Below are 233,694 nucleotides of genomic sequence, written 5' to 3'. Positions count from 1 at the left end.
TTTATTTTGGCCGCCGCATCCATCGGCGACCAATCGAAGTGTATCTATTCCCTCTAAGTTACTACTGTTTAAAGTGTAAAAGACGCAGCTTGCGATTTCGTTGGCGCCCTTAGCATGTTCATCTTCAGTCCACGTGAAAATTTTAACATTATCTTTTGTTAACGGAGCATGTGAGTGCCCCACTACAGTAGTGAAGTTGTAAATGTACAGTTGTCTACTATAATAGGTACTTTGATCTGGTATTTTGGGCAATACCAAGTTTTTCTGACAATCAAAAGAAATTGTCAGAAGGCCGTCCCGTTTCTCTTTTAGCTGTTCAAAAAATGCTTTGGCCCTGAGCTTATGTATTCGGTATTTTGTAGTTAGCACTGTTTTAATAGATGCAACCTTTTCATTTTTAATTTTTTCCCGGAGTTCAAGACACTTAGAGCAAACATCGGTGCTAGGAGATCCAAAGCCGATGTTGAAGGAAGTATTAAAAATAAATCGAAAGTAGCTCTCTTTAATATCTAAAGGCTGTCTATTTGATTTGAATTTTTAAGAGATTCGCGCGTTTTTTAATACAAATCATTGAGTATTTTATAGAAAACAACTTTTTCTAACAGATGGCGTATATATCTCATTTTTGCCCAAAAATGGATTTAGGGGATATTGAAACCAGACAACTCATTTGTTCTAGTAACAATGGCAGGTACCGCCATATCATTATGTTGCATATCTTTATTGCACTAAAACTAGAATTAACACTACACCTAGAAACAAAATAGTCTGAAGACGCACGTCTAAACTGCCAATATTCCATTGAATTTTATTTTTATTTAGGTGAATACTCAAACTGTATCTGGTTTAATAAACTAAATTAGTCTATTTTATTCCGCGTTGACCAAGGGTCTAAAACTTAGGGAAAATTATAATTTGAAACGCACGTCACGTGGTAAAACCCGACGGTTCCTGTTCACCTCGTTTCCTGTTATAATGAGGGCCAATCAAAGGCGGACGAGGCACGTGATGGGAATACAAAGTACCTCCACCCTTTTTTCTCCGGCCATTAACGGTTTTAGGTGCGAATGGTACGGGGTACCGGCGTTATTAAAAGTTTTTCGTTCCAGAAAAAGTCGGCATCTTCATCCGGGCGATGGGAAAAAGGAAAAGGAACGGAGGTGAAGTTCTCGGCACCATCAATTTGTATAAATCGCCAGAATCGGGCGGAATTAACATTTCATTTGAATTGGAAAACTACGCGAGGATCGAAGAATTTCGTCAAAACTACTCGGCGAAATTTCGCAAGCCGGAAATGGGAAGCTCATATTAAAAAATTTAATTTTCTCCCGACGATTTTTCCGAGATACGAAAAATTTAGGTGCATTCAAAGTACGGTGAGGCGTTTAATTAGCCCCCGCTGACAAAAGCTCTTTCGATAGTTGTAACAATACAAGACCGCAACTTCGCTCTTTTGTTCACCTTTAATAAGAGGGTTTTTTATGAAACTAGACGTAAAACGATTCTTGTACATTATCATTTCTTAGAGAATGTTGTCTTTTTTTACACCTATTTATCTTCATTTTAAGTTTTAGATATAAAGTAAGAACCCCCAAAGAACAATTCGTTTTCCCATTAAAACTACATACGAATGTTGGTGTTATAGTTCATAATTCTTGAAAAGTTTCTCCTTAAATACACTTTGGGTTATTTCTGCGCTTTTCACATCCTCGGTTAAAGTTTCCAAGTTTTCAGACGACGTTATAATTCAACGTTAATGCTCAATGAACGAGATTATAAATTTTGCAAGATGGATAATTAATGTTTCCATTTTAATTATAATGACCGATAACAACCCACGTAAATATACATTATGTAACTCGCTTATCTTATCGGGAAAATATTTCTGAATTACAACAGCTGTTTGATAATTTTTCGATAAGGAATCTAAATAAATTAAGCAAGTGAAGCAGAATGAAAATAAATCTCCATCAGGAAGTAGAAATAATACTATATTTTTTTATATAAAAATATAATCAATGTACATAATTTATATTTCATTTTAATTTTTAGTATAAGAATATTTACATTTCTGTTTTTGAAAAATATATATTTTTTAAATATTGCGATAAAAAACTGCGCTTAACAACTATGACTAGCTGATTGTACAGCAATGATTGTTTGCAATGAGGTAGATAGACAATAAACAACGGAATATGTACCATATAATTAAAAAAATAATAATAATAAACAAACAATAATTGTGGAAAGGCGTTGGTCGCGTTCACTTCGTCACATAAATAATAATATCACACCTGCGAGTAGCTAAAAGAACGAAATGTACGCATACCGACCTGTTTCATTTTCTATTTTCACTTTTAAAGCTTTGTACTTCGGTGACGACAGGATTCTTGCATACGACTATAAAAAATAATAACAAAACTAAACCCATATTTTAAACACTGAGTTGTTCAAAACGATTTAAAACGTGTAGTTCTATTAATTTGTGCGTTTTTAATTTTATACAGCAAAAAGTTATTTACACGAATTAGTAATAAACGGACTCAAAATGAAAATTATAGTTTGGTTTGTTAAGTACTAACAAATTATTTTTTAAAAATCAACTTAAAACTTTTTTATCAATTTATCTGATTAAAATGTTTCTGAATTTATTAAATAAAAATAAATATTAATTCTAAAGTACATCCTTAACGATTATGCGTAAACATAGAAATAATTTCGTATAGCACCATTAAAACTAAAAAAGAAAACACTCATCGTGTGTGGTCGAATCTTATAGAAGAAAACCCTGTACATACATATAAACTTCTTAAAATCATCAAGGTAACAGATCATTATAGAAACTTCCAATAAACTTTTTAATGCCTGTAGGGAGAGATTCATTTAAAACCTAATAAAAATAACAACGCAAAATAATCCTTAAAACGTACATAATAATAAAAAATTAAATTCTAAACGAAAAATATTTGACAAGATTAGGTAAAATATCAAAAAAAAAAACGAATTAAATTTGAATGCAAAGTAAGTCCCTAACTATTAAAAGCGTAAAACAATTTTCTCTCCCTAAGGAATAAAAGTAACACTAAAGTTTTATAAATACTTAAATAACACTCTTTCAAAATTGTTAACGTTTTAAAATTTGAAAGTTCAATAAAACAATTTTTTTATTACTTATGTAATTTCTTAGATATGTAGGATATCCCAGAATTATAGCAACAAGTTTATTACTTTTAGATTAATATAGGCATTAATTACATATTAATCATACAAAATCATTTAGGTTGTGTATCACACACTCATTATTAATTATCAACAAATATACAAAAGTGATCCTGAAATGAGCCAAAAAGTATGATAAAGCTTTGTTGGTAGGATTATTCAGGTTTTAACATAGATATCAGATTATTAAAGTTCATTTTTAGAAAGTTTTTGTGATTAACAAAATTAGCGCTATTCGATGGCAAATGTTTTTGGGTTCATAAGACTTCTCAATTGAACATGCAAAGCAGTATCATAGAAATCAACTTATATATTTTCCATATCAACAAATTTAAAGAACTTGTTTAGTGGTGTAATTCTGGGACACCTATATTTATTTATATTTTTAACTACAGTGTGTCCCCGGATAGGTGAACGACTCTTATAAAAGGTAAAATTTTTTAGATATTAATTGTCATTTTTTGTGGTTTAGCCCTGCTTGATTAAAGACTAATTTTGAACATATTTTCAATTTTTAAAAAAGAAGTGAACCTTGACAGTGAAAGAAAAACGCTTTTTGTGGCAGGTAAAGTACCTTTTCTGTTTACAGTACGTGAAAGTGTTACTAAGAAGTTTTGTTCAGAATGAAAAACTATGGCCATATGCATATTTTCGCAATGATCGGCCTACTTTGAAAAAATCCATATCAAACAATTTTATTTTTAACAAAGACTCCTATGGAAAAACAAAATTGCTTTCCTGTTAATCTGTCAAACTGTAATTTGGTAAACTTAAACAGTTTTTTAAGTACAATATTAACATTAGAGGAAAAAGTATACGTGATTCAGTGTTATGGAACCGGGGAAAACCCGATAAATATGATTATTGCTTTATTTAGTGAACAATTTCCAAATACTGGAATTAAAAGAAGTATTTGTTGGCGTTTAATCAAAAGATTTCTTACAGCAGGAAGTATTCACTCTAAGAAAAAAAATTATGATGAAACTGATTAACTGTTTTCTTTTGTGGGCGAACACACACTTAATTTTTTGTGAGCATTTTAAGAACGGTTTGTTTCTTTCTCCCGAATAATCTGAATCCCAAAACAAAAAATCCTAATAAAGTACTATTGACGAAAATAATAAACAATGGGTTTTATCAAAATAGGGTGATGATTCCGAAAGTTTGCATGTGATCATAACTTTTCATTCTGAATAGAATTTCTTAGTAACATTTTACCATACTGTAAATAGAGAAGGTACTTTACCTGACACACAAGAAGTTTTCGCTTCAGTGTCAACACACCCTTGTTTTTTAAAATTTGAAAATATGTTCAAAATTAGTCTTTAACCAAGAAGGGCTGAACCCCAAAAGATGACAATTAGTATAGAAAAAATTTTACATTTTATAAGAGTCGTTTCACCTATCTGGGGACACACTGTATACAGTGAATTTTACTTAAAATGCAATATAAAAAAACATATTTCCATAGAAACCCATTTACTTTGTCCTACATAAAATGTAACATGTCTGAATGTTTCTGTTGTGTTAGTTCCAGTTTTAATCGTTATGCAGCGCTAGATCAAGAATCATTCGGGTTTAGCCGTCTTAAGAGATGTAAGGCTCAACCTAATTGATTCTAGTTCTAGGTATTGTGTTAATTGTACATAGTAATAGTGCTAGTGTAAAACTAGAACTAACACTAGACCTACAACTAGAAATATTTTTTTGTTTAGCCGTGCGTCTTCAGACATTCTGAAGACGCACTGCTAAACCCGAAACTTTCTAGTTCTAGGTCTAGTATTAGTTCTAGTTTTAGTTGCTATGCAGTGCTAGACCAAGAACTAGAATCATTCGGGTTTAGCCGTCTTTAGAGACGTGCGGCTAAATCCGAATGTTTCTAGTTCACGGTCTAGTGTTAATTCTAGTATTGCACTAGCATTAACACTAGAACTAACACAAGAACTAGAATCATTCGGGTTTAGCCGTCTTTAGAGACGTACAGCTAAATCCGAATATTTCTAGTTCTCGGTCTAGTTAGTTCTAGTTTTACACTAGCACTATCACTAGAACTAACACAAGACCTAGAACAAGAATCATTCGGGTTTAGCCGTCTTGAGAGACTTGCGGCTAAATCCGAATGTTTCTAGTTCGCGGTTGAGTGTTAGTTCTAGTATTGCACTAGCAATATCACTAGAACTTACACAAGAACTAGAAACATTCGGATTTTGCCGTCTTGAGAGACTTGCGGCTAAATCCGAATGTTTCTAGTTCTCGGTTTAGTGTTAGTTCTAGTATTGCACTAGCATTATCACTAGAACTACCACACGAACTAGAATCATTCGGCTTTAGCCGTCTTTAGAGACGTACAGCTAAATCCGAATGTTTCTAGTTCTCGGTCTAGTTAGTTCTAGTATTGCACAAGCACTATCACTAGAACTAACACAAAACCTAGAATAAGAATCGTTCGGGTTTAGCCGTCTTGAGACTAAATCCAAATGTTTCTAGTTCTCGGTGTAGTGTTAGTTCTAGTATTGGACTAGCATTATTACTAGAACTAACACAAGAACTAGAATCATTCGGGTTTAGCCGTCTTGAGAGACTTGCGGCTAAATCCGAATGTTTCTAGTTCTCGGTCCAGTTAGTTCTAGTTTTACACTAGCATTATCACTAGAACTAACACAAGACTTAGAACAAGAATCATTCGGGTTTAGCCGTCTTGAGAGACTTGCGGCTAAATCCGAATGTTTCTAGTTCTCGGTTTAGTGTTAGTTCTAGTATTGCACTAGCATTATCACTAGAACTAACACAAGAACTAGAATCATTCGGGTTTAGCCGTCTTTAGAGACGTGCGGCTAAATCCGAATGTTTCTAGTTCACGGTCTAGTGTTAGTTCTAGTATTGCACAAGCACTATCACTAGAACTAACACAAGATCTAGAACAAGAATCATTCGGGTTTAGCCGTCTTGAGAGACTTGCGGCTAAATCCGAATGTTTCTAGTTCTCGGTTTAGTGTTAGTTCTAGTATTGCACTAGCATTATCACTAGAACTAACACAAGAACTAGAATCATTCGGGTTTAGCCGTCTTGAAAGACGTGCGGCTAAATCCGAATGTTTCTAGTTCACGCTCTAGTGTTAGTTCTGGTTTTGCATAAGCACTATCACTAGAACTAACACTAGACCTAGTAACATTCCATTTAGCCATGCGTCTCTTAAGACGGTTAAACCTGAATGTTTTTACTTCTAGATCTAATATTAGTTCTAGTGACTGTGGTAGGTAGATATTACTATGTTGCATATTTTTATTACACTAAAACTAGAACCAACACAAGACCTAGAAATGGAATCATTCGGGTTTAGCCGTCTTGACAGAAATATGACTAACACTAGAGCTAGATCTAACACTAGAACTAGAACGAAAAACATTCTGGTTTAGCCGTGCGTCTCTTAAGACGTCCGAAAACTCGGTGTTATCATAAGGACGTCACTTTTTTGGCAAGCAAAACTTTTCCTTTGCAAAACTACCTAATGCCTGAGTACTATTAAGCTATGTTGCATTTTATGTGGGACATTGCAAGTGCATCATAGTTTCATAACTATGGTTATTGCATTCATATATTGCAAGTTATATGAAATTCACTGTATATTAATAATCAACAAACGAGATTATTTTTAAACAAATTCTACTTTGGAATATGAACCGGTTCTTTTAGATAAAAAAGTAACGAAAAAACAATTTTTTTAAATGCAATTTTTAGATAATGTAACGATATAAAAATGCCGAAAATAAGAAAAAATGTAAAACAAAATTTTTCGTATTATTTACCTCCCCATGATTTAATAATAAATAATAAGATAAAAAAATTGTCATTGTTGTGGAGGTGACTGAAATGTCTTACTAAACGCTGGTAAAGGCATATTTTCCCTGGATTCTTCGTTAGGTAAAGATAATATATCCGGTATCCCAATAACACTATCTTCTACCATAAAAGAAGGTTCAGCGGTTCCGGCGATGTTCAAATCCCCTAAAACTTCTTCAACGGATTGTTGTGGTAAAAATGAAACCGGATCAGAATCGGCTCCAAGAAATGTATGAAGTACCTCGTCTTCGGGGGATTTGGGCTCATCAATTTCGAATTTTATAACAATGTCTCGATTCGCAGAGTCTTCTGTATTTTCAACCGGACAATTTCTCGAGTGAGATTTTTTAATGTGACGAACGAGATGGTCTTTTCTACCGAAACGTTGCGGACAAAATTGGCACAAAAAATCCCTCATTCCAGTATGAACTACAAGATGTCTACGGACATCTTTTCGCGTAAAAAATCGTCGGTCGCAATACTCGCAAGTAAATTTTTTTTCGTTCGGACTTTTCACGGTTCGTGATCCTGCGTGTATTTTTAAATGATACAAAATTTCATCTTTCGTTTCGAACTTTTGCGAACAAATTAAACAATTCAAATTTCCTTCTTCAGCTCCGTGCAACGCTAAATGTTTTTTATAATTCAACAAAGATGTGTATTCTTTTTTACAACCGGTTTTATCGCAAACGTAAATTTTTTTACTAGGACTGTGCACTTTGATATGGTTTTTTAAATGATCTTTTCGATGAAACGTTCGTTCACAAACCGTACAACTAAACTGCTTTCGATCGGAATGAATAAGAACGTGCCGTACTAATTTGAATCGCGACGAAAAACTTTTCTTGCAATGTTCGCATTTAAACGGCGACGAACCACCGTGAATCTGTTGATGTTTCGCAAGACTCGCCGGATTTTGAAACGTCTTCTGGCAGTGTTGGCAGGAGAAAGACTTTTTTGGATTCGACGTCACCTTTTTTCGTTTCAAATTTACCTTCGAACTGGAACGCGTCTTCGGTGTTTGTAAACCAGACGGGCCAGGTTCGTCCAAATTTGGGAATGTTTTTGAAGGCTCTGCAACTTTCGATTCGGCACTACTTGTTTCGTAGTACTTTATTTGAGGATAAAAATCCTCCACGTGAGCCTGCTCCAAACCTACAGCAAACGACGTTAAGGAATATTCTGGTAGATTTGTTAAAACTGTCATGGTGACTTTTTCAATCTCCTTTTTTTCTTCGGAACTTTCTTTTTCATCGTTTGATTCTACCTTACACACATTATCCTTATCGCCTGGTGTTCCCATGGCGATAACAATCGGGCCAACATCATCTATAAATATAAAAAGATAAAATTTTAAATTAAAAATAAAATTGTGAGATTATTATTATTTAATAGTAGTAATAGAAATTAATGTGAAAGTTTTGAAAAGAAGTAAATGAAAGAACTAATGATGTACTGGAAAAATTTTATTTTCTTAATTTTAGCATATAATTTTACAATTTCAGTTATTGGAGTATTCATTTGAATTGTTGCACCATTTGTCCAACAATATCAGATTTTCTTTTAAAATTGGTGCTCTTTCCTAGATTAAAACTGGGAATTCAACTCAAAAAGACTTTTTAAAGCGAATTACCTATTCGCAAATAAAATATTTTGCAAACAGAACGATTTCAAGATCATAATTCGTCGAACCAGCTTATTCATAAATAACTATTTTAGCGATTTGTAACTGCTGTAATGTCTATAAAGAAATCAGTTGATACCCTTCTTCTTATACTAATAGAATTAATGACGATCTGAAGTCATTGGATAAATTCTCAAGGAAACACTCTTTAATTGTAAATCCCACCAAGTCCGTCGCTATTATTTTTGCAAGATCACAAGTCCGAACGCAACTTAAAAATGAACTTATTTGGTTATGGGAAATAGGAAAATTGAGTTCTGCGATAATGCTCGCGACTTGGGACTTATATTAGATTCTGATTTGAGATTTGAGCAGCATGTAGGAAAATGCATTAGAGCAGCTTTTGGTAATCTAAAGAGACTGTACGGTAGCAGATCAGTTCTCGATCAAGCTAACCATGGTTTTGTCGTATTTTAACTATGGTAGCGTGGTGTATGGCCCTTGTTTATCTGCGACTGTCGCTGCAAGGATACAAAGAGTCCAAAATGCGTGTGTGAGGTTTGTGTGTGGTTTGCGAAGGCGCGATCATGTATCGTCCAAGCTGGGTGAAATTGAATGGTTGAATATGGTTAATCGTCGAAAATTGGGATACGCTATGTTCTGTCGAAGAATTATCGAATCTAAGAAACCATTTTATTTATATAGTAGGATCGAATTCCGTAGAGATGCTCATACTGTCAATTTGCGAAATAAAAATTTGATTGCACCTCCGATACATAGAACTACTCTGTATGAAAGATCTTTCTCATATCAGATATCAAAAATATGGAACGGTCTCCCGGTTGGTCCCTATTGCAGCTTAGCTACTTTTAGAAGTCGTTATCGTCTAACCATCTATTGCAGAGTCAGGGTGTAGAGCACGTGTAGCGAGCCGAAGTCGCCCTGTGACGCGGCATTATTTTGTTTTGTTACCCATAAAATTTTATTTTGATAAGTGAAGCTCAGGTCAAGTGGAAGAACAGATCATCCATCTCAGGATGGATGACCTGAACTTCGCCTTTTGCCCATTTTTTTTTCTATTATAGGTATTTTCTATTTGTTTTTTTTGTAACTATCTTTATGTTTTAATTGTAATTATATTATCTTTTTTGTATTTGTATTTGTATGGGCAATAAAGTCATTATTATTATTATTATTATCTATTGATTTAGTGTTAATTTACATATAATCATTTGTAATGTATCCTAAAAAGTGTGTCAAAAATTAGTTGCACAATACTTGATGGTAGGAACATTTCCAACAGCACAAGAGAACTTCAATACATCTCAACATCCCGCTTTGTGTATTCTTGCAAACCGAGCGTTTCGTGCAGAAACTGTCATAATACGCAAGATAAGCACGGAAGATGCTTCTTCAAGGCATAAATTTCGGGTAATTCATGTACTCCAAGCCGTCCAAAAAAAAAGAATGATCCATTACTTGGTTGCCCCGATAAAAAACATTCACATAAGAACCGACACAGCAGAGCAGGGACATGTATAGGACAGTAAATTAAGATGATTTATACATGTCCCTGCTCTGTGTCGGTTTTTATGTGAATCACCCTGTATATAAAGCCTACGATGGATTAGGTCACAAACAAAAACAGCAAACAGCAGTGTAGCCGCAATCTAGCAGTGTAGTGCGTCAAATACTACATCATTAAGATGCGTTCTTAGATAGATGAAAACTTATAACAGAAACTCAACAGAATGTTAAGTGTAAAGAAATTCAGATCAACGCTATCTGGGAAAGTGAATAATGTTGGGTTCGGTTAGAACATCAGTGTTGCCAACTCTACTAACTTTACGGTAGATCTACCAACTTTTAGTGTCTTTCTCAAATTTACTACCTTGTAAGAAATATCTACCAACTTTTTAAGATTTAAAAGAAAAAGAATAGACAAATTTTAATACCTTGTTTTTTTCACCAGTTGCTGTGTTTTTCCCTTTTATGATAAGCGAATCTAGTAGATAATAAAGAAAGTTACAGATTTCTGCCGTCTCTACCGACTTAACCTAACAAAAGCTGTCATTTTGTCATTTACTATTAAGAAACAAAACTCTTCCTTTTACAAATGAGAAAAATATTAGAGTTGAAGACTTCTGGCATGATATTTCCCTAATGAAAAAAGGCGATACACAACTGTATCCTTTATTAAGCCAATTTGTGAGGAAATGACTTGCACTTCCACACAGCAGTGCGAATGTGGAAAGACTGTTTACTGCAGTTTACTGTCGTTAATTTATTAAAAACTTGCAATAGAAACAAATTGTCCACTGATACATTGCAAGGACTGCTACATACAAAACGATCTATCAACTTACAAGAACAACCTACTGAAGACCACTATAAATTATTCAATCAAAGCATGTATTCTTTTAAAGAATTTATTATGCAACTTATATTGCTCTGCTCTAGTAACATCTAAAAGTAGTGAAACCACTACTTTCCATAATGTGATTAATTGGAAACTACCAACTTTTAGAATCGTATCTACCTTCTAGACATATTTTGAGTTGGCAACGCTGTAGAACATAGACTTACTACACTAGACCGCGCCTCCCTAGTAGCTGCTATAAGAGCGTGTGTTGCCAAGACAGGTAGGCAACCCGTAGTCCAAGGAGGGGCAGAAAAGCGAATGTAGCATTCAAGGCAATTCAAAATAGAATTGCAAACGCACGCAATTTGCAGAAGTGGATGCTTCAATTTCCGTTTTTAATAAAAGCTTCTTGTAGGCACCTTCAAATTCTTTCGCTGTGGGATTGTTATTGAATCCACCTCTTGATCTGATAGCCGAAAAAACATCTCGATGTGATCTTGGCTTACTTTATACGTTAGGAAGTAGTCCATGAGGTTTTGTTTGACCAAATCTTCGAATAAGTTTTGTAGGCTTAGGATAGATATGATCAAGCTTAGGAATCCAGTTTTTCTACAAGTGGTTAGGATTCTTCGTTATCAGTCTTAAGTGTAGCTAAGTAGAGTATAGAATTAAAAAAAAAAATCTGTGAAGGAAGCTTCATTATTGAAAGACAATGGCTTTCCCCAAGTAGCATTCGAAAAGATATTTCTGGAATTGAGCGCATCAAACGCATAATTAATGTTTCTGCAAAAACACTTGTGCTCAAAACTTGTACAGCCAGTCTGACTTTCATAATTTCCCGTCGGAAATGTATGTGCCTTTTTGTCAATTTGTTAGCAGCACGTAGGCCTTCAGTCTGTTGCAAAGTAACAAGCTTATTAAAGAAATCCCATTTCATTTTCTGCCCTTCTTCGTCTAAAAGTATACACCAATCGGAAAGAGTATTTCTGACAAGTTTCACCATGTGACAAGGGTCTAGTATTATGTGGACACGTTCATTGTTCACAGGATGTCGAAACCAGGGTTGTGCATCAGGATATCTTAAATTTGCTCCCAATTTTGATGCAACAGCAAAATTTGTTGCAGTTCCGTCAAATGTCATAGAGTTTTCTGCCCCTCCATGCTGTTTGGGTTGCATATCATCTTGACCCCACCTTGCACTCGCCACGCGTAGTCTAGAGGAGTAAGTCTATATGGGTTAGAAATCTGAAGTGTTGATAAATACAAGAACACGAAATCCTAGTATAGTTTCTTATCTGGAAAAAGTTCTGGGTTAACATCTTGACCATCGTATTGGCTTACTTAAGAAGATTGCGATTTTAGCCGTTTGTTGCCTGACGGTACTCAAAAGTACCATATTATTTAAACAAATTCAGATTAATTTAGAAGAGGGTGAATTTCTACTTGTTCAAACTTCGACCTTTTATTCCAAAACTAAATGAAATCTTTGAGACGTTAGATTTCGATACGATGGAATTATCCGTAGATGAGTTAATGATAGCATTCAAAGGTTGATCAATAAAACCCCATCAAACCCATCGAAAGAGGTTCTAAGATATGGGCACTTGCTGACCAGAAAAGTTATATTTTGCGATTCGAAGTGTATTAAGGGAAAAATGAAGCTACGAACGAAGAATGGAAGGACTATGGGTTATAATTTTATTTCTTCTGTACCTTTTGTAGAGCAAACAAGAAATTTATTCCAAAAAATTTTGTATCTGATAAGCAAATAACCCGAGGTGAGTATGATTACAAATTCAGTTCACAGAATATACAGTTTTCAAGTGGAAAGACAACAGAGTGGTTCACTTTATCTCAAATCTTCACGGTAATACCAAATATCACGTTTCAAAAAAACAAAAAGATGGTTCTTCAGTGGAAGTCCCTAGCGTTGTAAAGGATTACAACAAATTTATAAGCGGAGTTGAGCATGCCGATAGACTTTTACCATCCTCCTGATAAACTATCTAGACTATCTAGAGGATAGTTGCCATGGTTACGGCGATTTTAAGCGCTCTCATTGGCTAAGAACTGGATTTATCTATCGGATAAATTTATCAGGAGGTGGTAAAAGTGGGCCTTAGACAGTGTTACGCAGTGGCATGACGATCTAAGAAATGGTGGCATCAAATTTTTCATTGTCAACCTTTTGCTGGAATTTTGGCGAAATGTTGCACTTGGGCTAATGACGTATAAAACGAAAAGTGATAAGAATTCGAAGAAAAGGACATGTAATGAGTCCACGGTAACGAACAAACAAGGAAAACCAAATATTCTATACCACGTGATATTCGTCTTTCAAATATAGGATCACACTGGGTGAAATACGTCAAGGAAAGAGGAAGATGCGAGCTATGTAGTTTTGAACATATTCAGTGTAGACCTCATTCAAAATGTGGCATGTGTAATGTTTTCTTATGTTGTAACGCACAAAAAACTGTATGGCAAAATATTATTCTGTTATTTGTTTCTATTTGCCTGAGATCAATTTTTTTTTAAACACTGATAGGAAAAATTTAAAAAAAATTACCAAGTTTAACAGTAATATTATGAAGTCAAAATGCCATGCAAAATATATTTTGTTGTTTCTACGTCTAGTTTTAGTTAGCCAGCTAACCAACAAAAGATGGCGCTAATGCGAAATCAGAAATTTTAATTTCTCAACAACTGCAGCAAAGCAAAACTTTCTTACATCTTCCAATAGAATTTATTTCTTCAATACCTTTTATTTCCTCATTATCCACATTTCGTAGATATTTATTTATAATATCTATGAATAAAAATACATTGTAAAAAAATATAAAGATATAACAGCAAATAAGACATTTACAATCATATAACTTACCTTCATTTCGCTTTTAATTACTTGTACACGTCTGTGTCTTCTTTATACAGGGTCATCCACGACGACCGTCCATTAGAACTTTACAGGGTTCTGGCCAAAACAAAAATTTGAAAATTCAAATTTAAGTATTATTAATTACGTTCTCTTCGACTAAAATATTTTCAGATTTCTAGCACTTCCGGTTATACCGGAAGTCGCCACCTACTTTATTTTTTTAAATAGAACATCCTATATATTTCTACATATTTGGGTTTGTCTGTTTTCAAGGTTTATGAATAACTTTACTTTTTGCAATTTGATTCCGCCGTTCTCGAGTTATTCGAATTTTTCTAGAAAAATCTGCTCCAGCAGACATTTGTTAAAAAAATCAGAGAATACTTGATTTTTGGGATATCAATTTGGGATTCAGAACATGCGTAAGCAACATGATGGAGTATGTTTTGGTGCCGAGTACGGCTGTCTAGAACGTTTGGTCACTTTACTACGGCACGTTAACTTTTAGAAATTTGGAAGTACTATAACTTCATTTTTTTAAATGGCACCTCCCATATTTTATTATCTTTTATATCCCATATGTCCTATACCTAACATTTATAGTTTGGGAGATAATTAGGGTTTTTTGAAAAATATCATACATATCATATCGACATTTAACCTAGTGTGCCATGAATACTTAGTGTGACCTAGTGAGCCATATGAAGTGGCCTTTTAAAAATTTGCAGACTTGTGATGTTTGATTCCAGCTTTTTGCTAAAATACTTTCAGGTTCCGGGTACTTGTAGTTACACCGGAAGAGTTGACAATTTTCATATTTCAAATGGAACAGCCTGTATTTCATTACATTTTTGAAATTTTTGTTCAATTTTAGGCCACTTGTATGTTGCAGCCGACACGTACGCGCAATTATTTGGTTGCACTCTCCATAAATTATTATCAGATTCAAATAATCCTCATTACTAAATTCCAAACGTTGCATTTCTTGAGAACAGATCACTACAAAAAGTAGCCTAGTCATCACAGCAACAGAAATAAACCATAGCTTTAGCAAATGTCAAACTGTTTACTCTTTCCTTACTGATCCTCTGATAATACATAACCACAACAACATTCCTAACATAAAATTTTTTTTCCGGCGGTGTCACTAGATGAGTTATAGATAATAAAAAGTAACGTTGTAGGCGACATTTTTGATTGAAAAATTTAATAAAACTCAGGGTGTTCCATTTGAAATATGAAAATAGTCACCTCTTCAGGTGTAACCACAAGTACCCGGAACCTGAAAATACTTTAGTTAAAAAGCTGGCATCAAACATCACACAAATTTTCAAACCTCCACTTCATTCGGTTATTCCAAGATCGCACTAGGTATTCATGGCACACTAGGTTAAATAGCGATATGAAGTGTGCTTTTTTCAAAAAACTCTAATTATCTCCCAAACTGTAAATGTTAGGTATAGGACATATGGGATATAAAAGATGTAAAATGAGACACCGAACACGACTAAGTAATAAAATATGGGGGGTGCCATTTAAAAAAATGAAGTTATGGTACTTCCATGTTTCGAAAAGGTAACATGCCATAGTAAAGTGACCAGATGTTCTAGACAGCCGTACGCGGCACCAAAACTTACTAAATCATGTTGCTTAAGCATATTCTGAATCCTAAATTGATATCCCAAAAATCGAGTGTTCTCTGATTTTTTTAACAAATGTCTGCTGGAACAGATTTTTCTAGAAAAATTCGAATAACTCGAGAACGGCCGAATCAAATTGCAAAAAGTAAAGTTATTCATAATCCTTGACAACAGATAAATCCAAATATGTAAAAATATATAGGGTGTTCCATTTAAAAAAATAATGTTGGTGGCGACTTCCGGTATAACCGGAAGTGTTAGATATCTGAAAATATTTTAGTCGAAGAGAACGCAATTGATAATACTTAAACCTGAATTTTCAAATTTTTATTTTGGCCAGAACCCTGTAAAGTTCTAATGGACGGTCGTCGTGGTTGACCCTGTATTAGCATACAAACTTATAAAAACATAAAAATCAAGGGAAAATAACCAAATTGCCTTGTATATGCAACAAAAACATAGGGAATTACATTAACTGTAAGATGTGCAACTCTTAAAGCAGCACAAAACTCAAATAATAATCAGCATAAAAAGGATTATGAACTATTTAATGCAAAATTTGTGTTCCAAATGTATTTGAATACCTGGTAAGGAACTTACATGAAGAAAATCATTTTATCTTGTTAGATAATATTTATCTGATGAATAACAATCTGTATCTTTATTGGAATGTGAAGAAATCCGTTGTTGATTGACGATAAAATTAATTTAATTATCTTAGAAAAAAGTTAATTACATTAATACAATCATTATAAACATTAATGGAAGGTTTAGCAAGATATAATCAGTAATAAATAACCTTTGGATTTTGATATTATCCTTTTCCCCTTGGTTACCACACAAACACAACATAAAATTCACATGTTATCAACTTAGTTTTAACAGGTTATAAACTTAAATTTTCCATATATACAAGGAAATAAGTAAAAACGTAATTTGAATAGATATATTATAATATGATTGAGTGTGATTCAAGTAGTTAGTTAGAAAAAAAAAAGAAAGTTAGCTAAAGTATTTAATTGATGCCCTAATGAACTCCCAGTATATTGATAAATATATCACATTGACCTTGAATGAATTGTCATGTAAAGCGAAAAAATACCTTATCTGTTAAGTAATTTTGAGTGTACTTAATAAGATTTTTTAAACGAAATTTATTGTTATAAAAACGAATTGACAGCATTGTTTTAATTAAATTTAATGTAATGTTAGTCACCTGTATGAAGGTGTTCAAAACAAAAGCTTTGAAACAAAACACAACACAACACACTAGAAGAAAAAAACGAAACTGCAATGAAACATACCTTCAAGAGACTTGACACAGCAGTTTTATAAAGAAACAGTGTTGAGATGATATTGAGAGGAATGTTATCTATTTGTGCTTGGTATTTAGGTCGCAAAAACGGATCTACTTTCTATATTAAAATGTCACACCATTTTTTTTTAATTTCTTTCTTTTCAATACACAATTCTTAAAGATACTTACAATAAAATGTGTATGATGAACGTCGGGGCCACTAAACACTCTGTACGCAGATGTGGTGGTTGTTATTACTGGGTGTTGGTGGTGGTAGAGATTGGTGGTTTAATTAGCGTCCTAGTTCTTTACATTTGTATCCACTATCTTGGCGAATCCATTCCGTCGAATATTAATCGCGCGTTTCAGGAATCGGTTCGCGGATATATTCGGACGTTGATATCACCGACAACCGATTTGTGTATATTTATTTTTAGCAAAACGATCTAAGTGTCAGTGGGACTGCGCTGGCCGCGTTCCCACCTGAAAACTGACGAATTCTCGTTACATCGTAACTGTACGAATACAATAAAATTATGTAAACAGAAACGTCACCGTAGCGGCCATGTTGAATATTTATCAAGGTGAATGTAATCAGATAAAGTGATATAATGGGGAAAGTGCTTTGGTAATGTGTATTATGTTCTTCACTTAGGCAACCCAACATACATTAATCCCCACTTCATGTATCAAAAGATTTCAATTTACTTCTCAATTTAATAAAGCATCAATTTTTTAATAACAACCCACAAAAACAATTCTTAAATCTAATTCATTACTAATATATAAAAGTAAAAACCAATAATCAAACTTAGAAATCGCATTAAGCGCCATCTTTGTTTCAACTCACACACCATTTTTTTCTTTTGATATATGACAGTTAAGTTAACCTCACATTTCTTACCGGTAAATATAATGATAACAATTTAAACTATTAGTTATTCGTATTCCGTGTTAATATGGGGTTATTAACGGATCCCAGTGCGGGGCAAAGTGCCATAGTGAAATTATTAACCAAAATTTATCCGGCATTATGTGTAATGCTTTACATTGGAGGTGTAATTTATTTCGGGTGTCTCGCCCACAGGAAATTTAACGGGGGCACTTATTTTTCCGAAAACGCCCTACTTCCCGGATTGGTTAAGTCGGAATTCCACGATGATTCGTTTGCTGTTCAATATCACCGTGAATTATTGGATGAGATGGAAACACATCAAAATTCAATTCCGTACTCGTGGTTATTGGCTAAATTTCGACAACTTGGTTTGGATGCTTATACGCAAAATTTTACTTTGAATTATCCATTGGGAAATCAACAGGTAATATCATTTTCATGCAAATGTTTGTTACTTATTAATTTAAATTATTTCAGTCTTTTAGTGGTAAAAATGTTTATGGTATTCTAAGAGCACCAAGAGCAGGGAGCACGGAAGCATTGGTCTTGAGTGTTCCATATAGACCACCAACAAGTGTTCATGAAACCACTGCCGCCTCAATTAGTATTATGATGGCTTTTGCAAGATTTGCAAACAGTAATTCTTTTTTATTTTTATTGCTTGTTATATCTTTTATGAATGCAACTTAAAATCACTTAATATTTTGCTGAGAATTAGAATATGACAGCTTATGTACTAACTTATCTTTATTATTTAAGGAGAAAAATATTGGGCTAAAGACATCATATTTCTAGTAACTGAACATGAACAGTTAGGGATGCAAGCTTGGTTAGAGGCTTATCATGGTGTTAGTTGTGGTAAAGAAGGAGTTCTTATTGCTGGCGATATGAAAGGAAGAGCTGGTGCTATTCAAGCAGCAATAAATTTGGAATTTCATGCACCACAAATATGTAAGTAGAAATATTTTCTTATATACCAAGAATTTCATATAACTTGCAATATACAGTGTGTCCATAAAGTAGCGGATATAGGCGATAAAATCATTATAAACGTCATCGATATTTTTTCAAATGGCAATACCCCATTTTCATTATGGAATATGAAAGGGGATGTTTTTTTTAAACCAGTACAGTCAATATTAATATTGGTTACATAAGAAAATTTTCGAGAAAAATTACTTTAAAGTTTACCTACACTTCAAATTTGTTGACAGTGTTGAATCATTTCATATAAATCCGGGCATTCGACTTTGTATACAGGGTGTATCTGAATGACTGCAACAAACTTCAAGGGGTGATTCTTTAGTGAATTTTAAGGGTACTTTGATATATGAACCATGGGTGATTTCGGCTCTCCAAAGAAGCTACACCCCCAAAAATGGCGAAAAATTTTGGTTTAATTTTTTTTTTCCAAAAACCATAAACGCTAGTTAAATGAAATTTGGGGAATATGTTTAACTCATAATAGGGTATGTTTTGACTCTATTTGTACATTCAACCTACCCTTCTAAACTACTAAACGTTTAATTTTCAGCCAGACTTTCAGTCGGTAGATACGTGGAGTCATTTAAATGACCGTACATAGGTAATTAGTAAATTTTGAGATCGCGCATTTCCGCCTTCGCATTCATTGTTGATCATACTTTCGATCGAGACGTTGATGACTAAAATTGATCAATTAATTAAGGAGATAATTGATGTGTTTGATTAATTAGTTTTTTATGTTTTAATCAAAATCTTTACATATTTCGAATCGGGCATTTTCAACCAGACGCAAGCTTTCGTTTGAGATATTAATCTTCATTAAATTTGCTTTAAAATGTTTTAAAATGAAAATAAATTTCATGAGGATATCTCAATTCGTTCTTGAGATACGATTTTTTTAAAATTTATATTTCATGACACAAAAAATAAGGGATGATGCATAACCCAACGTCTTGGCTACTTCGTTTTAATAATTTGTTGGGCACCTGATTATTTTGCAGGAATTCCCATCTAGACAAAATTGTATTGGGCTACCAAAAATCTATATAGGGCAAGAAGGTTATTATGAGCAGTTATTCTAACAAGATGGCACGCCACCACACTTCAACAAGCTTTAGTCAGTTTTTGATACTTAGGAAATTGTTTAAAATAATTGGTTACCATAGTTACTCATGGCTACTGTTATTTTTATCATGTCAAGCAAATTTGAAGAAGTTAATCTTTAAAGTATATTTATATTGAGTGCATTAGATTCAGAAAAAGATCCTCTTCATATACCGTAATAAAAATGGAAGATTGCCATTTGAAAAAAATATCGATGACATCATAACTCGTTTAAAAATGGCGGAAAAAAATTGAAATCTACACTAAAAAATAGCAAAAAGTTTAAACCTTTAGACCCGTTTCAGAAATTTTTCCATAAACTGTTTATAATGATTTTATATGAATGCAGTAACCGTAGTTACGAAACTACTATACACTTGCACTGTCCCACATAAAATGCAACATAGCTTAATAGTACGGGCATTAGGTAGTTTTACAAAGGAAAAGTTGTGCTTGGAAAAGGTGACGTCCTTATGATAATCCTGAGTTTTCAGCCGTCATAAGAGACGCGCGGCTAAACTCAAATGTTTCTGGTTCTAGGTTTAGTGTTAGTTATAGTTTTACACTAGCACTATTACTATGTAGAATTAACACTATATCTAGAACTAGAATCATTCGGATTTAGCCGCTCGTCTCTAAAGACGGCTAAACCCGAATGATTCTAGTTCTAGGTTTTGTGTTAGTTTTAGTGATAGTGCTAGTGCAATACTAGAACTAACACTAGATCGTGAACTAGAAACATTTGGATTTAGCTGCACGTCTCGTGTTAGTTCTAGTTACAGTGGTAGGTAGCGTTAGTTAGCATAAGATATCACTATGTTGCGTATTTTTATTACACTACTACTTTGTTTTACACTAGCACTGCTACTATGTAGAATTAACACTATACCTAGAACTAGAATCATTCGGATTTAGCCGCACGTCTCTAAAAACGGCTAAACCCGAATGATTCTAGTTCTAGGTATAGTGTTAGTTCTAGTTTTACACTTGCACTGTCATTAGAACTAACACTAGGCTTGGAACTAGAAACATTGGGGTTTAGACACATGTTTCTCAAAACGGCTAAACACGAATGATTCTAGTTCTAGATCTTGTGTTAGTTCTAGTGATAGTGCTAGTGTAAAACTAGAACTAACACTAGATCGAGAACTAGAAATATTCGGATATAGCCGCACGTCTCTCAAGACGGCTAAACTCAAATGTTTCTGGTTCTAGGTCTAGTGTTAGTTATAGTTTTATACTAGCACTCTTACTATGTAGAATTAACACTATATCTAGAACTAGAATCATTCGGATTTAGCCGCACGTCTCTAAAGACGGCTAAACCCGAATGATTCTAGTTCTAGGTTTTGTGTTAGTTTTAGTGATAGTGCTAGTGCAATACTAGAACTAACACTAGATCGTGAACTAGAAACATTTGGATTTAGCTGCATGTCTCGTGTTAGTTCTAGTAACAGTGGTAGGTAGTGCTAGTTAGCATAAGATATCACTATGTTGCATATTTTTATTGCACTAAAACTAGAACTAACACTAGACCTAGAACTAGAAATATTCGGGTGCGTCTTCAGACGCACGGCTAAATCCGAATATTTCTAGTTCTAGGTCTAGTGTTAGTTCTAATTTTATTTGTTATTCAGTGCTAGATTGTTGTACATTTTTTTTGAACTTAAAGTAGAAGTAACATCAGACCGAGAACTAGAAACATTCTGATTTAGCCGCACGTCTCTCAAGACGGCTAAACCCGAATGATTCTAGTTCTAGGTCTTGTGTTAATTCTAGTGATAGTGCAAAACTCGAACTAACACAAGACCAAGCACAAAAAACATTCGGATTTAGCCATGCGTTTTTAGACGAATGTTTCTAGTTCTAGGTCTAGTGTGAGTTCTAGTTTTAGTCCAATAAAAATATGCAACATAGTGATATCTTACGTTAACTGCCTCTACTTACCACTGTCACTAGAACTAACATTAGACCTAGACCAAGAAACATTCAGACATGTTGCATTTTATGTGGGACAGACCAAGTAAATACGCCCTGGTTTCTATGGAAATATATTTTTATACAGCCTGATTCAGAGTAAGCGCCTTATTTTTTTTAGCCACATTATCGGTACTACTTTCAAAATATTTGGCAGTAATATGTTTTGGGTCATTCTCTACACGATGGTGATGCCACATTTTCAATTGAAAGAATTATTTCAAAATGGCGACTGTCAACTTTTTTTTTTAAATGGAATGCCAAAATTTTTTTTTTATTATTGAGGTCTTAAAAACACTCTTTATACGATAGTATTTTGTTTTTCTTAAAAATTCATTTCTTTCCCCATCAAAAAGCACACATTTTAATCTAGTAGCGCATGAATGTTTTACACTCGATGTTATTTTTGTCCAAATATCAAGTAGCGCTAGACACAAAAGAAACAATTAAACTTTATTTTGTAATAAACATCTACTTATTTATTTATTTTGACAGATATATTTTATTTTGAGTATAATTGCCAAAGGTATAATTAATGTTTGTAAACAAAACTAACCTTACCAAACATTCCTTCACGCTCTAATTGACATTACAAAAGAAAACTTCACGCTATAATTGCCATTACAAATTGCCAAAGAAAACTTCATGGTATAATTAATGTTTGTAAACAAAACTAACCTTACCGAACATTCCTTCACGCTCTAATTGACATTACAAAAGAAAACTTCACGCTATAATTGCCATTACTAATTGCCAAAGAAAACTTCATGGTATAATTAATGTTTGTAAACAAAACTAACCTTACCTCACATTCCTTCACGCTATAATTGACATTACAAAAGAAAACTTCACGCTATAATTGCCATTACTAATTGCCAAAGAAAACTTCATGGTATAATTAATGTTTGTAAACAAAACTAACCTTACCTCACATTCCTTCACGCTATAATTGACATTACAAAAGAAAACTTCACGCTATAATTGCCATTACAAATTGCCAAAGAATACTTCATGGTATAATTAATGTTTGTAAACAAAACTAACCTTACCGAACATTCCTTCACGCTATAATTGACATTACAAAAGAAAACTTCACGCTATAATTGCCATTACAAATTGCCAAAGAAAACTTCATGGTATAATTAATGTTTGTAAACAAAACTAACCTTACCGAACATTCCTTCACGCTCTAATTGACATTACAAAAGAAAACTTCACGCTATAATTGCCATTACTAATTGCCAAAGAAAACTTCATGGTATAATTAATGTTTGTAAACAAAACTAACCTTACCTCACATTCCTTCACGCTATAATTGACATTACAAAAGAAAACTTCACGCTATAATTGCCATTACAAATTGCCAAAGAATACTTCATGGTATAATTAATGTTTGTAAACAAAACTAACCTTACCTAACATTCAGCGTCTGAAGACACAGGGCTAAACCCGAAACTTAAAAATGTACAACTTAGCGCTGAATAACAATTAAAACTAGAACTAACACTTGCACTAGAACTATACTCTGTTTTTAAACCAGGAGGAGTAAACGCGAAAGTCAGATTTACACTGGAAAAAATCACCAGAAAATATCACTAGATATTTTGGCGGTAAATTTAAATTAATAATTATTATTTATTTATTTACTTATTATTGTATTTATTTTCGTTTGTTATCGTCAACACTATACATACAAATTAACATTGAAGTTATGAGTATATTTATTTCAAAATATAATAAAAAAGGGTTTAAGAACACAACATATACAATAATGACACGAATCTGTCGAATTATCAATTACCTAACCTTCAAATTCAAAATCAAAATTCAAAATTGCCTGTGTGTGAACCATTGTGGTCTTATATATAATCTAGAGAGCGTATGTGATGGTGGTGGGGGTAATCAGAAAGTCAGACATGTTGGATGTACCGACCTGAACTTAGCTATAGTTTCAAGTCTCTATTGTACCTACAATTATAACCTCACAATTCTCATAAACATATTGTTATTTTTATTAAAATTTGATTTTTGCTGAAAGTTTTCGAATTCTTTTCGTTTCACATATGTTTTTTATAATTTGATAGGTTGGACGATTATTTACAACCGCCCATAAAATGTTTCTGGTTACTTGACTTGGAATTAACAATTGAAGACCTCGGTATAAGAAGGGGACAACTCCTTCTCTTGATAAATGGAGCTACTCCCTTCTTGCACCGAGGTCTTCAATTGAAGTTCAAGTAAAGTTTATTATTAAGGACTGTTCAGTTTTTTTAAAATAAACTAACAATTATTTATAGGCAAAGGTTAACGTGATCAATCGGAATTGCTTTAAATATTTTCTTCTTAGTTTATGTTAAGTATAAGGGTTATGGCTAAAAATTATTAAGTTCTTTTAAAATATCATATAATTAATAATTATTTATCAATAAAAAATTAATGTTTTGTTTTGGTTATTATTTTCTGTCTTTCCAGTTTATAATAATGTAAAGTCTTCTTGCGTAAGTATATATAAGAATTTCGAATTTCCCGCTGAGTTGGTACATCTAACATGGCGACCTGTCTGGCTTCATTTTAGTCGTGGTGGGGGTAACAGCATACGCACTCTAGATGATATATAAGACCTCAATGGTGTGACCTTCCTCGCATTCAACCAATCACGTGCAAGGTCAATCTGGTGACAAATTTAAAATACTCCTCCTGGTTTAAAAACAGACTATAGATTAAAATCTTAGGTTCCTTTTGGATGGGGAAAGAAATGAATTTTTAAGAAAAACAAAATACTGTCGTAAAAAGAATGCTTTTAAGATCTCACCATCGTGTAGAGAGTGTCCTAAAACATATTACTGCCAAATATTTTGAAAGTAGTGTGGCTAAAAAAAAATAAGGCGCTTACTCTGAATCAGGCTGTATATTGCATCTTAAGTGAAATTCACTATTTTTTTAAAACTATTATTTTTTTAAGCTCGTATTGATATTAAAATTGAGGGATTAAATGGTCAACTTCCCAATTTGGATTTATTTAATTTAGCCTCAAAAATGTGTTGGCGGGAAGGAGTGCCATATACGTTTAAAGGGCGTAGTTCTCAACATCTTTCAAATGAATTTAACGATTGGAGTTATGCTTTTCATACAATGATGTTAATGGCTTCTACGCAAGCAACAGGAGTATGATGGTTTTATTTTTCTGTTGCCATTATAATAATAATTCATTTTTTAGATTCCAAACGGTAATCACGGTCTTTATTATCGCTTTGGAATACAAGCTCTAACATTGGAAGGTTTTGTAAATAAAAGAGCTGATGTTAAATTCGTTCGAATGGGACGAATTATTGAGCATATCTTTAGAAGTTTAAATAATTTATTGGAACGTTTTCATCAAAGTTTCTTTTTTTATTTGTTGTCAAGTAGTGATAGATATATTTCAATTGGTAAGATTTTAAAGTTATAGTTTTGATTATTTTTGATTTTTTTGTGATTTAAGGATTGTATATGCCGGCTATTGGTGCTCTAGTGGCTGTTCTTTTTGTAAAGGCCCATGCGAAATGGTCTCAACTTAATAAAGATGATGATAAAAACACCGATTCAGAAGACACAAAATTAACAGAGGAACAATTAGCTTTTAAGAGGGAATCAAAAGTAAAATTATCACAGTTGTCAATACAAGAATGGGAGGATAAACTTTTAAAAGATATTCCAAATATCCCAGAAGACTCCAAGATGCATTTTGGTCACATAGCTTTAATAGTAGTAACAATACATGGTTTAGGGTTTTTCTTAAAAGATTTATTTCCTTATTATGTTACAAAATTAGGGATTGATGGAGGTTATTCGACTGAGTTATCGATTTACGTCGGTTTTGCGTTTATTTCATTTTTAACAATTTTTATTTCTCCATTTTTAAATCGACCAAATTACCGTTGTATGATAATGTTAGAAATCATCGCCTTAATTGAATTAGGAACGATATTTTTATGTATCGCGATGTATAACATATCTTTAGCCATGTTTTGTGCAGTTTTATACGTTCCTTTTACCGTTATTATGTTTCCAGGGCGTTGCAAATATTTTAGATGGACCCAAAAATGTTTATGGTTCATGTTGCACCCATTCGTTCTTGTTAATATCATTGTAACTGCGTACACTTTCTTAATGTTTCCCGGTGACGATTTTAAAGAGAATTTAACGCGTGCTTTTGCGGCTATTCAACACGCAATGGTTTACAGTATTGTTGATTGTATTATTTATGGAAATTGGTTATTTAGTGTTATTTGTGTTACCATTGTTCCAACGTGGTTTATGTTTTGGCATTTATCTTTCTTTCGTCCAACTAAAGAGGATGTATTGTCTCTCGTACAAAGTGAAAAGAATAAATTAAAGAAAGAATAGTGTGTAATTATTATTAGGTAAAATATTTTTTTTAATGCAGTTTTGTTATAGACTTTTTTAAATAAATATTAAGAAGTAAAATTTATTTAATTTTGGTGTCACATTTATTTTTCTTTTATCAGTACAATATTTTATACAAATATAACATTATTAACAATAAGTATGATATAATGTGTCATATTTATGTCTCTTTGAGTGTCGTTTCCAAATTTCTTTTATTTTTTTTAGCGTTTAGATGTTCCTTTTTATTTTTGCAAAAATTTAACATTTTAACTTTTTGTTTCATTTTTAATTTTCGTCTTCAACGCTTAATTTTTAATTCATAATATCGGTCTCATTTAATAAAGCTATTAGGTCAGGCACATATAATATATACACACGTGTATAAAATCGGAATGTAAGCTTTTACATATATTTATTTACAAACAATTAATTTGGGGGATTTCGGGGGTATCTCAATTTATTTTTATTAACACATTGGTAGTTAAAAAATAAATTAATTATCACATTGCAAAAGTCGAACCTATTAACTATTTTATTAATAATTATTTCACGTTAACATAGTCAACAAATCGTTGCGCGATCGATAATTTCTTTGAGACAACAAAAAAGCTTACATTCTAGCATCCTGTCTTGGGGACCTTTTTGGACGAATTTTTTTCTCTTCATATTTTTGAGTCGACCCTATCTCGACGACTCGTCGCTTTTTATATACAATGATGTGTTTGTGAAATTGGTCTAGCTTTTGATTCTATTTAAATTTTCCTCATAAGAGAATCCGAATCATTAACTGGAAAGGAGAGGTAAAAGTCGGAAATCTTAGGTACAACTTTAACAATAATCCTTGGCAAATCATTGCATAAAAAAACCCGTGTTCTCCTCCCAATCGTCCAAACTTGGACCAAAGGATTCGTTGAAAAACTGGTCGATTTCTTTGTACATATGCATCAGACCTTTCTTACTAAACGTATGGCTTTCATCTGGATACACCTGTAAAAAGAAACGTAATTATTAACGTTGTTGAAACTATGAGTCATTCAAATATAAAGCGAGGAAATCAAATTGTTTTTTAAGATTATTACTGAAACTCCCAACCCCTTTTTTTGTTATTAACACTATTCCACGCTATTCCTAAATTCTCGTTTATATTTGAATGACCAATTGGCTTGAATTTACCAACTGTCGAAACAAGATATCGTAATCTATTAAAGATCTCGCAAGCCTCATGGAATGTTGTGGTTTTACCGTCGTATCCGCTGTTCCGTGAATTAAAAGAAAATGTTTTCCTCGCATATTACTTGCTCTTTTTGTTAAATCTGCTTTTTCGTATTCCAAGAACTGTTGAGACGGTATTCCTAGGTATCTTTCTGTGAAGTACGAATCTAAAACAAGTTTTATGTGTAAGTAGGAAAGCTTTAATGACCGGTATTAATTAAACTACAACTATCGCTACCACCTATACCCTTTCTAGAACAAACATTAGACCTAGAACTAGAAACATTCAGATTTATCCGCAAGTCTCTTAAGACGGCTAAATCCGAATCATTCTAGTTCTAGGTCTTCTGTTAGTTCTAGTGATAGTGCTAGTGGAAAACTCGAACTAACACTAGACCAAGAACTAGAAACATTCGGATTTAGCCGCACGTCTTTCAAGACGGCTAAACCCGAATGATTCTAGTTCTAGGTCTTGTGTTAGTTCTATCCATAGTACTAGTGTAAAACTAGAACTAACACTAGACCTAGAAACGTTTGGATTTAGCCGCACGTCTTTCAAGACGGCTAAACCCGAATGATTCTAGTTCTAGGTCTTGTGTTAGTTCTATCCATAGTACTAGTGTAAAACTAGAACTAACACTAGACCTAGAAACGTTTGGATTTAGCCGCACGTCTTTCAAGACGGCTAAACCCGAATGATTCTAGTTCTAGGTCTTCTGTTAGTTTTAGTGATAGTGCTAGTGCAAAACTCGAACTAACACTAGATCAAGAACTAGAAACACTCAGATTTTTTTTTTATTTGTTGTTCATTCCCAAAAAGACATAAGAGTCCATAACAGGTATATAAACACTAAAATATAACAGCAACACAAGAAGAAGATCAGTTCAAAATCAGTTTAACCTAAGATTAAGGTAATAAGTCCTTGCTTATCCCGCAAAGGAATTCAGACCATTCAGATTCTTCACCCGTTGTGGTAAATCATTAAACTACTCCGCCGCTGCTGCTGTAACACTTCTTCTCCCAATGTTTCTTGCAAGGGGCAAGATGTGAATATTTTGGTTAGTTCTTGTATTATACGCATGCATATCGCATTTGAGGCTAAAGTGAATGCCAGTTTCCATTAGATTATTTTTGATTTTATATATTAGCTTCACACTATCAAGCTTAATCATTTCATGTACATTAAGCACTTTTAACTCATTATACAATGATGTAGCATTTGTGCTATGTGGTTTACAAAAGAGAATCTTTAAAACCTTATTTTGTGTTACTTGTAGCTTGTCAAGGTCTTTTTTACGAGCGAGACCCCCATAATAAATAGAAAATCTCGTTTCATTGTTGAAATATTGACCATTACGTTTTAGATGATAGCTTATATCATTTAACTTCTTTTGTATTAATTTTATATGGTATTCAAACGTTAATCTGTTATCTAAGACAATGCCCAAATAGGTACTATTTGTAACTTCGCTCAACCTAATACCAGAGATTATAAGTTCATGAGTTTTCATAGTGGCCTTTTTGTTAAAGATCATATATGTACATTTATCGCTGTTTAATTGAATATTATTTATATACACCAAAGAGCAAACACTGTCCAGATCATATTGAGCATCAGAAAAGACAGAGTCTATAGACCCGCTGTAGAATAAAACAGCATCATCCGCATACAAAGCAAGATCACCATGCATACAACAATTGGTTATATCATTCATATATATTAAAAAAAGGAGAAGGACCGAGGACAGATCCCTGGGGTACTCCATACTTGATATGAGTCGAGCTGCTAGTAGCATTATTGTAAACAGTCTACTGTTTTCTATTTCTTAAATAATTTTAAAAAACTCTCAGTGATGGTCCCTGAACTCCCAAATCTTCAAGCTTACTAATCAGTATAGCATGGTCAACCACATCACAACGCCTTACACAAGTCCAGGAAAACAGAAAAAACGGTTTTGCTCTCATTGACATTTCTATAAACAAATTCCAACAATGATATAATAGCAGTCAGTGTGCTCTTACCGCCTATGAAACCATGCTGCTCACAAGTTTGGAAACCAATAGTATTTAAATGGTACAGTAGTCTACTTTTTAAAATTGATTCAAATATTTTGGCAAAGACCGACAGTATAGATATTGGTCTATAGTTCTTCGGAAGAGTTTTTGAGCCTTTTTTATGCACTGGAGTTATTCTGCCTATCTTTAGGATATCGAGAAATTGACCAAGTTTTATTTCTCTTAATACTTGATTGAACAGGTGACAGAACTCCTTTCAGTACTTTCACCGCTTTTGGTTTTATACCGTCATCGCCTGGTGCTGCATTGTTTTTTATATTATCAATTATACGCTCCATTTCATCTGCAGTTGTAGGCTTAATGTACATTGAGGAATCTATCCCATATTCCAAGCTGACATTGGCGGCTGGCTTTCCCGCAAGCAACCTGTCTACACTGAAGGTGAAGTGATCATTCAGAACATTAAAAATTTCCCTAGGATCCACTGCGTCTCTCTTACTTCTTACAATTTTAGGAATCCGTTTATTTTCTATATCAATCGACAGGGCATTCTTAATAATACACCACTACTTGTTGAGTTTTCTCTAGTTTTTGGGCAAATCATCAGCACAGTTTATGAAAATGGGTTTGAATTCATCAGTTTTTTTAAGTATTATCTTTCCATTTTTAACCCAAATATACTTATATCATTTCCACGACCAAACTCTTTCGTGATCTTAAACAATTCCTGATTGTATTTCGTTAACTCATCGTTGAAATAAACCTTGTTATTGGTTACCTCATAAACCAGTCCTTCCGTTGTAATTTTATCCTTTCTCTTTTTAACAAAGTTCAATTTATCCTGTTTGCGCCCAAATATAACTTTAATAGGTACAACATCACCAGGTTCCCTTTTCCCCAATCTAAATGCCTCAATCTCCTCTAGTAGTTCAATATTAAGAGAGTTAGCTATTCCCTTCACGATGCCCACTGTTCTTTCCGGATTCTGGATCGCTATACCATGAATAGAGCTCGGATTCTTCGGTACCTAAGTCCAGTCGACCAGTTCATTAATGTTGCGTTATTAACGAGCGACGCATAGCCAAGGTCCCGAGTCCACTGGTCTGCAGCGTTGTCATGGTAATCCATAGGCGCGCATTAGCAAAGATCTGTATTAACGCTAAATAAGCAAGTAATTATGTACTTTATCATAATTTTTCTCGACTCTCAGTTCCTATTTGGTGCAATGATTGAATAATAATGACCTTTTCTAAATTAACTTCAGAAAATGACGACCGTTTGGGTGTTAAAATGTCTTTGAGTTTAGAAAATGTTCTTTCGACGTCACAACTGGTAACTAACGCAAATGCTACATTGTCGTCAATTACTGTGAACGTATCGTCAAAAGTCACTATTAAGTGTTGAATAAATTATAAAAACTCAAACAATAGGGTAATTCAGTTAATAAAAATCAAAAAATTAACTCTTAATAGAAGTAGTTTTAAATTATAAAACCTAAACAACAAGCACTTCTAATTATGAAAAAGCAAGAAAATATTCGATGATAATTAAATAAAATATTCAATATACTCGGTTTGAAATTATAAAAACTGAAACAATAGTACAATTCTAATTCACAAAATGAAATAGATTTAACGATGAATAAAGGATATTAAATGAATTGGCACTGAATACTCGGAACGCAACACGGATAAATACAGGCCTAGCATGCTTGTAGATGTGTGAGCAATCGGAACGGTAGATCGCGTGGTGGGAGTGCTTTATGATCGCGCTCCATAGGTTTTGCGCTGGCGACGCTACTGAGACGGTACCGAAATATCCGAGCTTTGACCATGAATTATGATGTTCCTCTCCACTCCATTCGTGTTTAACCGAAGTATGGCTAAACCCGATACTTTCTAGTTCTAGGTCTAGTGTTAGTTCTAGTTTTATTTGTTATTCAGTGCTAGATTGTTGTATATTTTTATTGAGCTAAAAGTAGAACTAACACTAGACCTAGAACTAAAAACATCGGGTTTAGCCGTCTTAAGAGACGCCCGGCTAAACCCTAATGATTCTAGTTCTAGGTCTTCTGTTAGTTCTAGTGATAGTGCAAAACTCGAACTCACACAAGACCAAGAACTAGAAACATTCGGATTTAGCCGCACGTCTTTTAAGACGGCTAAACCCGAATGATTCTTGTTCTAGGTCTTGTGTTAGTTCTAGTGATAGTGCTAGTGTAAAACTAGAACTAGAAAGTATCTGGTTCTAATCTAGTGTTTTACTGTATTATAGTTGTAGGTCTAGTTTATTTCTAGTTTTAGTTCAAAAGTTTTATGTGCATTAAATTAAAAGAAAAATAATTTAAAAAATTACTTACTGTACAAATACCAATCTGTAATTGGTGATATACTAACGGAGCAATTAATAACTTGATGTATATCAATCATTAACATCATCGCTGAAATATAACCGCCATATCCTCGACCGACGACGCAGATTTTTGTTTTATCTACATATTTTAATTCGTTTCTGAAATAGCTTAAAACAGCTAGTTGATCTTGAACATCTGTTGATCCAATCCTACAAATTAAATCCCTAGTTTTAATTGATTGGATAGTTTTTATTTGATCTGACTAGTTCTACAACGATAATTTTTGATGACCTCTCTAAAGAATAGAAATGGTTTAATAAAGAATGGCTCCAATAAATTATTACATTATCATTTCTACTTTATAGAGACATAAAAAGTATATGGTTTCTTTGTAATAAAGTCATTTAGCACCCGAAACCATTTGAGGACGTGACTTTTAATGCGACTCATAAAAGAAACTATAATAACAAAAATCATACTTACTTGTTTAATATCTCTCTTTTCATTTTTTCGCCTTGATACCCCGATCCTCTTACATCAACGTAAGCAACAATGTAATTTCTTGTACTTGCTAAAAACCACGCCCATGATGCATCCCATTTTTCTGTAACAGATTGAGCTCCAGGTTTTGAATCACTACAAAGCTATAAAAGTTAAAAACGAATTTAATGTTGAAAACTTTTCTTACATATACAGAATTGTCGGGAAAACTACTTCTTCGTATTCTCGAAGAACTGGAGGTAAAAACAACTTCACCTGGGCTTGATACTCATCTTCTAATATCACCGAAATCCTTTTTATTTGAGGTGCCGCGTATTGTATTACTTCGTTTTGTAAATTTGTACCGAAATTCAATACGGCTATTCTGAAATTTGTGGAAGTTTCTACTAGGAAGACAACAGGAACGTTCGGCCCGAGACATTCTTGTATGTAATATTTATACGCATGACTAAATATCACGTTGTTGTAGTCACATTTATAGTGAGCCATTAATGAATTATTATACATTGTCGTGTTAAAGTAATCAGCATCGAAAGTTTTATTAAAATCGATTTGAGGTCGACACGTAAGACATGTCCATGGTTGCGTTGAATTATAATCTCCTACTTTAAATAAATGTCTAACTGCAGGTTCTTTTTCATTTGTAGCAATAGCATAACTAAAAATTAAAATGTTAATAAGCATCATAAGAAATTAAATCGGATTTACATAATATGGGATTCTTCGTCCCACGCTAAAATTTTCGTAATTTCAAAAGCTCCGTGAGTTAAAGGAAGAACATTGTAGTCGTATATTTGACAAACGTGCATGTAATGACCATTGTTGCCATCGCGAACCGGAAGTCTGGCTAATGCTTGGGTGCCGTTGTTTGAAAAGACCGGATGGAATATTGGTTCCGTCCATCCGCATGTTTCTTTTTCCACGTGAAACTGAAACATACAACGTTCTTTTTTTTTCTCTGTGACCTCGAACGAAGTTCTGGTTCGTATACGTTATGGCGTGGCAATCTTATTGGAGAGGAGAAAAAGGATGCGATCCTTGGGGGAAAAATGTTCGCTTTTATCCAGAGAATGAAGGAGTAGGAACGACTGTGCCGTGAATTCCAAGGAGAGTCTTTTATTTTGTGCTAAATTTGCTTGTGTCACGAAGTGGTAAATGGTGACGTTTAAGAAATTTACGAGAAACAGGGATTTGGCTTTAAAAAATAACGACGGTTATTTTTTATTAAAAAAAATTGAGATTAAGAAAAATATTTCAAAATTCATTTAGGTATACAGTGCTTCCCAAAAGTAACGGATAAACTCGTTAAAACAATTAAAAACGGTTTATAGAAAAATCGCTGAGATGTTTCATGATTTTCCATTCATTTGAGGTAAAAAAATAGCAGTAGCCATGCGTAACCATGGCAACCAGTTTTTTTAGGTATTTTATTAAGACAATGATTAATTTTTGATATCTGAAAGAGTTGGTTGCCATGGTTACGTATGGCTACTGCTATTTTTCTATCTCAAATGAATGGAAAATTATGAAACTTTAAGATAATTTTTCTCGAAAATTTTCTTATGTAACCAATATTAATATCGACTGTACTAGATTCAGAAAAGAGTCCTCTTTCATATTCCGTAGTAGAAATGAAGCATGGCTATTTGAAAAAAATGTCGCTGACGTCATTACTCGTATAAAAATGGAGGAAAAAATTTAAATCTTTACACCCGTCTCAGCGATTTTTCCATAAACTGTTCTTAACTGTTTTAGCGAATTTATCCGTTACTTTTGGGAAACCTGTATACTTACTGCATGTATTGGTATATACATATACAGGGTGGTTCAGTTTTTACTCGGGAAACTTTACTAGGACGTAATACTTGCCAAAATAACACAAGTTTTTAGCAACTCTTTTGTTTTCGAGCTATGAGCGATCAAAGTTGAGCCAAAAATTTACATTTTGTTATGTACTTCGGTTGTAAGTAAACCGTAGAATTTGAAACTTTGTATGTATTTACTACTGATTAATACTTTATTTAATCGTCATACCTTAAACTTCCCTAGTCGCGTCTGTGAAGTTAGCACCTCATTTTTTTAAAACTTCAAATTTCTCTTGAGTTCCCATTGCACCCCATTGAGTTCTATAGTTCTCTACCATTTTTATTAAAAGTTCCGCAAAAATAGGCAAAAACATCGATATCGACTTTTTGGGGTGCTAAGTTCACAAAACGAGATCACAAAATTTGCAATAACTATTAAACGAATGCACGTATCTAAAAACTTTATTAAAATATCTTTTAGAACTCGTGAGGTGCTATTCAGAACTCCTGCCAGAACTCCCGGACCTTTTCAAAATTTTCACCCCTCCGGGACATTTACGAAATCTCAATGTGAACACTTCAAATCGCGCACTTTTCTTAAATATTAGTTTTACGGCTTCGAGCCTCAATCATTTTCGTTAGAACTCGTGAGGTGCTACCTAGAACTCCTATCAGAACTCCCGGAACTTTTCAAAATTTTCACCCCTCCGGGACATTTACAAAATCTCAATGTGAACACTTGAAATCGCGCACAGTTTCTTAAATATTAGTTTTACGGCTTCGAGCCTTAATCATTTTCGTTAGAACTCGTGAGGTGAGTTCTACGAGTTCTAAAAGATATTTTAATAAAGTTTTTAGATACGTGCATTCGCTTAATAGTTATTGCAAATTTTGTGATCTCGTTTTGTGAACTTAGCACCCCAAAAAGTCGATATCGATGTTTTTGCCTATTTTTGCGGAACTTTTAATAAAAATGGTAGAGAACTATAGAACTCAATGGGGTGCAATGGGAACTCAAGAGAAATTTGAAGTTTTAAAAAAATGAGGTGCTAACTTCACAGACGTTCCCTAGTCCCCTTTAAGGGGATGAAATTCACAACCCCTTTGATTTTTTTATAACTTTTTAACGCTATGCCGTAACATTAACATAAAAAAATATGGGTTGTAAAGCTTGTTCATTATTGGTACTTTTTTGTCTCTTTAGTTTTTTCCTAAAAGATAATAGTTTTAGCGTAAAAAAATAAAATATGCTACATTGTACAGGGTGTCCAAATTTCGATGGGTTTGCAGGGTATCTCAGTTATTATGAAAGATAGAAAGTTGCGGTTTTCGCGAACCTGAGCTACTTTTTTGTGAAACTTACAATGGCGCAAACCAAATTTTCATAGCCCTCTTCGCTTTTAATATACAGGGAGTGTTTGAAATTTCACCTCCTGTATCTCGGCTATCCGGAAACTTAGTAAAAAAGTAAAAACGGATTCTAATAGATTTTTCCACGTGGAATCAAATGGTGTACGTAGAATTTTTCTAGTTATCACGGTTTTTGAGTTATAAACACAACTCAAATACTGAATACTCAACTTCTAAAATACTTAACTCTTTATAACTCAAAAACCGTGATGACTAGAAAAATTCTACGTGCACCATTGGATTCTACGTGAAAAAATCTATTAGAACCTGTTTTTACGTTTCCAGATAGCCGAGATGCAGGAGGTGTCTGAAAATCGTAAATTTTGGAACACTCCCTGTATATCAAAAACGAAGAGGGCTATGAAAAGTTGGTTTGCGCCATTGTAAGTTTCACAAAAAAGTAGCTGAGGTTCGCGAAAGCCGCAACTTTCTATCTTTCATAATAACTGAGATACCCTGCAAACCCATCGAAATTTGGACATCCTGTACTGTAAAGTACTGCTATTATAAAAAAAAATTTTCTTTATAGCTGGCTATGGAAGTTGTGTACTTACTAGGATCTAGTATTAATTAAATAACACCAGTTAATTGTGATTTTCATAAGAAAAACCATAAATAAGATGAATGACTTTCTGAACAAATTATGTTGTTTTAAACAATATTAAAAAATTGATACTCTTGCTTAATAATAACAGTCAAAAATTATTAATAATCATCAACAATAAAGAGGATTCACCGTAAATGAAACTTACAAGTTCTTATAGCCAACTTTTAGAATAATTTTAACAAAACATGGCGGCACATAGCGGTACATGGCACGATATTTTATTTTTTTACACGGAAACTATTAACTGTAAGGAAAATACTAAAGAAAGAGACAAAAAGTATCACTAAAGAATGAGCTTTACAACCCATATTTTTTTTATATTAATATTCCATAGCGTTAAAAAGTTACTACATCCTAGTAAAGTTTCCCGATTAAAAACTGAACCACCCTGTATACCGGGAATTTTATAAACTCGCAATATATGAATGCAATAACCATAGTTACGAAACTACTATGCACTTGCACTGTCTCATCTAACGCTGAATAACAATTAAAACTAGAACTAACACTAGACTTAGAAATAGAAACATTCTGATTTAGCCACACGTCTCTAAAGATGGATAAACCCGAATAATTCTAGTTCTAGGTTTTGTGTTACTTCTAGTGATAGTGCTAGCGCAATACTAGAATTAGCACTAGACCGAGAATTTGAAACATTCGGATTTAGCCGCGCGTCTCTCAAGACGGCTAAACCCGAATGATTCTAGTTCTAGGTCTTGTGTTAGGTCTAAGGATAGTACTAGTGCAATACTAGCGCTAACACTAGACCAAGAACTAGAAACATTCGGATTTAGCCGGACGTCTCTCAAGACGGCTAAACCCAAATGATTCTAGTTCTAGGTCTTGTGTTAATTCTAGTGATAGTGCTAGTGCAATACAACATTCGGATTTAGCCACACCTCTCTCAAGACGGCTAAACCCGAATGATTCTAGTTCTAGGTCTTGTGTTAGTTCTAGTGTTAGTGCTAGTGCAAAACTAGAACTAACACTAGACCTTGAAGTAGAAAGTATCGGGTTTAGCCGTCTTAAGAGACGTGCGGCTAAATCCGAATGTTTCTAGTCCTCGGTCTAGTGTTAGTTCTAATGACAGTACAAGTATACAACTAGAACTAACACTATACCTAGAACTAGAATCATTCGGGTTTAGTCGTCTTTAGAGACGTGTGGCTAAACCCAAATGATTCTTGTTCTAGGTGTATTGTCAATTCTACATAGTAATACTGCTAGTGTTAAACTAGAACTAACACTAGACCTAGAACTAGAAACATTCGGATTTAGCCGCACGTCTCTCAAGACGGCTAAACCCGAATGATTCTTGTTCTAGGTCTAGTGTTAGTTCTAGTTTTAATTGTTGTGCAACGCTAGACCAAGAACTAGAATCATTCGGATTTAACCGTCTTAAGAGACGTGCGGCTAAATCCGAATGTTTCTAGTTCTCGGTCTAGTATTAGTTCTAATGACAGTACAAGTATAAAACTAGAACTAACACTATACCTAGAACTAAAATCACTCGGGTTTAGCCGTCTTTAGAGACGTGTGGCTAACCCCAATTGATTCTTGTTCTAAGTGTATTGTCAATTCTACATAGTAATACTGCTAGTGTTAAACTAGAACTAACACTATACCTAGAACTAAAATCACTCGGGTTTAGCCGTCTTTAGAGACGTGTGGTTAACCCCAATTGATTCTTGTTCTAGGTGTATTGTCAATTCTACATAGTAATACTGCTAGTGTTAAACTAGAACTAACACTAGACCTAGAACTAGAAACATTCGGATTTAGCCGCACGTCTCTCAAGACGGCTAAACCCGAATGATTCTAGTTCTAGGTCTAGTGTTAGTTCTAGTGATAGTGCTAGTGTAAAACTAGAACAAACACTAGTCTGAAGACGCACGGCTAAACCAGATACTTTCTAGTTCTAGGTCTAGTATTAGTTCTAGTTTTAATTCAATACAGATATGCAACACAGTGATCTTATGTTAACTAGCGCTACCTACCACTGTCACTAAAACTAACATTAGACTTAGAACTAGAAACATTCAGACATGTTGGATTGACTGATGTCTATGGAAATATATTTTTGTATATTGCATTTTAAGAAAAATTCACTGTATATCGGTAAATATTTTCTCCTTGAAAAACCTATTTTGTTTACGAAAGCAACGGTAGTGAATCGACGTTAAATTTACGACTCCCGCCGTCGTAAAAATTGGCCTACGTCGTATGCATGTCTGGGGAGGAGTGTGCTCCCATGATAACACTGAGGCGAGCTTTCGTATTTATAGAAATATTTTATGAGGGAAAGTTATTTCTGGGTGCGTTTTACAAGAAAATCTCGCGCGAAAAGAATCGATCGAAAAAGGAAATTCCCATTTCTCTTTGGAAATGTGACAAAGGAAACTGCGAATTGGAAACTTCGTACATATACTCACATCGGTACAATTGAAATTGTTCTGTGCTCGACAGCTGAGGATCACCGAAACGTTCTGTCTCCGATTGAGCCACACCAAAGCAACATCGTGATCTCCATAGAAACTCGCGCTTGTTAGATAGCTTCCATTTTCGACGCTCGACGTCGGTTTCAGCTGTACGGGGAACAAATATTTCGGGGCGCTCAAGTTAACGATCCAGACGGTCACCTCAGGGTTATTACTTTCCACCTTTAAAAAAAAAAATAACAAAGATATAAACACCTTTACACGTAAATGAAAAATATAAAAAAATTGTCACCACAACCTTTCAATTGTTAAATTTAAAAATCGATTTGAGTACAAGATACAAACCGAAACAGTCACGTTAACACTAAATTTATTACTTTCACAAAAGCTCCTTTTACTAACGGATTGAGTAAGCTCGTCACGTGCTTTTGAGGTAGATAGATCGGGTTTAAAAGGTGTGATTGCACGAGTTTACGTGGTCTATAAAATAAGACACCAAAAACACCAAAGAACGTGATATTAATAAATATATGAAATATATATCTGGACCGATATATTGGGTCATTCATAGCCCTTAACTACACGAAAATCGTCGTAAAAGGATTTTCTCACCAGATTCGCGACATCCCTTCGTTGCCTTTATTGATTTTCTTTTGGCAAAAGCCACCTTTTTCAGAAGCCGATAGATATACACAGCGATTTATTGAGTTCAAGAGGAAGTGATCGAGACGCTTTCTCAACTCAAGCTTATAACGGAGATACTGTAAGAAAGATTGTTGTTTATACCTTACTGTTTTAATAAGTAAATTCGTACTTATTCATTTTTTTGGTAAATTCTTAATAAATATTTACGTAACAAGATCATCGGTAAGATTCTAAAAAAAAATCGAGGTTTGTTTCGTTTATGTAAATCATTAATATCTTATGTAAATTTATCGATTAATAAATACTGAAAAGTAAGCTAAAAATACTATCGTGGTTCAGTTTGAGAAATATTTGTACGTTGAAAGTTTTAATGAATTACTTTCCGTCGTTTAGATCATAATTTTAAAACACATTTTTTACCTTTTTCCATTTCAAACAACTTTCTATAAAAAAAATTAAATGGAGTAACAATAACACTCTGATACGTAGTGAATTCTAAAAGTTTCCATTTATCGGCAACAACGTTAAGTCCTCCACCACCTTCACGTTGCCGCCAACACCACCTGACGTAATTTCAAAGTTTCTTCCATCGCCACAAAACGCGGTTAATGCGGTATAAAGCAGTGTAGGCACGTTTTCGTACTCGAACGGCCCAAAAGGCAATTATTACTTGGCCCATTTCTTTATCCCAAGCCTTTCAAACTCTCGCATCGATTAATCCTTAAATATGTAATATAATCCTTCTTTTCGGGGATACTTTATCAATACACGCTCTTGACATCTCTAACAAAAGTTTTTTTGTAATAAAGGGTGTGTTTTTGCCCACGCAAGAACATGTTGTGAAACTTAACGACTTGCTGCGAAATTAAGACTTTACCGAAACGGTTTCGTTTCATTTGTTGGCACTTTACCAAGACTTCAATTTATATGACAACGTCTGGGTTATTTCGTTTTGTACTTCCACTTCCCTTAGCTTATAATAACGAATTTCCCGGGGTTATTGTTGTATTTATTACGACCGGAAGGATTTTAGATGACTACGATAAGATTATGTAAGGAAAATGTATTTTCAGGTCAAAATGGAAATGAAACGATTCAAAGCTGTAATATCTCCAGCAACTCATTATATCAATACAAGACAATGAAGACGGGAGAATACTCATTTATGAAAGATGTTGTACAGGGTGAGTCAGAATACCGGAGATACTAGACACCAAAATATGATGATTTAACGTAATATCTCTTATGTTAATGGTTTTCGAGGCATAGTGTGTTGAAAGTTAAATTCTTATTTCGAAATTTCTTGATAATTTTGAAGGTTTTTGTACTATTAACATAAAATTTGGTAGTTTTATGTTTTCCAGCATGAGAAATACGAATTTGAAACTTGTTTTGTTATTGCTCGTAGAGGGCGCTAGATACACGCTGCTCGTTTGATAAATCAAATCATAAGTTTTTTGGCTAGACAGCTACGACCAATAAGAGCTGCAAATCACAGAGAGCATTCAATTTTACATAAAAAAAGTACTCTTATTGAAATTGTCTAAGGGCCGGTTGTACAATATAGCGATAAACTTCCCGACAGCGTTATCTGGCAGATAAGTTAGTTTGTACTGTATTACAATGTACGGATATTTTTGTCGGTGAGATTATCGGCAGGATAACTTATCGGGTACTCAGCGGTGCCGATAAGACACTTATCCGGCAGATATTTATGGTTACCAAGGTTTTTATATAAAAACTTTGTATGATTACTGCATAGGTTAACCTCTAACATTAAACGTTAACCTTATATGTACGATGTGTCAGTGAACATTTTTTTAAACAATTTATATTGTCAAAGTCATAATTCAAACTTCAAAGAAAGACGTTGGCGTTACCATTCTACGGCATATCAATCACTAGATATGGGGAAAACTACTACCAACCGACTCTTGTTTCGCTGATAGCAATCCTACCGACAAAAACAGTTTGTACAACAGCGAATATCTTTATCCTCCTGATAAGTTTATCGGGCGGATAGATATCAGGTAGATTTATCGGTATATTGTACAACCGGCCCTAAGTCTATCGGTTTTCGAATTGTTTACTTCTAAATGTTTAAGGCCCACTTTTACCATCCTCCTGATTAACTATCTAAAGGATAGTTGCCATGGTTACGGCGGTTTTAAGCACTCTCATTGGCTAAGAGCCAGATTTATCTATCGGATAAATTTTACAAGAGGTAGTAAAAGTGGGCCTAAATGTATTTTTTCTTCTAAAATATTTATTTTTTAACATAAGCAAAGTTGGGTTATTTTTCCGCCTATGTTTCGACAATTGCCTGTTAATTGTCAACATTGATCCAATTTCCGTGTGCAATAATCATTTTTACCAACAATAAAGTTATTACCAATTTGAAAATGCCACGACATAATGATTTTTTTAATAGTGAGAAATCCAGATTTAAGTCCATTGGATTTTTGAAAATGGTCACAATATTCTATTGTTATTGTTATCGATTATTATCGTTACTAATTGCTATTGTTACTGTGTGTTATTGATTTTAAATGTTAACCTTAAAATTACTTTGAAACAATTAAAAGCAGATAACTTGGAAACCAGTAGACTTAGACAATGTAAGCAAGAGTACCTTTTTTGTGCAGAATTGAAAACTCCTTCAGATTTCTGGTTCTAATTCACCATACCTCAACTGACAAAATAGTCATGATTTGATATTTCAAACGTACAGTGTGTATCTAACGCCCTCTACGACTAATCACTAAACAAATATCAAATTCGTATTTCTCATGCTCGAAAACATCTAACTACCAAATTTTATGTTAATAGTACAAAAACCTTCAAAATTATCAAGAAATTTCGAAATAAAAATTTAACTTTCAACACCCTGTGTATTAAAAACCACCGACATTTGTATAAGACATGTTAGGTTAAATCGTCATATTTTGGTGTCTAGTGTCTCTGGTATTCGGATTTCCCATTCTTTCTGACTCACCCTGTATATTGTTGATTTCCTTAAGAACGCCGTTTTCTATAACAAAATCTATAAGAATAAGGAATTCAATTATCTGAATTTAAGCTGTACTGTTACTAAGGTTTGGAATAATGTACTTGAGAGAATAACACAATTATCATGGTGGAAGTTGTGACCATCATTAAATCACAATGAAGTAGAAGCTGAATAAGACTTAGAAGCCGAGTTTTTAATTGCATATATTTCATGGTTTAAATTAACAAGCGAGAAAAAAATTATCACTCGATTACACGTTTAATCCAACATTATCTGAGCTATAAGTCAGTGGTGTACAGGGTGTCCAAATTTCGATGGGTTTGCAGGGTATCTCAGTTATTATGAAAGATAGAAAGTTGCGGCTTTCGCGAACCTGAGCTAGTTTTTTGTGAAACTTACAATGGCGCAAACCAAATTTTCATAGCCCTCTTCGTTTTGATATACAGGGAGTGTTTCAAAATTGAAAAGGGCTATGAAAATTTGGTTTGCGCCATTGTAAGTTTCACAAAAAAGTAGTTCTATCTTTCATAATAACTGAGATACCCTGCAAACCCATTGAAATTTGGACACCTGTACACTAATTTTTGACCAATATCGACTTTTTATATAAAGTTTTGCCAAGATCGACCGAAGGGTTTAAAATCTTTTTTTGCAATTTAAAACTCACCTTCCTTTTTTATCTACTGGCTTCTCCTATCATATCGCACCTTTAACACGAAAGTGATGCACCATAAAAAATCATTTCATTTAACTCATTTATTAATATTTTAAGTTTTAGTACAGATACTGCCGTGACTTTACAATCTTTTTAAAGTTGCGTAGGGCATTTCTCAAACAAGATTCTAAATGAGTATCTGTCAATGCCGTTCGGTATTTAGATTTTATTATTTTCATTTGTGGAAATGCAGTTCAGGTGAAATATGTTGAACCACAACATGAGTACAATATTGGGTACAATTCTCAACACATTTTCGAAAATTTGTATACTTGTTTTCCGATAAATATTTTCAAAAATTTTCTTCAGATGACCTTGCTTTAACATAGATATCGTTTTGCAGTGTTATGATTTCTGATTCTAACTTATGTACGTCTATTTCAAACAAGTTAGACAGTTTTTCTGCAAGTTTTTCTATATTTATATTTTTATTAACCCATTTAGTCCCACGATGCTAAATATATTAAAAAAAAACGATTTTTTATAATTTACCTTAACATAAGATGAAATGAAAAGTATAAAAATGTACACAGATGTTTAAAAAAAAAAATTGTTTTTGAGATATGAGATGGTGCAAAAATGCACCACTAGTAAGATAAATGAACAACAATACACAAAAATTTTGATTATCATTTATTAACTAAGTAATAAATTAGCCATAAATAAATAATAATACTAATACAACATAAAACTAACAAATACCAACTTTAGTATGAAGTTTAAGATAAAAAATATTTATACTTAAATTGTTCAAAAACGCACCAATGGGATGAACGGTATAATCATTTATTGTGATAGTTCGCAAAGCACTCTTCATGTAAATGAACGCTAAACTTACTACACATATATTCACACACTATGTCCATAAACGACTATTTCTAGGGAATTCACCGAATAAATGCGTCTAAACTGGTTTCTGATAATACGAAAGATAATCTCATCAATCATCCCAATGGTATGTTTTTGCACCATTAATGTTTCAAGACATATTTTCAGAATACATATTTTTATTTCGCGTTTCAAGATATATATGAGGAAAATATGCACTAAAAACGTGCAAATGTCAAAATTTTAAAGAATTTTATGCACTAAAGATAGTTTTATTTCTATTGTATATTTTGAACAGAAATCTTCAATAGAAAAGAATTGATGCAAATATGGTTTAAATAGCAAGAATTAAGAAATAATTTGGTATGTATAGCCTAACAACCTTATAGTGTTATCTATCTATCTATGTATCTGTAAAATAATTTTAAAAACGCTGGTGCGTTTTCACACCAGTGGGACTAAATGGGTTAAACGAAAAAGTGATAAAAGGTGCCACATCATCAATTTTTTTTAAATCTTGAAAACAATTGTTAAACTCTGCAATTAGGTTTTTAATTTCATTTTTAAACCTATTTAAATCGATATCGGTAGCAGCAATATTTTTTAATTGAGACGTCATAATGGGAAATGAAGTGAAATTATTATCATTCGTTCTAGATAGCATTTTGTTTAGTTCTTGTTTAAAGGCATTTACAGAATTCATCATGTCAAAAATCGTTTTATTCTGTCCTTGAAGTTCTAAATTCATATCAATCAGCTTACTTGTAATATCTGTCAGAAAAGACAAATCTAAAATCCAAATATCATCTTCCAACAACCTGTATTAATACTGTAATCGTCGCCTCTTGTAATAAGAAATTGTTTAATTTCGTCAATTAAATCGCGAAAACGCTGTAAGAACTTGCCTCTATTTAACCACCTGACCTCAGTATGCATCACAAGTTCAGTACATCCTTCGTGGTCGCTTTCTTCTACGTATAATTTAAAAAACTTGCTTTGTAAACTTTTTGACCGGATAGAATTGCTGATTTTAAAAGCTATGGTCATGATTTCTTGTATATTGAGAATTTTAGAGCATAGAATAATAGTATATTAAAAAACAAGTTTCGTAAGATACGCTTGAAATGCACGAATTCATGTTGAAAAACGAGTGGCGAAGCCACGAGTTTTTTAATGAATGAGTGCTTTAAGTCTTATGAAACATGTTTTTTATGCTATTTTTTGTAATTCGCGTTTTTATCCTTTTTTTTTTAACAAAACTAAAATTAATTTTGACAATGTAGGGAAATAGGTATGTAGCAGTTGGTAACACCGCAACACTTGAAAATAGAAATTTGCATTGGCAATTAGAAATTGTCAAAACACAAAATGTATTCACTTGAAAAAATGTTTCATGTACACCTTCCAAAATAAGAGAAATTGCTCAAAGTTCAATGTCCTCATCATTGTGAACCTTGTATTCGATGTGAAGAACGAGTTTAAATAACTATAGACAAAAATTGTCACATTGACAACTAGAAAAATTAATGACCCAATGTCACCAACTTGAACTGCTTCCATAAAATGTTACTAAAATCTCATTACAGCATCGGATGCTGTAAAGAGTCTCATTACAGCACCCGTTTGAGTACTGTAATAGCTTTCATTACCATCGCGAATTACAAAAATATCTTTATTAGCATAAATCTGAAATATCTATTTCAAACTTATGATTTTGTTGGCGATCGACGTTATGGACACCACTGCTATAAGTCATAATCAACCTCAATATTTATATCAAACCATTTCCCGTATTAAAGTATCGAACTGAATAAAACATGACACGGCACTCTGTATAGACACTATACTGCATCGAGTTGCAATCAGCTTATGATTGCGTTTCGGATGTTGTAATCCGATTATAAAACGCTGTTGTAATATTATTGCAGCATTAATGAGTAAATCCATTTAATCGTCATTAACGGACGCCATTATCGGAAGATTAGAGTTTCGAGTACCCCATTACAGGTAGAAATGCACAACGGTATTAATGTCAACCTTGATTACAATTTTATGAGCGACATATTATTGAAATGGTCAAATATTGATTGCAATTACTTTATATAAGCATGTTTAATATCGATAAATAAAAGAATTAAATAGTATAAAACATTTACCTTTGGATATTTGATGCTTTTAACTTCGGGATACTTCGCCTTTGGGTTCCCACTATCATACCAAGTGTATGTGTACTCTCCAACTTTACTATCGTTAAAAGTAGCATACATTAAATATAATCCATCAGGTGAAAACCATAACGTATGATCAGTTTTTAAAATCTCCGTTTCGTAAATCCAATCAGGTACGCCATTAAAAATATCCTCCCCCCCGGTCGATGTAATCCTACAAACCAAGTCCTTTTGAACTTTAGGTTTGTAGTAAATGTCGTTGTTATGAACGAAGGCTATGGAAGTTCCATTAGTGGACCATGTTGCGTATTTTAAAAACGGCGCGCTATCGTCCAATTCCTTGGGCGAAAGCGGTTTTGTATAACTATCAAGAAAGAAAAGGAAGTCATTAATTAAATCTATTGAGCTTTAGACAGCTTTTGATTGTCGGCAAGTCGTTAACACGAATGCCCGTTAACATGAATTCGTTGTGTGATTTACATACTTGGATTATATTAATCGTTTTCGAATTTCAGACTGCATTATTTTGTGAAACCAACTTGGCGCCATACTTTATGTACCAGACGTAAACTTAAAATCAATTTAACGACGCGACATCGTAAATCGTCCGATCGTAAAAAATTGCACTTTTCATCTTATGTGCACGCTTTTCTGTGATCACCATTTCATTAAGTTTTAATATCGCGGACGTATTTTTGGCCAAAAGAACCTAATATAACCCGAGATTTGACTTCAAAAGCATATCATATCAAATATAACGTACAAACACGAATGTATCGTATGTGCAACGATATAAAGGATAAAATTGTGGGATATGCGACGTACATTTTAAGATTTATCTTCATCCAACGTAAACTACGAAATTCATTTGGGCTGGTTTATGTGTAATCATCATCGTAAATTTCAAGAGAAATATTTATATTTGAGTATAGTTACATCTGGACATTCTAAATATCTTAATAGTGCAATAAAAACAGAATAAATTTGAGTTTAAATCCACAAATTAAATCTACTTTTAAAAGAATTGTAACAATAATTTCTAAGCGAGAGAAGTGTTTGAATTTACTAAGCATTCTGCAGGTAAAGCTGTATAAAGTACTGCAATTAGTTGCATATGGAAACCCTAAATGTGAAACTACACCAAACCACAGTCAAAGTGTTACCGCGACTGGATTAGTGGCTAAATGGGGGAAGCCCAAAAGTGTTAAATGTTGGGCAATAACCGGAACGAAACTTTTGATACAATTCTCTCTTAAGTGAATTATGAGTTCGTGAACTTTTATTTTTACGCATATCAACAGATTATTTATTATCTACAATGTATCTGGCTACAATAGTATAATATTTTAGATACTTGAAATTTTGGCTTCCTCCCAAATATAATTTTTTTATTGTTTAAACCAGTTAAGTACAATCGTTTGGCAATGAATTACTTTAGTTCAAATTTATTATCTTAGATCAAAGAAAATTTATTTCGACTCCTAAAGATTAATCTTACTTGTGATGTTTAAATAAAGTGATCCGTTACTTACCCAGAAGATACTTCTAAAATGTAATATTGGGCGAACGTTGAATAATCGAAATTGTGCCTCAGATCGGTTATTAATAGAACGAATTTTAAGTCCCTGGACGTCCTGAAATCGACCACGTTGTATTGTCTCTGAAATAGAAAACCGAAATTTGTTCTAATTCTAACGATTACGGTGGCCGTATTTTCGTGGCACCAAGACAAATCAAAACAAGTTGTTAGCGCCTACATTATTGAAACTCACGAAGGTTGTATTTGTCAGAAACGTCGATGTCGTGAGATTCTCCGCATTGTAAATGCTGATACCGCCAAATATATCTCTGTAGACAAATTCTGTATCTGAAACAAATTATTTAATATAAATAAATATATTAATTCATTATTTTGTGATAAGGTGTGAAAAGAGGACTTAACCCTTATAATATCAGATTTTTTTTCCTATGGTATCAATATCCTTTTGTAGGACATGATAATAAAGACGCATTGCTAAACCCGAAACTTTCTCGTTCTTGGTTTAGTTCTACTTTTACTTCAATGAAAAATATACAACAATCTAACGCTCAATAACAACTAAAAGTACAACTAATACTAGCACTGGAACTAACACTAGTTCTAGACCTAGAAACATTCGGTTTTAGCCGTCTTAAGAGACATACAGCTACACCTGAATGTTTCTAGTTCTAAGTCTAGTGTTAGTTCTATAGGGTGTCTCAATAAGAATGCCCGATTTAATTTAGCAATAAAACGCATAGTTTTTGAGCGAGTGGTGATATTTTTACTGCATTATAAAGCACACATGTTCCGATTATGCATGAAATAAAATATCCGGTAAATGACTCCCGCGGCTTTGCACACAGATCCTTGCTTTTTTTCATGAAATTTTCGATGATGTTTCTGCAGAGTTGCGATTCTAACTCACCGATGACGCGTTTTATCTCGTCCTTGAGCTCGGGAATAGTCCGTGGCGCATTAGCATAGACGTGAGATTTCACAAAACCCCAGAGGAAGAAGTCGCACGGTGTCAAATCGCACGATCTCGGTGGCCAGTTGAAGATGATTCACTTCATTTTGCTCCATCAATCATTGAACAAATTGGCGGCGCTGGGAGTGGTCTGTTGGTTTGAGCTCCTGGGTCAGCTGAACCTTGTAGGGATGAAGATGGAGGTTCTTCGTGAGAATTCGCTGCGTGGTGCTTCTCGAAATTTGAAGTTGCGGTGAACGATGCCGAATTGATGTTTCCGAATTTTTGACGATACTCTCGTTTACAGCAGCGATGTTTTTGCGAGATCGGCGGTCCATGCTATCCATAATCGACCCGGTCTCTTAAAATTTATTGATTACTCTTCGAATTGTTGACACATTTGGTACACTTCCACGACGTAAAATACCGCGAAGTTTGCGAGCGGTTTCGGCGTAACTTTCACCATATTTGTAATGGGTTTTCACAATGATAACGCGTTGTTCCTTTCTATAGCGCCCCATTATTAATAATCGGAGCAATCGTAAATGACAGCTGTCAAATTGCAGGGCTCCCACTTGCACATAAAAAAAATGGCACCAAATTTAAATCGGGCACTTTTATTGAGACACCTTTAGTTTTAATTGTGATTCAGTGTTAGGTTGTTGTATATTTTTATTGAACTAACACTAGATCTAGAACTAGAAAGATTGGTTTACCAGTACGTGTCTTAAGACGGCTGAACCCTAATGTTTTTAGCATTGTACTTAGTTTCAACCATTGTGTACTCATAAAACGTGGCGATTTTTAGTGCTTTGTACGGTGGGTCCCTATAAAACGGTGAGCGGTCGACCGCTCATTGAAGAAACTCGAAAGAGAAGCAAACAGAATATTTGGAGATGATTGGAGTGATGACGAAGAAGATCCATTTCATTGCGAAGATTCGTCAGATGAAAATTATAGTCCCACAGACAGCGACATAGAGTCTAACATATCTACTAACCACTGCTCTAGTGATGATGAAATGGCGGCACATCAAATAAACCATGACGATGAGATTGTCCAGGAAAGTAATGAGATACTTGAAAGTGAAAACGTGGCTACTGCTTCAGATTTTTAATTTACTCCAAGATTTCCCATTCCCCATAATGTACTAATGTAATGGAAATCGACGTATTCTTGTAGATTTCCCCAAGAAGTCTATTTATTCGAATTGCTGAATACACTAACGCCAGATTGAAAATATTTCAGGAAGATATCAAGAAAAAGAGAGTAGAAACAGATTATCATGAAATAATGATTGTAGTAGGTGTATCCTTCATAATGTGCTACAATCGTGTGTCAGGATTCAACAACTACTGGTCTAATAATGAATCATTGGGCAACAGCGCAATAAAAAAAGCAATATCCAGAGGTCGTTGTAAATTATTATCCAAAATGTACTTCAACGATCCAGAAAAGCTTAACAGTTCGGGAGAGATATATTATATCAAAGAAGTAGCCAACTGCCTAAAATCCACCTTTACTAAATATCGTTCTGCCTCTACTTTTCAAAGTATTGACGAATTAATGACGAAATTCAAAGGACGATCTTCGCTCAAGCAATACTTACCAATGAAACCAAACAAACGAGGCATAAAGGTTTGGGTACGCTCCGATTCACTCACAGGATATGTTTATGATCTAAATATTTATGCTGGTAAAGAAATGGATGTCTATGAAGAGACATAAAAGAGTTGTTTTCAAATTGTCAGGCACAATCAAATGCACAAATGTAGTATTGACATTTGATAGGTTTTTTTTTTCGTTCACTTACTTGAACTTTGATGCGAAATCGTAAAAATTGTCCTAAGTTTTCTGGAAAACTAGAACGAGGAGAAAATCAATTTCAGTTTGCAAATGGCACAATTGTCTGCAGATGGAAAGACACAAAGATGTACTAGCAATTAGTAATTGCTTCACTGATGGAACGAAGAAAGAATTCCAGTATCCAACAATGCTGAAGTTTTACAATGAACACATGGGAGGAGTGGATCTAACAGATCAAATTGTTGGGTTATACGATTTTGATCGGAGATCCAATAAGTGGTGGAAAAAAGTTTTTTTCAAACTACTCATGATGGCTGCAAGGAATGCTCATAAACAAAACGTCATTCCTACCATACCTAAATACAATAGGAGATTTGATTGCGTTAGGCAGAAATGGTGCCAATGTAAAAAGAAGATCCGCAAAATCATTGAGCCTATCTTGTAAAAAGAAACCTACACTCTGAACGTGGAAGATCATTTACCCATTGAGAGCTCTACCAGACGTCGTTGTTCGGGATGCATACAACAGCAAATTGAAACTAGAAGCAAAACTCTGTGTCAAATGTGTAATATATCATTATGCAAAACATGGTTCGCTCCATACCATCTGTAATAATGCGAATTACGTGTTTTTCTGTATGAATAAAATTATTTTCAAGTCTATTGGGTTTATGTGTCCCACCCGATGTGTCTAGTGGGACGAATGTGTCCCGGTCCTTATCGCATGAAGGGCATAATCTAAAAAATTAAATGCAAAATAAATCCGACTCCAAAGGGTTAAGACGGATGAACCCTAATGTTTCTAATTCTAAGTCTAGTGTTCTAGTGCTAGAACTAAAACTAACACTAGACCTAGAACTAGAAAGTTTCTGGTTTCTGGCTAAACCGGAATGTTTCTAGTTCTAGGTCTAGTGTTACATTACATTACATTACATAGAATACATATCGGGTAGGCGGACCAACCAACCTTGCACCGCGACCCTAAGGATCTATTGTACCCCGATAGATATCGTTATCAAATTTCACCGTGCAGTCCAATGCTCTTAACGAACATTAATACCTTGCTCGGCGAAATGCCATTCAGATCTTTTAAGGAGATAAATTGCGATCCAAAAATCGAGAATCTGATACGGTTAACGGCAGGGCAGTGGCATAAAACATGCTCAACCGTCTCTGCTTCCTCCGCACATAGTCGGCATTCAACATCGTCGGCTAAACCCAAGAAGTTGAGGCGTGCTTTTAATCGGCAGGGCCCAGTAAAAACATCCATTAGAACTTTATTGCTACTACGGGCAAGTCCTAAAATATTCTCGGGTTTGACAGTGGCGATGTTAATAAACACCTTAGCATGTCTCATTCCAGGAGAACTGGTCCACAGTAGGCGAAGTCTCTCTTCAGCCCACAGTCCAATCCTATATTTGGCCATCGCAAATGATACACCAACTGCTGGTTCCGGCCCCACAAACGCTTCAGCGCTGCCATCTCGTGCTAGCTTATCTGCCGCTTCATTGCCAGCAACTCCAGAGTGACCCGGGACCCAGATCAGAGAGACTCTGTTATCACAACTCAGTGTGTTTAATGTTCTCTTACAATCATTAACCAGAGCCGACACCGATTTCACGGCTTGCAGCGCCTGGAGAGCGGCTTGACTGTCTGAGAAAATTCGTACTGTCATGTTCTTCACCCCTCTTTCAAGAAGGATTTTAGCACCCATGTCAGTAGCAAATACTTCCGCCTGGAATACAGTACAGTACGTACTCAGGCTGTAGGCTTGCTTAATTCGAGGTGTGTGGCAGTATACTCCTGCTCCTACCCCTTCAGGCGTTTTTGATCCATCTGTGCATAAGCAAATGTCTGCCCGAACCAGAGAATTTTCATTTTCGATCCAGGACTGCCGCTCAGGCAGTACAATCTGGTATCGAGCATTAATCACTGATAGTGATACCGCCAAATCTGACGGCATTGATAGCACAGTATCAGTGCTTATAATGTCTTCCGCAGCCCATTGGTAGAACATGTCGGAACAGTTTTGAGCATATTGCTTAAATCTGTAAATGGTTGTTCTAGCCACTTTCTCTATATGCAAATGCAGAGGAGATAGGCCAAGCAGAACCTCCATTGCTAGAGTTGGCGTTGTGCCTATCGCACCAGAGTTTCTTGGATAGTTGTGCGGATTAGTCCATCCAACTTTCGCTTCCTGGTGAAGGGCACAACAATTGTCTTTTGCGGGTTTATTGAGAGGTTCTCTCCCTTACACCAAGCGCAAATGGTATCTAGGATCACCTAGAGGACTTTAGATATCCTCGGCAAACAGGTTTCTTTGACCATAACGACAATGTCATCAGCATAAGCTTGTATTTCCACACCAACGGCTTCGACTATCGCAATCAGATCGTCAACTAGGAGGGACCAAAGCAGGGGAGATAACACCCCTCCCTGCGGGCAGCCACCTCCCGGCCTGAAGCGTATCGTATCACCGTGGAGTGAAGTAGAAACTATTCTACTATCTAGCATATTGCGGATCCAACCCGCTATAGTTGCTTCCACTCCCCTGTCAAGAGCAGCTCTTTCAAGAGATTGTGGTATTGCGTTGTTGAACGCTCCCTCTATATCCAGAAACGCACAAACCAAGATTTCTTTAAGGTCTAGTGTTAGTTCTAGTTCTAATTGCGATTCAGTGCTAGGTTGTTGTATATTTTTATTGAACTAACACTAGACCTAAAACTACAAAGATTCGGATTTAGTTGTACGTCTCTTAAGACGACTGAACCCTAATGTTGCTAATTCTAAGTTTAATGTTAGTTCGATAAAAATATACAACAACCTAACACTAAATCACAATTAAAACTAGAACTAACACTAGACCTAGAACTAGAAAATTTCGGGTTCAGAACAGATGACGGTTAAACTTGAATGTTTCTAGTTCTAGTGTTAGTTTTAGTTTTACACTAGTACTGTTACTATGTAAAACTAACACTATGCCTAGAACTAGAATCATTTGGGTTTAGCCACGCGTCTCTAAAGACGGCTAAATCAGAATGATTCTAGTTCTAGGTCTTGTGTTAGTTCTAGTTTTACACTTGTATTGTTACTAGAACTAACATTAGAACTAGAAACGTTCGGCTTTAGCCGTCTTAAGAGACGTACGGCTAAATCTGAATATTTCTAGTTCTAAATCTAGTGTTAGTTCTACTTTTAATTCAATAAAAGTATACAACAATCTAGTGCTGAATAACAATTAAAACTAGAACTACCGTCCTTGATTTATACACCAAATAGACAACTCGGGGAATACCCTGAATTTATCTAGGAACATGGAATAGAGCAACTAGAGAATAATCCGAGTTGGATTCTATCTCTGTTACTTTAGTAAAACTGTTGAAAAGGCAGCCTCAATAAGTAAGAAAAATTAAAAGTGCAAAATGGAAATCGATATTGAGTTTATTTATTACGGTTAATGTCAATAGTATACTAAGAGTTTCATATAGTGTAGTCGTAACTAAAGACACTATTGACTAAAGCTATGTACAACTCAACCTCTCTAAAGCCTTGACGATTGTGAACTCCAGCTGTAAGTTAAATATAAGTTGGTTGTCAAACATTCATTCATTCATTGCTATTGAGTGTTATATTACTCAAAAATAGTTTACAGAGAGCATAAATTTAAATGTGAAGAGACATTTATTGTAATTGTAAAGACGTTCTCTTTTATTCGTGCAAAATTGAGATATTTGTAACTTTGAGTAGCGTAGTTATGAAATGAAAGACTTTGATGTAATCGACTCTATGATTATAAAAAATTTTTTTTAATTAAAAGATTTCAAGATCAGGTTATAAACCTACTCTGAAACATTAAAAGAAAATTTATAAACACTCCCGTTTTATTTTTAGAACACTGTTAAAAGTCTTTAAAAATCGTGTATATCAAAAATGTTTATAAAGAAAGTGTTTTCTATAAAATAACTTATTGTTAAGAAATTGGTTTTCAATTTAAATCTTTTGAATATGTCGCCTTTATTATGGACGTAGTATACTACATCGATTGGGGAAACGACGTCGACGCCGCTTTTGTCCTGAACATAATTTGAAACCCGTCTAATGGACTCACGGCTCAGCCGCACCCTCGTGTTTTAATGGGACGACCAAAGCGGTTGAATCTGTTCTCAGAATTGAATCATTAATAACTCCTATTAAAAGAACGGTAATTTTCGGTGTTATTCCGTACCTGACGAAAACACGAAAAGTGGTACTATTTCGGTCGGGGAAGTTTATTATCATTATTTGAGCGACGTTGTTTTTGTGGTTGAAATTTTCTCTTAGATATCGGTAGTCAGCGAAGTAAATAGTAATCGGAATCCGTCGCGACGCAAAAGGAGGTTAGTGTCTCCCTGGAGACTCCTCCGTTGGTCCGTATAAACGACGTAGCCGGCAATTAGTAATAGAAGACTGATTTGATGGATTTACCGGGAGCGATTCTGCACGGTTTTAAAAGCGGATTTGACCGGAATTAAATTCCCTAAGTCCCTTGAAATAGATGGAAGAGGGCACTTCCTTTTTTTGGGGGAAAAGTCGTTGTGTACATATAAAGTGGGCTCTATAGACAGAGCTTTTATCGCCACTTCAAAGTGTTTCGACAAGCTTTGAAGCGAAAGAGGAATTCTGAAATTGTACAAATTTGAGTTAAAACTGAAATTAATAAAATAGTACTAAACTTTTGGACACTTTTGAAAATTTTAAAGGAGAAATTCTAGATGACAATTAATATTAATCCTTTAATTAAAATCCCACATCAAAATCCAATTAAGATTGTCAGGTGATGTAGAAATGGGGACGAGATCTGGGGGAACATTTTGAATAATTGCCAAAACGAAGTTAATGTAGCTTTTGGAATTTCTAATTTAAATAATTCTTCTTATTTAAATCACTTATTAATGACTGCCTAGTTTAATATAATTTAATCTTTAATTAAGTTTTCTGATTTATTGTGGGTCATAATTTATTAATGTATTTAATAAACACTATAAATATACATGGTTTATATAATTTTATGGAATAATAATATAATTAACGTTGAGCTTATTCACAAAACATTGTATATTTATCATTTAAAATGTATTTTGTCACAGAGGACCGAATTTCAATTAGCTATAAATTATTTAAATATTAATTATTTGTTGAATAAAGTAACTTAATTAGCTCAATTTATGCAAATTTTCTAATAACATATAGAAATAAATCACCCATAATAATCTAGTTACATAATCTTAGCGATTAATTCAATAATTAACAGTTTAACCCTGTCAGAACGCCACCAAGAACATGTGTCGCGAATCCCTTCACAAATCACCAACTCACCATGATCGATAACCATTCGCAGAAACAGTTTCCATGGTAACACGTCACCACAAGTGGTCGGGAATTTGATTATGTTTATCCGAGGGACTTGGAAAGGACCTCACGTAATGGATTAGCGTCATTCTGATCATCATTATCATCAAGCATCGAAGCCTGTTCGCTTAGAGATTTTAATTAAGTTGAGACCAGCCAATTGAATTTGCGGTTTATTGACTTTGTTTTCGAATCCGACATATATATTTGTGCTGGTAAACGTTGGAGAATTTCCATACTCATTTGATAAATACTGGAATCGATCGTAATATAAATTTGCTTTTGAATTTCGATAGTTTGTTATTAATTGGATAGATAAATTTTGGATTATAAAATATTAAACAGGTTTCCGGAATAATATACAACAGAAAGATTTCTCAAAGAGAGCCGGATTTGTGGTAAACCGGCAAAGGGTTTTATGATGAACTGGCGCATAACTTAAATATAATGAGCAAAGCTCGAGTGCGATACTTTTAGTTAAAACGACATGCGATAATAATGTATGAATAAATTTTTAATTTTCTTCCTCAACTAATTAATTAATTGTATTCATGAATCAATAATAAAGTACAACTTTTTTTGAGCTTCCAAAATGACGCAAGCTTTAAATTACAATAAGGGACATTAGACTTTGGGATTAATTGGCACGATATCGAGTTGAATTACTTTGTACTTGAGTTACTTTGGGGTTTGTTTAACTTTTTTTGGAGCTGGATTACATTGTGATTAGGTTAGCTTATTTTGGAATTGGGTTCGTTATTTTGGGGTTGTATTGGTTTATGTTTACCAATCTAATTTTTTGCAATTATGTTTGCAATTTTAAATTAAAATAGGCTTTGAGGTTGAGTTGCTTTGTCCTTGATCAGTTAAATTCTTTAAGGTTGGATTTAATTTATTTTACAGTTTGGATACTAATTTACCTTGCTAATATATATTTTTTTTATTTGCAGTGAAGTTAATTTGCTTAAAGTTAGATTCTATTTTGGGTTTGATGCAGTTTAGCAATATTTTGAATAATAACGGTAGAATTTAATGTTATACAGGGTGTTCCGGTGACTCGGGACATAAAATTAATCTCATATACTAGAGCAAAAATGATGACATTTCGTGAAAAAAAATTATTATAAAAGTCTTCAAATGGTCAAGATATGGGCCATCAAAGTTCAGAAGTTTTAACACATTTTTCTAAATATTTTCAATACCATTTATGGTAGATCGTTGAAATTTGGTACAGGGTAAAGAAAATATCAAGCCAAATCATTGAACCAATTTTGACTTTGATCGGGCGGCGGCTACCATGCTATACACTATGTCCCTAAAAATTTGTTTGCTCAGAACTTTTTTGTTCGCTCGTAACCCTACATTTATTTTTGTACTTTTTAATAGAAAATTTATTTTAGAGACTTTTATCACTCTTTGAAAATTTTGATAACATTGACCGTTTTCGAGTTATACGCGAAAATATTAAGCTTCGATTTCAATGGTAACACTAAAAAATAAAAATCTTCGAAAAAGTCAAGGTTGGCCATGGCAATTAAAAAAACAAATTGAGCTGTCAACTTGCTTATGTCATTTAAACACAAATGATAGTTTTTGTTAGTTAAGTTTTTATTAATTTTAAGTGTTCAAAATGGAGAGTTACACATTTAGTGAACAAACTGACATGATTTTGACATTAGGGGAATATCATGGAAACGCCGCAGCAGCCGCTAAGCATTATCGGGAGAAATTTCCGAATCGCAGAGCCCAATCGAAAAACATTTTTAAGGATTGAAACCCGTTTAAGGGAAAATGGGACGTTTAAGCCGAAATTTACTAACAACAGTAACGTAAGATCAGTCCGAACACCCGAACTAGAAGAAGATATTCTAGACTACGTAGAAGAAAATACTACAGCTAGTACTTTGGATATGGCGAGGCACTTTTTAACTTCAAAAACAACTGTCTGGAGTGTTCTTCACGAGCAACAGCTTTATCCATTTCATTGTTACAAAGTTCGGGAAGTTCGACTGGCTGATTACCCACTGCGACTGCAATATTGCCAAATAATGCAGCACAAAATCCAAATTGATGATCAGTTTTAAGAAAAAGTGCTTTTTACAGATGAATCCACTTTTTCTAAAGATAGAATCTTCAATTTGAGAAATTTACATAGTTGGGCGGACGAAAATCCAAGATTTAAGAAAACTTGGAAATCACAATGGAGATTTGTTAAACGTTAAATTGTTAATTTACTGCGTTTAAATCAGTTGATCAAAAACGAGTTGATCAACTGAGGTTGCGAATTAAATGGTGAAAATTAAATTTATTGTTTTGGAAATTACATTCTTTTATTCAACTAAAATAAATTAACACTGGATTTAACTAAGTCTGCACTTAGAAATGTATGCAAATAATGATTATTAGCTCAGTTCGTTTTTGAATTGTCATCGCCTACTCAGATCTTGCGGAATATGTTTCCTTTTTTTGTTTGTTACGATTAAAATCAAAGCTTAACATTTTCGCGTATAACTCGAAAACGGTAAATGTTATAAAAATTTTCAAAGAGTGATAATAGTTTCTAAAATAAATTTTCTATTAAAAAGTAGAAAAATAAATGTAGGATTACGAGCGAACAAAAAAGTTCTGAGCAAACAAATTTTTAGGGACATCCTGTATAGCATGGTAGCCGCCGCCCGATCAAAGTCAAAATTGGTTCTATGATTTTGCTTGATATTTGTTTATCCTGTACCAAATTTCAACGCTCTACCATAAATGGTATTGAAAATATTTAGAAAAATGTGTTAAAATTTTTGAACTTTGATGGAATTTTTTTTCACGAATCGTCATCATTTTTGCTCTAGTATATGAGGTTAATTTTATGCCCCGAGTCACCGGAACACCCTGTATACAGGGTGTCTCAGCGAGACCGGTCATTAGACGTTTCTGCGGTTCTGGCGAAAATAAAAATTTGAGAATTCAGACTTAAGTATTATCAATTACGATCTATTCGTCTAAAATATTTTCAGATTTCTTGCACTTCCGGTAATACCGGAAGTCGCCACCAACTTTATTTTTTTAAATGGAACAGCCTGTATATTTTTACATATTTGGATTTGTCTGTTTTCAAGGTTTATAAATAACTTTACTTTTTGCAATTTGATTCGTCCGTTCTCGAGTTATTGGAATTTTTCTAGAAAAATCTGCTCCAGCAGACATTTGTTCAAAAAATCAGAGAACACTCGATTTTTGGGATATAAATTTAGGATTGAGAACATGCTTAAGCAACATGATGGAGTATGTTTTGGTGCCGAGAACTGCTGTCTAGAACGTTTGGTCACTTTACTATGGCACGTTAATTTTTCAAAATTTGGAAGTACCATAACTTCATTTTCTTAAATGGCACCCCCCATATTTTATTTCTTAGTCGTCTTCGGTGTCTCATTCTACATCTTTTATATCCTATATGTCCCATACCTAATATTAATAGTTTGGGAGATAATTAGGGTTTTTTGAAAAATGTACACATATTATATGACGAGAGTGGACTCTCGCGGTGGGGGTGTGGCTTTATATATTCGTGATCACTTAAATACTAATATTATTGCACGATCCGATGGCTCACTGCAAGGTGCTGAATACTTGCTAATTGAAATTAAGATCAGTGGTAGTCGCATTCTTTTGGGCACGTTTTACTGTCTACCAAATATAAATTACTTCGATCAGTTCGAGGATGTACTCGAGAGACAGACCTATAACTACGATAGTATCGTCTTTATGGGTGATTTCAACACATGCCTTTTGAGGGACGATTTGCGTTGTGAAAGACTTCACTTTATAACCTCCTCCCTAAATCTCTAGATTCTGCCTACTCAACCTACTCATCACCTTCCAGCGTCGGATTCCCTTTTGGACCTTATTGTGACATCTTGCCCAGATAGGATACTTTCTTATGGTCAATTTCCAGCTCCGCAATTTTCTAATCACGACCTGATTTACTGCGCGCTTCAGGTCGGACGTCAACTGTACCCAAGTCGTACCATATCTACTCGTGACTAAGCCCAAATCAACTACGAAACCTTGGTGTCTGATGCATCTGCGATCGATTGGTTGCCTTTATACTACATGTCAGATATTGACGCAAAAGTCGATTTTTTTAATACAGAAATGAAAAACTTATACGATCGTCATGCACCTTTAAAATTGCAAAAAACGAGGCGTTCGCCTGCTCCGTGGGCCTGCGTTGTTCCCATTCCTAAGATTAAGTGCCCTACTCGATTGAGTGATTTTCGGCCAATATCGATACTTTCCGTATTATCTAAGGCACTTGAACGCTTGGTGTACAATCAAGTGCAGGATTACCTTGATGAGCATAAACTACTTACAGACTATCAATCTGGTTTCCGACCGGGCCACAGTACCACATCGGCACTCATCAAGGTTACTGATGATATTAAGCGTAGCTGTGACGATCGACGAATAACCTTGTTAGTTTTGCTGGACTTCAGCAAAGCATTTGATGCTGTGGATCATAGCTTACTGGTGTCGTCTCTGTCTGCTATGGGCTTTGCCCCTGAGTGCGAAGAGAACGTAATTGATAATACTTAAGTCTGCATTCTCAAATCTTTTGTTTGGCCAGAACCCCAGAAACGTCTAATGACCGGTCTCGCTGAGACACCCTGTATAAGAAACCTTTTACTCCCTATATACTCTAATGATCCAATTAAATTTTCGCTGTTTGCAAACAAGATTCTTTCTCTAATTATAAACAATGCAATTATATTTTCGTAATGAAGCCTTGATTTGTACGAACTGGACACGGCTCCTATGTAATTCGTTTATTGAACAACTTCGCATTGGTTTTGTTGCAAACTGCGTAACTTAATTACGAGGTGTCAGCCCAAATTGGAATATGACCGGTTTACTATAGGTATTCAAAAAAAAGGATGATTTATTGAATCTACACCCAGATCAATGTCAATGATTCGAATCCTATTCCATAAACAGTAGAGGAAATTTACATTAAATTCACACACTTTATTTTAACTAATAAAACTACCTCAAAAACTTGAAAGCAATTTTATTTTATATTTTGCGTATATCATCAGCATATTTAATTTCTGCTCTGTGGTATGCTTGCAACGTTAACCACGTTAAGAGAATTGAGAAGCATTCGTGAAATATTAAATAATAAATTCCGTCTCTTGCCGGGCGAAATCATAAATGAAGAGAAATGTTCCGTATTAAACCCGACGACGGTTTATGACCATACATGTATGTTCAATACGATTACTTTATTCCAAAATTTAAAATAATCTGCTTGTATTCAGTTGAAACGATTTAAATAGCACCTTCATAGTATTATTTATGTTTGGGTCTATTTTGATATTTCTATACAATAGGGACACAATTCCTTTCCTTAATTAAAACGTTTGCTTAAGTACCGAATTCCAAATAAGCACTTACAAGGGTCGAGGGTCGAAAACAGCATAATAATGAATAGTGCTAGAGAACAATTTGGATAATTAATCCTACTAGCTACTCAACGAAAATCAAAGCAAATGTTGTTACTTGTCAGAAATACAAATGAAGGAAATCCTACAGAAATGTTCTCTAATACTTAAATTAATCGTTTAATACATTTAAAATGTTTATATTAATTATTGGAATATAATGGAAGGAATAAAACAGATATTTACCAACTTTAAGTGGTTCCAATGAATTATTAGTTCCAACGGGATCAATATTTTACAGAGTATTACAAAAGTTTTTCCTTCAAAACTTGGTTAAAACTTGATAATTTCGTAGACGATTAGATAACTTGGTTGGCTCGACCACCCTCTTAATTTTTTTAATTATTGAAACGCGATAAAGATTCTATGACAAAAATAAACCAAGAAAATAAACTTTTTGAGAACATCTCATAATTTTTAGATCAATTTTTAGTTCAATAAAATGGAAATCGAACGATGCTTATTTAACATATTTGTTTAGTAGGTTTAATTTAATGAAGTTAACAAGGTGGGTTTCCCCGCGTTATCACCACTCTACATCCCAGCGTACCAACTTTCAGAGATTTAATGCCCTCCAGAATCGGAAGTTCATCTACCGCATCAAAATCTATACCATTTCTCGTGTTCTACAGCCTGGAAATTCAGGTTGGGAAGCGAATGTTAATATTTCCTAATTATATAATTGAGGAAAGTCACTTTTAAATAATTTATAAGTCATCGTTTCCAACTCAAATGGTACCAAGAGCAAATCATAACTTACTTTTATGATCTAGGCTGTTTTTCGCCTATCTACAATATGTCCCTAATTAATTAATTAAATCATTATCCAATGTCTAAGTATTCACAATTTTTAATATACTGAAACTCGTATTGTTTCATGAAGCACGTCGGATTGTTGGTGTTATTTTCAGCAAAGTGTTACGTTATTATAAAAGCTTCTGTGGAGGGCATGTTGAAAAGATTACGTTAGCTAACCTTGTACAATACGGTTTACGTACTACGCATAGTGATGGGCATCTCTAACGTAAGTGATTTCTCATAGGGATGCTTCATACATTACCAAATGTGGGGCATTTTCCCCATGTAGATTTGAATTTTATTGGGTAAGACAGCTTTAAAGAGGTATTTTTAGAAATATTACAAAAATTTCAAAATTAAATAGTTCTACAGGTGTCCCGCAACGATTGTACAAAACTGCATCAGCGTATTCTATGATCAAAAATAAACAAAAAAAGCCTAATAAACATAGGTCCGAAAATGGACCATTTTCGAGATATTCAAAGATTTAGTTTCATAAGTTGATATTATTAACATCATGAATTTAAATTTGTTTTTATAATAATTAAGTCGTTACTATAATTACGATAAGTTGTCTAATCAAAAAAAAATAATAATACTTCATGAAATTATTATTTTGCTATTTAATTTAATAAAACTATTAAGTATGGCTCCTATTAATTACTCCAAGGAAGAGATGGCGCATATGGTGTATTGTTACGGACTAGCTGATGGAAATGCGTCGTTAGCAACTCGTCATTACGCGCAAAGGTTTCCGAACAGACGATTGCCTAATAGTCACACCTTTAGCAGACTATTTCTCAGATTAAAAGAAACGGGAAGCGTAACCCACAGCCATTCCACGGAGAGACATTACACAAGGCCGGTGGAATTAGAAGAAGCAGTTTTGAGAAGAGTCGATGAAAATGCCTCAACCAGCATTAGAAGAATTTCTGCACAAGAAAACATTAACAAAACAACCGTTCACCGCATTTTAAGGGAGCAGTTGCTTTATCCTTATCATTACAACACCGTTCAAGCTCTAACAGAAAATGATGGCGAAAAAAGAGAGATTTTTTGTAGGTGGGCCATACAGGAAGAGGTAGTAAACGTCGGCTTTCCCATAAACATTGTATTTACGGATGAAGCAACATTTACTCAAAGCGGAATTTTTAATATTCATAATGCGCACGTTTGGAGCGATGAAAATCCCCATGCAATACTAGAAACTCATCATCAGTGGCGATTCAGTGTTAATGTATGGGCTGGAGTTATAGGTGATCAGTTATTAGGTCCATTTTTTCTTCCAAAGAGATTGACAGCCAATGCCTACATACATTTTTTACAAAATGACCTTACAGAGGCATTTGATGAATTACCTCAACAAATTCTAGAAGATTGCTACTTTATGCACGATTATGCACGCGCTACTCGAGCATACTTAAATAACAGATTTGGCAATAAGTGGATTGGCCGAGGAGGGCCACCTCGTTCACCAGATTTAAATCCGTTAGATTTTTGGTTTTGGGGACATTTAAAACAAATTGTTTATTCTGAAGACGTTCAAAATGTGCAGGATTTGAAGAATAAAATTAGTAACGCATTTGACACAGTAAAACAAATTCCTGGTATCTTTGAACGCATTAGAAGTTCATTTAGAAAACGTATCCGTTTGTGTTTAGAAGTAAATGGTGCGCATATTGAACATTTATTATGACATGAATCTTTTCCAATTTGTTAAATATTCGTTGTTTTTATGCTGGTTGAACGATTTTCTTCGACAATCTTTGTTACGTGTTTTGTTAAATTATTAATGGACTGTATTAATTAACTTAATATTATCTTATTATTTATTAAACTTTATCTTAACCATCGTAACCATGGTAATCATATAATTATTGCATCTAAATCGTTAGAATTAATGATGTATACAATAGGTCAGCTTATGAAACTAAAACTTTGAATATCTCGAAATTGGTCCATTTTCGGACCTATGTTTATTAGACTTTTCTTGTCGACGATTGTACAATCGTTGCGGGACACCTGTATATCATTTTGTTCATTACTAGGTTAAATAGCATTTTTCAAATTTTAATATTGTATCAATATGTAGCAAATGTATGTTGATGATGTAATCAAAGTAATTTCTTTATTGTTTAATTTCATTTCTTAATTAAAACGTTTTGCTAATCACTGAATTCCAAATAAGCACTTACAAGGGGTTAAGGGCTGAAAGCAGCATATTAATGAATAGACGCGAGAACAATTTAGATAATTATTTCCAACAACACAACAGAAATCGGAGCTAATATAGTTAGTTATTAGAACGTTTTGTAACATTTACATTTATACTACGCTTTATCTGGAACATAATAAATTTGGAACTTTTGTACCAATTATCGGAAAGTAATAAGAAAGTTACACTAACCTGATATCCATGTCCCATTAAATTTAGCTGGTTCGGGTAGTTTTAAATAGATATCTTCCAGAGTAGGTTTTTCCCCTTTCACTCTAGAACCTTCTTCAGGCGGCGAAACCAGCACTATACTGAATACTATCAGTCCCAAAACTGCTACAATCACTAGTAATGCGATGAAAATTCCTCGCCAATTTCGCTCGTTTGGTGAACTAACGACTAATTCCTGAAACAAATATTCTTGGTTACTCTCACTTCGATTTCCACACGATTTACATTAGGAGGGTCGTAATTTACCGATTACCGAGCAGTTTTACATCAGTTTCCGGCATAAATTGACGCGAAAATGAAATATCGAACCGGCGGTATTCACGGGAAGCGTTGTGTAATAAAGCGGAAACTGTTCCTATATATACGAACAACATAACATGCTTATTTGATGTAATAAACTTTGTTAAACATTTCGTGTTTATTTTGGAAATACAAGTTATATTTTGTAATGAAATAGTTACATTTTAAAATAAAATAGTTACATTTTGAAACAAAATAGTTATATTTTACTAGTAAAAATTTCGTTTTATATGAATTTTATTATATGTAGTATTGTAATTCTTTAAAAAAATCTATGTATAGCCATAAATATATCCACGTAAAGTTAATTTTCAAAGAAAGATTTTAAGTAAGCAAACTTGATTAACAACCTTTTCATAATTACGAGTTCATCTTTCAACGTGGTGTTCATGTTCTTTAAGAGGAGAATAAATTAATAAACAAATCTGGATTGTTTATACAATTCATCTTTTTGCCTGTTAGCGAGTAAACTACTAAACATTGATTCATGATTTAAAATATGTTTGTTTTAGCCTCTCATTTTTTAAAATTTATGGTAATAATATATTTTATTAAATAAACATAATCTTACCTCAACGTATGCATATGGAGCAACGATTTTCACTCGATTAATCGAGTTTTTTCCTGATGTCTTATTACCATTCTTTGGTTGCACCTTATTAATGTTATTTTGTTCCACATCCATAATAAAATTATTGGATTTTTATTGTCGGAAAGATTCCAATCGAAATTACCTTTCTTATTTTAATTAAAAAATATGTTTGAGCATATATTCACTAAATCAGTGTAATCATTTTTGTATATTGGTGTATACAAAATAAGTTTAAACAAATTCTCTATCACTAATAAAATATTTCTTTATAGCCTTTTGATTAATAAATAGGTTCAAGGATGATTCTTGAATCATTTACATCTTTTACATGTTGAATTCAAATTCTTATCCGGATGGAGATGATCACAGAGGGTTTTAATAAAAATTACATTTTAAATAGAAAATGTTTACTGAAAGTTTTTCGCGTTTATTAATCACGTTGTTTGTTGGTTGACTTGCAATAAATTTCGAGATCGACACCAGCCCTTCTACAGAGACAGCCCGAGACACACTGAACGTTGAAAGCTGAAGCTTTGAAGCGCGGGTCTTGTAGCTTCCCTCCGCGAATCGTTTTCAGGGCCGTAATTGGATTATTTGTTAGGGCAACGCCTTCCGGTGCATGGCTGTTATGAATATCGAAGGGCGATTTTAAGAATATTACCCGGTTATGAATTACCTAAGACACGTGAATAAATTAGTGACCTTCTGGAAATTTGTGCTTTATTCACAAGTACGTCTTATTTTACGACGAATATTACGTTATTCAACGGTTAGGAATTTGCCCTCGACTTGTTTTTATTTTCCTCTTTATTGTTACTCAAAAAGGGTGTTCGCTTTTATTTTAGTTATTAACATCAAAAAGCTTTCAAAAGTACTTACAAAAAAAAACATGGTATTTAACTTTGTTGCAGGATAATTTCCTTTTTAACTCATCTTTTTGAAATAAGTAAAACAAAAAAATTGTAAAAGCATTAGAAAACAACAAAGTGTGGTCTTGATATATAAATAGCAAACTCGACGAAGGGAATAAAATCGAAGGGATTATCGGAAGATGTTCAAACAGCTCATTTCGAAGGTATGAAAAAAAATATTTAAAAATATATATCAAATTATTATAAATTAAACTGGATCGTATGAAATTAATTTCGCGCAATCTCTAAATAAATTAATTATTGAACATTATCAAGTAAATAACTAATAAGCTAATAATTAGATCAGTTAATTAACTAATTCTCACGAAACTTTAACAATTTAAATTTTTCGAATTAATTAATAATTAATTTTTGATTAGAACCGAATAAAGAAGGAAGTTAACTTGACTCGGTAAGATATACACAGAGTCCTGTATAACAGTTTCCCGGAAGCAATTTTAAAAGTTTCCTACTTATACCTTGACGCCGGGAAAATCGATTTTCCGAGTTTGCCCGCCATCTACGGAAAAACATTGAAACACCGCTGCAAAGTTTTGTAACTCCGCGCCAGAGGGCGACTCTGCAGTCTAAAGTTTTATTTACCCTACACTAATTAGTACTCTCTGTAAAAAAAATCGTTTTATACCCGGATAAAGTTTATGGTAGCAAAATGTAATTTCGATGTCGCGGTTAAAATAATTACTTCCGGATTAATTTCGACGATTTACAGCGTTTTCATGCAAAGTTATTGCTGCCGTCTGTTTTGTTATCGTTTTCCGCATTATATACTGAGGTAATATTTATTTTTGGACGATGTATTACCTAGCTTTGGGTTTACGATGAAATATTTCACACAATTTGGATTAAAAAGTATGGTTCGATCACCCAATTAAGATCTGTCTTAATAAATATAAAAGATAAAAATATAATGTCTAAGAACTACACTTAGATGTGGTGTTTTGAATGTTTTGATTTTTGAAATTTATGTACCATTCTCATTTTAACCTCAGTAATGTTCTTATAGCGTAAGTTTTCCTGTATTCCATCTCTTGCAATAACGTCGTATTCTATCTCTGTAATAAAGTAGAAATTGTTAATGAAGAAGACGGCTTAACATTAATAGAGTTCATTTCTAAATGTTCAAATGATATTGCCAAAGAAAATTCTGATGAAAATTAGACGTTTTAAATTAATAACAAAATTACTGCCAAAAATGGAGAAAATTTAACCGGAGCTAATTCTGTTCAATCTGCTTTTGATACAAATGAGAATGATTTTAGAGTCTCTATCTTCTATATTACTTTCTCATTATACTTAACAGACGAAATTGAAGTCCTACAAATAATAAATAATTTAAATAACACAACGGCTACGGGTGAAGATGAAATACCTACGAGCGTGCTAAAGTATTCTGCAAGGTACTTGGTTCAACCATTTTAATAAACACATCCTTCATTGACGGCCGTTTTCTGGATGAGTTGAAAAAGACAGTAATAATCCCAATCTATAAAATAGGAGACAAGTTCTGCTATGATACATATCGTCGAATAACACTCATATCCAATCTTGCAAAAATTTATGAGAAGTACACAACAGAATTATAAATTATTTAAACAAATATAATACACTGTTGGAAATAATTCACGAGCACACCCTGTATAATCTGAACGCGTATGTCTAGCGCAATAAAATTTGGTATGGAAGTAGTACTAAAGTAGTGTAACTTACTCTCACATGGAGAGGGGCATAACTCTGCTGGGAGGAGAAACATCAATAGCGAGAGTATCCCCCGTGAGCTTCGCGTACCATCGCAACACGACGCGGCATGGAGTCTATAAGTCGCTGTATTGTAGCGAGAGGGATGGCCAACCATGCCACCTCAACTCACCTCCATAGCTCCTCAACGTTAGCCAAGGAAGCCGGATAACGTAGAAGTCTCCGACCAGTCATGTCCCAAACATGTTCGATCGGATTCAGATGCGGAAACCGAGCTAGCCATGGAAGCATTCGTATATGGTGCTCTTCCACAAAGGTCTGTACAACACGCCCGATGTGCTGTCGTACGTTGTCGTGCATGTATAGCAGACCTGGGAGCCGCCGAACGTAGGGAAGCACAACGGACCGTAGCACCTCATCTACGTATCGTTGACCCGTCATGGTCTGCTATACACGCAGCAGACGTGTACGTCCACCATATGTAATCGCACCCCATACCATAATGCTCGGTTGTCGGTGGATAGGGCGTTCTTGCACATACTGCTCGAGTAGACGATCACCACGGCTCCGACGAACTAAAATTCGCGCATCACCGTTGCTCAATTCGAATCTTGATTCGTCGGAAAACAAAATGTCCCTCTACTCGGCAACCTACTAATGCCTATCGTCGACCCACTCGTGACGTATGCTGCGGTGCTCGGGTGTTACTGGAATCCGCTGTATCGCACGACGCGCTCGCAGTCCATTACCTACCAAACTACGCGAACTGTACGGCGGACAGTTCGCGTAGTGAGTGCGCCTTCTCATGCCGGTGGCAAAACAGCTCCAAGTTGTGTTGAGGAGGACACACACGACGCTAAAGCGCTGAGCACAAGAGCGCGATCCTCGTGTGCTGGGGGCGCGCAGGGCCGTCCCGGCCGCGGCTGAAGGTACCTATGTCCTACCTCAGACCATTCTCGCCATGCCCGTTGCAATGCCGATAACGATCGCTCGAGACGACGCGCAATTTCACAGAACGATACACCCTCAATGTGCATACCCACAAACATTCCTCGCTCAAACTAGCTTAAGTAACGCGATCGCCCATCCATTGCGCACAGAGTACGATAACAATGTGGTTCCTCACACCACACTAAAAACGACCGGTATTTTCCATCCACTTCGGTCTCCATAGCGACGGAATGTTCCACTTGGAAGGGTGGCTCAGACAACAATGCCGCGACGGAACAACTCGAAACTCCCTGAATAAACTCGTCTACAGTAAACCTTTGTGCTCCGCAAATATTATGGACTTATCTTCACGCGTTCAGATTATACAGGGTGTGCTCGTGAATTATTTCCAACAGTGTATATTGCATGAGAATCAAAACGGTTTTCGGAAAGGAAGATCCACCGAACTTGCGATGTTTCAACTGTTTGAAAATATTATCTTGGGATTAAATGGAAAACAGGCCACAACAGCATTGTTCATGGATCTTACAAAAGCCTTTGATAGTGTACATCATTCAATCCTTTTGACCAAGTTGGAGAGACTTGCTTTTAGAGGTGTTAACTTGTCATAGATGAAATCCTATCTATCAGGGAGGTTACAATGTGTAGTTGCCCACAATGAACATGGAACAAAAATAAGATCAGCTTGGAAGGAACTCAAGCTGGGAGTACCTCAGGGTTCCATATTGAGTCCCCTATTGTTCCTCCTGTGTGTGAATGACTTACCACGTGTAACGAACAAGATTACGATAACGTTTGCGGATGACACTGATTATGAAACTCAGAAATCACTTACTATTGATCTGAATAAACTTGCGGATTGGTTTGAATTGCAAGAGCAAAATTGTTAATTATCACTTATGCTCTGACCAAATCAAGGCGAGATATCGGGATACTGAGATAGCCAGTGTTGAAGAAATTTCGTTTCTGGGTTGGAAAATGGATCCTGGATTGTCTTGGACCAATCATATTGATTTATTTGCTGGCAAGATCAGTCATTTCAGTCATTCGGATTATTTCCAGATCAGCTGGCATTGAGGCAGCATTAAATGCCTATTATGCATATGTTCATTCCTTGCTAAAATATGGAGTTGTCTTTTGGGGCCGTGGTGTTGATATAGATAGAATCGTCATACTACAGAAAAGGTGTGTAAGAGCAATCTTTGGTCTAAAAAATACTGATAGCTGTAGAAGTTACTTTAAAGACTACCTTGTATGTGTAATTTGTAATTTATTTGAAGAATTACTTTGAATTTTTCAAAAAAACATGAAATATCACATCCTCGAGATACACGCGGGAAGGTGAACTGCTATCTGGTGCCACAAAAAAACGCACCTTATTAAGATTCAGAAGACGGGTCTGTACCGGAGTATCAAGATCTACAATCACATTTCGGAGGGTACAAGGATCCTGCCAGTTCAAAGATTCCGGAGAAAACTGAGAGGTATTGTCACGAAAAATCCGATGTATACCATTTTTCCAATTTAATGTTTGAATTTAATTTGTATTATATCACAATGTAATTGATTGTTAAATTGACGCACTCTACACTTTTTTGGTAAAATGGAGGAATAAAATAAGTAGATCCATTCTTTCTTTAACCAGTGCGGTAATTAAATAAAATCGAAAATTTTTGTTACAACTGGTTTATTTTTAAGTTTAAGTTCAACCTGACATGTTTCGGTTAAATGACCATCATCGGAGGTCTACAAGTAATAACATATATTAAAAAAGTAAAAGGATATACGAGAAACAACATACAATAAAATAGAGCACGATTTTCTACGATGTGAGTATATATTTTTTTAATGTTTTTGATAATTTATTGGAATTGTTTCAATGTTTTTGGCAACATAACCTCAATTAATATATTTAGTTCTCTATGTACTTTTCTAATATATGTTATTACTTGTAGACCTCCGATGATGGTCATTTGACCGAAACATGTCAGGTTGAACTTAAACTTAAAAATAAACCAGTTGTAACAAAAATTTTCGATTTTATTTTATTATGATTATTATGATTATATCTTACTTACAGTACAATCACCAAGCCGGTATCTTCCTCGAACTAGATACCTCGAACTCGATACCTTGTCGTAATATAAATTCCAAAAGATAGGGTCTATACGAATTTTGTTTCGCTTTTGAGCAAACATTCATCCTTTTGAAGCATTCTTTAATTGTTACTGGAACAGGCTACCCAACGTATTGTACATGCAAATTATCCTACAGAAAAAGTTTTTTTTTCAGATTTGCAATCAGTACCAACTTCACAATTTTCTAAAATCATCTAATCTTCATGAAGGGAAACATGATGGGGTGAAATGTTTAATCTAAAATGGGAAGTAATAAGAAGTAAATTCCTCGCAGAATATGCAGGTGTAAAGATAAAATGCAAATTAGACATTGCGATAGTACAAATGTGTGATTTTTGTCGCATTGTCAATGTAAACTAATTCAAAAAAGTAATTTTGTTTATAACACATTTGCTACATTTTAACCAAGCACTAAAATATCTTGTAAAAATTTATTGAAAAATATTGATTTCATCGTTACAACTTTTTATGAGGTGTAAAATTATCGAAGAATTCACGAATATAAACTCCTAGAAATTCAGCTGGGTATTTTCACCGAATTTAATTTGTATCGATTTTCTTTCACGATTTTTTTTTCGTTCTTTACATTTATCCTTTATCATACTAAATCCAAAATCGGGATAAATATAGGTTGAAATTATACTGATTATGTTATACAAATATCGATTTTATGAAAGATTAGTTTTAAATCTTTTTAATTTATTAAAACATTTTTGTTTCATTTAATATCAAATACAGCAACAGGTTTTTAAAATAAAAATCACGACATCGAGATAGCAATGTTTGTGAATTCATTTCAAAATACGCTTCCCGCAGAATTTGCAATGGGATCTGTTGCAATCTTCACATCCCAAAGCAATTTCCGGAAATTGGACTTTGCGATGGGATTTGAATCGGAAGGATTTCAAATTTAAGCCATCGTAATTCACCATATTCACACCACCAAATCAAAGCAATCACACAGAGAGATCATCGTCAAAGATAAAATATTTACCTCTTGTCTTTGATCCTTCTTCCCAACTCCTCCATGTCCAGTTCCTGTACTTTGAACGGTGTTCATTCTTCCTTTGATTTAGTCGTTTCAAATTTATTGATTCATTTCGAAACATGAATAATTTTACGCTTCATTTCTTCTTGCTGAAAAACACCTTTATAAAATTTTACCCGAACGTTACTACGGAACGGAAACTATGTGACACTGCTTTTCAGGAGAACACAGAACGAAAGATAAACAAGGGACGCCAAATCGGTGTTTGCAGTAGTAATCGTTGTATATTCAGGGCTCCCTGATTGCATATGGAACGATCGCGGACTGCTTTCCAAACATCAACTACATTGCGATAGCTCTTACTTCGTTGTCTATCTCACTATTTATGGACCACTTACAATGGTCCATAAATTCCATCTAACTAAAATTATTGCATTGGCATTATTTTAATACTTTCCTTTAATTAATAATAATTATGAGAACAACAACTTGATAAATAACACATCACTAAAGATTGATGGCTTTTCTAGATTTCGAAGCCTTTGTAAATGATTTATAAATATCAGAAGCACTATCTCGGACATAAAAGTCACTCGCTTCTCTAGAATACACTCGTTCGTAATCCGATAAATAAATATATATAGTCGATATCCGGAGGAGAATATTGATGGGGTGACAAAAATAGTTTTTCCTAAGCCTATAAACCATCGCTCATGGATCGGCGTTTATTACTTTTTTATGACGTTGGTTTTATGATGATATGAGTTTAGGATCATTGTTTAGAAAAATAATAAAAAAAAGTTTGCGGAAATGTCTAGAAAACAGGAAAATCTTTAGATCCTTGCAGAAATCGCCGAAAGCGGATTAAACCGTGATATATATCAAGGAAGGGTCGCAAGGCGAGAAATTTATCGTGACGGAAAATTAGCGGAAAATTGCAAAAGCCGACATGGTACACTCGGAGTTACATCCATTTGTGAAGGGGGGGGTTTGAAATTGTGACAAAGTTTCAAGAGGAGGGTTTCGTTTGTTAAAGATGTGATGACAAGCTATTTATTTTCCTGTTGAAAAATTTCGCAATAATCAATAACTTTAATAACTCACCGGCGAAGTAGAATCTCATCAAAAACTCCCATTAAATTCATTTGTCTTCCAATAAAGGTGAACGCTGAGAAATTTTATTAAATCCACCTTCAACGTTTTTGATTAATTTCTTAGCTTACTCTATAACCCCGTCAATAACTCAACTTTTTTCTTTAAATTATTAAGCTTAATCGAATTTTTCTTTAAAATTTTAATTTAAATACCACGATCTAAATAACATTGGTATCACAATAAGAGAAAATCTCATCTTCACCAGCAATTTTCCACTCAACTAAGGATAATTAAAGACCAATGGTTGGGATCACTTTAATTGCCGACACTTTTTTTTGGGACTGACACGGCTTAATGGTTCGGAAGAAAATTGCCCTCATTTATCCAGCAAGGCGCTTCCGGTATCCATTCACAGCTCGGCGTTATATCGGGTTTTCCGAACCTGTTGTAGATGCTCCGATACCCACAAGCTTACCCGAACTTCGATGCAGATGTTGCAGAATTTTAGAGCTTACCTCACTTCGGTCGCTTCCATAATTCAATATCTCAACTATCCATGAGGTCAATTTAGACATCTACAATCTTGTACGTTCAAGTATTCACTTTACCAAAAAACGAAGAAAAAATTTATTTCGACGAAGATGAATTCATTAAAATTTATAAAATTTTAAAAAGAGAATTTTAAAGATAGAATAACCGATTGTTATGTCGTAAAATTTTATAAAAGGAAGAATGTTTAACATGAACTGAAATAAAACGTACGGGCAGTAAAGCGAAAGTAATAGTCGCAAATTTAAAATACATAGTGCCATGAACGTTCAGTTGTAAATCAAAGTGGCGTAAACACGGGAGTCCATTCAAACTCCGGTCTGGCACGACATCAAAAACCAAATGGTAGCGCGAAATTACAGAACGTATGGAGTCATCTACATCCAAACAATCGGAAAATACTGGCGTGAATGTTTACATTACATTCGAAACAATCGCGTATTGCGATGGGGAGATTAAAAATACGAAGTATCGACAGGGCCAAATCCACTTTTAAATACTTTGAGGTTGATTACTTTTTTTGCGGGAATCAAGGATGTTAAGAGATTTTATTTTAAATCTTGAAAGGTAAAATTCTTAATAAACTTTTATGATAAAAACATGTCAACGACTTCGATGAAGCAAATAACATTCCCTCCGTGTTATACAACCACTTAATAAAACACATTCACGTGTTGATAAGTAATATATGAAGGGAAGAGCAAATACCAAACAATTAAGTCACCAGATCTGGTTACTTTTCCAATACCAACCTATTTTTTTTTCTCCTCCGCCTTAGGTTGGTACCCTTCCCTATCCTTTTACATTGGGTTGATGACGTCACGGAGGAGCGACTTCCTATCTAGAATCGGCGTTTCTATATTACTAGCAGTATGCTTTGAAACAGAGGAACGAGCTGGCTCCAACTCTATTCGTCCTAAAACAAAGCTCGTCGTTGGACAGGATGGCATTGGAAAGGCTCTTATCATTAGACCAACCATCATATAGAGTAGCGAAATATTGATCATGTCGAAGAGATTAAGTGATAAATTTGACATCTTTGAAAAAATCCCGGGAGTAGTTCAAGACCAATGCGTGTGGAGGATAAGTTACAACAGCAAGATCTTCAAAATATCAGCATTTCAAAGATATCACCCTCTCGGAATTCATCAGAATACTAACGTTGACGTTGGTTGGATATGTGGTGAAAATAGAATTCTTGTTGATTGAAGTTAAGTGTCGTTGTGATAGGTTGGTACTGGGTGTGTTCTACTGTCTCCCAGGAGTGAATTATTTCGACCATTTTGAAGACCTCCTGGAGAGGCATGGAGTTAATTATGATAGTATTCTGTTAATTGGGGATTTTAACAAATATATTACCCTCCTAAACTACGCATCGTCTGCCATTGTCACAATCTCTTCTTGATCTCATTATTACGATAAAATTGTAACACATGGTCAATTACTTGCTGAACACTTTCTTGTCATGATCTGATTTATTGTGCTGTTCAAGTTCAGCAGCCTGTCTCTTCTCATCGCATGTTCACTTACCGTGATTTTAGGCACATCGATTATGAACACCTCAAATCGAATGCGTTGCTGATTGATTGGCAGCGATTGTATTGTAGGCGTGACATTGACTCAAAAGTTAGTTACTTTAATGACAAAATTAATTACATGGTTGTATAATAAGCATGCCGCGCTTAAGCAGAGAAAAGTCAAGCATTTCCGTGCCCTCTGGCTAAATGATGAGATTAGAGACCTTATGCGTGAACGAAACAGAGCTAAAATACTTCCTTAATGCAATTCATCGAATATTAACTATGAAAGGTATCGTGTACTGCGTAATCGCTGTAATCATAAGTGTAAAAATGCGAAGAAAGCATATTTTTACCAGAAATTGACTGGGACTACTCCTAAGACGTTCTGGAAAACTTTAAGGTCTCTTGGTATCATTGATTCTGCTCCTACACCAGGTGTTGTGGATTCTAACGCTAAACCACCAGTAACTCTTAATACTGTTTCCAAAATCACCTTAATTCAAGCTATTGAGGCATCTCATCTTATTTCTTTTAGCTTTTCGCTCACTGTGATTGATGGGGACGAGGTGTACAAGGCAGTTACTTATTCTGGTTCTAACAGAGCCGGTGCAGACGGTTTTAGCTTGAAACAGATTTTACCGATTCTTCATATTATTATGTCTCCGTTAACTCATATCTATAACTTTTCCATTGAAACATCATCCTTTCCGTCCATGTGGAAGCTTGCGCATGTTGTGCCTATTCCTAAGTTAAAAACTCCAGTTTCCCCTTGTGACTTTCATCCTATATCAATTCTCTCTATCCTGTGAAAGGCTTTTGAGCGTATTGTGTATAACCAAGTATTTAATTATCTGTTTGGTTTCCGGCCAGATCACAATACTACAACTGCACTGATCAAGATTACTGATGACATAAGATACGCTTGTGATAACCAGAGCCACGACGTTTCGGGCTGTTGATGTCACCATCTGTATAGAGCAGCGAACGGGTTGTAGCGTAGTAGTAACATGCTTCTATCGAGCACATCGACGTGCCGCAACGTAACGATACTGGTTGAATGCTGGCCCATGTAAAATTTGGGAGGGTTCTCTGCGGTGTAGCATTCAATACGTGTTTGGCCGATTGTCCGACTAAAACTCAACCAGTGGCGTGGTATACTATATGTGGCGTGATGTGGTCCATGTGGCCCGAGTCTCTACCGTAAGGCGACGAGCCGCCAATGAGTTGCCCGACAACGTCGCGGCTCTGGTGATAACCGACGTTTAACCTTGCTAGTACTGCTTGATTTCAGTAAAGCCTTTGATTCAGTCGATCATGATATTCTCCTTGCAACGCTCTCATCTATCGGTTTTTCTCCTACTTCTTTGTTATGGTTCCGATCCTACCTTTCTCATCGCCTCTTAAGTGTTCGCACTGACACAGGCCTTTCGTCCACTCACGAACCTCTTTGTGGGGTGCCTCAAGGAAGTGTTTTGGGTCCGCTGCTTTTCTCTATTTATATCGATAGTGTCACAAAAATAATTTCTTCTAGTTATCATTTATATGCAGATGACCTCGATTTACACCAGTACAACCGTTAGTGAATTCCCTTTGGCTGTGGAGGGTCTAAATCGTGACCTTGCTAAAGTGCATGACTGGTCTAAGCTTTTTAATAATAATGTAATAATATTGATTGTCTTTCCATTTTTTTTGTAAATCTATTTTGTAATTATTTATGGCAACAAATATATATGTTATGGTGAGAATGGAGGAAATGCAGGGTAGAAGACTTGTGAGTAAGTCACAAAAACGATTGGAAGACGCAATGAACACGGAATCTTCGGGGTCTTCATGTTTTGAAGAGAACCAACGTTGAGCTATAGAAAAAGAAGAACGAATGATAATGTGCCAAGATAAAAAGTTTATTAAATCAACAAATAACAAACCTTTAATACAGAGTATGATAATTGTCAAATTCTCTTATTACGAAGTTAATTTTCTCGAAACCGGAAGTAAACTCAAGCGTAGTTCAGATGCAGATACTGCAGGTACTCGTCGCGGTTTGTCGCCAGCGACGCCTGGGATTTAAATCAGCTCATGAATATTTACGTCAAAAATGAATAATATGCAAAGTTGGTTCTTCTGATCGAATCGAATACGATGTAGCTACGAAGTGTGGAACGGCGTCGGTGCTCATTTTGTTCTCACTTTTCGCTTAATCGTCCGATAAATTTTCTGGGCGAGGGTAATTTATTGCCAGCACGTAATATTTTGGTAGCGCTTTTTTTTTCTTCGGTACCTGCCCGAATTAATGCGACAACGACGGGTTGGTGTTATTTTTAGAAAAAAAAGCTCTGAAGAACTTTTAGATTTTTTTTAGCTTGTTGATGGTAAAGTTTTTAAACCAGATATTTCATCTAAACTTTCCCTCTCTGGGCATCGGTATTGAAGGGAAAATCAATGGGTTTATTTTCAAGTTTATTATAGGAATTCTCATTAAAGGGGTGTAACAATCCAATAAGTTCTTTTTATTTCCTCCCTTCAGTTACTTCAGTTTAGGTTCTTTTTTACTCCCACTTGAATATTCACCAGGGGGATTTTTCTTCTAACGTAATGAATTATTTAATATGCAAACCATCCTATTTTTAACCAATTTATATATACCCAAATTAATTTAATCCCTCTCTGTGATAAATGAGGACATTATCACACACAACACATTTGTCAAAACTCCAACTGTAGTTTGCTACTACATATGGGATTTATGATGAATAATCTTTCTCACAACCACAGTGTACATTTACGATAACGCAAATGCGCACAAATGTCGTTGTTTTATTTACATTTTATGCATTTAACAACCCCTACGTAAGTTGTTAAAAATGAACGACGCAATACGGGTGTTCTTATAATGCCTGAGGATGTTATAAAATGGAAAACTGTGTCGTTTAGAACGTTTATTGAAGAGAGAAAATTACCCGGAACGTCATTTTACTTCAAAACATATTACTTCCCCCATTGCGTGATTTTACTATCGCAAAATAACCTTATTTGCATACATAAGGCTTGGTAATAATTTCGCAATAATCTAAAAAAAAATATTTTAGGTGTTATTAACAAACCCTTTGTGTTGAGATTGATAATTATACAGCTCAGTTTCAATTGATATATATGAGATTACCGCTAACGGTTCTATTAACAATAATTTGCATTCCGCATGTATGTGCTGATACATTTCCCTCTATTCTCATAATTATTACACTCCAAAATAGTGCTTTGTTAATTAACCATTCCGTTTAGTTTATGTGTATATTCTCGCCTCTCAAATTTATTATCGAAAATGTTTACAAACTAAAGAAAGAGTTAGAAAGACTTATAAAGTGTTTGTTTTAATGTCCATATAAACTTTAGCTAAGTTAATAAAGTTAATTAATTGTTTTAGTATTATTACTTTATCGATTTTCTTTTGAGTACAATAGATTAAATGTGAACAAAAGCAAAGATAGGGGTTTTCTAGAGGATTAAAGATAATAACCTTTAAATTGGTTTATTGAAGTTTATGTTCTGTAGGTAAGCACTTAATGAACAATTTTAATGTTCTGCCGTTAAGCTGTTTAATTAAATTTGTTACGATGTCGTTAAACATTTATTAATATATGATTAAAATTAAATCAATATGTGTTTCAACTTACACTTAATCTAACCTAAAACGATTACATGCTTTGTAAAAAAGTAATAACATAAAAACGTCACAATCTTTTCAAATGGAAGTAAAACCGCAGAAAAGATTGATTTTTCCCAGACTTCTCACTTGAAATCGTCTTCTTTCGCAAACTTCATATCTCATCTGCCGTCTCGACGCCACGAAGTGCGCTTATTCTTTTGCAAGTACGAGCCGGTGGCGATTCGGCCCTCCTTTTTACTAGACGTTTTGCCTTCTTGGGATCTTGCCAAAATGATACCCGTCTCGTATACACGTTCCCATCTCTTTCCTTTAAAATTCTTTTCGACAACGACAACGACGGCGAAAGGAATTTCAATTGATGCATCGCCACATAACTACAGGAACAACTAGTTTTCTTTCCCCCAAATGGAAATAACGTTAAGTGTTGTCGAGTTTGGGAAATAGTTTTCGTTCAGCCATTAAATTCGGATGGACGCGCAAACAACGCATTCACATTCCCATTCTCTAGTACACACGGGGAACAAAGAAGAATCTTCGTCTCTTGATGACATTTACGGTTTCATCTGTGAGGATAAAGCAGCGTTTCGTCTTTTCGGGATTTCTAGCGTCGTGGATGCACGAGGTTAGAGGACGCGACGCTTTGCATACATAAGTAAATTTATTCAGTAACGTGTTTGCTTTGTACATTAAGGACGCCGAGAACCGAGCAGAAAAGATAATGACATCTTGCTCGGCTAGATAAAAGGAAAGCAAGACGTTAGATACATTTTTTAAGATAATATAACGGAAGAATAATAAAAATCAAAGTTACAATTTTTTTAACCAATATGTCCAATCAATTCGTGAATTGCTAACAAACAAATTGTTATTTGAAATTCGTCGAGCACAGGTGCGATTGATTGACTGATAGTTAGCGTGTTGAAATTGTTCGGAAAACTTTATTTCTACTTTGTTTGAGTTTTTGCAGGAGGTTAGTAAAAACTAAATTTATACAATCTTCAATTTATCAATTACAATTTACCAACATAAGTGATTTTCTGACAAATTTCTGATTGTCTTTTGTGGTTTTTGATTCTTCTGTAACTCTCACAATGTTCATCCTATTTTGTTATTTCTTTCTGTGCATGAGCTCTTAGGCATTAAATTTATAGTGCTTATACAGGGTGTCTCACGTAACTGGTTCGTTAGAACTTTTTAAGGTTCCACTATTCGTAGTGGTTTGAAATTTTGGTAGCATGGGTTGTTCATTCTAAACTTTCGATCTAAAATATTTTCAAGATGGCCACCCCTTCCGGTCTACCGGAAGTAGACCACAACTTCGTTATTTTAAATGGAATGCTATAGTTTTTATTACACCTTTCAATTATACGTAAAAAAATATGTTGACTTTGATAAAAGTTGTTGGTACCTAGCGTTTTTTGTTTTCGAGTTATTTTGATTTTAAGTGTTTTTTGACAAATTTCACCATGGTTTTTAAAAGCCCATATCTCAGCTAACGATCATTCAAAAAAGCTCTGCATTGGTACGACTACTCTACAGATGCTGCCAAATAGATTGTCATTTGTTGTATCAGAGAATCTTATACAGGGTGGTCAAAAATTGAATTATCGTTTCTCAATATTCAATTGCGAGAAAGTCGAAAATTTTAAACGGAACACCCCATATTTCTTTACCCTATCAGAAAGGGAATTTAATTGTCTACAAATTATCTATAAACATTCCTATACCTATTTATTGTAGTTTCCCTGATATTGGAAAGTTTCCCCGTTTGTGTTTTTATTAGCAGGCCAAGACATTTTGACAGTTCATCGTTTAATTTATTTAAATTATTATTGGTATTATTTCTACAATTAACTATGGTTGAATAACCTTTAGCTTGCTCGCTTTTATTTACCAAAAATAACCAACAGCAAAAAGAATAAATGAAACAATGAAAAACAACAATTTAATAACAGAAATTAGAATGAATAACATATAAAAAAACAGAAACTTAAAATTATAAAAAAATTAAAACTGTTCGATATGCTGACCATTCACCATTAAACACTTTTCAACTCTTCTTTCGACTTCTACGGTTGTGGCCCGTAGAAATTGGTCGCCATCAATAGTACGTAGTGCACGCATCACTCTATTACGCAACTCTTGTCGTCATTTTTGACCACCCTCTATAAGATACTCTGATACAAGAAATGACTATCTATTTGGCAACATCTGAAGAGAAATCGTGAAAATTTAGAGGTTTTTTTAATGAACGTTAACTGAGATATAGGCTTTTAAAGAGCATAGTGAAATTTGCCAAAAAAAGCTTAAAATCAAAATAACTCGAAAACAAAAAATGGTAGGTACCAACAACTTTTATCAAAGTCAACATATTTTTTTATGTATAATTGAAAGGTGTAATAAAAACTATAGCATTCCATTTAAAATAACGAAGATGTGGTCTACTTCCGGTAGACCGGAAGTGGTGGCCATCTTGAAAATATTTTAGATTGAAAGTTTAGAATGAACAACCCATGCTACCAAAATTTCAAACCTCTATGAATAGTGGAACCTAAAAAAGTTCTAACGAACCAGTTACGTGAGACACCCTGTATATAACATTTACTGGGGTGGTACTGACTGGAATCATACGCAGTTATAAAGACCTTAATAAGTAATGATAATTTGTTGGAACGTTAACAGTTAAGATGGGCAGGGCATGTCCAGAGGATGCCGGCTGAAGGAATACCAAAGAAGACACTGCAAGGAGAGCCAGGAGGTTGAGAGGAGATCAGTTGAGAAACCCAGAACATGATGTGGTACGAAAGGATGCCAGGAACATGTTATTAGCTGCAAATTAGAAAAGATCATCAAAAGTCAGAAATGGTTAAAAGAGGAAAATTGAAATGATTGAAAATCATCAATTTAATTAGTTGCGAAAAAAAAATAAGTAGAGAATTTTTCAAAAATTTGAAAATTAGAAAAGTGTTAAAAAAAATCGGTATCCGAAGCATGATACAGAAAAACTTTTACAACAAAAGTTGTAGCAAGTAGGGCCGTTAAGCATTTTTTTTATTGGCTTATTCGAAAGTTTTTTAAAATTGATTAACCCCATATTTTTTAATTTTTGATTCTGAGGCTTAGTTTTTTCAAAAAAAAAAAAAAAAAAGTTTGAAAATACAGGGCGCGAACTCCAAAGTACGTCATTCAGATTTGAGCGTACGATTGGAGCTCCAAAATACGTCACTCAGATTTGAGCGTACGATTGGAGCGTATAAAAATCAATAAAATTCCTGGAGAGAGACAATGCTACGAATCTTATGCGCTTGAAGAAAACAGAAGAAAAAACGTCATCTGGAGTCGGAGGTGGGGAATTTTAAACTTTTACATTAATTATTGCAAAAATTAAACAATTTTCGAACGTGAAAACGTTACTAATCCGTCTAATTTAATTTAGATTATCGATTTTTTGAAAGACGGTCTTTCTAATCGATTGACCTTAACGGCCCTATTGTACTCTTAATGCTTTATAACAATTTTGCTCCCAGATGTATTAATGTAGAGAATTTTCCAATAATATGAGAATTAGAAGAGTGTTAAAAAAAATCGGTATCCGAAGCATGATACAGAAAAACTTTTACAACAAAAGTTGTAGCAAATGGTACCCTTAACACAATGCCCTGTAACATTTTTGCTCCCAGATGCATCAATGTAGAGAGTTTTTCAAAAATATGAAAATTAGAAGAGTGTTAAAAAATCGGTATTCGGAGCATGATACAAAAAAACTTTTACAACAAAAATTGTGGCAAATTGTACTCTTAACACAATGCTTTGGAACATTTTTGCTCCCAGATGCATCAATGTAGTGAAACATAATATTTTTGTATATCTCCGTTTGTGTTATCGTTTATTTGAATTTAAGATAGTTTTGTATACCACGTGCAAGGTGGGGATGTGAATTTGTGAGGTTCCTTCGAGTCTGGTTTTGATTTCGTTTTCCACATTGGTTTGTGACACCAGACTCGAGTGACCTCTTGGGAATAGACTGCCTACTTTTTGTAAGCTGTTGGTCCTTGTACTTAGGTTTGTTATAATTATTTGTATTTTTATAATAATGTTAATTTTTGCATTTTATTTAGAATTTGGTTAATAAACCAGTTTTCTTTTGGAATTTTAACATTTAATTCTTCCACCTTATGCCGAAACCACATTCCACGGAATTTTCCGCAACAGTAGAGATAGATTTTCCAATAATATGAAAATTAGGAGAGTGTTAAAAAAAATTGGTATATGCAGCATAATACAGGAAAACTTTTACAAGAAAAATTGTAGCAAATTGTACCCTTAACACAATGCTTTGTAATATTTTTGCTCCCAGAAGCATCAATGTAAAGAATTTTTCAAAAATATGAAAATTAGAAGAGTGTTAAAAAAAATCGGTATCCGGACCATGATACAGAAAACTTTTACAACAAAAATTGTAGCAAATTGTACCCTTAACACAATGCTTTGGAACATTTTTGCTCCCAGATGCATCTATGTAAAGAATTTTTCAAAAATATGAAAATTAGAAGAGTGTTAAAAAATCGGTATTCGGAGCATGATACAGAAAAACTTTTACAACAAAAGTAGTAGCAAATTGTATCCTTAACACAACGCCCTGTAACATTTTTGCTCCCAGATGCATCAATGTAGATAATTTTTCAAAAACATGAAAATTAGAACAGTGTTAAACAAAATCGGTATCCAGAGCATGCTACAGAAAAACTTTTACCACAAAAGTTGTAGCAAATTGTACCCTTATCACAATGCCCTGTAACATTTTTGCTCCCAGATGCATCAATGTAGAGAATTTTTCAAAAATTAGAAGAGTGTTAAACAAAATCGGTATCCGAAGCATGATACAGAAAAACTTTTACAACAAAAGTTATAGCAAATTGTACCCTTAACACAATGCCCTGTAACATTTTTGCTCCCAGATGCATCAATGTAGAGAGTTTTTCAAAAATATGAAAATTAGAAGAGTGTTAAAAAAATCGGTGTTCGGAGCATGATACAGAAAAACTTTTACAACAAAAGTTGTAGCAAATTGTACCCTTAACACAATGCTTTGGAACATTTTTGCTCCCAGATGCATCAATGTAGTGAAACATAATATTTTTGTATATCCCCGTTTGTGTTATCGTTTATTTGAATTTAAGGTAGTTTTTGTTTACCACGTGCGAGGTGGGGATGTGAATTTGTGAGGGTCCTTCGAGTCTGGTTTTGATTTCGTTTTCCACATTGGTTTGTGACACCAGACTCGAGTGACCTCTTGGGAATAGACTGTCTATTTTTTGTAAGCTGTTGGTCCTTGTACTTAGGTTTGTTATAATTATTTGTATTTTCATAATCATGTTAATTTTTGCATTTTATTTAGAGTTTGGTTAATAAACCAGTTTTCTTTTGGAATTTTAACATTTAATTCTTCCACCTTATCCCGAAACCACATTCCACGGAATTTTCCGCAATAGTAGAGAATTTTTCAAAAATATGAAAATTAGAAGAGTGTTAAAAAAAATCTGTATCCGGAACATGATACAGAAAAACTTTTACAATAAAAGTTGTAGCAAATTGTACCCTTAACACAACGCCTTGTAACATTTTTGCTCCCAGATGCATCAATATAGAAAATTTTTCAAAAATATGAAAATTAGGAGAGTGTTAAAAAAAATCAGTATCCGGAGTATTATACAGAAAAACTTTTACAACAAAAATTGGAGCAAATTGTACCATTAACACAATGCCCTGTAACATTTTTGCTCCCAGATGCATCAATGTAGAGAATTTTTCAATAATATGAGAATTAGAAGAGTGTTAAAAAAAATCGGTATCCGGAGCATGATACAGAAAACTTTTACAACAAAACTTGTAGCAAATTGTACTCTTAACACAATGCCGTGTAACATTTCTGCTCTCAGATGCATCAATGTAGAGAATTTTTCAAAAATTAGAAAATTAGAAGAGTGTTAAACAAAATCGGTATCCGAAGCATGATACAGAAAAACTTTTACAACAAAAGTTGTAGCAAATGGTACCCTTAACACAATGCCCTGTAACATTTTTGCTCCCAGATGCATCAATGTAGAGAGTTTTTCAAAAATATGAAAATTAGAAGAGTTAAAAAATCGGTATTCGGAGCATGATACAAAAAAACAAAAATTGTGGCAAATTGTACTCTTAACACAATGCTTTGGAACATTTTTGCTCCCAGATGCATCAATGTAGTGAAACATAATATTTTTGTATATCCCCGTTTGTGTTATCGTTTATTTGAATTTAAGTTAGTTTTTGTTTACCACGTGGGAGGTGGGGATGTGAATTTGTGAGAGTCCTTCAAGTCTGGTTTTGATTTCGTTTTCCACATTGGTTTGTGACACCAGACTCGAGTGACCTTTTGGGAATAGACTGCCTATTTTTTGTAAGCTGTTGGTCCTTGTACTTAGGTTTGTTATAATTATTTGTATTTTTATAATCATGTTAATTTTTGCATTTTACTTAGAGTTTGGTTAATAAACCAGTTTTCTATTGGAATTTTAACATTTAATTCTTCCACCTTATCCCGAAACCACATTTCACAGAATTTTCCGCAATAGTAGAGAATTTTTCAAAAATATGAAAATTAGAAGTGTTAAAAAAAATCGGTATCCGGAACATGATACAGAAAAACTTTTACAATAAAATATAATTTAAGTTAATATTCATTTCACCCTTTCTTGGATAAAGTAGGTAATGAATCTTTATTTACTAAGGTGATAGGTTTTATTTTGTTAATTGTCTTTATTAATTTCAGCCACCTCCTGCTCGTCTTCAGAAGACCTGTCAGATTTTATAAACGCACGTGAACATGTTAAATTTCAAAAACTAAATCATTTAGTCTAGTAGTATTCATTTAGTTTTTGAAATTTAACATGTTCACGTGCGTTTATAAAATCTGACAGGTCTTCTGAAGACGGCCAGGTGGCTGAAATTAATAAAGACAATTAACAAAATAAAACCTATCACCTTAGTAAATAAAGATTCATTACCTACTTTACAATAAAAGTTGTAGCAAATTGTATCCTTAACACAATGCCTTGTAACATTTTTGCTCCCAGATGCATCAATATAGAAAATTTTTCAAAAATATGAAAATTAGGAGAGTGTTAAAAAAAATCGGTATCCGCCGTATGATACAGAAAAACTTTTACAACAAAAATTGTAGCAAATTGCACTCTTAACACAATGCCCTGTAACATTTTTGCTCCCACATGCATCAACGTAGAGAATTTTCCAATAATATGAAAATTAGAAGAGTGTTAAAAAAAATCGGTATCCGGAACATGATACAGAAAAACTTTTACAATAAAAGTTGTAGCAAATTGTATCCTTAACACAATGCCTTGGAACATTTTTGCTCCCAGATGCATCAATGCAGAGAATTTTTAAAAAATATGAAAATTAGAAGAGTGTTAAAGAAATGGATATCCGGAGCATGAAACAGAAAAACTTTTACAATAAAATTTGTAGCAAATTGTACCCTTAACACAATGCCCTGTAACATTTTTGCTCCCAGATGCATCAATGTAGAGAATTTTTCAAAAATTAGCAAATCAGAAGAGTGTTAAACAAAATCGGTATCCGAAGCATGATACAGAAAAACATTTACAACAAAAGTTGTAGAAAATTGCACCCTTAATACAATGCCCTGTAACATTTTTGCTCCCACATGCATCAATATAGAGAATTTTCCAATAATATGAAAATTAGAAGAGTGTTAAAAAAAATCGGTATCCGGAACATGATACAGAAAAAGTTTTACAACAAAAGTTGTAGCAAATTGTACCCTTAACACAATGCTTTGGAACATTTTTGCTCCCAGATGCATCAATGTAGTGAAACATAATATTTTTGTATATCCCCGTTTGTGTTATCGTTTATTTGCATTTAAGGTAGTTTTTGTTTACCACGTGCGAGGTGGGGATGTGAATTTGTGAGGGTCCTTCGAGTCTGGTTTTGATTTCCTTTTCCACATTGGTTTGTGATACCAGACTCGAATGACCTCTTGGGAATAGACTGCCTATTTTTTGTAAGCTGTTGGTCCTTTTTTTGTTTTTGTAGGTTTGTTATAATTATTTGTATTTTTATAATAATGTTAATTTTTGCATTTTATTTAGAGTTTGGTTAATAAACCAGTTTTCTTTTGGAATTTTAACATTTAATTCTTCCACCTCATCCCGAAACCACATTTCACGGAATTTTCCACAACAGTAGAGAATTTTTCAAAAATATGAAAATTAGAAGAGTGTTAAAAAGAATCGGTATCCGGAACATGATACAGAAAAACTTTTACAATAAAAGTTGTAGCAAATTATATTCTTAACACAATGCCTTGGAACATTTTTGCTCCCAGATGCATCAATGCAGAGAATTTTTCAAAAATATGAAAATTAGAAGAGTGTTAAAGAAATGGATATCCGGAGCATGAAACAGAAAAACTTTTACAATAAAATTTGTAGCAAATTGTACCCTTAACACAATGCCCGGTAACATTTTTGCTCCCAGATGCATCAATGTAGAGAATTTTTCAAAAATTAGCAAATTAGAAGAGTGTTAAACAAAATCGGTATCCGAAGCATGATACAGAAAAACATTTATAACAAAAGTTGTAGAAAATTGCACCCTTAACACAATGCCCTGTAACATTTTTGCTCCCACATGCATCAATGTAGAGAATTTTCCAATAATATGAAAGTTAGAAGAGTGTTAAAAAAAATCGGTATCCGGAACATCATACAGAAAAACTTTTAGAATAAAAGTTGTAACAAATTGTATCCTTAACACAATGCCTTGTAACATTTTTGCTCCCAGATGCATCAATATAGAAAATTTTTCAAAAATATGAAAATTAGGACAGTGTTAAAAAAAATCGGTATCCGGAGTATGATACAGAAAAACTTTTACAACAAAACTTGTAGCAAATTGTACCCTTAACACAATGCCCTGTAACATTTTTGTTCCCAGATGCATGAATGTAGAGAATTTTTCAAAAATTAGAAAATTAGAAGAGTGTTAAACAAAAGCGGTATCCGAAGCACGATACAGAAAAACTTTTACAACAAAAGTTGTAGAAAATTGCACCCTTAACACAATGCCCTGTAACATTTTTGCTCCCAGATGCATCAATGTAGAGAATTTTCCAATAATATGAGAATTAGAAGAGTGTTAAAAAAAATCGGTATCCGGAGCATGATACAGAAAACTTTTACAACAAAAGTTGTAGCAAATTGTACTCTTAACACAATGCCCTGTAACATTTCTGCTCCCAGATGCATCAATATAGAGAATTTTTTAAAAATTTGAAAATTAGAAGAGTGTTAAAAAAATTGGTATCCGGAGCATGATACAGAACAACTTTTACAACAAAACTTGTAGCAAATTGTACCCTTAACACAATGCCCTGTAACATTTTGCTCCAAGATGCATCAATGTAGAGAATTTTTCAAATATTAGAAGAGTGTTAAACAAAATCGGTATCCGAAGCATGATACAGAAAAACTTTTATAACAAAAGTTGTAGAAAATTGCACCCTTAACATAATGCCCTGTAACATTTTTGCTCCCACATGCATCAATGTAGAGAATTTTCCAATAATATGAAAATTAGAAGAGTGTTAAAAAAAATCGGTATCCGGAACATGATACAAAAAAACTTTTACAATAAAAGTTGTAGCAAATTGTATCCTTAACACAATGCCTTGTAACATTTTTGCTCCCAGATGCATCAATATAGAAAATTTTTCAAAAATATGAAAATTAGGAGAGTGTTAAAAAAAGTCAGTATCCGCAGCATGATACAGAAAAACTTTTACAACAAAAGTTGTAGCAAATTGTACCCTTAATAAAAGTATACCAATTTTAGTTTGTTGGTGATAAATTTAGTCTCCCGCGACTCCACCAATTACTCATTAGTTACGTTGAAGATTTACGACGTAAAGTTAGAATTGGTGTTTTGTCGACACGAAATTCGCGTCATCACTAAGAATTTAAGCTTAGAGTCGGTTCATCCGGGTGTGTGCGCTTTAGATTAGGGGACTTTGGCTTCCCCTCTAAACGTTCAATGGGGTAAAGCACAGGTGGCTTAACGGTACTATTATATCCGAGGATAAATTAACCGTATGCGATTAATTTGCGGATGGGAAGACGTGTTTAATGCCTATACCTTCGAGTGTTCGTGGTTTAATATTGTTCAAAAGTCGTTACGGAATGATTGATTTAATTTTGATTCAATTTTAATCGAAACGAAATGTATAACCGCTAAAATTAGAATTTGAAACGGTGTTTTTATCTGAATAAATTTAGATACGTTATTATCACGTTTCGTGACTATAAAGTTTTTAATAGTTCTCGAAACAACTTTGCAAATAAATTCGAAATGTAGTGTTTAAGAATCAAAATAAAGTGGAAATAAACGGTTTTCTTTGTAATATTTATTTTTTAGCGTATTATTAGTTGAAGTTCGTTTCATAGATGTTTTATAAATACAATATGAATATATATTGCGTTGTATAAATTCATCGTCCGTAATTTCATAGTCCAATTAATTGGGGTATTATGATATAGGTTGTTTTGATTCGCGGAAATAATTTATGTATTACACGCAAACTAAAATTATGATCAATAAATTATTTATATATCTAAGTATTTAATTGGATTTAATGCATATTCACTCAATGTTTAAACAAGATAATAGATATAATGTACATTTTATAAAATTTTATTTTGCTTAAATAAAAAATTGTTTCCCTGCATTTCCTTTTATCTCCCTTCATGTAACTTTACGTGCTTCACGTCCATATATCAACATTTCCCGTTCATTTAATATGAAGGAATGTAGTAGTATATGCTACCGGCATCGAGCTTTCAAGAAATAAGTCTTGTTTAGGAGGGTCATATTGTGGATAGAAATTGATGGAATTGAAATAGGAGGAAATGCAAATCAATCAATCCATATTTTAAGTGAAGCGGGCATTTTTAATTGTTAAATTAATTAGGAAAAAAAACCTGTACTTTTTTTATTTATTTATTTAAATTAAAATAAATAAGATTAAATTAGATATTTTCAAACAAGGGCGATAATTGGGTTCTCTTCGTTTAAATAAGGGATTACCAACCGTGGTAAACGTGGAGGCGCCAACTTTATCGGGATATTTGGCACTATTCCAACGAGAAATTCGTGGCAAGTCACGATGATATATATTTGACCAGGTTCTGCCGTTCCTTTTCTATAAAATAATGGCCTGTTCTGTTCCAATCTATCACTAAAACTATTTAAAGGTTGAATAATTGGATCTAAAACTAATCACATTTTCTCTTCACCAATCCATCAAAACTCCATTTTTAAAATTAAAAATTTTTACGTTGTAATAAAAAAAATCTTCGTTAAGGCTATCGATTTAGAAATAAGTACAGAATATAGGTCTCCACAAGACTAAAGAGAAACCGTAAAAATGGGTTGTGGATAACTGAAGGAGAATTTACAGCTATCTGACCTTTCAATACGGGTTTTCCTATAACCATTCAAGCGGCGTCTGCACCCTGCAGCTTCAAGCACGAATTTGCGGCTATTGGTAAAGCTTTATCGGTTGTTCGAAATATTGATGACGAAAAGACGCTACAACCGCATCGTCTCATACTGCAATGTGATCTTTAAGTGGTGCCTAGGTCATAAAGTCACGTAGACGGGGACTTTTAACAATTTCATACGTACATTAGCACCTTATAACTATAAAAGCTAAAGTGTTGGCTAAAGTAGTACGACTCACTTACCGATCTTAATATAGATCCCACACGTTAATATAATAAGCTACGCAAATAACAATTCAAGTGAAATGACCTTTAACTTGACGGTAACAAGGGTACCCTATTGAATATAGAACACAAATTGAATACATCTTGCCTTATCAAGCGGACATTTCGAAACACGTTTTGGAACGTGTCAACACATTGTTATTGAAATAATTTCATGAATATTCAATACCAAAATTTAGACAAGGAAATGTAGGGGACAATCTTTCAACTTTATAAATAATTTGTTTATGATATGTAACGTAAAATTCACCACCCTTAACTAAAACATCTGTAACGTTTGTTTTTTTTTGTAGATTTGATCCTTTGCTGAATGGGGAATAAATGAATCAAGATTTATATGGAGTGAATAGGAGAAGAAGTTATTCTATCATTGCCCATTATACTCAGATGGTGATAGCAAACAAAAATTCATTGTACAGCTATCTTTCGATAAATAGCCAAAGTTGAACAGGGCAGGGTGTTATATCATGTTAATTTCTTCTTAACTTCGAATACAGACTAAAATATTTCTTAATTGGATCCATGTTGCAAATTCGGAAGTATATAAGAAAGAAAATAAAAACTTCTTACTTGCTATAATTTTAATTTAAAAGGAACTAGTTTCGAGCTACAAGCTCATCCTCAGCCGAATCTAATTAATAAAGGAAAAATCATATAAAAATCTTATTACATAACATTTATAGGTTATTCCAAACGAAATAATTATTTATATTACAAGTGGGCTAGAAACATAATTACAGTACGAGTGTGGAGAATTGCACGACGAGGTCGTAGACCGAGTCGTGTAATCACACGAGTACTGTAATTATGCTCTAGCCCACGTGTGATATACAGCATTTTATCTACGACTGCTAAAAAATACTAAAAAACCAATTTCTTTAAAAAAGTCTATTTAACATTTATAAAAATATTCTGAAATGATTCTTGACAATTTTAAATTGTCAGTTTCAACAACATGTTTACTCATCTGGAATAAGTGTTTTAAAATGTAAAAACATAACAATTAATGTTTATAATAAATAGTATTGTTTCTCTGTAAGTAGATAGCACTTTTTCTTTTGTATTGTTGGTCGTTTCAATAAATTAAGTCTGTTCTGATTAGGCTAAAATTGCGTTACGTAATGAAACCAGTGCGGTAATGAACTTCATTACATAACTCAAATCACCTCAAATGAGTGCGGTAATGATGACTTATCCAAGCAGTCGTAGATAATAGTTATTTATATTACAAGTGGGCTAGAAACATAATTACTATACGAGTGTGGAGAATTGCACGGCGAAGTCGTAGAACGAGTCGTGTAATCACACGAGTACTGTAATTATGCTCTAGCCCACGTGTGATATACAGCATTTTATCTACGACTGCTAAAAATTACTAAAAAACCAATTTCTTTAAAAAAGTCTATTTGACATTTATAAAAATATTCTGAAATGATTCTTGACAATTTTAAATTGTCAGTTTCAACAACATGTTTACTCATCTGGAATAAGTGTTTTAAAATGTAAAAACATAACAATTAATGTTTATAATAAATAGTATTGTTTCTCTGTAAGTAGATAGCACTTTTTCTTTTGTATTGTTGCTCGTTTCAATAAATTAAGTCTGTTCTGATTAGGCTAAAAATGCGTTACGTAATGAAACCAGTGCGGTAATGAACTTCATTACGTAACTCAAATCACCTCAAATGAGTGCGGTAATGATGACTTATCCAAGCAGTCGTAGATAATAGTTATTTATATTACACGTGGGCTAGAAACATAATTACTGTACGAGTATGGAGAATTGCACGACGAGGTCGTAGACCGAGTCGTGTAATCACACGAGTACTGTAATTATGCTCTAGCCCACGTGTGATATACAGCATTTTATCTACGACTGCTAAAAATTACTAAAAAACCAATTTCTTTAAAAAAGTCTATTTGACATAATAAATATTCTGAAAATGATTCTTGACAATTTTAAATTGTCAGTTTCAACAACATGTTTACTCATCTGGAATAAGTGTTTTAAAATGTAAAAATATAACAATTAATGTTTATAATAAATAGTATTGTTTCTGTGTAAGTAGATAGCACTTTTTCTTTTGTATTTTTGCTCGTTTCAATAAATTAAGTCTGTTCTGATTAGACTAAAAATGCGTTACGTAATGAAACCAGTGCGGTAATGAACTTCATTACGTAACTCAAATCACCTCAAATGAGTGCGGTAATGATGACTTATCCAAGCAGGCGTAGATAATAGTTATTTATATTACAAGTGGGCTAGAAACATAATTACTGTACGAGTGTGGAGAATTGCACGACGAGGTCGTAGAACGAGTCGTGTAATCACACGACGAGGTCGTAGAACGAGTCGTGTAATCACACGAGTACTGTAATTATGCTCTAGCCCACGTGTGATATACAGCATTTTATCTACGACTGCTAAAAATTACTAAAAAACCAATTTCTTTAAAAAAGTCTATTTAACATTTATAAAAATATTCTGAAATGATTCTTGACAATTTTAAATTGTCAGTTTCAACAACATGTTTACTCATCTGGAATAAGTGTTTTAAAATGTAAAAACATAACAATTAATGTTTATAATAAATAGTATTGTTTCTCTGTGAGTAGATAGCACTTTTTCTTTTGTATTGTTGCTCGTTTCAATAAATTAAGTCTGTTCTGATTAGGCTAAAAATGCGTTACGTAATGAAACCAGTGCGGTAATGAACTTCATTACGTAACTCAAATCACCTCAAATGAGTGCGGTAATGATGACTTATCCAAGCAGTCGTAGATAAAATAATTTACTGTCAAAATCACTATGAAATCAGGAAAATCATTACTTGAACATTTGAAAAACCCTTACATCTGTTTAAATAAAAAGTTTATAACTGTTAAACCAGTAACAAACATACAAAAAATGAGACATTGAAATATGTTTCCTATATGTATGGTTTAAATTTAAATTTACACAAATATGCGAATAGAGATTTATAGTAAATACTTTGTAGTTGGTCATTTAGTACATCATAATTACTATCGAAGTTATATTTATTAATTTCCATCAATTCTAATAAATCCATTCTACATCTCTTATCACAATTATGTATTATTTTTGCATTTTCATAATCAAATTTATGTCCTGTATCTAATGTATGTTTAAAAACATTGGATGTTGCTTCAGTTTTATGTTCATTTAACCGATTAGAAAGTTTTCTACCCGTTTGTCCGACATAAATAGATTTACATTCTGTACATTTTATCGAGTAAACGCCGCATTTATCTTGCTTGTTATAATAAGTACCGATATGATGATTAAACAGAATATTAAGAATAGTGTTTCGGTTTGAAAATGCTAGAGAGATATTATATTTATTAAAGATTCTTCTGCTTAAAAAGATAACTTGGTTGTATGGGATGGGTTTGTATATTTTATTTATGTTTTTAGTTTTGGCATATAAAAACTCATATTGGATCTTAATCTGTTTAGTAAGCTTATTGATAAGTTTGGAAGGAAATCCATTATTATGTGTTAGTTTATTAATGTAGTTAAATTCAGAAATGAAATCCTTTTGGGAAAGAGGATATTGGAAGGCTCTGTTAAATAAATATCGAAAATTTGCAAGTTTATGGGATAAAGGATGGGTTTCCTATATATATTATGGGCAATATTATCCGAGGAAGTATTAAGAAGGAAGTTACGGTTATTATTTTCTTCTATTTCGATGTTGAATTTTATTTTAACATGTTCATGAAGAGCATGAAGAGAATCAGTATCAACCTCCAAAATTATGAAACCATCGTCAACATATTGTAACCATTTTATTATAGATTTATTGAAAGGTTTAGTGTTGACAATATATTTGTCGTTAAGAAGGTTTGAAATTAAATGTGAACTTCTGTACTTTTAACTGGTCATTTATTAAATTTTATTTATCTGACTAGTTTCGGTTAAAAAAAAACATCTTCAGAGATAAACTACAAGAAATAAAATATATAATAATAAAATTCCGAACAATTAAAAAAATCTTATAAGTTAATATTAAAATTGAAAACACAAAAAATGTATGAAAAGTACTTACAGTCAAAATTTAAGAAACCAACTTTGTAATCAACCCCAACTTCATAATTATTACTTATTAAAATTAATGTTAAAGTCACTATATATACGCTAAACACATTTAACAAGGTAAACAAACGTTCTGTAGGATTAAAAGTCGTGTAATGACCGTAATGACGACATATAAAACAAGTTTCGAGGCAAGATTTTAACGACGACGTGGAGGAGAATAAAACAAAAAAAACCGGTTAAACTCTTGTTAAATTTAGATTCAAATGTTAGAAATCCTTCTTCCCCTTTTTTAAATAATTTCAAATCCCATTTTAATTCCCAATTTCCATAAATCCCTTATATTGCTATTTTATTATTTTTATCTTAGCATAATAATTTTTGAACATTTCAATCTAGGTTTTTTATTCTCCTCCACGTCGTCGTTGAAATCTTGCCTCGAAACTTGTTTTACATGTCGCCATTACACGACTTTTAATCCTACAGAACGTTTGTCTAACTTGTTTAATGTGATTAGCGTATATATAGTGACTTTAATATTAATTTTAATAAGTAATAATTATGAAGTTGGGGTTGATTACAATGTTGGTTTCTTAAATTTTGACTGTAAGTACTTTTCATACATTTTTTGTGTTTTCAATTTTAATATTAACTTATAATTATAAGATTTTTTAAATTGTTCAGAATTTTATTATTATATATTTCATTTCTTGTAGTTTATCTCTGAAGATGATTTTTTTAAACCGAAACTAGTCAGATAAATAAAATTTTATAAATGATATAAATAACGATAATACTGGTAAAATGGATTACGTACTTAATTTTAATCATAATATATTTATCCTCTAAGTGGTTCAAGAATATACCTGAAAGAATACCTGAAAGTGGCATTCCCATTGGTCAGTTAAACTGTATATTTCATTATTAAAGGATCAATAATTCTGAGTAACGATGTACTCAAGTATGGTATTGAGATGTTCAACCATTGAGGCATCCACTTTAAAGAGTTTCATTACCTGGGTTTTATGGGAACATTGGAGTATATATTAACTACATCGAATGAAGCTAGAGTTCTGTTTTTTAGGTTGATGTCCCGTGTCATATCAATAAATTGTTTACTATTATTTATGGAAAACTTGGGTTTATAGTTGATTTTTTGAAAAATTCTCAACATAAAATTTGCAACTTTTGAGGTCGGGGAATGATTGAAGGCTGCAATTGGACGAATTGGAAAGTCAAGTTTATGAAGTTGTGGGATGGATAATTTAGGAATACTAAGGTTCATATGTATGAAAAGGCCACTATTTAAGTACAAAGGAGTGTGTTCTATCACTATATTTTTACATTTATTAATAATATCTCTGGTTTTCTTGACTATGGTATCTATAGGATTTCTAGCAAGTTTGGTATAATTGTTATCTCTTAAAAAATCTAATGTTTTTTCTATACAAGTATTCATATCCATAATCACCATTATCCACTTTAATTAATATGGCTTCAATATTGTATCTGGGAATTATTTTTGTGTATGTGAATATTCTTTTCGGTTTTCTTCAAAAAACAGATCAGTTCGTTTTTTATATTATTCTGTTCGGGGTGTTTATTAATACATACATCTATATCTATGGAAGTAAGTGGAACATTAATCTTAGGTGATAAGGCCAATTTATGACCTTTGTTCAAAAAACTGAAACTGAAATGAATAATATTGGGATTATATTTGTTTCTATTTTGTTTTTCTTGAGATTAAGAATCTTTTGTTTCTTCTTTTTAAGATCATCCTTCTTAATAATTAGTGCTTTCGTCTCTGAATTAGTTGTTCCATTCCAATAAAATGAAGTTTATCTCTTAGATTACTTTGGATTTTAGCCAATTTGTCATAATTGAAATTTAAAGCTTTGAAATGTTTTCTCTTTTCTTGTAATATTTTTCTGATTATCGTGTTTTTAGTATTGGTCGTAAGGTTTTTGCATTTAATTTTAGCAACAGATGGAATGAGCTTTTCTCTATTACAGAGCTTTTCTTTCAACTTGTCTATTGTGTTGTTTAATTATAATTATAAACACTATTTAATTTATTCATTTAGTGTAAGGGTTTTGCAAATGTTCGAGTAATGATTTTCCTGATTTAATAGCGATTTTGACAGTAAGTTAGTTTTCGTTTATAATAACTTATAAATGTTATGTAATAAGATTTTTCCTTTATTAATTAGATTCGGCTGAGGATGAGCTTGTAATTCGAAACTAGTTCCGTTTAAATTAAGAAGCAGAAAATTCATGTAGAAATAAACCAAATCGTCAGTGTATCTAAACATTCAACAATTCAAAATAATCCTCAAGCTATATATCCTGTAATATTAAATTTGAGTATTTTTGGCCAAGAGAAAGTTTTGGTACTTTCCCGAAATATAAAATGATGATATTCTTTTTGACGCCTAAAAATCGTGATATTTACATTTTAAAGGGATTTGTATATATATTGAAGGTTTTGCTTATTTATTTTTTCCGAATAGAAATTTAATACTTAATGGAAAAGTTAATAAAGTATTCATTTACAAGATTTATTTTATTTTACATCACGTATAAATACATCAATAATTAGTGCGAAAAAAAATGAATTTTGAATTGAATATGATACATGGTCCAAATAAGCTTTGTTCATTCGTAATATAATAGGAAACAAGAGAGAGAGGCGTAGAGAGAAGAGATTGTGGTATAGTTTGTACGTGACATGGAAGGTTATTCGAATTGCTCACGTGCATATATGAGAAATCGGGCAGGTTGTGGATTTAGAGCTTCCATACGGAATAACCGGTCGCCGAACGTGTTCGAACTGGATTGAACATGCGGTTTACCATGGATAGAAAATCCGTATCGATAGTAGGTTGCCTGTTTTCGGTAAATAGACGCCCTCTCCAAGTGCAATCGTGCCTCTTTTCTATCCATAGCAAACACATTTCCGATTTCAACATATTAAATCGAGCGCTCAAAACTCTCGATTATTGAAGACGTGTTTTATTTATTCAAACAAATTCAAAAGTGTGAAAAGCAAAAAAAGTTTTTAAAGTTTAAGCATTGTCCGTATGATTCATACAAAATCTGACAACCTAACAAAGCATTATTTATTACAAAACATTTTCAAAAGGGACACAAATTTATTTCAGTGAAACTATTAATTTTCAAAGCTCGTGTGAAAGGCAGAAGTTGCAATTTGCATTAATATTGCGGTATACACCGTACCGTTTCAAGTAAAACAGATAAAACCGCAGAAACCGCAACGTAAGTGCCCAATTAACCAATCTCTTTGTTTGGAGAGAAAATTTTCTGTATGCATAGTAACAACAACCGTATGAAACTCGCTAGCTATTATTCTGTAATCCAAGAGAACATTCGATTCTCTAATATTTACTTTAGACGTTTTAAATACACTCGTTTGTATTTAAACGAGCGCGTTTTCCGATTTCGCGAATTATCGTAAATTCGTACTCGGCATAAATCTTAAACAGTTTATATAAATTAAGGTCACATCTAAATTTGAACGGAAATTGAACATTGAGGTTGTCCAAAATATAGGATGATGTCATAAAATGAAATTAATTTAATACTTTAATTATTACTGAACGTAAATCGGATATGGAATTTCATTAATACGATAAAATTGTAACATAAATCCCAATGATATTTGTCAGGAAATCTCAACAACAAAAATATAATTGAAAAATATATATTTCTGTATTTTCAAATATATATTTGATTAAACATTTTATATGTATCGCCTTTCAAAAACACTGATTTTTGGAAATGTTATAACTAGCTGGAATGGGACATAACTTTTTTGGAAAGTCTCACTTCTTTTTATTAAACGTTGAGAAAACTTTGCGATCGATTTACAATAAACATTTGTTTACCAAGCAAACAGATCTAATTCTAAAGTAAAGCTTTAGATTGTAATCAATACGCTAACACTTAAAGCGAAACTGTAAACTGTAAAGAATTAGTTTTAGGCATTAAGCGTTGGAATGATGGAAAAAACATGGATTATCATTTAGCACATAAGAAGACTGTTTTTTACAAGTATACGACCAGTTTAGCTAAGAAAACTCTTGGTTTTTAAATCTGTTCATCAAAACTAAAAATTGCCTTTTTTCATATTCGTAGGATGAAACACTTTACAACTTTATTTTTATATCATACCAAATATTTGCAGCACGAAACAACTTTATCGCCTTAAGGTGCATTTAAACCAAACGAACAAAGAGCTAGAGCTAAAACAAGAGCATTCTTTCTTGATCTTTTAGTGTAAACTAAAGCGCGTGTTTAGCGTTTACACCAAAATATCAACGAGCAAAAATGAGAACCAAGAATTAGAATTCTTACGCATAGATGTTTAGATCAGCCGAACGAATGCTCATTGCTCATTCATGTCAATTCTGTGGTTGGTCGTGCTTCGTTATGTCCGACTCTGACAGCAATATTATAATTGCAAGTGCTGCATTTATTATTTTGTCTCAAACACTTAAAAAGAAAAGAAGGAAGAGACGTTGGTGGGTGACAAATTTAATGCACCGAAGGATACTGGATAATGTAGGTGAAACGATGATGGATATGCAAGAACAAGAAGAAAGTGGTCAATTCCAAAATTTTTGTAGAATGGCGTCAGAGAATTTTGACCATTTATTATCTCCGATCAGCGACAAAATTCGGAAATCAAATACGAATTTTAGAGATTCGATTCCTGCATATGACAGACTAGCGCTGACTTTAAGATTTTTGGCGACTAGAGATTCCTATGAAAGCCTGATGTATTTTTCTAAAATATCTAAATCCATAATCCTAAATCTGCGATAAATGAAGCATTGCATGACTACTCTAAGATAAGTAAACAAAATTATACTCACTATTTTCAAGACATTTATTAGAAAAATAAACAATCTTAGAACATAGGTACCTAGTTAATAGTATTTTTTGAAACACAAAAAAAATTTTAAATGAAAAAGTTTCTTCAGTTTCGTTATTATCCGGAATGTGTAATTGTTGGCCTGTCTTTATAGTATTTTGTGAACTATTTTCCAATACTGTTGTTATCTGGATGGTGGTTGATCTGTGATTACAGAATGCTGTAGTGTATTTTGTGAACTGTCCGAATATGAAGATATCGGAGTTGATGCTAAACTTGACTACTTATATAATGTTCAACATATCCTTTCGTCCGTTTCGAATACTCACGATGTTTTGAAGCTATATAATTTCCAAAAGCTTGACTTTTAGCCTTTGTTTTTGACTCATATGTATCTTTTAAAATACGATAGACCTCGTCTACTCGAGGATCTTCACGTTTGGTTTTTTTGGTGGTATTGTCGTGTGGCTAGATCCCAGGGTTGAAGGTTGCGATTGTGTTGTCGTGTTGCTTGATTCTACTGAAGCTACAGGTTGCGGATGTGTTGTTGAGTCTGACTGTGTTCCTCCATTAGGGCCCACTGCCGCAGTTCCTAATTGTTCATTTCGCTCATTCTCCTGCTCATCAGCCTAAAAGAACAGTTTAATTGATATACGCCCTACATTCAGTTTTTATTCATTTCAGACACCGTCAACAGAAGACGCATGGCTATCAATTGCTCAGGAATTTAATGAGAAGTGGAATTTCCCAAACTGTGTGAGTGCTATATAGATGGGAAGCACTGACTGCACTGAAACACTGACTGCATCATACAAGCACCTATTAAGAGCGGAAGTGATTTCTTTAATTATAAATCCATATTTAGTGTGGTATTAATGGCCATTGTAGACGCTAACTACAATTTTATATTCGCCGATGTTGGTTGTCAGGGCGGAATATCAGATGGCGGAGTTTTCAGAAACACTACTTTCTATCAGAAACTACAAAGTAATGAATTAAATTTGCCTAATGACCAAAGCCTTCCAGGAAGACAACAGAATGTGCCATTTGTATTTGTAGCAGATGACGCATTGCCATTACAAAGACACATCATGAAGCCGTATCCTGGTATTCATGCCAAGGGGTCCTGAAAACGAATGTATAACTATCGTTTGTCAAGAGCAAGACGAATAGTAGAAAATGCGTTTGGAATACTTTCAGCAGTTTTTCGTGTATTACGAAAACCTATGTTACTACATCCAGATAAAGCATCTCTCATCATTATGGCCTGCGTAAACCTACATAATTGTTTGATGAAAAGGAAAGCATCTAGGAAGCTATATAATTCACCGGGCATGATGGACAAAATTGAAGATGGCGTTGTTACTCCAGGTCAGTGGAGAAATATGGATCGTTTATCATCATTTTTCCCATTACCCAACACAGGACGAAGGCATACTTTACAATGTGAAAATATACGGCAAGAATTTTCAGACTATTTTAATTTTTCTGATATTTTACCATGGCAAAACAATATTGCATAATTGCATAACTAATTTCTATGGACACCTTTTCTGAATATGTTATAAATGTACCCACCATTTAATATAATAAATAAACATAAGTACCTACTCACCATGTTTTTATTTTGGTTAGTGTCGAAATCAAATGTTTATCCATCAAAAAGTGCATACTTTTAAAAGCAAACCATTTTGAATTATAAGTGCAGTCGGCGCCGCTGCCTGATTTCGTAGTCATTGTTTTTTGCCTTTCACGGCGCGGCGGTAAGATGCGAGAAGTGAGTCCATCTTTCTTTTTGCTTCTTCACCATTACATTCTAGTATGTTTGCAATTTCTTGCCAAGCATCTTGTTTGCGAGTTGTATTTTTATAATGTTCAAAGGTCGGATCCCACAGACACCTGCTATTTCGGTAGACTTCTACCATTAATAGGCATTTTTCTTGAGACCATTCCATGATTACATTCGATAAATATGCATTCAAACCGTTAGAACACAAGAACGCTTTGAAGAGACCGCTCCGATGAGCGAGCACGTCCGAACACGCAAGAACGCTCTAAGCAATTGTTCGCACGCTCTGATGCCGTTTACATCAAGAGATCGAACATTCCTGGAATATTCCATAGAATCTGATAAAGTAAAAGAATATGATAGAGTGGGGATAGAATGAGCATTCGCTCGTCTGATGTAAATCGGCCTTTAGATAGCGATTCAGGAAAGGAACAAAATAATAACATTGAGTTATATCACCTTAACTCCGATACTATGAGCAAAAGAGAGCGATGCTGAAGATACTTCTATAAGAAACTTTGCCTCATGTTCAATTAAGAACGCTGTTGTATTGATTTCTGCAATGTGAAATTAAGCTATTGATCCAGAAACTGGAAAAAAAGAAAGAATTCAGCGTGAATCAAAAACCAAGAATATACCATAAGAACTAATGATAGGATTAATGATCAAGTAATTTTAGACTGCTTAAGATGTGGATGGAAATAACTTAACATTTAGGTTGAGGTCTTCAACGATGACTTTCCGATGCCTTAGAAAGGTTGGAAAGATATGGAAACAGTATGGGTTCCTCTTATTTAGCTTGATCGTTTTTAAGCAGTAATCGTGATGAGAAATCAAAAACAATAATTTTCTATTTGGCAATCCAATGGTTTATTGCCTAAAATGAAAGTTCATACTGAACACTTTCCGAAAGTTTTGTGTTATTGTAAACTTTAGTTTAATCATCAGCCATCAGATATCTTCTTGGATAACTTTTGTTGCAATACAAGCTTTAATCATAATTTTTCTAATCTCTCTAAAATGATCAACAATTTTAAAAACTGCATAACCAAATTACTTTAATTTAGTAAATATTTTAGTTATTATAAAGCATAAGTCGGAAATAGAATTTCAGCATTGTAAATTTATAACCCAAACCAGACTGTTATTTGCAAATTTATCCAATAAAAATATCGTAACACGAGATTTATACACATTATACCAACCCCATTTACCCATTTCAACGGTAGTTATTGTAGAACATAATTATATATCAGAGAGGTGACCAAAATGAATAAATTATTCGCTGCAATTTATAACTTGATTTTGACACCAGCTCAATACACGAATTTAGTTCTTTATGAATCAACTCAAATAACTTTATTTTCTAAAACTTCCTTAACTAGAACCTAATTGATTTTTTACAAAGTGAAATTTGCGATGAAGTAAATGAAGTGTATCGCGAAGTCTCGAAGTCAAAGAAGGTCGCACACGTAAATTTGTCGTAAGTCCGGAAGTGGCAGTCCTGAGAAACGGGGATAAAGACGAAGTTTATAGAAAGCTATAAAAGTTTATTGCACCGTGTTGGGCTTGCAATACATCTTGCCTATGTGAACAGTACAGGTAAAAAGGTATAATTTTCCCATTTCATTTAATACAATCGTCCTTGTGAATCGACTCAAACGATCTTAATTCGGACCTTGAGATTAACCTATTTGTGTCATTATGAATAATCGATGTCGCCGAATCTCTATCGACAAGATGTGAAATTTATTCCGGATTCGAAGTTATGAAGAGTAATATCATACGTTAAGTGTCACAACGAATTCCAAGATTAATTTGACAAGAGCGACGTTGTTGATGCTATAACGTTTTCAGGGGGTGGAAGAAGAGGTGGATTTGGTGGACTTTAATTAATGAAGGTCTCTTTGGCGTATAAAACCATTAATAGTCTAGCTTTCGAGGACAATAAGCACCCGTGGGATCGAGTTATTTAATGTTTTGTGTTTCAAAGTACTTTGCGACAGCTTGAGTTTCAACTTAAGATAACATTATAAAGTTATAAATAGATATTAATTCAGTTGTAATTTTTGGAAAATTTTTGAAATTGGTATTAAATTTAATAAAAAGAAGATTTGATACCCGCCAAAGGTTTCATAACATGCCAAAAACAGAAGGGTTCCAGAAGAAGCCTCATTTAGGAAGGTTATTAGATCTCGGGCGATTAACGGCCTACGCGCGATAATGGCGATAAGGAAAATTAATTACGACCAACTCCTAAGGATCTCTTTCCCCTTGGGGTGTAAGGAAACAAAAGCTCGACCTCATCCGGTTCTTGTAAACAGGGCGTACGTGCTCGAGAACATCTCAAAGAGAAATAAAATAGAAGATAAAAAAAACGAACAATGTTCCATGCTTACGTATAAGAAAACGAAAGAAAAAGATTTTCCTTTAAATACTTAGAAGTTGGGTTATTGACTATTCTCTTTTCTAGGTTATCCACTTAAAATAAAAATGACCTTTAGATTTAAATTCTTCCCTGCCGTTTCATTTCCTTAAGAAGGTCGACTGTGGAAAAGGAAAGAACAATCTGTGCACGTTTTGTGGTAGTTCAATCCGTACTATCGTTGATTAAATTTCCCTGTAAACTGCCCTTTATTGAATTTTATTATTCCACGGGAACCTCTCAAAACTAGAAGCGGGGGAAAAGAAAATTAGCCTCAAAAAAGAAATCTATATTAAAATTGTCCTTCATATTTTTCTAAAAATATCATCCGATTTATTAAGGTTAAGAGAACAAAGATTGTTTGATGAAAAATCCAATTAAAACAGATACTTTACTCTCATGTAGATTCTGCGTTTTGGAAACAAGCGCTTTAATTAACAGGGTAGAGTACGCGTATATACGCCGAGGAAAATGCTTATAAAAACGGTACCCTTTGTTAATTTTCCTTGAAAATACATTAGCTGCATGAAAAGCTACATGACGTAAACACATTTTTCTTCTAAATACGAGAAAATTGAATCACCACTTTCAGTTCAATAAGAATATACAACTTAGCGCTGAATAACAACTAAAACTAGAACTAACCTAGACCTAGAACTAGAAACATTCGGATTTAGCCAAGCGTTTCTTAAGATGGCCTGAATGTTTCTAGTTCTAAGTGTTAGTTCTAGTTTTACAATAGCACTGTTACTATGTAGAATTAACACTATACCTAGAACTAGAATCATTTGGGTTTAGCCGCATGTCTCTAAAGACGACTAAACCCGAATGATTCTAGTTCTAGGTATAGTATTAGTTCTAGTTTTACACTATCACTAGAACTAACTTTAGACCTAGAACTAGAAACATTCGTGTTTAGCCGTACATCTCTTAAGACTGCTGAACCCGAATGTTTTTAATTCTAGGTATAGTGTTAGTTCTAGTTTTACACTGGTACTGTCACTAGAACTAACATTAGACTTAGAACTAGAAACATTCGGATTTTTGACTCTTAAGACGGCTAAACCTGAATGTTTCTAGTTCTAAGTCTAGTGTTAGTTCTACTTTAAATTTAATAAAAATAAACAACAATCTAGCATTGAATAACAAATAAAACTAGAACTAACACTAAACCTAGAACTAGAAAGTTTCGAATGTTTCTAGTTCTAGGTCTAGTGTTAGTTCTAGTTTTTCACTAGCACTGTTACTATGTAAAATTAACACTATACCTAGAACTAGAATCATTTGAGTTTAGCCGCACGTCTCTAAAGACGGCTAAACCCGAATGATTCTAGTTCTAGGTATAGTGTTAGTTCTAGTTTTACACTGGTACTGTCACTAGAACTAACATTAGATCTAGAACTAGAAACATTCGGGTTTTTGTCTCTTAAGACGGCTAAACCCGAATGTTTCTAGTTCTAAGTCTAGTGTTAGTTCTACTTTAAGTTTAATAAAAATAAACAACAATCTAGCATTGAATAACAAATAAAACTAGAACTAACACTAAACCTAGAACTAGAAAGTTTCGAATGTTTCTGGTTCTAGGTCTAGTGTTAGTTCTAGTTTTTCACTAGCACTGTTACTATGTAAAATTAACACTATACCTAGAACTAGAATCATTTGAGTTTAGCCGCACGTCTCTAAAGACGGCTAAACCCGAATGATTCTAGTTCTAGGTATAGTGTTAGTTCTAGTTTTACACTTGCACTATCATTAAAACTAACATTAGACCTAGACCTAGAAACATTCAGGTTTAGCCGTGCGTCTCTTAAGACGGCTAAACCCGAATGTTTCTAGTTCTAAGTCTAGTGTTAGTTCTACTTTAGGTAAACAACAATCTAGCACTGAATAACAATTAAAACTAGAACTAACACTAGACCTAGAACTAGAAAGTTTCGGGTTTAGCCGTGCGTCTTCAGACTAGTCTAGTTTTACAATAGCACGGTTACTATGTAGAATTAACACTATACCTGGAACTAGAATCATTTGTTTAGTTCTATGTTTCTAGTTCTAGGTCTAGTGTTAGTTCTAGTTTTATTTGTTATTCAGTGCTAGATTGTTGTTTACTTAAAGTAGAACTAACACTATACCTAGAACTAGAATCATTTGAGTTTAGCCGCACGTCTCTAAAGCCGGCTAAACCCGAATGATTCTAGTTCTAGGTATAGTGTTAGTTCTAGTTCTAAGTCTAGTGTTAGTTCTACTTTAAGTTCAATAAAAATATACAACAATCTAGCACTGAATAACAAATAAAACTAACAATAAAACTAAAAAGTTTCGGGTTTAGCCGTGCGTCTGAAGTTCAAATTGAAACAACGTTGAATTCATTGTTGTATAATAAATAATAATGTGATTCATTTGAAGATAATCGAATTTATAGCATCCTTCCAAATTTATAAACCGATTGTTGCGAAAATTCCTTTAAATGTTTTTGTTATAAATCTTCTTTCTCTGCACGTAAATCCATTAAATAAATTACTCAACAAAAAAAATCACATAAAACTCGACCGATTTTTTGGTATCTCCACATAATATATCATTAACGTAAAAAATATCCAATTTTTTGCCAATATATATTAAATATTAAATATATTAAAGGGCTAAAATTTGTGTGATAATTACATTATACTCATGAACTCTTCAGCCAGTTATTCATTAGTGTATTATGAAATCGATGCATTGAAAAGGACATGTCTTCATAAATCAATTGTGGTTGCGTTCAGAACGTTTGAACGTCAATCAATTCTCATATCAAACGATAAACGATAGAAAACAATTGTTCTTTTCATAGTCATAGAAGTGTAGGTTATCTTCAATAATTATTATCTGAAAAATAAATAGAGCTTTTCAAGTATGGTTTTCTGCTCGAATATGTCATAAAAATATCTTCAGAGTTTTATTTTTCATGAAATCTTCGTTTGTCTCAGATTCATCAAGGTTTACAAATCAATCTTAAAAAAAAATCATATCTCAAGAACTAAATAAGATATCGCAACGAATTAAAAAGCATTTTAACAGAAATTTAAGGAAGAACTTGTGCAAAAAGATTTCTTATTGCCCATAAATCTTGCTGTTATAATTTTTTAAATATAACTCTGTACGCTTCATTGTAAGGGATGATTTGCTTGGAAGACGATCCAAGTATTTCAGAGAATTTAATGTCCCACTTATTACCTTAATAGAAGACGAAGGTTGGAGAATTAATGAAACTTGATAAAAGTTTCATGGGGTTTATGTGGAGATTCATACGGGATAGAAAGTACTACCCTGTATCTACCCCTGTTAGTTTAATAAAAGTACTAAATCAAAAACTTTCTTAAAAATGTGTATATTTAGATCAAATACACATTTAGTCATTGATAATGTTGAAAATGGAATTATCTAAAATCAGTAACTGTCTAGTTTACCTTATTTTCGTGTTTAAAACTTTCTTGGAAAGTTTGTAGGTGATTAAATATTATATGAAATCGATTAGAATAAAACAAAATCATTTAATATTCAGTTAAACTATTAAAAATGTATCAGAATGTCAAATATTGCATTCAAAATCGTTATAAAATATTAAATCATTTAGGCCCACTTTTACCATCTTCCTAATAAACTATCTAGAGGATAGTTGCCATGGTTACGGCGGTTTTAAGCGCTCTCATTGGCTAAGGCCCATTACTACCATCTTTTTGTTTAATTTATCTTATAGATAAACCCATCTACTAGCCAATCAGAGCGCATAAAATAGTTGTAACCGTGGTAATAATCCCTTAGATAGCTTAACCAGAAAGTGGTAGTAACGAGCCTAAGAACTGGATTTATCTATCGGATAAATTTATCAGGAGGTGGTAAAAGTTGGCCTTAAAGATTCTTTGAGAATTAATAAAAGTTATTTCAAAGTGTGTAAAATGATTTATAATTTATGGTCTCGCTACATTTTCAATCAGCTAAAAGTTAGCTAAAAAAAAAAGGTTATTTATTTAGTTTTCGTGTTTAACTAGTTTCGACCAGAGGCGATCTTCAGAGACAACTATACAATCTAGCTCTTTCGGTTTAACAATTTTATCATCAAAGGCTCGTACGACATCCTTGGCAATATTGTTTTCAAGAACTCGTGTAAAAGTTGCATCTTTTACCAATTCTAACTCCTTCACGATGGCTTTCATCCCAGCAGCATTTTTAAACGCATCTCTCATTTTTCTATCGAGTCAACAACTTCAGAACCTCATCATCAACATTAGGCATTATTTAACGATCGATTAATTTTTAAATTTTGTTAGAAAGCAAGCGAATAAGAAAAATAATTTTTAGTAGAAAGTAAAATCATGAAAATAAATGAGGTTTGCCATAAATTAACGACGATATCAACTTGATAAATTTGAAGTTTATGAATGGATACTATGTTGAAGGAGCTAATAAAATCAAACAAGGGAAGAGGTAAGTGTTAACCATGAGGGAGTAATTAGGAATTTCGGTGCATACAATAGGCGAAGGAAACAGTTTGAAGACAAGAGGTGGAAGCTTTCCCCAAACAAAAATATCAGAACTGTTTCAATTAATTTTGTGTTAAATTCTGTGTTATAATTAGCATGTAATTGTTTTTTTAAATGTTTTTTATGCTATGACTGAAATAAATGAAGAAAATCAGTTGAATATTCTATATGTATATGAGCACAAATATGACAGAATGTGAAAAACAGACATGAAAGAGACAAATTAATACATGTTGATTGTAATCCAAGTAATTCCAGTGATTTCAACTTGAATTAACACTTTAATTAAATCATTCTTTAAAATAAGCTTATATAAAGTGTAATTTAATTGATATAAACCAAGGTATATTAAATAGATTTACCAAAACCGTATCCTTGTTTACGGCGGTTTTCCAAGACAAATTTAAAGGGCAAAGCTCCCATTTCAACCCTGACCGCTAGCAACAAACCTTGTTTATCTTTGCCACAAATTTTTACACCCTCATAAAGAGATATCGTGGAGATATTTCATTACCGGAAATAACCAAAAAAATTTCATTAATAAGAATAAAAAAGTAAGTGTTTTTTTTATATTAAATTAAAGATATGAAAAACAGTGTCCAAGCTTCGTTTCTCGAAAAAAAGGGGATCTTAAAAATGTTGTTAAATACATACCAAAAATTTACCATATTTTAAATATAAATTTAAGGAAGAACTGGTGCACTTTTATGTATCACTAAAAAGCTTAATTGAAGCGAAAATTGTTGAATCGCGGCACCCCGAAGATCCAAGTTAGCGAAAGCTTTCGCCCGTGCGTCGCGAAAAGCTACTGAGCTGACGGCAACCGACGCGCTGGCTAAACCAGTGGAGGCGGCGGCGGCGTCGCGACGCATGGACTCGACGCTGCTCTGCGGTCACTTGGAGCGCGATGCGGGAAAATGAAGGTGTGGTAGGTTTGGTGTGTAGGTGAAGCTGAAGCCGATTACGCAACGCGTTTTCCACGTCAGGTTGCAGATGAAATGTTACGTGAAGAGGAATAAAAGCACAACCTGGGAAGTTCTTGTTAACAGATATTATTTTTTGCACGCTTTAAAAAAAAAGTATTTAATAATAAGAAAAACGTAATATGCATACCTATAAATAAAGACTAAGACATCGTTTTAATAAGACAAGTCATAACATCCAATAAGTTTCATTAGTTGAATAGGTATAATTAAATTTTGTTGTGTTGTTTCAAGTTTGTATGAGTTTCCGGGGAATTCTGCGACGCTTTTAATATGAAATGTTCTTCAAGGTGCAATTTAACAACCATCGCAAAGCTATAAGAAGAACAAGTAATTTTTAAATTAAATTTTGTTTTCGTCCTTACACTAAATTTGTTTTCAATTAACTTTTTGTCACAATTACAAAACAGCGCCACTCGGAGTTCATACTACGATTTTTTTTATCAAGCATGCTCTTCAGGAAGCAATTTTAAAAAGCCAAATCTAGTATGTTATGTATGTATTATACTTGTATGCCTCTTAACTCATTTCATTATCGAGATCAAATGAGATTTATTACATAGAGATTTTTCTCGTTTAATTTCGTCACATGTAAAATAGAAATCAATTCAAATACGTTTTAAAAGTGATAATCAAAATTATTTTGGTGTATTAATTGAAATTGTTTAGAATAAATTGGTAAGATTGAAATCGAATTCTAAAATTCCGATAAGAACTTTCATTATGCTATAAATTTGTTAAATAAATTAAAAACTGCACTTAAACGATGATATTTATTGTAAATAGCTTAGTTTTCTACCGGTTTCAACTGTACAACAGTCATCCTCAGGAAAATGACGTCAACGAACATAAACTAAAACAGGAAATGACACATATTTGTAATTTCTAAAACAAGTTATTGTAATAGTTTCTTTTGAGTTTGTGATTTATATCTTAATCCGATGAGCTCCTGTTTTAGTTTATGTTCGTTGACGTCATTTTCCTGAGGATGACTGTTGTACAGTCGAAACCGGTAGAAAACTAAGCTATTTACAATAAATATCATCGTTTAAGTGCAGTTTTTAATTTATTTAATTCACAAGATGATAAGAAAAATACACAACTCCAACTATAAATTTGTGTTTAAATCACTTAAAACATGTTATGATCCCAATTAACTCATAACTGTAAACATAAGTATACCACATTCAAGTATACGAAATGAGTCTCCCTCTGTTCGGGCTGCTTGTGATGTGGATTCATTGGCGAGGTTTTTTGCTGACCCTCCTCTGCTCATTAGTGGTGGGACCAGGATGACAACTATTTCTGAAACTCTTGCCTCATCTAAATCCTCCTCTTTCTCCTTTGTCCTGGTCACTGCGTCAGAAGTCCGCGATGCCTTGAATCGATGCATTGAAAAGAACATGTCTTCATAAATCAATTGTGGTTGCGTTCAGAACGTTGGAACGTCAATCAATTCTCATATCAAACGATAAACGATGGAAAACAATTGTTCTTTTCATAGCCTATGACTATGAGTGTAGGTTATCTTCAATAATTATTATCTGAAAGATAAATAGAGTTTTTCAAGTATGGTTTTCTGCTCGAATATGTCATAAAAATATCTTCAGAGTTTTATTTTTCATGAAATCTTCGTTTGTCTCAGATTCATCAAGGTTTACAAATCAATCTTAAAAAAAAATCATATCTCAAGAACTAAATAAGATATCGCAACGAATTAAAAAGTATTTTAACAGAAATTTAAGGAAGAAGTTTAAATCACTTAAAACATGTTATGATCCCAATTAACTCATAACTGTAAACATAAGTATACCACATTCAAGTATACGAAATGAGTCTCCCTCTGTTCGGGCTGCTTGTGATGTGGATTCATTGGCGAGGTTTTTTGCTGACCCTCCTCTGCTCATTAATGGTGGGACCAGGATGACAACTATTTCTGAAATTCTTGCCTCATCTAAATCCTCCTCTTTCTCCTTTGTCCTGGTCACTGCGTCAGAAGTCCGCGATGCCTTGAATCACTCGAGGTCTACGAGTGTGGGAGCTGATGGAGTTGGTCTCAAACTTCTTCTTCCTATATTGGATATTGTTCTTACTCCTATTACCCACATTTTTAACTTCTCCATTGAATGATCCTCATTCCCTTCAATCTGGAAGGTTGCTCATGTTGTCCCTATACCTAAATCCAAGAGTCCCTCAAGTTTAAATGATTTTCGCCCTATCTCCATTTTATCTGTTCTATCTAAAGCGCTCTCGTCTTGTTTATCTACAAGTTCAAGAGTATTTACAAGAATTTAACTTGCACAACGACTTTCAATCGGGTTTTCGTAAGGGTCATAGCACGACAACAGCGCTTATTAAGATTACAGATGATATTAGGTATGCTTGCGACAAACGCTGTGTTACCATCCTTGTATTACTTGATTTTAGCAAGGCGTTCGATTCGGTTGATCACGATCTTTTGTTGGCGTCACTAGCTGCCCTTGGATTTACCTCTTCATGTTTATCTTGGTTTCAATCTTACTTTTCCTGTCGTTCCTTGTGTGTGCGTGCTGATTCTGCGCTCTCGTCTGCTTGTGATATTAAATGTGGTGTACCCCAGGGTAGTGTGTTGGGTCCGTTGCTCTTTTCGATTTTCATTAATGCCGTCACCCATTGTATTTCTTGTAATTATCATGTGTATGCTGATGACCTCCAAATTTACACTACGACAACTATTGATGATTTTCCCGAAGCAATTGCACGTCTTAATCATGACCTTTCCAATATTTTGGATTGGTCCAAACGTTATGGCCTTAAATTAAATACTGCTAAAACTCAAGCAATTGCGTTTGGCAGTCGACCTTTACTGGCAAAGCTGAATGATTTTTCATCCATTCACTTAATGCTTGGCGAAGACATTATTCAGCTGTCAGACACGGTTAGAAACCTTGGGGTGGTTATGGATTCTACAATGTCCTGGAAACCTCAAATTCAATCCGTCTGCAGAAAGATCTATCATTGTTTCCACTCACTAAAAAGTCTCCGTTGCTTCTTTCCTCCCATGATGCGTCGTAATGTTTGCTTTCCCTGATTTTCCCCCATATTGATTATGCTGACACGGCATATCCTGATCTTTCGGTAACACTACGAAATAAACTGCAAAGACTTCAAAACAACTGCATACGGTATATCTTTGATCTCGAGAGATCTCAACACATAACCCCATACCGTAATTATTTGCAGATATTAAGCTGTCAGAACCGTAGATCGTTTCGTATATGAACTATGATCTTCACAATCAAACCCCGAGGTATCTGTATTGTATATTTCAACGCTTGTCGTCGCATGGTTTACCCACTAGATTTCAGTTAGATTCTGTGCTTATGTTCCCGACCCATAGTACCGAGATTTACCATAAATCGTTTGCTGTGCAGGCAATAACCCTTTGGAATAGTCTGCCTACTGAGATCCGTAATATTCCTCACCTTGTAACATTTAAAAACCACCTAAAACGTCATTTATTGGCTCTCCAAGTATCTTCCTGACAACTTTTTTTTCTCCCTTTTCTTCTCTTCTCTTCTTCTTTTATTCCAGCAACTATCATTATGCACCGTTTTTAGTGACTATAAGTTTAGCATAGCAGCTTGCCGTTTATTCATAGTTTTTCTTATATAACTTAGTATACTACTGATTGATTGGGTTGTTTGGAAGATATCGCTTACGCGATAAATCGACCCTTTTGCCCGTATTTATGCATTAAGTTAAATGTATACATTTTCTTTAATTTGTATTTTTTGTTTCTTATTATGGCAATAAATTTATTTATTATTATTATTATTATACGAAATGAACGCGTTGGAGGAAAGAGCAATTAATATTTACACATAATATATTCATTTATGTAATAATGTTCAAGTTTATGACGAAGTCGGTCTGTTTGATAAAAATTCTAGTCAATTTATGTTCAGATCAATACGAAGTCACTTGTGGTGCTATCTAGCCTGATTAAGCCGAGATAGCTTGCAACCGAGGCGCTACATTGATATTATATTGATACAAAACTCGAATTTTTTCAAAGATTTTTTTATTAAAGTTTAATCTGATTAAGTCAAGGTCATTAAGCCGAGGCGCTACATCGATGTTATACACTCAGTGACATAAAAAACGCATCACCTAAAATGATAACCAGTTTTAAACGTAGCCCTGATCTAAACCGCATAGAACACATGTGGGATATGCTAGGGAGACGAGTTAGAGTCCTTGGTTTCATTTTGGGACAGATTTCCCAAAATGAAATTCAAAACCTGATTCGAAGTATGCCTCGAAGGATGAGGGATACCATTCAAGTGAGGGAAGGAAATTAACATTTTGTTTGATTTACTTGTCACAGTGTAATTAAATTTCATCGACATCCATGAGTTGCTTTAATTTCTGATGGCGCTGACGAAGAAGCTTCAAAGTGCAGGAAGAATTAGCGTTATTCACCTTTGCTGAAATTGAAGAGCGCCAAAATGGAGAAGGCCCCTACAGAAATATTGGCAAAGGGAAGACCTTTCAAATAAAAAAAATCTTATTTAAATCGAGTAATATGTTCAAAAGTTATTGCAGTTTGAAACTGGTAATCATTTTAGGTGATACGTTTTTTATGCCGCTGAGTGTAGCTACATTTGAAAATTTGTTGGCAGTGAAAAGATATTGTTAACCTAATCTTGTTATGCAGAGGTTTTATGCAGAGGCAAGAAGTTCTAATATTAAATATGTTTATAGTCAACTTTGAATATAATGAAACTTTTTAACAAATTTTCGACTATAACAAACGAATTTAATTACCCTCAAAAACTCGCTTTTTGCGCAAATGGCTCGATAAAATGTTTCCACTAAAATTGTTTTTCCATTAAAATTGTTTTTTCATTAAAATTTTCAGTCCAATCAAATTAAAGTACTATCATATACTTATTAAGTTATTTTAAACGGACAGGTTTTATTGCATATTTTAATTCTCTCTGCAAAAATAAGGTAACACTTTTAAATTATTAGTGTCTAGTGAGAAATACATTCAGAATGATTGTACGCGCAATTCGGAACAAATTAGAAAAAAAAACTTTTAGAATAAAAGTTGTAGCAAATTTTATTCAAAACAATATTGCTCTTTTTTGATAACCTGGGCTAAAAAAATCAATCGATGGCTTGTGAGGCTTTGTGTTTGACTCTAACTAACTAAAACTATATCTAGTAAAAAGGTACTTAAAAAAAGCTTCATAAATAAACGCTGAGTTTGTAAATGAAAACAATCAACTAATTCCACCGGACGAAGTATAAACTTTTAATTTAGGCATGTCGTAGCTTGCCTTGCAAAGCTAAATTATTACCGCCTAGTTTCGCAAGATAAATCACGCTCCAACAGTCTCTGCAAGCTAAGGACGGTGAAGGCACAGCTTTATCGTTTGAAAAAATAATGGCCGGTGAACTTTAAATGTTGCACGAGGTTGGTAAAGAACTAACTTGATTACCTTGGAATTGGAATTCTTTTTGATTTAAAATTTACGGGAATATCAACAAACATATGATGTTTCCTCTACGATATGCTTTAGAGGAATCGATGCTGTATTTACCATCCATTCCATCGACGTTGATATTCCAACAACGTTGACATATCGTTAACAAAATACTATATGATAGTTCATGTTTACAGCTATGGAATGATTAATGATTTCGAAGTAATAAAGCGACCTTTTAAAATCAGTTTATTTATATTTCGTTTTTATCGATGTTTTCAATTTGGTACAGTTCCAAACAAATTTTAAAGTTTATTTTAAACATATTTACAAAAATAACAGCAAACGATACGGTATTAATTAACAAAATAAATGTTTGACTTTATTTAAAAAAATACCTGGTGAAATGTAATGTTTAAAGTTTCAAACTCTCAGTATTTGATCTTTCAGCTGCCAATACTCCAACTCAACGAGAGCGGCCACTTTGCGTTTGCTTCGAAATTTCAGGAATTTCCTGAAATATCCGTTCGGGGGAATAGAATGTTCTACACTGAGAGACAAACTTATATCTTCAGAGAATTGACGAACGCTTATTAAAGTTTAATGAAAACTATTAAATATTAAAGCGAAATGAAAACTATTAAAGCGAGGATTAAACTATTTAACATTTGGGGGTGAAACGGATTTTTAACTGATTTAAAATATAAAAGGAACGAAGAAAAAAACGAAGACTTTAACGAGCTCGGCACAAACGAAGTTATTGAACAATCCTCGAAGAAAGTAACCGAAGCTGTAAGTTTTATATTACAGACTTGAAATACAAAATCTTTTTAAGACGAAATGTAATACCCTTAACGGCTTGAATTAAATGAATTTATACACACGATACCATTAAAAATTCTTTACTAAAAAATATAAAAACGTTAAATAATTCGAATTAATATTGGCGATTTAAAAATCAAACTGAAAATTTAATATTTTAAGTACGAAGGCTTTCACATTAAATTAATGAAAACTAAGTATTTCTAGTTCTATTTCTAGTTAATTGTTATGCAGCGCTAGACCATGAACTAAAATCACTCGGGTTTAGCCGTCTTAAGAGACGTAAGATTAAACCCAAATGCTTCTACAGTGTGTTAATTAATTATCGTACCCGACGTCATCATTGCAAGTATGCAACCAATATCACAGTATTGGTATTGCACACTGTATGTAGTATTAACACACTGTAGTTCTAATGTAGGTCTAATGTTAGTTCTAGTGACAGTGCAAGTGTAAAACTATACCAAACACTATACCTAGAACTAGAATCTTTTCGCTTTAGCCGTCTTGAATAACAAATAAAACCAGAACTAACATTAGACCTAGAACTAGAAACATTCGGGTTTAGCCACACGTCTCTAAAGATGGCTAAACCCGAATGTTTCTAGTTCTAGGTCTAATGTTAGTGCTAGTGACAGTGCAAGTGTAAAACTGGAACTAACACTAAACCCGAATGATTTTAGTTCTAGGTATAGTGTTAGTTCCAGTTTTACACTTGCACTGGAACTAGAACTAACATTAGACCTAGAACTAGAATCATTTGGCTTTAGCCGTCTTCAGAAACGTGCGGCTAAATGAAAATTATCTAGTTCTAGATATTGTGAGTAACTTTATTTTAAATGATTCAAATAAATACGAAACAATTAACAAAAAAGTTTAATAAAAAAAATTTAAATTCTATTTAACTTTCAACACTGTTCTACAACGTTGTCAATTTGTGAAATGACTCAGGTAAGCGTGAGACTTCAGGGTTATTTGTGGGTTCGACGCTTGTGTAAACGAGTACAAAATAAATAAGTAAATTTTAACAAGACTCTCAGTGAAATAATTAATATTTTTTAACTTGTAGTTAATACGAAATAAATTAATTAACCCGTTTTAATAACTGAATATATACGTAATGAAATTGTAATAAAATAACATAACCAAACAAAATAATAACTCAAATTAATCGTATTTAAGGTAAGTAAAATTTGAAATGAAAATTAAAATAACAACGAATAATAATGAAATTGAAAATTATAACTTAACTTAATCTTGTAGATTACTGAAGTTCTCGGATAAGGAAACTTGGACTCTTCAAAATGAATCGGTAACAAAGATTCTTGATTGGATTGGAATAATTCTTCGGACTGGATTAATTGGATCAGGAACCGGTTAATTTTCTTGTTTATTATTAAAGGTGAATAATTTTAATTCAAATAATCTTGTTATTTAACTTATTAATAATAAGTTTTGAGGTTATGTCACAATGGTGATTGACAGATAACCTTACTTTTATTTTGATTTTTTAAATGATCGCGGACAAAAGTAGCGTGCGCTCTTCGTCACGTTCGAAATCACACTAAAATCAACCAGTTTCGTTTGTTTAATGCTACAACGTTTAAGTAACGTCTTCTGATTGGTTAATTCTTCAACTTGAAATTCCTCTTTTAAATTTCTCCGGTATGGCCAACTTTGAAATGTCAAATGTCACCAATTAAATTTTATCAAAAATTATTGAAATTTCTATATTAATAATATTTATGTATGAAATGTTGTAGTTTTGTTGCATTAACTTTGTTTGTACTGATTTCGGAACATTTTCTTTTAGATTTCAACGTCCAGCTTCAAAAATACATTCAAATATTTAATCTACGGATTTTCGTCCAATTCTTCATCAAAACTCCCATATGATGGATGGTTTTCGTTCTTGACATGCTAATATTATCGTTTTCAATAGTTTCAACCGGACAAACATGAATTACAATAAGAAATTAATGAAAAATGAAATTTGAGGTTATGTTACTGTCAAAATTCTACAAAATTACTTCGTATGGATTAAATACAATAAAAAACTAATGAATTTTAACATATTTACAACATTTTATGAATACAAAAAGAAATTTCTATGATTATTATTGGTAACCTCACCCATGATTAATACAATCATGCAAAACTTCTAAAAATAATGAACGATTTGACACTACAACACTAGAACTAGAAAGTATCGGGTTAAATCGTGCGTTTGAAGAAAAGTTCTAGGTCTAGTGTTAGTTCTAGTTTTAATTTAAGTTCTAGTTTTAGTTAAAATTTAATATTTGTATCATCAATGAAAGCAATATCGCCTATAACCAAAACAAGATCAAAGTGAGATTTATCTTTTTGGTATGGTTTTCCAATCAACGAGCTCGTTGCGAAAAACATGGAGTTATTATTCGTTTCAAGTTTACCATCGAACAACAACATCGAGATGCGATATGAACACGAACGAAGGATGATAAAAAATTCATGAAACCCTCAACATTTTCATCAAGTCCGGTTTGTAGCGTACTAAGTATATTCACAACTAGTAATTTACTTTTTACTAACTTTTAATTTAGTCCAAATACGAATTATCGAAGTCGTTTAAGAGTTTGACCCAGTTTTTGGGAATAGCTAGAAACGGAATTATAAGGGACGATTAGTTTTCATTTTCGTTTGGTTAAGATAACTTTACCATTTAAGGGGATTTCAAGGGATGTAAATCTTGTTTTTAGTGTTAACAAGAAAATTTTGAGGGTTTTATAGTACAAAGTCGATTGAATCAGGTAATTATTCGAATTGAGGGACCGTTTCCAGCCAGGTGACAGTGAAAAGGGCGTTAATTGGCTCATTAAGGGCAATTTCAACCGGCACTAATTAGGCAGGGTTAATTGGAAATCGAGCGATGATCGTAACGGTTCACAGAGTTGTAGTGATTTTTATATAAAAAATAATTTGTTAACACATCAACCTATTAAGGTTGATTAAATAAAAATACTAGCTCTAAAATAATCAACCGTAATTTAAAAAAAAATGGTGGAGGCGCCTACAAAATAAAATTCTAAACGTTAACCGAAATGTTCATTCACGATTTCTTTCAAAATCCATCCTCAAGTTTTAATAACAACTTAATATTAATGCGGTAATCCCACGCGTGGTGGCGTATAACGACGAGGCAAAATGTGTCATTAGCCGGCATGAAAATGAAGAGTGGTTCACGCTACTTGATGTTAATTAAAGAGGGACCTCGACACGACACGCCTCCGGCCGCCTGCAGGAGCCTGTTGATACCAAAAAGTCCTGCGCAATACTGCTGCAAGGTCCAGATCTCCATGACAACGAGGAAAACCTCTACGATTTTCGCGTACTCTATCGGCGAAACGCCCAAACGTTTCGTTGTAACGTTTCAGGGCCTTCTAAAAATCCTGTAAAGTCAAACATGAGTTCACGTTTCGTGCGTTAGAGTACCTCTTAAACGATTTTCTGATTAAAATTTAGGGATTATCAAATTAAAACGATAAGCGAATTTAAAATACCTGTTGAAGAGGGTGGTTTTAATTATTTCTGATCACGATTCTTTCAAAGGGTAGAATTTAAATTGCAAGATTTAAATTATTCATTAAAAGTTATCGACATTTTTTTTGTGTTCTTATAAATTTGTTTAAAGTAATTAATGCGGTTTTAAGCACATCTGTGGTTATTATTTTAACACCATCGAGGTTAACTTATCTAGCTGTAAAAGAGGCGAAGAGAGTCTAAATAAGCCCCTTAAGGACGGTAATGAATTCGCCGCTTCGGTCGTAATTTACTTAAGCTTCGCTGCGGTCGAACGATTCAATTATTATATAATTACCGTGTATTTACATTGGATTATAAGTAAATGATAGTTTTAATCAAATACTTTTTACTAAGCTACTATTAACTTACTTTAATTATCAAATTTATGTTTAAAATTATGCAACGTCGCCTTTAATAAATTATAACTCTGAAATTTGAAGGTTCCAAGAAATGATCTTCAAAGTACTAAATACCATATAAATTTGCTTCAAATTGCTGTTTATTTAATCACGATATCTCAGTTAGTTTTTGAGATATGTAAAGATTAATTATTGCAATGTTTAAGATTATGCAAGGTTGCGTTCAAAATGTCATAACTCCGAAATTTGAGGATTTCAAGAAATTGGTCTTGAAAGTATTAAATACTAAATAAATTTGCGTCAAATTGTCGTTTATTTTATCACGATATCTCAGTTAGTTTTTGAGATATGTAAAGATTAATTATTGCATTATTTAAGATTATGCAAGGTTGCGTTCAAAATGTCATAACTCCGAAATTTGAAGATATCAAGAAATTGGTCTTGAAAGTATTAAATACTAAATAAATTTGCTTCAAATTGTCGTTTATTTTATCACGATATCTCAGTTAGTTTTTGAGATATGTAAAGATTTATTATTGCAATGTTTAAGATTATGCAAGGTTGCGTTCAAAATGTCATAACTCCGAAATTTGAAGATATCAAGAAATTGGTCTTGAAAGTATTAAATACTAAATAAATTTGCTTCAAATTGCCGTTTATTTTATCACGATATCTCAGTTAGTTTTTGAGATATGTAAAGATTAATTATTGCAATGTTTAAGATTATGCAAGGTTGCGTTCAAAATGTCATAACTTCGAAATTTGAAGATATCAAGAAATTGGTCTTGAAAGTATTATATAGTAAATAAATTTGCTTTAAATGGCCGTTTATTTTATAACGATATCTCAATTAGTTTTTGAGATACGTAAAGATTAATTATCGTAACATTTATATTTAAGATTATGTAAGGTTGCGTTCAAAATGTCATAACTCCGAAATTTGAAGATATCAAGAAATTGGTCTTGAAAGTATTAAATACTAAATAAATTTGCTTTAAATGGCCGTTTATTTCATAACGATATCTCAATTAGTTTTTGAGATATGTAAAGATTAATTATTGCAATGTTTAAGATTATGCAAGGTTGCGTTCAAAATATCATAACTCCGAAATTTGAAGATATCAAGAAATTGGTCTTGAAAGTATTAAATACTAAATAAATTTGCGTCAAATTGCCGTTTATTTTATAGCGATATCTCAATTAGTTTTTGAGATATGTAAAGATTAATTATCGTAACATTTATATTTAAGATTATGTAAGTTGCGTTATGTAAGTTGCGTTTAAAATGTCGTAACTCCGAAGTTTGAAGATAACAAGAAATTGGTCTTGAAAATATTAAATACTAAATAAATTTGCTTTAAATGGTCGTTTATGTCATAACGATATCTCAATTAGTTTTTGAGATACGTAAAGATTAATTATCGTAATATTTGTGTTTAAGATTATGCAAGGTTGCGTTCAAAATATCATAACTCCGAAATTTGAAGATATCAGAAAATGATCTTCAAAGTATTAAATACTAAATAAATTTGCTTCAAATTGCCGTTTATTTTATAACGATATCTCAATTAGTTTTTGAGATATGTAAAGATTAATTATCGCAATGTTTAAGATTATGCAAGGTTGCGTTCAAAATGTCATAACTCCGAAATTTGAAGATATCAAGAAATTGGTCTTGAAAGTATTAAATACTAAATAACTTTGCTTCAAATTGCCGTTTATTTTATCACGATATCTCAGTTAGTTTTTGAGATATGTAAAGATTAATTATTGCAATGTTTAATATTATGCAAGGTTGCGTTCAAAATGTCATAACTCCGAAATTTGAAGATATCAAGAAATTGGTCTTGAAAGTATTAAATATTAAATAAATTTGTTTCAAATTGCTGTTTATTTTATCACGATATCTCAGTTAGTTTTTGAGATATGTAAAGATTAATTATTGCAATGTTTAAGATTATGCAAGGTTGCGTTCAAAATGTCATAACTCCGAAATTTTAAAATATCAAGAAATTGGTCTTGAAAGTATTAAATACTAAATAAATTTGCTTCAAATTGCCGTTTATTTTATCACGATATCTCGGTTAGTTTTTGAGATACGTAAAGATTAATTATCGTAACATTTATATTTAAGATTATGTAAGGTTGCGTTTAAAATGTCATAACTCCGAAATTTGAAGATATCAAGAAATTGGTGTTGAAAGTATTAAATACTAAATAAATTTGCTTTAAATGGCCGTTTATTTCATAACGATATCTCAATTAGTTTTTGAGATACGTAAATATTAATTATCGTAACATATGTGTTTAAGATTATGTAAGGTTGCGTTTAAAATGACGTAACTCCGAAGTTTGAAGATATCAGGAAATGGTCTTGAAAGTATTAAATACTAAATAAATTTGCTTTAAATTACCGTTTATTTTATAACGATATCTCAATTAGTTTTTGAGATATGTAAAGATTAATTATCGTAACATTTATATTTAAGATTATGCAAGGTTGCGTTCAAAATGACATAACTCCGAAATTTGAGGATATCAAGAAATTGGCCTTGAAAGTATTAAATACTAAATAAATTTGGTTTAAATGGCCGTTTATTTCATAACGATATCACAATTATTTTTTGAAATACGTAAAGATTATTATCGTAACATTTGTGTTTAAGATTATACAAGGTTGCGTTCAAAATATCATAACTCTGAAGATATCAGCAAATGATCTTGAAAGTATTAAATACTAAATAAATTTGCTTTAAGTTGACGTTTACTTCATAACGATATCTCAATTAGTTTTTGAGATACGTAAAGATTATTATCGTAACATTTGTGTTTAAGATTATACAAGGTTGCGTTCAAAATATCATAACTTTGAAGATATCAGGAAATGATCTTGAAAGTATTAAATACTAAATAAATTTGCTTTAAATGGCCGTTTATTTCATAACGATATCTCAATTAGTTTTTGAGATACGTAAAGATTAATTATCGTAACATTTATATTTAAGATTATGTAAGGTTGCGTTTAAAATGTCGTAACTCCGAAGTTTGAAGATATCAAGAAATTGGTCTTGAAAATATTAAATACTAAATAAATTTGCTTTAAATGGCCGTTTATTTCATACCGATATCACAATTATTTTTTGAAATACGTAAAGATTATTATCGTAACATTTTTGTTTAAGGTTATTCAAGGTTGCGTTCAAAATATCATAACTTTGAAGATATCAGGAAATGATCTTGAAAGTATTAAATACTAAATAAATTTGCTTTAAATGGCCGTTTATTTCATAACGATATCTCAATTAGTTTTTGAGATACGTAAAGATTAATTATCGTAACATTTATATTTAAGATTATGTAAGGTTGCGTTTAAAATGTCGTAACTCCGAAGTTTGAAGATATCAAGAAATTGGTCTTGAAAATATTAAATACTAAATAAATTTGCTTTAAATGGCCGTTTATTTCATACCGATATCACAATTATTTTTTGAAATACGTAAAGATTATTATCGTAACATTTTTGTTTAAGGTTATTCAAGGTTGCGTTCAAAATATCATAACTTTGAAGATATCAGGAAATGATCTTGAAAGTATTAAATACTAAATAAATTTGCTTTAAATGGCCGTTTATTTCATAACGATATCTCAATTAGTTTTTGAGATACGTAAAGATTAATTATCGTAACATTTATATTTAAGATTATGTAAGGTTGCGTTTAAAATGTCGTAACTCCGAAGTTTGAAGATATCAAGAAATTGGTCTTGAAAATATTAAATACTAAATAAATTTGCTTTAAATGGCCGTTTATTTCATAACGATATCTCAATTAGTTTTTGAGATACCTAAAAATTAATTATCGTAACATTTTTGTTTAAGATTATTCAAGGTTGCGTTCAAAATATCATAACTCCGAAATTTGAAGATATCAAGAAATTGGTCTTGAAAGTATTAAATACTAAATAAATTTGCTTAAAGCTGTTATTTATTTTATGGTGGTAACTTAATTAGTTTTTGAGATACGAGTTTTTTAATATCTGTTCTTAAAATTTAGAATAATCAAACATACCAAGTTGGGTTTAAAAAAACATAACAATTGAAATTAAAAAATTATTTATGCCACATTAAATCTTAATTAAATTTACTTTAAAACGTCTTGTATTTCACCTTTAAATCTCCATTCGTTCTTGAGATATGATTGTTTGAATTCCTAAAATCTGAAACAATCATACATTCTAAGTTGAGTCTAAAGAATAGTAACAATAAAGTTCATGGAAAATTAGAAATTATTTGCAGTACATTTAATCTTCATTAAATTTGCTTTAAAATGTTGTTAATTTCGTTATTATATCTCAAGAGGTTTTAAAATACGACGTTTTAGTGAATAGAAATAAATAAATCCACCTCATTTGTAATAACAACCTTAGGCTAAACTCTGATAATGTAGACCTTAACGGAAGGTCAGATAAAGGAGCATTTCAAACAAACAGAACGTAAAAGTGAATAATTATTATCATATTTAATTTCTTTTATGATATATATTATTTTTGATTTAAACATTTTATAAATCCCCTTATTAATATTCCTCCAACACAATTTGATTACATCCCAGAAATAATTAACTTAACTCATTAACGTGCGACTTATCAGATTAAATTACTCCACTAAAATCTACTTACATATAGCGTAATTTGATTATTAATTTAACAACAATAATCAATTTCAACACAAATTATAACAGAAACCAAATGGAAAATCGCATCAGCGATATATTGATTAAACTAAAATGACAGAAGATTTAGGAACGATTGGGGTTGAACGTGTCACTATTTAAACGTAAATCCAATAAAACCCCCAGATTATCTGGGTCACAATACTAATGGGTTAGTGAACTTTATCAAAACCAACACGATCATTGATTTAAGTTTTAATCAATGGAGGGTGAAATAATCCGTTGATGAGATTTCATTGTGATGTTAGCGTTTACGGAAATGTTATGAATATTCAATGGTTATGTTTAATTTCGAGATTATGCATGCATGTAAATTGGGGGGAAATTTATGAGGAGATTGAGCGTAAAAATGGTAATTAAATGAAAAATGATATCGCCGAAAAAAATACATCAAATTCAAATAAATGTAAAATATACCAATGTTAACGACTTATTTGCATAGAAAAAGTCTCGAATTGCTATTTATTTTAAAATTTAAATATTTCTGTATATTTTGAGAGTATTGTTTAGACGAAATTTTCAATTCAAATTATGCCTGGGAAATAAATACGTTTTACAACTCATGTTTAATGCAAATAGTTAGAACAAAATTTTTTATATTAATTTTAACCAGATCAATTCTTTTTATTTAAAAAATTCGAATAATTCTTTAACAATTTTATTAAGTTGTTTGAATCTCGAGATTAGAAAACCAAATTAATCCGTTTAAGTCGAATGGAAAGCGGAAGATTCGAATTTTTTAATATGCACGGCAGCTGCACCGGTTTCACCGTAGTTTGCCTTTTTGCCAAGCTGCGAACCTATTAAATTCCTCTCGTTCCTTTCTGTTCTGATTTTTAAGCACTCCTCTCGGTTATTTTTTCAAAAGAAGGTTGTTTAGTCCGTAGCGGATGATACTTTATTTTTTATATAATTTTTAATAAAATATTTTTAGATCCCCGGTATCCAATGGCATAAAACCATTAAACGAGGGTCAAGTTCTAATACTCGACTGCTTTTCTCCACGGTCTGTGAGCTGGTATAACATTTAATGTACCTTGAAACTGTGCTCTAAATTATTACTTGAAACTCCGACGTCTACCTTACCTTGGATGTAATGAAATTCTTATTAGAGCGGAAGATGTTACAATTTAAGATTCATTTCCAGCACATTTACAATTAGTAACAAAACACGAAATAACAAAGGATTTATTATTATACCGAGAATTTTATATAACTCGCAATATCTCGAAAACGGTTCATTTTACATAAAAATGAACGAAATGAAAGTTGTTCTGTGCGAAAGGGCCATACATAACATTTTTTGACCTTCGCCTTATTTTCAAGGTCATATGAAGGTCACGACCAATTTTTTAAATGGCACTTTATTTTTTTGTTTGCAAAGTCTGAATCTATGGATAAAACTAAATTAATTAAAAAAAAATTACCTGTGGTTTCGCCAGTACAAAATCTAAATAATTTTCTTATTCAAATGGTTTTAAATATTGCTTGTTTATAAAAAATGATTAAACTATACTATTAATCAACAACAAGTATAAAATTTATAATAAATGATCGAATATTTTTCCACCCACTTCAATACATTTATTAACCCTTCTACTAAAACTTTCTTTACATCTTAAAAGGTTTTCTTGGCTACTATTTCTGCATGCATTTCTTATCATGTTTTCTGGCGTAGTCGGTACTTCGCGATAAACATTATCCTTAAAGACGCCCCACAAAAAAAAATCAAGAGGTGTTAAATCAGGTGATCTGGCATTCCAGGAAATTGGACCTCCCCTTCCAATTCATCGCCCAGCATAATCCCGATCTAAAGCTTCACGTGTAATATGTGAAAAATGTGCTGGACACCCATCATTTTGCAATCACATATTTTGTCTTTCTTCTCTGCTCAAATCTACAAGTAACGTTGGTAAGACGTCATCTAAAAAATTTCGGTACTTCTTCCCATTCAGCATGCCATCAATAAAGTATGGACCGATCAATTTATCACCAATTATGCCACACCAAACATTAACCGACCAAGATCGTTGATGTTCTATTGTCTATTGACTTGTCCATTGTTTGTAAAAGGAGACTCATTCGAGAATAGCACGTTACCAAAGAAATGAACGTCCAACCGCATTCGTTCTTGTGCCCATTGACAAAATATTAATCGATTTTCAAAATCGCTTCCATAAAGCTGTTGATGCAATGAAACGTCTAGTAACTTTTCCAATGCCAACCTAAATCTAGTTACTTTTTCACTCCCCAGATTTAGGTTGGTCACTCTCCCTATCTTATAACATTGGAGCGTGACGTCACAAGGAGCATGCTCCTGATTATGAACTCTCGTTTCTATACTACTGGTATGGGTGATAATTGTTGTGCTTTAATATTCTTAAAATGCTGGTCTTCGATATTCCGGCGTTAATTGCAAGTCAAGGATTTACCTCAACGCTAGCTAATACCGCAATTTCCTTTTATTCCGTAGTTGCAGTTGCTCGCTGAGTTCTTTCCACATTTCCAGTGTTAGTGAAATCATTCGCAACTCTGTAAAAGGTACTTCTCGAAGGCGTATTTCGATCAGGAAAACGTTCTCGATACAAAGCTATACTATCAGCAACTTTTCTGCCACTTTCTATATAAATAAAAATCATTTCGACTTTTTCTGCCACACTTAGAGTATCCATGATTTAATGACTTAGTTTAAACACTTTGCCTTATTGTAAAACGATGAAATGAATTCAGAATTTGTTACCAAGCAGTTAATTAAGTCTCTGAAACCGATATTCTGAAAATGCCGACATAAGCAGATCCACGAACTCTTGTTTTTTATGCGTTATTCTATTATCAAATTGACAAAGGCGGAGAAATATCGGAACCTCTTTCCAAAGGTATTTCCGACGAGCCAGGTCACCCGATGTACCTCTTCTGGATTTTTGTGTTGAGCATTCTTAAATAGTATTCTAAGAATTAAGAACTAAAGACAACGTATCGAAGCGGATAGGAAAATGTTTAAAAATTCATAATTCTTATTTGTTCTTGCTATAAACTCTATGATTCTTGCTATGATTATAAACGTTAGTTAATTCTTTCTGAAGAAGATTCAATTTTTGTCAAAAGATGTTTTGCCGTTGTACTGGCAAAACCACACAGTAAAATTTATTTATTTTCTTTTTTTAATTACTTTACTTTTATCCACAGATTCAGATTTTACAATAAAATATATATATATAAGGCCGTGACCTTCATATGACCTTGAAAATAAGGTCAAGGTCAAAAATGTTATCGTCATATGGTTTCCCCCTGCGCACAGCACAATTTTCATTTAGTTCATTTTTATGTAAAATGACTGATTCTAGTTCTAGGTATAGTGTTAGTTCTATTTTTAGTTCAATAAAAATATACAACAATCTAGCGCTGCATTACAATTAAAACTAGAACTAACACTAGACCTAACACTAAAAAGTTTCGTGTTTAGCCGTGCGTCTTCAGTATTTTTATTGAGCTATAACGGAAACTGCGTTCTCCGTATTGATCCGTTACATCGAGGTTTTACTGTAACGTTAAATTATATTGACATGTTGCATTTTATGTGGGACAAAGTAAGTAGGTACGCCTTGGTTTCTATGGAAATATATTTTTGCATATTGCATCTTAAGTGAAAATCACTGTAAAATCCCATCTCGCTATTAAAAATAAAAAAAAATTATACACTCATATTTCTGGTTGAGTTCAAAAACTATTAACTCTAAGTTCTCGGAAATGACATTTCGGAGAGGTTTCGTCTAGAAACTTTGATACCTTTGGGAGAGGCGTATAAAATTCCAATCTAATATAAGGGGCAGGTGAAGAAGGCCTCCAGCGCGGGTTCGCGGATTTCCCGAAGAGATTTCTTTTGTCGACAGCAATAAAGACGGAAAACGCGATTTGGCGTCCCACGAAGTTTTATTGCCCGCCTTCGTCGTTTTCTTACAAGAAAAATCACCTAAAGGTCGTCCGTAGGCTAAAACTAGAGACAACTTCAACCTTACTTTAGAAATTTTTCAAATATAATCCATATTATTGTACATGATTTGTATATACTTTATAATGTACGATAATATGAAGTCGATATCAATACAAATACAAAATCATGTAAACAACAAAACTTCTTTTTATTTAACCTATCACATTAAAATCCATTTATCAAACACTTCGATACCCACAAATTTCCATGACTCAAGTTGTCAGTTACGAAGACACACTTCGCATACCTTGTTATCGGCGTATTGAGTTTCCCTCAAGTATTCAGGAGAAGGACTTAAGGAGTTGCCGATAAGAATGACGATATCAGCATCAGAACTTTGATTCGTTTTGTTTGGAAGTTCCCACGAAAATTTCGTGAAATGTTTTGCGATTTGGGACAAGAAGGGAAATAATAAATTGTTCGTGAAGGAAAAAGTTGATGTTTGAGGGATAATTAAAAGATACACGCAACGACGTCGAAATAAAGTTTTGTCCAAACAATAACGTTCCGGTTACCAATCTCTAGAATAAAGCGGTTCGCTTTACGACGGAATTTCCAATAAACCGAGTTAACGACGTCTGGTACAGTTTGCGCTTTGCCGGCTTCATTGAGGGTAAATAAACAGATCCAGGTCAGGTCATCAGGATAATAGTTCACTGAAGTCCTTTGATTTTGAAATATGATTACAAAATCAAAATTAATTTCTGCTCACTAATTATCTTATGGAGCTTTTTCTCGATTAATAGACTCACATTATTCTCTGTTAGAAAATGTAATATTTTCTTGTTCCCCAGACATTTTTTTTGATAAAATCTCTCATTTCTTTTCTTCTCTCACTTCCAATTTTTCTTAAATTTTTTAAAGAATCAAATCATATAATGACCTAATTTTTCGAATCGTTTTGACAAAAAAAAAATTATAAACGTCGTCGTAAAAAGAAACTGTACAACACAATGGTATATCTTCAAGAGTGAATAACAGCGCAATCGTTTGTGGCATTTATACGCTTTGCATTGTGACGACGAGAATGAGTTAAGGAATCCTTTATTACGCTTCCATTGTTAAGTCTTTTTTTTGGAGTATTAAAATTCCTTTAATGATATGAACTGTAGAATTTATTTATTTGACTTCTTACTTTTTGTAAACTTAATTTATAAAATCATTTTTAATTTAGATGTGATTAAGTAAAGCAGGTTTTAAACAATTAACTATTTAGCGTTACACTTCATAGTGCATTTAGCAGGATCTTGTTAATCAGATTAAACTTGAAGCTTTGAGATGCACAAAACCGGTAATCTGCTTAGATAGTTTCCGTTCGTGGTCTAAATTTACTATTCTCGGTTCTCCAAATTGATGAATCAGATCTCACCATTTCGAGCTCCCCAATACATTTAATTTTACTTTAAATACAATAAAAAAAATTTTATTTGCCCATCTAACTTTATTAATTTATTATATGCCAAGATGAAGTTAACTTGTCACTTTAGATATCATCAACATCATAAACTGGTTTGGGTTTAATTAAATTTTGGGGGAACTGTGTTGCCCATATTAGAAAAATGGCAGAGAAGTTAATTTAACGTCACGAACCGGAATCTTAATTATATAAGCTCTTGAAAGCACGCACAAAGACCTTTTGTAAATTATATGTGCCCCCCCAGTGTTGTTGGTTAAATATGTACGGGGAGTGTATAACCAATTGACAGGGCTACCACTGGAAAATTATCGCTGAATTATGCAGAATAAATTTCGCTTCGGGGAAAACTGGGAGTGGCGAAATTCGCTGATAATTCCTTTAGGACTCTGGTCCTCGTGTCAATTCGCAGAACCCTTGAGTATAGTACGTCACGGAAACTGCAGATACAGCGAATAACAATCTCCCGAATATATTAACTAAAACTTTGAACGTATCTGTTAGTCAAATCAACTCAGGAACGTAAATTATACAATAGTCAGTTTATCGAGTTCTACGTCACCCTAATTTAGATAATACCCTTGATACTGTTGGATATGTTTGCTAACACATGCTCCTACTATTGGGTTTACGATAGCGATTAACTATTTCTATGGAACATAAACCGTAATGGTTTCATTGCCCGTGATGAGATTTGTTATGTTTAACAAGAACCTCCATTTCATTTCAATATTGAAAACAAATAATTACAAACAAAATGATTTTCGGTTATAAGCTAACGAGATATTCTATTTAAAATTAAGCCGAATATTTTATACCGGATTTATTAAAAGATACCAGCCCACTACATCTAAATAAAATTAATGCTCCATTTGTATAAAGACTCCACGAAAAACATCAGCAGTCATAAATTAGTTTACGACTGGCTTTAATTACGCATAAAAAAGCTAGCGTATACCATGGTATTTTAAAAATAATTCACAATTATATTACAATTAAACAAATATTTTTAAATTTTAGAATCGACAATTAGTACTTATTTTGATATGTGGCTTTAAAAAGCTTGCATATATTTGAAAAAAATAATAAAATACTTTATCGATTTTCATAATAATTAGGTCGCATATTAAGTTATCTATAGCAAACAAGGAACATTATTGAGAGCACGAAGATAGAAACTTGCAAGACTATATCTAGGTCGTTTCCGAGCGAGACGCTAAATTTAATGTATCAACACGAACTCGTTAGCTTTGGAGGATTCTAGCGCCTCGCCCGCAAGCGACCTCGGCGATTTGAGAAGAAATCGTTTCTTAAATATCTTGGTCAAACACACAGTATTCAGCAATGTTATAAGAAAATATTTATCCCGACTTCGCCGAGATCACTTGCGGGCGAAGCGCTAGATTTTACATATCAACACGAAATCATCATCTTTATAAGATTGTAGCTCCTCGCCCGCCAGCGACCTCGACGGCGTGAGGATAAATGTTTTCTTATAATATTGCTAAATACTGTGTATTTGACCAAGATATTTAAGGAACGATTTCTTCTCAAATCGCCGAGGTCGCTTGCGGGCGAGGCGCTACAATCCTCCAAAACTGACGAGTTCGTGTTCATATATCAAATGTAGCGCCTCGCCCGCAAGCGACCTCGACGGCGTGAGGATAAATGTTTTCTTATAATATTGCTGAATACTATGTATTTGTCCAAGATATTTAAGGAACGATTTCTTCTCAAATCGCCGAGGTCGCTTGCGGGCGAGGCGCTACAATCCTCCAAAACTGACGAGTTCGTGTTCATATATCAAATGTAGCGCCTCGCCCGCAAGCGACCTCGACGGCGTGAGGATAAATGTTTTCTTATAATATTGCTGAATACTATGTATTTGTCCAAGATATTTAAGGAACGATTTCTTCTCAAATCGCCGAGGTCGCTTGCGGGCGAGGCGCTACAATCCTCCAAAACTGACGAGTTCGTGTTCATATATCAAATGTAGCGCCTCGCCCGCAAGCGACCTCGACGGCGTGAGGATAAATGTTTTCTTATAAGATTGCTGAATACTGTGTATTTGACCAAGATATTTAAGGAACGATTTCTTATCAAATCGCCGAGGTCGCTTGCGGGCGAGGCGCTACAATCCTCCAAAACTGACGAGTTCGTGTTCATATATCAAATGTAGCGCCTCGCCCGCAAGCGACCTCGACGGCGTGAGGATAAATGTTTTCTTATAAGATTGCTGAATACTGTGTATTTGTCCAAGATATTTAAGGAACGATTTCTTCTCAAATCGCCGAGGTCGCTTGCGGGCGAGGCGCTACAATCCTCCAAAACTGACGAGTTCGTGTTCATATATTAAATGTAGCGCCTCGCCCGCAAGCGACCTCGACGGCGTGAGGATAAATGTTTTCTTATAAGATTGCTGAATACTGTGTATTTGACCAAGATATTTAAGGAACGATTTCTTATCAAATCGCCGAGGACGCTTGCGGGCGAGGCGCTACAATCCTCCAAAACTGACGAGTTGTGTTTATATATCAAATTTAGCGCCTCGCCCGCAAGCGACCGCGGCGATTTGAGATGAAATCGTTCCTTAAATATCTTGGTCAAATACACAGTATTCAGCAATCTTATAAGAAAACATTTATCCTCACTTCGCCGAGGTCGCTTGCGGGCGAGGCGATAGATTTGATATATCAACACGAAATCATCAGCTTTATAAGATTGTAGCGCCTCGCCCGCAAGCGACCTCGGCGATTTAAGAAAAAATCGTTCCTTAAATATCTTAGTCAAATACTCAGTATTCAGCTATCTTATAAGAAAACATTTGTTCTCACTTCGCCGAGGTTGCTTGCGGGCGAGGCGATAGATTTGATATATCAACACGAAATCATCAGCTTTATAAGATTGTAGCGCCTCGCCCGCAAGCGACCTCGGCGATTTAAGAAAAAATCGTTCCTTAAATATCTTAGTTAAATACTCAGTATTTAGCTATCTTATAAGAAAACATTTATCCTCACTCCACCGAGGTCACCTGTGGGCGAGACGTTAGATGTGATATTTCAACACGAACTCGTCAATTTTGGAGAATTGTAGCGCCTCGCCCGCAAGCGATCTCGGCGACTTGCAAAAAAATCGTTCTTTAAATATCTTAGTCAAATACTCAGTATTCAGCTATCTTATAAGAAAACATTTGTCCTCACTTCGCCGAGGTTGCTTGCGGGCGAGGCGATAGATTTGATATATCAACACGAAATCATCAGCTTTATAAGATTGTAGCGCCTCGCCCGCAAGCGACCTCGGCGATTTAAGAAAAAATCGTTCCTTAAATATCTTAGTCAAATACTCAGTATTCAGCTATCTTGTAAGAAAACATTTATCCTCACTCCACCGAGGTCACCTGTAGGTGAGACGCTAGATTTGATATTTCAACACGAACTCGTCAATTTTGGAGAATTGTAGCGCCTCGCCCGCAAGCGACCTCGGCGATTTGAGAAAAAATTGTTCTTTAAATATCTTAGTCAAATAGTCAGTATTCAGCTATTTTATAAGAAAACATTTATCCTCACTTCGCCGAGGTCGCTTGCGGGCGAGGCGATAGATTTGATATATCAACACAAAATCATTAGCTTTATAAGATTGAAGCGTCTCGCCCGCAAGCGACCTCGGCGATTTAAGAAAAAATCGTTCCTTAAATATCTTAAGGCCGGTTTATCAATATCTAGTTAAGACGAATTATCTGTCAATTAAAATTGTAGCTGATAGATAACGTCGACGAATCGTTTATCCATCCCTAGTTTAGGGTAATCTTATAGATAAATATGACATTTGGATACCCACCAGATTGAAGTACTGGTTAAGGGTTTACCTATTAGATATTGTCAAAAAAATGTGAGCACAAGTTTGGTTGCTTGGTGAAAGTAAATGACAATAAAATTAAAATATAACGTCATCAAGCAAGAGAAAGAAAAGATCATCAAATTTTAGTACAGCAGAAAAGAACTTGCTGATGGGTTTGGCAAACGAATATAAAAATGTTATAGAAAATAAATAATAATCTAGTAATTAAAAAAAAATAATAATATAATCTAATACAGTATAAACTCGTCTCAATTTTAACCAAGATCGATAAAACTGTGTCCTTTTTTAACCGAAATCTAACAAAAGAACGTGGTCGTCCAACTCCTCAAAGTGGTTTTGACTTTTGTCTTTTTTTTATAAAATATGGTCGTCGTTTATAATTTAAGAGTTGGACAATATCCTCATCTTTATCGCTGTCTAATAAATATTCATGTAGGAATTCCATTATAAAAGAGGTTTTCGAAAACAAAGCACAATACCGAAAGCAGGAATGGTAACCTCCAAAACAAGATCAGCTGTTTATATCAACTTCATAAACTAAAGTCAATTATTCAAATTTCACCAATTACGTTTCATTTCCGTTTCTAATGTTAACACTCAGGGGTACCATCTATGTTCTATCTCGTAGGTTGCTGCCTGTCGGGTAGAAAGTTGCTGGATAAACGGTTCACTGAGGTTATCTGTTAGGCAAGTTTATCCATGAGTTGCGTATCTAACAGATTTAACTCGACATTGATAAACCGGCCCTTAGTCAAATACTCAGTACTCAGCTATCTTATAAGAAAACATTTATCCTCACTCCACCGAGGTCACCTGTGGGCGAGACGCTAGATTTGATATTTCAACACGAACTCGTCAATTTTAGAGAAATGTAGCGACCTCGGCGATTTGAGAAAAAATCGTTCCTTAAATATCTTAGTCAGATGCTCAGTATTCAGCAATTTTATAAGAAAACATTTACTCTCACTCCGCCGAGGTCGTTTGAGGGCGAGACGCTAGATTTGATATATGAACACGAAATCATCAGCTTTATGGGATTTATTTTAGACAAAAGAAAAGGAAGGGAAGGATGAGTCGAGCAGCGATCCCCTCTATCCGAGAATGAATAAAAATATCAATAATTAATTACCAAAATCTGAACTGATCTGCGGATCGCTACAGTAGCGCCTCGGCCGCAAACGACCTTGGTGATCCTATAAGAAAACTTTTATCCTCATTTCGTCAAGTACTAATTCACCCTCTAATGAGATATTTGTCTAAAAATGTCCAAAAATGTCATAATGGCCTAACATTACAACATAACCAGAGATGTGAGATAAATTTGAAATTCTTTTTTGTAATCTCTAAAAAAAAACGAACAAAATGATTTTATTACTACCTCTAAAAGTCACTTTGAGCTTAAACCGACTTTTAGAAGTTGTATGTACAGAGTAAACGTATCATAAACCGGGCAACAACGTAATTACTGTGTAAAGTTGGACGATGTATCCTCTAAACTACGTTTGCGGTCGGGAATATTCACATTCCCCTTCCTGTTAGCGAGGGCGACTATGAATTACGTAATATTACAGAAGTAAATTTCAATTTAACTCAATCAATAACCGAACGTAAAATTCTTTGTTTAACTTGATGGCAGGTGCTTAATTGGAACAGTTTCGCAGATCATTACACTCAAATGTTAATTAACTAATTGCATTTCAGGTTAGATGGAGACTACTAGTGTTAATTAAATGTTTCTAATTGTTACCAATTAATTTAACAAAATACTTACGGAACATAAAGATGTTTGTTTTTTAATTCTAGGTTACTCACCTGAAACAAAAAGAAAAATGTTTAATTAATTTTATCTTTGAAGTAATATTAATAAATGAAACGTTGAAATTAAGTCGCGTATTGGAAATTTTTCGATGTGTAAAAAGGAAGGTAAATCCATCACGAACCACAACCCCAAAACTGCTAACATAATTTTGCCTTCGACGGTTACTCGCATTAGAGAACGTCCGTCCATCAGTGTGAAGGTTCGATATTTGAGCGTTTAGAGATGCTTTTTTCGCCTTTTTTTCGCTTTTACCCTGCATTTTTTTTAGTACAACTTTCGTTTTAATCTAATAGCTTAATCAAAGTAAGATACTCAAAGCCTAAAAATTGATTTTATCAATTTTTGGGAGCTATTTTTTATTTGAAACATTCAACTGGGACAAAACAAAACAGTTACATATATGAATATTCATGTAAAAGTGTTTTTATTTCGTGACCCATTTTTACCTGAATTATGAGGGTTGGTGAAGAGTTGTTGTATATTTACACAACACTACACTAAATTTTTGACATACAATTAATTTTATGTTTAATTACGAATGAAATGCTAAAGGTAATCAAAATTGATACTGATCAAATAAGTAAACGTCGCAGTGAATTTCACAGCCCTCCGCAGAATTTGATTATCCCAGATCAATTCTGCGTCCTGTAATCTAATCGAAATCCCAAGAAACCTAATCATTATTCTAGGAACGTCTTAGGTCCATTCTGTGTATTGACAGTAGTTACAAGTTCAATTTAGATGTCGCGAATTAGGCAACCTTTCTTAAAGCGGCGATTTTCCGTTAACGTAAAGATGTGGAACTCTTAACTTACAATTTTGTTGTGTTTTGTGAATCAACAAATGGTCGCTTTGATTTTCGATTCTCAGGAAATATTTTATGGGGGTCATTATTCACTTGAAATGTTCGGATTTATTTTTGGAGTTTTGTTTTAAACGATTTTGGCATTTATGTATTTATCCGGTGTTCGGATACGAAATAAGGTTTCTATTTCGCACGCCGAATCTGTTCGGGGTCAGCTTTTGGACAAGAATTTATGGCGCGGCGCCGAGCTTACCGCAAAATCTAGGTAAGTAAATTATGGTCACCGCGGTTCACTTACGGTGGGGTATTTCACCCTTTATGTTTTTTTTTATTTATTAACAATTTTCTTGTTGATGGGATTAAATAAAAACAATTTTTTATATTTTTTGTTTGTTTGGATCGATTAGTATTACGTTAGTAGTTCCCTAAGGAAATAGAAGTCCTTTTACCTAAGAAAATACAACTGCTCTCCGCCAAAGACATGCCACAGCAAATATTTGTCTTCCCCCACTATCGATTTTAATGGTTTCCTCCGAACACAAAGTTAACCCTTATATTATTAATCGACTTTTTAAGAGAGCCAAATCAAAATTACTGATTTCAAAAGGGAAATTTGTTTCTGATGGTAATAACACTCGCTTTACAGTGGATCGATAACGCCATAAGCATAGATTTACGAGTTAGCCTACGGGCTGTAATTTCTGCTATTGTATTCGACACATCAAAGAAGTACATTGATTCATAGTAGATCACTAGAGAATTCTGTCATCACCAAACGAATATAAATTAACTGAAAGATCAAAGGGAAGGTAAATTTACGACATTTCATTTTAGAAAATAAAAATATTTTACTTCTATTTAGATTATGAAAATGTTTATTTACTTATGTTTTCGGTGCTTGTAGTGCTATACGAATTTATCGTATTTCGAATAAAAATTATTCGTCCTCAGACACGACTACAAAACATGAAACATATAAACTAGGTGAGTGTCTTAATTAAATATTATAATACATTGAACAAAACTTATTTCACAGGACATATTAAAAATTAAAGGTTAAAATTAACTAGATACTATTAAAACATTACTAAAAATATATTTACCGTCAATTTGTTTAGGCATTAAAAAAGATTCAATTAAACAAATTTTGCACTTAAAGGTGAAATGTGTTTATTATCACTCTACCGGTTTCGCTCCTTTCGGAGCATCTTCAGGAGTTCCTAAAGTTATTAATTTTACAACACTTTCTAGTATTATATAATTTTACATTTTAACTTACGTCAATTTTTTGAAGAACTAAACATGTATGTGATACTTTATTGAATTAATTCACTATTAAAATGTTAATCTCTAAACATGTGCTATCATACATCACTTTTTATTATATTTTAGGTTATGTTGAAACTGTCAATGGTATATTTTCTATTTTAATGTTGGTAATCTGTCAAATGTGATTGTCGTGTATTGAATTTAAACTTTCTTGTTTTGAATAGGTTGATTTTCAACAGGTTAAAATGAGGTATTACAACATAAACATATTAACTCCCTACATCAAACACACTGAAAAATATAGAGAGCAGCTGTTTTTAGAGTTCGGGAGGTTTTCGTGGAGGTGTGTATGGTTGTTTGAGATAGGTATATAGTGGTCTTCTTGTAGGTATAATTTGTTCGTTTATGCATGTTACATCAGGGCAGTTGTTGAGTAATTTATTAATTTCATAGTTTTCCATTATTTCTAAATAGTAACTTTTATTGATATGATGAAGGATTCTGGAATTTTTATCTTCGTTAAATTCATGTTTTGAGTTAAATGTTAAGTGATTTCCGAAGTTGGAGTTACTTTTGTGTTTATGTTCTCTTATTCTTTTTCTAAGGCTTCTGCCTGTTTCTCCAATGTACGCTGCTTTACAAGTGTCGCACTCTAGTATGTACACACCATTGTCGTCCAGTTTATTTATTTTGTCCTTATTGTTTATAAGCATTCTTTCTAATGTTTTATTTGGTTTGAAATTAAGATTTATATTATATTGTTTTAAACTCTGTTTTATTTTATTGGATATGTTGCCTTGGAATGTTATAGCTCTATAATAAATACTTTGATCTTCATTGTGTTGATTCTTTAGAGTGGTACAATTAATCATTTTTTGTTTTTTCTGTTGTTTGTTTATAATATTATTTATTATATAAGTTGGGAAGTTATTATTTTTCGCAACTTGGTAGATTGTATTTATTTCGGTGGTAAGGTTTTCTGTGTTCATTTTTGAATTGTATGCTCTATGTGTGTGTGATCTAAAAGCAGCTAGTTTATGTGCGTTACAGTGATATGAGTCGTAGGGTATGACTGCATCTGTCTGTGTTGGTTTTCTGTATGTGTTAAATATAAAACCGTTATCCTGTGTTCTTTTTATGTTTATGTCTAGGTAGTTTATTTCGTTATTTTTCTCTTGTTCTATCGTAAATTGTATCTTGCTGTGTATTGAGTTAATATATTTATGAATCTTGTTTATAGTGTTGTTGTCTTTAGTATTAACAATGACTAGTATGTCATCTACATACCTTTTCCAAAATTTTATGTTTTCAAAATATGGATTATTATCTTTATTAATTATAAGTTTAGTTTCCATCTCATTTAGAAATATGTCAGAGATCAAACTGTTCAAAGGAGACCCCATTGGTAAACCCTCTTCGTATGAATATATATTATTATTGAATTTGCAGAAATTTTGTTGTAAACTGATCTCGAATAGGTTGAAAATGTTATTACGATCATTTAGGTCTGTTATGTTATGTGATAGAATGTCTTTAATAATGTTCAATGTTTGTCTGGTGGGGATGTTGGTATACAGGTTGACGATGTCGAAGGATAGAATAGTAAAACCTTTTGGCAGTGACATTGTGCTCAGTTCTGTTATTATTTCTGATCTATTCCGAATAGTGTGTGTTGGTTGGAAGTTAATATTTGTTTTGAAAATGTCTATTAGAAATTTTGATATTTTGTAAGTGCTTGAGTCGATGCTGGTTATTATTGGTCTTATGGAGAAACAGGCAGAAGCCTTAGAAAAAGAATAAGAGAACATAAACACAAAAATAACTCCAACTTCGGAAATCACTTAACATTTAACTCAAAACATGAATTTAACGAAGATAAAAATTCCAGAATCCTTCATCATATCAATAAAAGTTACTATTTAGAAATAATGGAAAACTATGAAATTAATAAATTACTCAACAACTGCCCTGATGTAACATGCCTAAACGAACAAATTATACCTACAAGAAGACCACTATATACCTATCTCAAACAACCATACACACCTCCACGAAAACCTCCCGAACTCTAAAAATAGCTGCTCTCTCTGTACCATTATAATTTTCAGTGTGTTTGATGTAGGGAGTTAATATGTTTATGTTGTAATACCTCATTTTAACCTGTTGAAAATCAACCTATTCAAAACAAGAAAGTTTAAATTCAATACACGACAATCACATTTGACAGATTACCAACATTAAAATAGAAAATATACCATTGACAGTTCAACATAACCTAAAATATAATAAAAAGTGATGTATGATAGCACATGTTTAGAGATTGACCTTTTAATAGTGAATTAATTCAATAAAGTATCACATACATGTTTAGTTGTTCAAAAAATTGACGTAAGTTAAAATATAAAATTATATAATAATAGAAAGTGTTGTAAAATTAATAACTTCAGGAACTCCTGAAGATGCTCCGAAAGGAGCGAAACCGGTAGAGTGATAATAAACACATTTCACCTTTAAGTGCAAAATTTGTTTAATTGAATTACCCAGGTGAAAAGAAAACAAAAATGAATATTAATTAAAAAAGATGTTAAACATTCTCGATAAATTTGAGGTGTAGGAAAACTTTTAATACGACCCAAATATTAATATTCTTCGTTGTAAGGTAAAGATCTTAAGCTTTTGAAGACAAATGTAGAACTGCGGTTTTTGTGGTTCAAACAGGGTTAGAAAAGGTGGGGTTTCAAATAAACAGGTATAAAATTGTCAGATGTAAAACAAAACACGTGCGCAAGTGCAAATGCTTTCATAAAATGTCTCAATTGTTTCGATAAGCGAAAAGCCAGAATAAAAATCACAATAGAAAAATCACAATAAAACTCAAACCAAAATCAGCAAAACATAGTGATATTGTCACGCTTAACTTAGAATCTAAGGGTTCAGGAAAATTCAAAACTATATTTATGCATTAATAAATCCGTTATTTTTAAATTTGTTTTTATATTTAAGTATAAAAAGTTCGTCGTATAGGTCGAGTTCTTTGGACTTGTGTATATTTTTAATTAATCTAATATTACTCATGTTAGATGTGTGTTGATTGTTTTGTAGGTGTTTATAGAAGGTAGAGAATGTTCTATTAAGGTGTTCATGAGCTCTTATTTTTAAGTTTCTACCTGTTTGTCCTATATAGAAGTCATCACAATCGCTACAAGACATTTTGTATATTCCACTTAACTTTAACATGTCGAATTTATGCTTGTTATTTAAAAATTGATTGATTAGTTTATTACCTGAATTGAAGGCCGGGATAATGTTAAATTTAGATAGGTTTCTTCCTATTTTAAATTCTATATTGGGGTTGTAGGGAATGGCTAAGTATTGATTGGCAGATTTATGGTGTGGGTATATTAGTCTGTTAATACTCTGCAACGATCCACTTGTGGATCCTGACTGCCACCATCCACCGTTTGAATTCTTATTATCGGGCATGTTCATTTGTCTGAGTGATGGTCCGAATGTTCGCTTTCTTTTTAAGAACGCGAATTCCGGAGCTATCAAGTGTTTCTTAAATAGTATCGATTGGCAGACTGTTTTTGCTGGGATGGGCGTGGAGAGCATGGTTGAAGTTTTCTATGACCGCGTTAATTATGTAATTAACAGAGACGTTCCTAAGCGCTTTCTGCCTAAGCAACGTTTTCCTTACTGGTACAAACGTTCAACTATTCGTGTCATTAAAGAAAAGCTACTTTACCATAAAAAATGGAAATCTACTCGCCATAATAGTGATTACTTGGCTTTCTCTATCTTGCGCTCCAGGTCTAAGAGGCTTATTGCGGGTGATTATAGAGATTACTTAAACTCGATTCAGGCGGGGGTTATGGAAAATCCCAAAGGAATCTGGTCCTTTGTTAAGTCCAGGAAAGGGGATGTGTCTGGCTTGCCAGCCGCTATGTTTTCTGTTGATGGGTCAATGGTGACCTCAGGTCCTGATATCTCTTGTGCATTTGCAGAGTATTTCGCCTCGGTTTTCGTAGATGGTAGTATTGACCGCTCAATGGTCTTCGGTGGCCAGGGTGTTTCACCTTTGTTCTCTGCTGACGCAGTCCTCAATGTTTTGATCCATCTTGACAAGTCCTCTGGCTCTGGTCCGGATGGTATTCCATCTTCCTTTTTGAGGGAGTTTGCTGCCGAACTGTCGACCCCACTTTTTCTTATTTTTCCAAAATCCTTACTCGAAGGTACTTTTCCGCGCTCGTGGAAGACAGCTTTTGTCGTTCCAATATTTAAATCAGGGAATAGACAGTTGGTATCTAATTACCGTCCAATTTCTATTACCTCGTCTATTCCCAATGTTTTTGAAAAAATTGTTTGTGATTACTTTAACCACTCTATTGCTCACTCTCTCATTACTGAACAACATGGATTCTTGTCTGGCCGATCGGTTGAGTCTAACGGTTAGTGTCTTATGTTAATTTTATTCATTCTACCTTAAATGAGGACTCACAGGTTGACGCAATTTATGCCGATTTCTCTAAAGCCTTCGACAAGATTGACCATGGAATTCTTATACAAAAGCTGTCCTCCTTTAACATTCCTGCCGGCATTGTGCGCTGGATAATGTCATATCTTTCTGACAGAAGTCAGGCAGTTAAGATGGGTAGCTTTTTGTCGGACTACAAACCCATCTCATCTGGTGTGCCTCAGGGAAGTCACCTTGGGCCCACATTATTTCTAATTTACATAAACGACATTTCTTCTTGCTTTAAATTTTCCAAATTCCTGCTCTATGCGGATGATAATAAAATATTTACTAGAGTCAGCTCTAGTCATGACTGCCTAAGGCTCCAGGAGGACCTTGATCGTCTACATGATTACTGTCGCGTTAACAAACTTTATTTGAACTATGACAAATGCCAAAAAATAACGTTTACATGGAAACGCTATCCTATTAATTTTAATTACAACTTTAATGGTAGACCTATTATCTCTACTGACAGAGTGAAGGATCTTGGCATTATACTTGATGCCAAATTGAGATATCACCTTCACATCGAAGTCATGGTGGCGAAAGCCCTGCGTAACCTAGGGTTTGTTATCAGAATAAGTAGACAGTTTACCAATTTTACAAGCATTAAATCCCTTTATATGGCATTTGTTAACAGCGTATTATCCTATGGTTCCATAGTGTGGAATCCTATGTACGCGGTCTATCGTGAAGCGGTTCAACGACGCTTTGTACGCTATCTGGTTTACAAATATCATCTTCCCTATTGCGACTACGATAGACGCTGTGTGGTTTTTAACTTATTATCCCTGCGGCAGCGTCGGCTAGTCTCAGACTTAATTTTTCTTTTCAAACTGGACGCACCTGATCTTCTGTCTGTGTTGAACTTTAATGTACCACAGCGTTTCACGCGGCGGAATACTACATTCCTTTTAGGCACATCGCACACAAACGCTCATCTAAACTCGCCTATCGTTCGGCTTTTGAATACTTACAATCAGGACTTCTTAACCATGTTACTCTATTTGGACTCTCGTTGCGCTCATTTAGAGAATTACTATTACGTAACGTAGTAATTGTAATTTTTTTTTAATTAGCAACTATTAATGCTGTTATTATTATTTTCATAGTTAATGTTATAATTATTGTTATTTTTTTTTTCTCGTTTTTTTGCTTGGTATGTAGTTAAGTGCTTTGTTTTTATGAGGATGCTTCACTGGGGATATCCTCCCTGTTTGTGTCCCAATAATAAATAAATAAATAAATAAATGTGTCGTTTGTGAGCTATATTGAATATTTTTTGAAGTTCAGTAATTTTGAAGTTATTATTATCACCTATGTTTAGTATTTTATTTATTTCTTTATTTATGTTTACATCACTTAGAGGGTAGTTAATTAGTCTATTGAACATGAAATTGAAATTAGAATATTTGTGTTAGAGGCAATTATATGAATTCCTAGGAATTGTAGCATCAGTGTATGTGTCTTTACGAAAAATGTCAAATTCTATTTTATTTTTGTTAGTATTATTATATAAGGTTAAGTCTACCTTCAATTTCTATTTCTGTAGTGAATTTCAGATTGCATAAGTTATCGAAAATATTTTTGAGAGCCAATAGTTGGGCATTGTTACCATCAAAAACTATAAGTAGATCGTCTACATATCTACCATAAAACTTGATATTATGGTTAATTAATTTGTATTTGTCAGTAAATATAAGTTTTTCAAAAGTACTGAAGTAAATGTCTGCCACAATACCCGATATGGGTGAGCCCATGGGGAGTCCATCATTCATTTCGTAATATTCGTTTTCAAATATAAAGAAGTTTTGTTGGGTGACTATTTTTAGAATTTCGATAATTTATTGGTATGTTTGAATACATGTTTTTTATATCAAAAGATATTAGACGTGAATTTTTCGAGATTTCAACTTTTTCTAATTTCTTAATTAAGTCTGTAGAATTTTTAATGTTAAAATGAGACTCATTTTTAAAACATTCGTGAAGGAATTTTTGAATCTTTTTAGCGATTTTACTGGTGGGTGTGTTAGTATTTCCTATTATGGGACGGATGCTCAAATCTTTTTTATGTAATTTTATATAAGATTTTAGAACGGGTGTTAATGGGTTCATGACATTTGAGTTATAAGGAGTTATATTAAAGTAGTTAAGTTGTATATGATAATCCCTTATCGATTTTAAAAATAACGGTGGTGAGAGCCTGATAAACGATATTACCGACTTTAATAACTTTAGACATTTCCATAGATTTATTAATGCATAAATATAGTTTTGAATTTTCCTGAACCCTTAGATTCTAAGTTAAGCGTGACAATATCACTATGTTTTGCTGATTTTGGTTTGAGTTTTATTGTGATTTATTGTGATAACTACATTTGTCTTCAAAGGCTTAAGATCTTTACCTTACAACGAAGAATATTAATATTTGGGTCGTATTAAAAGTTTTCTTACACCTCAAATTTATCGGGAATGTTTAACATCTTTTTTAATGCCTAAACAAATTGACGGTAAATATATTTTTAGTAATGTTTTAATAGTATTTAGTTAATTTAGACCTTTAATTTTTAATATGTCCTGTGAAATAAGTTTTGTTCAATGTATTATAATATTTAATTAAGACACTCACCTAGTTTATATGTTTCATGTTTTGTAGTTGTGCCTGAGGACGAATAATTTTTATTCAAAATACGATAAATTCGTATAGCACTACAAGCACCGAAAACATAAGTAAATAATAAACATTTGTAATAAATTTGTTCATATTGCAATAAACATTTTCTTCATCTAAATAGAAGTAAAATATTTTTATTTTCTACCACTCTATTTACCACTAAAATGGTTCAACCTCGACGACAAGCATTCAGCAAATTACCAAATTGAATTTACTCCTTGATTTATTCTTAAATGTTTTCTCATTTTCGGGATATAAATTTTTCTCAAGGCTTCGAGTGAACAACATATTTTCATTCATTCACACTCAAGAGGAGTATTGTTATGAAAGGTTGGGTGTTACCATGTTCAAACATAGGTGGGGCCAATGATAAAAGCTGAAAAGTCAGAATAGACTAACCTTGACTAATTTTAGCAATAAGGATTTAAAAGTTTTTATTTTTTTAAATTAAATTATAATACCAAAACATTTTTCCCACATTTACTAATAATACTTTATTGCTCCCTTAATCACACAGAATTTTTAATAACCACTCCGTATGTTATAAATCCACAAATTAAAAGCGAAATAAATCTTATTCATTCACATCCCAACGGGGTTGAAATTTTACCACAGCCACTTTAGCCATAAATCAATTTAAGGGAAACCTAAATAACAAAATTAAAAAGTTTAAACTTGAAACGTCACAGTTTTAATCCAGTGTTATGAAGACATAGAGCCGTCGCGGTGTCATTAAGTTGAGTATACTAGGAAGAGCAGAAAAGGAAGCCTCTTAAGAAAATTAACGTGCAACAGAACAGCGATGGGAGTAACGTTCGGTGGATCGTATAACCTCAAGGGATCGGCTGTCTTGTTAATTTAACGCCACAGCACGAGAGAGCGGATTTTCCAGGCTCTTTTTCGATTTCAAACGGTCCACCACCGAGTGTCGGTGGTCGCATGATATTTTCGATCGATCCGGAATTATATTTGGAGAGGGCGACGTTGCCGGAAGGCCCACGAATTGTACGGAGGGTTCGGCCGAATGTAAAACTAGGACGATATGTGAATATTCAATTTCCATCAACTATACACGGATAATATTTAATGAAGACTCCGTTAATTAATTTATCAACGTACCTTAATTCCGTTTCAAAACAAGTTGTTTAACAAGAATTTTAAAGAATCCTTGAGGGTTTACGAAAAGTTTTCTTATATTAAACCTATAAAAACTGCTGGCTATTACATAAAGACCTCTTAGCTTTCGATTGAATCGTTAAACGAGCGTGCAATTTTAGAAATCGTTCAGTCACGGTACTCGACACTTGATTTACGTGAAAGGTGTATCGAACAGCAAGAATTCTTCACATTCAAAGACGGTTAAGTTTGTGACGTTTTCAAATTATTATCGATTTTTTATTAATAATTCGACCCCCACCATTGGGATCTCAGAAACCATAAGAGATAAAGAAATGATTAAATGGGGGCAAAGTTGCGTATCTTAGAGCTCACCATTTTTCAATTAAGTTTTTGGATCTAGCCGTTTCAGTTTTTAAAATATGGCCGAAAAACAAAAAATAGACTTTTTCGTTTTTTACCTATAACTTCTTTATTTTTCGTTTTTTCGTGAATCTGAAAAAAGATTCTTAAGGCAACTTTTTATAAAAAATGTCACGACACAACTAGAAATTCTCTCCGACGTTTCGTTTTCGTGAAACTATCATCAGGTTTATTTTTTGTTATGAACGCCATAAATATTTGATTTCCACACCAAAAAATAGGATAATTAATTCTGATTTCAATGATATGTCACACAATGTATTTCATTTAAAAAACATTGAATTATTAAAAAAAAACCTGATGATAGTTTCACGAAAACGAAACGTCGCAGAAAATTTCTAGTTGTGTCATGATATTTTTCATAAAAAGTTGTTTTAAGAATGTTTTCAGACGAAGGCTTTCACGGCTGGTGTTAAGAACTAACACTAGACCTAGAACTAGAAACTTTCGGGTTAAGCCGTGCGTTTTTTGAAAAAAATGTTTGACGTTTCGAATGCCATGTTGCAACCTTCCTTTGATTTTAGAGATACAGCAATTTTTACAAACTGTCATGGTAACGTGTCGAGAATGTCTTAACACTTTGTAAAAATTGCTTTATCTCTAAAATCCGCCCCTTTTGTGATTTTTAAACAGAATTTTGTCATTAGCTCAGCAATATAATAGTTTCCACTGTTCAAAATTTATTTTCAACTTGTACCTTACTCTCTATTCTGAAGATGCCTGCTAGGACAGGCGAAACATGTAAATAAAGAGACGTATTATATTTAATACAAGATTTTTTAATAACCAGTAAAAGTGCAAAAAAAACCATTGTTACCTCCAAATTAAAAAACTGGTTAAAAATGGACTACAACATCAACTTCGACTACATTTCTTTATCTCTTATGGTTTCTGAGATCCCAATGGTGGGGGTCGAATTTGAATTACTCTGTATAAGAGTTAATTCAAATTGGTCTGTCTTAAGAGTTAACTTCTAGTGACAGTGCAAGTGTAAAACTGGAACTAACATTATACCTAGAACTAGAATCATTCGGGTTTAGCCGTCTTTAGAGACGTGTGCCTAAACCCAAATGATTCTAGTTCTAGGTCTAGGTATAGTATTAGTTCTACACAGTAATAGTGCTAGTGTAAAACTAGAACTAATGCTAGACCTAAAACTAGAAATATCTTGCTTTCTGGTTCTAGGTCTAGTATTAGTTCTAGTTTTAGTTCAATAACAATACACAACGTAGAGCTATGTAGTGCTAACTAGCACTATTTAACACTGTCACTAGAAGTAACACTAGACCTAGATCTAAAAACATTGGGGTTTAGCTACACGTCTCTTAAGTCGGCTAAACCCAAATTTTTGGAGTTCTAGGTTTAGTATTAGTTCTAGTTTTAGTTTAATGAAAAATATACAACAATCTAGCGCTGAATAACTATTAAAACTAGAACTAATACTAGACCTAGAACTAGAAACATTTAAGAGACGCCAACCCAACCCAACCCGAATGTTTCTAGTTCTAGTGTTAGTTCTAGTGACAGTGTTAAGTAGTACTAATTAGCACTACATAGCGTTAGGTTGTGTATTGTTACTGAACTAAAACTAGCACTAACAGTAGACCTAGACCTAGATAATTTCGGGTTTAGCCCTACGTCTTCAGACATTCAAATTAGGTTTTCATACTGTTTGAACTTCAGGGCTTCTTCCCAAGATGGGGCGGCGTAGAGCACCACCGATCTCACGACTGATCCTAGGAGCTTCCTCTTTACCTCACCTGGTCCTCCAATTCGTGGCATAATCGCGGATAGAGTATTTTGAATTTTTGAGGCCTCTTCTACTATTTTTTTAATATGAGTGGTCATTCGTAATCTTTATCCATGTAGACGCCAACATACTACGCAGAACTACTACTTTTTATTATTTTGTTGTTTTTATTAGTTTGCGTTTTTAATCTCTAAGTTGAAAACTGTCATGGTAACGTATCGAGAATGTCTTAACACTTTGTAAAAATTGCTTTATCTCTAAAATCCGCCCCTTTTGTGATTTTTAAACAGAATTTTGTCATTAGTTCAGCAATATAATAGTTTCCACTGTTCAAAATGTATTTTCAACTTGTACCTTACTCTCTATTCTGAAGATGCCTGCTAGGACAGGGGGTCGAATTTGAATTACCCTGTATAAGAGGTAATTCAAATTGGTCTGCCTTAAGAGTTAAGTTCTAGTGACAGTGCAAGTGTAAAACTGGAACTAACATCATACCTAGAACTAGAATCATTCGGGTTTAGTCGTCTTTAGAGACGTGTGGCTAAACCCAAATGATTCTAGTTCTAGGTCTAGGTATAGTATTAGTTCTACACAGTAATAGTGCTAGTGTAAAACTAGAACTAATACTAGACCTAAAACTAGAAATATTTTGCTTTCTGGTTCTAGATCTAGTATTAGTTCTAGTTTTAGTCCAATAACAATACACAACCTAGCGCTATGTAGTGCTAACTAGCACTATTTAACACTGTCACTAGAAGTAACACTAGACCTAGATCTAAAAACATTGAGGTATAGCTATACGTCTCTTAAGTCGACTAAACCCAAATTTTTGTAGTTCTACTTTAGTATTAGTTCTAGTTTTAGTTTAATGAAAAATATACAACAATCTAGCGCTGAATAACTATTAAAACTAGAACTAATACTAGACCTAGAACTAGAAAAGTTTCAGAGACGCCAACAAAACCCAACCCAACCCGAATGTTTCTAGTTCTAGGTCTAGTGTTAGTTCTAGTGACAGTGTTAAGTAGTACTAATTAGCACTACATTGTGTTAGGTTGTGTATTGTTACTGAACTAAAACTAGTACTAATATTAGACCTAGATGTTTCGGGTTTAGCCGTACGTCTTCAGACATTCAAATTAGGTTTTTGTAATTTTTGTACTTCAGGGCTTCTTCCCAAGATGGGGCGGCGTAGAGCACCATCGATCTCACGACTGATCCTAGAAGCTTCCTCTTGACCTCACCTGGTCCTCCAATTCGTGGCATAATCGTGGATAGAGTATTTTGAATTTTTGAAGCCTTTTCTACTATTTTTTTTAATATGAGTCATTCGTAATCTTTATCCATGTAGACGCCAACATACTTCTCAGAACTACTACTTTTTATTATTTTGTTGTTTTTATTAGTTTGCGTTTTTAACCTCTAAGTATATCATTACGGCATAACTTAATTGTTTTTCTTTCCCTTATCCTATGCGCTAACGACATTATTGCTTCTATTGTCCCCATTCTCTTTCTGTAGCCATAGTGTATCTTGCTAATTAAGTTGTTCTCGTCTAATTCCCGGACCAATTTGTTGGTGATGAGCCTTCTAGCATTTTCCCTACCAAGCTTATCAAACATATTGGCCAATATGATTTTTTCTGGTCTATATTCTTCTTTGGCTTCTCGATTAACACCAATTTAGCTTTTTAAATAACCCATTTTTTAAGCAATCATTACATACTGACAGGAATATCTTGCTGTTGGCCTCTATACATGTTTTTATTATTTCAATTGTTATTCCATCTTCGCCGGGGGCTTTTTTTGTATTTAATTGTTTTATGCATAACATTATTTCTTCTAGTGTTCTAGTCTAATCTTAGTTCTAACGATAGTAGTTAATTCTAGTTTTAGTTCAATAATAGATACACAGATAACAGAATAATAGATACAATAGATAACAGAACTAAAGTACTTAAAGTAGAACTAAAACATTGAGATTTAGCCGTTTTTAGAGACGCACGGCTAAACCCGAATGTTTCTAGTACCAGTGTTAATTCTAGTTTTAATTGAACTATTTCAGTAACTTTTTGAATCTATTATATATTTGAGTTTAACAATAAAAAGTAACACACATACCCTGGTTCTTCCTAGTAGCAAAGCGTCCATTTCTCCCTCAGGATTAGCTTGAGCACCACTTACAGTTGCAATTGGTTTAACGTCCGCTGTGGCCATTTATTTTTCCAAAAGCCAAAGAAAATATTTGCCGTCGCCGTTTTTTCGGTTTAAATTTTACATTCGTTAACAATTCAATTAATTTTTTTAAATTTTAAAAGTTATTTTTGTTTAAATCTAATACATTAACGATCGTTTAAATTTATATTTGGCTAACAATTATTATAATCATGTTATAACGTGTATAATAGACATACAATTCTCTATTAAAATATATGGTTTTAATCGTGTATATAAATACGGGGTATACTAATACGAAAAATATGTTGTTCTCTACCTGATATCTTACTTATTTTTCTGGGTAAATATATTTTATTAATATTAATATTTCTTTGGCACTAATTTGTAACTACTTTCCCGTTTATTACTTATCTGTATTTTGTTAATTTTGAATAATTCTTTTGGTACTAATCACGTGGACCCATAGATGCAACACTTAAGAAGTGTGAGATTATGAACGGTTATTCCCCTAAACTCTAATTATTGAGCACATTGATTTTCTAAAAAGAGTTCGTTACTAAGAAATTCGGAAATCATTACAGAAACAGTAAGAAAAGTCGTGTAGAAGTTAGAAAAAATAAACTTTTTACATCTTAATCCGCCCTTTTTGGATATGTTTCGGTGTCGGCCGGTGGATTTCTTGCGATTCCGCGACGTGCACTCTCGAGATCAACATTAAAAAAATATTCGATTTGTATAAATTTTTCGTTTATAAATTCAAAACTAGTTTTGTGTTAAAATTCCTTAATAATTTTTTTTGATTTTTCTGATTAAGACGAGTATTTTATTTTTTTCCCGCGCACGAAACTTTTAAATAAACATCGTCGAATCAATTCGAAGCGATGGATTGTTTACAGCGGAGACATGTGACTTGCCCGAAAGCTCGGCTTTAAGTGGGTTGATCTTGGTCGGTAGCACTTTTACCAGCGCGAAGTGTAGACGCAAACGCTCCAAACGGAAAATAGACGAATCTACTGAATGTATTGATTTTCTGAAACAGTATTAAAGCTTCGCCGTTAGAGGACACTTTTACAGTTTTCAGTTTATTTATTCAACTAAATATAGAGTACTTTTTCATAAGTCGAGCTTTCAGAAATTTAAATATGTTGAAACAGCGAAATAAGGTAAATAATCTTTGAAACACCAATGAACTTCATCAAACCTAGATGAAAGTCGGTAAACAACCCAACCAATTAAGGTTATGGCATAAATAATTTCAAATTAGTTATGCTGATACAACTTCTTGAGGCAGAACATTTTAACTCAAAGTCGTTTTAACATAGAAACCAACTCCTTTGCAACAAGCGAAAAGTTGTCTCTATTACTCCAAATCTCGAAAATAACAAAAAGTCTTGTAATAAGCTAAGTTAAAAATAAACTTTTTATTCTCCACCACTTTTGAGACGGATAAATTTTGTCTGGGAAAATGAAGACAGATAACTGGAACTTTTAAAATATAACTTCACCCTAAATTTAACCTCGGAAACGTGAAAATTTATATTCCATTCGAGTAATCACCCGGTGTAGAGTCCGACAAATGAGGAATTAAAAACATAAATCGTTCACCGCAGACGTATAGTTACCCATTTCCTCTAAAAATCTCTACTGCGAGATTTCTCTATCCAAAGAATGACTTTTATAATTGAAAAAGGGCACGAAATAATCCAATTTTACACAGCCACAGCGTTTATTGACGATCGACGACCCTTTTTATCCTGGTTTAATCAGATTCGTTTTTCAATTTTCCTGACCGCTGCAACGTTGCAGTATTAATAGGATTTTTTACGGTTCAATTCCAATACTTACTAAATTTACGGGACTAGTGGTCTGCAAAAGGATGCACTATCGTTTAGACTATGATGTAGATCTACAGGGAATTGCACTTAAAATGCAATATACAAAAATATATTTTTATAGAAACCAGGGTGTACCTACTTACTTTGTTCCATATAAAATGCAACACGTCATATAATTTGTCATTATGCAGCGCTAGACCAAGGACTAGAATCATTCGGGCTTAGCTGTCTTAAGAAACGTAGGGCTAAACCCAAATGTTTCTATTCTAGGTCTGATATTAGTTCTAGTGACAGAGCAAGTGTAAAACTAGAACCAACACTATACCTAGAACAAGAATCATTCGGGTTTAGCCGTCTTTAGAGACGTCTGGCTAAACCCAAATGATTCTAGTTCTAGGTATAGTGTTAGTTCTACCATTGTCTTTAAATAGTATTATAATATATTTAAAGACAATGATTCTACATAGTAATAGTGCTAGTGTAGAACTAACACTATAGTTAGTTCTAGTTTTACACTAGCACTAGTACTACGTAGAACTAACACTATAGTTAGTTCTAGTTTTACACTAGCACTAGTACTACGTAGAACTAACACTGTTAGTTCTAGTTTTACACTAGCACTAAGTACTATGTAGAATTAACACTATACCTAGAACAAGAATCATTCGGGTTTAGCCGCACGTCTCTAAAGACGGCTAAACCCGAATGATTCTTGTTCTAGGTATAGTGTTAGTTCTACATAAAATAGTCCTAGTGTAAAACTAGAATTAACACTAGACCTAAAACTAGAAACATTCGGGTTTAGCCGTCTTAAGAAACGTAAGGCGAAAGCCAAATATTTCTAGTTCTAGATCTAATGTTAGTTCTAGTGGCAGTGCAAGTGTTAAACTAGAACTAACACTATACCTAGAACAAGAATCATTTGGGTTTAGCCGTCTTTAGAGACGTGTGGCTAAACCCAAACGATTCTAGTTCTAGGTATAGTGTTAGTTCTACATAGTAATAGTGTTAGTGTAAAACTAGAACTAACGCTAGACCTAGAAACATGCGGGTTTAGTCAAATATTTCTAGTTCTAGATTTAATGTCAGTTCTAGTGACAGTGCAAGTGTAATACTAGAAGCAACACTATACCTGGAACAAGAATCATTCGGGTTTAGCCGTCTTTAGAGACGTGTGGCTAAACCCAAATAATTCTAGTTCTAGGTATAGTGTTAGCTCTACATAGTAATAATGCTAGTGTAAAACTAGAACTAACACTAGACCTAGAACTAGAAACATTCCGGTTTGGCCATCTTAAGAGACGTAAGGCGAAAGCCAAATATTTCTAGTTCTAGATCTAATGTTAGTTCTAGTGGCAGTGCAAGTGTTAAACTAGAACTAGAATCATTCGGGTTTAGCCGTCTTTAGAGACGTATGACTAAACCCAAATGATTCTAGTTCTAGGTATAGTGTTAGTTCTACATAGTAATAGTGGTAGTGTAAAACTAGAACTAACACTAGACCTAGAACTAGAAACATTCGGGTTTAGCCGTCTTAAGAGACGTAAGGCGAAAGCCAAATATTTCTAGTTCTAGATCTAATGTTAGTTCTAGTGGCAGTGCAAGTGTTAAACTAGAAGTAACACTATACCTAGAACTAGAATCATTCGGGTTTACCCGTCTTTAGAGCCGTGCGGCTAAACCCAAATGATTCTAGATCTAGGTATAGTGTTACTTCCCCATACTACACAGTAAAAAATAATTACATAGTCCAGTACTGGTAATTTATTGCCATCTATATTCATGTAAAAAGTTACACGTATGTAATAGCAAAATAAATACATATCTAAACAAGCGCATTTTCCATTTCTATGTTTGTACTTTTCGTTTGTGATTGATGTAATTTTACTTCTTAACCCAGGATATGTACACGTATTAACACGTAAAAATAACTATATTTATATGTAAAATTACTTGTGCTATGAATATTGTAGTTCGTCTGCTATGTAATAATTCATTATTCAGCCCTGTACTTTTACATAATTTTAAGCTTAAATAATTGTAAAAATACGAATGTCATTATGGAAGTTCTACATATCCAAATTCGTTTTATGTCCAAATTATGAAAGCCAATAGTTTTTCCACCATTGTTATAATGTTTTACAGTACAAAAGCATTAAAAGAATAGTGGAAAAAGTGTAAACTTTTACAATTTTAACAGACGGCAAACTTGGAACACAAAAACTTTGTGTACAACCTGTATACGTACTAAAGGACACCAAACAACCAAACACTAAATGGACAGATTAAAGTGGTTTATTATTATTATAAGAGAGCGCGTATAACGTATAACGCGACTATTCATACGTTATTAGACTGTACTCAGCAGAATGATGTCAACGTGTTGTGCGTAGTTGCAAGCACAGAGTTGTGCGAACTCAGAAAATGGTGGTGGGGCCATCCCGTATTTTACATGTTCGTAATAGTAATTTTTAACAATATTACATAATTTCCCAATTTATTAAATACATTTACATTGTTTTACTTGATTTTCCATTTATTTACAGGTTTTTCCTATAGTTTACAATGTTTTGTGTAATTCATATTAAAAAAATGTAATATTTTGTAAATATACTAATTTCCTGTCATTTTACTTGGTATTAACTGGATTTCGAAAATTACGTTGTTAATTCATGTATTATTTCATAAGTCAATCTTGTAGTTTAATGTAGTATAATGTATTTTTACATCCATTTTTTACTGTGTAATAGTGCTAGTATAAAACTACAACTAACATAGATCTAGAACTAAAAACATTCGGGTTTAGCCTTGCGTCTCTTAAGACGCAAGACGACTCTTTTTATCCTAGTTTAATCAGATTCGTTTTTCAATTTTCCTGACTGCTACAAAATTGCAGCATTAATAGGATTTTGATGCAAGGAGAGAATAGCGTTTTGTTTGCTTTCAATCTATTTTCATGGTTGCTTATAAGCTCTTCTTGACAAAGAGTCATAAAGCTAATCGTGCGTAAATGTACATTTAAAGGTTACATCTTGTGCGTAATACTGAGAAAAGCGTAAACTTGTATTTTATGAGAAATAAAACTAGGGAAGGGACAATTACGCACAATGTCTTAAAAGGTGGAAGGAAGGAAGCGATCTCGTCTTCTCCAAGGGAATATAAAGGAAAAGGTTGAAGTAATAAACTAAGGAGAGTAATGTCTGTCTGAAATTGAGTCTTTATCTTACGAAAAACTTTGTGCGTTTGTAGATTTTACCAACTTTACTAACATTTTTATACGGCTTTTAAGATAAAACTTTTTAGAGATTTATAAAAAACTCTAATGAGCTTATAATTTTTTTTTGAATAAATCTCACACAAACGTGCGCATAAACTATCGAAAATTTGTCTTATCGCTTCGCATTATTGGCCGCAACAGTATGCAAATGCGATCGCTATCTGTGCGAGATCGAAATTTCAGCCTAGAACGTAATAAATGAGAATTAATGTTACACGTCGCCCTGTAATGTTCCCTAAAACCACCATTGGACGCTACATGGTATTAAATGCGACGAATAAAAGTAAATGACATTGTGAGATAAACAGAATTTTGTTAACCAACCGGTAGAAAAACGAGTGTTTGTAACCCCGTATAAAAGGGTAAAGGTCTGATAAGGACGTTTATTTGCAAGTCACCCAACGAGATTTGGAAAATTACCAGATACGTACAGAATTTAAATTTCCTTTAAAATTAAGGAAAAATAAAATGATTTTTTTTGTAAACCCGAAAATAATCATAAAAATTTATTGATTCAACGTGGCTTTTAAATTTATAAAAAAATTTATGGTTCACACCGGGGGCGAATATTGCTTATAAATCTTCAACGTATAAGAAGCAGTATCTTACGTTAACACGTAACTTGTCACGGAAAATTTCAATGTTAAACCATAAAAATCTCAATAAATCATTGATTTACTTTTTTATGTACACGAAGATATCCAGCGAGAAAACAAACGAAACGAGAAAATACGCGAAAATTATACGAACTCAATCTAATGAAAGTTGTTTGCTTCGTATATCGGCGAAACTTGATTGCGCAGAAAGTTTCTCCAACGATCCAGTACAATAACAAGCTTCAAGGGTATATCTATTAATAAACAATCACAAAAAAACTTTCTCTAAAGAATTAAGAAATGGAGAAGGAACAAATGAGATGGCGAAAAATCGCTTGAAAAGAATAGGAAGTTATCGATTGAATTAGAATTTTTGGTTAAAGACGAGAGCTTTCGAAGTTAGTTGGAAAGTTCGAAAAATATTTGTTTAGAATGTAGGATGATTGTTATGAAATTTAAAGCTGCGAATTAAAACTTGATGTTTAAAAACATCTTTTAGTTAAGATAACTAAGAGATTGTTTACATTAAAAATATTTGAAACGTTTCCATTTAACTATTTATTTATGCGACTATGTGAAAGATTTTAATCTGTAAATAAAGATAATATCTAATTAACAACATAGTATTATAGGTTTATTATCTTAGTATTATAGGAGGAAATCTTCTGTCAACAGTATCCCGTTTTTTGCAAGTGGTATCTAGTTCTCTACCAGGAACATGTAGTATTCTGTCAGTAGTATCTAGTCTTCTACAAGCAGTATCTAGTCTTCAATTAGCAATATTGAGTTTTCTACGAGGTGTATCTAGTGTTCTACTACCTAGTTTTCTATTGGCAATGTCTAGTCTTCTACAAACGCTATCCAGAGTACTATAAACAGTATCTACTTCTCTGCTAAGAATATTTAGTAATGTACTGTATTATTTTGTTTTGTTCCAATTAATTAATTATATAAACCAAATTTTTTTACAAATAAATCACACAGAAAACATATAACAATTATTTAATTGGATAACAACGAACAAAACATACATTTTTTTTGTTAAATTAAAGAACATGAATCTCAGGGACAAAAAAAAATAAAACGCAAGTTCATGGAGACATCTATAATTAAATTTTTAAATTTACAAACTAAATATAAAATAGAGCATAAAGAAATCTGTGCAAGAAAGAGGTAACTCCTTTATAAGAGTGTTGAAATTGACAAAGCTTATACGCGTTAATTTATAAGTGTCTTTTAACCCTTTGTGTCCCAAGAAGTCAAACATTTTGAAACTTTGTGACAGAATCAGACAGAATTAAAACGCTATCAAAATACACTCAGTAAAGGCCTTTGGAATAAAATTTTAGCAAAATATGCAATTCCCCTATTTTCGCATAGTCTAAGTGTCAAAAAAAATGCTAATTCAAAAATTCCTGGAAACCGTGTTTATTGAAATTAAGAAATAAAACTTATTTTAAATTGAAGCTTGAAGCTTTCTGTTTAAATCGATCTATAACAATCGATGGGTTGAATTAAAAAAATATTGAGAAAAAGAGTATTGAGTTAAAACATACATTTTCGTATAACCTAAAAGTGTCAAAAAAGATGCTAATTTAAAAATTCCTGGAAGCCGTATTTATTGAAATTAAGGAATGAGACTTATTCTATATTAAAGCTCAAAGCTTTCTCTTTAAAATGATGTATAATAATTGTTGGGTTGGATTGGAAAGATATTTTAAAAAACTGTTGAAATAAAACATACATTTTCGTATAACCTAAGAGTGCCAAAAAAGATGCTAATTTAAAAATTCCTGTAAGCCATTTTTATTGAAATTAAGGAATAAAACTTATTTTAAATTAAAGCTCAAAGCTTTCTCTTTAAAATGATGTATAGTAATTGTTGGGTTGGATTGGAAAAATATAGAGAAAAAAAAATTTTGAAACAAAACTTACATTTTCGAATAACCTAAAAATGTTAAGAAGATGCTAATTTAAAAATTCCTGTAAGCCATATTTATTGAAATTAAGGAATGAAACTTATTTTAAATTAAAGCTCAAAGCTTTCTCTTTAAAATGATGTATAATAATTGTTGGGTTGGATTGGAAAAATATAGAGAAAAAAAATTTTGAAACAAAGCTTACATTTTCGAATAACCTAAAAATGTTAAAAAGATGCTAATTTAAAAATTCCTGTAAGCCGTATTTATTGAAATTAAGGAATGGAACTTATTTTAAATTAAAGCTCAAAGCTTTCTCTTTAAAGGATGTATAATAATTGTTGGGTTGGATTGGAAAAATATAGAGAAAAAAAATTTTGAAACAAAGCTTACATTTTCGAATAACCTAAAAATGTTAAAAAGATGCTAATTTAAAAATTCCTGTAAGCCGTATTTATTGAAACTAAGGAATGAAACTTATTTTTTGAAACTTTAAATTAAAGCTCAAAGCTTTCTCTTGAAAATGATGTATAATAATTTTTGGGTTGAATTGGAAAAATATTAAGAAAAAAAATGTTGAAACAACACTTACATTTAAAAGAGTCAAAAAAGATGCTAATTTAAAAATTCTTAGAAACCATGTTTATTGAAATTAAGGAATGAGACTTATTTTAAATTTAAGCTCAATGTTTTCTTTTTATAATGGTCTGTAATTTTCACACCTAATAACCATTTATCAAAGAAATACCTTCTTGTACAACAAAATTCAACAGCACCACTTTTCACTAAACGTCTAACCTCACATCTGGATGAATAAGTTTAAAGTGTACCTAAAAATCCTATAATGCGGATTGCGACGTTTTTTATACAGATTATTTCTTGTATACACTTGTATAATAGAAAGTACAGACAGCTCTAAATGCGCCGAATAGATAACTACAGTTTAAAATGAGTGTTTAAAATTACCGGTACTTTAAAGTACCGTCGGGACACAAAGGGTTAAGATTGATTTTTTTATTTTAATCGCGAGGGTTATAAAAATTAAAGAGTTCGATAAAAGGAAATTATGTTCACTTAACTTGTTTACGGAGGTGTGACATGTCAGTTAAAAATGGTTGGTTGACCTTGGTCTTGCGGGATGGATGTTCTTCGGTGTTAGAAGGTTAGGATTCTCGGGAAATTTAGTTCTCGGGTCCTTCGGGAACAAGATGGAACATTGGACTCGATCTCAAGTATGTTTCGATTTCTTCGAAAATAATTTAGAAACACTTGTTTACTTTTACTAGATAAAAGTAAATTGAGTTGTCAAAAAAAAGTTCAAACTTAGGTTAGAAATTTTTAGGTTAAATTGACGTAGATTATACGTTAATTCGACAACGCTTCGATCTAGCCAAAATTGAACTCTCCCGGTGTCAAATTTGCGCGGCCTTATATACCCTTTTTGGACAAAGGCTTCTTGGATATCCGAATTTGGTCGCCTCAGTTTGAATCTGGGCTCTCTGATTGGTTGATAAAATGGCGGGAATTATAAATTACACAGGTTGGCCAAAATGATTGATTTTTTTAAAGAAAATAACCATCAACTTTTAAAATATTCGAAATTATTAATAAACTTTAAATTTGATTAAGATTTTGTAATTTTGTAGCTAATTTTTCGTTCTTTTAGATAATCGCGCTTTCGGGTGTCAAATTCCTTCGAGAAATTCGTAATTTGATGTAAAAGTTTGGAAAGAAAAAAATGGAATTTAAATATATAAAATGATTCAGAAATGGATGAAATTGCGGCCTAAGGACTAAATCGACACGATCTATCGATCTCGCATGGTTTTAGAATCGAAAATCGTCTGAAAAGTCGCCAAAATCAATACCTGTCAAAATGTAAATGTCAAGGTCAAAATTTGAAGGTTAATTACCTTTTTCTTGCACATCGTAATAATTTTTATTAAAACTAAACGAAAATCATAACAAAACTAACTACTTATAGTCTAATCCAAAATTGTAAATTTCTTAAATTTAATTAGTCTTTTTTCTGTTTCTTCGGAAACAGGGATTTTATTGCAGTATCAACAGTGTCTAGTTAAATAGTATTTAGAAATGTCTAATCTCCGCTTTCTAACTTTCTGCCAACAGAACCTAGTTTTCTGTAAGTAGTACTTAGTCTTCTATTAGCAGTGTCTAATCTTCTGCAAACGTTTTTCAGTGTTTCATAAGCAGTATCTACTTCTCTGTTAAGAACATTTAGTAATGAAAGTATCTAGTCTTCTACATGCCACGCCTAGTCCTCTATTAGCAATATATAATTTCCCGTTCTAACTTTCTGCCAACAATATCTAGTTTTCTGTAAACGATATCTAATCTTGCATCAGCAATATCTAACCTTCCTTTATCAATGTCTTCATGCATTCATGTAATTTTTTCATATGTGTAGAGTCAAATAAAAGATATAGGTGTATAACTTCATTATAGTTTCTTGCATTGTCACTGTTACTTCAAAATCCCGCAAATTATCCTTTCCAGAAATCTTACCTTTTATTCTCATAGTATGAATATCCCTAAATAAATCATCGTCCAACTAACTTTACGTAACTTATGTAAGTTAATACTCAAAAGAGCAACGTAATCTGAAGCAAACGATGAAAATAGTTTAGACTTCTATTAAAATTTTATCAATAAATTTAAATTGAAAACATTCCAATTGGATTTCAAAGGGAAAGTAATAAAATTAGTTAAAATTAATGCGAAAGTTATCGATTTGCTATGAATTTTGGGTATAACTGGGGTGTTGTCGAAGTTAGTTTGAAAGTCAACCCGAAGTTCGAATATATTTACAAGCAAATATTTGGTCTCAATGTAACAAGATTGGTTTTGCTGAAGGGGACTAGTTGGAACTAGCACCATTATGTGAATGATAAATGTATTTTCTTTAGATGAGGAAAATTGATCAATATCAATTAATCTAAAAGATTAATGATTTAAACAAATCGACAATTACTTTAGAAGGAACAAATAATCGTTGTAACTTAGCAAAGTTGTTTTTAAAGTTTTAACGTAGTAGTTATATCTTTGTGTGGTTGATAGGGATGATTCTAGTTGATCAATAACCTCGTTTCAAATTCGTTAGAGCAATTAGTCTCCTAATTACTTTGAACTAACCTACATATTACACTGTTGGTTTGAACCAATTTCCACTGATGTAAACTTGAACGGTGACATCTCTTAATCAGCATGAATCAGCACCCAATTACCGCTGCCGAATAATTTTGTTGATTCAACTTTTTAGAAAAAAAGATTACTTAATTAATTGCAGTTGGGTTATGTTGTTTTAATAACAACTTTGTTTACAACAGCTGTTAACGTTAACATTTAACATCAGTTAGTAGTAACTAAGTTAGTTGTCGAAGTTGTAGCAGAATTTTGCCATAATTAATGGCTCAGCGTAACTAGGTAAAATTCTATTTAGTAAAGTGTTTCTCTTTCCGGAAAAGAAGTAAAAATCTTAATTTACATAAATAATTAATTCATATCAAGTTATTAAGAAGGTTTTTTATTGTTATAAAACAGTTTGCTGGCGTACACATATTTTCCATGATGTTATCACCATAGAATGAAATGAGCACGCCATTTAAAAGCCTTCCTAACTATACGCTCGTTGGATAAATAGGTTTATAAATAAACAGGTCGATGCAATTTAAATATTTTATGGACGCTGACTCGTATCTCTTGCGATTAAAATTAACAAAAAGAAAATTGAGCACGTTTTATCAATGATTAATAATTATAATAAGTTTGTTAGATAAGAAATCTGTCTATTTTTTTTTAAATTGATTCGCACTTAACCGAGAGGTGTCGTGGGAATAAGACTTTACGTGGAAAGACGTTTCTTGTTATAGCTTCTTGGAACGTGAGATCCATGAATGGTCGAACGTAGGGGTTCAATTAAAGCTCGAGTCCATCGGGAACGGCTATCCAGTGTGGAATTTCAGGTAATACGGTTGAAACGCGACCTATGAAAGTTCTTAACCCATGAGAAGTTTTTCAAAAAGTTTTATGTGTTAAAATTTATTCCGCTAAAAATTTCTTTTCTTTTTTGGTGGAGGCGCTTGTAGAATGTTTATAAAAGTACATATTTTTTGTTAAAATTTGGAAATTCAACGATAATATTATTTTCTGTTTTTGCTTCCAAACCCGTATGGGTTTTAACGAGCTTTCAGAAATCAATCAATCACGAGAGTTCGACAAAACGATTCGAGTGTACTGGCCTTTTTTCACCGAAGCTTTGTAGGATGATAAAATGCACCCTAAAGCGGGTCCGTATTGACCTTTCCACCTCTTCTAAGAGTACCCATCCAGGCATAAAGCGTGACCTTACAAATTAGATCCGTATTCAGTTTCCCATTAAACTACGACACTGTAAATGTTCTCTCTAAGGTTACAATTATTCGGTTTATTAAGCTTTGCTTGTATGTAATTAAACTTTGTGTGAGAATAACTAAAATAAATTGAGTTTCACATTTGTAATTTAACTTATACAGGATAACTAAATTATCGAAACGTAGAATTGAGTTATAGATGTTTTTTTATGTAGTTGTAGCTTTTTTTAGCAACATCTGCATGACTATAAAGGTTGCATTGTTTTTGAAAAGCTAATAATTCAATCTGTATCCCGGTAGTAGGATAATAAGCACTTCCTGCATTGTATTCTGCATAGGGCCATTTATCACGACAAACAATGCCCCGAGCTACCTCGAAAAAGGCAAATTACCTACTAAAAATCTTACTTGCAAAACTTTTGAACGACTCTTCATGATTGATAACGACTAAGTGTTCTATGTGCTAAACACCTCGCAAGTCGAAAATTAATGGGGCATCAACTCAAAAACCTACACTATCTATCTCTACAATTCCCGTTCGAGCTGATGTGGATAAATCAAAGTGTCCTCTAGGGAACACCCTAACCTTGTACTATGTTTTAATGCTCCCGATTGAATACAATTTTCTTGCTTTTGTGAACTTAGATATTTATCTTGTTTGTAAATAAATTAATTTATCGAGGAATCGTAAAACTGGGATCAAATCTACTTTTCAATCTTCTTTGTACCTAAGCTGTACTATAATTGTATTGTAGTATGGTTAGTAGTTCGTTTTTTGCTATCACCACTCTTTCCTTTTGTCCCATTTACTCTATCTTCTTATTTTCTCCTTATTAAATTTTCTACTTCACCTTTATATTTCTCCATTTTCCATCCCTGTTTTTATTTGTAACATCTTATACAGGGGTAGTTAGAAAATATAAGTTAAAATTTATTTTCTTAATATTTTTAATTCTATACCTAATCGAAACAATTTTACATGCAAATGATAATTACCATGTTACCTATTTATTATTTTCTAAAAACACTTATTATTATATTAATAACAAGAATTTGTAAGCAAAGGAAACGACAGATTTAAGAAAAAAAAAACTTTATTATAGACATCAACAAAGCAATTAAAATAAATTCATTGTAATTATAATTTCTATTTAAACCCGTTTCACAAAATCGAAGATTGTTATTGTTATTTGTTACTGTTACAGTAAAAATGGGTTCTGAAATTATCTTCTTATCTATTTCTTGCACTATAATGATAATAAACTCGGTGTTTGGTGATGTGCCAAAATGTAATCGTGAAATGTCGTTAATAGAAAATTTTGATAGCATGAAAGTAATTTTTTATATTTTAATAATTAATAAATAATTTATTTATGTGTTATAATTTTAGATGGCGGGTAATTGGAACATTATGTTCACCGGAAATGAAGAAAAAAGCAAAAAATCTTGTATGAAAACAACAAATGATGCACAAGTTGGTAAATTAATAATTGAAGAAGTTGGATTTGTTGAAGGGTAAGGAATTTCTTATTAATATTGAAATAAAAAATATTTGATATATTTCTTGTCAGAAAAAATGAAGATCTCATCATTACTGTTACCCAAATAGGATCTACTTCCGAATTCGTAGCAAAATCGAATGAATTTCGTAAGAATATTTTAGTTTCGTTATAAATTATTAATTTTAATTATTAATGTTTAGCTTTAAGTAGCGTTTGGGTCGTTTCAACCGATTATTCATCGTATGCAGTTTGGTTCTTATGTGTAAATGGGCATAAACAAGATGGTAATAATACCATATTCGTTTTGCGTTTTTATATTGATTTTCTTGTAGGAATCACATTTATATGTACCAGAGATGAGAAACCAAGCAATGAAGTTTTAAAGAAAGCCCAAGATGCTCTTTTAACCGCTGGGTTGATGATTGGTGATGATTATTTATTCCCAGTTGATCATTCTAATTGTTAATTTCGATTAAATTAAAAAATAAAATAAAATAAATTAAAGTAAGTTCTACAATTCCTTGACTATTCTTGGCACAATATTTTTTCCTACCTTTCTTTTGGGAGCTCACATCATAAGTTCATATTCGCGAGAGTATTGAATTCCAGTAGACCGCGTACTAGGTCTTGTGTTAGTTTTAGTGATAGTGCTAGTGCAAAACTAGAACTAACACTAGACCTAGAACTAGAAATATTCGGGTTTAGCCGCACGTCTTTCAAGACGGCTAAACCCGAATGATTCTAGTTCTAGGTCTTGTGTTAGTTCTAGTGATAGTGTTAGTGTAAAACTAGAACTAACACTAGAACTAGAAATATTCGAGATTAGCCGTGCGTCTTCAGACGCAATTTCGGTAATTTCGAAAGGCAACACTAATTCACTTTAATTCACTTGCACGGCAATCGTAAATTGTCGAGAAAACGTACAGATGGTAGAATAAGGTTCAGCAAATTGAAAAAGATTTTAGTTGAAATTTAAACTCTCAACCAAAATACAATTAGTGCCCAATACCAAAACAAAAATCAGTAGAAAATTTACTATTACTGATAATTTTTACCCGATTTGTAAAAAATTCATCGATCTCCGTCCGGCATTAGTAGCTTGGGAAAAATAAGAAGACAAATAGCCGAGTTTTTGAATCTGCCAAATCTCGAGATATATTCTGGACATAGTTTCTGCAGATCGTCTGTAACCTTACTCGTCGATGCAGGTGGAGACATAAGACTATAATAAGACTATATTATGGACAATAACATTCTACCCGATCGACAATTTGGCTTTCGTCCAGGTTTCAGCTGCGTTACTGCATTGCTTGATATCGTGGATGATGTGGTGAGAGCGATGGACGATTGACTACTCCAAGGCCTTCGATACCTTAAGTCACAAAATTCTATTGGCAAAGTTGCATTATATTGGTTTGAAGAATAAGGCGATTAAGATATTAAACAGCTTTCTAATCTGTAGGATGCAGAGCGTTGGCTTGGACGGTCGGGAGTCGAAGACGTTACCTGTCTGGGGTTGGTGTACCAGAGGGGTCGGTACTCTCCCCACTTCTATTTTCGATGTATACATGCGATTTCTATAAATTTGTCTCTTTCTGTAAAACACACCAATATGCAGATGACACACAGCTATGTGGGTCTTTTGGAGAGAACGAGGTGGATGAGGCCTGCGTGCGTATCAGTGCCGATCTGGACACTCTTGTGGAGGTGTCTCGTCGTCATAATTTGTTACTTAACCAATCAAAAACAGACGTTATTGTTTTTGGTCCAAAGAAACTTAGAGAGAGTATTAAAGATAGAATCAACATAAGAATAGGAAACAAACAATTGACATGTAAAAACTCAGTGAAAAGTTTTGGCATAATCATTGATGAGAACCTAACTTTCAATGAATACATCAATAAAAAGATCCGTTTTGCTTACAATCAATTAAAATAAATTAAAGTTTTAGTAATTTCTTGACAATTCTGGGCATAATATTTTTTTTGTAACTTTTATTTGGGAGTTCACATCATAAGTTCATAAGATTTGCGTTGGGTTCTGACACCGTAAATAACGATCAACCCAACTCAACCCAATTAATCGATACCAACTCAATTTTGTTGTTTTGTGGTAATCCATTACTTGTGATTACATTAAAAAGGTTATTTAAGGACATGTACCAAATTTGTACATCTTAATTGAATAACCCAAAACTTTTTGGGGTTATAAAAGAATGGTTGAGGATACCTCATACCAAATTTAAAGTTTCCTGAATAACCAAATTTTTTTTATATAAATCCATACAAATTTTTCCTTCTAAAATACACCTATTTAAGCCTGACACATATTTCTTGAGTTAACGTCACGACGATTTTCTGGTATTACCATTTTTGACATTCAAACCTCTATAATGGATTGTCACTCGTATTTCACCGAATATCTATATTTTACTCGTTTTAAAATAGAACCAGACGTTTCGAGTTGTACAAATCGTACAAAACTTCTTTTCATTTTAGATTTAATTTGAATTCCATTGCAAGTACCAGATACTCGATTTCGTATAACGCGACGATTAATTTAAATTAAATCGACCTATTTGTATTCATATATTCGCGAGAGTATTGAATTCCAGTAAACCGCGCACTAGGTCTTGTATTAGTTTTAGTGTATTTTAGTGTAATACTAGAACTAACACTAGACCGAGAACTAGAAACATTCGGATTTAGCCGCACGTCTCTCAAGACGGCTAAACCCAAATGATTCTAGTTCTAGGTCTTGTGTTAGTTCTAGTGTAAAATTAAAACTATTCTGGACATAGTTTCCGCAGATCGGATGCAACCTTACTCGTCGATGCAGGTGGAGACATAACAACATTAAAGAGACACGAGGGTTGGAAATCCACATCGCTCAGGGAAGGCTACATTGATGAGTCAATTAAAAATAAAATGGATACAGCTCATAAAATATCGAACTCGATACGAGAGACTACTATGTGTAACTACCAAACTGAAAATCTCAATAAGATTAGTTCTATGTATAAGCAAACAAAATATTGAGTTAGATGTAAACCTTCTTTGAATATTACTCATTGCTCAAATAAGACATAATTACTATCGCAAGTATCTTTGATTTTTTGTTTTGTTAATGTCACATAAGTAATGATACTAATAATAAATAAAATTGTTTAAAATAAATATATGAAATCAAATTCAATAGTAGTCGTGGACAAAGTATGTGTAGTATTCTACACACATATAATGAGTTATTATTCACTTAGGTTAATTATGCCACTCGCTACGTTCGTGACATAAACTTAACCTTAGTGAATAATAGCCCTCATTATATGCTCCTAGAATAATATACTATTATTTTTGAAAAAATGTGGCTTGTCACATTATTACATTAAAAAACTTGTATTATAAACAAAAAACTGTATTAACAAAAATCATTTTACAACTTCCATGTCTTCGATTTCCTCGTTAGTTGCTCTCAGGAAGAAAACAAATTTATGATCTACTGGAGGTATGTATCGTAATAAAGAGTATACATTATCTAATTTTTTTTGAAAATTTTTAGTAGTTCGTTATATTTTTTCGTGAGATCGCTTATAGAGATTGACTCTTTTAAGATTAGTAAATTAATTAGACTCTTTTTAAGGCTAACTTCATCAAAAGTTCCATTAACTGAGTTTTTTATAAAGAATGATTTTCGGGAATCTACTTTAAAATGAAAAGAATAGACTCCAGAAACGTTTAATTTTTCACCTTTGTCAGTGCGTTCATTTTTTGCTATGTTAAATAACAAAGATTTAATATTTTTAACTCTAAACCTAATCGAAACAATTTTACATGCAAATAATAATTACCATGTTACCTATTTATTATTTTCTAAAAACACTTATTATTATATTAATAACAAGTATTTGTAAGCAAAGGAAACGATACATTTAAGAAAATAGCTTTGTAGAAATCAACAAAGCAATTAAAATAAATTCATTGTAATTATCATTTCTATTTAAACCCGTTTCAGAGAATCGAAAATTGATATTACCTCTTTGTTACTTTGTTCTACTGTTACAGTAAAAATGGTTTCTGAAATTATCTTCTTATCTATTTCTTGCACTATAACGATAATAAACTCGGTATTTGGTGATGTGCCAAAATGCAATCGTCAAATATCGTTAATAGAAAATTTTGATAGCATGAAAGTAATTTTTTATATTTTAATGTGTGAAAACAACAAATGATGTTCAAGTTGGTAAATTAATAATGGAAGAAGTTGGATTAGTTGAAGGGTAAGAAATTTCTTATAATTATTAATATTGAAATAAAAAGTATTTGACATGTTTCTTATCAGAAAAAATGAAAGTCTCATCATTACTTTCACCCAAATAGGATCTACTTCCGAATTCGTAGGAGAATCGAATGAATTTCGTAAGAATTCGCAAATTTTCGATAAAAAGTTATTAATTTTAATTATTAATGTGTAGCTTTAAGTAATGCTTGGGTAGTTTCAACCGATTATTCATCGTATGAAATTTGGTTCTTATGTAAAAATGGACATAAACAAGATGGTAATAATACCATATCAACTTTGTTTTTCTATATTTATTGTCTTGTAGGAATCATATTTATAGGTACTAGAGATGAGAAACCAAGTGAGGAAGTTTTAAAGAAATCCCAAGATGCTCTTTTAAACGCTGGATTGATGATTGGTGATGATTATTTATTTCCTGTTGATCACTCTAATTGTTAAAAAATAAAATAAATTAAAGTATTAATAATTCCTTAACAATTCTTGACACAATATTTTTTTTGTAACTTATATTTGGGAGCTCACATCATAAGTTAGTGTTAGTTTTAGTGATAGTGCTAGCGCAAAACTAGAACTAACACTAGACCTACAACTAGAAATATTCGGGTTTAGCCGCACGTCTCTAAAGACGGCTAAACCCGAATGATTCTAGTTCTAGGTCTAGTGTTAGTTCTAGTTTTAGTTAAATAAAAATATGCAACATAGTGATATTTTATGCTAACTAGCGCTACCTACCACCTAAGCCATCTTAAGAGAAGTACTGTTAAATCAACCCAACCCAACCACATCTAAATCAACTCAACCCAATCAATCGATACCAATTCAATTTCGTTGTTTTGTGGAAATAATCCATTACTTGCTATGACATTTAAAAGGTTATTTAAGGAAATGTACCAAATTTGTACATCTCCTTAATTAAATAACCCAAACCTTTTTGGGTTTTTCCTGAATAACCAAATTATTTTATATAAATCCATACAAATTTCTCCTTCTAAAATACACCTATTTAAGCCTGACACATATTTCTTGAGTTAACGTCACGACGATTTTCTGGTATTACCCTTTTTGACATTCAAACCTCTACAATGGATTGCCACTCGTATTTCACCGAATATCATCTCTTTTCCAAGAGGGGAAATCTAACGGCATCAAATACATACGGGATAAAAAGTTTTACTCGTTTTAAAATAGAACCAGACGTTTCGAGTTGTACAAATCGTACAAGACTTCTGTTCATTTCAGATTTCATTTGAATTCCATTGCAAGTACTAGATACTCGATTGCGTATAACGCGACGATTAATTTAAATTAAATCGACCCATTTGTATTCATATATTCGCGAGAGTATTGAATTCCAGTAGACCGCTCACGCTGAAGCGATCTTCCATCTTTGACTTTTCTATTCCGGAACGGAAATTGACCGGAAAATTGTTGAGCCGATCGATTCGAAGTCGTTTGTCAACGATGAAGTGATTTGTTGACCTCTGAGATTCATTGTATTAAAAATTTAATACTGCGTAAAACAGATTTGCAATTAAAGTTTTTGAACTGCACAAAAGATTTAAAATGTAAAATAACCAAACGAGAACATAAATTTGAGGGGTTGCATCGACAATTTTGACTACTTGCCAAAAAAGGATTGTAAACAAGAGTGGCCTTTAAAAGTGGATCACTTCTTTGTTTTATTTCATAAAAGAATCCAGAAAGAATACAGTTTGCCCAAAATTCTTAAATCTACAAACAAATTATTAAAAAGTAGTGTAATCTATTATAAACGACAATCAAAATCTGCTCAGACCTACATTTAGTAACGACAAATTTATCGTTTACGACCACTTAACGACCCACGCAACAATCGTTACGAAATCTGGAAGAATAAATCAATCTTTACGGCTAACGGATGGGGTGAAACTCTACAGTTCCACCACAAAATTCGAGTTACAAAGAAATCTGAATGTTTATGTACCCTTGTCATGCTGATTTAACGAAAATAAATCGTCTTTCTATTCAAAATAAAATAAACGTGTTATTTCAATTTATTATCAAACTTTACTTAAAAGTTTCAAAAAAATTCATTTGCAAAATTATTAGGTCGAAGTCATTAAAGAGGCATAAACTATGTCATAAAAGGTGCAAGCCTAGGTATTAAAAAAGTTTGGTACGCTAATCGACAACTTTATTAGCAAATTAAAAATTAAAAAATTTTACAGTTAAAAAAGTGTAAAACAATAGGATGGTTTAATCATTGCGTCGAGGCTTTACTCGGGTTTTATTCGCTTAATTGCAATTTGCAGTGTCGCTTGCAGTGGTGTAATTCAATGACAAGCTGCAAAACACGGTAATTTCGAAAGGCAACATTAATTCACTTGCACGGCAATCGTAAATTGTCGAGAAAACGTACAGATGTTAGAATAAGCTTCAACAAATTGAAAAAGATTTTAGTTGAAATTTAAACTTTCAACGCTTTATCAACATAAAAAGCTTTTAAAGATTTAGGTGGCGATTTAGTGCTGATAACGAATTAGTATTCGTTTATGCCGTGTAAATTTAAGGGAACTTTCGTATTTATTTGCGTGATAAAGTACCAAGTCTTGTAAAATTAATATGGAAATGTTACACATAAAATTTGTCAATAAAAAAGATTATTAGCAATGCTAATAAATTTCCTAGAATAATTATTATATTCTTGTATTAAAAAGTTGCTAAATTGCCATAAAGTCAACGATTTTTTAGCATTTCAGTTTTACACTAGCACTATCACTAGAACTAACACTAGATCGAGAAGTAGAAACATTCGGATTTAGCCGCACGTCTCTAAAGACGGCTAAACCCGAATGATTCTAGTTCTAGGTCTTGTGTTAGTTCTAGTGATAGTGCTTGTGCCAAACTAGAATTAACACTAGACCTAAAACTAGAAACATTCGGATTAAGCGGCACGTCTCTAAAGATGGCTAAACCCCGAATGATTCTAATTCTAAGTCTAGTGTTAATTCTAGTTTTACAGTAGCAGTATCACTAGAACTAACACAAGACCTAGAACTAGAATCATTCGGATTTAGCCATCTTGAGAAACGTGCAGCTAAATCTAAATGTTTCTAGTTCTCGGTCTAGTGTTAGTTCGAGTTTTGCACTAGCACTATCACTAAACCTAACACAAGATTTAGAACTAGAATCATTCGGATTCAGCCATCTTGAGAAACGTGCGGCTAAATCCAAATATTTCCAGTTCTCGGTTTAGTGTTAATTCGAGTTTTGCACTAGCACTATCACTAGAACTCACACAAGACCTAGAACTAGAATCATCCGGGTTTAGCCGTCTTGAGAGACGTGCGGCTAAACCCGAATGTTTCTAGTTCTCGGTCTAGTGTTAGTTCGAGTTTTGCACTAGCACTATCACTAGAACCAACATAAGACCGAGAACTAGAAACATTCGGGTTTAGCCGCACGTCTCTCAAGACGGCTAAACCCGGATGATTCTAGTTCTAGGTCTAGTGTTAATTCTAGTTTTACACTAGCACTATCACTGGAACTAATAGAAGACCTAGAACTAGAATCATTCGGATTTAACCGTCTTGAGAAACGTGCGGCTAACTCCAAATGTTTCTAGTTCTCGGTTTTAGTGTTAGTTCGAGTTTTGCACTAGCACTATCACTAGAACTAACACAAGACCGAGAACTAGAAACATTCGGATTTAGCCGCACGTCTCTCAAGACGGCTAAACCCGTATGATTCTAGTTCTAGGTCTTGTGTTAGTTCTAGTGATAGTGCCAGTGCAAAACTAGAACTAACACTAGACCTAGAACTAGAAACATTCGGATTAAGCCGCACGTCTCTAAAGATGGCTAAACCCAAATGATTCTAATTCTAGCTCTAGTGATAATTCTAGTTTTACACTAGCACTATCACTACAACTAACACAAGACCTAGGACTAGAATCATTCGGATTTAACCGCCTTGAGAAATGTGCGGCTAAATCCGAATGTTTCTAGTTCTCGGTCTAGTCTTAGTTCGAGTTTTGCACTAGCACTATCACTAGAACTAACACAAGACCGAGAACTAGAAACATTCGGGTTTAGCCGCACGTCTCTCAAGACGGCTAAACCCGGATGATTCTAGTTCTAGGTCTGCACGGTACGATAATTGTCTAATAATCGGTGACTTTAACCCAAACCCAGCCAAAAACAGACACATCAATCAATTTGTGAATATGTCAAATTTTGTGCGCATCGCTACACCTCCGACGTTTGTAATGGCAAATAATCCCAACTCCAAGCCTGATTTAATCTTCTGCACAAACAACATAAGACCGCTCATCACGTCTGTTAGTGTCATTCCTGATCTGTGCTCTGACCATCTGGGTCTTGTGATCTGCATTAATACAACCACTCGAATACCTAAAGTAGCTCCTACTCTGATCAAAAACTATAAACTTTGTAATATGGAAAGAGTGAACGCAGGAATAAAGGAATATGTGAAATCTAACCCTGTTATCATACCCGAGTCTATCGCAACCTTTAATAAACGCTTGCTTAATTTGGTGGATGAAGCGAGCCCTTCTTACAACAAGAAATATTACAATTTCCCTCTGCCACCATTTATTCTCCGTTTAATTAAAGAAAAGAGACGACTCTACCGCGATTTTAGATCCTATGAAGACCCTGCTCTGAAAAGAATGTTCAATGAGCTTAATAAAAATATCCAAAAGCTAGTGCAGCAATTCAGAAGTGAAAAATACATTGAGGCCTGTGATAAAATCAACAGAAGCAAGGGTAAAAACTACTGGCAAGAAGTCCGCAAACTTTCGAAGTACCAAAAGTCCCCAGAAACCCAGGAGCTTATTGACCCTACGGATGGCTGCTCACACTCTAGTACGGAAAAAATCGTAAATATCCACGCTGAATACCTTGAGAGGGTGTTTTCCTTCAGCAATGAGGCCCTGTTCTGCCCTCACAACAAAAACACAATAGACAATTGGTACCAACACGCCTTTCCCAATTCGTCCGAAACACCTCAAGATGCTCTCATGCAGGAAGAAGAATACTTCACACTTCTTAACAGAGGAACCAACACAGCCCCTGGATACGACAACATCTCAAGGGAAATCTTAAGGAAGCTGGATCTTGATATCCACGCCTACATAAGAAAAATTTATAACTATTGCCTTACCACCCAGCATTTCCCACAAGATTGGAAGACCTCTATAATAATATGTATCCCCAAGAAAGATTCTTCTCTATCCGACCCTGCGAACTACCGTCCTATCTCATTGCTACCCGTAATGAGGAAGCTTTTCGAGGTGCACTTGAAGAACAAGCTGCTCGATATTGTTGCAAGTAGGATTCCGTCATACCAATTTGGATTCCAACAAGGTAGATCTACATCTCATCCCTTGGCAGTGCTTGTCTCAAACTTCCAAGTAGCACGGTTCCAAAAACAACAATCCGCCGCAGTCTTCCTGGATGTTCGGAAGGCATTCGACTCCGTATGGCACAGAGGTCTACTGTACAAGCTAGCTATGTTGAAAATCCCATCTTATCTTCTTAACCTGCTAAAAGAATTTCTTTCAGACCGCTCCTCATTGGTTAAAGTGAAGAACTACTACTCTCACAGTTTCTCCGCTCAACAAGGTCTCCCTCAAGGCTCTCCCATCTCGCCAGCACTGTACAACGTCTACTGCCATGACATCTACAACGACAACCCAGACGTCTTCGATCCGATGTCTTACGCCCTGCTTTATGCCGATGATACTACTCTCGTCGCACATGATGTAGACATTCCATCATCAATCCTAAGGCTGCAGACGCTCATCCAAAACATAGAGGAATGGTACCGAAAATGGCGTATCCTGATAAATCCTTCCAAAACCCAATTCTTCATCCCCTTCCTCCCTATTCGCGTTGCTCCTCCCACAATAATAATTCAATCTTCTCCTATCACAGCATCACCAACTTGTAACTACCTCGGCATTACCTTGGATAGAACCCTTAAATTCTCTACCCACGCCATCAAGGTAAAAATGAAAGTCAAAAACCGCGCCAAACACTTCCGTTCACTCTCATATAGAGGCCGAGGGATATCCACCAAATGCGCTACTCACATATACACCTCAATATGCCGCCCTATTATCGAATATGCCTCATTAATCATGACTGAAGCGCCGAGAGGATCACAGTACCATCTGGAGGTAGCAGAGAGAGCAGCCCTGAGAATTATCACTCGCATTAGACACCCTCACAACCCACTTTTCAACCCTTCCAACGAACTCCTGTACGACCTTACAAAGATTCCTCCTATAAACTCCCGTCTACAATCTTTATCCCTTAAAGCAACTATGAACTTCCCCAAAAACGCCCTAAAAAATTTCATCATCACTCCCCTCTCCCTTACCCACTGTCCCATAACACGGCTCACACTGCTTAAAAAAATAAGGCCCAACTGAGAAGACCTAAATACAACCAAACCGAATTCAAAGTCACGGGCAGGAAGACTAAGGTCTATAGCCCTTTTGGACTCTTTTCTTTATATTTGTTTTATATATGTATTTCTTTTCGTATTTGTTATTATTTTTATATAAGTCCAAATAAATATTGTTTTCTTCTTCTATATTTTTGTATATTGCATCTTAAGTAAAATTCACTGTATATATAGGCTTCTTAGAGATTCTGGTCAATACTGTTATTTCTAATATTCCAGAAATAATTAAATTTGGCCAATTCATCAAATAATAAAAAATGTTCTATTTTAAACCGTATTATCAAACTACTTTTTTTAACAAATAATTTACATGCAATTAAAATTTGTGCACGAATTTCATGATTTAGAACCATTTTATGTGGAAACTCATAAAAAAATAGACCTGAAAATATACACGCAAATTCACAGTGCATTTACAGTTAGATGTACACCGATAAAAAGTTAAAATCTAATTACCCAACGCCCTCGTCTTGGCAATCGTCCAAAATTAAATTCATTTTCGAATCGTGAAAAGTAAAATGTTGTCGAACACGATGCGAAGCTTTCAATTCTATACAGTAAACAAGGATATAAAAATTTTTGACACTGAAACTAATTCGTAATGGAATAAAAATTATTTTTATCTTTATCACCATATGAATGCATTAACCTAATAATCCCTTTATTAAGGAGACTCGAAGGGGTAATTAAGTTCTCAAACCTGTTGCTCATTCCATTAATATACTTTCCTCTAGATATTTAATAAACACATTTAACTATACATCTTTTCGTTTTAAAAAATTCAAAAATAAAATTGAATTAACTCACGAAAACAAATAATTCTTACCTCGATGTTTCTTGGTGAATACCCAGAACCTTTAATTCGATGTTCCGGGGAGTTTTTAAAGTTTTTAGTATCGATGTGCACGTTCGTTTGCATTGTTGATCACTTCCGGTATCTCTTACACCGGTACCGCGTTGTGTAACAGGTGAGAAACCGAGCTTTTAGTCACTCGTCGTCATCGCACCGAGCTTTCGACGACGCTACTGACTTCGGGTAGTGGCGTCGAAAGCTTTGGGCTTTCAGCCCGACGCCGACCGAAAACTCACGGACTGTTTTCTTCGTTAGCATCGAGGTTTTCCCTTCTAGACAAATAATCTTTAGGTATTTTTTGATGGTCTTATTGCATTCTCCACACAAAAGATATAGCTGTTCCTGTGAAAGACGCTAAACGTGATTTAAGATCAGACCTTTAAAAGTTTTAAAAGTAAAACAAGAAATAACGTTCACCTTAATTGTAAGTGAATGGAAATGTTAATTATAATTGATGTTTCAAATTATAATGGAAATGCACTCAACCTAAGAGACATTAACAATCCAGTTCAATCAACTGAAACTTGATTGCAGTTGAAGTTGACCGTAAACTGTAAAGTACGAGCTGTAAGTGATTAAGCACGCATAACATTTAATAATATAATACCTTAATTCAAAATTTAATGAGATAAATATTAATAAAATTATGTCAACTATTTGAGGTTTTGATACTTAAATCGTTTTAGGTCTTGTGTTAGTTCTAGTGTAAAACTTATTAAACTAGACCGAGAACTAGAAACATTCGGATTAGCCACTCGTCTCTCAAGATGGCTAAATCCGAATGATTTTAGTTCTAGGTCTTGTGTTAGTTGTAGTGATAGTGCTAGTGTAACACTAGAACTAACACTATATCTAGAACTAGAATCATTTGGGTTTAGCCGTCTTTAGAGACGTGCGGCTAAACCTAAATGATTCTAGTACTAGGTATAGTGTTAGTTCTACATAGTAATAGCGCTAGTGTAAAACTAGAACTAACACTATACCTAGAACTAGAATCATTTGGGTTTAGCCGTCTTTAGAGACGTGCGGCTAAACCCAAATGATTCTAGTTCTAGGTATAGTGTTAGTTCTATATAGTAATAGTGGTAGTGTAAAACTAAATCTAACACTATACCTAGTACTAGAATCATTTGGGTTTAGCCGTCTTTAGAGACGTGCGACTAAACCCAAATGATTCTAGTTTTAGGTACAGTGTTAGTTCTACATAGTAGTAGTGGTAGTGTAAAACTAGAACTAACACTATACCTAGAACTAGAATCATTTGGGTTTAGCTGTCTTTAGAGACGTGCGGCTAAACCCAAATGATTCTAGTTCTAGGTATAGTGTTAGTTCTATATAGTAATAGTGGTAGTGTAAAACTAAATCTAACACTATACCTAGTACTAGAATCATTTGGGTTTAGCCGTCTTTAGAGACGTGCGACTAAACCCAAATGATTCTAGTTCTAGGTATAGTGTTAGTTCTACATAGTAATAGTGGTAGTGTAAAACTAGAACTAACACTATACCTAGAACTAGAATCATTTGGGTTTAGCCGTCTTTAGAGACGTGCGGCTAAACGCAAATGATTCTAGTTCTAAATCTAACACTATACCTAGTACTAGAATCATTTGGGTTTAGCCGTCTTTAGAGACGTGCGACTAAACCCAAATGATTCTAGTTCTAGGTATAGTGTTAGTTCTACATAGTAGTAGTGCTGGTGTAAAACTAGAACTAACACTATACCTAGAACTAGAATCATTTGGGTTTAGCCGTCTTTAGAGACGTGCGGCTAAACGCAAATGATTCTAGTTCTAGGTATAGTGTATAGTGTTAGTTCTACATAGTAATAGTGGTAGTGTAAAACTAGAACTAACACTATACCTAGAACTAGAATCATTTGGGTTTAGCCGTCTTTAGAGACGTGCGGCTAAACGCAAATGATTCTAGTTCTAGGTATAGTGTATACTGTTAGTTCTACATAGTAATAGTGGTAGTGTAAAACTGGAACTAACACTATACCTAGAACTAGAATCATTTGGGTTTAGCCGTCTTTAGAGACGTGCGGCTAAACGCAAATGATTCTAGTTCTAGGTATAGTGTATAGTGTTAGTTCTACATAGTAATAGTGGTAGTGTAAAACTAGAACTAACACTATACCTAGAACTAGAATCATTTGGGTTTAGCCGTCTTTAGAGACGTGCGGCTAAACGCAAATGATTCTAGTTCTAGGTATAGTGTATAGTGTTAGTTCTACATAGTAATAGTGGTAGTGTAAAACTGGAACTAACACTATACCTAGAACTAGAATCATTTGGGTTTAGCCGTCTTTAGAGACGTGCGGCTAAACGCAAATGATTCTAGTTCTAGGTATAGTGTATAGTGTTAGTTCTACATAGTAATAGTGGTAGTGTAAAACTAGAACTAACACTATACCTAGAACTAGAATCATTTGGGTTTAGCCGTCTTTAGAGACGTGCGGCTAAACCCAAATGATTCTAGTTCTAGGTATAGTGTTAATTCCACATAGTAATAGGGTTGGTGTAAAACTAGAACTAACACTATACCTAGAACTAGAATCATTTGGGTTTAGCCGTCTTTAGAGGCGTGCGGCTAAACCCAAATGATTCTAATTCTAGGTATAGTGTTAGTTCTAGTCTTAGTTCAATAAAAATATGCAACTACCTACCACCTACCAGCCGCTTTAAGAGAGATACGGCTAAACGGAATGTTTATAGTTCTAGGTCTAGTGTTAGTTCTAGTGTTAGTGTTAGTTCTAGTGCTAGTATTAATGAGATAAATCACAATAAAGTTATGTGAAGTATTTATTTCAGTTAAAAGAATCGGTTATTGTGCGTGAGGGAGCTTTTGATGTTGTATCCGGTGAACAGAGACAGTTTTAACGAAAACAAATGGGTCCCCCTTTCGAAATATTCCAACTGAACATGTAACAAGAGCCATATTTTCAGGAAAAATCCCAAAATGCTGGGAACCGATAGCGTTCTTTGCCATAAATATCCAACCGAACTAAAAGAGCTTCCTATCTGCTAGTAAGCTTTTTTCAGAAAAAACCCGATCGCGTACATAAATTCACGGCCCGTTTGCTTTGCTTTCCATTATCATTTTAGAAGGATTCGTTTCATTATCGTAAAAAAACGTAATTTTTGTAATTAATTGAAATTGCACATAATTTTTTGAAGATAAAAACGAAATTACTACATAATATATTTCATTTTAATCGAGAAAATTTCACAGTTGGTGGTAACCGTTTCACTCGTTAAATTCCTATTGGGCTGCAGTTAAATAATACATTTTCCGGTGGTCGCCTGGAGTAACCCGCGGTGTTATTTATTTAGCTTGCATCTTTATAATGCAGCCATTTCAAATATACTTTTAATGATTCTGGATGCTCCAATTTTCTAAGAATCTTTTTTTACTGAAATAAATAAAGCTGTAGTGTTAAATTCTTATCATATCTCATTTCAAAGATATTTTCGAACGATTAGATAAATCCGCGTTCAACCTAAACTGAAATGCAAATTTGATGACCAAAAAAACTGATTTATGCATGAAAAAGTTAAAATAATTAACGATTTTTCAAAACAAGAAATGTCTCTCGAATTCAACGTGAAACGAACATCGACCTGTTCATCCACAGGGAGCAATAGAAAAACCAAATTACGTGGCGGACTCCCAGAACTGCGTTCCTCACAAATATAAGTAAATAAAAACACTAATTCATGTAGATGCTTCTACATCTGAAAATAAAAAAATCGATCGCTGAAATTTGCAAGTAAAATGCAATTCTGCGCAATTTTCCAGAAGGTAATCTACCAGCTCGCAAACTTACTCAGATCGTTGCTGAAGCTACAATAGCCCAATTCGCAGCTAACCCAATAGGGAAATGTAAATGGGCTCTTGTATGCTGTAATGATTGAGTTTGTGGTGTGCTGTTATTTTTGATTGACCAAGACTCAAATGGAAGGTATCGGAAGACTTGGGAATGATCTAAATGAGAGTGAGTTTAGAGGACAGATTGTGAGAATTTATGAAGATGCAAGAGAATTGTATAATACCGGAATCTGCTGTTCAGACAGATAAGCTGATATGCCAAAACAAAGAGGAAAACATGGAACTGCATAGAACCGCAATCGGATGATAGGATTGGAGAAACGCCAAAGGATCGATTTTACATACCGATAGGCCGGGATGTCAGGAAATATACGAAATAGTAGAAGCGGAATTAGCTTACTACATTGTTAATGTAGCAGAATATCGATGAGGAGCTGATTTCTTCGATGAAATACAACAATCTATGCCAAACTACCCCAAATTGACCACGCACCATGATTGCCATGTGGTTCCATTTGGAAAGGTGCAGACGTTTCGCCAAAATCTCACTTCTCATCTTCAGTGCGTTGTCGTAATCTCCTGTCGGCAGACTACCAGGTGAGATATTGGCGAAACGTCTGCCCAGTTCCAAAGGAAACCAACAGGAAGAAATGTCGAATCGATCACAATAACACATACTTCTCCATTCGTGAACCACAAGGAATTGCCATTAAAGATTTTTTGTGTCTAGAAAAAGTTATCAACACGAAATCAAGAAAAAGATATACAGGCTGTCCCGCAACGATTGTACAAAACTGCATCAGCGTATTCTACGATCAAAAATAAACAAAAAAAGCCTAATAAACATAGGTCCGAAAATGGACCATTTTCGAGATATTCAAAGATTTAGTTTCATAAGTTGATATTTTAACATCATGAATTTAAATTTGTTTTTATAATAATTAAGTCGTTACTATGATTACGATAAGTTGTCTAATCAAAAAAAAAAAATAATACTTCACGATATTATTATTTTACTATTTAATTTAATAAAACTATTAAGTATGGCTCCTATTAATTACTCCAAGGAAGAGATGGCGGATATGGTGTATTGTTACGGACTAGCTGATGGCAATGCGTCGTTAGCAGCTCGTCATTACGCGCAAAGGTTCCCGAACAGACGATTGCCTAATAGTCACACCTTTAGCAGACTATTTCTCAGATTAAAAGAAACGGGAAGCGTAACCCACAGCCATTCCACGGAGAGACATTACACAAGGCCGGTGGAATTAGAAGAAGCAGTTTTGAGAAGAGTCGATGAAAATGCCTCAACCAGCATTAGAAGAATTTCTGCACAAGAAAACATTAACAAAACAACCGTTCACCGCATTTTAAGGGAGCAGTTGCTTTATCCTTATCATTACAACACCGTTCAAGCTCTAACAGAAAATGATGGCGAAAAAAGAGAGATTTTTTGTAGGTGGGCCATACAGGAAGAGGTAGTAAACGTCAACTTTCCCATAAACATTGTATTTACGGATGAAGCAACATTTACTCAAAGCGGAATTTTTAATATTCATAATGCGCATGTTTGGAGCGATGAAAATCCCCATACAATACTAGAAACTCATCATCAGTGGCGATTCAGTGTTAATGTATGGGCTGGAGTTATAGGTGATCAGTTATTAGGTCCATTTTTTCTTCCAAAGAGATTGACAGCCGATGCCTACATACATTTTTTACAAAATGACCTTACAGAGGCATTTGATAAATTACCTCAACAAATTCTAGAAGATTGCTACTTTATGCACGATGGAGCACCAGCACATTATGCACGCGCTACTTGAGCATACTTAAATAACAGATTTGGCAATAAGTGGATTGGCCGAGGAGGGCCACCTCGTTCACCAGATTTAAATCCGTTAGATTTTTGGAACATTTAAAACAAATTGTTTATTCTGAAGACGTTCAAAATGTGCAGGATTTGAAGAATAAAATTAGTAACGCATTTGACACAGTAAAACAAATTCCTGGTATCTTTGAACGCATTAGAAGTTCATTTAGAAAACGTATCCGTTTGTGTTTAGAAGTAAATGGTGCGCATATTGAACATTTATTATGACATGAATCTTTTCCAATTTGTTAAATATTCGTTGTTTTTATGCTGGTTTTTTGCTTTGTTACTTGTTTTGTTAAATTATTAATGAACTGTATTAATTAACTTAATATTATCTTATTATTTATTAAACTTTATCTTAACCATCGTAACCATGGTAATCATATAATTACTGCATCTAAATCGTTAGAATTAATGATGTTTACAATAGGTCAGCTTATGAAACTAAAACTTTGAATATCTCGAAATTGGTCCATTTTCGGACCTATGTTTATTAGACTTTTCTTGTCTGTTTTCGGTCAGAGAATACGCTGATGCAGTATTGTACAATCGTTGCGGGACACCCTGTATACTAATCCAATTTTATCACAACACGCGATACTTATAATGATACAATATACGTCAAAACGGATTTGAAATCAAATTTCCTTATTCACCTTAATCTAATTAATTCGAAACCCGAAAGCATACCACGACAACATTTCATACGTCCCTAACTAATACAGCAGAACGTTGGATACGTCAACGCGACTTTGGGGGATATCTTTGGTGTCAGCTAATATACGTCGAGTTTGATGTTAACTCGATTATAACCACTAATTTTCGTATTAAGATGTTAAAGTTAATTGGATCAGACGATGCGAAATCGAGATGTGTACCTAAGGAAGCTAATAATTTGGTATATCTATTATTTATATACGTTTCATAAACATTTAAAATTTATTCGTGTATTACATCGTACCATTTAAAGTGATGAATGGCAATATATCACGTTTGTTTAAATTTTATGGTTTTGCGGTTTGATGTCGTTACGAGAGTGCGCTATCCAGATGAAATATCAATAACGGGACTAGTTGGTTTCACTAGATTCCTGCGGTATATTTCCATTGTTCAATTTATAAACCGGTCATTTATTCGGAAAAATCCACGCATCAATGCGTTCATATAATTTTACAAATTACAGGAATTCTACTACCTAAAAACTGTTAAATTCCAATCTAAAAGCTTTTTTCGCAGGTATTATGTATTAGAATAACGTTGCTTTAAAAATATTATCAATTCAATATCGGGTTAAGGTCGTGAATTACAATGGTTATTCACACGTGGATATTGCTGCATGTGTGAGGTTGTGATGTAATATGGGGTGAGAGTTGGCAAATATGCGGAACCTACAGCAAACACCGGAACAACGACGTCGACAACGTCAACGGAACCTGAATCCGCCGAAGAATCCGTTACCATGACATCGTCATGCGTTTTACTGAAAAAAACTTAAGCAAAAGTATTTGATACGCTGTACACGATCGTAAATAACTTTATCAGAGAGTTCAGAAAATTTGAATTTTCCGCATATAAAATACATGATTGAATATTTTACGTAGTAGATGATGCACCAAAATAAAGGTATTTTTAAAGAGAACCTAATAAATTTGTTTATTATTTTCTATACTAATTAAAAGCTTTAATTATGAAGGCCAATAAATTACAAGTAGCTTAATATTTTATAAAACTAGACTCAAATTTTGGGGTTATAATTCTTCATTAACAAAATAACCACATTTAGTACTCCTTATGTTGGATGCTATACGCCCTTTCGAAAATAATAAAAGTGGAGATAGCTTTGTTTATAACTTTTTTTTCTGTGTTTATGAACGTATTCTTAGAACAACCTGATTATACAGGTATATAATTCTTTTGTGATAAAAAACAATTTAAATTTTTGTCGCTCCAATCGATTTTTAACAACAAAAGATGTTTATACTACCAAAAATACCTATCGATTTATTATGTACTATGTAGGCAACTTTATCTACACTTACTACACCAAGAGAGTCAAAATTTTAAATAATTTGAATTTTGGAATGAGGCACATCGATGTTCCTTGCCGTAACGTGTTATTTAGAGACGTACGGCTAACCCCGAATGATTCTAGATCATGTGTTAGTTTCAGCGATCGTGCTAGTGCGAACTAGAACTAACACTAGACCTAGAACTAGAAACATTCGGGTTTAGCCGCACGTCTCTAAAGACGGCTAAACCCGAATGATTCTAGTTGTAGGTCTAGTGTTAGTTCCAGTGATAGTGGTAGTGTAAAATTAGAACTAACATTAGACCAAGAAGTAGAAACACTCAGATACTAGTTCTAGGTCTAGTGTTAGTTCTAGTTTTAATTCAATACAAATATGCAACCAATTAATAATTAATTATCGTACCCGACGTCATTATTGCAAGTATGCAACCAATATCACAGTGTAATACGCATCATAGGTAAATCGCGTATTGCAATAAAAATACTGTGATATTGGTTGCATACTTGCAATGATGACGAAATGTACAATAATTAATTAACACACTGTATATGATTTTAAGGATGCAGTTTAGTTAACGCTATTTAGTTAACGCTATTACATATCATACATCTCCAATAATGTTTAGAAACTATTGGATATCCCTAAATCTAAAAAACCATAAGAGTGCTATGAACTCCGAAGTGATTTGAAAACTTATCTGAAATCATCTTGTACACACTCTGGAAGACATGGTGCTTTCAAACAAATGTCAGAAAGAAATCTACTGAATGTAGTAGAGGTATAGTGGGAAGTTTTCTGTAAATCGTTGGACAAAACGTTGTAACATCTAAAGCAACCTCAGAAATTTTTGAAAACTATAGGTAATGTGTTGGAAAATCTTAGGAATCTTCTAGAACGTTTATTTATTATTAGAGCACTATATTCGGCATCATCTTTCTTTTATTAATGTGTATGCAACGAATATAACTATAATTGGTTTCTATCTTATAAAACACTTCAAAATAGTCTATGATTAGAAGTTTTCTGGAAAACTATGGCAAATCTTGTGCCATGCATGCATTGAGGTCTTATATATAATCTAGAGTGCGTATGCTGTTGTCCCCACCACGCCTAAAATGAAGCCAGAAGGATCGCCATGTTAGATGTACCAACTTAGCGGGAAATTCGAAATTGTTATATAACCAAAACAAAACATTAATTTTTTATTGATAAATAATTATTAATTATATGATATTTTAAAAGAACTTAATAATTTTTAGCCATAACCCTTATAATTAACATAAACTAAGAAGAAAATATTTAAAGCAATTCTGATTGATCACGTTAACCTTTGCTTATAAATAATTGTTAGTTTATTAAAAAAAAACTGAACAGTCCTCAATAATAAACTTTACTTGAACTTCAATTGAAAACCTCGGTGTAAGAAGGGAGTAGCTCCATTCTTCAAGACAAGGAGTTGTCCCCTTCTCACACCGAGGTCTTTAATTATTAATTCCAAGTCAAGTAACCAGAAACATTTTATGGACTGTTGTAAATAATCGTCCAACCTACCAAATTATAAAAAACATGTGTGAAACGAAAAGAATTCGAAAACTTTCAACAAAAATCAAATTTTAATAAAAATAACAATATGTTTATGAGAATTGTGAGGTTATAATTGTAGGTACAATAGAGACTTGAAACTATAGCTAAGTTCAGGTCGGTACATCCAACATGTCTGACATTCTGATTACCCCCACGGTTTATAGAACATAAGGTTACCTCATTCCCTATGCCTCTGTAGTATCGATTATTACCCCGCAAATTGACGTCACTGGTTCGATACAGTCAGAATAAAAGATAGCCTATACGTGCCTATACTGTGGTACAGTCTATATAAAATATTTAAACCTCGCATCGTGTTGTGTTGTTCATAGAATCAGCTACGTCACTGACCCACCTTGCCTCTCAGAGGAGGAGAATCGGTATTGGGTAACCTTATGTTCTATAGACCTTGGATTACCCCCATCACCACCACATACGCTCTCTAGGTTATATATAAGACCTCAATGCATGCATGTAAATCCCCGAATATATAAAAATCTCTGAAAGTTGTTTTAAGTTATTGTATGTTGTTGAAAAATCTGGAATGCTCTCAAAATATCTGTGGTAATCTTCTAGAAAATATAGGAAATTTGTTGAAAAATTACATATCTGTAAAAATTCTTTGAAATCGTAGTGAAGATTTTTTCTAAGTGCCATCAGGGAGTGATGGGAAAACTTCTGGAAAACATTGCCAATGTTTTGAAAAACCATTAAAGTCTTCTAGAACAATTTGGAAATTGTCTAAAGTATATTAGAAAGATTCAGTAAAATCTTGAAAATCATAGAAGTCTTTGAAAACTAAAATACATCTCCAATAACACCTAGAAACTACTGGAAATCGCAGAAAATACTTAGAAATTTTCTAGAAATCTATAATGCTTCCATATTATATCAAAACCCCATTAAAATTTCAAGCAGTATTCGAAAATCATTAAGTGAATCATCTGACTTGCTAGAAATCATCTTGTAAACACTCTGGAAAACCAATTCCTTCCAAACAAATCCCAAAAATCATTGAAAACTCTTGAAAAATACTACAAATTCTTGAAAACTTTTCTGTAAATGTTTGAAAAGCAATTTTAGAAATCCTTAACATCTATAGTAAATCTGTAAAAACACTTCAAAATACTCGAAGTATGATTGAAAGTTTTCTGGAAAACTGTAGAAAATCTTGTGCCATGCATATAAATTCCAGAATATATAAAAATCCCTGAAAATTTTCTGGTGAATCTCGGAAATGTTTTGAATAACTTTTGAAATCTTCTATAAAGTTTTGGAAATTGTCTAAAGAATGTTGGAAAGCATGTTTAAAATAGTCTAAAAATTTTTATAAATTCAAAAATATGATCTTTGACGCTAACAAAAAGAATTTGGAAAAGTTTAATAATTAAAGACATTAAGGACAGTGCACTCTATGTCGAAGAAGCTGAAGCATAAAATCTGCTTACTCTAACATTTTCACTAAATATAAAATAATCCACGAAATTTGAATAGTCATTTTAAATTTAATAAATAAAGTTGAGATTCTTGCAAAAATAATTATCTACTAATAATAATTAATTGTTATTTTACAGAATCATGTAAATGGTCAATATAATTCCAAGGAACTATATCAAAGTTAGTCTTTTCTTCAACAGATGGCACACTTAACATTATTTCAAAATAAAATTTTATTTTAAAATTAAACCTATTTTAATTATTTACAGTCGGGTCTTATTGTCTTAGTTTTATTTCGCATTTCGAAAACTCGTTATATTGTTTAATTTCTAAGTTTATCAAAGGATAAATTTATGTTTTGATAACTTTTGTTATTGCAATGTTTTTTTTAATTAAGCAGAAAAGATATTAATATAACGCAAACAGATAAAATGGATAATCCGTTATGAAGACATACTTTTTTACACAGTCGAAAACACACCTCAAGGCTGTAACAGTTAAATTTATACAAAGAAAAACACATTTTTTCATTAACACATAGGTGAGTAAAGTTATAGAGCATCTAAGAGTTTAAGTTTAGTTTTATAAAAATTATTAATAAGTAAGATACATCGAATCTTAAATCACTGTTATAACTATTTTCTTGAAGGTCAAATCGACACGAAATCTTATTACGTCGCTTAGTTATGGATGAGTACTATTAAAAGAACATCGCAATATATAAATAAGTGATAATACTTTTAAATATAACGAAATTTTGCTGTAAAATTAACTCGATTGTAGTTGAAATGTATTTGGTGTTAATTCTTTTTGCCGTTTTTTGCTTACAACTTTTGTACACAAAAAAATGGAAGTACAAGTCAATGGAGAATATTCCTGGGCCCCCACCCAATATTTTAATAGGAAATATGGGGCTTATGAAAGGAAATATTGAAGGTAAATTTTTATATTTTTAATTAAAAAATTAATTTTGTTTGTTTTTAGATATGTTTCATAATATAATTTCTTTAAACAAAACATTTGGAAAGTTTGTAAAAATATGGGTTAGTCCGATAACGCCAAAAATAGTGATAGCAGATCCAGGAGTGGCACAAAAAGTATTAAATTCCTCACTGAGTAAATCGTCACTTTACAACCATATGTTTCCCTTTTTGGGGAATGGTTTAGTGACATCACACGGTATTTAATAACTTCATTAAAATACTAACCCATTTAAATCTTTATACACTTTAGTAATATCATTAATCATTAATAAATTGTAGTTGATTTATGGAGAAAAGATAGAAAATTAACGAACGTTGCGTTTAACACGAAACTAATGGATCCTTACAATATTGCTTTTGAATATCATGGTAACCAATTGGTGTCAATGTTATATGAGAAAACTGGGTTAAACGCTTTAAATATAGTACCATTTGTAGATTTATATGCTCTTGATGTAATATGTGGTATGCAAAATAATTTTTTTTATTATTTTATTAAATTTTTCTGAATTTATTTAAATACAAAAGCTTTCTAGTTTAAAGGGTCTGTTGTAGTTAAATAAAAACATTGAACACTATCACTAGAAGTAACATTAGACCTAGAACTAGAAACATTTAAGTTTAGCCACGCGTCCCAAAACCACTAAACCCAAATGTTTCTTGTTCTAGGTTTTATGTTAGTTCTAGTTTTGGTTCAAAATATGCAACAATCTAGCACTGAATAACAATTAAAACTAGAACTAACACTAGACCTAGAACTAGAAAGTTTCGGGTTTAGCCGTGCGTCCTCAGACGTCTGAGCCGCACGTCTCTAAAGACGGCTAAACCCGAATGTTTCTAGTTCTAGGTATAGTGTCAGTACTACTTTTATACTAGCACTGTTACTATGTAGAACTAACAGTATACTTAGAACTAGAATCATTTGGGTTTGGCCGCACGTCTCTAAAGACGGCTAAACCCAAGTGATTCTAGTTCTAGGTATAGTGTCAGATCTAGTTTTATACTAGCACTGTTACTATATAGAACTAACACTATACTTAGAACTAGAATCATTTGGGTTTAGCCGCACGTCTCTAAAGACGGCTAAACCCGAATGTTTCTAGTTCTAGGTATAGTGTCAGTACTACTTCTATACTAGCACTGTTACTATGTAGAACTAACAGTATACTTAGAACTAGAATCATTTGGGTTTAGCCGCACGTCTCTAAAGACGGCTAAACCCGAATGATTCTAGTTCTAGGTATAGTGTCAGTTCTAGTTTTATACTAACACTGTTACTATGTAGAACTAACATTATACCTAGAACTAGAATCATTTGGGTTTAGCCGCACGTCTCTAAAGACGGCTAAACCCGAATGTTTCTAGTTCTAGGTATAGTGTCAGTACTAGTTTTATACTAACACTGTTACTATGTAGAACTAACATTATACCTAGAACTAGAATCATTTGGGTTTAGCCGCACGTCTCTAAAGACGGCTAAACCCGAATGTTTCTAGTTCTAGGTATAGTGTCAGTTCTAGTTTTATACTAACACTGTTACTATGTAGAACTAACATTATACCTAGAACTAGAATCATTTGGGTTTAGCCGCACGTCTCTAAAGACGGCTAAACCCGAATGTTTCTAGTTCTAGGTATAGTGTCAGTTCTAGTTTTATACTAACACTGTTACTATGTAGAACTAACATTATACCTAGAACTAGAATCATTTGGGTTTAGCCGCACGTCTCTAAAGACGGCTAAACCCGAATGTTTCTAGTTCTAGGTATAGTGTCAGTACTAGTTTTATACTAACACTGTTACTATGTAGAACTAACATTATACCTAAAACTAGAATCATTTGGGTTTAGCCGCACGTCTCTAAAGACGACTAAACCCGAATGATTCTAGTTCTAGGTATAGTGTCAGTTCTAGTTTTATACTAACACTGTTACTATGTAGAACTAACATTATACCTAGAACTAGAATCATTTGGGTTTAGCCGCACGTCTCTAAAGACGGCTAAACCCGAATGTTTCTAGTTCTAGGTATAGTGTCAGTACTAGTTTTATACTAACACTGTTACTATGTAGAACTAACATTATACCTAGAACTAGAATCATTTGGGTTTAGCCGCACGTCTCTAAAGACGGCTAAACCCGAATGATTCTAGTTCTAGGTATAGTGTCAGTTCTAGTTTTATACTAACACTGTTACTATGTAGAACTAACATTATACCTAGAACTAGAATCATTTGGGTTTAGCCGCACGTCTCTAAAGACGGCTAAACCCGAATGTTTCTAGTTCTAGGTATAGTGTCAGTACTAGTTTTATACTAACACTGTTACTATGTAGAACTAACATTATACCTAGAACTAGAATCATTTGGGTTTAGCCGCACGTCTCTAAAGACGGCTAAACCCGAATGATTCTAGTTCTAGGTATAGTGTCAGTTCTAGTTTTATACTAACACTGTTACTATGTAGAACTAACATTATACCTAGAACTAGAATCATTTGGGTTTAGCCGCACGTCTCTAAAGACGGCTAAACCCGAATGTTTCTAGTTCTAGGTATAGTGTCAGTACTAGTTTTATACTAACACTGTTACTATGTAGAACTAACATTATACCTAGAACTAGAATCATTTGGGTTTAGCCGCACGTCTCTAAAGACGGCTAAACCCGAATGTTTCTAGTTCTAGGTATAGTGTCAGTACTAGTTTTATACTAGCACTGTTACTATGTAGAACTAACACTATACCTAGAAATAGAATAATTTGGGTTTAGCTGCACGTTTCTCAAGGCGGTTAAATCCGAATGATTCTAGTCCTAGGTCTTGTGTTAGTTGCAGTGATAGTGCTAGTGTAAAACTAGAATTAACACTAGAGCTAGAATTAGAATCATTTGGGTTTAGCCATCTTTAGAGACGTGCGGCTTAATCCGAATGTTTCTAGTTCTAGGTATAATGTTAGTTCTACATAGTAACAGTGTTAGTATAAAACTAGAACTGACACTATACCTAGAACTAGAAACATTCGGGTTTAGCCGTCTTTAGAGACGTGCGGCTAAACCCAAATGATTCTAGTTCTAGGTATAATGTTAGTTCTACATAGTAACAGTGTTAGTATAAAACTAGAACTGACACTATACCTAGAACTAGAAACATTCGGGTTTAGCCGTCTTTAGAGACGTGCGTGATCTTGTGTTAGTTCTAGTAATAGTGCTACTGCAAAACTCGAATTAACACTAAACCGAGAACTAGAAACATTTAGATTTAGCCGCACGTTTCTCAAGATGGCTAAATCCGAATGATTCTAGTCTTAGGTCTTGTGTTAGTTCTAGTGATAGTGCTAGTGCAGTGTTAGTATAAAACTAGAACAGACACTATACCTAGAACTAGAATCATTCGGGTTTAGCCGTCTTTAGAGACGTGCGGCTAAACCCAAATGATCCTAGTTCTAGATATAGTCTTAGTTCTACATAGTAACAGTGCTAGCATAAAACTGGAACTAACACTACACCTAGAGCTAGAAACATTGGGGTTTAGCCGTCTTGAGAGACTCACGGCTAATCAGAATGTTTCTAATTCTAGGTCTAGTGTTAGTTCCAGTTATATTTCAGTGAGAATACATAACAAATAAAAATATATAACTTCTATTTCTGAATTATTTAGAAACAATGATTGGAGTAAGAACACACATCTTAAAAACTGGTGACATGGAATATTTAAATGCCAGATCACAGTTTTTAACAATAGTCATGAATAGAACATATTCTTTGTACAAAGGCTACAATTTCTTGTTCAAATTCACAAATGAATACCGTTTAAGTAAACGTTGCGAAGAAATTTTAAGAGATTTTTCAAAGTTTCTTATATCTGAATACATGAAGAACTCAAAAAGTCGATCAAATGACGACACGGATACTAAAAACGTTTTTGAAATTATCACGGAAGCTGGTTTAACGGGTGATAGATTAATCGATCACGTGAACACTTTCGTTGTTGCTGTAAGTACTTAAAAATAAAACTAAAGAATATTTTAATCTGTTTTGATTAAACTAGGGTCAAGATACGCCTGCTTCAACAATAGCTTACGCTTTATACGAAATCGCGCATAAACCTGAAATACAACGAAAAGTTGTTGAAGAATCAGTAGAAATTTTAGGTCGAGATAAAAATGTAACTATAACAAGAAATGATATGCACGGAATGGTTTATTTAGAAGCGTTAATAAAAGAAGCTTTAAGACATTACCCCGCTGTTCCAATGATTGAGAGAACTTTAGATGAAGATTTACAAGTTTCTGGAGGTATTGTACCAGCTGGTACAGATACAACGATAAATATTTACGCTATGCATCACGACGAGGAATTTTTTAAAGAACCTAATAAATTCGATCCAGATAGATTTTTACCGGCAAATAGCTCCAAAATTAATTTAAGCGGATTTTTACCATTTTCAAAGGGGTCGAGAGATTGTATAGGAAAAACGTTTGCTATGTACCAAATGAAATCGGTTATTACAAAAGTTGTACGAAATTTTGAGTTGCTTCCGGCTGATCCACCAGTTAAACTTGTACTTACATCTGAGTTTGTTATGAAATCATCTAGTGGTAATCAAATACGAATCAAACCGAGGCAATTATAATATTGTATTGTTATATTATTTTTTTTTTTTAATGATATATTAATTCTTATTAAAATACAAATTTATTTATATCAAAAATATGATGACACATGAAAAATTCTAGACCTGTGACATTATCAAGTTTTATTCAAATAGCTTTAGATAAAATAATTATTACTGTTTTTATGTACACGTAGATTTACAAGTACTCTCTCCAGCTTCAACACATTTTTGTAACATCTCAGAAAATTCCAGTCCACTGGGACAATGAAAAAGAACAGCTTCTCCATTTTTACATTTATACGATTTAGTGCAATCATGCGGATGAGCGATAAAGGGCATTACTAATTCGTATTCGTCACAAAATTTTTTTGGGTCACAAACACTTGAATTATCTAAAATTAATAATCATTTATTATAATATTTTAATTGCTTCTGCTTAATATAATTATAATACTTACAATCACTCTGCGAACATTCTTTATTTCTTGCATCACAATTACCATTTCCTGATGTAACACATTTTTGTAACTCTTCAGAAAACTCTTCTCCATTAGGACAATTGTAAATTACGGCTTCTCCATTTTTACATTTAAACGATTTTGAACAGGTACTTGGGTGTGCGATAAACGGCATCAGTGATTCATGCTCTTGACAAAGTGCGTTTATATCACAAGCACTTATATTATCTAAAAAAAATTTTAATATAACTAAACTTCGGAACTATTATTTTTCTTAATTGCAAAATAATGATATGTCAAATGAAGTGATTCTAATAATTCATAATTTATCGTTTTATGATGTCATACGGTTATGACCAGGGCACGGAACTTTTGTAACAAAACGATACGATTTCCCCCCTCCACTCGTTCTCAGAAAATCTTGATTAAAAAACAGCATACTGTTCAGTGGGAAATTAAAATTTCAAGTTAGAAAAAAATTATGTTAACAAAAATTGTTCCTGAAATAATTCTAAACAAACTTTGTCAAAAATTTTTTTTGATTTAATCAATAATTAAGGAGATAACCTTAAAATAATAATTTTTCCGTTTTTATACATAATTATACTTAGATGCTTAATTAATAAAGATGTAAAAATTTTTTATTAAGATAATTGATTCAAAATCGAAATTGAATCAAATTTTATTTAAAACATTTTTTAATAAAAACAATAATTGTTGAGATAATTAATTTTGATAGCATACTATTCAGAGGGAAATTATTTAAATTTCAAGTTAGCAAAAAAATGTATTAACAAACACTGTTCCTGAAGTAATTCTAAACAAATGTTGTTAATAAAAATTTTTGATTTGATCAATAATTAAGAAAATAATATCAAAAAAATTTTTATATACAGGGTGGTTCAGTTTTTAATCGGGAAACTTTACTAGGACGTAGTACTTGCTAAAATAACACAAGTTTTTTATATAAACATAGGGTCGCAACTCTTTTGTTTTCGAGCTATGAGCGATCAAAGTTGAGCTAAAAATTTACATTTTATTATTTATTTCGGCTATAAGTAAACCGAAGAATTTGAAATTTGGTATGTATTTACTACTGGTTAACATCTTGTTTTCTAGCATACCTTAAGCTTCCCTAGCGCCCTCTAAGGGGATGAAATTCACCACCCCCTTGGTTCTTTTTAGAAGAACTTTTTAACGCCATGGAGTATTAACATAAAAAAATATTGGTTATAAAGCTCATTCTTTAATGGTACTTTTTTGTCTCTTTAGTTTTTTTCCTAAAATTGATAGTTTTTGTGTAAAAAAATGGAATGTCGTGCCATGTACCGCCATGCTTAGCTAAAATTACTCTAAAAGTTGGCTTTGATTTTCAAAAAACAATTTATGTTTGTATTGAGACGAGCTGTTAGTTACGTTAAATCCTCTTAATTGTTGACAATTATTGAAAATATTTCTTGATTGTTATTAAGTAAAAGTATCATTATTTTTTTATTGTTAATCATTGTTTAAAAAACTAGGAAAAATTGATCATGCCACGATTATTTTCGACAGAAGATTTTATTTATGGTTTTTGTGATGGAAATGCGGAAGCGGCATCTAGAGAATACGCTAGAAGGTTTCCTAATAGAAGATGTCCTGATCCTCAGGTATTTATCAATACACATCAACGTTTTCGACAATATGGTTTAAATACCCAGCAAGTACGAAATAATCAAAATAACAGAAACCAAAGAGCAATTTTAAACCTTTTTGATAATGACAGCACATTAAGCAGTCGCATAGCTGCTAGACTACTTCAAGCTCAAAATTTACGAGTCTCAAGAAGTACAATTTTACGAACTCTGAAGAAGGACCACAGGAAACCCTATCGTTTTCAACCTGTACAAAATTTAAGACCTGAAGATGGTCCTAAAAGAGTAACTTTCTGTAGGTGGTTTGTACAGTCTGTTGAACGTGACCAAAATTTTTGTAAGAAGATTTTGTGGACAGATGAAGCCACGTTTACAAGAAAAGGGTGCCGTAAATTACCATAACTTACATAGTTGGGAGCATGAAAATCCCCATGCAATACGTCCAAAAACCTACCAAACAGAGTTTAGTTTTAATGTGTGGATGGGTGTCATTAATAATAACCTCTGTGGGCCTTATTTTTTAAATTTTTTGCAAAACGATTTGGCGGAATGTTTATCGGACGTTCCTCTAGGTGATCTGGAGCAACATTGGCTTCAGATGGATGGGGCACCATCGCATTACAGCGCTAACGTACGTGCATGGTCATAGACGGATAGGACGACTAGGTCCTGTCAATTATCAAGAGGCAAACCGAGGTCCCGTTGCCTGGCCACCAAGGTCTCCTGATCTTAACGTTTTAGATTTTTTTGTGTGGGGCTATATGAAAAATCTAGTTTACGCCGCTCCAATAAACACTCGGGAAGAACTGTTGGGAAAAATAAAAGACGCTGCTAACACTTTAAGGAACAATCCGTTTCAAATATTAGCAGCAGTTAATTCTGTTGTTACAAGATGCCAAAAATGCATTGATAACAATGGCATGCATTTTGAACAATTTTTAAATTAATTGTGTTTATTTTTGTAATGAGTTTTTTTGATAAATTTGTTTCATTTTGATTCTTAATTAGTTTTCTGTTTGTTTTTTAACATTTTTCTCTTGTAATTTCCATTTTTTTAGTATACTATTTAATTTATTATTAAATGTTACTTATCTTTTGAATGATTATTTTAACTTAAATTTAATTAAATTTTTTATTACTTTAATGAGAAAACAAGTCAAGAGACGAAATCGTAAATAATTTGTGTTATTGTGTTAGCCCAAAATCCTGGTAAGTTTACATCTTCCATAGCCAACTTAAAATTTTGTTTTTTATTGTAGGTAGCGCTTTGCCGCGCAATGTAACATATTTTATTTTTTTACGCAAAAACTATCAATTTTAAGAGAAATACTAAAGAGACAAAAAAGAACCACTAAAGAATGAGCTGTACAACCCATATTTTTCTATGTTAATATTGCATTGCGTTAAAAAGTTCTTCTAAAAAGAACCAAGGGGGTGGTGAATTTCATCCCATTAGAGGGCGCTAGGGAAGCTTAAGGTATGCTAGAAAACAAGATGTTAACCAGTAGTAAATACATACCAAATTTCAAATTCTTCGGTTTACTTATAGCCGAAATAAATAATAAAATGTAAATTTTTAGCTCAACTTTGATCGCTCATAGCTCGAAAACAAAAGAGTTGCGACCCTATGTTTATATAAAAAACTTGTGTTATTTTGGCAAGTACTACGTCCTAGTAAAGTTTCCCGATTAAAAACTGAACCACCCTGTATATATTTTTTTTATTGAGAAAATCGTTTTAGAATTTAATTTAGAACAACTTTTGTATGAAATTTTCTGCTAAAAACGAGTGGAGGGGGGAAATCGTATCGTTTTGTTACAAAAGTTCCGTGCCCTAGTTATGACTATGCGTTTAACGAGCTTAGAGCGGTTCTTATTGCACTGGAAATATGAATTTATATTTTGTGAACGAGAGGAAATGAATTCATTAAATTGACCACAAGATACTCTACATGTACGTCTATGGCCCAGAACTTGTAAAGTTTGAAAATCAAAGTTATGGCTACTATGCGTGATTCCATAGTAGCCAAAGAGCCTTAGAGATTACGGAAAAGTTTGACTAAATGAAGAACCACTACTAAAGGATTTACTCCAAAAAATGTATTTATTTTATGCGTCGAAGGACATCCAACAACAAGGAGAAGTCTACAAACAACCGATATGGCAAGTAATAAATCAATAGGTTAGATCTCTTCCCAGTGATGAAACATGGAATACTTAGCGATCTACGGGATGCTGATCCTATGTCGATAATAAAAGACAAAATTCCTCTGCTATTGGGATCAGGAGTCTATAAACTCAAAGCCAATTGATTATCACGTCACTTAGCAGCAAAATACAAAAAAAATATGTTATCGTTTCTCTTCTTTTGCATAAAATCTTGGTTAGTATAACCATATACGAAAAAAAAAGTTAAAAACCTAACAAATGATTAATTACCTTAATTCTATAAAGAAATATTCTTCGATTAACTTTAAAAAAATCGTTAAATGATTTATTCAAAATATCTTACCTAAAGTACATAGAAACACCGCCAACAGAAATACACAGTAAAACATTTTCATCTTTAATAGAGATTTGTGTCCGTATTAAGTCACTAAACTATTAGAGGATACATGGATAGCAACGTCTAAAATTTCACTTAGATAATTGATAAAAACTACTCAGAATTAGATAACAATTATACATCACATCATCGTTCACAATAAAATGTAATTTATTAATAAATTTAATGTAATCGTTAATGGAAAAATTTTATTAAACGCATTTATATTAATTAGTAGTTTTTAGGTAAAAATTAAATAATAAAACTAACATCGTAACAATATTTATTTAACCATCTTTTTGTTCGTTATTTATAAAGTTATTATAACCATTATTTCGCACAACCTGCATTGTTTGGCCAATCGCAAGTTTTCAAATCCAAATTGAAATGCAACATATCTCCACAGCTTAAAGTGTAAATGAGTGAACCATGACACAAACAATATTTTGTGCAATCTTTGTGTCGTAAATAAGCAACTTCATCGAAACTAATATCTGGACATCTACTAATATCACATTCAAGGTCTTCATCAGAAGATTCAGTTGTGGTTTGACTTTCAGTTGTAGTTGGGATTACAGTTGTAGTTGGAATTGAAGTTGTAGTTGGAATTACAGTTGTAGTTGGAATTGAAGTTGTGGTTTGAATAACAGTTGTAGTTTCAACTTCAGTAGTATCATGTACACAATTAATATTACATTGATTATTAGAAATATGACACATTTGAGAATCGGTGTAGAATTGTTGATTCATTGAACAACTGTAAATAATGGGATAACCGTCTACGCATCTATAATATTTGGTGCAGTCAGCTGGGTGGCGTCTAAATCCATCTTCGTTGGGACTAAATTTACAATGCATATTAATGTTACATTGATCCTCTGGTTTCGGAGTGGGTTGAATATCAATTGTAGTAATCTCGATAGGAGCTTCGGTAGCAGTATTACCACATTTAATCGCTTCAATTTCACACTGTTCCGTTTTGGGAACATCACAAATTTGCAACTCAGTGAAGAAATGCTGATTAGGAGGGCAACTATATATTCTTGCTTCACCGTTAGCGCATCTAAACGATTTTGTGCAGTCAGTTGGATGGCGTTTAAGTGTAGTTTCAGTGGGACCATTTTTACAATATATCTTCATGTCACAGTGAATTTCTGGTCTTGATTCGGGTTGAATCGCAGCGGTGGTACTTTCAATTTCAGCTTCAGTGGTAGTAAGTGTACATTCAAGCGCGTCAATGGTGCACTCTTCATCTTTGGGAACGTCACAAGCTTGGATATCAGCATAGAAGTGTTGATTAGAAGGGCAACTGTATATTCTTGCTTCACCGTTTGCGCATCTAAAAGATTTTGTGCAGTCAGTTGGATGGCGTTTAAGAGAATTTTCAGTTGGGTTGGATTTACAATATTCATTCATGTCGCAGTGAGCTTCTGGTCTTGATTCGGGTTGAATCACAGTGGTGGTACTTTCAATTTCAGCTTCAGTGGTAGTAAGAGTACATTCAAGCGCGTCAATGATGCACTCCTCATTTTTGGGGCTATCACAAGCTTGGATATCAGCATAGAAGTGTTGATTAGAAGGACAACTGTATATTCTTGCTTCACCATTAGCGCATCTAAAAGATTTTGTGCAGTCAGTTGGATGGCGTTTAAGAGAATTTTCAGTTGGGTTGGATTTACAATATTCATTCATGTCGCAGTGAGCTTCTGGTCTTGATTCGGGTTGAATCACAGTGGTGGTACTTTCAGCTTCAGTGGTAGTAAGAGTACATTCAAGCGCGTGAATGGTGCACTCTTCATCTTTGGGAACGTCACAAGCTTGGATATCAGCATAGAAGTGTTGATTAGAAGGACAACTGTATATTCTTGCTTCACCGTTTGCGCATCTAAAAGATTTTGTGCAGTCAGTTGGATGGCGTTTAAGATGATTTTCAGTCGGGTTGGATTTGCAATATTCATTCATGTCGCAGTGAATCTCTGGTCTCGATTCAGGTGAAATTTCTGGCGTTTCAGTTTCGATGCATATCACATTACATGTTGTATCCTCTGGAACTTCACAAGATTGTAAATCATCAATGAAATATTTGTTAGCTTCACAGCTGTATATTCTAGCTTCGCCGTTAACGCATTTGTAGGATTTTCTACAATCCGTTGGGTGACGTTTAAGTTGATTTCCATCCGGAGCGCGTTCGCAATTTATTTCGGTAACACATTCTTCGTTGACTTCTATAAGGTATAAAAAAAATTATTGCTTATAAAAATATTTATTAAGAATCTTACCAGATGTAGAAACCTGAATAAAACTATAAGAAATAACCAACAAAATTTGAATTGTTATAAAGAGTTTCATTGCAATTTCCGCGTTATGATAATACTCGTAGAACCCACGTCGAAATTGGAGACCTCGTTTATATACCATATATTCAGCAATGATAACATATCAAAAAAATTATTCCAGAAAAATTGTTTAAAATCTGATCTTGATAACTCATTAAGTTTAAAACTTATGTTATTATCATGATAAAATAATCAAATTCGGAACAATATACAAAATAATAACTTGTTAATTGTATTAATGGAGTCGTTATCGTATATTAATCAAAACATCTTGAAAAAAATGACATAAGTATCTGAAACTTTTATTAGAATTATTAAATACCACAATAAAATCAGGTAAAAAGTATAAAACGAGAATAACCTGAAGATATATATTGTAATTAGATGCACATAAATAAAATCGATTAGATAACTAAATAGACGCCAATATTTTCTTGACGCTATAAATTTTGTAAAATAAACTGCCTTGGGTTAGGCATTAAATCCGATTGATTGATAATCAAGAATTTTTAATTGTAATTCTAAAACGTAATTTGTCGTTGGTTTAAAAAGAGAAAACCAGGGATTTAATAGAAGGGTATAGTATCTATATGTGAACTGGGTCAATTATTGTTAAAAGTGTCAAGTTTGATTTAGTACCCGGTTCGGGAATAACGACGGTTTTTCCCGTTCAAATCCATTCGGTTACGTTGTGACTCTTTTTGCATTGCCATTCACGTCAAGAAACCACAGGCGACTATGAATGAATTGGCGTTTCAATCTTATGGAAACCTTAATTTAATTTTTACCAATCTTACGCAACTTTAACACGCGGACCCAAATCAATTTAATTTTATCATAAAATCTCTCACAAATTAATCTAACAAAGAAACATAATAACCTTTCTTATTGTTGTAAAAGTTGATTCCTTATCATATAAATACATTTTAAAATTATCTCCTTATTGTTAAACACAATAACGTTTTAATTTCACTTCTACACAATAAATGGATGTTTAAATCAATGTTATATGAGAAAACTGAGTTAAACTTCGTAAATATAGTACCATTTGTAGATTTATATGCTCTTGATGTAATATGTGGTATGCAAAACAATTTTTTTTTATTATTTCTATTCAATTTTTCTGAATTTATTTAAATACAAAAGCTTTCTAGTTTATTCAACAACTAGAGCCAACACTATCACTAGCGCTAGAACTAACATTAGACTTAGAACTAGAAACATTTGGATTTAGCCGCACGTCTCTCAAGACGGCTAAACCCGAATGATTCTAGTTCTAGGTCTTGTGTTATTTCTAGTGGTAGTGCTAGAACTAACACTACACCTAGAACTAGAATCATTTGGGTTTAGCCGCACGTCTCTAAAGACGGCTAAACCCCAATGATTCTAGTTGTAGGTATAGTGTTAGTTCTAGTTTTACACTAGCACTATTACTATGTAGAACTAACACTATACCTAGAATTAGAATCATTTGGGTTTAGCCGCACGTCTCTAAAGACGGCTAAACCCGAATGATTCTAGTTCTAGTTATAGTGTTAGTTCTAGTTTTACACTAACACTATTACTATGTCGAACTAATACTATACTTCTAGCCGCCGTCTTTAGAGACGTGCGGCTAAACCCAAATGATTCTAGTTCTAGGTCTTGTGTTATTTCTAGTGGTAGTGCTAGAACTAACACTAGACCAAGAACTGGAAACATTCGGATTTAGCAGCACGTCGCTCAAGACGGCTAAACCCGAATGATTCTAGTTCTAGGTCTTGTGTTATTTCTAGTGGTAGTGCTAGAACTACTAGTAGACCAAGAACTAGAAACATTCGGATTTAGCAGCACGTCTCTCAAGACGGCTAAACCCGAATGATTCTAGTTCTAGGTCTTGTGTTATTTCTAGTGGTAGTGCTAGAACTACTAGTAGACCAGGAACTAGAAACATTCGGATTTAGCCGCACGTCTCTCAAGACGGCTAAACACGAATGATTCTGGTTCTAGGTCTAGTGTTATTTCTAGTAGTAGTGCTAGAACTAACACTAGACCTAGAACTAGAATCATTTGGGTTTAGCCGCACGTCTATAAAGACGGCTAAACCCGAATGATTCTAGTTGTAGGTATAGTGTTAGTTCTAGTTTTACACTAACACCATTACTATGTAGAACTAACACTATACCTAGAACTAGAATCATTTGGGTTTAGCCGCACGTCTCTAAAGACGGCTAAACCCGAATGATTCTAGTTCTAGGTCTTGTGTTATTTCTAGTGGTAGTGCTAGAACTAACACTAGACCAAGAACTAGAAACATTCGGATTTAGCCGCACGTCTCTAAAGACGGCTAAACCCGAATGATTCTAGTTCTAGGTATAGTGTTAGTTCCAGTTTTACACTAGCACTGTTACTATGTAGAACTACCACTATACCTAAAACTAGAATCATTTGGGTTTAGCCATACGTCTCTAAAGACGACGAAACCCCAATGATTCTAGTTGTAGGTATAGTGTTAGTTCTAGTTTTACACTAACACTATTACTATGTAGAACGAACACTATACCTAGAACTAGAATCATTTGGGTTTAGCCGCACGTCTCTAAAGACGGCTAAACCCGTATGATTCTAGTTCTAGGTCTTGTGTTATTTCTAGTAGTAGTGCTAGAACTACCACTAGACCAAGAACTAGAAACATTCGGATTTAGCCGCACGTCTCTCAAGACGGCTAAACCCGAATGATTCTAGTTCTAGGTATAGTGTTAGTTCCAGTTTTACACTAGCACTATTACTATGTAGAACTAACACTATGCCTAGAACTAGAATCATTTGGGTTTAGCCGCACGTCTCTAAAGACGGCTAACCCCAATGATTCTAGTTGTAGGTATAGTGTTAGTTCTAGTTTTACATTAACACTATTACTATGTAGAACTACCACTATACCTAGAACTAGAATCATTTGGGTTTAGCCGCACGTCTCTAAAGACGGCTAAACCCAAATGATTCTAGTTCTAGGTCTTGTGTTATTTCTAGTGGTAGTGCTACAACTAACACTAGACCAGGAACTAGAAACATTCGGATTTAGCCGTACGTCTCTCAAGACGGCTAAACCCGAATGATTCTAGTTCTAGGTCTTGTGTTATTTCTAGTGGTAGTGCTAGAACCACCACTAGACCAAGAACTAGAAACATTCGGATTTAGCAGCACGTCGCTCAAGACGGCTAAACCCGAATGATTCTAGTTCTAGGTCTTGTGTTATTTCTAGTAGTAGTGCTAGAACTAACACTAGACCTAGAACTAGAATCATTTGGGTTTAGCCGCACGTCTCTAAAGACCGCTAAACCCCAATGATTCTAGTTGTGCACTAGTACTATCACTAGAACTAACACAAGACCTGTAATCATTCGGGTTTAGCCGTCTTGAGAGAAGTGGGGCTAAATCCGAATGTTTCTAGTTATTCTATTTGATTATTCCTTATTGTTAAACACAATAACGTTTTAGTTTCACTTCTACACAATAAATGGTCGTTTAAATCAATCACAACTCATTTAATTCCAACATAACAATGACTACGATCGTTTGGAGCTTTAATTAACGATGTCCATACATAGTATCACGATCGAAAAAGAATTTCCTAGAAAATCGTAGCGTTCCAATTTCAACAAGACTAAATGCTAACCAGATAAATCGTTCAGGTGCGTTCGGTGACTAATGCAAAAAAAAGTATAAATAAATCGGCGCACGCTTTCACCTCAACTCATGTAAAATGCTAAAAGTCATAATGGAGAGCAACTAGAAGATAAACAGTAAGAAGTAAATTGAACTGCTTGTAACCAAAGTTGAACAGGAACCACTCTACAATCTATCTCGAGAGTACCGAGATAATGAATAAAACGGTCTCCTCTGGATAAGATTTTCGATTTAAACCGCACCTGGATTGAGTGCAATCTTACGCAATCCATAATGCCCACGATTTGTTTACAAACGAGAAGCAGTAACGTGTGCGATTATTGCCTTTGAATGTGAGGAAATTCAATGAAGAACCGGTTGTAGAGCTTGTTACGTCTATAATCCGATTTTAGCATTTCAAATTGTGTTTCGAATTGTAACAATTAGTTACAGTTAAAGAGATTTAGACAAATGTTATTGAAGGGGCAAAGTTGTAACACAAAGTTGATTGACGTTTAATGATTTCTTTTTTCTGATTTAACTTTCTGAACTTTTGACCATGAATGGATACGGATGTGATAGGAATAAATAGACAGATTAACAAGGTCAAGAAATTATTTAAAAAATATCGGAGTGGAATAAAAGTCGGGAAATTCCTAAATAGGTAGCTAAATGGATATTAAGAACCAAATTATTTCAAAACTTTATAAATTATTTTATGTACGTAAGAAAAAAACCACGCCTCGATGTATTGGATGACATAATAAAAATTGTTTAATAATCGAAAGCGGTCGACCGGCCTTCGGTTGAGAGCAAGAGTATTCGTGATGTGGTTCAAGTCGGCCGTGTTGTTCCACTTCTTCAACACCACCATATTCGCGGTCAAAAGAAAGGTGTAGGTACACCTATACGGTGCCCGTCCGGTTTCTATTATAAACCTCGAGGAATTTTGTCCATTTCCGTTTCACCAGGTGAAATAAAAAAGGTTGCGCAATCACACAATTACCGAGAATGGTCCGGCTTAACATCGAAATCTCGATCAAGGTATAAATCGAGACAAGTCCTTCTTAAATATCCACTTTATTCTTATGGGGTCAAGGAGATTGGTCCTTAATACAATTCCAAAAAAGACCACGTTGTGCCGGTTAACTTATGTAATAAACAACCTCCACTAAATTACCCTTGCATGGCAAATTAACAAAACCTGAGAGAAATGAATTGGTCGAAAACAATTAAAACCACTATCTTGCGTAACTTAAACGTTAATTGCAACGATAAGTAGCAAGTAGTATAATAAGTATACTATGTAGAACTACCACTATACCTAAAACTAGAATCATTTGGGTTTAGCCGCACGTCTCTAAAGACGGCTAAACCCGAATGATTCTAGTTCTAGGTATAGTGTTAGTTCCAGTTTTACACTAGCACTGTTACTATGTAGAACTACCACTATACCTAAAATTAGAATCATTTGGGTTTAGCCGCACGTATAGTACGCAGGTATAGTGTTAGTTCCAGTTTTACACTAACACTATTACTATGTAGAACTAACACTATACCTAGAACTAAAATCATTGGGGTTTAGCCGTCTTTAGAGACGTGTGGCTAAACCCAAATGATTCTAGTTTTAGGTCTTGTGTTATTTCTAGTGGTAGTGCTAGAACTACCAGTAGACCAAGAACTAGAAACATTCGGATTTAGCCGCACGTCTCTCAAGACGGCTAAACCGGAATGATTCTAGTTCTAGGTCTTGTGTTATTTCTAGTGGTAGTGCTAGAACTAACACTAGACCTAGAACTAGAAACGTTCGGGTTTAGCCGCACGTCTCCAAAGACGGCTAAACCCCAATGATTCTAGTTGTAGGTATAGTGTTAGTTCTAGTTTTACACTAGCACTATTACTATGTAGAACTAACACTATACCTAGAACTAGAATCATTGGGGTTTAGCCATACGTCTCTAAAGACGGCTAAACCCGAATGATTCTAGTTCTAGGTATAATGTTAGTTCCAGTTTTACACTAGCACTGTTACTATGTAGAACTACCACTGTACCTAAAACTAGAATCATTTGGGTTTAGCCGCACATCTCTAAAGACGGCTAAACCCCAATGATTCTAGTTGTAGGTATAGTGTTAGTTCTAGTTTTACACTAGCACTATTACTATGTAGAACTAACACTATACCTAGAACTAGAATCATTTGGGTTTAGCCACACGTCTCTAAAGACGGCTAAACCCGAATGATTCTAATTCTAGGTATAGTGTTAGTTCCAGTTTTACACTAGCACTGTTACTATGTAGAACTACCACTATACCTAAAACTAGAATTAGCCGCACGTCTCTAAAGACGGCTAAACCCCAATGATTCTAGTTGTAGGTATAGTGTTAGTTCTAGTTTTACACTAACACTATTACTATGTAGAACTAACACTATACCTAGAACTAGAATCATTGGGGTTTAGCCGTCTTTAGAGACGTGCGGCTAAACCCAAATGATTCTAGTTTTAGGTCTTGTGTTATTTCTAGTGGTAGTGCTAGAACTACCAGTAGACCAAGAACTAGAAACATTCGGATTTAGCCGCACGTCTCTCAAGACGGCTAAACCCGAATGATTCTAGTTCTAGGTCTTGTGTTATTTCTAGTGGTAGTGCTAGAACTAACACTAGACCTAGAACTAGAATCATTTGGGTTTAGCCGCACGTCTCCAAAGACGGCTAAACCCCAATGATTCTAGTTGTAGGTATAGTGTTAGTTCTAGTTTTACACTAGCACTATTACTATGTAGAACTAACACTATACCTAGAACTAGAATCATTTGGGTTTAGCCACACGTCTCTAAAGACGGCTAAACCCGAATGATTCTAGTTCTAGGTATAGTGTTAGTTCTACATAGTAACAGAACTAGAATCATTTGGGTTTAGCCACACGTCTCTAAAGACGGCTAAACCCCAATGATTCTTATGATGATAACTTATGTAATAAACAACCTCCACTAAATTACCCTTGCATGGCAAATTAACAAAACCTGAGAGAAATGAATCGGTCGAAAACAATTAAAACCACTATCTTGCGTAACTTAAACGTTAATTGCAACGATAAATTCCGAAATTACAACTTTCTTCTAAAATACTATAAATCAAAAATAGTTAATTATTTTTAATATTACATAATCGACCTACCTTTAAGTCATTTTCTTCGTTTTAATGTATTTAACAGCCTCTAGTTGTTACGTTGGACCTACTTTTCACGGTCTATTTAATTTCAGTTTATTACTTTCTCAATCTGAACCTTCACCTTGTAACATTCCGAGCAGTCTAAATATTTAATTGATTGACTTTTAAATAGGAATTTATTTCACAAAAAAAAGCTTGTAATTATATTGTTCATGTTCAATAAAGTAGTAAAATTTTAAACGATTGTAATTCAATTCCTTTTAATGGCATATCCTAATAAAGCTTTACATCGACGATGTCGGCTCGCCATATCTGCAGACAAACGGGCGCCACCAATGCCATTAAATCGTTACTGTAGCGGAACGTGCGCTCGCAACAGTTTAACGTCGCGACGCTACGTCATTGGCGTCGCAAAGACCTATGGGGTTCATTTTCATACAGTTGCGCATTACAATCGATCCATTTTTTAAGATATTTACATAAATAGGGTACCATTGCATTACAAAAATATATTTCTTTCACGTACTAAATTGAATTTGGAAATCGCTTGAACATATACGTGATTGCAACAATTTGAAAATACTGTGTTCCTACGCGTTTTTTTATTCATTTCAAAATCCGAAACATATCACCGTCGGGACCCGGTGAAAGGACAATTGACATACACCGGATTGCGGAGTCAACTCTACTTCAAAAGGACCACGCCTAAGCCATCAAATTGGTATAAAAGCGGACGGTTCCCTCCGAATAGCACAGTTACCAAAAATATCTCAAACAATCAACATGTTCAAAGTAAGTGATCTCAAAAAAAATTAATCATAATTGTAACGTTTATAATTTTTTTAGTTTGTTGCTTTCGCCACTCTTTTGGCTTTCGCCAATGCGGGAGTTCCTTTGGGTCTCCATGGATATGCTGCCCCAGCCGTAGCAAGCTACAGTGCTGCTCCAGCTGTGTCCCACGCTTACATTTCAACTCCAGCTGTTGCTAAAGTAGCTGCTCCAGTTGCATACTCTGCTCCAGCTTACTCCACCTATGCCGCTCCAGTTGCCAAAGTTGCCTATTCCGCCCCAACTTACTCCACATACGCCGCCCCATCTTACTCTTATTCCGCCCCAACCCTCGCCAAATACGCACCAGCTCCTGTCACCTACTCCGCACCAGTTGTAGCTAAATACGCCTCCCCCGTCGTAGCTAAAACCTACGTTGCCGAACCAGTTGCTCCAGCTGCTTACGATTTCGCCTATGCCGTCAACGACCCACATACCGGAGATTCCAAAACCCAACAAGAATCCAGACAAGGAGATGTTGTCCATGGATCTTATTCTTTGGTTGAAGCTGACGGAACCAAACGTATTGTTGAATACACCGCTGATGCCCACAACGGATTCAACGCTGTTGTCCACAAAGAAGGAGAACCAGTTGTTAAAGCTGTAGCCCCAGTCGCTTACAGTGCTCCAGTTGCCAAAGTTGTGTCTCCATATGCCTACTCCGCACCAATTGCTAAAGTAGCTGCTCCAGTAGCTTATGCTGCCCCAGCCTACTACCATTAAGTTAAATAAACCAAACTTCGGATCAATTGTGTCAATTGATGCCGAAAACAAACGTGGATGATTGATAGAAAATGAATGGTTTTAACGTATTGTTATTTATTGATACCGATTTGTATGAAGCACTATCTGTATATAATTGCAATTTTTGGTGAATTTCTTTTTGTACCATAATAAAGGAGATTTATCTTTAAATATTTTGTTTTTGTTGACCTGAAACTTATTATACATTTTATGAGTCACACGAATTGGATAACCTCAACAAATTACATCTAGTCACCAATTAAGGAAATTACTAGGAGTTATTTCGGGTTCGCAAACGAAATTTGAAGTTATCTAGTAAGTCCCAAAGCACTTTTATTTGAGACTTTATTAGGGTTGTTCGTTAAAATAAATTTTTGCTATGCAATAGTTTCCACTTCTTTCTCCTTGCGAAATATAGAATAGACAAAATCTACCATCTAGATATAGCCAACATACAACTACACTCAATGCGGAGGAAAATATGGTCGAGAAAAAACTGAGATGACAAAAACTGGTTTTAATTTTGAAAAAGGGTCTCTTAAACTGGAGAGGAAAGGCTCATAGTCAATAGATGGATTAGTAGGTATGAAGAACTCTCCAGGAAGTCTTAGTGGTTGCCCGTAAAGCAGTTCTGCTGAGGAGCAACCTAGATCTTCCTTAAGTGATGTTCTTAATCCTAGTAGGATGAGGGGTAGATTGTTGTACCATCTAGTAGACTCTCCTTTAGCGATGATAGCCGTCTTCAATGATCGATGAAATCGTTCTAACATTCCATTTGCTTGGGGATGGAAAGATGATGATGTATTTGTCGTGTGCCAAGTAATGTGTTAAATTTTGAAAGAAAGAGGTTTGATTAGAATTGCCGTCCCTGATCATGTGTTATTGTAGTAGAAGATGTGATATCTTTTAGCAGAAAAGCTTCTGGCCATCGAGTGAAGCGCTCGATAACTGTAAGTACATAAGTACAACCTAGGAACGGAGTGAGTGGTCCAATCAAGTCGATATGTATATGATCAAATCTAATTTTAGGAATTTTGATGTTAATGATTGGCGATTTTGTATGTTTTTGAATTTTTGCTTGTTGACATTTTAAGCAGGTTTTGGTCCAAACATGAATTTGCTTTGACATGTGTGGCCACAAGAATCTTGTTTTGATAGCATGAATGGTGGAACGTATTCCGGGATGAGATAAGCTATGAATTGTGTCAAAAATTGCTTGTCTGAACTGTTGCGGAATATAAATTCTTGGAGATGATGAAGAGGTTTCACACCACAGTTTGATATCGGATTGTGATGTTGTTTGATGTGTTAAACGATAAGATTTTGAAGGATGGTTGGAAAATTGCTTATTTAGTAAGTTTTCCAATTCTGTGTCAGCAAGTTGAGCGTTGCTAAGGGCTAGAAAATCTGGATAAGGTGAATTTAGAGATCCGATGTTTGTTCTGGATAGAGTATCTGCAACAATATTTGAATTTCCTCTGATGTATTTGATATCTGAAGTAAATTGTGCAATATAACTTAGATATCGGGTTTGTCGAGGAGTTTTGTCTGTGGACGAAAAAATTGATGCGACAATGGGTTTGTGATCTGTATATTCTGTAAATTTATTTCCATGTAACGAATGTTTGAAAAATTTGATAGCAGAGTAGATTGCTAAATGTTCTCTATCAAAAGTGGAATATTTGGTTTGGCATGAATTAAATTTTTTGGAAAAGAACGCTAATGGTTGAGACCTTCCATTGACGGTTTGCGCTAAAACATCTCCCATACCTGTGTTAGATGCATCAGTCGACAATGATAGGATAGCATGTGAAGAGGGATGTCCTAGAAAGATAGATTTTGATAGAAGATTTTTGGCTTTTTGTATCGCCACTTTGGCATAATTAAAATATCGCCTCTAGACAGGCTCGGATAAAAATTTAATGCTTCCTAATGGTGAAAAAGATAGATTTTGTCTTCTGCCTACTAAAAAAAATAAAATTCCGACTTGTTACTGTCCTAATCAAGCTTATTTCTTGTTTCTTTTCGTGATAGTAAGATATGACACATACAGTTGCAAGAAAGAAATGGTTCTTCTTCTATATTTGGCAGTGATAATCATGGTCACATAAACGAATTGCAACATGAATTGAATTTAAATGCTAAGTGCTTTTAGACTGAAAGGGATGGCTTAATTCAAATTTTCCGAGAAGCTACAAGAATTTATGGGATTCATTTCAATTATACTTAATCTCCTTCGCAAATGGTAAAGTCTTGTTTCTGACTTAATTGCTCGGATAAATAATGAGACTTTTCTATAACGGTTGTGACACTTTATAGGATAACAAATTTGTTAAATTAAAAAAAATATATGTGTCGTTATCTCCATTCCTACATAGTTCCTGAGTCTTATCTTTCCATAGAAAAACAACAATTATTCTAGTAAATTAATGTAATTAGGTATGATGATAAATTTGTAATGCTACTATTTGTCTCAATAGCATGTTTAAACATTTTTTTATAAAAATGTAATTAATACGACAACACTTAAAATTAATTGTAATTAATAAAAGTAATTTATTGTTAATTAAAATACTTTCGGTACCTGATGAAACAAATGTAGTAAACAAATAAATTTGTATGTAATTCTATAATATAAAAATATATTGCAACATTTATTGAGGGTACATAAAGTAACAAAAAAATTAACTGAGAAAAGAAAGTTTATCTTGCATTAATACATATAAATTTAATCGTTTTTATAAACACGTCACATTTCTTATAATGAAGCAACGCAAATCGAAAATCCGTTTGAAAAGATTTCTTAACCGACTGCTACACATAAAATTTATTGCAAAAGTCGCATGGAAAAACTATATCACATAATTAGCCTGTCGAAATTCGTAAAATTATAAAAAAATTCAAGTTCTCTCGATGACCCAAATAATATACTTATTCGTCGAAGAAACGTCGTACATTGCGCAATCGATCGGATACGTTCCGACGTTAGAGTTCGACCTTATATAATTATAGCGTAATGGAATCGGAATAAATTTGATATGGATTGTATTATATGCCCGGTTTTAATTTGCAAATGTTACTAACACCGACAATGGACCGCCAAAGAAGCGAGCTACGACAGTGAAAGGACACACCGACACTCTTTCGGCCCGGGCCATACTCCTTCCAGTAACCACACCCTCCAATTCTGATCGATATATAAGCTCAGATTAATCTCATGTATACCGTAGTCACCAAAAATCCTTTACGGAATCAAGTAACAATAATCATTGGTTAACTTTTAATAAACATGGTGTTCAAGGTACGTTAAAAAAAACTTATAAAAATGAAATTATTTATTTAATATTTTTATAGTTTGTTGCATTCACTACTCTTTTGGCTTTTGCCAACGCTGGAGTTCCTCTTGGTCTCCACGGATATGCCGCACCGGTAGCAACATACAGTGCAGCACCAGCAGTGTCTCATGCGTACATCTCAACTCCAGCTGTTGCTAAAGTAGCAGCTCCAGTTGCGTACTCTGCTCCAGCTTACTCCACCTATGCTGCCCCAATTGCTAAAGTTGCGTACTCTGCTCCAGCTTACTCCACATACGCCGCTCCGATTGCTAAAGTTGCCTACTCTGCCCCAACTTACTCCACATACGCCGCTCCATCTTACTCTTATGCCGCCCCAACCATTGCCAAATACGCACCAGCTCCAGTCACCTATTCCGCCCCAGTTGTAGCTAAATACGCCGCCCCCGTTGTAGCTAAAACCTACGTTTCCGAACCAGAAGCTCCAGCTGCTTACGATTTCGCTTATGCCGTCAACGACCCACACACCGGAGATTCCAAAACTCAACAAGAATCCAGACAAGGAGATATTGTCCACGGATCTTATTCTTTGGTTGAAGCTGACGGAACCAAACGTATTGTTGAATACACCGCTGATGCCCACAACGGATTCAACGCCGTTGTCCACAAAGAAGGAGAACCAATCGTTAAAGCTGTCGCTCCAGTAGCTAAAGTTGTTGCTCCAGTAGCATACGGTGCTCCAGTTGCCAAAGTTGTGTCGCCGTACGCCTACTCTGCCCCAATTGCCAAAGTAGCTGGTTATGCTGCTCCAGCTTATTACCATTAAGAAGATAAGTTTTATATATCTGCTGTGTTTTAATGTTTGTTTTTTTTTCTATACGAGTAATTGTATTTATTGTTTAATATGATGTAATTTTTGTATATATTTAAATATACCAGACATTGAATTAAAATAATGTTTACTTATGTTAATTATGCTTCCATAAACAGATATACAGACGTTGGTATAAGCACTCCACCAAATATTCGCTCGACTGACCGCCCATTTAATAAATATCATAATCGCAATCGCGGTCGCCTCTTTATTTACTCTTTTATTCGCGGTCGGATGCCGCCGTTCGATCGTATCTCGATTGTTGTACACCCTATTGTTGGCACTAATAATTTTTCTATACGCGCCACGGTGCGTTTGTACAATTTGAATAAAGATATTCCTCCATTCACGTTCTGAATGGTGGTGCTGTGCGTGTGACCATAAGAGTACTCCGCATTCGAAATAATAGAGAAAAAAACGAATGAACCAGGGGTAGTTGTACAAAATATGAACATATCCCTCTCTTCTCTTATATTATAAAGCCAAAGTTTAAATGTTTGTCTCCGTTTCTATAAGGTCTTGGAAAAAACCATGCCCAAGAGACCGTGTAAAGTTTTTAAACTGATGCGATCTCTGGTTTTATTGAAAGAGAGGAACCCCTTTTATCAAAATTAAAATAAGCTGCCCACAGTTAATCCTAATTCCGAGCATACACTTTTAATTGTCCACTCAACATTCACGAATATTATCGAGCTAAGTTCAATATCAAATCTCTCACTTGACGGGTTTCGGCTCACAAACCACTTGTATTGTTTCCGAGGGAGGCCCAGGTCATACCTTATAAGTACCCCAACCTATAATAGTGCCCTCCACACCCCGATAGCAGAGTTAATTGTTTCTACAAGCCACGAAACAATCCCCCTATTATGTACGGTTTACTCAATATAGTAGATATAGGAAGATTCTGACATTGTTGATGTAAATCAATTGATTTCAAAACACAACCATTATATTCGTATAACGCAAGTGATGCCCTTTAAATGAACCGTATACACACACATATTAACCGATATTTATCTGATCGGCCTCGCAAATATAACGTTAGGCTGCGATCATTGGTTAAACCCGAGTTGTGTTCCGTGCAAAATCCTAAAGGTATAATAGTGGGTAATACGAGAAGGCATTTCCCACGCAATTCATCCCCAACAAAAGAGCATAATAGCGAAGAGAATACAATCAACGACCGGAGAAAAAGAAACCAAAAGAAAAAAATACAGTACGCAGTGTACGAATTCGATACGAGAACTCTTCTTTCTACCTGGTAGCTATGGCACAAAAATATCAACGTACCGGAGGCTTGACGTGATTCGTTTTATTTGTTTAGTGGTTTGTTTTGTTAACTGTATTCGACCAGGGACAATTAAATACAATAATGAATTGAAGGGAGGATGAATTGGACCACGAGCGTATCGTAGAAAGGGTCTTTAAAGGCTGACATTTAATACTCCTTAATGAAATCAACGTGTGGTTGTTCGGTTAGGGTGAAGGTTTGAATCTTCTGCTATAAGAAGAATAGTCGAGGGTTTTATACGGAGCGCGTCAAATGTACTTCTTTGTATTATATTCTAGTTTTTAATTCGGAGGAGTATTTTCAAAATGAAGCGACAAAAAAGGGTTACTATTATTCAGTTTTAAGCAAAAATTACATTAGGAAAATTCGAGAAACATTCGGGTTTAGCCGCACGTCTCTCAGTATGACTAAACCCCAATGATTCTAGTGTAGGTCTTGTCTTAGTTTTACTGAACACTATCAATCTGAAGATGCACGGCTAATCCCGAAATTTTTAATAATAATAATGTTTATTGCCTTAATAACAAATATTTACATAAATATATACATTTATAACAAATATAGACATTAAGACAAAAGGATCAATTTGTCGCAATAAGCGATATCTTTCAAGAGACCCAACTGGTAACAGTGTATATCTAATTTTAAATAAATAATTATGGCTACCAAAAAAATAATACTAAATGATGCACTAATAAAGAATGAGCATATTTGAGTTATGTAACGGATCGACAGTCTGTTACTACAAGGAAGAAAATAGACACAAAAAAAATGCAGTAAAAGATAGATGAAAGGCAGACTAGAGAAGAAAACAAACACGTATAGGTCAAGAAGAAGATAGTTGTAGAGATATAGAATATAGATAGAACTAGCTGCATTGCAGACAAATCGTTCCACAACGCAATCGACTGCACTGTAAAAGATCTGTGGTAGATTTCAGTACTATAGACTGGAAACATGAGTATAGAGTCCGACATTGATCGAGTGGGCAAATAATGTGATGCTAAAAAGTGAAAGGCATCAGGCAAATAAGCAGGAGTGCGGGTATGGACAATATTGTACAACATAGTAAGCATACGAAATGATCTACGACTCTGGCAAGTCATCATCTACAGGTTGTTACGATATGGAGTAATGTGCTGAAACTTTCCTAAATCAAAAATGTACCGTATACAATTGTTCTGAAGTCTTTCCAATTTACCCCGAAGGACTGCGGACAAATCGGGAAACGCAGCATCGGCATAATCAATGTGTGGGAAAATGAGAGAATAACAAAGATTACGGCGTATAACAGGAGGAAGGTAGCAGCGAAGTGTTTTCAAAGTATGGAAACAGAAGTGGCTGCCAAGACATCGCCGAATCCATTACCACACCAAGATTTTTGACCGTATTAGAACACGGAATAACGTTGTCGCCAAGCCTTGGTTGAAGGGTAGTTAAGGAATTAAATTGTGCCAGCAAGGGGCAAGTGTCAAATGCAATGGCTTGCGTTTTACTTGAATTCAGGTTAAGTCCATAACGTCTAGATCAGTTAAGTACGGTAGAGAGGTCGTTGTTAAGATGCAACAAAGCATTTGGGAGGTTGTTAACAGTTGACAAAATATAAAGTTCAAGGTCATATGCATACAAATGATAGTTACACGAGATAGCATCACTAATACTATTTATGAAAATTGAGAAGAGCAAAGGACACGTAAAGACCGATTGGAAAGGTTGGGTTGGGTTGGGTTGGGACTAGAACCAAGATACACAAGAAAAGATAAAACCAATAGCAGAAAGCCTAGTTAATAGTAGAACATGGTCCACAGAATCAAAGGCCTTACTAAAATCAAGTAACACTAGGAAGGTAACACAACGCTTATCACAAACTGATCTAATATCATCGGTGATCTTAATCAGTGCTGTAGTAGTACCACGCCCTTCACAAAAACCAGACTGGAATTTGTTAATCAGATTAAACTCCTCAAGATATTTCTGAATCTGTAAATAAGCTAAACGTTCAATAGCTTTTGACAACGTAGATAGAATAGAAATGAGTGAAAAGTCACCAATATGGGAAGAAGATTTAATTTTTGGGATAGGAATAGCATGGGCGATTCGCCAGATTGACGGAAATATAGACTGTTAATAAAGAACAGTTGAAAATATGTGTTAGGGGAGTAATAACTATATCCAGAATGGGTAAGAGGAATCTGAGTCCAATACCATCTGCTCCGACATTAGTGGACTTGGAGTAAGTTAAAGCATCCCGGACCTCAGCATCTGTAACCAAGCTGAATGATAAAGAAAGCACGTTGGTAGATGCAAGGATTTCATTAATAGTATTCTGCCTAGTTATGTTACCAACCACCACAGGAGGAACCCCAAAATACTCCGCCAGAGTAGCAGCATGAAGAGTGGGCAGATCTGTGGGAGACTCTATAACGCCAAGTGATCGCATTGTTTTCCAAATGTCTTATGAGTGGCTTCAAACAACCTCTGACAGTAGTGCAATCTTTTAGCCATTTTGCATCGATGATTACAACGGTTGCACAGCACACGATAATGTTGAACCGATTGGCAGCAGAAGGGCTACGTTTGAACAATAACTTAGCCCGCATAAGAGACCTAATCTCATCATTCAGCCAAGGTGCCGGCATATGTCTAACTCTCCGAGTCAAGAATCTTGGAATTAAAGTACTGCACCTTAACATCTATGTCAGGCAAGGTAAAGTGAGCGTCAATCAATTTCGCTCGCATCAGACATCAATAACCTGCAATCTATACTTTGAAGATCACGGTGAATCACAGAGCGCCGGGAAGCAACCTGACGTCGTAACTGCAACGTACAGTAAATCAAATCATGATTCGAAAATTGAAGTGCAGACAACTGATCTTGCGTAAGAATATTGTCCGGACGAGACGTGATAATAAGATTAAGGAGAGTGTGAGAGGATGACGAGCGGTGAGTCGGCAGAGAGGGTAAAACTGATAGATTTAATGACGCAGTTATAAATTGTAGTTTTTCACAACGTGCAATATTTTTTAATAAGCAGGTGTTGAAATCACCCATTAAAAGAATTGTATCAAAATGAAGAGAGTGTCTCCCAAGGAGCTTCTCCACCTGATCAAAGTAATTGGCGAGAGAAGAACAATAAAAGGCGCCAAATAAAACCTCATTGCCTGCACATTTTATCTCCACAAGTAGTAACTCGGCACCCTGCGTTGACCTGTCCGAGGTCTCAACGATGGTGGCATGTAAATTGTTCAATAACAATATACAACATAGTAATATCTTATGCTATCTACCATTGCCACTAAAACTAGAAAATACCTAGAACTAGAAAATATTGAACTAAAACTAGAACTAACACTAGACCGAGAACTAGAAACATTCGGATTTAGCCCCACGTCTCTCAAGACGGCTAAACCCGAATGATTCTAGTTCTAGGTCTTGTGTTAGTTCTAGTGATAGTGTAAAACTAGAACTAACACTAGACCGAGAACTGTTTAAACGTGACTTTTCATTTTACTCCTCCGAATTAAAAATTAGAGTATAGTTTGTATTTAAAGACAAAATGAAATAGAAAAGGTTAAATAGAATTTTTCTAGGAAAATCCGGTTTTTGATTCATGATTTTAATGAAACCGTATCAAGGTTTATCGAAGAATTTTTTTATTTATCTGTATTGCAGAGCAGATAAAATAATAAAAATATAAATAAAAAATAATAAATTAAAATTAGAAATTTATTTTAGTGATTTTATGTAGAAAAAAGAAATACTGCGCCCGTAGCAGTAAATAAAAAAAGAGTGTACTGGACGGCTTAGGGTAGCCACCCTTTCTCTGGAAAGGGTGTGTTGCAAATTGTTCACATTTCTGGCTGCATTTTATTGCCGTGACGGTCTTATATCATTTTATCTTACTATATCCTTTGCGGTTTTATTAAGGGGTGTACTAAGATAGCATTACAAAACATTTTTAATAATAATCAAAAACATTTCCTCATAATTAATTTTAATTATAACAAGATAAAAAGTATTCGCCATCTAAACACAAACCGTTATTTTATTGATAGTTGCTTTTATTTTAAAAATTTGTCCATCCTGTTATAAAATGATATTGAGTCCGTCTCTGTTGAGAAATTCTCGGTGGTAAGAAGGCGTGTCGACCCCGACCCTCCCGGACAATGTAAATATCGCTCGGTATTCTTTATGTCATATTGCGACGACTTTTTATTGCCGAGACCATGGAGGGGCGCAGGTTTAAAAATGTCATTTGTATTTAAATGTCGCGCCGAGATATTCCAATTCCGGGATAATTGAGGATGCTATTAGAATAAATTGTCGCCCGCTTCGCTCCCATTCGGCGACGCCACAAACTTGAACGCGACGTCGTCATCTTCGTTCGAACAGAGATTTTTATAAACTTAAACGATGTCTTGGGGAGCTGTATAAGCCCTTTTGCCCCACTTGCAATAAAATCTCGCGCTCCACTGACCGTCCCTTAAAAATCTTTTTATATTTTTGTCCGACAAAGGAATGTCCCCGGAAACTAGAAGACATGTGTATTATTTCCTTTAAAGAGTATCTATGTGAATGCCAACACAAATTACTATCACATCTTGAGTTTGAATAAAAATATTAAGTTGTTATTGGATTTCGAAATAAATTTTATTATTGAATCCAATACTTTACTTAAATATTTTCTTTTGTGTATATTAAACGGGTGTTCGTATTTATAAAAAATGGCACGTACCATCACAATTTTTTAGAGTTTCGATATGTACTTAATTTAATAAATTTAATAACAATTATAAACTAGAATGAACAATTAAAGTGGATAATATTAAAATAAAAACAATATACAATTAGTTAATAACATACTGAATCAATGAAATTTTTTTATTGTCCCAACTTTCTACTGATTAAACAAAATATTAATTAATGAAACACAATTAAGATAATTAAGTTTTAAATGTAGTATTTATCAATTATTTGATAAATGAAAAAATCTAGTTTAAATCTTTATTATTATGTTTTAAAAACTGACTTAATTGAAATAACAGGTTTAAATAACAAAACTATTACCGAATTAAAAGAAATTAAGGCAAATCCTGTTCTTAGTGCATCAAAGCTTTCAAAACAGTTCTGTTTACTCATAATAGATAACTATAATCTAAGGTCAGATGGTAAAAGATATCTGAGAGTAAGGTACTGGCTCTATGTGACTGTGGTTAGATCTATGATCACATACGGAGCAGCAGCCTGGTGTAGGAAAGTCCCACAAAATCCAGTTATCAGTAATCTTTCAGAAATTCAACGAGTAGCTGGATTAGCAATCTCTGGTGCGATAAGAACAACGCCAACTCTAGCAATGGATGTTCTGCTTGGCTTATCTCCTTTGTATTTGTATATAGAGAAAGTGGCTAGAACTACCACTTACAGATTTAAGCAATAAATCTGTTTCGACATGTTCTACCAATGGGCTGCGGAAGACATTATAAGCACTGATGCTGTGCTATCAATACCATCAGATTTGGCGGGATCACTATCAGTGATTAATGCTCGATACCAGATTATATTGCCTGAACGGCAGTCCTAGATCGAAAATGAAAATTCTATGGTTTAAGCAGATATTTGCATATTCACAGATCGATCAAAAATGCCGAAAGGGGTCGGAGCAGGAGTATATTGCCAGACACCTCGGATTAAGCAACTGGATACGTACTGTACTTTATTTCAAGCAGAAGTATTTGCTATAAACATGGGTGCTAAAATACTTCTTGAGAGAGGGGTGAAGAACATCTTAAAATTACATCTACAATAAACAACGGCACAAATTCGGACGAGTAAGGCATGCGAGATAAGGCCTATACTAGGTTATCAAAAGTGCTCAGACAGTACTCATTCATACTGTAGAATACTCTGGGTAACAAGTAATTTTTGATTTTTGATTTAAAATTATTAATATCAAGTAATTTAATGGGATTAGGCAACAAATTAAAAAATTTAATTCCATTATAATTAATACCATCCCTAGCTGTGAGTATAATCAATTACGAGGTTATCATGATGTCTGGTTCCATAATGATGGACCTCATCATGTCTTTTGAAATTCTGTATTCTGATATAAATACAAGGTAGAGTTAAGATTTTTAACTCTACAAATTTAGTTCTACAACACTAATGCGTTGCCATGGTTACGGCGATTTTAAGCGTTCTCATTGGCTAAGAGTTGGATTTATCTATCGGATAAATTTATCAAGAGGTGGTAAAAGTGAGCCTAAGAGAATTTTAAATTCGAAATTACTCGGATACATCGTCTTTGAGCGCTAAACACCCAAGCAGCATTGCAGAATGACCCCAAGCGAGAATGGCATATGATAAGTGAGCATAAAAATATCCTTAGTATGCTGTCATTAAGTACTGTATTTACTGGAACGATATTAATTAAATTTCTAATACAGAAAATAATTTTGTTTAATTTACTAATAGTTCGTATTGCATGCTCTTTCCATGTAAGTTTACGATCTAAATGAACTCCTAGATATTTGACAGTAGGGTTATCAACATTATCATTTAGTGCACGTAATGAGAAGATTAACCGCTCAGTCTTAGGTTCATTTACGCTAATTAGCTGAAAACCAGCCAAAAATGCAACCCTGTGATTCACACTATAAAGATCTGGCAAATTATCACTTATATTCATAGCGGTTGTGTCATCAGCAAATAATATAATGTTACTTGACGCAGGAACGTTATCAGCCAAGTCATTAATAAATAATAGAAAAAGTATGGGGCCCAGCACAGACCCTTGAAGTACTCCATACTTAATAGATAATTTTGAAGATAGTCTATTTTTATAAATTACTTGTTGCAATCGATTTGATAAATAAGCTTTAACTAGGTAACAGAACCAGCATCAAAGCCAAAATTCTGTAATTTAATTAACAATTGGTTATGAGATACGCAGTCGTATGCTTTCGTAAGATTGTAAAAGGATTTTTGATAGTATGACGATCATTTTTAGCTGCTGAACCAGGATTTCTGCACTTCACCAAACGAATAATGAAGCAAAATTCGAATCTAGATAAATTAAAAACCAACCTCGGAGCGTAGCTAAGCTATCTCTTGAGCAGCGATTCTACCAAAATAACAACCCAAAACGTAAAGTATATTTGAGTTTGTTTTTTGCTAAATTTTCTATTTTTTCCCATATTATTTTGTTAAAAGGTTACAGAGAAAATTTGCAAACAGGTGTATAATTTAGCATTGAGATCATGATTACAGCGTCTTAACATCAAGCGAAATCATACAATTTAACATATTAGGGTAGGCACACACGGTCGATTATTCATCGACGAAACAGTTTAGTTGGATTGGTTTGAAATCGCGATGCATTATCAATTTATAACCGACTAAACTGTTTAGTTGTTCATAAATCGTGTTGTATGCACACACATATCGATTTCGAAACAACTTGTATTTATATTGTATTAAATATTGAATAATACAAGTTTTTAAAATAATGTAATTGAATTACTTTAATATACAGTGTGGTAATTAATTATCGTACCCGACGTCATCATTGAAAGTATGCAATCATTATCACAATATTGGTATTGCAATACACGATTTGCGTATGATGCGTATTGCACTGTGATATTGGTTGCATACTTGCAATGATGACGTCGGGTACGATAATTAATTAACACACTGTATTTAGTGTAGTATATAATTAACTGCGGTAGCAAAACGGAAAATAATTTAACTTAATTTTTGATATAAATTCACTTATCATAAAATAATTGAGGGAATCTTTATTTATGTTATACTAGAGAAGACACTTCAACTCTCAGTAAACTTGACCTTGAGGTTGCGCGCGCAACCTAAGTTCCTAAAGACCTCAACTAAACTATCGACTGTGTGTGCGCTTCAATATGAAGCTGTGGCATTATTGCAGTTGTACGATAGTTGCACAACTTTTTAATCATAAGTGCACATCGACTCCTTTTGATTAAAAAATCGAGTTGATCTGCAGTTGTGTTGTGTGCGCAGCTACATTAAACTTAATACATTTATGTCCATCGACTAAACTATCGGCCGACTAAAAATCGACCGTGTGTGCCTACCCTTAATCTACTCAGTAAACCTACAGCAATATACAAAAGTTTTGTACCTTGCCAATAAGCAACATCACCTTTATTGTACAAAATCATACACTTATTATTCTAGAACGCAACGCTTATGCACAGCACTACAGCGAAAGATCACTTACATATACTAAAATGGTGTGAATATGGTACCGATCACACTGGCTTCATCGCAAGTAACTACATCTCCATCAAACGTTTACCTGGAAGAGTTTCAAAACAAAACTAACCTTACTCAACATTTTGAACCGGAACGAATAACCGGAACGAATGACCATAACGAATGACCGGAACAAATAACCGGAGCGAATGACATTTCAAAAGAATACTAACCTTGCCCAACATTCTTTCTCGGGATGATTGACGTTTCTAAACAAAACTAACCTTACATAACATTTTTTATTCTATCTATTTTAATGTTTGATGCTCTTCGATTTATTTTTGGTTGGATAAGTGACATGCCTAGTTCCTGTAAGAACATTTTCCTTCTCTTTTGGCAGAAACATATCCACCCGAATCAGTACTTTTTAATTCCAAATAAACGCATTGTATGCCGCAATGTCCAAATAACTCATAAACAATATAAATGGCCATCTTCTAGTAGTTCTGCGGCAACTATATTCTCGTATGAGTTTGTCCAAGAGCTTTTTTGGTTGTATTTCACGACAATATTTAGTTTGTAATTTATTTCGCAATTACTTATTTCGTGTGTATAGATGATAAAAGTATCACAAATTTCGTTGGTTTGATTATATACAAAACTAAAGTTATCTCCGTTGTAAATAAGAAATATGATGAACAAAGCTCGATTTTTTATTTCAAGTAATATTTTTTGGCTCTTTTTATTTTTGCGAACAGTCATTACTAGGTAAACGGTCAGATCATTTATAACCCAATATATAAAAGTATAAACTAATTGCATATCACATAAGAATAATAATACTAGAGAATATAAGAAAGAACAACAACATCAAACTTTGATTTTGTATGTTATGCAAAAAATTATTATTTCCGGGTCATATTGACCCAGTCTTGGTCGTACAAGGGTTAAGTAATGTTTGTTTTCCTATAAATAATCTAAAATAATCTAATCTATAGTGTACGATTTTAAAAGTGACGTCAACTTATTAACAATTTGTTCGCTTTTTACTTAATTAAATTTAATATACAAATAATTACTTTTAATTATTTGTGACGAGGAAACATTTTACTAATATGTACTAATATTCTCGGACTATAATAGTAATGGCACATTTAAATCAAATTATAATTTATCGACAAGTTGTTCTTTTAAGATGAAAATCTTTAGAAACCGTTTTCACATCTTAAGAAGTTTTATTTTGGGGGAAACGTTTTACAAACGTCACTATACTACGTTTGCTATTCGAGTGATATTTCGAGTGGAGCAGGGAAGGTTCTTTTATACCGGGGAGTACTCCAGAAGATATCCCGTACCGTCCGAGAAGAAGAACTACCTCCGGTGGTATCAGCAAGTTATTGTGAACGCGGTCGTGATCTGGCCATTGAAGTGCTCTTCAGCTTTAAAAAGTTTCCTGGCCAAACCTATACACTGTGCCACACGAGGAGCATCTCGTTAGTAGGATCACGATTTAAGGTTTCTTCGAGTACCGGATAACGCTTGTGGTGGTAGAGGTGAAGGAAGAGGATTTGTACGATACGATTCAAGTCGTTTCAACAGAAACGTTTATTCAACAAGAGAGATTTTTGGATATGAACTAATTTTTTCAATTAAACGAGAACAATAATTATTGGGGACACAAAGCGATTTTTATGGGATAAAAGAAACACCAGTTTTTATCCGTTGGCCTCACGCTGGGTTTCCGATTGTTTTAACATGTCGTCTCATAGGCGGAGGGCGAATTCGGCCCTTCAACAATCAAATATCACAGTGTTGGACAATTGAATAACAAAAGAGTCGGTTTCGGGCGCATTATTCCCTTGACTGGCGAACGCTGTGTTATTATTATAGTCTTTTTCAAACATAGAATAAAAAAGAGATTTGACGAACAATACAGCAGTGGGAGGCGGTACTCCGCACACATGCCCATTAACTGTGACCTATTATGCTCTCTCTGAAGAGGACCGGGAATACGGTTTGGAACGTGAAGAAACGGGACGCTGAAAAGGTATACCTCGGCGAGGCCCTCGACTTCGCCCGCCGAGCGAAAGAGAAAGAAATCAAAAGAAACTTAGGAAAATAATTGCATTTTAACGTCCCCTTCCGGAACGTTAATGTGATACCCTGTCCACGACCCTCATTTTCATTATTCTTTGGGTTTTCTTACATACTTTTTGGTACCTTTATTTCGCTGTTTAGGTATAACAATTTCATGAAACACTTCAAATTCCTTTAAAAAGAATTCTGTTAAATGCTAAATTAATAAAGAACAAAACAAATAGTCGTCCATTGTTAAATTATAATCGAAATTTATTTCATTTATTTATCTCAATTATTTAACTTTGTGTTAAATTCAGGTAACTAAAACTGAAACTTAAAAGTACAAAATATGAAATAAAACTAAAGTTACAAACTTTCGGAGTATCGTGGTACGATATCGTTCGTCTATCAATTTGGGCAATAAATTTCTATTAGACCTGATTCTATTCTAGAAATGTTATCGGACTTGATAATGACATCACCAGTTGGGGACACACATTCTTAAAGTTCTGCTAAGTTATTGACAAATATGGACTTTGAATGTCAAAACTGAAACAAAAACTAAAACTAGAAACTTCCGGAGTATCGTGGTACGATATCGTTCGTTTATCGATTTGGGCAATAAACTTCTACTAGACCTGATTCTGTCCTTTCAATGTCATCAGGCTTTGTAATAACATCACCAGTTGGGGACACACTTCTTAAAGTTCTGCTAAGTTATTGGCAAATATGGACTTTGAATGTCAAAACTGAAACAAAAACTAAAACTAGAAACTTCCGGAGTATCGTGGTATAATATCGTTCGTCTATAGATTTGGGCAATAAACTTCTATTAGACCTGATTCTGTCCTGGCAATGTCATCGGACTTGATAATAACACCACTAGTTGGGGACACACTTCTTAAAGTTCTACTAAGTTATTGGCAAATATGGACTTTGAATGTCAAAACTGAAACAAAAACTAAAACTAGAAACTTCCGGAGTATCGTGGTACGATATCGTTCGTTTATCGATTTGGGCAATAAACTTCTACTAGACCTGATTCTGTCCTTTCAATGTCATCAGACTTGGTAATAACATCACCAGTTGGGGACACACTTCTTAAAGTTCTGCTAAGTTATTGGCAAATATGGACTTTGAATGTAAAAACTGAAACAAAAACTAAAACTAGAAACTTCCGGAGTATCGTGGTACAATATCGTTCGTCTATAGATTTGGGCAATAAACTTCTATTAGACTTGATTCTGTCCTTTCAATGTCATCAGACTTGGTAATAACATCACCAGTTGGGGACACACTTCTTAAAGTTCTGCTAAGTTATTGGCAAATATGGACTTTGAATGTCAAAACTGAAACAAAAATTAAAACTAGAAACTTCCGGAGTATCGTGGTATAATATCGTTCGTCTATAGATTTGGGCAATAAACTTCTATTAGACCTGATTCTGTGCGGGAAATGTTATCGGAATTGATAGTAACACCACTAGTTGGGGACACACTTCTTAAAGTTCTACTAAGTTATTGGCAAATATGGACTTTGAATGTCAAAACTGAAACAAAAACTAAAACTAGAAACTTCCGGAGTATCGTGGTACGATATCGTTCGTTTATCGATTTGGGCAATAAACTTCTACTAGACCTGATTCTGTCCTTTCAATGTCATCAGGCTTTGTAATAACATCACCAGTTGGGGACACACTTCTTAAAGTTCTGCTAAGTTATTGGCAAATATGGACTTTGAATGTCAAAACTGAAACAAAAACTAAAACTAGAAACTTCCGGAGTATCGTGGTACGATATCGTTCGTTTATCGATTTGGGCAATAAACTTCTACTAGACCTGATTCTGTCCTTTCAATGTCATCAGGCTTTGTAATAACATCACCAGTTGGGGACACACTTCTTAAAGTTCTGCTAAGTTATTGGCAAATATGGACTTTGAATGTCAAAACTGAAACAAAAACTAAAACTAGAAACTTCCGGAGTATCGTGGTACGATATCGTTCGTTTATCGATTTGGGCAATAAACTTCTACTAGACCTGATTCTGTCCTTTCAATGTCATCAGGCTTTGTAATAACATCACCAGTTGGGGACACACTTCTTAAAGTTCTGCTAAGTTATTGGCAAATATGGACTTTGAATGTCAAAACTGAAACAAAAACTAAAACTAGAAACTTCCGGAGTATCGTGGTATAATATCGTTCGTCTATAGATTTGGGCAATAAACTTCTATTAGACCTGATTCTGTCCTGGCAATGTCATCGGACTTGATAATTACACCACTAGTTGGGGACACACTTCTTAAAGTTCTACTAAGTTATTGGCAAATATGGACTTTGAATGTCAAAACTGAAACAAAAACTAAAACTAGAAACTTCCGGAGTATCGTGGTACGATATCGTTCGTTTATCGATTTGGGCAATAAACTTCTACTAGACCTGATTCTGTCCTTTCAATGTCATCAGGCTTTGTAATAACATCACCAGTTGGGGACACACTTCTTAAAGTTCTGCTAAGTTATTGGCAAATATGGACTTTGAATGTCAAAACTGAAACAAAAACTAAAACTAGAAACTTCCGGAGTATCGTGGTACGATATCGTTCGTTTATCGATTTGGGCAATAAACTTCTACTAGACCTGATTCTGTCCTTTCAATGTCATCAGGCTTTGTAATAACATCACCAGTTGGGGACACACTTCTTAAAGTTCTGCTAAGTTATTGGCAAATATGGACTTTGAATGTCAAAACTGAAACAAAAACTAAAACTAGAAACTTCCGGAGTATCGTGGTATAATATCGTTCGTCTATAGATTTGGGCAATAAACTTCTATTAGACCTGATTCTGTCCTGGCAATGTCATCGGACTTGATAATTACACCACTAGTTGGGGACACACTTCTTAAAGTTCTACTAAGTTATTGGCAAATATGGACTTTGAATGTCAAAACTGAAACAAAAACTAAAACTAGAAACTTCCGGAGTATCGTGGTACGATATCGTTCGTTTATCGATTTGGGCAATAAACTTCTACTAGACCTGATTCTGTCCTTTCAATGTCATCAGACTTGGTAATAACATCACCAGTTGGGGACACACTTCTTAAAGTTCTGCTAAGTTATTGGCAAATATGGACTTTGAATGTAAAAACTGAAACAAAAACTAAAACTAGAAACTTCCGGAGTATCGTGGTACAATATCGTTCGTCTATAGATTTGGGCAATAAACTTCTATTAGACTTGATTCTGTCCTTTCAATGTCATCAGACTTGGTAATAACATCACCAGTTGGGGACACACTTCTTAAAGTTCTGCTAAGTTATTGGCAAATATGGACTTTGAATGTCAAAACTGAAACAAAAATTAAAACTAGAAACTTCCGGAGTATCGTGGTATAATATCGTTCGTCTATAGATTTGGGCAATAAACTTCTATTAGACCTGATTCTGTTCGGGAAATGTTATCGGAATTGATAATAACACCACCAGTTGGGGACACACTTCTTAAAGTTCTGCTAAGTTATTGGCAAATATGGACTTTGAATGTAAAAACTGAAACAAAAACTAAAACTAGAAACTTCCGGAGTATCGTGGTATGATATCGTTCGTCTATAGATTTGGGCAATAAACTTCTATTAGACCTGATTCTGTCCTTTCAATGTCATCAGACTTGGTAATAACATCACCAGTTGGGGACACACTTCTTAAAGTTCTGCTAAGTTATTGGCAAATATGGACTTTGAATGTCAAAACTGAAACAAAAACTAAAACTAGAAACTTCCGGAGTATCGTGGTATGATATCGTTCGTCTATAGATTTGGGCCATAAACTTCTATTAGACCTGATTCTGTTCGGGAAATGTTATCGGAATTGATAATAACACCACCAGTTGGGGACACACTTCTTAAAGTTCTGCTAAGTTATTGGCAAATATGGACTTTGAATGTAAAAACTGAAACAAAAACTAAAACTAGAAACTTCCGGAGTATCGTGGTATGATATCGTTCGTCTATAGATTTGGGCAATAAACTTCTATTAGACCTGATTCTGTCCTTTCAATGTCATCAGACTTGGTAATAACATCACCAGTTGGGGACACACTTCTTAAAGTTCTGCTAAGTTATTGGCAAATATGGACTTTGAATGTCAAAACTGAAACAAAAACTAAAACTAGAAACTTCCGGAGTATCGTGGTATGATATCGTTCGTCTATAGATTTGGGCCATAAACTTCTATTAGACCTGATTCTGTCCTGGCAATGTCATCGGACTTGATAATAACACCACCAGTTGGGGCACACTTCTTAAAGTTCCGCTAAGTTATTGGCAAATATGGACTTTGAATGTCAAATCTGAAACAAAAACTAAAACTAGAAACTTCCGGAGTATCGTGGTATAATATCGTTCGTCTATAGATTTGGGCAATAAACTTCTATTAGACCTGATTCTGTTCTGGAAATGTTATCAGACTTGATAATAACACCACCAGTTGGGGACACACTTCTTAAAGTTCTGTTAAGTTATTGGCAAATATGGACTTTGAATGTAAAAACTGAAACAAAAACTAAAACTAGAAACTTCCGGAGTATCGTGGTACGATATCGTTCGTTTATCGATTTGGGCAATAAACTTCTATTAGATCTGATTCTGTTCTGGAAATGTTATCGGAATTGATAATGACATCACCAGTTGGGGACACACTTCTTAAGGTTCTGCTAAATTATTAGTAAATATGGACTTTGAATGTCAAAACTTCCTTGGAACAAGATCATATTTGTCTGCATGATGATTCAAAAATAACTAAGTTTCCTAACAAGTTTCTCTTAAGTAATCGTGGTGTGATATCGTTCGTCTATAGATTTTGGCAATAAACTTCTATTGGACCCGATTTTGTTCTGCCAACGTCATCAAATTTGATAATGACATTACCAGTTGGGGATACTCTTCTTAACGTTCTGCTAAGTTATTGGCAAATATGGACTTTAAATGTCAAAATGTATTGTGTTGGTAATACTTAACGTAATATACTAGATTCACAAAACCTACCCAAGAAGATCCAGTTTTATTAGTTTTGGACAATCATTCTACTTATTCTAACTTAGGTTCATACAATTTCTGCGAAGACAACGGCATTAAGGTTGTTTCAATTCCGCCCCACACATCTCACAAACTTCAGCCTCTAGACGTTTGTTTTATGACCCACTAAATATTGCCTATGGGCAAGAATGTGATAGGTATATAAAAGATAAGCAACACGAAAAAATTTTGCAAACCGACATCGCAGAATTATTCAGGAATTCTTATAATAGAGTAGCAACGGTGGAGAAAGCAGTAAAGGTTTTCCAAGTGATTGGGATATTCCCTTTCAATCGTTTTGTATTGATGATGAATTTACTGACATCCCAGCCATAGAAATTCTATCTTGTACGACATATCCTACAATTTAGACAGAACATCTTCTCCTATCCCTGAACCGTCCACTTCTGAACTAAATTCAAGAGAGTTTCTTTCTAAACTTAAACGAATTCAAAAATCGACAGAATCAGAATTTTCCTCAGATTTTGATTTAGAAGAAGTTTTATAAGATGAGATGACTGACAAAGAAGACAAGACTGTGCAACCCAAACAAGAGAACGCAAGTTTTATAGATCTTTTACCATTCCCGAGAGTAAAAACTAGAAGTAACATTAGTAGAATGAAACATTCAGTAATTCTGCCTTCAACGCCAGTCAAAAAAGAACTGGAAATGAAGGAAAATGAAGAAAAAGCTCGCGAAGAGAGTTAAGCGATGTCTAGATCAACAAAACAAAATTTCCAATGAGTGTAGAATATGTCATGATTTTAGAAGAAACAATGAATTATGGTGGAGATGTCTCTCATGCTGATTATACCGACGTTGAGAAGGCGCAAGACTATATTTGCAACAAATGTTAATTGTTTTCGATATTTTATGATTTTTATCATAAAATCATCTTCGTCACTGTAAAGGGAAGGTCATTATAATTGTTGATGCTGAAGTGGTCTATATTTACCTCCTTTCTCTATTTATTTGATAATCTAAGGCCCACTTTTACATCCTCCTGATAAATTTATCCGATAGATAAATCCAGTTCTTAGCCAATGAGAGCGCTTAAAACCGCCGTAACCATGGCAACTATCCTCTAGATAGTTTATCAGGAGGATGGTAAAAGTGGGCCTAAGATCCATTACTACCATCTTTTAGGGCCGGTTGTACCACCTCCCGATAAGTTTATCCGATAGATAAATTGGTGCACTAAGGCTCGTCACTACCATCTTCTGGTTAAGCTATCTAAAGGATTATTACCATGGTTACGGCTATTTTACGCGCCCTGATTGGCTAGTAGATGTGTTTATCTATAAGATAAATTTAACTAAAAGATGGTAGTAACGGACCTTAGCCAATGAGAGCGCTTAAAACCGCTGTAACCATGGTAATTATCCGCTAGATAGTTTATCGGGAGGTGGTACAACCGGCCCTTAGTTAAATTTATCTTATTGACAAACCCATCTAATATAGCCGTAACCGTGGTAATAATCCCTTAGATAGCTTAACCAGAAGATGTTAGTAAAGAACCTAAATAGTGAAAACGAAATGTAAAAAGTGAATGATTGTTTACGATATACGTAGGTATAACAATGATATTTATCGAGTTGATGATATAATTCAAATCACTTGCAGTCGATCGGTTTGCGCTTCAAATTAAACGTTAATCTAGGAAAAAATTGGGGCCATGCACGGTCGTATTAGAAATAGAGCAAATAATAAATACGCGGGATTAATTTTGAAAACGGACAATTCACAATATCTCGGGCAACCGTTCGCTCGCCTCCCGCTTTACATAAATCTCAATCTGGCTTTGTGGCTTTCCGACGGAAAAAAATGCTCGTACCAGAGTTATGTGTACGCGCGCGCCTAAAAATATATAGATATAGAATTTGAATAACGCCGTTGGTGCTGGCAGTCCGAGGGAAGAGAGATTTTTTTATTCCGACCTTTTATTCTTTTTCACTCTTTTTTTTTCGGAAAGGCACCCGGTGGTCAGCGGTACCACTAGTCAATGTCGCTAACAGATACCGTCCAGTAATAACCCTTGCATTTTGGCTCCCTCCGAGCTGCGGTCAGCTTCGGCAGTTCATTTTTGGGAAACACGTTTCACGTCCTCCTAAAATAACTGACCCTGTCCAAAACCCACCTCATTTTTTTCTTTTATTAAAATAAATTTTATGCCATCAGAACTTAAATATTCACCCGTGCGACGATAGCAACAAACCTCCCAGCAACAAACTTTTACCCGTAATTTCCTATCTACTTTCTTAGCTGATATCTTCCTTATAATTAGGGATAGCGAAAAACTAAATGCACCACTTGAAAGCTTGAATCTTTCTCTTTAAAACCGGGTTTTCGTCTGCCGATAAGTTGATATTAAGATCAATAAAAAATGAAGAACACCGCGTTGTACTTAAAATAGCTCAAAATTACCAAACTTCAAGGCCTTGTGCAATTGTTACGAAACCGAATTTTAAAAAACTGTTATCACAATCAGAAAGGGCGCTCCTTCAGCTATCTTAATCCGGGTTTTCGTCGGTCAATGTCTATCGGCGTCATGCTTAAATCACCCTTAATATCCATCCCTACACGCAGAAACGCTTAAATACTCTTCCTCTAAACTACTTTCTTATTTGATAGGGAGAAAACTATAGAAACATATCTATCTTATTGAAAATTTTCTGCTTTTTCTAGTGGTGTATAACACGCGGCGATCACGCGCTTGCACACGTACATTTTTGGCCAAAAACTGCTAAATTCACACGTTTTAGCCATTCTTAAACCTTGTTCGGGTCGATAACTTTCTTATATGAGCAGGAGAAAACTCTGGAACCATATCTATCTTATCGAAAATTTCTTGCTCTTTCTAATGGTGTCTTTTAATAACAATTATACACTTTAATTTAACAACAATTATTAATTAAAGTTATACAGGATGGTCAGAAATGTGCGTAAATTTCCGTATCTCAAAAAGGTTATTTTTTTAAATGTCAACTCTACTTTTTTCCCTCACCACCGTATTATATGCTGAAAAATCAGGAGACTTTGTGATTACATCCCATACTAGTAGAGTTACTAGTAAACATACTAGTAGACTTTAAATTTAGTTACTTTACTGTAGACATTAAAATGCGCACACCCAATATCCGCAAAAGATTTGAGGAAACCTTAATTGGAAAGACATGTTTAAATTTTTGAAAACTGTGCTATTCCTTCCATCCCGCTAATTTTGACCCAACTCAATTCCAACGGCAGTTATTCCAACAAGATGGCGCGCCACCACACCTCAAGAAGCTACTAAATCAGTTTTTGACAAACAGGGAATTGTTAAAAATTATTGGTTACCATAGTTACTCATGGCTACTGCTATTTTTATCATTTATTTAAATTTGAAATAATTAAAGTTTAAACTAATTTTTCTCGAAAATTTTCTTATGTAACCAATATTAATATTGAATGTACTATACTCTGTTTTTAAACCAGGAGGAGTATTTTAAATTTGTCACCAGATTGACCTTGCACGTGATTGGTTGAATGCGAGGAAGGTTCACACACAGGCAATTTTGAATTTTGATTTTGAATTTGAAGGTTAGGTTATTGATAATTCGACAGTTTCGTGTCATTATTGTATATTTTGTGTTCTTAAACCCTTTTTTATTATATTTTGAAATAAATACACTCATAACTTCAATGTTAATTTGTATGTATAGTGTTGACGATAACAAACGAAAATAAATACAATAATAAGTAAATAAATAAATAATAATTATTAATTTAAATTTACCGCCAAAATATCTAGTGATATTTTCTGGTGATTTTTTCCAGTGTAAATCTGACTTTCGCGTTTACTCCTCCTGGTTTAAAAACAGAGTATAGTTCTAGTGCAAGTGTTAGTTCTAATTTTAATTGTTATTCAGCGCTAAGTTGTATATTTTTAAGTTTCGGGTTTAGCCCTGTGTCTTCAGACGCTGAATGTTAGGTAAGGTTAGTTTTGTTTACAAACATTAATTATACCATGAAGTATTCTTTGGCAATTAGTAATGGCAATTATAGCGTGAAGTTTTCTTTTGTAATGTCAATTATAGCGTGAAGGAATGTTCGGTAAGGTTAGTTTTGTTTACAAACATTAATTATACCATGAAGTTTTCTTTGGCAATTAGTAATGGCAATTAAAGCGTGAAGTTTTCTTTTGTAATGTCAATTATAGCGTGAAGGAATGTTCGGTAAGGTTAGTTTTGTTTACAAACATTAATTATACCATGAAGTATTCTTTGGCAATTAGTAATGGCAATTATAGCGTGAAGTTTTCTTTTGTAATGTCAATTATAGCGTGAAGGAATGTGAGGTAAGGTTAGTTTTGTTTACAAACATTAATTATACCATGAAGTTTTCTTTGGAAATTAGTAATGGCAATTAAAGCGTGAAGTTTTCTTTTGTAATGTCAATTATAGCGTGAAGAAATGTTAGGTAAGTTTAGTTTTGTTTACAAACATTAATTGAAGGGGTCGGGAGAAAAAAGTGCCAAGCATCATTTTGGCCTAACCGAATTTAGCAGTGCTGTCTATGAGTAAATTGAACAAATTACAAGCAGCACTGTTTAGATTTCAATTATTGCCGTTAGATTGCTCTTTATTTGCATTGCATTTTATTACCTCAACTGGTTGTTTGCAAAGTTTTGGGGAAAACAGTATCAAGCTCCTCATGAGAAATGGAGGGAAAGTGGAAATGTGTTAGAAATCTTAAAGATTATTATGAAAACCTAGAAGACTTGTATGAAGAATTTGATGACAGTGACAGCGATCCCAATTATTTAGCAACAAACCCTCCCTACACCAAAACTGTCATGTGGACCTGCATTTTACTGCAGGAAACTGTGGACATAACGTGTGGATAACGTAGGTATCCATAACTGCACTTCTGGACAAGGTTTTATGTTCATGTGGGATGAATCAGTTGGAAAAAGGGGTAGTGATGAAATAGGAAGCTGTATTGTAAAGTACTTATTAGTAGCAAATGTCCACGCAAAGAAGTTGGTAATATTTACCGACAACTGCGGAGGACAAAATAAAAATTGGAACATAATGTCGCTTTGGTCACACCTTGTAACTAGTAAACGTTTTGAAACAATAGAACATTACTTCCTGATAACTGGGCATACTTATGTTCCATCAGACCGTGACTTTTCAAAAATAGAAAAGTATCATATCAAGCACTACCAAAATGTGTACAGTCCTAGGCAATGGAGAGAGATAGTAGCAAAGTGTGGAACAAAACACTGAACTTCATCGTAACATGCATGATGAGTGAGGATTTCCTCGATATGTCTAGGGTGCAAGAGACCTACTTTAACACAAAAAGCAAGTTTTGTACAGATGGTGTTACTCCTCCACGATTTTCCAAAGCTATTTGCTTTAAATTTGACAGCGAAGAACCTTTTCAAATGAAACTCAAACACTTGATGAACGAAGAGTTTTTAGTGTTGAACCTAAAGAAACGTGGAAGGAGTTCTATTCCAGCACTACATTTAAAAAGAAATGCGCCCAACAAAATCAATAAGAAAAAATTAGATGATGTCAAATCCTTGATGCAATACATTCCTCCCATCTACCATGGATATTACAATGGCCTACAGTCTTCCGCTGAAGTAGACGACCAAAAGGAAGATGTTGTGGTAATATAGGCCTATTTGAAAAGTACCTTTTTGGTTAAGAGTATTTTTTGTCGATGACAGTGTGTGTTTTAATAAAAGTACAAACAAACCTAATGTCTTTTATTTTTGGGGAAAAAATGCCAAGCAACATTATTCAGTGTATATTTTTCTATACAACCATTTTTATCTTATAATAGCGTTTTTTTTTACCTACATCTTCACTTTTAACGGTATATAGATACATAACCTTTGTATTAAAAAACTTTGGTTTGTTGTCTGCACTAAAATGTTATTTATGGATTTAGCCAAACTTTCAACTT

At 33.7% G+C, this 233,694-nt stretch overlaps 9 protein-coding genes and 3 long non-coding RNA genes across 23 annotated transcripts; 8 read left to right on the top strand and 4 right to left on the bottom strand.

Annotated features, from left to right (window-relative positions):
• Nucleotides 1-1,978: 1,978 nt before the first annotated feature.
• LOC111423663 (zinc finger protein PLAG1-like) lies at nt 1,979-17,442 on the bottom strand. Its single transcript, XM_023056932.2, has 2 exons — nt 17,051-17,442; nt 1,979-8,389 (listed from the first exon to the last, which is right to left on the bottom strand). The coding sequence occupies exon 2, from the start codon at nt 8,361-8,363 to the stop codon at nt 7,068-7,070; it is 1,296 nt and encodes a 431-aa protein (XP_022912700.1). The 5' UTR covers nt 8,364-8,389; nt 17,051-17,442; the 3' UTR covers nt 1,979-7,067.
• Nucleotides 17,443-17,488: 46 nt separating this feature from the next.
• Nucleotides 17,489-26,292, top strand: LOC111423662 (glycosylphosphatidylinositol anchor attachment 1). Its single transcript, XM_023056931.2, has 6 exons — nt 17,489-18,180; nt 18,234-18,393; nt 18,516-18,707; nt 24,784-24,986; nt 25,039-25,249; nt 25,303-26,292. The coding sequence occupies exons 1-6, from the start codon at nt 17,821-17,823 to the stop codon at nt 26,205-26,207; spliced, it is 2,031 nt and encodes a 676-aa protein (XP_022912699.2). The 5' UTR covers nt 17,489-17,820; the 3' UTR covers nt 26,208-26,292.
• Nucleotides 26,284-175,321, bottom strand: LOC111423653 (inactive dipeptidyl peptidase 10). Of its 9 annotated transcripts, XM_071197432.1 has the most exons (13): nt 108,971-109,122; nt 71,941-72,083; nt 64,300-64,513; nt 47,677-47,786; nt 47,452-47,579; nt 45,908-46,283; nt 38,548-38,775; nt 33,002-33,222; nt 32,481-32,951; nt 32,276-32,428; nt 31,799-32,016; nt 27,384-27,589; nt 26,284-27,197 (listed from the first exon to the last, which is right to left on the bottom strand). In XM_071197432.1, exons 2-13 carry the CDS (start codon nt 72,004-72,006, stop codon nt 27,060-27,062), a joined length of 2,529 nt encoding a protein of 842 aa, XP_071053533.1. In that variant the 5' UTR covers nt 72,007-72,083; nt 108,971-109,122; the 3' UTR covers nt 26,284-27,059. The 9 variants fall into 9 exon arrangements, with proteins under 9 accessions (XP_071053533.1, XP_071053529.1, XP_071053534.1 ...); XM_071197428.1 differs by lacking the exons at nt 71,941-72,083; nt 108,971-109,122 and adding an exon at nt 175,153-175,321; XM_071197433.1 differs by lacking the exons at nt 71,941-72,083; nt 108,971-109,122 and adding an exon at nt 175,153-175,320 and having other exon boundaries at nt 31,799-32,001; nt 47,692-47,786.
• On the top strand, nt 95,186-97,094 carry LOC139430800 (uncharacterized). The gene is made up of 3 exons (XR_011641166.1): nt 95,186-95,292; nt 95,403-96,831; nt 96,899-97,094. It is a non-coding gene; the product is annotated as an uncharacterized lncRNA (long non-coding RNA).
• LOC111423665 (uncharacterized) lies at nt 116,550-117,704 on the top strand. Of its 2 annotated transcripts, XR_011641117.1 has the most exons (4): nt 116,550-116,612; nt 116,665-116,777; nt 116,859-116,997; nt 117,409-117,704. It is a non-coding gene; the product is annotated as an uncharacterized lncRNA (long non-coding RNA). The 2 variants fall into 2 exon arrangements; XR_002707516.2 differs by having other exon boundaries at nt 116,576-116,777.
• LOC139430871 (uncharacterized) lies at nt 139,734-139,915 on the top strand. Its single transcript, XR_011641245.1, has 2 exons — nt 139,734-139,789; nt 139,849-139,915. It is a non-coding gene; the product is annotated as an uncharacterized lncRNA (long non-coding RNA).
• LOC111423664 (uncharacterized) lies at nt 158,461-164,053 on the top strand. Of its 2 annotated transcripts, XM_071197814.1 has the most exons (9): nt 158,461-158,916; nt 159,027-159,224; nt 159,351-159,562; nt 161,575-161,667; nt 163,260-163,387; nt 163,445-163,569; nt 163,626-163,702; nt 163,757-163,840; nt 163,889-164,053. In XM_071197814.1, the coding sequence occupies exons 5-9, from the start codon at nt 163,265-163,267 to the stop codon at nt 164,020-164,022; spliced, it is 543 nt and encodes a 180-aa protein (XP_071053915.1). In that variant the 5' UTR covers nt 158,461-158,916; nt 159,027-159,224; nt 159,351-159,562; nt 161,575-161,667; nt 163,260-163,264; the 3' UTR covers nt 164,023-164,053. The 2 variants fall into 2 exon arrangements, with proteins under 2 accessions (XP_071053915.1, XP_071053916.1); XM_071197815.1 differs by lacking the exon at nt 161,575-161,667.
• Nucleotides 175,322-186,280: 10,959 nt separating the features above from the next.
• Nucleotides 186,281-191,991, top strand: LOC111423669 (cytochrome P450 4c3-like). 2 transcript variants are annotated; one of them, XM_023056938.2, is made up of 6 exons: nt 186,285-186,477; nt 186,586-186,872; nt 186,921-187,115; nt 187,199-187,384; nt 190,572-190,906; nt 190,962-191,991. In XM_023056938.2, exons 2-6 carry the CDS (start codon nt 186,725-186,727, stop codon nt 191,544-191,546), a joined length of 1,449 nt encoding a protein of 482 aa, XP_022912706.2. In that variant the 5' UTR covers nt 186,285-186,477; nt 186,586-186,724; the 3' UTR covers nt 191,547-191,991. The 2 variants fall into 2 exon arrangements, with proteins under 2 accessions (XP_022912709.2, XP_022912706.2); XM_023056941.2 differs by lacking the exon at nt 187,199-187,384 and having other exon boundaries at nt 186,281-186,477.
• Nucleotides 191,653-196,293, bottom strand: LOC111423670 (chondroitin proteoglycan-2-like). Its single transcript, XM_023056942.2, has 3 exons — nt 196,132-196,293; nt 191,987-192,214; nt 191,653-191,920 (listed from the first exon to the last, which is right to left on the bottom strand). The coding sequence occupies exons 1-3, from the start codon at nt 196,181-196,183 to the stop codon at nt 191,709-191,711; spliced, it is 492 nt and encodes a 163-aa protein (XP_022912710.2). The 5' UTR covers nt 196,184-196,293; the 3' UTR covers nt 191,653-191,708.
• Nucleotides 196,294-196,430: 137 nt separating this feature from the next.
• Nucleotides 196,431-198,597, bottom strand: LOC111423668 (uncharacterized). The gene is made up of 2 exons (XM_023056936.2): nt 198,444-198,597; nt 196,431-198,389 (listed from the first exon to the last, which is right to left on the bottom strand). The coding sequence occupies exons 1-2, from the start codon at nt 198,580-198,582 to the stop codon at nt 196,495-196,497; spliced, it is 2,034 nt and encodes a 677-aa protein (XP_022912704.2). The 5' UTR covers nt 198,583-198,597; the 3' UTR covers nt 196,431-196,494.
• Nucleotides 198,598-206,086: 7,489 nt separating this feature from the next.
• On the top strand, nt 206,087-207,061 carry LOC111423660 (cuticle protein 21-like). The gene is made up of 2 exons (XM_023056928.2): nt 206,087-206,110; nt 206,165-207,061. Exons 1-2 carry the CDS (start codon nt 206,102-206,104, stop codon nt 206,867-206,869), a joined length of 714 nt encoding a protein of 237 aa, XP_022912696.2. The 5' UTR covers nt 206,087-206,101; the 3' UTR covers nt 206,870-207,061.
• Nucleotides 207,062-210,103: 3,042 nt separating this feature from the next.
• LOC111423659 (cuticle protein 21-like) lies at nt 210,104-211,139 on the top strand. The gene is made up of 2 exons (XM_023056927.2): nt 210,104-210,191; nt 210,245-211,139. Exons 1-2 carry the CDS (start codon nt 210,180-210,182, stop codon nt 211,007-211,009), a joined length of 777 nt encoding a protein of 258 aa, XP_022912695.2. The 5' UTR covers nt 210,104-210,179; the 3' UTR covers nt 211,010-211,139.
• The last annotated feature ends 22,555 nt before the right edge of the window (nt 211,140-233,694 follow it).

The sequence above is a fragment of the Onthophagus taurus genome, chromosome 7 (genome assembly GCF_036711975.1).
Source record: "Onthophagus taurus isolate NC chromosome 7, IU_Otau_3.0, whole genome shotgun sequence".
Lineage (NCBI taxonomy): Eukaryota > Metazoa > Arthropoda > Insecta > Coleoptera > Scarabaeidae > Onthophagus > Onthophagus taurus.
The sequence above is the reverse complement of the archived record's forward strand: the minus strand, read 5'-3'. Positions and strand labels throughout refer to the sequence as shown.

Bases quoted from the DNA above. Each gene is read 5' to 3' on its own strand.
- LOC111423663 (XM_023056932.2), bottom strand. From the start codon at position 8,363: ATGGGAACACCAGGCGATAAGGATAATGTGTGTAAGGTAGAATCAAAC.
- LOC111423662 (XM_023056931.2), top strand. From the start codon at position 17,821: ATGGGGTTATTAACGGATCCCAGTGCGGGGCAAAGTGCCATAGTGAAA. The intron at 18,181-18,233 runs GTAATATCATTT...AAATTATTTCAG, and splicing joins ATCCATTGGGAAATCAACAG to TCTTTTAGTGGTAAAAATGT. The intron at 18,394-18,515 runs GTAATTCTTTTT...TTATTATTTAAG, and splicing joins TTTTGCAAGATTTGCAAACA to GAGAAAAATATTGGGCTAAA.
- LOC111423653 (XM_071197424.1), bottom strand. From the start codon at position 65,323: ATGGATGTGGAACAAAATAACATTAATAAGGTGCAACCAAAGAATGGT. The intron at 47,787-64,299 runs GTTAGTGTAACT...AATTTGTTTCAG, and splicing joins TAATGGGACATGGATATCAG to ATACAGAATTTGTCTACAGA. The intron at 46,284-47,451 runs GTAAGTAACGGA...CTTTCTTGATAG, and splicing joins ATTTTAGAAGTATCTTCTGG to TTATACAAAACCGCTTTCGC.
- LOC111423664 (XM_071197815.1), top strand. From the start codon at position 163,265: ATGGGTTCTGAAATTATCTTCTTATCTATTTCTTGCACTATAATGATA. The intron at 163,388-163,444 runs GTAATTTTTTAT...TTATAATTTTAG, and splicing joins AAAATTTTGATAGCATGAAA to ATGGCGGGTAATTGGAACAT. The intron at 163,570-163,625 runs GTAAGGAATTTC...ATTTCTTGTCAG, and splicing joins GAAGTTGGATTTGTTGAAGG to AAAAAATGAAGATCTCATCA.
- LOC111423669 (XM_023056938.2), top strand. From the start codon at position 186,725: ATGTATTTGGTGTTAATTCTTTTTGCCGTTTTTTGCTTACAACTTTTG. The intron at 186,873-186,920 runs GTAAATTTTTAT...GTTTGTTTTTAG, and splicing joins TATGAAAGGAAATATTGAAG to ATATGTTTCATAATATAATT. The intron at 187,385-190,571 runs GTATGCAAAATA...TGAATTATTTAG, and splicing joins TGCTCTTGATGTAATATGTG to AAACAATGATTGGAGTAAGA.
- LOC111423670 (XM_023056942.2), bottom strand. From the start codon at position 196,183: ATGAAAATGTTTTACTGTGTATTTCTGTTGGCGGTGTTTCTATGTACT. The intron at 192,215-196,131 runs GTAAGATATTTT...AATTTTTTTTAG, and splicing joins GGTGTTTCTATGTACTTTAG to ATAATATAAGTGCTTGTGAT. The intron at 191,921-191,986 runs GTAAGTATTATA...TATTAATTTTAG, and splicing joins AGAATGTTCGCAGAGTGATT to ATAATTCAAGTGTTTGTGAC.
- LOC111423668 (XM_023056936.2), bottom strand. From the start codon at position 198,582: ATGGTATATAAACGAGGTCTCCAATTTCGACGTGGGTTCTACGAGTAT. The intron at 198,390-198,443 runs GTAAGATTCTTA...TATACCTTATAG, and splicing joins TATTCAGGTTTCTACATCTG to AAGTCAACGAAGAATGTGTT.